The sequence below is a fragment of the Gouania willdenowi genome, chromosome 6, assembly GCF_900634775.1.
Source record: "Gouania willdenowi chromosome 6, fGouWil2.1, whole genome shotgun sequence".
Taxonomy (NCBI): domain Eukaryota; kingdom Metazoa; phylum Chordata; class Actinopteri; order Blenniiformes; family Gobiesocidae; genus Gouania; species Gouania willdenowi.
Genome location: NC_041049.1, coordinates 53,586,353 through 53,874,710, shown reverse-complemented (window position 1 = coordinate 53,874,710; position 288,358 = coordinate 53,586,353). Strand labels below are relative to the sequence as shown.

The 288,358-nt window shown below is 37.3% G+C and overlaps 7 protein-coding genes, 1 long non-coding RNA gene and 1 pseudogene across 14 annotated transcripts in view; all 9 read right to left on the bottom strand.

Annotated features, from left to right (window-relative positions):
- The window catches only part of cbfb (core-binding factor subunit beta), a 43,191-nt gene extending 4,285 nt beyond the window's left edge, over positions 1-38,906 (bottom strand). For 2 of the 4 annotated variants that reach the window (XM_028450874.1, XM_028450875.1), the window contains exons 1-6: positions 38,649-38,905; positions 37,345-37,431; positions 30,854-30,970; positions 11,927-12,043; positions 11,749-11,844; positions 10,236-10,305 (exon numbers count right to left, since the gene is read on the bottom strand). In XM_028450874.1, coding sequence (XP_028306675.1) covers positions 10,276-10,305; positions 11,749-11,844; positions 11,927-12,043; positions 30,854-30,970; positions 37,345-37,431; positions 38,649-38,726 — 525 coding nt within the window. In that variant the 5' untranslated portion in view covers positions 38,727-38,905 and the 3' untranslated portion in view covers positions 10,236-10,275. Of the gene's footprint in view, positions 1-10,235; positions 10,306-11,748; positions 11,845-11,926; positions 12,044-30,853; positions 30,971-37,344; positions 37,432-38,648 lie in introns of all 4 variants that reach the window. The other 2 variants (XM_028450872.1, XM_028450873.1) reach the window with 1 other exon arrangement.
- Positions 38,907-51,293: 12,387 nt separating this feature from the next.
- LOC114465907 (uncharacterized) lies at positions 51,294-55,163 on the bottom strand. Its single transcript, XR_003674364.1, has 3 exons — positions 54,776-55,163; positions 53,310-53,434; positions 51,294-51,412 (listed from the first exon to the last, which is right to left on the bottom strand). It is a non-coding gene; the product is annotated as an uncharacterized LOC114465907 (long non-coding RNA).
- Positions 55,164-61,205: 6,042 nt separating this feature from the next.
- Positions 61,206-186,572, bottom strand: LOC114464423 (guanine nucleotide-binding protein G(o) subunit alpha). 2 transcript variants are annotated; one of them, XM_028448593.1, is made up of 8 exons: positions 185,914-186,572; positions 184,913-184,955; positions 155,224-155,365; positions 100,140-100,300; positions 88,463-88,591; positions 83,614-83,743; positions 68,113-68,266; positions 61,206-64,305 (listed from the first exon to the last, which is right to left on the bottom strand). In XM_028448593.1, exons 1-8 carry the CDS (start codon positions 186,029-186,031, stop codon positions 64,118-64,120), a joined length of 1,065 nt encoding a protein of 354 aa, XP_028304394.1. In that variant the 5' UTR covers positions 186,032-186,572; the 3' UTR covers positions 61,206-64,117. The 2 variants fall into 2 exon arrangements, with proteins under 2 accessions (XP_028304394.1, XP_028304393.1); XM_028448592.1 differs by lacking the exons at positions 61,206-64,305; positions 68,113-68,266 and adding exons at positions 72,382-75,241; positions 78,846-78,999.
- A 17,855-nt stretch (positions 186,573-204,427) lies between these two features.
- Positions 204,428-214,922, bottom strand: hsf4 (heat shock transcription factor 4). Its single transcript, XM_028451074.1, has 12 exons — positions 214,797-214,922; positions 213,783-213,891; positions 213,523-213,650; positions 212,808-212,932; positions 211,020-211,095; positions 210,110-210,177; positions 208,309-208,402; positions 207,438-207,556; positions 206,825-207,055; positions 206,574-206,691; positions 206,330-206,395; positions 204,428-204,487 (listed from the first exon to the last, which is right to left on the bottom strand). The coding sequence occupies exons 1-12, from the start codon at positions 214,920-214,922 to the stop codon at positions 204,428-204,430; spliced, it is 1,320 nt and encodes a 439-aa protein (XP_028306875.1).
- A 7,340-nt stretch (positions 214,923-222,262) lies between these two features.
- LOC114465254 (cytochrome P450 2J6-like) lies at positions 222,263-228,713 on the bottom strand. The gene is made up of 11 exons (XM_028450136.1): positions 228,552-228,713; positions 225,764-225,926; positions 225,166-225,318; positions 224,914-225,074; positions 224,304-224,372; positions 224,101-224,205; positions 223,520-223,655; positions 223,055-223,140; positions 222,785-222,886; positions 222,550-222,691; positions 222,263-222,450 (listed from the first exon to the last, which is right to left on the bottom strand). Exons 1-11 carry the CDS (start codon positions 228,711-228,713, stop codon positions 222,263-222,265), a joined length of 1,467 nt encoding a protein of 488 aa, XP_028305937.1.
- Positions 228,714-230,573: 1,860 nt separating this feature from the next.
- LOC114464263 (cytochrome P450 2J5-like) lies at positions 230,574-241,785 on the bottom strand (annotated as a pseudogene).
- An 8,411-nt stretch (positions 241,786-250,196) lies between these two features.
- On the bottom strand, positions 250,197-256,478 carry LOC114464852 (cytochrome P450 2F2-like). 2 transcript variants are annotated; one of them, XM_028449474.1, is made up of 11 exons: positions 256,227-256,478; positions 255,082-255,244; positions 254,683-254,835; positions 254,436-254,596; positions 254,282-254,350; positions 253,027-253,137; positions 252,780-252,915; positions 251,504-251,589; positions 251,216-251,317; positions 250,977-251,118; positions 250,197-250,883 (listed from the first exon to the last, which is right to left on the bottom strand). In XM_028449474.1, the coding sequence occupies exons 1-11, from the start codon at positions 256,386-256,388 to the stop codon at positions 250,696-250,698; spliced, it is 1,473 nt and encodes a 490-aa protein (XP_028305275.1). In that variant the 5' UTR covers positions 256,389-256,478; the 3' UTR covers positions 250,197-250,695. The 2 variants fall into 2 exon arrangements, with proteins under 2 accessions (XP_028305275.1, XP_028305276.1); XM_028449475.1 differs by having other exon boundaries at positions 253,033-253,137.
- A 3,435-nt stretch (positions 256,479-259,913) lies between these two features.
- On the bottom strand, positions 259,914-272,458 carry LOC114464855 (cytochrome P450 2D3-like). Of its 2 annotated transcripts, XM_028449480.1 has the most exons (11): positions 272,277-272,458; positions 270,256-270,418; positions 268,668-268,820; positions 268,421-268,581; positions 268,271-268,339; positions 263,909-264,013; positions 263,635-263,770; positions 261,737-261,822; positions 260,854-260,955; positions 260,616-260,757; positions 259,914-260,524 (listed from the first exon to the last, which is right to left on the bottom strand). In XM_028449480.1, the coding sequence occupies exons 1-11, from the start codon at positions 272,436-272,438 to the stop codon at positions 260,337-260,339; spliced, it is 1,467 nt and encodes a 488-aa protein (XP_028305281.1). In that variant the 5' UTR covers positions 272,439-272,458; the 3' UTR covers positions 259,914-260,336. The 2 variants fall into 2 exon arrangements, with proteins under 2 accessions (XP_028305281.1, XP_028305282.1); XM_028449481.1 differs by lacking the exon at positions 259,914-260,524 and having other exon boundaries at positions 260,658-260,757; positions 260,843-260,955.
- A 1,370-nt stretch (positions 272,459-273,828) lies between these two features.
- Positions 273,829-278,734, bottom strand: LOC114464856 (cytochrome P450 2F2-like). Its single transcript, XM_028449482.1, has 11 exons — positions 278,573-278,734; positions 276,711-276,873; positions 276,388-276,540; positions 276,127-276,287; positions 275,332-275,400; positions 275,146-275,250; positions 274,936-275,071; positions 274,502-274,587; positions 274,300-274,401; positions 274,092-274,233; positions 273,829-274,016 (listed from the first exon to the last, which is right to left on the bottom strand). Exons 1-11 carry the CDS (start codon positions 278,732-278,734, stop codon positions 273,829-273,831), a joined length of 1,467 nt encoding a protein of 488 aa, XP_028305283.1.
- Positions 278,735-288,358: the final 9,624 nt, after the last annotated feature.

The window sequence follows — 288,358 nt, the reverse complement described above, 5'->3', positions numbered from 1 at the left end:
CATAAATTGCAATAGCTTTAAATGTACCAACGTTTCCCGAGTGTTGGGGCTACATTTTGGTGAAAGTAGCAAATCTGTAGCACATATGGTTGATTCATTGTGGCTTATTGCAGCACCACCTTAAGGACGATTGGCCTGTTTTTGCAGCTGATAAAATATGGCATGGGACTGGACCTTTGTGCAAATACTGGTGATTTTTCACAAAGGGGAAGTAGTAGGATATCCACGGTCTGATATCATAGTAGATAGTATTAGTATAATAACAAACTACAAACACTACACTGCCCATGTGTGTGCATAACAATATAGAATTAATAAAGCTTGTTTTGGACAGTTTGCGCATTCAAATGTGGCAAATCCTGTACAAAAAGTGCAACACCCCTAACCTGAACCTAGATGGAGACAAAAAGCTACATAAGAACTGAAGCTGTGCTGCTGTTGTGATATTTTAGTCAATAGCTGTCAGACAGACAGACAGGCAGACACATAAAGTGTTTTACATGCACACTAATAACTCATAAAATAGATGTATCATTAGGTCATGGACAGACACCATCAGTATTTAGAAAATATGTAAGTGTACATGACATTCCCCTGCAGTAAGGGAATACTTGAGGTTAGCCCTATGTTGACACACAACAGAAGGAATTTAGCAGGAAGAGTGTGTGAGAAGGTGACAAAGTGCAAGGAGAGGTTAAGCAGAACGCAACGCAGACAGAAATACTGACAGTGAATAGTGAAGGGTTGCTCAGTTCATGAGGAATGTGGTTTGTGTCATCTCTCAGTGACTAACTATAACAGTCACATGCACGCACACACACACACACACACACACACACACACACACACACACACTACTGTTTTGACTTCACACAGCCTGACTGACTCCAACTTGTGGAAGGATCCCTGAAGTGCCTGCAGCTTATATCACTAGTATTTATGATTCACTAATACAGAAAAATTTGAGTCAGATTCCAAATTTTTGTTCTCATAATATCTTACCATTGTGCTGCTATAAGACGGAAAGAATAAAATAAATAAAATCAATCAAAATTGAACTTCAAGATGTTTGTTACTGTGATTCTTAATACAAATAATGTGCTGTGACTGAATGAAAATGGAGAAGTGAGGTGGTGTGGCAACTGGCGGCCCCAGGGCCAGGTGTGGCCCTCAGTCTAATTTGTTGTGGCCCCCAAAGCAAATGTACAAAATAATTCCAAAAACTATGACAGCGTATTAAAAGCAAAAAAAAATCTGGGCACTACGAGATTAAACTAAGTTGAAATCATATGTGAATAATGTTGTATATTTCAAGATCAAAATGGTAATATTTTGAGATTAAAATTGTAATATTTCGAGAATAATGTCTTCATTTTATGAGAATAAAATTGAAATACAAACAGGATCTTGTCTGTGTTGCGGACACTTTTGGGTTATGGGGAATGTGGGGCATTTAGTGAAATTATACTTCTCTATAGGTTTCACACATGGTGAAATACTGAGCCTTTTGGCCCATCATAACCACACTGTTATCAGACGTTAGTGTTTGTTCCGCTTAAGGAACCAGACTGATTTGGACCAAATAACCTCTTTTGTGGAGGAGGAACTGGCTGGAGGTGGTCGACTTCAGGGCTATCGGTGTTAGTTCTGTTCACTTCAACAGGGAATTCTGAATGCTATACCATTACGAATGTTAGATACAGCTTTATTCGTATCAAAATTACGACTCTATTCTCAAAATATTACAACTTTAATTCCTTGAATATTACGACATTAATCTAACAAAAGTACCACTTTATTCTTGAATTATTACAACTTTTATTTCGTAATGATCAAATTCAAAACCAAATTAACAACAAAAATACACAAAATGACTCAAAAGCACACAAATTGAGAGAAAAATACACAAAAGGACAGCAAAATACACAAAAGGACAACAAAATACACAAAAGGACAACAAAATACACAAAAGGACAACAAAAATACACAAAACAAAAAAGCTACATCAACACAAGCACACAAAATGACTCCAAAAACACACAAACTTGTTTTTTTTCTTCTCTATTAAAGCTCAGGTTGGTCATTGTTCTAAATGCTGACATGAATGTTTAATAGTGTGGCCCTTGGATTGGATAATCCAATATAATCCATCCCTGGTGTAGAAGGTCCTGGGTTAAAATCCTGGGCTGGACACTTGAACATTGGGTCTCTTCTGTGTGGAATTTGCATGTTCTCTAGATACTCCGGTCTCCTCCCAACATCCAAAAACATGTCTCCAGAATGACCGTAGGAGTGAATGTGTTTGTCTTGTAATGGACTGCTGCCCTGTCCAGGGTGTACCCCCTGCCTAGCGCCCAATGAGAGCTGGAGATTGGCACCAGCAGACCCCTGATCCTGAACAGGAACAAGTGGGTCATAAGATCAGGTTCATTAATCACAAGATAAATGAAGAGTGTGTCAGTAGGTCAAGAGACTTTTTTTCTCCACTGTATTCGTCTAAGAAATTCGGGTCTTAAAGCAGTGGGTGGTTCGTGAATCGCTAATGTAAAAAATTATTAAATAAGATTCTCATTAGGTTAATTAAGCAAAATTACACAAGAGGGAGTGCTGTTGTGATGAAATATCAGCACCGGTGTGATGCAGGCCAAAGACCGAGTAGATAATCACACCAGCGCTCATATTTTCATCACAACAGCACTCCCTCTCATGTGATCGTGCTTTTATACAACAGTTCTACAACCGCATTTTATCAGTTAACAGTAATAAGTGACAAGAGATTATGATTTGTTTGTTTTTATTTAACCATTTGGCTTCGCCAACAAAAATAGTTCCACAAGAGCACACAGTGTACTGTGGTGTAGTTATAGCCCAAGATGTAACGATAATTAACGGCATTTAGATCAGCTGTACAGCGGAGTGATATGATCCGTAAGAAGTCGTTGTTACTCTATATCAGCACTCTTGGAATGTCTGTTGTCCTATCAATTGTATAATAATTCCTAAATGTTAGATTGAAAAGTGAAACAACAAGGAATGACATGAGTTCATGCAAATCACATTGCATATGATATATACGTATACATTTCTTATCTGGTGGCCTGCTGTGCTTGGTACACTGCCTTTGTCCTGTATTGGCTGACACAGGCGCTTAGATTATCGTAACCCTGGTAGAGATAAAATAGGTAAAGATAGGCACAAATATTTTATACTGTCCTCATAAAAAAACTACTTGATGAAGATTTGAGCTAAAATCGTAATCAAGCTGCAGAAAAAGTCTAAAAAGTCAGGAATGAACACTAAGGATCATATCTTTAGGATTAATGGAAGAAACAGAACACAGAGCATGGAGGAGTCATAATACAGAACTCCTGATGTGTCAGAAATGGTGGTGTGAGAAGATTTACAATTCTAATTCAAAGCTTGAGTGGAACTGCATTTGTCTGCTATAGGGAGAAGATGTGACACTCACTGCTGTTGGCTGATTGTTGATGGGCGTGGTCTTCACTAATCACAAGGGCAAGGAAGCTTTTTGTATTGACCAGTGCACAGATGGAAGCCTGAGGGCTGAGGACAGGCTGTGTAACCACAACTCAATACTAGTGAAGTGTGTGTGTGTCTTTATAATCAACTTGCAGCAGATTTGCTGGATCTGCCAGTTTGTGCAAAAACACATCTGCATGATATCAGAATGAGTGTGTGTGTGTGTGTGTGTGTATACATGCGCGTTTGTGTGTCAGAGTAAGAGTAAAGGGTCTGATGTCGATCAATACTAATGATATATTAATGCTTTCAGTGCCGTCTCATCGTTTACCACCAAACGTCTGTGTGCAGAACACTTTGAATGTGTGTGTGCGTGTGTGTGTGTGTGCACATAAGCGTGCACAGCTGACTGAAATGGGCACATTTCTTCCTAATCTATTCTATCTCCATCCTTCTCTTTGACAAGTGCACCCTGACCTTGAATGACGGGAATATCAGAGATTTGGATGAAAAATGTTTTAACGATTAAAATGCCAAAGCTTCAAAAAATCGAAGTTGGATCGTCTTCATAATCTTTGATCCCCTACATGAAGAAAAAGATCTGCAGCAGCATTTTAAAAGAGTTCTGATTACAGAGTTGCATCAGTGATTCTGATCATGGTTCCCTTCATAAAGGCTTGTAAAGAAATGTCCATGCCCGTTAATACCAATACAGTAGATCCAAATGTGTGGGCAGTACACCCCCATTCTTTTGAAAAGTCTTTTGAATGCCACATCATCTTCATAAGATCTAACATAACATTGTTTATGAAATCAGCAGAAATCCATTATTTTATGGAGACGGTGTCAGTCCCCCGACCCATATTTCACAATGATTTTAACATAAAATCAAATAAAAGAGCTATCAATTATAAAAATCTGAAAAAAATTAAAATCTCAAATCTTGAAACACCAAAACATAAAACCATTAGATGTGCTCTATTAAATATTAGATCACTGAGATCCAAATCTCTACTAGTAAATGACCTTATCTCAGAAAATAACCTTGATTTATTCTGTTTAACTGAAACATGGCTGTATCAAGATGAATATGTTAGTTTAAATGAAGCCACTCCTCCCAGTCATTTAAATACTCATATGCCACGAGACATAGGCCGTGGAGGTGGTGTAGCAGCTATTTATCATTCCTCTCTCCTAATCTATCCTAAACCAAAGGCCAGTTACACTTCCTTTGAAAGCCTGGTTCTAAATTTATCTCATATCGAATCAAAAACCTGCCAGCCAGTCTTATTTGCGATAATTTACCGTCCTCCAGGCCCTTATTCTGAATTTCTATCAGAATTCTCTGAGTTTATATCAAACTTAGTCCTCAGTTCTGATAAAATACTGATAGTAGGAGATTTTAATATCCATGTGGACAAAGATAGTGATAGCCTGAGCTCAGCCTTTATGTCCCTAATAGACTCAGTTGGCTTTTTTCAAACTATTAATGAAGCTACTCATCGTTTAAATCATACTCTTGATCTTGTTCTAACATATGGCCTTGATATTAATGAACTAAAAGTCTACCCTGAAAATCCTCTGCTATCAGATCACTTTTTAATATCTTTTAACATTATCCTAGAGGATCTCGCACTGTGCAATAAAATAGTTACAAGTAGAAATCTATCCAACAGTGCTGTGGCTAAATTTAAAGAGGCCATTCCTGCTGCCTTAAACTCAGTGCACCATCCAATAAATAACTATGATATTAATTATAACCCCTCTCAACTGGATCTGCTTGTCGATAGCTCTGCTAGTCTACTAAAATCCACCTTGGACTCAATTGCCCCATTGAGGGAAAAAACTATTAAACGTCAGAGGAAAGCTCCGTGGTTTAGCTCTGAAACTCACACACTCAAACAAACAACCCGTAAATTAGAGAGAATGTGGCGCTCCAATAAAACAGAGGAGTCACGAATACTTTGGCAAGAAAGCCATAGTAAATACATGACAGCCTTACGACATAGTCGATCTACATACTATTCCTCACTAATTGAAGAAAATAAAAATAATCCGAGGTACCTTTTCAGCACTGTAGCCAGGCTAACACAAAGTCAGAGCTCTATTGAGCCCATGATTCCTCTAGCCCTCAGCTGTGAGGACTTTATGACATTTTTTAACGATAAAATTCACAAGATTAGAGATAAAATTAGCCACTCCCTGCCTTCACCTGGGCCTGCTGTACCATTAAATGTAAATAGGCCTAACCTAAACTGTTTCACACATATAGGACTTCAGGAACTTAACTCTATTATTTCATCCTCCAAACCATCGACCTGCCTTTCAGATCCGATCCCAACTAAGCTGTTTAAAGAAGTTGTTCCCCTAGTCTGCCCATCTTTGTTGGAGACAATAAATATATCCCTATCAATAGGCTACGTGCCACAGTCCTTTAAAGTAGCTGTAATCAAACCCCTTCTCAAAAAACCTACTCTTGATTCCAGCACTTTAGCAAACTACAGGCCTATATCTAATCTTCCTTTTATTTCAAAGATTCTTGAGAAAGTTGTGGCAGCTCAGCTCTGTGAATTTCTTCAAAACAACAGCCTGTTCGAGGACTTCCAGTCAGGCTTTAGAGCTCAACACAGCACAGAGACTGCTTTAGTTAAAGTAACTAATGATCTACTCTGGGCTTCAGATGAAGGACGACTCTCAGTGCTGGTTTTATTAGATCTTAGTGCAGCTTTTGACACTATAGATCACTATATTCTACTAGAGAGATTAGAGAAATTACTTGGAATCACAGGGACTGCCCTAAACTGGTTTAAGTCCTACCTATCTGATAGGTACCAGTTTGTACACGTGAATAATAAGTCTTCTGTGTACACTAAAGTAAGCTACGGGGTTCCTCAGGGCTCTGTGCTAGGTCCAATCCTCTTCTGTATCTATATGATCCCCCTTGGTAATGTTATGAGAAAATACTCTGTTAACTTCCACTGCTATGCTGATGATACCCAACTGTATGTATCAATGAAGTCAGGTGAGACAAATCAGCTATCTAAACTTGAGGCCTGTCTAAAGGACATTAGGGCCTGGATGGACCAAAATTTTCTTCTTCTCAACTCAGACAAGACTGAGGTCATTGTACTGGGCCCGCGACACCTTAGAGAAACCTATGCTAGCCTAACTGCCCTAGATGGCATTACTCTGGCACAAAGCACAACTGTTAGAAACCTTGGGGTTCTATTTGATCAGGACTTATCCTTCAACTCTCACATAAAACAAACTTCAAGAACTGCCTTCTTTCATCTCCGTAACATTGCTAAAATCAGATCTATCCTGTCTCAGGGCGACGCCGAAAAACTAGTCCATGCTTTTGTTACCTCTAGACTGGATTATTGTAATTCTCTTTTAGTAGGCTGCCCGAGCAAGTCGCTTAAGACACTTCAGCTGGTTCAAAATGCTGCAGCACGTGTACTGACTAAAACTAGGAGAAGAGATCACATTACTCCTGTATTAGCCTCTCTGCATTGGCTTCCCATAAAATATAGAATAGAATTCAAGATTCTTCTTCTCACTTATAAAGCCCTAAATGGACAGGCACCAGTCTATCTCAAGGAGCTTGTAGTGCCATACAATCCCCCCAGAACACTACGCTCTCAAAATGCTGGACTACTCGTTGTTCCATTCATCTCTAAAAGTAGTATAGGAGGAAGAGCTTTCAGTTATCAGGCCCCACTTCTCTGGAACCATCTACCAACCACGGTTCGGGGGGCAGACACCCTCTCTACCTTTAAGGTTAGGCTCAAAACATTCCTCTTTGATAAAGCTTTTAGTTAGGAACCAGCTCATAGCTCATAATTAAGATGCAATAGGCATAGACTGCCGGGGGGGGGGGGTCTGGCATGCTCGGTTGGAGAGAGGTTGGAGAGGGCGTTAAGAGAGAGGTCATTTAGGTTAGAGAGGGACCGGAGAGGGTCCCATTCCTCTTTCAAACACTCCCTCTATGTCTGCTTACTCCCTTGTGTGTTTGCTCCTGTACTCCTTCTGGCTTTTGTCTTGCAGGTCCGTGGGATCCTCAGTGTGGAGTTACAGAGACTCAGCGGCTCTGTCTCCACCCTTTCCTCTGCACACACCCAACACAGCATAACGTGGATGGCTGTTCATCATAGGAATGGGATCCACACAAGGTTCCTGCTGCTTAACAGAAGGTTTTCCTTGCCGCCATGATGAATTCATGTTGGGTGTGGGATACATATGTATGTGTATATACGTATATATGCATATGTGTGTATCCATAAAATGAAGAGTCCGTCCTTAAGACTGCTCTACTGTAAAGTGCCTTGAGATACCATTGGTTATGATTTGGCGCTATACAAATAAAGATTGATTGATTGATTGATTGATTGATTTAACGTTTGGTGTTCTGTATTGTTTTATACTGTACAGCAAAGATGGGCAAACCCTTGGTTTATTTTTGTGTGACCCCCAAAATAAACACACAAAATGACTCTAAAAAAACATACAAAATGACAGAAAAAATACACAAAAGGACAATAATAAGCAAAAGGAATACAAAATGACAACAAATATACACAATTGTAGTCCGTGAACACACACGACTACAAATAAATAACTGAAAAATGGCCAAAAAGAGAAAATTACAGAAAAATGTACCAAATGACAAAAAAACTAAACATAAAACAAAAAATATACACAAAAACATACAAAACAAAAACAGAAAATGAGCAAAAAAATTTACAATATTACAAGAAAAATACACAAAATAAATCTAAAAACACAACAAATGACAACAAAAACACAAAAAGCTGAGTTATTTCCCATAATAATGCTAGATTGATCATTATTTTAAATACTGATTTGAAAGTCGGCCCTCATTGTATTAAAACTTGCCCATTTCTGCTGCAGAATCTTTCTGTATCATGAGCATCTCCGTGTCCAGTGACCCCGTTTTGCTATTTCATGTGGCTTTTCACTTGGTGACATAGTTAAATAGTGTATTTACAATTGCCTACTCTTTGCTATCATACTACCTTTTGGTTTAAACACCATTAAAAAATACTGATGAGATTATGGCAAGTGATTACAATTAGAATTTACTGTGTTCTATAATGCTTAAAAATCCATTTGCATTGCCCAGTAGCAGTAATTGATTTGATAGACTTGTGATCATAAAAAGACTGGAACACATGACTACAATCATTCAAGGGGGGGGGGGGGGGGTCCCAACTCTTTTGGCAATCTAACACATACCACCAGCTAAAAAGAAACATATAGAGAAAGAGAAACAGATGGAAGGGTGGAGTTCACACCACAGAAATGCAGAAGCTGAATGTGTGCCGTTATTCACCATCACTTGGACTCAGGGCAGTAGTGTAGGAACACTGTATGAATGCTTTATTCATTAACACTGCACACTATTAAACCTGCACATACATCTCACATTATATCACATGCGCCTCACTTAATCAGCTGGGTTTAAAAGTCTATTCTGTTGATAATAATCTTAAATATTTCCAACAGTAATTTTTTTTTTGTCTTTCTGAGAACATTAAGTCACAAAAATGAAACTGATATAACAAAATCATAAGAAGTAATTGAAAAAAGCCTTAAAGTTTGTCCAGAAAGTTGAGAGCCACTGAAGTTATTGTTAGTCATCGAAAATAAGTATGTGAAAAATCTAATTTGTGAACATCCCTCATTATTTAGAATAGAACAGTGTTTAATAGCAAGACTGTCGGGATTGTGCTGAGCGATGGGAATTATAAACACCTAAACTGTGTGCACTCAGCAGCAAAAATCAGGATTTTGTGCTCCTGCCCAATGATTGCTGTTGGAAAGTGTTCAATCACTGGAGAAATAATGCAAATACCAGCTAAAAACAACAAAGAGCTACTGAACCCAAATATTTCCTAATGCATTTTACTCTTTCCTCTCAACCCTAAAGCCTACACGTGTTAATCAAATCCAATTTGAATGTTGTAATGGTAAAAACTTTTATGTCTTTCAGTTTGGCGTTGGTAAAAAGTACTGTACTATTGGAAGGTTGGTGGTTCCAGTCCCACACAGGCCACAGGCAAACAAAAAAGTAGATAGCATGGTTTTATTTATAATGAAATATCAGAATTTATTTCAGATTCTTAACATAACTTAAGAACTTGGGTTTCACAAATATAAAACAAAGACCCAGTATAAAGATGAAGTTAAAAAATATGATTTTTGTTACTTTGAGCAATAAAACATCCCTTTAGTTTGTATGGGATGGGTATTTTGAGACCGTTTTGATGTTCAAAGTGAACTGGGATTCCAAATAGTCTTTAGCATGATTGCCTGTGGTTTATGGGACAGTCGTGATATTTTTATTGATTCAGCGAGAGACGGGAGAATTTCTCCAACTGTTGGAGCCTCAGGGTAGAAACATGAGATCAAAGAGGACCTTTCATTTCATCCACACTTTCTTTTTGCTCTGATACTTCCTCTATTGGTGGATAATGTTTTGTAAAATAGTTACCATAAAAAACAAACTGGATGAGGAATGCAAACTTGAAACCAAAATAACATTTTATATCATTGAAATAGCACAAACATTGATACTCTTGTCTCAACAAAAAACAAAATGTACAGTAACAGAAACATGATATGCAGTCATTGCGGTGCATGCACACAAACGTTCGTGCACACATGAACACGCAGGCACGCACGTGGTGGTTTAGTGCATGACAGTGTGATGGTGAGAAATGAAGGTCACAGACCCTTTTCTCTTCTGCTGGCTGTCTGTCTGTCTGTGTGTCATCAGTCCCAGATTTTAGAAACCACAGGGTCCTAAAAAATAAGCAATTTTGGGGTTCATTCGGAGAGCGTTAACTTAGTACAGTTGCCATGGATCTCCCCAAAGCCTTGCCGGGAAAGTAAGTTTATCTCAAGTGCGTTCAGCACAATTGATTTTAAACATTAGAGCTGGTATTGTGAACAGAAATTCAATGGCACAAGGGACTTTTTTTCCCCCCAAAAGTAAAAAATATCAAATTGTGTTGATTTCATTTTAATCTAATGAGTATCCACTGACTTTGTAGATATTAAAAAGAATAATAAACTACTTTCCCCTCTGAGGCTTTTTGGATACCTTGACAAAACTGAATCAGTCATTCAAATGTTCATTAAAATAGGTTCAAATAAACTTAATGTAATGTCAAACTGATCATGCACTAAACCTATAGCACCAAAATGAACATATACTATTAATGGCAACAAAAAACCACACAAAAGGAATTAATTAAAGCACACAAGCACACGCCACTCAATGCTAAACCAACACAAGCAAAAGTAATAACGTAAACTTCACTCCAGGAGGCTTAGCCCAGTTAAATTACTACATAAATGAGATTAAACTGCTACGATCAAAAGGTGTAGGACATGCAGTCAGCCTAGTACAGTAAAGCCTTGCAAAACCAATACCGGCAGGAAAAATACATTTTCTCATTGTTATCGAAAATCTCTAAAGCAATGAAAAAATATATGACGTTTCTGCATAAATGTGTAGAGGAGATTGATGATCGATATTCTCACATCTCACACAGATTTTTTCGGGTCACAGTTTTAATTTATCATCTCTCAGTAAATAAAAGAGGTTTACATCGACTTTTTTTTTTTTTTAAATTTTTACTTTTACTGATTGTTAGAGCAACCCAAAGCAGCACAAGTTGTCATTTTGACTGAAAAAGCTGCTAAATGATAAATGCTTGACCTCCTATAGAACTCATCGGACTAAAAGGGGCTAATCACGTCACCAATGACGTCATTTCAACATGGCGGCGCACAGGGTAAAGTAGTCCCAGTTTTAAAAGTTAATAAAACAAATATGGTGCAAAATAATGCATTTTGTTTAAGCATAGATCTTCTAATAAGGACATTTCAAAGGTTTTAGGCCACATTTGTAAAAACAGTGGAGGATCCCTTTAAGATGCCAGTAGGCGTTGACTCGTCCCTGTTGGGGGGTGGCCAATAGGGGGCAGGCATCACACTTCTGATGTCAACCAACTGTGATAACAAATGAGTTCCGAATTGCAGCAAACTTGCTTTCAATGGAATTATCAACATCCAACCCACAGTCTATGAGCAGAACCTCTATGGCTGACTCTCTTCTCTGACACTTTCTGTGAAGTGGCTTTGCAAGGCTAAACCTCCTTTAAGACAGGAAGCAGATCTGTCTTTTCTACAGTATTTGCTAAACACTTCTATAGTCTGCATCGGTCTCTGCCCTCTCACCTCTAGATCCTCTCGGTGCGATCGGTCTCTGTCCTCAAAGTCTCTGGTTCTGCGTCGAGCCTCTTCGAATGCTGCCTGAGCCAAAGCATCCTCCTGCTGCGAGTACACACAAGCACACACTGTAATAACCACAGAGACTTTGAGTGTCTAAAACTCCTCTGCTTTGCGAAAGGTTTACCTGCGCTCGCTCATCATCGTACTCCAGAAATCCCATCCCATCCAACCTCTGTAGGTCAATCCAGCCTCTCCACATTACACACACACCATTCAAGATCATGGGGGCCTTTAAATATACCTGCCAAAAAAATAAATAAAAAATACATTTAATCATTTCCGATCATAGTATCACAAATATAACTGCTCCTCGCATTCCTCATTTAAGAAGCAACTGTATGAGTTTGATGCTAATGTATGACATTGTAAGTATTTTCTGCTACTTTGTAATGTACTTTATTATATGCTGCATGTAATGCTGATGTATGCAGTTTTTTTCTATGTATTTTATTTATTTTTAATTATTGTATTGTAACTTGGTGATGTCCATAGGTTGACTTGGTTTTATGTTTTTTTATAAGTTTGAATCGTGTGGACTCATTAGCTGAAGTGCTAAATCTGGCAAACCTACTGTTACGCCCATTAATATTCATTGTCACCTCTGGGTAAAGGAAGTTGAAATCTCCCATTACAGATGGAAAATGAGTTTCTGCAGTTTTGATGATGTATGAATCGTGTTAAGTGTAGTCTGTCTAATAATGAAAACATGAAATGTGAGAATAGATGTATTAAACAGTCATACACAGATCACTTTCACATGACGCTGATTTCACTTTAGCCCTGGGCAGATGCAGAACTCAGGACGCCAAAAAAATTTGAATTTCTCATATTGCCTTGGAATACAAGGCTTTTTCTTAAGAACGTTCTTTCCACTTTTCCTGATTGATTTTGTTGTGAATAATATTGTTTTGTTAGGTAAACATTACATTCATAAATGTCGTTTCTTTAAATCTAAGCCTAATTTTAGGCACAAGTTTAAACTTTTTGCCAGTTCTTTATCTTTTCTTCATGGTAAAAATGCCCCTAGACTTGTTTCATTACTTCTATTATGAAAATAATAGGGGTGGGACTTGATTAATTTTTTTTTTTAATCAAATTAACTCAGGGCTTTGTAATTAATTAATCGAAATTGATCACATTTTAAGTGCATAACCATATTTGCACCTGAAAAGCAACACTTCTCAATCTAAATGGATTTTAGTGGATGAATGAATCAAATAATAAATACAGACAAAAATACAGTAAACTCAAACAATTCTAATGTCACAACTATGGAAAAAGAAATGAAAAATATCCCTGGCCAAAATTAAACAAATGTAAAAGTGCCATTTTAATTACATTATGTACTTTTCACAACAGTGTTGGCTTAAAAACATAACTCAATAAATAAACAAATAAATATAAAGTACTTTTTTTTTTTATTCAAGTAAAATTTGAAATATAAATGGTAATTTGGCCTAAATCTTTTTGGAACTCCAAGTTTGCACAGAACCACTCTTTTATCAAGGCTACCGTTAGATCGTTTCTTGAAATAAAAATGTCCTTTTGGCCCTACGAGCGCGCTTTCCTCCATTTTGGTAGCCTTTAGCCGAGCTCTGACGTCACGCGTGCATCAGTGTAATCGGCGTAGAGGAAAAAACGTGCAACGACAAACAGTTCTGCGTTGTTTATGAAGCAAACTGTTGTTTGTTTATGAAGCAAACTGTTGTTTGTTTATGAAGCAAACTGTTGTTTGTTTATGAAGCAAACTGTTGTTTGTTTATGAAGCAAACTGTTGTTTGTTTATGAAGCACCTTTAAAAATACACATACGACAAAAATAAACATTTTAGGGTATTTCCTGGGTTAGGGCTAAAATACAACTGACAGAACTCTAAGTCACGCGGTGCACCTATCACGTCACCTAAACTGGCCAATGAGGGGCGCTACGTATGCATAGACCGGCAGTCGATTCATACGTTTAACGTATCCATAGCCACGGCCTTCCATTTTTGTAACGCGTTATTTTCTTGTAATTAATTAATGGTAATTAACGCGTTGAAGCCCCACCCCTAGAAAATACTTGATTTATTTTAATAACCCAATCTGTTTGATTGTAAGTACATTGTTTAGCCCCTTGGTTCTTTTTTTGTTTTGTCTTTTAAGTTTGTCTATAATCTGTAATAATGTGAAAATGTGCCTTTTTGTTTGTATCTGCACTTGTTCAATAAAAAACAAGTCTTTCCACTCCTCCCACAGTCCAATGCCTGTAAAACATAAAATGCTACTACGCTATTTAAAAAACTTAGATGTTACATTTAGGTGTTGGACAAGTAAATAACACCGAAGCAGAGATAAACTTACATATCATTTAACAGGTCATTGTGAGTAGTTCAATATCCTTCTTTCTCAAATAATTTTGTTGTTACGACTCCATTTAGCAACTCCTTTTCACAGACTAGTCACTAAAATGGGATTTTATGGGATTTCATTAAAAATAAAATGAAAGCAGTGAATCTGTATTTTCAGGTTTTAAAGTCACCACAACTTTCCAAACCAAAAACAAAAAAACAAACAACAGTGATCAAAGGTCTGTCCTGTTTGACCTTGTGTCGTGTATGTTTTGTCTGTGAATGAGACGAAGGACATTGCAATGATAACAGACAGCCTGCGTGTGCTCACTTCTAATGCATTCAGTCCTCCGTCTTCCATGTATTTTGAGACGCACAGTAATCCCAGTGTACAATATAAAACTGTCTGACACAAAAAAGGAGTCTGAGGCTCTGTCTCCTTCACTCCTGGTTATGTTACATATGGCTCCACGCCAGGAGCAACCGTAACGCAAAGCGCCATATGTGAGTCATTTCATGAGGAATGGGAATGATCACGTTTGCAGGATCACTGCACCATCTCTCTTTGGATTTGTCAAACTGTCTCAGCTGCTATCTGGAAAATTAAAGAGCTGCTCATTCTTACTGTAACACTTGGCATTAATATTATTGGTTAGGGTTTTAGAGGTACATTAAGATATTTTATGAGGGCTGCCTTTGAGTGTCAAAATACAAAAAATACACAATTCTGCCAGCTAATTTTTCCAGCCTTTACATCATTTTGCATATTTATCTGCACAAACATAACAAAAAAATAACTGGTGAATGTTTATAATAAGTATTCATTAGGGCTGGGCGATTTTGCCTAAAAAAAAATCTTAGATTTTTTAAAGAAAAATTAGAGTTTTGATTCAATTTTCGTTTTTTTTTTTTCCAACCCACTTAAAAATGACCGCAGACATCAGATATAATGTCAAAAGTGCAACTTTATTGCTGTGATTGTCCTCATTAGTTAAAACGCATAGAACAATCCCAAAATAAAAAGTGAGTGAGGTTCTGTCATTCAACAATTTCAAGCTTAAGCTACCTACACAAAGGGTAAACAACAACAACAACAACAAATATATATTTTTTAACTCAAATTTGTAAAATAAAAATTGTTTTTATCTACAAATTCGATAAATTGATTAAATCGATTTTTTGCCCAGCCCTACTATCCATTACGAGTAGTTAACAGATCGTTAATAAACTGTTAGTTGAGGTATAATTTTATTATAATATTACTAATATATTACTTGTTGAATATTTGCTAACAGTTTGTTAAGGATTCATAACGGTGTCTTATAATTAGCCAATAGGTGGCTTAGTGGTTAGCACGTCCGCCTCACAGCAAGAAGTCCTTTCTGTGTGGAGTTTGCATGTTCTCCCCGTGCTGCGTGGGTTTTCTCCAGGTACTCCGGCTTCCTCCCGCAATCCAAAAAACATGACTGTAAGGTTGATTGGGGTCTCTAAAAATTGCCCATATAGTGAATGAGAGTGAGGGGTTGTCTGTGTTGCTCAGTGATGGACTGGTGCCCTGTCCAGGGTGTACCCCTGCCCAGTGCCCAATGAGAGCCGGAGATTGGCACCGGCAGACCCCCGCGACCCTGTGAGACAGGAGCAAGTGGGTTTGAAAATGGATGGATGGTTGACTCATAAGCTGTTAGTTAACAATTTATAAATGACATCTTAACTGTATGTTAATGATTTATAACTATACCTTATAAATGAGTAATATCTCATGAATAAGCTAGTAGTAAACCACTTACTAATTACTTGTTAAGAATCAGTTAAAATGTTATATAATTTATTGCGACTTTATTCTAAAGTTGCCACTATTCCTCATTTACTAAAGTATATAAAGTTATATACGTTGGTCGAGAACTACAGGAAACATCTGACATCTGTAAATGTTAACAAAGGTTACTGTACTAAATATTAAGTTCCATTCAATCATATCATGTGTTTATTTGATTTTTTTAAATATATATTCTGTCTCACAGTTGAAGTGTACCTATGATAAAAAATTACAGACATCTCCACTCTTTGGAAGTGTATCAAATACTTATTTCCCCCAGTGTAGTTATAAATCATTAACATACATGTCATTTATAAATAGTTAACTAACAGCTTGTAAATCTATAGGACACAGTTATAAATCCTTAACAAATGTATAACTCATGAACTAACAGTTTATTAATGATCTATTAACTGCTTATAACGAATAGTTATTATAAAATAAATAACTTTAAAACAATACACAGTAAGTATACAAAAATTACAGGAAAAAAGAGATGTGAAAATGTAAAAAGTCTCATTTAATAATGTTTTAGATTAAACAGAATTAGCTTTTAACTCATGATTAACTGATCTCTTCAAATCTTAACAATAAAAAAAATAAATAATTCCAAATAAAGTGTCAGTCTGTGTATCTTCTGTGCAAACACGTTTGGACTTGGCTTTTCTCAGAGTTTAGAATGACTGTAGCATTAGGCTGGTTTTAAACACATGATTTATGACTTTAAAAGTTTCAGGAAGGTAATAAAAATGTCACGCTTTGTTTGCACAGTGATATCTAAAGCAGAGAAGCCTTGACTCTAATGTAATGGAATGGATATACAGTAGTAGACGTCCCTGCTCATTAGCTGCTCAGCTCTGTTTACCAGCCCGTTGATAGTTTTATATTTTTACTTTTATTTTTTTTTTCTTGTTACTTGTTAAAGAGAGGTCAACGTTGGGAAGCCCGCAGCGACAGAATGAATTCTGTTCAAATATATAGTGAGTAATAAAGCGGTGATTTTCAAGCTGTAAACAAAGTAATTTGAAGGAGATTAAAAAAAACAAACTGGATACTTCTTTAGCTGACACTGTTACACCAACTTTCCTCTGGCTATTTTTGGGCAGCTTCTCGCAGGACCTCTTTAACCACAGTTACCCATAGTGCACTGGGGTTGCAGAGACCAGACCACACCCCGAGAGACTGTGGGTTTTTGTGTGTTCTTTGAGTGTGTGCGCGTGTGTGTGTGTGTGTGCGTGAGGAAACAGGAAAGAGCAAGAGGAATGACTTCTACATCTGTGAGGCTGGATGTTACTTTTAAATGAGAGCTTCATTTGCCTTGACAAGAAAATTAGTGTGCAGGCCCATGTATGTGTGTATGTGTGTGTGCGCGTCCGTGTGTGTGTGTGTGTTTGTGTGTGCGCGCGTATGTAAGGGGAAAATATGTAGAAACGGCCTAACCACAGACTTCCTCTGAGAGAAGGAACCATGTCAACCCCCACATCCATTTACAAAGACACTCACGAGAAAATGGGGAGCGCTCACAAATGGCAGCACACTCAGAAAAAAAACAAAAAAAACAACAAAAAGGATTAGAAACTAGAAAGAAAATCAACCTTGAGTTACAATTAAAAACTAAAACTAAAACCATATCATTTGCTAAAACGTTGGTTTCAGTTTCTGATGATGTGACTAATTTAAACAATAATCCAGTGTTTCATTTGAGCCATTATTGGGTGTATTTTGGTATCCACAGTGCTACTTCTGGCCTGTTTCTTCCTATTCCAGATAAAACGTCTGCTTCTCCATTGTAAAATACATGCTTTCATGTCTATATATGATTGTTTTTTATTTTATTTTATTTTTGCTTGAAACCACGCCCCTTTATGTGAGTGCACACAAACCCAGATAGGAAACCCCTGGGTTAAATTACAGAGTTGGATGGTTTTGTGGTACCTCTTATCACGACTGGGGACGACCGCTAACGTGAAGCCAGATAATGCTCAGTTTAATCAGTTTTGTGGTCTCAAATTTTTATTTCATACCTTTATTTCAGGCGTGGTGACCTCTTGAGTCTGACGAGTGTATTGTGATCTTACACACACACACACACACACACACACACACACACACACACACACACACACACACACACACACACACACACACAATATAGAGGCCTCAGTTACGGTAAATCAGAGGTATTACCGTACAATTACAGTACTCACGTCACTGTAATTGAGTTGCTTATATGGTTACATTTCTAAATCACTTATTTTAATTCAATTCAACTTCATTTATAAGTATATTTTAAACTAAGTACAGTGATTTGTTACATTTTATACCCAGTCGTTACTGAGTAAATTATTATTTTTCATTTTAAAATGATCAACAGACATTGTGAAACAACAAAAAATGAACAATCAAATGCATCACATCATAGCCGACCAATCAGATTAAACGTAATGCATCGCATCAAAACAGCATCAAATAGAGGTTATTTTCTCAGTGTTAGAGTTCATTAATTAAGCTAAACTTGAGCACGAGTTTTTATTTTTTATTTTGAATTGAATTTATTGGTGTTATTTTACTTAAAAAGAATTGTACATTTTGACAAACCTTTTATTTGGTCTGTTTTATTGTATGCAAGGGTACCGTGGCAAGATTTATTACCAAAAATAAACGTATGGGGATGAAAGTAACTAGTAATTAATTGAGCTACCTTTTACTTATACTTGAATACAATTTCAATCAAGTAACAGTACTTCTACTTGAAATATCAGTACTCTTTACACCTCTGCAGTAAATGCTTCTGGAGAAACAATGAGGATCTGTGTATGCCCGCCACAAATACACACCACACACACTCACCTACACACACACGCACGTTTTTGTATATCTCTACCATCGTAAACACATCAGTCTCTGAACGTGACTCGACGGCCCTTTGTGTGTGTGTGTGTGTGTGTGTGTGTGTGTGCATTCTAAGCTTGAGGCACCAACTGATTTAACGCAGTAATTATGCTATTATCTAGAAGAATGCTACATCAGTGACTGCGAGTGTCTTCCAAGCAGCAATGGTTTTAACTGCAGTCACACAAACTTCCCAGTGTTTTCTTTATTTCCATTGAGATTAAACATGAGCCACAGTAACTTTGCGTGCATGTGTGTGGCTTTCATGTCTTTACATTCTCAAGCCCCTTTTTGTGGTTTTTATTTCAGCTTTTATTGCATTTCTTTATAGTTTTCAGCTATTTTTTTTTTTTGCTGCTGTCCTGTTTGTGCTGCCATTCTGTTTGCCTTTTTTTTGTTTATTTGACAGGGACAATGTACATTCATAAAGATTACAGTAAATGTGCCAGAGTTAGCCTAATGGCTATTTTTGTTTAAAGTTACCCTAAAAACTAAATCTATTTACATTAGTACAATAAAAAAAAGTCACATTCTAAAATAGCATACAAACATTATAATTCACCTTACTAAAAATGTGTAATTCAGTTTCAATAAATTGTAATATATATTTTAAATATAAATACAAAATAAAATGCAAGAGAACTCATGACTATCAGGGCTGATAATTGTAGTTCTGATTACTCAAACGCCATTTTCTTAGCTGGGTTTTAAATGTATTATATGTTAGAGTTTTTCCTCTATTTCCCGTCATTTCTTGTTGACAAATGATCTTTTGTGATATTAGACTAAAAAGCAATGACAACAGAAAGTCTTTCAAACATAGATGAATAGCTGCCAGGATGACGAGCGTCACTCACTTCTGATTCACACTCCCAGTCCACGTCACACTTTCTGCTCCCAACCAACAACAAAAACATGGTAATTGCTGAGTGGACCAGCACTGATGTCATACTCTCAAACTTAACCAGAGATGAGATCATGAAGACGTGTAAAGTTATACAAGAAACTGAGAGTAATGACTTGCGCTAAAATAAACTACCTCACGATCCAAAATAGTTTAATAAACCCACAGAGGAAATGACTTTAGTCAAAATGGCTCCAGAGCAAACAAAATAAATACAGCAAGGAAAGAACTATAGTCAGGAGAAATATCCATAGAGACAAACAAACATTATGTTAACATAGGAAATTAAATATGTGAATAAATATACATGAAATAATGAGTATACACTTCATAGGACTTCTTTTGGTCAGTCTGCTCTCTCCGTAAAAGGAGAAATACTGTGTAACTCTCTACCCACACATCTAAAATTATAGACTAGTGATCAATGCTTTCAATAATGGACTCAAAAACTACAGTGTTCACATTTATAGTTTTACCTGGTTTCCCGCTTGCTCGCGTTGCCTGTGTCGTATAACTAATGACTGTATTTAAATTTGAATATTGCTTTTCTTTTTTTAATGTTTTGTGCAGTGCATATTTCCATTTTCTTATTATTTCTGTTACTTTTAACCTTTTTAAAAGCCTCCCACACTCAAAACAATACATCTGGTCAACTGATGTAATTGTGATGTCCATATCAAATGAAGGGAATAATAATATACAAGTAAAGTCTACAAATGCACGTTCAAAAAGTAAGAAAACTTCTGATTTTTTACTGATTTTTTAAAATGGAACTAACCAAACTCGGAGGCAAGTCACACGGCAATGCAACAAATGTTCGAATATACGTCACACATTTAAAATGAGATGCGGCAATCACATCTTTGCCTGTGTGTGTGTGTGTGTGTGTGTGTGAATGTAGCAGGTGGATGGATAAAAACATCCTTATTGACCATCTGTCCATGTTGTTAAAGTTAAAGTATAATAGTTTGCAGCTCTCACATTACATGAATTGTACAACCTCTCTTTCGGCAGCTTTTACTTCCCTGTAATTACAAAGGCAGGAAAACAACGTGGGACACACACACACACACACACACACACACACACTAGGCTATTGGATTACATACCATTTACATAGTATAATGAACTCTTAATATGGAAAATAATAATAATGGTTCTTAGTCCAAACTGTTTGTATTGAGGCGGAGCCAAAACCTGGTCTTTATTTTTGCTGAGTTGACTTTCCGTTGCTCATTCTCAACTGATGTTGTTTGTCATTTCTCTCTTCTGTCCCTTTTCTCTTTTGTGCGTTATATTTCATTTGTGAAGAACGCAAATGATCAACTGACCCCATGTGAGTTTCTAACTGCTTGTCTTGTAGACACACAATGTGTCTCATTGGTATGCAAAGTCATTTCTATGTGCAAACCTATTCTTTGCCTCGATGGCTTTCACAGACATGAAAACAACATGCAAATCCTTTACACAAGGCAAGATGGAATTATGGGTAACCAATCCCAGAGTTAGAAAAATGCCTCCTAACATTTTTCCTTCGACTGATTTTCTAAATACCCCAAAAGATGACAACATATATCATACATTAAAGCACGATAAACATATAAATGGAATAAATAAAACTAAATTAGGGCTCAGATATCAAAAGTCTAGTTATGTGTTCCTTATTGAATATATTCTGTTGTTTCTGTGGCTCATTGATTAGTTTGGTGTCTTGTAATTCATGCAAATTCAAGTCCTGTTGGGGATCAGTTGTGGTTTGATGTTACTTGTTTCTCTTAGTCATGTTTTGTTTGTCTTTTAGTTTGTAATATGTTTGTTTTTAGGTCTTAGTTTTGTCTTTGTTGTTTCCCATGCTTCCACTCAGGTGTTCCTGATTTTCTGTTTGCCTTCCCTGCATATCCAAGGTGTGGTTGAAGCCAGAGTGATTGCTGCTGCACTGTCTTTGGACTGTCATTCTCACGTTTTCCTGTCTACGGTCCACTTTTCTTCAGGCGAGCGATATATGAAATCTCTTTTTTATGTAAATACTTTTGTACATTTAATTTATTTTGACTTGCATTTTGTTGTCTTTTGGGTTTTCATTAATTTGTTATAAACTAAACATTTATTTACAATCAACAAACAAATGACATGACTACAAGACAAGACATGGAACAGAGCCTTTTCAGTCTGGGTCCCATCACTGGAATGATCTGCCTGAGGATATGAGGTCTGCTGACTCTGTGACAATTTTTAAATCACTTCTTAAAACATACTTCTCTGATTTTTAGTAACTTCTAACTTGTTTATATGTTTCTGTTTTTGAAACTGTTTTAATCTCTAACCAAAACTTTATGAGCCTATGCGACAAAGCTAGATAATTATATCCTGGATTAACCTCCTTTAGCAGGCTACACCTAACCAAAGATTCCCTGTCAGAGAGAAGCTGCCCTATGAAGGTCGATAACAACACGCTAATTTAAGCCAAGTGATTTCAGCCTAGCTACGTGCGCGCTCCCATAAAAAGGGTAGAGATTGCAGCATCTGACCAATCACTACAATGGAGAAACCTGGCAACAGTTTATGATCTTAAACAAATATAATGAATTTCAATCCATGATGACAGTGAAGAGCAACAGTGTTAGTGCAGTGCACACCAGGAGGTATAGCTTTTATACTCGCTCAGATCTGATCCACTTCATAACCTGGTCCCGACCAGGTTAGGTGTTCAGCTTAAGTTAAAAATTTTAAATGATTAAAATCCATAATTCAGACCAAAGACAACACTGTTGTTACAGAAAAGGCAGGAATGAAAGAACACAGGCGGCAAGCTACTGATACGGTTAATGCGTAAAAGCGTGAGATTATTTATGATATTCATCCATATGATGATAAACAGACAGCACTCTGATCAGTTAAACTTTATTGCAGCACACACGTGTTTCTGTTCAGGTACACCTTTTTTTAAATCACACACACACTGGGATGCGAGCGCATTGTTTCACAGTCTGTAGTATGTTCCTGCTGATGCTGTCAGCCTCACTAGCGTATGAATGAATGAATTAATGAATGAATTACTTCACCCGTCCGAGCATACGAAGACACAGGCTTTATCAGCTGACTATAGATCAGTCCATCAGATATAAATCTATATGTTTCCTAAATGATGTCACTGGTAAATGAAAGGATTGCATCAATGTCTAAATATTCTATCTCCTGTCAGCTGTCAGATCATAGCCACACAGTGACGTGTTCACACATCACCTTTTATTGGACAGCTCGCTTTCTAAGAGAACTGATTGCTCAGGAGGTGGGGCTTTAGTACTCGCTAAGATCCTAGCCAAAACAAAACCTACTCCTCACCAGGTTAGTCATTCAGCCTAAGTTACCATGGTGATTTAGCGCCGAAAGACGTTAGCGAGCTTCGTAGGACAGCACATATTGATTAAATCCCGGAAGTTAGTGCGATATGAGGTGACCTCGCTTTGTAGCATACACCTAAATGTTTTATTTTATTTTTATTTTCTAATCCATAGTTGCCTTTGGAAAGCACATTGGAACATGTGTTTTGAAAAGTGCTATACAAATAAAGTTTAAGATTTATTATTATTTTTATTATTATTATTATTATTGTTATTATAAAACCACACAGGTTGGAATGTTTTTGTGGATTAAGGATGTTTTCAAATGAAAGCACTTTCAGAATTTAACACAGATGGTGAAAAATTTGTTGTTTTAGTCTTAATGTACTTAAGATACTTTAATAATACAAAAATAATAATACATCAACAGAAAAACTAGTACATGGAGCTGACAGTCCTGGTGGATTTTACCACAAACCTTCCTTTCTGTCTCTGGGTCACCATGTGTGCAGTAAGATTTGCTCTGACACAAAAATCATGATGCTGACATAAAGCAGTGAAGGACAGACACACAAAGAGCACATTAGCAGAGGACATCAGAGAGGATGGTGCATTGTGGCAGTGGGCGTGGTCAACGATCTTCCAAGGCCTGAAGCAGGAAATTTGATACACTGTGGGAGGAGGCGGGCAGTCTGTGTGAATTCTGTGTGTGTGTGTGTGCGTGGGTGTGTGTTAGCGTGCGTGCTTGCGTGTGTATGTCCGTCTGTGAACTTCATTTGAAAGTTAACTTACTGTGAATTGATGCAAATGAATCTCGGTCCATTCAAATGTACACACACACACACACACACACACACACACACACAGGCGCACAGAAGTAGTAGCAGAGGGAACCAATTAGTGGTCTGGCTTTGATGATGTCACTGACAAGTCACGCACCGATGGCACAGCTTCCGTTCAGACGGTAATATAATACAACACACACACACACGCGCACACACACGCACACACACACACACACACACACACACACACACAGGCATGGTGATAGGACAACAGAGACCTGAGAGCTAATGAATAAATCAAAGGTTAGAGGAAAAGTAAGATAAGAAGTGATTTTAGAAGGTGTGTGAGTGACATCTTAACCTTTTAACTTTGATGTTGGTCAGCGCTCCACAAACCGTTCTCTATCCTCACATTTATCCCTCTTCTTGTTTTTATTTTCATGATAAAAGAATTTGGTTTTCAAAGGTTTTGCTAATCCTATAAACACAAAAAAACAATTAAGAAAAGCACATTGTGGCAGTTGGCAACTCTTTTATTTGCTTCTATTACTGTATTTCTATCCCTATTAGAAAGCTTTTACATGTTGTTCCTGATGTTGTGCTGAAAGGGACCAAGACGTATTATTTTAAAATAACTGCTACAACTTGTCTACTGTTGTTTACCTTTTTGTATCAGGCTCCTCTCCTTTCCATTTGCCTGATTTTTTTTTAATCCAAACTCTGACTGAGTTTCATGCTTCCCAAAGGCTGAACTGATGCTACAGCTGCTCACATGAATCATTAAAAGATCATCATCACCTGCTACAGCGTGTAAAACAAACATCCTGCCTCATATTAAAATGTAAATTTGCCTTTTTCTGCTTATGAGGCATTCTACATTAGCTAAGAAGTAAGTTACATTAATGAATGATGTCTAAATGATTCTATTCTAGGGTTTACACATAGTTAAATATGACATATTTGCAGATTACATTAAATCTATAATGAAAAATCAAAACCTGGGCCACAAGTAACCGAAATGTGCAGTCAGAGTTTGGGAACCAGGCTGTATTAGTGACCCGTGACGTGCCGTCAGGGTAGACAAGCTAGGCAGTGCCTACCCAAGGGTGAATTGATATTTTGATTATTTGTTTTAATTATAATATAATCATAAATTATTTATTTTTCCATTTCCAATAGCCTACAGTACCTATAAGTTTGAAAGTGTCCGCATTTTGTGCGTTTCATAGCCCAAATTACTAAACAGCGCTATTTCCTGAAACAGCTGCACAGTCTTTTTTCTTTTTTTTTTTTCACGCCGCTGTAAGGCAGAGGGAGGCCACGCCCCCTCCCAAAGGCACGTTGTTCCTCTGCCTCCGTTCCCATTGCGTGGTTTTACGTGTTTGCGCATGCGCAGTCAGGTCCCCAAGATGACAACCATTTACGTGCAAAGGCAGCATAGAGAGCTGCCTTTGCACGTAACTGCGCTATGCTAAATGCTATACGTAAGTTCACAGTACATTAGTGAATAGATGCCACATGACCGCTGCTGCTACGTTCTCTAGCTCCTCACTGAGGCTGTTCTGAGTTGTTGTCATTTTCTGTTTTCAAATGTGCTGCCGTGTCATGAGATATATCTTGTTGGGAGAGTATAAAGGCTATATTAAATAATTGTTTATGTTTCTTTAATGGTGTTTATGATGTTGATTTTGTTTGATGGCTAAATGCTTGTTCATGTGGATCTGGTTGGGTTTTTTCTTTCTTATTATGAATTTTTTATTATGATAAGCGCATTGAGATGACTTTGTTGTAAATTGCTTTATACAAATACAACTGATTTGAATTGAATGAACACTTGCCAGCAGAAACATATGGAATTGTCATTGGTGGTCTTGATTTGCAACGTGCCTACCCAACCCTAATGGTCACGGCACGTCACTGGTCAACAATAATAATAATAATAATAATAATAATAATAACTGGAACCCCAGGTTTTGTGGAGCCCATGGAAGTACGTCACGAAGAATGATGGGCTTGGGGCGATCAGGAGAGTCTGGGGTTTTGCATGTGCAAAGTCTGGTGTATATAGAGCTTAAACACCAGGAGGAGTTCGAAAAAGTAGGTTTTCGATGTGTAGTAACTTACAAAGAAAAATATGCTGTGGGAGTGGGCGTGGCCTATGTCAGAAGATGTGACTATTTAGGGAACACGTAGATAAAAGGTTTATGAAGATGTGATTTAAAATGTGAAAGTTACAGCCCAATACGTAATTGCATTCATTATAGCGCCACCTTGTGGCACATTCTTTTGGTATGGGTGGTCTGTGTGTTCTTCTATATGTATCCTGTAAATTTCACAGCCCTCAACATAATAATTCAGCTGAAATAAATGTTTGTTGTTAATGTTGTGGTAAGCCAAGCCCACCTTGACCAATTGCAAACAACTTCGAGATATGGCCTCAAGAGCGACCCAAGGTCATACCCACCAAGTTTGGTAAAAATCGGTTATGCCATTTAGGAGATATAAATTTCCTACATTTGCAGCGCCCCCTAATGACCTAAATCATTCAGATTTGGCTCATACCCCCACAGTCACATGCCAACCAAGGATCTTAGATTTGGTGTTGTTAGCATTTATTTTGACCGAGATATGCAACAGTTCACGTTTTTATAGCGAGCTAGAAAACTTTACTCGTTAATAATTTGCGCATAGTTTGACCGTACAAAATTCTCTACAGATCTTTAGATCAGGTTTAACTGAAGACTCTGTGTGCCAAGTTTCATGCTGATTGAACCAAACCCCAAGGAGGAGTTAAATAAAAGTTTAAAACCAGTTTTTGTGATTTTGCACCAACAGAAATTGAGCAGAAATGGGCGTGGCCAAGACCAGGTGATTCAGTGCTATTCAGGGAATATGTGGATATGCAGTTTTTGAATGTGCGACATACAGTGGGAGTTGAGAGCTAAAACGCGTTGACCTTGGTTATAGCACCACCTGCTGGTGGATATATGTGAGTTTTTGCGTCCAAGGTACGTGGCGGGGTCTGGACCCACCCTCCAAAGGGCACCGCCCTCCCTTGTACCGTTTAGCCTGCAGCACCACTTTTACCAGGGAAAAATAATAAAAGTCCTTACAATTACAATAGGGTTCCTAGCACTGCTGGTCCTACGAACCATGCATGCATACATGCGCAGTCCCCAGGCCCTGTGGGCTTGGCCCCCTAATAATAATATCTAACCATATGACCTAGAGAACCAGGAGGAACCACAGGAAGAAATACCAGTTTAAGTTGAACACAATGCCACTCATGTATCATTACCACCATCAGTAAAGGTAAGAGCTTTTGTTTTTAGTTGTTTCATTGATTTTTTATGGTTTGGTAAGGAGCTTTGCAGAAATTTGCCTTAACTTTTCATTTTTGCTATTTTCAGAAGACATCACAATGATTTTTTCCATTTTTCATTAGCATTTGTTCCCCCATAACTGACACTACATGCACATTTAAGAATGCCTTTCTAACAAAATGATTCAAATACTTATTCAAACACATGATAGCAGTAAAGGAGAGAGGTTTATGGACTACTAGACGAGTGAGTCACTTTGTAAATTAAATGTGGATTGCTTTGGAGCTCTGACTTTCATTGACATGATATTAAACTTTTGTCTAAAGCACTCCCTGCTCAGCATCTGATTGCTGACGGATAACAAGAAAAATCTAGAAAACACAGAGAGATATTTAGCAGCTATAGGGATTTTATCAATTTATAAAACTGACATGAATAACTGTTATCTTATAGGAATACCGATATACAACTAGGGCTGCACAAGTAATCAGATTTTAATCGTGATCTCGTGATTTTGGCTGCCACAATTAAATTAACCTTATCGCCGGCAATATTTACATTTAAAGTACGGGCTCTGCACTCTGTGACAGCATATTTATTCATTACATTTTAAATTCTTATTATAATTTTATTATAATTCAGTTTTACAGCTTACTTTTGCACTGTAAACACATATTGTTTGTTTAAAAGTAGTACAATAAAAACACAGATTTTTTCCTAATATGATAAATAATCATCATTATAATCGGGATTATCATTGTGATCATAATCGTGCCACCCTATACAACTGATGTATAATATAAATGACATCGATTACTATAACTGAGTGTGAAACTCAAACTCTACTTCATTATCAGAACAGTGACAACTGATCTTGCATGTCTCAGGCTAAGTGACTGGAGTTGTGCGTATCTGTGACTAAACTTTATGAAAACAATATGTTGCGCTACTAATTCCAGCCCGAATACGATGTCTAAAATGAGGCCAGATTACAAACCAGCTTCTGAAGCTACAGTTAGCACTTAGGGAAAGGGCTCATATTTAGCAAGTTAGCAACTAACATTACATGTAAAATTAAACTCCAGCACAGCTGGTTCCCATTCCACTGCAAAGACACACGCTGTGTATGTGCTTCGAGTCTTTTCTGTTAGTGTGTCTCTTAAACACACGGAACGCACACACTTTGAATTCAACCGCCACGTTTAAACTGGCTTTGCTACCCTCTTAGTTTGGCACCATCTTTGTTTGGGAACGAGGGTGGGAATGAAAAAGACTTTCAGCATCGGTGTTGATTTTAAATGGAAAGAAAAAGAAGAAAAGGATGGAATTTAAAGACATTGCAAATTAGATTTACTAAAAGAACATTTTAAAAAAAAATCTTTCATTAGGATCTTGGCTAAGCTGCTTTTTTTGTTTTACAGTAAAGTAGCCACATGTGTCTCGTGTGAAGTTTCATTTCATTCTGTGCGTAAAACTTTGCAAAACAATGAAACATGCACAACACTCTCCCAGATAAACAACTACCCCCAGACAACAGAGGCTATGAGTGTGTGTTAATGTGTTTATGTGTGTGTGTGTTTGCAGGACTGTTGACAGTAATTAAGAGAAAAAGTTGCAACGTACACAAAATCCCCACCTTCGCCTGACAGTTGTACTCTACAGGGAGGTCCGGAGGGAGGGTGGAGGCGATGCGGGGTGTGAGGGGTTTGTTAGTGAGCTATTAAACAGAGGATGCAGCTGAAGCCATGGAGGAGAAAAGACTATAGCTAAAGTGCTCACTTAAAAGGCTCTCACATGCAGTTATCCGCTTTTTCATAATAATACTACTGGCAACAATCCACTGTTCTTAGGAAAACAGCAACTACACTTTTATAAATGAAAAGGGAGAGTAAAAAAAAACAACTGTTGAGTGTATTCTTTATGGACAAATAAAGATTCAAGTAGGTATAAAAAACTAAATCAGATTCACTTTAAAATAAAAGCTTCTGATCTCAACCAGGTGTCGACGCAAACCTGCACACGCAAATTATTAAATTGAAAAAAAAGAATGAAATTTCATCATAAGCATGCACAGTTACCATCAAACGGGGCATGTGTGTTAAATAATTAACGGTGTAAGATTAGTCTGTCAGGACCAGGCCATCGAGGCCCATCGATTCCCTAAAATGCATTTTTAATGAGCCGCCAGTCGGCATTCATTTCAGCTGGTCAGCGTCCGTAGCTTGTCTCTTTTCACGCAGGAGGTTCTGGTCTAAATATCAGGGGAGACAATTAACAAACACACAAACATAGCAGGACCACTGTAGTGAGAAGTTTGTGACACCCTGACAACAAGCAGCAAAGTTTAAAAAGTTGTTTGAATGTGTTTTTGTGTCAAAGAGCTTCTGCATGGGCGTTTTAAGCAACTTCCGCGACCGGGTTAGAAAGGGAAATGGGACTCGGGACAAATCGGTTTGAAAGCTCAACTCAGCAAACAATGAGGCTGATAACACATTTATCGATCAGTTTAATTGGCCTTTTGTGCAGCTGCAGTCAACCTGATCCCTGAATCAATCAGCGCCATGTTGAGCGTTGTTAGCTTGAGCAAGACATTTTACCTGATAGATATCAACAAACACAACCTAACACTTAGTACATACAGTATATGTATAAATGTAAATATACAGTCAACATATAACCACACAGAAATTGACCGGTGTTCATGGTTGTATTACTTTATGTCGTTTTCATTTCTTGAAATAAAAGAGGAACAGGATGCAAACGCAGCTAAAAGAGATGGAGATGTTTCTCAATTTTATTTCTATCAAAGTTGCTCAATGTGAAATGTCACAGTAAAGTCAGGTGAATTCAGCACACAAGACTGGGGTGGGATTCAAAGTGTGTTAATCAGGAGACAAGTTTGAGCAACTCGAATCGTTGAGACGTGAGATCACAAAAGAGTAATAAAGTGTCACTCAGGACATCTTGGACTTTTTTTTTTGTGTAATTTTTGCACATTAAAAATGAACTGAGAATATGAAAAAATAAATAAAAGGAAAATAAGTACACTGCAACCTGGCGCTTTTCAACTAAAATGTTGAAGAAATTGACAAAAACGATTTAAAATGGTAAGTTAAGGTGATTTTTAGTATATAATAACACCTTTTTTTATATATATATAATAATAAAAAGTCTTTGAATCATAGAAAGCTGCAGGTTAAACAAAGAAAGTTGCACAATTTTGTGGAGTTGATGCTGATTCAAACATTCGTTCCAGAGTGAAAGAAACGTTTGAAACCTTTGTGCAACCATTATAGAAATAACATTTGATAGGTTTCCTGTTACGTGTCTTTGACTTTGTATGCTCACTCTGAACACCCTACACAGGCCCAGATGACCTTATAAACTAGTGGTGAAAGAGTAGAGAGAGCGGCTTGTGTTAAAGCAGTTTTCTCAAACTGTGAAGAACCAGGGTCTCTTTTACCAATAAAACAAACATGTATCAGACCATTTAACACTGAAAATAATCTACAATAGAAAAGAAAAGTCATTCATATCATAATAAGTTACCATATCACCTTGTAGACCACAATAAGTTGCTCACGGACTAGGTTGTACTACAAATATTTTTTTAGACTTTTTTTTAAAAATTTGTAGTAAAGACATTTAGTTCTTATTTTACCTTTCCTGTCTCTCTTTCAAAGTCGACGTATTCCCTCGTGGGAACCTGCCTCTGATCACCATGGTAGTTGGCTGGGAAAAACTGGAGAGAGAGGTTGGTACCTGTTGCCACGAAGGCCTGCAAAACAAAAGACAGGAAGTATGTAATTGTAAAAAAAAAAGAATAAATAAAGAGATAGATAAACAGAAAAATAACTGAAAAATCAACTAACTTGTGTATTTTTATGTCAGCTGTAGTATTTACCTGACAAACAAAACATTGTGACAGAAAAGTCATTCGTTTAATGCCTGTGATGGTAGTGAGCTATAAATAGCTTTTTTTTTCCTAGAGAATTAATACATTTACATGAAAATGGGGGGGAAAAATCATCTACAAACAAACATTGCATTGACTACCTGGAGAGTTTCAGGTGCCTCAAAGAATATAAAATGTAACCTTTTCTCACAACCTTAAAGTTGAACATATTTCCCTTTACTACAAATATAAAACACTGTAAAACTCTAGTCTAAAGTGGTGAAACAGCATTACAATATGTAATCCAAGAACTAACAGGGAACAGCTGCCCAGCTGTCATAAAAGGTCAGTCTGCTTTTTAACAGCATGATTAGATGGAGGACTAGATGCAGTCTGCACGGTGCTGTCTCATTTACATTCCCCCTCAGACTGACCGGAATGCATGTGAGCACCACAGCAGATGCATTTCCAGCAATTGTCTAACATTATCATAACATTATAAATGCTGACCACTGCTCCGCTGCTGTGCATCTGCAATATTATGCTACAGGATGAGGTTTCAGCTGGTGTTTGGTTTCACCAAACATTTGACCATAATAATCTGCTTTTTGTTGATTGGGCAATTTGCAAGTAAAATTCCACCACCATTTCACCCCAAACACATAAAAACAATATGAAGAATGTTATTTACTTGGCGTTGCTTGTAACAATAAACAAGAAGACATAGTCATCAACATCCTCCGCCAGATTGGTTGTCATTATAACTCACAACCTTTTCCTAAATGTCCTAAATCTAAGAACTTAGATGTATACATCATAAAATATCGTCACATCAGAATATAAAATTACTATCTTAAAAGTGTTCTAAGAAAAGCTGTCCCCTTTGAAGATACCTCAAACAGAGTAAAAAAAAAACGGCACAAGGGCAATAACTCCGGAAGAAATAATTGCGCACTTCTCAATTTCGAACTCCATCAAGGTATTGATACCCTGAAGCCACACAATAAATTTGATTATCCTATCTTAAACAGTTTCTAAGAAAAGCTGTCCTCTTTGAAGAAATCTCGAACAGAGTAAAAACAACGGAAACAAGGGCAGTAACTCCAGAAAAAATAATTGTACGCTTCTCATTTTCGAACTCCATCAAGGTATAGATACCCTGAAGCCACACAATAAATGTGGTTATCCTATCTTAAACAGTTTCTGAGAAAAGCTGTCCATTTTAACTCGGACGGATGGACGGAGCTCAAACCTGTATCCCACTTCCACACTTTGTGGCGGGGGATAATAAATAACAATCAGTGGAAATACCAAGTGCGTTAACATTTGCACCCCTTGTTTACAAAATAAAGCTTTAAGGGTGCAGAAAAATGGTCTTTAGTAGAATATTATAAAATATTACTTAAAGCTGCTGGAGACATTTTTTTAATCAGATAAAGATTTAGTAAAAGTGTTATAGATAAATAAATCGAAGATCAGTGCTCGAAAAAAGATGCAAAAGGATGAAATTGCGGATCTTATTGACTTCTTTTGGAAAAGTGTCATGCATTGCATTGTGGGATGTGGAGTCCTATAGACTTTGCATAGAAGTGTCTTGACTTAATTTTTACTGGGATTTCTTGTGTTTGCCTGAAAAACTTTGCTAAACTTCACTGAAAGTTGCGGCAAAATAATGGCTGAAGTTGATTTTTGGGTTTACGCGGCAAAAATCAAAATCCGGATAAAATTGAAGCAGGGAATAGCAGGAACAAACTAGAACAAAAAAGGTCTGTCCCTGTGTTAAACCAAGATTACTGATTATATTTAAGAACCAAACTTTGAAACTGACAAAAGCGCTTCTTTAAAAGAAGACTGTCTTCATAAAAAACCCAAGCTTTTTGAGAAATCACAGAACTTTTAAAATAGATGTTTATCGTTAAAATAAAAAAAATACGCACATTTTCCTTTTATTCTGCTAAAGCTTTTTGAAGGAATTTCAGAAAACTTCTATGAATCAAATTCAAAACTCTCTTATATGCTGCCATATCTCTGTGTTTCTCTGTGGTTTATCTGCTTGCGCCTCAGTGACTTATTCTCATCACACAAATACAATCTGTAGGATTCCACATTTTTGGGAATTTCTTAAAGACGACCTCTTTCTCGAACAGAAAACGGTTTCTCTCGCGGTCCGCTTGCGCACATACATGCAAATGATGGAGAATCAAATGAAGTTAAAATCAATGTTCAAACGAGGATGTAGTGCATTTCTCCACGGCAGTAGAAAAGCGATGAATTACAGAGAGGCAGAAAATCTGGTTAGAAAATGTCTGCTTTTTAAAAAGTGTACCCGAGTGTGTGTGTGTGTGTGTGTGTGTGTGGCTATTGTCTTTGTACATGTGCGCGTGTGATGTATTTGCTGAGACGGATCAATACTAAGGGCATTAGAGATGCGACTTGAAGCTGAGAGCATATGAATTATGCACCCTGTCAAATCCGTCCCTCATCAGAGAAAACAAGGAATAAAAAAAAAACAAAACAAAAAAAAAAAAAAAAAAATTCAATGAAGAAAAGGAGCGGGTGAAAAACTCTGGGAGAAAAAAGGCAGAAAATAAAGGGGAGGGAAAGGCTCAAAGAACACCCGAGTCATCACTTCTGTTGTATTTGAAGCATTGGATTACAACCATCTGATACTAATTTGCTGCCTACTACTGCAGCAGGAAAAAGGAGGGAAAAAAGGGAAGCAGAAAACGGAGAGAGATGGAAGAAAAGTATGAGATGAGAGAAAAAAAAGAAGAAGAAAGCTGACACATATGGAGGAAAGAATGGTAAAAACAATGAATGGGACTTTAGGCGGAGATTTTATGAAAGGAAAAACAGACAGAAGAAGAAAAAGAAGAATAAAGATAAAGTCAAGCAGAGCCATGGAAATGAAATAATCAGAGGAAAGAGGGAGAGAGAGGAGCGGAGCAGCATGAAAATCAATACCAGTTTAGAAAGCGACTCATCTCTAATGAGCTGATCTGAAGATAATTTACTTTGAATTATTGTCCCATTTATCAGATTATTCTTCAGCATTTTAGAGGTGCCTAGAGATCACATCCCAACACGAAACATTTGTCCTTAAATCGTAGGATTAACCCTTACAACTGCAGCATCCCATCATCAGTATGGTAGAAGTGGACTGTCTCACAATGGTCCAAACCAGGGGCCAGTTTGATCTCATGTGGGCCACAGATTTTAGCAGGAAGAAGAGCTATTTCAACAATAATGTACCCTTGTTTGCACTTCCAGGTATAAATATATGAAAAATTCAGTTTTTTTTTTTTTTTTTTAAATCAATTTGAGATAAAAAAAAAAATTGATTGCCATCATGTGATATAAGCATGGGGAATTTGTATCCGTATTTGGAGGGACTGAGATATTTACACAATGATACATGTTTTTTCTGTCATTTTTACTTTCTCCTGCGGGCTAAATTAGATACTCAGAAGGGTCGGATTTGGCCCCTGGGCCTTGAGTTTGACATATGTGGTCTAAACAACTTTAATGGACTTTAGTTTTACAGTCAATAAAATCTTTTTGGTGGCACTTTTTTAAGAATACAATATTAAAAAAAATATTCTGAAAAAAGCTAAATTAAATTATTTAACTCTCTCTAACTTTGCATTTAAAACCATCAATAAAGAGGAAAATTGTGATTTCTTTTTTTTTTCCTCCTTTTTATGTTGTTGTTTTTAATCAAACACAGTACTTGGTAAATGACAATTTGTTCAGAATGTAAAAAAAGGTCAATAAACCTTAGTTTTTAATCAAAAACAAAAACTGATTTTTAACTGTAATTCATTCAATGGTTATTTCAATATTTTTTCAATATCTTTTGCCCAATTTTGACAATCATTTGAGATCACAGTCAAAAATCTTCTGTAAAAAATGTTTTTTCAATTTCACACAACTACACTCTGACCTGGGAGGATTACTAAACAATGGCTGTAAAAAAAAAAAAAAAAAAAAAAATGTTTCTACAGATTCCATCTGTGCACACTGCACGGGGGAACTTATACATTCCTGGGTGAAAAATGCCAAATAGTTGTTCAACACTGACCACGGAAATAGAAAAAAAAGCTCTTTGGCCGCATCTGGCAGACAGATAAATCAGCAACATGATGTCACAGCTGCCATTCAAGCCTTAAAACCATGGCCATCAATTCTCTCAGCAGAGGAAGGCTTATAAATACAGCGAGGACAGACGGACATCCCATGATAAAATGGTAAAACTAGATCCAGACAACCCCTCCGGCCCCATAACCACCGCCCACGCACACACACGGTCACACACAGACACACACACACACTAACACTGTAACTGCGTCCTGCGATGATGAAACCATGTTTGTGAATAATATCTTATGGATGACTAAGAAAGTAGACTGTGTGGCTCGTGCTGGTGTGTGCGTGACTATGTGTGTGTTCCTACATCAAACATCAAGCTTGCAGCTCAAAGTGTAGTCTGATGACTTGATGAAAATATCAACATGTCCTGACTTGTTTCACAGTTATCAACAACTCTACGCCGTGTGTTTTTGATCAGAACAACAAAGGGCTGATATGGTTGTGTACGTTATGGATGTGCACAAAAATATTCATTTCAGTCGCGAAGACACAGATATGACAAAGATGATCATTTCTCCGAGTCCTATGCGCATTGGCCTTCTGCTGAGTTTTTTTTTTTTAATTTTTTTATTTTAAAGGAGGTTGTGTTTTCAATATTTCTGCAACTTTTGTTTATCTTCACAATTCATCTCAATATAAATCACAAACAGAACAATTAAAAAAAGACATGAAATATGATCTGATACTTGATTATGAGTATTTATCATTAGATCTATGTCACAGATGTTTCAAAAGTCTGCTTCTTCTTATTCTCAAGATATTTCTCTCAAAACTGGATTTTTTTTTTAGGCAGTTTAAAGCCGGAGTGGAACAGGAAGTGGAAGTGAAGTGAAACAAATGACTTACTGTCTGTTCATAGAGCAGTGGTTCCCAACCTTTTATGTCTCGTGTATATCCCCTGAGGTTTAAAAATAAAACACATAGCCTGTTGTTTTTGTGAAATAACTGTCTAAGAAGGCTCCCCTGAACTCTCTGCTGTGTTTAAAACAGTAAAAGCTCATTAGAATGTGTTTTCCTGATGTTTTGGCTGCTTAAGTGTTTTGGTTTTGCTTCTTACATGTGGCTACAAAGTGGACCACGGACATGTGGGGCACATGGAACAACAACAAAAAAAGTTTGTTCTTACCTTGAAAATGACATAAATAATGTTTCTATATGCTCACAAAGCACTTGGGGTTAAAATCAGTGAGATTCACTCCCCCAGAGAATAAACACATAATCCTTGTAAAGAGTTATTTCAATGATTCTAAAGTTGTAAAATATATTTCATTCAACGGTACATTAAAAAATGCCATTTGAGGCAGTTAAAAAACAAACAACAAAAAAAAAGAAAACAGATTTATGATTAAAATGGATATTTGTGATATAAGTGCATGGATCTAAATCTACATTGAAAACCAATCAATTTATATTAAAATCAACAAAAACGCTTAACATTAAATTACATTCTAGTTGAAAACTTGTGACCAATCGCTTGTGTATGATTGCATTTAATTAGTTCATTCACTCCTTTATAATTACTAGTTACTTTGTAATTACAAAGATGACATTATTCCTTCTTCTCTCAACATGACAGTTTCGTGCAGGATGACTGTATGTACCAACATTACTCAAGGCTCCAAATTACAGCCTCTAACGGCATTTGCTCTAAACACAAAGTGTCAGAGTGATAACATGTGTTGCTGTGTGTTTCTGAGACACAGTGAAGCCTGCAGCGTGTGGAAGGAAAGGAAACTGTGTGTGAAGTGGAAGCTTGGTGGCTCTGCATGTCTGATAACACACGCATGTGCCCTCCTGCCTCTATACAACATATAAAAACATGTGCACGCACATTAACAGTCATGTGACACAGGCTGCACAAATAAAAAACATCATTGAAGTTTTCATTTCGTCAGTTTTACTCTCTGGACTAATTACAACATTTAGTTTTTAATTTGTTGTCATAGTTTTTTTTAAATTGATTTCATCTTCCTAATAGTCATGCTGCATAATATGGTACCATCATCAACGTTAGATTCTGTTTAACAAGTTTTTTTAGTCTCCAATCCTATTTTTCTTGCTGCCTCAAAACAAAAGCAGACATTGGGAATATGTCATTTAGTACTTACAATTTCTGAGCGTCCATCCCTGCTGGCATTTTGGAAGCGTGCTTGTCTCTCCTCATGGGGCCGATCCCTGAAACCTGTATATTTAATCTATGGGAAAAGAAAAACAAGAGTCTTTCAACACTATTGTTGTCTTTATGTTTGGAATATAGATACAGTGTGTTTGGTTTGGCAATAGAAAGAATGACAGGTCTGTCAAACAGCATCCGTCACTGTCAGCACAGGGATTAAAAGTCACAAATCACATTAGGAAATGCTTTTCAAATACATGAAAACAAAACTTCAGTCATTAAACACAACTATGAACTTTTTCCTTTTTTTACTCATAACTCAGAATTAATTATCAGAATCAGAATCAGAATTCCTTTATTAATCCCAGAGGGAAATTGCTTATGTTACAGCCACAGAAAAAAAAATCCTAAATAAAAGAATAAAAAAACGTTAACAAAGACGAAAGAAAGAATAAACATTAAATAAGTGTATATTATGACATATATCCTGAAGTTGACTGAAATGGAAGATGATAAAGGTGCTTCTAAGCTCAGACACATATTGTTCTAAAACAGTGTCAAACTCAAGGCCCGGGGGCCAAATCTGGCCCTTTAGAGCATCCAAATCGGCCCAAAGCAGCAGATAAAAATGAATTATTGTGTAAATTAGCAAATAATCCAGATGTAGATATCTCAAATTCACCAACTCCACAATATTTTTAGGGGCTTATCACATGAATGCAGTAATTTGTATTTGCAAATTGTGAAAAGAACTTTTTATCACAAATAATTCTACAAAATTTCTCCAAATTACACAAAAATTGGTAGCAAAATCAAGATTTTTTTTTTTTTTTTAAGTGAATTGAACTGATGTTGAAAACTAGGGCACTACAATGATGTTAAAGTTGTTCTTTCTCCCCCCCACCTAAAATCTACGGCCCACTTAAGATCAAACTAGTCCATATTTGGCCCCTGAACTAAAAAGAAGTTTGACACCCCTGTTCTAAAACATCTAAATGAACTACCTGTAGGGTTGAACGTGGACTGGAGCCTGTTCTGTTTCCCCCCTGAATGCGCTTTGATGGATTCCAGCTCTTTGTCATAATATTCTCTATACAGTAGTTGGAAGATGGATGAATGGATTTCCAATAAAAGGGGAAACATTCCCCGCTTTTTGAAGTTTCACTTAAAAAAAAAAAAAAATCATCTAATGGACGTTTGAAAATGAAAAACTGTCAAAACTAATTCAACTTAAGAGTTTTCTCCTCACTGTATTTCCGCCGTGTGTGTGTGTGTGTTAAGACGCGACACACTCACCTCACACTCCCTGCTTAACTTGCGGAAAAACTCCTCATTCTCAAACTTGCTCCTCTGGTCCGGGACTACCCGAGGCATCTTCTCCAAAGCTTTTCTCAACACCCGAGTTTCACTTTTTTCTTGTTCTCTAACAGGACAAAATGAGCAGCCAGGACAAAAGTTAGACTGCGTGACTGCCGTGCGTCCCTCACTCACTCAGCCTCTTCTTTCGCTCACTTCTCTTCCGTGTCTGTGCGTTTTTTCCTCCTCCCCAGTGTGTGTGGCAATGTGCTCTCTCTCTCTCTCTCTCTCTCTCTCTCTCTCTCTCTCTCTCTCTCTCTCTCTCTCTCTCTCTCTCTTTCTCTCTCTCTCTCTCTCTCTCTCTCTCCCTCTCTGGGATCGGGTCTCTCCTGATGACCGGATATCTCCAGTGCGCTCCTGTGGCTCACATGAAACGAACCGCTCCAAAAAAAAAGACAGTTTTTCGTCCCCATACCTTTCTTTGTCAAAGTGTTTGATCACAAAAAAATTACCAACATATGATCTCTCCCTGTCTGCGTCTCACATCTACCTGCACGTTTCAAGTTTCCACGCTATTACGCGCGCAGAAAACTCGTGCGTAAAAGGTTTTTATTGCTTGTTTTTTTTTTTTCTTAGCAAACGACCACTTATAAACTACTTAAAAAGTCACAAATCGAACTCTTTAGACAAGATTTTGATTTACCTATGTTAAAAGAAAATAATTCAAATTCATACATTCTTGTATTCAGCCCAACATTAATCCGTGTTTTCACAGATCATCAAATAAACCCTGTTAAAAAATTAAAAAAAATAAAACACATACACACACCGACATGTGCCCTCTAAGCAGTCGCCACATTTATAACCACAAATCTTTATCTTCTTATTTGTAAAGGTTTCTCGTGATATGCGCGTCGGCAGTAAAAGTTTCTAATTTACGATGGTTTCTAAAACACCTGAAGGCATCAGTGTTCGACTTCCTGGCTCCGTGGAGTCGCTCTTGTGACTGTACACCCAAAATACCGCCCCCCATTCACAATAATACTACTATAACACACCGTCGGCCACTGCGCATGCGCCTCTAGTGACTTTGTGGGATCCTTATGTTTGAAAGTGAAACGGAGAAGAAAAGTTGTGAAGAAGTGGACAGAGAGTGAGCAAATTATATTATCCATCAATGCTCTCAAAGAAAAAGATTAGACAACAGTGATGTTTTATAATAATAGCTCAAAACTATCAATTCTTTTTTTTTTTTAATGTAAAAAGCTAAATGTAATTTTAACTAAACAAAACTTTTCAACATTAGAATCCGCAGAAAACCCTTAGAAATATTCCAAATGTTTTTCTATTGTGATTTTTTTCTATGGGATCATGTTACGCCGAGAACTTCTCAAATGTCTGTTGTGAATGAAAAAGTTAAACTAAAAGCTATAATAATAATAATAATAATAATAATAATAATAATAATAATAATAATAATAATAATAATACATTGTATTTTTAAGCGCTTTTCAAAAACTCAGACACTTTACAGCTGTTAAAACAATTACACACAAGTCAAAAAAGAAACAACAATTAAGGTAAATACAAAAAATGCACAACAATCAACAACAACAACTTGTTTAAAAAGGTTAATTCTAATAAGTGATTTGATGCTCATGTCTCCACGTTACCATCTGTGTAAAGGAAAAACAAACAAACAAACTTGTGTGTGTAGTTATAAATGTCTTTGTATCTTGATTTTTTCCATTTTTTTGGTTTGCATTAGTGTACATGTTCATTAGTTCATTGTATCTTGATTTTTTTCATTTTTTTTTTTGTTGCTTTGTTTGTATTAGTGTACATGTTCATTAGTTTAATTATAAGTCCTATATTTACAGGTAAATGTTTCTTTGCATTTTCTTTATTCTAATATGCATTATCCCTGGAATAATTAATACAATATAAAATGAAATAGATGAGAAATGATGATATTTCAAAGTAAGTGTTCCCCATCTGAGCAGGATGTGAGGCCAAATGTCACTTTTAACCTCTGGCTATAGCATATGCTCTGACTGCTTTTTAGAGACAGAAACAAGCCCTTTATATTGGGCATGTCATTGATTTTCACCAAACCATCTCCCATTAGGACCGTTGAAGATCTCACACTCAGAGCTCACTGTTTTTACCACCTTTTGCCCCCTTTGTGTGTGTGTGTGTGTGTGTGTGTGTGAGCACGTTAGCACCAGTAACTGCTGATGCAGCAAAAAGTTCATTAATTAATCAAAAAATCTGCGGCTGCCAAAGCAAAAAAGCTCTGACATGCAGTCCATATGCATCTGTACACAGCACAGTGGACACGGCTTGATGTTTTTAAGTTTTAAAGTCAGCTTTTACATCTTTAATGTCGAGTCATGTCATCTGCAAGTTTGTTCCAATAGGTTTGTTGTTTCAGTTACTTTTTCAGGGGCTTGGAGCCCTTTTAGCATCTATTAGATATATTGTTATTAGCTTCATGTCTGCTATTGAAGTTTTTTTTTAAGGTGTTTATTAAGTTTAGAGGAGGATTTTCTATTTTTTAAATCATTTTGTTGTTCTGCATGAAATTTTATTCAGTTAATCATCATCAAATAAAGCATTTTCTATGCTTATTTCTGTCTCCAGCTCACATGATGCTTAAAAGACATATTATCAAATGCATTGTATGTTTCATCTAAATAAAAGGGAATGAAATTAACATTTTTAAATGCAAAATGGGTGTACAAGAATGAACAGTTGTTTTAAATTCATCCTTATTCCTTAAAACATTATTACAAATGCAATAAAAGACCAACTTTAAGGTATAAATAAGAAACACAAAGTAATTCCCCCGTTAAATTGTTTAGTTCAGTTCATTTGAGCGTTGTACAAGAAGCTGTGAACAAAGTGTCATCTGTTTGTCATTTACAGTAGCTACTGTATGTTGTCTCGCATTTGGAGTTTTAAGAAAGATAAAAAACTCCAAAAAATGGCAATAAATATCTATCATGTAATTTTTTAATTTTTTTTCTGATTGTCTCATTGAGATGCAAAAGCTTGACAGCACTCTGCTGCATCAGTCTTTGCCATGTTTTACTCCTATAGGGCGCCAAATGTAAAGCCATGGTCACTTTTTCATATCCTGACATATCTTGAACATTTAGGTCACTTTCCTCACATTTAGCTAATTTTTCTATCATTTGAGACAGAAATTCATGTGAAACAGCATGTTCTCTATCATTGTTAAAAATGTGTACACATGAAAAATAAATCTAAAGGTAAAAGTTAAATCTAAATGTTAAATGTAGAAGTTAAATCTAAAAATTTAATTTAAATGTTAAATCAGTCGCCAAGTGTAAAGCGAAATGTTTAGAAATTATACAAAGATATTTAGATTTACATTTAACATATACATTTACATTTGGATTTAACATTTACATTTAGACTTAACATTTATATTTAGACTCAACATTTACATTTATATTTATTTTTTTTATTTTATTTTTTGTGTACACAATTTAACAATGTGTACACAAAAAATAAATCTACATATAAATGTTAATTCTAAATATAAATGTTAAGTTTAAATCTAAATGTTAAATCTAAATGTAAATGTAAATCTCAATGTCAAAAAAAAAAAAAGGAAAAAAAAAAAAGAAAAAAAAAAAAAAAAAATGTCTTTGTATACTTTCTAAACATTTAGCTATACACTTGGGGACCGATTTAAAATCTAGATTTAACATTAAAAGTTAACTTTTACATTTAACATTTAGATTTGACTTTTACATTTAGATTTGACTTTTACATTTAGATTTGACTATTACATTTAAATTTAACATTTACCTTTAAATTTAACATTTACCTTTAAATTTAACATTTACCTTTAAATTTATTTTTCATGTGTACACATTTTTAACAATGACAGAATATGCCGTTTTACATGAATTTGTCTAAAATTAAACCCTCGTTAGAAGTACAACTTAGAAGATTGAACGTCACAAAACCTTTGAAGTCAAAAGTCAGTCTTTCCTTTTTGTTTTTGCAGTTGCACATGCTATTTAAATAACACGCATGTTTAACAATGTAAGTAACAAGCTTCACCACAATCTACGTCATGTGACACAGGTTTGGTTTCTAATCTAAACTATCAGTTTTCCTCTTTCCTAAAAAACTGCTGAGGACCAAACTAATGCTTTCAAACATCAAATAGTTCTAATGAAAAAGCTTTCAAAATAAAGCTTTCTCCACTTATCCCTGTTCCATTTTCCCCAACTAAAAAAACACCCTATATCTCAAGTTTTTTTCTTCTGCTTTTAAATAATCATACATTTATCACAATAGAGCACAGTCTGTTTTTTTTTTTATGACTACAAAATAATCTCCATGATGCATGAGTAGCTGAAATTGCAAGAAGTGAGTGCGTAAATAGTACACACCAGCAGACCCAATAAGCAATAAGCGGGCATAGAAAATGGATAAATGGATGATTGGATCAATAAAATGTTGGTTATAGCCTTTGTTTAACTTCAAATGAAGAAAATACAAACTTCCTGCCCAGTATGTGCTAAATGTGTGCCCTTGTATTGGCTGGGAATTGCTCCAACCCTCTGTGACTTCTGGATGGATAAATTGTGTATAAATGATGGATAGAAAAAACGACCTGAAAAGCCACTGTAGGTGAAATACTCAGGTTGTCAAGGCAATTCAATTGTTAAAAGATTTATTATGCTGAATTGGTCATTGAATAGATTGGAACATAAAACATGTTCTTGTATATTTGTATCAGAACATGTCACTATATTTTGTTAAAAATGCCTGTATATTTAACTGTAAGTTAATATCATTATTAGGCTTATTTACAGACTGAAAAATAAGGTAAAGTGCGCTATTGTCTGCATAGTTTTGTTCCTGATGTTCTTCTTCATTGTTATTCGAGGACACTTATAGAAAAATCTCTTTGTTTTCTGGTTGAAAACCTGCTGCAGCTGCGGGAAAAGTGGCCTGATAAATATTTAAAGTGCATCAATAACACAGGAATATACAAAAAAAAAGCTATTGATGCTACTGTGACACAGATGAGTGAAGTCATCCTGAGCGTGTATGTGACACAGAGCTTCACAAAACCAGAATTTGGGAGCAAAAACATGATCTTTGTCTGCATTTTAGTTCTGTTGTGTTATCGCCCTGGTTTTGACAACTTTCAAAGACACTATCGCTGAAATTAGCAGTTTGTGAGTTTCCCGTCTGTCAGCATCTCAATCAAAGCCACTGACACTCAAACACCCACCTCACTGTAATATCTAGTTATTAAGAAGCAGCAGGAATGCGTTGTGTCTTAGAGTCTTAAAAAGATCAACTTCCTTTAAAAATGACCTGTCTCCAGAGGAGGTGTAAAGAGTACTGATATATTCTACACAAGTGAAGGAGCTGTTTTTTGATTGAGATTGTATTCAGGTACAAGTAAGTCATACATAAAATACTCAAGTGCAAGTAAAAAGTAGCTCAATTAAATAGCACTCAGTAATACATCTTGCCACAGTTCCCTTGCATACAGTAAACATCTCATTCAATTCAATTCAATTTCAATCCAACTTTATTTGTATAGCGCAATTTACAACAAAGTCATCTCAATGCGCTTATCAAAATATAAATTCATCATAAAGAAAGAAAAAACCCAACAAGATCCACATGAACAAGGATTTAGCGACAATGGGAAGAAACAACTACTTTTTAACATGAAGAAATCTCCGTTAGAACCAGGTTCAGAGGTGGCAGCCATTTGCCTCGACTGGTTGGGGTTAATGAACAGAAGGACCAACAGAACAGGAGAGAGAGGTAGAACATCAGTGTCCCAGACCAGTTGAGCCGTGAACCACAGATCAGGAACTGCCATAATCAGCTTCACAACACCTGAAACAGAGAAGAGAGAGAAGGGCGAGGAGAAGGCACTGACTGCAGAAAAACATGATACATAGGACTCATTCCCAATGGGCTAGTCAGCACTTATTGTAAAGGTGACGAATCTCTTCCCGTTTATTGGTAAGCTAACAGAGACTCCAAGGTCTGTAAATGCGACCGTTCACAGACGAGCCCATGTCCGCTCTAGTGGTTAGGTTATGTATGATTGTATAAACTTAAAAATGAATAGATCAAATCTTGGACACTTGGAACTTCATTTATTTTCCACAAAGGCATCTGTATAAAATAAAAGGTTTGTCAAAATGTAATTTTTTTTTTAAGGCACGCTGTGTAACTTTTAGCCGCTAGGGGCCCAAGACCTGTAACTTTCACATCAAGCGCCCCTAGTGACCACAAGCGCCGCAGCACTGTCACAAAAATCAACAGTCAGTCGAGCCAGTCTCCCTTGTCTTTTGATTGTGTATGCAGACAGTAGTTGACCTGGAACTTTGGTATAAGGATTGGCTCTAAGGGCTGGATCGGTCAGGCTGGGGTGCGAAGCGGGGATGGGGTCGCGCCGCAGCCGGACGGGCAACCCGGCGTACGCGGGGCGGTGTCTGGCACCGGGAAGAAGGTGGGTCGGTGGATGGGGCCAGGTCTCGGCAGCGTCTTTTTAGCCTCCTCAGAAGCAGTTTTAAACATTTTGCTTGTTTCGGCAATGACCAGGAGTCAAACAGGCGAAAAAATACTAGGCAAAAGCCTTGACCCAGTGAGTAGATCCGAGCCTGTGGTCACGTTCTTCAGGCATTCTCCAGGTCACATGACCTGGCCAAAGACGGTCTGTCTCTCCAAACTTACATAGTCGGTATTTCAAGAGGGAAGCCCTGCTCGGAGCATTGATACTGTCAAACGTTGTATATTGGCCTGAGGAATCATTTAAAACGATTCATATTTTTGACTTTAGGTCAAAAAGTCTGCGGCGTGCCTTTAAATAAAATAACATCAATGAATTCAATTCAACATACAACAGTTTTTTAGGCTCTCTAGCTATATTTATGAACTCTAAAACAGTGCCATGGGTAACAACATAAGAAGTAGAAACCACAACCTGATGCCAAGAAAGTGGCTGCGTTGATCAGAAATAACACGGTTAAGAACGTATGGAAAATAACCTCCATTCAATGCTGTTTTTTAGCGCGGTGCATAACGTTTATCCTGCTTGGTCGGCTATGATGTGATGCATTTGATTGTTGTCTGGTCATTTCATTCTTTGTAGTTTCACAAAGTCTGTTGATCATTTTAAAACAATTATATACTCAGTAACGATTGGGGGTAGATTAGAAATGTAACAAATTACTTATTTTAAAACATACTTAAACATGACAGAGGGGCATGGCTGAATTCGAACCGTAAATCCCTCCCCCCACTCTGATAATCCCTCCCAGTCTCCTCCTCTGGAAGTGCACGAAGTCGTGCACGAGCGCTGAATGTGCACACGCATAGGCTGACAGTCTGAAGTTGTATCCAAGCATCTTTCTTTTCTTCCTCTGATGGTCTCTTTTTGTTTTTTTTTAGCAGTATACGCAGTAACAGCAAGCGCAGGTATAGCGATATTTACTGGTTTGTGTTCGGCAGCCATGCTTTATTGAACATAAGTTAACAACGTGCACGCGCTTCACTATATATAGCGGCAGCCAATGAGGAGGCTCCATTGTGGGCTATGCTCACCCCTCCTTTCTCTAAATCATGTGATTGGACCAGGAGGGGGTGACCGCCAAGATTTTGTCTTACGGGGTTTTATTAACTAAAATAATTAATTATAAAGCTCAAACAGCACGCAGACGTACCATTTTTTTTCTCAGAAATGATTACTTTTATGATATACTATATGATGCTAATAAGAATCTTTTTTTAATTAAAGAAAATAATTTGCGTACCCCAGCTTTAAGTACAAGTACTGATTTTGAAATAGATTTTGAAAAAGTACTCATAAAAGCAAGTCTGTTTTTCTGTAATTGCTTTTTTTTTGTTTAAACAGCAACATTGGTTATGTGTGTGTGTGTGTGTGTTGTTGTTGTTTTTGCAGGGTCAGCAGTAGTTCACATACAGACACATTACCTATGGTCTCTGTAAAAAGAAGTACACGTGTGCTGAGTGTGACTCATACTATCCCAGTCTAAATACATCAGCGACTGAGAATCGGCCTCCTTTCTCAATCTGTGTGTGTGTTTATTCTCGCTCAGACAGAGGGACCCCGTGGCTGAGAGACAAATTTGGATTGGCGCTTGGTTCGGTATATGTAGGTGTATCAGTTACAATGTTACAGTCAGCCAGTCTGACCGTCTGTCCATCATTTAGTCCTCCTGCTTAAGACATGATAGAGGCTGCGTTTGTGTGTGGGATTTTCTGTTCCTGAAACAATGAATGCACTCACAAACAAACGGCGTGGTGTCACAAGTCATTATGAGCTCAGGACAGGAGGTGATTTCTCTGTATTAGCTGGAAACATAATGATGGTGATAAATGATCAACAGAGCCAAGGCAGTTGAAGTATTACTTATAAAAACATAATTATTGTTGCCTCTTTCAGAATAAAAAGCCATCCATGGAGGGAAAATAGTTTGGAATAATTTGAAGTCTTTGCAACTTACTGCACCAATTCGCTCCGCTGGTGACATCTTAGGCCAGATACCACTGCACACTTCAGACCATATTACAAAGTCTCTTCATCTCTTAATTCTACATAAATAGGGTAGCATCTATCTATCTATCTATCTATCTATCTATCTATCTATCTATCTATCTATCTATCTATCTATTGTATCTATCTATCTATCTATTGTATCTACCTATCTATCTATTGTATCTATCTATCTATCTATTGTATCTATCTATCTATCTATCTATCTATCTATCTATCTATCTATCTATCTATTGTATCTACCTATCTATCTATTGTATCTATCTATCTATCTATCTATCTATCTATCTATCTATCTATCTATCTATCTATCTATCTATCTATCTATCTATCTATCTATCTATTGTATCTATCTATCTATCTATTGTATCTACCTATCTATCTATTGTATCTATCTATCTATCTATCTATCTATCTATCTATCTATCTATCTATCTATCTATCTATCTATCTATCTATCTATCTATTGTATTTATCTATTCTATCTATCTATCTATCTATCTATCTATCTATCTATCTATCTAGATCTATCTATCTATGTATCTATCTATCTAGATCTATCTATCTATCTATCTATCTATCTATCTATCTATCTATCTATTGTATCTATCTACTGTATCTATCTACTGTATCTATCTACTGTATCTATCTATCTATCCATCTATCGTATCTATCTATCTATCTATCTAGATCTATCTATCTAGATCTATCTATCTATCTAGATCTATCTATCTATCTAGATCTATCTATCTAGATCTATCTAGCTAGATCTATCTATCTATGTATCTATCTATCTAGATCTATCTATCTAGATCTATCTATCTATGTATCTATCTATCTAGATCTATCTATCTATCTATCTATCTATCTATCTACTGTATCTATCTATCTATCGTATCTATCTATCGTATCTATCTATTGTGTCTATCTATTGTATCTATCTAGATCTATCTATCTAGATCTATCTATCTAGATCTATCTATCTATCTATCTATCTATCTATCTATCTATCTATCTATCTATCTATCTATCTATCTATCTAGATCTATCTATCTATCTATCTATCTATCTATCTATCTATCTATCTAGATCTATCTATCTATCTATTGTATCTATCTATCTATCTATCTATCTATCTATCTATCTATCTATCTATCTATCTATCTATCTATCTATCTATCTATCTATCTATCTATCTATCTATCTATCTATCTATCTAGATCTATCCATGTGTAGACCATAGATGTGGTGATGTAGTTTTCACCACTAGATGGGTCACGAGTAGAGTCAGGCAACAATAATAATAATTTGGATCACTATAATGGACAAACAAACGAACAATATAATTATATTTTACAAAAACTGTAACTATACAAAAACAAATTTATCTCTAATGTATGATATTATTTCTTTATTTAAAAGGGTCATAAACACGTGATGCCACTGCTGCTGCTTCAAAACCAACTGTTACAATCAGTCTAATTCTATTGAAATTTAGTTTCTGCCCTAATTGGAATGATTTCCCCCTAAAATTACAAGATTTTACAATTGTATATCATCCTAATATTAATGCAAACTCTGCTCATGTCCATTTTATGAAATATTGTGTGTTAAAAATCCTTACGTGCCATCGACCCACATAAGGACACTGAACAATGATGAATCTACTAAATCTTCAAGTTGAGAATGAGGGATTTTGTAAATATAATTGATACTTTATTAAGTGATGCAAGGCCAATATTTTGTTGAAAATGATTGAATATAGGTATTAGAATAGGTGCCAACATTCTCACAGGTGAACTGAGCAGCTTGTGTGTTGATGATGAAGGGAGGGGGGTCTGCAGAATACACTGTTATTTTATTCTCTCCAATTTTCTAGCTCGCTGAGGACACCTAGTGGCCCTAAGAGGACAAACAGCATCCAGAGCCTAACAGGGGCTCAGGAGGATAGTGACAGTGGAGTTGTTGTGGGCCACTTGAAAACTACAGGATCATTGATTGTATCTGTGGAAAATTTGCAAAATTCTCAGGTATTTTGTAATTATATTGTCTATGTTATTTTAAAAAGTGAAATACACTGTAATTAGTCATTGTTTCTATTGTATTAAATAATATCATCTCCCTGGTGAGTTACAAACAGGACCTTCTAGGATGAGCTGATACAATAAAATAAATTGAGAATAAAATACAGTTTCATTTTCCTCATCTAATCATCCTTTATGGATTGAAATGTGAAGCATTACATTTCAGGTAAATGATGACTCCCCATTAAAACAAAAATAGCCTGATCTAATAAAAAATCCCAACTAAATTCACACATTTCTGCACAATTGAAATGTTTAATTTTTAATCTTATTATTGAATGAAAACAAACTGAACAAGCTTTTTCAGTCCAAGGTGATCTAATCCTCTAATCTCAGAATAATTGAATACACAGTAGATAATTGGTCGACTGTTTGCCATAGATTTTACTTTTATAAAGTTTTCATAAAGTCAGTAGCATTTCATGCTTTTTAGTGTAACGCTTGTAGATATTTGAAGGACGCCACTTCTCATTGTCTGTCTGACTGAGAATTTGGGACGACTGACATTTCTCATTTCACAAACTGCAATTCTTCAGGTTTTCAAAATATCTCACATAGATCTTTCAGGCTCAGGTCACCATGAGGAACATTAGGTTCTTTCAGCAAAGCTGTCAGTAAATCTGTTCCTATTTTCTAACCTCGTTTCTAAATAATGATAATGCAATTTTTCTCAGTCACTTTGGTGCTTTTCTCAGATCAGAATGAAAATTCTCATAACTATTAGTTCATCATTTAGTCATTTGTGCACATCATAATAGCAATTTATCCTTCCTCTGAACAAATGACAAATGCTTTTGGACATGTATCAGTTGCTTTCATACAATTCTCTGCTGTTTTATCACAATATAATTTGTCATGCCAGTCAAAATGAACTATACTAATGGATGCTGAATAGTCATTCCCAATAAAACTAATAGTCTTCATTTCATTGCTTGAGTTATTACATACAAAATTGTTGAACTATTTATCAAATTCTGCCAAGCCAATTTTATCCCTTTCTTATCATTTTTTCATGGAAATGTCTCCTAAATTGAAGAAGGGATGATATCTGTTATGATGTAGATGAAAAGACGTGACCAGACAGACAGGAACGTCTGGATGCGCCAGAATCATTTAGCTATGTTCAGTTACAATATGTACTATTACAGTATATTGTTCACATTTGTGCACAGCTCTACCTAAAGGGTGTTTCTTATGTTTGATCTAAATAAGTGACTCTAGTGTATCTTACTAAGTATAAAATGTGAAACGTACATATTCAGTGTCTTGAACTCACTTACTCCCCTAACTTTACTGTAGTTTTCAAATGGCTGTCTAAGTAGTGTATAGTGCTGTCTGGAGCATTTTCAGGTAGTGTCACTGAGTTCTGACCTTTTTGTTTTGCTTTGGAAAACAATGAGTGAATAAAGTGAAAACATGACAAAGCCATTGGACTATCTTGTTCATAAACGATGGTGTAAAGACTTCTCATTTTGATGACACTGGCAGTTTCATTGACATAAATACTTGCGTTTGCACTAATCGTTTTGAGAAATGCACTAACTGCTGTGCAAATGTCAACAGTGATGTGAGAAAAGCACCAAAGCGACTCAGAAAAACTGTAGTACAAACAACGAACAATGAAACCCACTTCACCTTGATTGATTGTTTTTTTTTTTTTTACATTGGCCTTCTTTGCCAATTTAAAACAACGAAATGCAAAGCCCTGGAGAGGCTTGTTTGATGTTACAACAAGGCTCGAAGGAAAACAGCGCGCTTGACTTCCTCTTGAGTTCACTGAATAGCCTCTAATGAACACAACTCATTTGCATCTCATCTGATGAACCCAGACAAAACACAAATGCAAAAGTGACGACATTGCCAGTTCCATATTCTTCTTCTTCTTCATTAAAAAAAAAAAAATAAAAACCCAAAACAAAACATTTTCTTCCATTTATGTATTGATTGACTTTCTGCAAATGTTTTGTCCGTATTGTTTTGTTATATAGTCGAGCTGCAAACCATTGATCAGTCCATCTGAGTGTCCCAGACTAGTTGAGCCGCAAGCCATTGATCAGTAACCGCCAGCTCCAGCATCAAGACACCTGAAACAGAAAAGAGAGCGGAGGGAGAGGAGAAGACACAGACTGCAGGAAAAACATGATACACTATGATACACTTGTTCCTAGTGGTTAAACATTAAACGTCTTGCGGCATCCTCCATGTTCTCAAATGCTACCACTACAGACGAGGTTTCATCTTGTACTGGTCACACGTATTGATATACGGGGTGGACATCAGTGTAAATGGTGTGAAGCAGTGTGAGCAGTATGATGAGTTATGCAACGAGGAACAGAAGTGGGAGGTTATTTACAATCCGGCACAACTGTGTCTGACTGGACATCATCCCATTGCAGCCCAGTAGAGCTATGTGTAGATGGTGGATTGTGTTTGAATATAATGTTGGTGTTCTACTATATAAACGTAGTTTTTAGTTCTTATTCTGAAGTTTTAGGGCTTTGTTCCTCGTGGTTAGGTTAACGCTATTATACGGTATACGCTTTAGCAAATAAGTAGGCCTTAAGTTTAGCCCCTCCCATACTAAGACTGGAAGCTGGTTCCAAAGGCGAGGAGCCTGGTAGCTGAATGCTCTGCCTCCTGTTCTACTTCTAGACACTTTAGGAACTTCCATATTCAAAATAAAGGTTACTATTTTTCACACTAACAATGGGAACCTGACAATTAAATACAATTGCATATTTGCAATTGTATTTAATTAACTAAATACAAAATTAAGTATATTGACCTGTTTGTTGTTGACTGTTACAAGTGTGTCTTTTCAAAGTAAGATTTTCATTGGTCAGCACTGCTGTGCATATGACAATAAACTTCTTGACTCTTAAATTGAAAATGGCCTGATTAATCTGATGAATAGTCCTGTCTTATTGTCCATGTACCACTTTTACTGTACGCATCATACAGGGTTGCTGGAGTAAATCCCAGCTGTGTCATTCTGTCATAGGGTCAATACTAGCATCAGAAGGAGACGCTCAGGAGTCATGTGTTACTGCATGCTTAATGTTTTTAAAAGGATCTTTGCAAACAACTGAGCTTCAAAATGTCCCACCTTATACTATGTTACTATGAGGAGTGACACGAACTTTTCTCTGAAATTCAGGGGTAGGAAACAATAAACAAAGAGACACAAAAGACGGTTTGAGGGACAGCTCTGCAAATTTTAGCCATTATACGGCACTTAAGTGTAAGGTTTGTGACATTTTACAGTGTCACTGTTAACTTAGCATGTTAGCATGTTCACATACAATTATCTGCTTATCAGACGTACTTTCTAAATGTCTGTGTGATGCTATTTATTTATTTTTCATTTATTTTTTTACACACATTGGCCAAAATCCCCACCAGCATGACTTGAAATCCCATTCAAAGGCTTAGTTTGCATGCTCTGTACACAAAATTCTGTTTAAAAATGATGATGACCTTTGAGATTACAAACAGGAGTACAGAGAAATGAAAGTAGGCTGAATGACCAAACTAATCTGAAAGTTGTTGGATTAGTTTGGTGCATAAATTATTCTCCCAGCAGCAAGAAGCTGCTGGGAAAAGCAGCTTAAGAAATGCTATTAATTAGAAATCCAAATTAATACACAAGCAACCGGATAATGCCTAAATTATTACCGTATGCAAATGTGCAAAAGGATGGAGTAGCCCTGAAAAAAAAAAAAATCCCAAAAAAAACAACTACCAAGGGAGGTTTTTAAGCAATATTTGATGTTTTCTTTTAAACAAAAAGAGAGCAGAATGGATCCTCCCAGCTGGTTGAGCTTCACTGGTATGTTCTCCCTGGACTCTGTGAACCAACCTTTTCTGCCACAGCAGTAACTCAGGATGAAAGACTCTCCTCTTTTCCTCTTTCTTTTCATCAGTCAATGAATTCCCTCTTTCTCTCTCTTACTGCCTCTCATTTCTCAAAATCACGCTTACTTTTCCTTCCACCATCACAGGGAGTCCTTCTCATCTTCTGTGCTTCAGGGTGGTTGAACATATCACCTTCATAGAATCCATCAGTGAGATGTTAGTCAGGTATGAACCCAGCAGGTCTCTCAGATCTATGGACACAGGTCAGATAGTGGAGCCCAGAGCTCACAGTGAACATGGTGATGCTGCGTTTAGTTGTTATGCTGCAAAGAAGTGGAACAAACTGGCAGCAGAGCTGAAGTCAGCATTTAATGTGAACATTTATTAATCCAAGTTAAAGGCACTACTTTCTCTACTGCGTATGATTGAGAGAGAGATTTTTGTCATGTTGTTGATGTAATGTGTTTGTTGATGATTTTAATTGATTTTACTGATGATTCTAAATGTTCTTATTGATTTTAAGCTGTTGAATGTTTTATCATGTAAAGCACATTGAGTTGCCTTGCGTATGAAATGCACTATACAAATAAATTTGCCTTACCTTGCCTTCATGGAAAGGCCATCCTGTGGTATATTAGTGCTCTAACATAATATTCAGCATGTGCAAAAACAACGATCACATGTACATGCTAACTGTATAAGCTATCATCTGGATAAGTTTACTGTACAGAGCATTTGTTTACCTTTTTTTTTTAAAGGATGTGAGTGAGGGAATCTAATATCCTGTTGTGTGCAGTACGTGCTTGTTTTTGACACTTTGTAAACAGATATCCGAGCACAGTAAAAACACTGTGTGGAAAATAAGGCAGTATTTATTTGGTCTTCCTAAGAGATGTCAGCATGCTTCATGACATCCGACCCTCTGGGAATTGACTCCAAGTGGGACAGGAAGCTGCATGCATGAGTGGCTCATCAGCGCCTGCTTCACTTTTGCACATATAAATGAACATTCATGCAAAGCAAAACCAAATTACTGAACCTATAATCGGATTAGTTACATAGTTGACATACTTATTGTGGGTGACTGAGTAAGAATTTCATAATTAAGTCCAAACTGTTCACACTAAGATGTACATCTTTGACTAAAAGCAATGGTTTATTTTTAAAAGTGAGAAAGCATATATACCACATCTGACTTACATTTACTTGGCCTCAGACTAAATACTAGGGTTGGGGTCAATTATAATTGTAATTGCATAATTGATAATTAATTACAAATACAACATATTTACATTTGAAATTGCAATTGTAAAAATGTGTTGCTGTTTTAATCTGAATTGAATTGTAATTGAGTTCAGATAATTGAATTGCAATTGTAATTGGCATGAAAATTCTATAATAAGTGTCATTTACAATTTATATGTATTAAAAAATGGGAAAATATATTCTATGGCTTACACATACACAGTTAATTATGAAAATATGTTTCATAACTAGTTTACCTGTCATTTAAAAAAAGGAAGTGTCTCTTAGTACGTACTACATATCTATATACCGACAGTCCATCCGTACAAAACATGATGTTGACAAACCTTTTCTACATAAGCGTAATGTGCCTGTGTTTTCACTGTGTCAGGATGGCCAAGTGGTCTATGGTGCCGCACGCAATGATTCTTCCTTCTGCTGCTGTGTTAGAATCCCGTGGCTGGCAGGGTGGCCCTGCCTGGGTGGTTGGTGGCGTCCTCTCTCGTCGGTGGGGCCGGGGCCGCCCACCTGTGGAGGGTGCTATGTCGTGGTGTCGTGCGGGCCTGCGCTGGCCCTGGTGTGGGGGCTGGCCTCTCTCCTGCTCGGCCGCCGCCTGCTTTGGCGGGGCGGGCCGCTCTGGGCCGGCTGGCGGCGGGGGTCGCCTCTTGGGCTGCTGGGGGATGTGGCTGGTGCCTGGTTCCGCCTGGGGGGGATCCGGCCATGCTCCGTACGGCCGGCATGGTTCGGGGGGTGCCGCGGGGGGTCTCCGGTTGTGCTGCTTGGCGCTTCCCTGGGGCCCGCAGTGCACTCTCCGGTGGCCCGCCACGCGGATGGGCCGGGCTCCTACCAGACTTCCTACATGGGCACCTCACATCACTCACTCCCAGCTGGTCTGGCTCACCCACTTGTTGCACCACACTTACATACCCAACCCTTGGGGGGCTGGATGGTGGGGCTGGGGGTGGAGGGGGCTGCTGCCTGTGCTACTAAGTAGTGGCTTGGGGGCGGCACTCCCACCTCTGGCTGCCCTACTAATCCCTCCAATTTTATTTACACCTCAACACACCACCACCCGGAGGGTGGGACAACCACTTCCACCCTCCAGAGCTATTGCACCACATACACATATGTACACATAGGCTGGATGGGGAGCACCGCTCCCCTCCATCCACCCTTTTTAACAGGACTTCATACATTCACTAAACACATACATTCACTCAGGGGATAGGGAAGTGCCTCTCCATTGGGGAATGGAGAGGCACTTCCACCCTGTTATGGTGCCTCTCCATTGGGGAATGGAGAGGCACCATAACAAGGGGTGGGTAACTTCACACATTTGAGCCTGTCGGGTGGGGGCCGGGCCCCTCTGTTGATGGCTGGGCCGACGTGTGGGGATCGGGAGGGTGCGGTCGGGCGTGTCGGGGTGGTGGGTCTCTGGGGGGCGTGGGGGGGGGTGTTGCTGGGGGCTCTCTTTGCGGGGTCTCTCGGGGAAGTGCCGGCCTGGTGGGGCGTGGGGGTGCCCCTTCCCTACGGGTGGGGCTTGGTGCTTGTCTCGTCTCCTGGTTGCCTTGGGGGCGCTCCTCGCGGCGTGTGGGTCTGGGGTGGCCTGCCGCGCCGGTGTAGGGGTTGGGCGCGCTGGGGGGTGCTGGCCTCTGTGCCAGGGTTGGGGCGGGGTTGCTTTTTACAGAACTGTAAGGTTGATTATCAGATCTATGCAGATGACACACAACTATATCTATCACTGAACCCAGATGACTATGGTCCCATTGAGGTGTTGTGTGACTGTTTAGAAAAAGTAAACTGCTGAATGAGTGAAAACTTCCTTCAACTAAACCATGACAAGATGGAGGTGATTGTCTTTGGTAACAAGGAAAAGAGGACTGCTGTCAGCAATTATCTTGAGTCTCGATCTTTAAAAGCTAAAGACCAAGTCAAAAACCTTGGTGTTCTGATTGACTCAGATCTTACATTCAGCAGTCAGATCAAATCTATCACAAAAACCACTTCTACCACCTAAAGAACATCTCCAGAGTGAAAGGTTTAATGACTCAGAAAGATCAGGAGAAACTGGTCCATGCTTTTATCTCCAGCAGACTGGACTATTGTAATGGTCTTCTGACAGGAATCCCCCAAAAGAGCATCAAACATCTACAGCTGGTTCAGAATGCTGCAGTTTGGGTCTTAACCAGAACAAAGAGGTCAGAGCACATTAGTCCAGTTTTAAAGTCTTTACACTGGCTCCCAGTCAGCCTCAGAATAGACTTTAATGTTCTGCTACTGGTGTATAAATCTGTGAATGGGTTTGGTCCAGAATCCATCAGTGACATGTTAGTCAGGTATGAACCCAGCAGGTCTCTCAGATCTATGGACACAGGTCAGATAGTGGAGCCCAGAGCTCACAGTAAACATGGTGATGCTGTGTTTAGTTGTTATGCTGCAAAGAAGTGGAACAAACTGCCAGCAGAGCTGAAGTCAGCATCTAATGTGAACATCTTTAAATGAAAGTTAAAGGCACTTTTTTTCTCTACTGCGTATGATTGAGAGAGAGATTTTTTGTCATGTTGTTGATGTCATGATGATTTAACTGATGATTTTAATTGATTTTACTGATGATTTTAATTGATTTTTACTGATGATTTTAAATGTTCTTATTGATTTTAAACAATTGAATGTTTTATCATGTAAAGCACATTGAGTTGCCTTGAGTATGAAATGCGCTATACAAATAAATTTGCCTTGCCTTGCCTTGCCTTGCCTGGCCTTGCTTGGCACTCCGGGATGGTGCTCTTTGCTGGGGGGGCGGCTCTAGCTGTTCCGGTGGTTAAGGTCGGTATCGGCCGCTTGGTTGGTCTGTCCTGCTATCTGCGGGCTGGCAGGTGGGTGGGGGGCGGTGGCTGCCTCTCAGCCTGGGATCTTGGGGGCGTCTGGGGGGTTGCTCGGCCGTGGAGGGGTGGCCTGGGGCTCCCTGGCCCCCACTCTTTCTGCTGGCCTGGCTGCATCTGCGGGCCCAGGGCAGTTCCTGGGTTTGCGGTAGCGGTTTTTTGCACATATACTGGTATACGATGCACTGGCATGTCTTGGGATGTGGGATAAAACTCATACTGGGCTTAACTTTAGACTGGCTTGCTTACACAACATAATAAGCACAATATATTCTACAACTTCACATCTCACTCTCACTGGAAAACAATCTATTCTTCCCCACCCTTTCTATTTCCTACCTTGAGTCTCTCCTCCCTGCTCCCTTTCCCCCTCCCTCTCCACTTAGGTGTAACTCTGCTCTCCCTTTTTATATCCTCCCTATAATGAAAAGATTTCTTACCCTTCCTTAGGGAGGCCTGGTGATGGTCACAATTAAGCAATAAAATAAATCAATTTATGTTATTGCAATAACAAAACATGCATTGCTGTCTCATAAGGATTGCACTTCTTGTAGTGATGACCTTTGACAGCATGTGCAGACAAGAGAAGAAAAAAAAAAAAATAATAATTTTTATGGGGTTATTTATCAAAGGCCCAGTAATTGAATTGTGATGAATTGTAATTGAACTTTAGTAATTGAGAACATAATGATAATTGACGTTCAAGGGAAAAATATTATTTGTAATTTTAATTGGAAATAGAAAAAATGGTGTTCCCCATAATCGTAGAATTGAACATGGATAGTTGAAGACGTAATTGTAATTGAAAAATGTAATTAACCCCAACCCTGCTAATTACTGTGAAAAAAGAAATACACCATAGACTTTGACAGGTTAGTTTAAGAAAATGCACAAATCAATGATTGGCTCCATTGCAACAACTTAAGTTTTCAAACTATTTTTTTTTGGTGTCAATGCATGTTTATCTTTTTAATATTTAAAAAGCTCAAATGTAACTTTGGTCTCTAAATCTAATCATTATCTCTGCGTGAAAACAACAGGATGATGCAAACTGCCTGCTGTTAGCAATAGGACACCTGCCTGCAAACAGCAAACAGCTTATTAAAATGCAATTACAACAGAGCACCTGCCTGGCCACTCAAGGTGTCACAGCGGGTGCCGTCGGTTAAGGTGAAACATGTCGGTGAGCTCTCGGACAGATTAGACTTTTAAAGACTTAAAATAGTGTAAACATGAGAGTACATCTAGATCAGGGGTGTCAAACTTATTTTCGGACCAGTTTGATCTCAAGTGGACCAAAGATTTTAGGTGGGAAATTGAGCAATTTCATCATTATTGTGCCCTCATTAGCACTTTGGTGCATAAATGATATAGTATGGAATGCACAGACATCTAAGCAATAAAATACATATCAGTAACTAGGAATTTCACTTTAAATCTCCACGATTTTGTGAAATAATTTGAGGAAAATGCAAGAATTTGGGATTGAAAATAACAATCATAGTGTATTATATGCACAGAACTGTATTATGGAGTTTATTAAATATATGTCTTTAGAGGGACTGAGATATTTAAAACCAAATTATTTATTTGGTAATTTACACAATGATTTATCTTTTCTTGTCATTTCTACTTTCTCCGGTGGGGCCGAATTGAATGCCCTTTAATGTATTTTTTACACGACAAGCTAAACTTCACTAGCAAATTTGGTTAATATATTAGTCTGACATCGAGAGTTATTGCTCTGCCAAGGTGGTCATATTTTCACCCTTATTTTTTTGTTTGTTGGTCTGTTAGCAGGATTACGTCTCAAGCATTTCTCAGATTTAGACAACATATTAACCAAGGATAGACCGTATGCCATGGAAGATTCCATTAAATTCTGAAGAGGATCCAGATTAATATACTGATTTTGGATCAGTTTAAAAATCATAAAAATCCAGAATCAGTGAAATTGTACTGACTGATCTTTATGAAATTTATGGAGTTTCATCCAGATCAGATCCAGATTGTGAATTTCATCATTATTTTTCAAAAAAATGGGGGTGTCCATACATTTGGGAGCTACTATATTGTTATTAATGGGGATAGGAATTTCTTCCAGGCCTTTAATGAATGATCTTGGTACCATGACCAGGATCACTGATCCAGATACTGCCAATAAGGACATCCTGCGTGAAGTCACTTGGAGCAGCCACTCTGACGGTCTACAGGTACTCGCTATCATGCCGTAGCGATGTTGTGCTGTTGGATGGATCAGATTCGTGATCCTACAAAAGGAATATCTTTAGATCGTATCGCAAAAGACACAAAACAGAGAAGCAAGTGGCTGATGGCGGTGTTTGGCTTCCAGCTCAACACACGTGGCTTTGCAGTCTTCATTTTGGATCAGGTAAGTGGTTCCCTCGAAGGCTAATGAATGATTTTTTTGTGAGTTCAGGATTTAATGATATAAATTCACTGTTACTAGGGATGTAACGATTCACTCAACTCCCGATACGATTCGATTCACGATACTGGGTTCACAATACGATTCTCTCACGATTTATTTTACAAAATGGGACTGTAGACAAATTTTTTTTTTGGTTAAAAAACTAGAAAATACGGTACTATTTTCCTTTTATTTTTCATTGTCAAAAGAATTCCTTGATAAACAATGCAATTTAACTAAAAATAAATCTTGAATGAAATAAATAAAGGAATAATACAAATGAAAAAGAAGCCTATTAATTTAAATTCTGGTTCTAAAATAAACAATGCAAAACTGCATAATAGTTCTTTTTCTTTTTAAAAGTGCAACTGAAAATGTATTTTGTGCCTTAACAATTGGACTTTAAAAAAAAAAAAAAAACGTGATTACACAGATTTACGTCATATTTGTTTGGACCAGCAGAGGGCGCTGGTAACACAGTGGTCGGTTGGCATGCAGATATCTTGCAGTGAAGAAGAGAAGCTATGCTAGCAGACAGAGCTACTAGAAAAACGTGACTTTTACAGATATTCAAGTAATATTACAGATATTCTTTCGGTGCTAAAAGGGTGAGGAATCATTTATTAACATATTTAAGAGTAGAAGGCGGCCAGAAAGAAGGTATTAGCAGACTCCGCCCGCTGCCTACACTTGTGGATAGTGCCCTCTGCTGGTTAAAAAAAGTACTGCGATTCAATTTTCAGAAAATCGATATCAACCGTGATACCTATGAATCGATTTTTAACTGCCTTACGATTAATCGTTACATCCCTAATTGTTACCATAGAAATCTGCAATGTTTGTGTGCAGTATCAATCATTCAACATAATGTTAGCTTGTCGCTAGCCGGACACATCAGGCTCCCAATTTTCAGATTTTTTTAAATATTTATTTCTTTTATTTAAACGTAAAATCAATTGTTAATCAAACGTTTAGCTGTCGCCCCTTTATGATAAAAAGATTGTGCATTTTGAGGTATGGTTGACTACTTTTTAAAAAAACCTACCTACATTAGCTAGAAACAGAATAGAAAGTAGAGAAGAGGATGGTGGAACCGTTTTCATCAGGGTCAAAAAGGGATAAACAAACAATCAAAAATCGGTTGATTTTTTTTATTCTAAAACCAAAAGTCCTTTTTCTTCCTCTTGTAATTAACTTTTTGGGCTGATAAACAGTGCGACGACATGACGTTCCGCTCAGTCGTTCACCATCAAAATGGCTCACACTCGGCTAGGGATCACGTGACCAGGATATTTAACATTTGGTAGAGGTTTGCGCTCTCTCATTACTTGTGTTTTCTAATGTTTATCTTTTGGCCTGGACAGACGTTGGGAGGACAGGGATTGTTTTATAACTCCATAAATATGGATACTGGATAGACAGACACTCACTACATTTTAAATGACTTTCAGACAAGAAGTGACAGGTTTTTTTTTTTTTTTTTTGTTGTAGTCATGAAAACAGTGGCTTTTTTTTTTTAATGTAAACACTACATTCGATTGTTTTTTTCCAGCACGGACATCCCACATGAAATAACAACCATTCACTAAAGAAGAGTGGGGGTAGAGAGAGAGAGAGAGAGAGAGAGAGAGAGAGAGAGAGAGAGAGAGAGAGAGAGAGAGAGAGAGAGAGAGAGAAAGAGACAGAAAGAGAGAGAAAGAGAGAGAGAGAAAGAGAGAGAGAGAAAGAGAGGCTGCACAGAGAAAAGCATTCACTGGGTAAAGAACAGAACAGAGGAAGTTCATTAAAAATGTGGTAACAGGAACAGAATGCCAAAAAAAGGTTCATCATGTCATTATACACTTTGTTTCTTTTTTTTTAAAAAAAACAAACAAAACAAAACTCAAAAGAAGAAAGAGAGGTCTATATCGATAAATGTATTAATAGATGGATGAGGGCAACACAGACTGGGTATGAACTGATAAATTTCCAAATCTACCTATGTTGTGTGTGTTCTAGTGTTTAATGTGTGAGTGCAATCCACTGTGTGTGTGAGAACTGTGCTTTTCATCGTAGACCTGGAAGGTGTGAATCAAACTAAAAAAAAAAGGAGCATGACTTTATACAGCGTTGATGTGCGAACCTGCAGCATCCCTAACTAAATGCAGTGAGAAACATGCTCTCCTCCCCCCCGAAAAATGGTTTTTATCTTTGAAATCATAAAAAATAGATATCGTTATATTATCATATTTAATTTTTCCGAGTCAAGCTTAAGTGAGAAGACGGATTTAATGCAGGGAAACAGGCAAAAACGCTAAAAGGAGAAGGGATGTGGGCATAGTTCAGAGCATTACAACAACATTGGATCGGTCTGTGATTCAAGCAGCTCGCTGATCAACTCAAAGTATGTTGAAAAAACATTTGTGGTAATTTAAAAAAAAAAAAAAATCAAAGATATCGAGAACAACATGTTGTATAGCTACAAAACACAAGAAATATGAACTGTTTTGGAAAGTTACTAGTATCTTCACTATTTCGGTAGCCAACCTGATTACTTAATACCATTTCAATACCTTTATTTAATGGTTTTGGTGGCGAGCGTTGTAATAAAGATGAATTCCTGACCATTTTATAAATAAATTTGGGTTAATGTTGACGCTACAAACCCCCGAGTGTACACTTTCTCATTGCAGCTCATATGACCTGTCAATCCTTGGACCCTTTGACTGTTGCACCTTATGTAATATATATATATATATATCACGTCCCCTCCCCCACCCCGTTCACAAGCCCACTGTCTTTCCCTTAAGTAACTGTTTCTTCTGCTTCTCAACACATTTTTTTTTCTAGTTTTTCTTTTTTCTCTCTTTTGCAATTTTTAAAAATATTTTAAAAGGCTTTTTGTGTGTCGCTTTATTTATTTCATAAGTGTTATGAATCAGCTGATCACTTCATACAAAGGCTTCGTTTTTTTCTCATGCTATCTGCGTTGGGGCTCAGGAGGAAGGAGAAGGAAAGGAGGATGGAGAAGGTTACTGAAAAGGAGGTGACACCACGCTTAGAAAAATACAGAAATTAAAAAGAAATCCAGAAATTAACAGTAGTCAGATTGAGGTGGGAGGAGTTAAAGGTGGAGTTTATATGAAAGGGAAAGATTACGTATAGAAGTGAGTGATCAGTTGATAAACAAATCAATAAATTAATCAAATAACCATTAAGAAATGAGGAGTTGTTTTTCCTTGATGGCAAATGTTAGTTAACAGTGAAAAAGGTAGAGATATATCATGGTGAACTTGCTTCTAGAAGCATGGCTAGTATCTACAGTGCAGTACCTTAGTTACACGGCACTGATAGGACGTAGAGCACACTTCCTATTGGCTGTCAACCCTGGCAACAGCCACTGATTGGATCAATGACCATATTAAAGAAAACAAGGCAGGGAATACAATAATACAAGTTAATAATAAAAAAAACAACAACAGAAAAAAGTGACAACAAACATTATTAAATCTCTTGGCTAATGTAAACAAAAGACTAAAGTTAAACCAGCTTTGTCAGTTTTCAGGTGTTTTGATTTTTTCTTTTTTTTGTGGTTCTTTCTTCTTTTTTTTTTGTTTTCTTTTCTTTTCGCTGACCTGTCTGGTGCCTTTTTAGTGCTTTTGACATTTCCACATAATCCTGCAGAAAATGTTATGACACGATAACTACAACAGCTAAAAAAAAAAAAAAAAAAGAACAAAATAAAACATTAATACAGCTTTCAGGTGAGGCAAAATGTGAAAAAATTACCAGTGAACAGTCTGATATCGATAGAATAAATATACACAAGGCCAACAAAAAAAGAATAATCAAGAAGTCATCATTGAAGTGAAAATAGAAAAATAACAATCAGGAAAAAAAAAAAAGAAAATTACAGGTTCTCGGCTTTGTTAACGACAACAACGACGACGACGACAAAAATAATGACATGTGATGAAGTCAAAGAGAGAAGAGCAGGAAAAAGAGGCTTTCATTGACTTTGTTCAAGGCTGCAGGGTTTCATGATTTCTACCAAAAACAAGTGTTTGCTTGGCAGTAAGCCAAGGAGCGTTAGGAGCGAGAAGAGAAGAGACAAAAAACAAACAAAAAGAAAAACAACATTATATATATATATTTATATGCCTACTTTTTTTTAAAATTACCCTCATTATCAATATGTACCTAGTTGCATTTTTCTTTCTTTGTTTTTTCCTTAAATAATCAGCGGGATCGTTGTCGTCGACACCATCATTTCCACAGCAGTGTCAAAAAGATGGGAATGGGGGGGGGAGAGATGGGGGGAGGGCATTCAGGGAGGACAGGAAAGAGCGGGAGGGGAGAGAGGGCGAGAGAAGATTTTACAAGAGGAGTGGGCGTGCTCAATACAAGCCGCACCCTCGGAGGTTGTTGGCGATGATGATATCGGTCACAGCATCGAACACCACCTGGATGTTTCCTGTATCTGTGGCGCAGGTCATGTGACAGTAGATTTCCTTATTTGGAGAGCGGTTCTTACTCTCGAACTGTGCTTGGATGTAAGCTGCTGCATCATCATAGGTGTTGGGCCCTGGTGGGAGACAAATAACAAGAGTCACTGATGCTATACTGTTGTCACAGCGGGGCCACAAAAATGTGATTGTCTGATCTGAGGGCCACATTATCAACATTCATGCATGTTTTAAGAATAACGACCAATCTCCTTTTTGTCATTGTTTCTTGTCTTTTTGTGTATTTTTTATATAGTTTTTAGTCATTTCATGTATAATGTTGGCCTACAAGTTACTTCCAATTTCTTGAATTACAATAAGTGGTGGATTGTCTTGGGGGGCGCCGCACAGAATTAGACTGAGGGTCGCATGTGGCCCCCGGGCCGCCAGTTGCCCATGTCTGCTATAAGGATTTCACACGGTGGTTCAATGACATTAAAGCTATTTTTAATCAGATAACTACATAGTGTATGTATAGGCTCATAGATCAATAAATCAAAGATTATTTGCTCGCAAAAGAAAATATAAAAGGTTGAAATTGCTGCTTGAAAGTTTGTTTTGATCTCCACTGTAAGCACTCTTTTATTAACATTGTCGGAAAGGTTTCATGCATTGGATTATGGGATGTGGAGTCCTGTAGACAGATGCATAGAAGTGTTTTTACTTACATTCTTACTGTGGGTATATCAAGAACAACTAAACACAAGACGCATCCAATACAGCATTATTACATTCTTTTTTAAAAATTACCAGATAATAGGAACGGTAAACTACAATGTTCCCTGAAATTACCTGTTGTAAAAAAATGCCTAAAAGGCACTTTTAAAAAAAATTGTCAACAAAAAAATTACATAATTAATGCATTTAAAATGTGACTTCCTGCATATAATAAAAAAAGGTGATATTTTGGAATGAAATTCACAGTTAAAGGGCTAAGCCTCAAACAGGTCTGACATGGGTCTAAAATCCTAAAAACAGACCACATTTTGTTTTGTTTACACTTTTTTAAACACGAGGCCATCTATCACAATAATAAACTGACACATCCCTTCAAAAGCTCTTACATCTCTGCAGAGTTTTTAAATGAGCGACAGTAAATGTCAGGAATAATCTTCCTGGAGCTGCAGAAGTAATGTGCAATACCAGGCAGCAGGTGAACACAATCTCAGTACAAACTGGGCCGGCTGATATATTTGTGGGACTCACATTCAAGCAGAACCTGCTGGTCTTCATTTCTGCCAATATTTGAACATATATACAATCTTTGGTCTGATGGAATGGGACATTAACGTCACAGATGTGCTGCAGGTGACAAACCTACAGCTATATTTGGATTCTATCCTGTATGTGTGGACTAAAACATGATCAATTTATCGGTTTTTCAGGACTTTTATGGATCTAATCGTGGGCCAACAAGAACCAGCCTAGTATGAAAGAAATAGGCATGTATTATAATCCCGACAACATGGAAGTAAGAGATAAACATGTCAATTTTAAACTTTTCTTTCTTTTTCTTTCAATAATTCTAATCCTTTTTTTTTAAAATCTGCTCATAAAACACTATAATGTTTGAATTATACCAAACAGCTCACATATTGGAGACAGAAATAAACTAACTAATAAGTTTCATTCTGAATTAACATTTAACAATGCGTTACAAATCAATTTGACCAAGTTGTAAAGAAAGAAAGCTGATCTTTAAAGGAAACACGTAGGGAATTTTAATTGCAAGCTTTATCAAAAAATGATTTAAAAATTCTTTGTAAAACAGCCGAGTGGATTAAAAACTGGTTTGTCCATGAGAGACGGTGGCCATAATTATGCCCCAAGTCATAGACAGGTGCTGTGAATAAATATGGTGACCAGATGAAATGATGGCTCTGATGGCTCAAGTCTGTGTTTACTCCTAAGGGGCCTTTACTTTCCCTTAAACTAGGGGTCTGCAACCTGCGGCTCTGGAGCCTCATGTGGCTCTTTGACCCTTTTGCAATGGCTCTCTGACGATTTAAAAAAATAAGAAAATGAATTATTTCCTACAGAGGGTACTGGTGATTAATTACATTAACTTCAAATAAAATGATGATAAAACAATTGGTTAACCTAAAAATGAGTAACTCTGCCACCGTCCTACTTCAGCTCCTGTAACATCTACAGACCATTAACTTTCCTAACACCTGTGGCTAACCTTCAGTTTGAAATCTCTGGTAAGATAACTTAAATAACAAAAAAGACTATTCTGGAAAAAAATACAGACTTTATTTGTGTGGGGAAAGATTTATTTAACTGCTAACATACCGGCTTAATATGCATGCTTGATATGTTGTAAGAAATTAGCATGTGTTGGAGTTGATAATGTGTTATCAAATTCAAGTTATTTTTGTAGCCCTTCAAATCCATTAACTCATAAAATTATTCGATACTATTTTAACTGTATAGAATTTTATACGCTGTATTGTTTTCATGAGAAGGTTTTTTTTTCGGCTCCGGAAGGACTTTAATCCAGTCGAGATTAGGCAAAAGGTTGCAGACCCCTGCCTTAAACTGATGGTCGAGTGGCTGAAGTCCAGGCGTAATTAACACCGAAGCCATTGTTTTGTCAGGTCACAGATTTAGCTTTAACATCCGTCTACGACCTGTATAGGGCACAATGACACCATCTCTCATGGTCGAGCAGGTTTTCAATCATTCTTGCTGGACTAACGTACCTCTAGTATTAAATATGATCTTTAAATAGAGTTTGCAATAAAAATTCACCACAGGTCATACTTTTTGGATTTGAACATTTTCTGGCGCCCGCAACAAGCTATCCCACCACCCCAACCAAGCTCCAGTATCACTTATATTTTAAGACAAGTGTACAGGGAATACAAAATAGCCACTTGTCAACCACTCACTAAATACAATTATGTGATTAGAATCTGGTAGGTCGACCTTTATTAACATTGAAATGTGGTGAACATTCCTACTAGGGCTGGGTGATATGGACCAAAACTCATATCTCAATATATTTTCTCAAAATGGTGATATACGATTTAAACCTCGATAAATTTATTTCAAATGAAGTCTGAGCAGAAAGAGAAGTCTTGGTTAAATTTGCAGATGCAAAATGCCACACAGACACATTTATGAACAAACAGTTGCACAATATGTGCCACTTTTGGCTTTTCTCCTGTAAGGGACAGCACGTGTGAGTGAGTTCTGTGGTGTAGCTTGTTATGGGGAAGGTCTGGGTAAGGACGTACTCATTGATCATCTACCTGAGCTTTACATGCTGTTCTGAGAAGTAAAAGCAACGAGTCCTAAAACAAGTAATTATATACAAAATATGATATTTATCGATACATGCAATATTGCAGTTTTCTATATCTACATACTTGACAGGTATGTCACAGGTACCCTTTAGAATGTAGCGGTTACCACTGAGGTAAACTAATTTTATTGTGAAAAACCTTTTTTCTCTAGAGTTTTAAAGGGTTTTCTTTGAATAAATGGATTCCCTGAAAAGTCGACATATTCTATTGGGCACTTGGTAGAAAAATATAAAAACAAACATTACGTATCACACTATTTACTTTAAGATCAACCAAAATGCATCTTTTACAAAAGGTTTTCGGCACGGCAAGGCTAATTTATCTGTGTAGCATTGCAAACACAAGGCAACTTAATGTTCTTTACATAATGTCTATGTAACAAAGATTCTGTGGCGTTGATGGAAAATAATCGACATCTCCTCAGACAGTTTTGAAAAGAACTAAAAAATAAGCAGCTGTTATCGCAGCATCTGTCTGCATGATCAGTGCAGTCCTCGACCCTCCTGGTGTGATGTGAAAAAAGTGCCGTTTCTCGCCCCAAACGCAGAACAGCGACGTTTCGTTTGTTTTCCCTACCTGTGTATTCAGGGAAGCAGATGCTGAGAGCAGATTTTTTGATCTTCTCCGCAAACAGATCCTTCTTGTTGAGGAAGAGGATGATGGAGGTGTCGATGAAGAACTTATTGTTGCAGATGGAGTCGAACAGCATCAATGACTCGTGCATGCGATTCTGTAGAGGACGAAGAAAGAGGGGATGGGAAAAAGTGGTGAAAGAGGGAAGTGGGTGGGATTAAAGGAGCAGATAGAAATTAAGAGCAATTCGAGGAAAAAAAAACGTATTATTATTATTTTTTTATTTTATTTATAGAAATCAGACGCCAATCTTTTTTTTTCAAAAGATTTGTAAAGTTTATTGTAGGCAGCATACGCTCATAAAAGTACAAGACGTACTCTTTCTACCGTAACAATAAATACATATTTGAATGAAATATGAAACAAATTGTGAATTGCAGTTCAAACATTTACATTCAATTTTCAAGCAAACAAACGTACAGAGAAACATCAAATCAATGGATTACAGAGAAGAAGAAAAAAATTACTCACATCCAGTTACTCATGAGTTTCTTTATTATTACGATCTCATGTATAAATACAACATAATAATAAATATTACTGAGAACAGCAAATACATTTCAATCCACAGTGCAATCTGAAATGAAGCATCTGTGTGCACACATTCAGACACTTAAATACACAAAACTCTCCAACCTGTGCAAAGCATAGAAATAGAAAACACAGTAACGTAAAGAGTGAAGGATTAAAGGAGTGCAAAGAGAAGAGAAAAGTGTGTGGGAGGACCTTCACGTGCACGCCTGTCTGTCTGATTTTACAGAGGATCATTGCAGTCATGTGTCCTCTCACTCATTGGCTCCACAGAGGCTTTAGTGCTCACTACATCAAATGGCCAGGTCGAGTGGAAAGGCAATATTACGGCATTATTCAAATGCATTCAAAAGAAAGTCTGCATTTTATAATGTGAAGAATAAGCGACGAAGCAGCTCATTTTAATAGAAAACTTTAGCCCTGAGGAAATCAGAGGCGTTCTTTGAAGGCAGCGGCTGTAGTTTTGTTGTTGCTGAGACACAATGTGACACTAACTAAATAAAATAATTTTCTTTTAGTCCATCCATTCATCCATCCATCCATCCATCCATCCATCCATCCATCCATCCATCCATCCAGTTCAGGGTTACTAGGTTCACACAGCAGGGCACAACAGGACCAGTCTTTCAGGTAACCACAGGGCCATCAGTCATAGACCAGAGCTATTCTCACTAAGACACTATGGCAGTAGAGGTCTCATCTTAATCAGTGTACTGTTCGTTCTGTGGTTATTTCGCTTTAAAACCAAATCAAAATAACAAAGAAAACGGTGTGGTTGTTTTGTTTTTTCGTGATTTAAAACCTAAATGTTTTTCTGTTTTAAAATGAAATGTGTGCGATATTTGAGATATTTGGATATTTAAGGAAAACTATGGACGACAGCTTCATGTTTTAAGCTCACCACACAGAGTGGACCCACAGACAGGGGTGGACTTTTACTGCCGGACAAAAGAAGAAGCAACGCATAGGTCACATTACTGATCAATGAAATAACCAAAGAATGAACAGATTCATCATCTGATCAAAAGGTCAATGGTTAATGCCAAAGCTATAACTGTCAAAGTGTCCTTGAGCAAGACACTGAACATAAACATGGTAGCTTTGTCCTATTGCTGTGTGTTGGTGTTTTTGGGGCTGAAACTGTAAGACACTTTGGGATTTATATGTATATCAAGCCCATCCAGACTTTCCTCTCCCTGGCCACTTCATCCAGCTCCTCCGGGGGGGTCCCGACCCATTCCCAGGCCAGCAGAGACATAGTCTCTCCAGCCTGTCCTGGGTCATCCTCATGGTCTCCTTCCGGAGGGATGTGCCCTGGATGCCTCACTAAGGAGGCGTCCAGGGGACATCCTAATTAGGTGCCCGAGCCACCTCATCTGGTTATTCTCAATGCGGAGGAGCAGCGGCTCTACTCCGAGCCCCTCCCGGATGATTGAGCTTCTCACTCTATCTCTGAGGGCACCATGTGGAGGAAAATCATTTCGGCCGCTTGTACCCGCGATCTTGTTCCTTCGGTCATGACCCAAAGTTCATGACCATAGGTGAGGGTAGGAACGTAGATCGTCCTGTAAACCCTCTTTACCGCGACGGATCGGTGCAGACGCCGCAATAATCCACCTGTCGGCTTCTCGCTTCATCTTTCCTTCACTAGAACAAGATCCTGAGGCACTTGAACTCCTCCACTTGGGGCAGGACCTCATCTCCAACCCGGAGAAGGCACTCCACCTTTATATATACTGTATATGTCATATATATCAAGTCCATTTAGCAATACACAAAATAACAAATAACAAAAAAAAGTTTTCTGTGTATGTTTATGTTGTTTTTATCTCTCCGTTCTGTCAATAAATGTGCATTTTAAAACCATGGAAAGTGGCACTAGTCCCTCTGACTCCCTGTAGGAGGCAGTGTAAAACACACATTGATGCTTGTACTGCTCTAGGTTAATGTCACCTGTTAACCACATTTCACAGTTATGTGAAATCTGTTTCAATATTTACTAATTAGTTACTCAATATCTCATTGGTTTCCTATCCAAGTAAATATTACTTGTCCAATAATGGAGCTCACCTATGTGTGTGTAGCGATTTCTGATATACAACACCGGTCGTTGCTGAGGAAACGTGGTGGTAAATTTGAGCTCCAATATCAGTTTTTTTCAATCAAATAAAGTACATTTTCTATAAAAACAAGTGGTCTAATGCTTTTGTCAACATTGCCTGCCCTACACCACCCCTCACAGCAGAGGTAGGCAACTTTTATTACAGCGGGGCCACAAAACTGTGTTTGTTTGATCGTTGGGCCACATGATCAACATTCATGTCAGCAATTAGAATAATGAGCATTCTAAGCATTAATACAGGAGTAAGTAGTTTTGTGTTTTTTCTGTCATTCTGTTTGTTGTTGTCTTACTCATTTTGAGGCATTTCTGTAGTCCTTTTGTATGTTTTTTGGAGTCATATTGGGCATTTGTGCTAACATTTTATATTTTTTGGAGTAATTTTTATGTATTTCTGTTGTTGTTTTGCTTATTTGTTTGTAGTGTGGGCTTGAAGAGTCATTTTTTGTGTTTTTCTTGTCTTTTTGTGTACTTTTGTTGTCATTTTCCATAATCTTGTATATTTTTCTGAGTAATTTTGTGTATTACTGTTATCGTTTTGTTCATTTTTGGAGTACTTTTGTGTGTTTTTGGAGTATTGTTTGTGTTTTTCTCTTGTCTTTTACTGTATTTTCCTGCAATGTTGTAATTATTTGTATTTTTTTTTATTGTATTCTTGCTCTTGTTTTGTGTATTTTTCTGCCATTTTGTACATTTACTTTGAGGGCCGCATGCAATTAGACCGAGGGCCACCGGTTGCCTATGCGTGCCTCACAACATGTTATAGAAGGTCCTGAGTGGAACACAAACTACATCCTGGATACGTAGCCAGTCCAACACGGGACTAACACACAAAGACTTACACATTTACCCTATCTCTCACAGACTCACAGACTCCATCTAACCTAGTGTGGCCAGGAACCTCCACACACAGATGACAAAACAGTCGCCTGTAGCGTAAGTGGCAGCAGATATTTTGTATTTTGTTTACCAAGAGAAACCAGACAACATCTGAGGCTTCTTGGCTGCAGACTGCGGTATTATCTGGAGCTGGCAACATAAGGTGTTGTGACATTTTGAAATCCCAAAGGCCAGTTTGTGTTTTCAGAGCATGTACGTGCATGTGTGTGTCTGAAGGCTAGTGTGTGTGGAAAGGGTAGACAGGTGCCTTCTGGGTAATTAGTCCACAGATACTGACTCCACTGCAACACCCGTGGGCTGATCTTGTCTCTCTGATGACACAAACACACACTTATACACACTTCCACTGGCACACAAACACATACAGATTCACATAGGCACAATGACCTTTCGTGTGCAAGCCACAGACAAAGCTCACACACACACACACACACACACACGCACGCAGAGACGAGTTAGGACGAGCTAATGAAGTCATCTACCTGTGGCTTTGGAGGATGGAGACACGCCCTCACTGTAGTGCAGAGGAGTGAGTGGAAAAAGCAATGCCCTGGTCATAAATAAATAAAAAGGCTCTCTGCTTCTATTTGCCAAAGAGCACTATACCAGAAAACGCTGTAAACACACTCCCTGCACTCAAACCAGGTACTAAACTCGCCCTCTATTTGGTGCTGCTTGTACAACAATGAGGCTTAGCCAAAACACCTCAACTCCTCCAAAAATATCATGCCTCAGTTTATTTATTTTTTTATTCAAGCTGTGTAATACATCAAACCGAACATTTTGACATCTGTCACCTGCACTCAGAGGAAAAGCAGGGATAAAAACAGCAGCTTGAAAGCTGGGAATGTCATACCAGAGGATCACATGTGCACACAGACAGGCACGTGTTCTCTGAAAGCAGACCAGTGACTAATGACGGAGGACAGCAGGAATATAAAACTCCATACGAGAGGTAAATTCCCAAGGCCACACAATGCTTCAGAAGCAGATTGTAAGACAGATGTGTCAACCTAACAACGGTCCCAGTGGAGCGTCCACTTTGAGTTTACAGACCATAAAGTAAAACAGAGTGATGGCCATCTTTGAATCTCCTAACCTGCGATCAACAAGTCGAGTTTAAAGCTCTGATTCAGGAATTTTAGTGGATTCAAACCAGTTGCGTTTTTGTGCAGAAATGCATCATATGGAAACTGTTGCATTTTAAACTTTTAAAATAAGTCTAAATGCATCCTCTATCCATCCATTATTACTATTACCCTCTCCCTTCTGCTGAAAGCTGTGCTGTGATGTGATGAAGCTGACTGCACACGTTTCTGTGAAAGTAGAGAGAACGCCATCACCATCATTGTTTAAAAAAAATGATTACAATACTAGACATTATGTTTTTCCCCTCCAAGCAGTGAGAGATTCTGTTAAATCTGTTAAAATACATTGTTTCTTTAAATCATTGAGCGAAGGCAGTTTAAATAAAATACATATAATATAAAGTACATTATATTACAGTATATTTAATAACGTATTCTTTACATATATTATACCTTGCAGTCATTTATAGTTTGCTTGCTTTAGTCTATTAATTCTAAAAGAGCTGAAAGGGAAGTGCTAGAACAATCATTATGCTGCATTGTACAGTGGGGACCTGCTTTGGGTGACGTAAACCTATTAAGCATTCAGGAAATTAAATAAGTTAAATTCTGTTTGAAATAATGATTTTTTATTGATATCAATCATACCTGAAATCGATTACTATTGATAGACTTGCATTAAAGCTGCACTACCTGATTCTTGAACCATGACAGAGGGGCATGGCTGAATGCAAACCCTAAATCCCGCCCCTCACTCTGATAATCGAGAAGGAAAACAGCCACTTACGCATCCAAAGTTAATCCAAGACTGAAAACAAAGTCGTACCGTGCACACGCTTCACTATATATCACGGCAGCCAATGAGGAGGCTCCATCGTGGGCTCTGCTCACCCCTCCTTTCTCTAAATCCTGTGATTGGAGCTGGAGGGGGTGACCACCAAGATTTTGACTTCTGGGGTTTTATTAACTAAAATAATTAATTATAAGGTATAGACAGCACGCAGATGTACCTTTTTTTACTTTTACGTTATACTATATGATGCTAATAAGATTTTTCTTTTTAATTAAAGAAAATAAATCGAGTACCCAGGCTTTAAGGGAAGAAAACTAGACGATTGTTTAGCAGTGTGCCATTACGGAGCGATTGCTGCATTGACTTTCTGTTGTCTTTTGGACTATGAGCTCAATAATTGCTGTAAAGTCTGGAGTTTAATACAACAACTGTCACGTTATCAAGTAGATTACAGCACAGAGTGACATGAAGCTTTTTTGTTTAATAAAAATCAGAGGTTCCGTAGGTGAAGGTGTGGCCTCATTGTGGGATGTGGAGTCATGCAGACGAAAGCATAGAAGTGTTCTTATTTCATTCCTACTGGGATTTCTTGTGTTTGCCTCCAAAAACTCTGCCAAAGTAACACATTTCTGGTGTTTTCTTGGACTGAAAGTTGCGGCAAAACATTGGAGAATGTTTATTTGCTTACACGGAAAGATCCAAATTCGGCCAAAAATGAACATCTCACAGAGTGAAGTGATATCAAGGGGAATACAAACTAGAACAAACTAGAACAAACTGGAACAAAAAATGTGTCAAGCCAAGCACTGTCCTCCTTGTCTGGCAAAGAAACACGGTAAGAATGAATTAAAAACACATCTATGCATCTGACTACGGGACTCCACATCCCACAATGCAATGCACAAAGTGTGTTTACGGTGGATTAGTTTACATCTGTATTATCTGTGATGCATACACTGTGTCTTTATGTGATGAATAAAAATAATAAAATAAACATCTCCAGCCACTATACATTTTGACTTCATCTGGGACTGAGCTGCACTGGACAAGAATAACAAAAAAATTCTATTCCATCAGTTCTTGGTGTTGCTCAGCTAATCAGCTCTGTATAAAGAAGTGATAGGCTCAGTTGAGGATGGAGGGACTTCATTTGTAGTACACAACGCAACAATGATTGTGTGTCCTCTAATCTGTCAACGAGTGCAAATTATTCTAAGAACAGACGTGACTTTATGCTGAAGGTGAACACAGGGGAAAGTCTTTTACTTTCAAAGCTAAAATGAAGAAGTGAAAAAGACAAGAGAGAGAGAGAGCGCGCGAGAAGTCTCGACCAGCCAATCAATGAAATCAATCACGTAGCATAAGTGTCGAGCCTTGTGTTGATCCTGTGCTATAACTGTGTGAGCCAAATACCAGTTTATTCATCAGCCAAAAACCAGCAGCAGCAGCAGCATCAGTACAGGCCGAGGCCCCTCAGGTTGTTTGCTATGATGACATCAGTGACGGCGTCGAACACAAACTCAATGTTGTTGGTGTCTGTGGCGCAGGTGACGTGGGAGTAGACCTCTTTGTTTGGTGACTTGTTCTTGCTCTCATACTGGGACTTGATGTAGGCTATTCCCTCTAGATACGTATCTGGACCTGAGGACACGGACACACACACACACACACACGCACACAGAGGGAGAGAGAGAGAGAACATTTATGTATATATAGACAGTCTGCCCATGCATGCACAAATATATACATATGTAGGTGTTTAATCTGTGTATCATTCTTTCATTCGTTTTTCATTATGTAACAAAAACATAAAAAACACAACAAAAAAAAACACTCATTATTTGACATTTGTTTCCAAAACCAAAATGAAAAAATGGAAAATGCCTTGTTTTTCAAACTCAAGCTCTTTTGCTTTGGTACAGAAACCGAAAAATGGAAAACAAACACCTTTACATTCCGAGATATCTTTAGCTCTGCAACGCTTAGGAGTCTCTAAATCCTCTGAAATGTCCGTGAGGAGGTTCTGAGCCCAACACCAGTTAAAGTGAAAAGGACACGTTTTGGATGCACAGTTAGAAGCAGCAATCTTGTCATGCCAAACTGCCGTTAGCATAGCCGTTAGCGTAGGATGAGAGTACACTTGCGGGTCACGTTTCGATTTTCATGTTTTTGTTACATAATGAAAAACGAATGAAGGAATGATACATGGATTGTGTTTGTGTACATTTACTGTATGTATGTATATATATATATATATATATATATATATATATATATGTATATATATATATGTACTTGTACAACCGGACGCATATGTGTGTGTATATTAATATATGTAAAAATTCTGTACTTTTCCCCTTTTATAACATTTACAACTTTTTGTTTTTGTTCTACACATATATAGTGAAAGCCTATTTTATTATTTTAATCTTATTGTTTTGCACACATGTAGCTATTTTATAACATTTAATCTTTTCTAGTGTACATGGCTCCTCATGCCAATAAAGCTGTTTTGAACTGAGAGAGAGAGAGAGAGAGAGACAGAGACAGAGAGAGAGAGAGAGAGAGACAGAGAGAGGATGCAGTCTTGAAAGAAGATGATAATCTATGATGATCTAGATCAGCAGTATTTTCTAATATTCTCCGATAACCGCAACCTTTGAATTTCAATCTCAGCACACGTACCGCCTGCTGCCAGCCAGCCTCAAATAGAATATGATAAATAAATAACTGACAGAGTAGACCTGCAATTTTCTGACACAGAGGCACGTTCGGGAAGCGTCCGACATTATTTGGATATCATCTGCGTGAAATTTTCCTGGCACTAAACAACAGGAGTAGAGACGGATATCAGAGCCAAAGGCCAAAAAGGGTGGAATTGTATTTGTAGTGATCAGTTTCACAGTAGTGCCCAATCTAATCTGTGCTCTTTTAGTTCAACTCAATTTCACACAGTCCAGAAGTTACTCCAGTCTTTTTTGCAAAGGAATTTGATTCTATTAATGAGTGGTAATGTTTTTATAATGAGTCAGATTTCACTGATCTGAGTAATGGAATTCCAAAGTGTCACTCTACCTATTAGCAGCAGAATGGGCTGCTAGAGAAAAGTGTGGCTGCGTAAAGAGAAACAAAGTGCCAGCAGAGGAAAGTGGGAACCAGTGTGGACTCCTAATTGGGTCTTCCTCAATTCCTGCTTTCCCACAGCCTCTCACTGGTTATTTCTCCCCCATGTTCTCACACTCTTGCGCTCTTTGTCTCCGTGGCTTTCTCACATTGCTTTTGTTTGTCCTCTGTGGTGTTTATTATCCTGGTAGTTTCTTGTCTCTCTCTCTCTCTCTTGAACACATGAGCTTCTCTCATTTAGAATCCAGAATAAACTCCCACTCCTTTAACCAACATCTATGGCTTGACTTTCCATTTCTTTACACTCAATAGAATAGATCACTAGTAATACAGCAGATGGTACACAATCAACTGTGCATCCAAACATGTACAGTATATTTTACATGATTTAATATACACTTTGTTAATGTGTATATTAAAGTCTAGTGTACACACATATATATATAATTTTATTAATTTGTTTGTATATATTAATGTCTAGTACACATATTTATACTATATTAATTGTGTTTGTATACATTAAAGTCTAGTACACAAATATATATATATATATACTGTATAAATCATTAACTTTGTATATATATATATACTTTTTTCTTTTGTTGATATACATTAAAGTCTAGTACATGCATATACCATGTAAATTTTGTTTGTGTATATTAAAGTGACAATTTTTGCAAGTTTATTCATTTTGTTTATATACATTAAAGTCTAGTACACACATATGCTTTGTCAATTTTGTTTGTATATATTAAAATCACAATTTTTGTATTAAAATTAAATTAATTAAAATGTAAAGTATTAAAGTCTAGTACACATTTATACTTTATATATTTCTTAATGTATTAAAGTATAGTAGATTTTAACTTGTGCTCGTTTCAAATGTTCACAGAGAGCAAAGACATTTAATATAATATAAATAGTGCAAGCAAATGCTTTATATAAACCAGTATTGCTTTAGGCCTGACTTTGTTCTTGTATACAATTTATACTAAAATGAGAAAAGATCTTACTTTAGTCACCCCGAGGGCCTTTTATTTTTATTTTATTTTTTTATGTTTAACTTTAGGAGGGTAAACAGTGGGATTCTGTCATTCCTATAACGTCACGGTAACATTTAACAATCATTTCCCTATTTGTGCCCAGCAAAGCATCAAGGCCAGACATTTTAGGACATATTAGATTTTGTCACCCCCCCACCCCAAAAAAACCCAAAAAGAGCCTGCAACCTATAGACAAATATGACAGGAATGATCTTGTACCACAATGATTGGAAAGTTATGCAAAATCTGAGTCAACCACTGGATCCAATCCTATGTGAGGATGTTCTTTATTTGATAAACACACAGAGGGCCTAAAGCCCTAAAGCAGGGTTCTCAAACTTTTTGGATCCAGGAACCTCATAAATACTTAAAGAGTACCTGTACTAGTCTTATATATAACATACAATGTGTTTATTGTATTACTAATAAACAAAATATGTGCACATTTATTTTTAATAAATAAATAAAAGTGAAGGTTTTTTTTTTTTTGCATAATTTTATAGCCATTGAATCCAGCAGTACGTTATATCCAGTATCCATACACTGTGGTTGTATGGTTGTTTTTTTTTAGTGCATTAGTCCCCAAGTGAAGTTATACACCTATGTAATGACATGACATAATTGTTTTGTAAAAAAAAAAAACAATAATATTAATTCACGGACCCCCAGTTTGAGAACCACTGCCCTAAAGGAGAGAAGTTCAAGCAGCTTTTTGAATCAGAGTTTCATCAATAACTCTTTGTAACGTTATTATTGAATTAAATTTGTGAAATAATCTCCATCAGAGCTAAATGTTTGGTTTCCATTATCCTTTTATCTGGTTTTTCCTTGCTGTCATTTCAGCTTAAGTTGTCCATAGACATCTGGGTCTAAATATCCTAAATAGTTTTTCTCTATTAGAGTAGATTGTTTTCATGATTTGTAAAAAAAAAAGAATGTAAAGCTTTGGTTTTGGAGTGAATTCTGTTCCGGTGTTGTGACATGCATAATATTAGGAATCCAGAGAGATGGGAACCCTGACTCTGCTGTGCATTCTGTATTTTCTAGCATCTAACGATGGATGCGTGTGATGTTTATACCGTCATAATCAGGGAAGCAGATAGACAGAGGAGACTTGGGTATCTTGGTTTGAAAAAGGTCCTTCTTGTTCAGGAAGAGGATGATGGAGGTGTCACTGAACCACTTGTTGTTACAGATGGAATCAAACAGCTTCAGAGACTCGTGCATGCGGTTCTGTAGGAAGGAAAAGGTCACGGATCAAACACTGACGCGTGCACGCACCGTAGATGTAGGCTATCGTCAGAATTTCATATACACAGAAACAATGACACATTCCTGACAAACATAAAAAGAAACCATTAGAAGCATTAAGTGCTTGCTGTGATCTACAGACAGGATTATTTCCATTATTTCACAGTTGCCCGTGTGTTTAAGTGCAGTTGCATCAAAAAGAAGTTATTAGTACGGTAATTGAAATTATTAGTAAACAGGTAGTAAATCAAACAAAGCCATGCATTATCAGCAGGTTAGCTCAGTGTCTGGTCTGACTGTAGAACACTACCTTACTGTAAATAAACTTACTGTAAAGCTACCCTGTGGAGTTTTCAGCCACTAGGAGGCACTGTGGAGCGACAGTTTAATTAACAAGGTTGTTGGTACGCTGAAGTAGTTAAGGTCAATTGCTTGAACATGAAACATAAAATGTAATTATTAATAATGATTTACGTTTCTCGATGCTAAATTTAGAGAAAAAAAAAAGTAATTAATTCAAATTGATATACAGTATGGTCCTTTTCGCGTGTCATTTGCACTGTATTCCTCACATGGTGCACTTAACACCAATAGATTTAATTTCCTTGTCCAAGTAACACTATCTATAATACTAATTAGCAATGACAGCAAGGTCAAATATGACCACGTTTATTTATTTATTTTAAATGAATGCTTTCTTCTCCTTAACTGACTGACTGCACCACGCCATGCTGACACAGTTGAAAAAACAGATGGCAAAAAATAAATAAATAATTGATATATTAAATTACATGCTTTTTCGGAGCCTAGTTATCAATTTATACACTTTCGTGAAACAATAAAAACTCCACAAGGTAAGGTGTAAATTAGACATCAATTCAATAATGAACAATAGAATTAGAGCTAGTGCAAACGCAGGCCCACTAGTTACAAAAGCACAAACTAAATGTATATTATGAACAACGAAAAAAACCAAACTGAAAACTAATGAATAAAGGTCATAAAAGTTGAATTAGTTTTTCATCATCTCACACTTCAGTTGTTTTTCCGTCAAATTAAACCACTCATGCTTGTTACAGCATTTATTAGAAAAATAAAACCAAACACAACAACAAAAAAAAAAAACAAAACTGTTTGAATTAAATTTGGAGGAAAACCCCCCCAAAAACTATAAAAAAAGTAACTGCATTTAATTTAGTGAGAGCGTGAACCTATCAGTAGTTTCATACCTGTTTGTGGGTGGGTCATCTGCAGAAGATCTGACTGCTGATTGGTTAGAGAGGACAGTCCATGGCAAGAGTGACAAGAGCAGTGGGAGGAGCCAGAGACGGTGCAGGGTAGAGCTTAGAGCAGGAACAAGAAATACAGGGGCCAAGCCGGCCTACACCCTAATACTGACCCCCCTCCCTTCCCCCACACACACACACACACACACACACACACACACACACACACACACACACACACACACACACACACACACACACACACACACACACACACACACACACACACACACACACACACGCACACACTATTCAACACACATACACAATCCAGTGACGAGAAGAGTGTTAAAACGCAGGAAGACGTGTTCACACAGAACAGTGGGTACATAAGAGATACAGTATGTTGGGTGTTCATCAAAAAAAGTAACTTTCAGTCTTTCTTCATAAAACAATTATTATTATTATTATTATTATTATAATTATTGTTATTTATTTATTTTTAAAGCATTTCTTATTTTGCCACAAATGAATACAATATGATTTCTGTTATTGGGGTTATATACCTTGTCGGGAAGCTTATGAAATGAGGACTTTTAAATTACTTATGGAGAAGGGGTGGGATTAAATAAGCATATGCTTCTTCAACCCCCTTTTGCAAATATAACATATAATAGGAAAAAACACAAATTTTCACTGTAACCATGCAATTCTTGTGAGTTTCCTTTACATATTTGACAACAAACTGACAAACAACAACAACATTCATTTAATAATACAACAAGAGCACACAGAGAGCACACCAAATATCCAAATATTTATGATCATTCACATTTTAAAATAAGTTAAGAAACTTATATGACCAATAATAATGATACACTCGGTCCAAATGTATGGGCACCCCCATTTTTTGAAAAGTCGCAATGAAATACGCAATTCAGATCCGATCCAAATGAAAGTCAGCGGGGTAATTGAGAAACCAACCTGATATAACTGCATCAACTTTCACTAAGATCGGTTCATTATTAACAGAGATATGAAATCTTGAAATATCGCTAATAATGAGATATATTTATTTATTTATTTATTTTTAAACTGATGCAGAATCTGATCCATTAAAGAGTAACTAAACCCCTGCTTTGTCCTGACCTGCCACTAGGAGGGAAATTAAAAAAAAAAAAAAAATTATGATTATGGGTGGAGCTACTCGAGCAGTGGAGACACGCCCACTCCATACTATAAAATCTTCAATGAACAATCTATGCTATGCTAACTAGCTACTCATTTTTCAATATACCTCTCTTTTCACTCTTCTCTCCATCCAACCTACTCACCACAGATTGTAGAGCCCACAGGTGCTAGTTTTTATAAAAGGGGCGGGGCTAACAGTGCTCGTTTGTGACGAAAGATGGTTCCAAAATGTCACATGATCTTGTTCTCAGCCAATAGCAAAAATCTATTGATAATAGCCGGTTTTCAACCCATGGATGGCAGTCACTCTGACACTTTACAACAAAATGTGAAATGTAAATACTTTGACTAAAATGTTGAGAGTTGGACCAGAATCAATCAACAGCACTACTTCATACCAAATACATTTGTATTCAGCAGGTTTAGTTACTCGTTAAGTTGTTGCTTTTATTGTTGTTTTTACCAAATATATTAATGTTCATTGCACACGCTCCAGTTTGACTCATTAGTGACTTCTCTCTATCTTCATCATGTGTACAGTACGTCTTCACTGTCATGACGCCCCAAACTAGACTTTCTAAAATAGGAGCTTGGTGCTGTGAGTGTAAAAGCCGATTACTTGACTTTTGTCTCATCTTTGATTGTCTGAGACAGTGTCGGAGTGAACCTTTCTCTCCTTTCTAATGGATTTCATCTCATGTGATTGTTAAACATCACAGGAAATGTTCTCTGATGCCGAGAGAGGAAAATGATTCCCATTATTACCATCGCAGGTGGAAATGGCTCGGCCGTTAAACACAAATGCAGAAAATGTCAGCGTGACCTCAGGTTGCCTTCGGTCATTTGCAACCACAACAGACGGAGGTATGCGACACATACAGGCAGCAGAGGCTCTGTGATGGATGTTTGCCCCCCCCGCCTGGTACTCCCAGCTCAGAGGGAGGCTTGATGACATCTGCATAAATAGAGCAGCGACTGAACACAGTTTCCCACCCTGGAACTCTCAGAGGACGCACTCGGGATTATAAATAGAATCGTGCAGCGTGCATTCAAATGAGCTTTTCTGTTTGTGTTTAGGTTTCAATGTGTCGTCTTTACAGCTCTGAGATGGTTTGTGCTGTTTGGAAGGAAAATAATGGGCGTTTCCCTCGTGTTGCGTTTAAACACTGCTGGATCTTTGTGAGGTGTTTACGTCGCCACTGGTTTACAGATTTCATTTTGTACCCGAACCTTTTAATATACAAATGTGGAGATTACAATTTTGCTAAATAATTTAATTATAATATCAATTTAATTAAAATTAAAAAAAACCTGATAGGCCTATACATATAAAAACATAATTACACACTGTAATAACACATTAATACTCGGGGTGTAATGATTCATTGGTTAAGCAATGATCCGATCATATCAATAGAAACCCAAACCATTGATCAACATCATCACAGAAACACAGATCAGGTCTTTTTTTTCTTTTAGTTAAAAAGAATAATTTTCATTTAAATGTATGAAATGTTTTAACAATAAAATTGTCAAAACATCAAAATGGCTTTTTTTTTGCAAATGATTGTGTAAATGGGTATAAAATATGGTCTTCAAATCAAATCAAATTAAAAACAAACGGTGGTAGACTTTTTGATATCGGTGAATATTAAAAATTCTTGTACCTTTGACCAAAAATCTATATATCATAAGTCATGCAACTGGTGATTTACAACCCTAATTAACACCATAAATACTATGCGATTATATATACTGACAGTTTATGTAGAAATTATTTACTAATTGATATCCTTTCTTGACCTTTCATGGAAAACCTTTCATGACTTTAAACAACATCATGAAATACAGCGGCACCGATAGGATTCAATTTAATATTACGCACAGACATTTATGTTAGGCTTCAATTCATTGGCTTAAAAATAAGTGAACTCAGCATGTTTAGTCTATTACAATCCAGCATCTGTATTATCTCCTCCCCCACAACAATCCTAAAAAAAAAAAAAAATTTTTTTTTTTTTTTTTTCCACACCTTCAAAAAAATTTGTACACACAGTGAGCACAGGATTCTGGCTGGCGGCGCCACGGATGAAACACATATTTTTAATAAGGCATCAACCAAGTGAAGGCTGTCTCCTGAATCCTGTGAACTTGTATGTGATGTTGAGCTCTTTCTTACCGTGGTCTCGTCCTCATGCAGCACCTGGTCATACCCGCTGAGCGCCACGCAGAAAATAATGGCTGTGACATCCTCAAAACAGTGGATCCACTTCTTCCGCTCCGACCTCTGACCACCAACATCAAACAGCCTGAGGGAATGAGGGACAAATATCACACGTACAGTACATCAATGGGTCTACTTCACCTGCTTCTTCTTATGCCTATGTTTTATTTACAGATTATGCCCACCTCCAGGGTTGGGCTCAATTACATTTTTCAGTTACAATTACATTTTCAAGTACCCATGTTGAATTATGATTACAGTAACCTGCATACTTTTGTTATTACAATTAATTTACAATTATTTTTCATCCTCAGAAAGTCAATTACAATTACGTTCTCAATTACTAAAGCTCAATTACAATTAATAACAACTTTAATAAATAACCAAATAAAAGTTTAACCATCTCTCATAATAACGGGTCCTAAATCAGCTGTAAAATACACTAAAAACAAATGTCTATATCTATTGTTTACCTTGTTAGGCTTCCTAATCTATGAAAATATAGGTTTTAATATTTTCGGTGTGGGTATCTGAGCCTTTTATGTATATATATATATATATATATATATATATATATATATTCAAAGCAGTTGGCAAACAATACAACATAATCTAAATTGTGTATGTCACCTTTATGTGAAAATTAATAAATTCATATAGACTAAATTTAGCTAGAGCTAGTTCTTTTTTTCAATGTTGAATTATTTCATTGACATATAAGTAAGTAAATATAAATGGTATCAGCAGTATGGACACTTCACATCAATGAAAGTATTCTAGTAGTATTTCCTAAACCAGAAGTGTCAAACTCATTTTAGTTCAGGGGCCGCAGATTATTGGTGGGAAAAAACTAGTAAATACATCATTATTGTGGCCCAGTTTACACTTCCATGTATAAATGATATGTAAAGTATGTTAGGCGCTGATAATATCCAAGCAATAAGTGACAGATATCAGTCCCTGCAGGATCTACACTTACATTTCCTTTATTTTGTGACCAATTTTTATTTAATATGGCAAGATTTTGAGGAATAATTTGATGAAAATTGCAGGATTTTTGATAAACTGGGAGTTCTTACACTTATTTGAGTTAAAAATGAATGCCATCATTGTGAGCCATGGCAAACATTGTAAATGTTCCTTGAATTTGCATATTTTGATTAGTTGAGATATCTACAACTGAAGTTAGGGATAGTTTGTCATTTTTATTTTCTCCTGCAGGTCAAAGTGGATTGTCTAAAGGGCCTGATTTGGCCCCTGAGCCATGAGTTTGACACAAATACCCTAAACCAGTGGTTCTCAAACTTTTTTGGCTCAAGTACACGCTCTCTTATTTCTGAATCCAAGTACCCCCTTTGTCCGACTACAGCATTTTACTTAGAAAACTATTTAAAAACAACTATAAAGCATCATGATGGAATGAATGAGTGAAAACACATTTTAAATAATCTAATTTTGTAAATAAGTGGAAAGAAACATTTAGTGCAGTGGTTCCTTTTTTGAATTGTAACCCCAATTTTATATCAAGAATTTTTAGCGATTCCAAAGAGATTTTTTTTTCAAGAATTATTTATATATACATATATATATACACACACAGTGGGTACTGAAAGTATTCAGACCCCTTTAAATTTTCACTCTATTTCATTGCAGCCATTTGCTAAAATCAAAAAAGTTCATTTTATTTCTCATTAATGTACACTCAATACCCCATCTTAATAGAAAAAACAGAAATGTAGAATTTTTTGCAAATTTATTAAAAAAGAAAAACTGAAATATCACATGGTCTTAAGTATTCAGACCCTTTGCTCAGTATTGAGTAGAAGCACCTTTAGAGCTTCTACTCAGTACAGTAGTGAGTCTTGGGAATGATGCAACAAGTTTTTCACACTTGGATTTGGGGATCCTCTCCAGTTCTGTCAGGTTGGATGGTGAACGTTGGTGGACAGCCATTTTCAGGTCTCTCCAGAGATGCTCAATTGTGTTTAGGTCAGGACTCTGGCTGGGCCAGTCAAGAATGGACACAGAGTTGTTCCGAAGCCACTTCTTTGTTATTTTAGCTGTGTGCTTAGGGTCATTATCTTGTTGGAAGATGAACCTTTGGCCCAGTTTGAGGTCCTGAGCACTCTGGAAGAGGTTTTCTTCCAGGATATCTCTGTACTTGGCCGCATTCATCTTTCCTTCAATTACAACCAGTCGTTCTGTCCCTGCAGCTGAAAAACACCCCATAGTGTCATGCTTACATTTATGTTTGCAGAGGCGGTTTTTTTCCTGGTTTCACACTGCTTTCTCTGTTTAGGGAAATCAGTTTCAAACTGGCAGTTTTTTTTTCCCCTCACCCCTCCTCTACTCCTGTTATTGATCCCTTTTTCACCTAAATATGTGGGCGCCGCAAATGGCTGCTCCGGTGTGTTGATGTGTCTCCTTTCACTGCAACTACCTAGTCAAATTCCTAGTATTGTTCTAAACTGTACCTGGTCAATAAAAGATTCTGATTCTGATTCTGATTCTGATAGCATGATGCTGCCACCACCATGTTTCACTGTTGGATTGTATTGGGCAGGTGATGAGCAGTGCCTGGTTTTCTCCATATATACTGCTTAGAATTAATGCCAAAAAGTTCAATCTTGGTTTCATCAGACCAGAGAATCTTGTTTCTCATAGTCTGGGAGTCCTTTATGTGTTTTTTGGCAAACTCTATGTGGGCTTTCATATGTCTTGCACTGAAGATAGGCTTCCGTCGGGCCACTCTGCCATAAAGCCCCGACTGGTGGAGGGCTGCAGTGATAGTTGACTTTGTGGAACTTTCTCCCATCTCCCTACTGCATCTCTGGAACCCAGCCACATTGATCTTTGGGTTCTTCTTTACCTCTCTCACCAAGGCTCTTCTCCCATGATTGCTCAGTTTGGCTGGACGGCCAGGTCTTGGAAGAGTTCTGGTCGTCCCAAACTTCTTCCATTTAATGATTATGGCGACCACTGTGCTCTTAGGAACCTTGAGTGCTGCAGAAATTATTTTGTAACCTTGGCCAGATCTGTGCCCTGCCACAATTCTGTCTCTGAGCTCCTTGGGCAGTTCCTTCAACCTCATGATTCTCATGAGGTTGTAAGGTCTTATATAGACAGGTGTGTGCCTTTCCTAATCAAGTCCAATCAGTTTAGTTAAACACAGCTCTCAAGGAGGATCAGAAGAAATAGACAGCATGTGAGTTAAATATGAGTGTCACAGCAAAGGGTCTGAATACTTATGACCATGTGATATTTCAGTTTTTCTTTTTTAATAAATTTGCAAAACTTTGTACATTTCTGTTTTTTTCGGTCAAGATGGGGTGCTGAGTGTACATTAATGAGAAATAAAATGAACTTTTTTTATTTTAACAAATGGCGGCAATGAAACAAATAGTGAAACATTTAAAGGGGTCTGAATACTTTCCGTACCCACTGTACATATTTATTTTTTACTTCTTTTTATATATTACACAAAGCGAAAGTATAGAAATACAGTTGTTTAGAATTTTGTGTTGTTTTAATAATAATAATAATAATAATAATAATAATAATAATAATAATAATAATAATAATAATAATAATAATAATAAAAGAATAGCAATCTAAAAAATTAAAAAATCCATTTTAATTTTTTCTGAAATTTCAGGCGACCCCACATGGGGTCCCAACCCCAAGGTTGAAAAACACTGATTTAGTGGTTCTTGAATAGATGTATTTCAATAGTTACAATAACAATTTGGGTCATCCAATCTTAGTCAAAGGTACTACAGATGGAAATTAGCTGTTGGCTATAATCTTGCATATTTACATGTATATGTTCATTAATATGTATTGTCCCTGTTTTAAATAATATAAACTCAAACTCACGCCTGGGGTAGGACCAAGACTGACACTTTATTTGTTAATTTTCCACGCTCTCTCTCTCTCTCTCTCTCAAGTACCCCCTGTAGTGCCCCCGTACCCCCATTTGACAAACACTGGCCTAAACCATTGGAGAAACTACTCTGAACTTGTAACTTCGATGGCAACTATGGTGTGCAGCTGTGCTGTAGTTGTTATAGGAACGCTCCGTGTGCCAACAGCACTGAGTTAGCCCCAGTGCTGCCTCAGTCATTTCACAGGCTGATAATAAGCACGCTCGCTAAGAAAAGCTGTAATTGTGCTGTTCAAAAAAAGGAGAAAACCCTGTGATGATGCATGACAAAGTGAAACCTATGCAGTCATGTGTTTTGCGTGTAATAGTCAGTGGTGCTTGTCACGCCCACAACCGGAAATCTAAAGCCTCCCCCACACTGCTTGACTGCCAGTAATAGCAATCAAACTGATGACATCATCAAAACAAATCCAGAAAAACTCCTACACGTTTTGCGAAGAAGAAGCTGAAAGCTTCATTTAGCTCAGCTGATGTTTGACTGCAATTAAACCAAGTGTAAAATCAGTATCATTAAAATACACAACATAGACAGACATGTCAGTGGCCTTTTCTGTTACTGTAATGATGTCCATTTCTTTATGAGGAGACACTCAGGAGAGGCAGAGAAGTGATTAAATTAGAACTCCTTCCTTTCCTCCTACCATCCCATAATGCCTCTCCTCCCTGTCACCGTTCCCACAGCTCCCAGCTGCAATTGATTCTGACCTTATTAAAAAGGCTGAGAATCATAACTATAGACACTTGTTTAAAGCATTTAATCTAATTAATTACAGAGTGGAGCTGCTGCTAAAAGACAGACAGATGGAAGGAGAGAAAAGAGGCAGAGCTGCTGATGTAATATAAAATCATTTTTTCACTGACCTGAAGTGAAGGTTTTTGAAGGTAAAGTGTGTCTCAACGATGCCTGTGGTCTTCACTCGGGTCCTCAGGATGTCCTGCTCTGTCGGTTGGTAGTCGGTGGCACCAATCCGATCTAGGCTGTCTAGGTAGCTGCAGGGCCACACACACACAATACACACTGTGAATCACAGATATAATACAAACTAAGGATGAGTTTTTTTTCTGGATGTTTATTTCTAAGGCAAGGCAAGGCAAATTTGTTTGTATAGCGCATTTCATACACAAGGCAACTCAATGTGCTTTACATGATAAAACATTCAATTGTTTAAAATCAATAAGAACATTTAAAACATCAGTAAAATCAATTAAAATCATCAGTAAAATCAATTAAAAATCTAAATCTAAAAAGTGTGGCAGCTACAATATCTAACAGTGTTTTTCAACCTTTTTTGAGCCAATGTACATCTGTTCATTGAAAAAAATCCCAAGACGCACCACCAACCAAAAATGTAAAAAAAATAAAATAAAAAAAATTAAACTATATTGCCTATATTAGCATTATACAGTCATTATTATCAAAGTGTCTTGAATAGGAATCGAACAAACACAAAGAAAAATGTTTTTATGATCTTTCATATTTCTTTAAAAAGTGCATTGAACAATCTGCAGATCAAAGTGCCTTGAATATAAATCAAAAAAAACTATTTTATCATCTTCCATATTTTGCGTACTTGATACACGACATGGGAAAAAATACGATTGACTACAATTGAAATTTATTCTGTTAAATATTGTTTTGTTTTATATGATTTTTTTTTTTTTTTACATTAGAATAGAATAGAATCCTTTTATTGTCACTGCACCAGGTACAAGGAAATTGCACATGCTTCTCCCAACAACATTCAAGTACACTTCAAAGATTCAAGCCAAAACAGACACAGTTATCATAAAAAAACACAAGGTAGGGTAAAAGTCTGTCGGAATATATTATATAATTGTATATTATGTTCATATAATGTATAATATATAAACATATCATTATTATGCGTGTGCGCTTTGGGACGGGGAGGGGCTCACAGCTGCACAATAGCATATTTGCAGACAATAATGAATTGGTTTTCAAAAATGTTTTTAGACCAATTCATTTCATTTTCATTTTATTATCTATTTCATTCATTTAAAAAAATGCAACAACAGCATTTACACGAATGAAAAGGAGCAGAAAGAAGTAAAAACTTATAATGTCTGCCCCCTATCAAATAGATGAAATTGAATTATTTCCCACGGCACACCTGACGATCTCTCACGGCGCCACCTATTGATCTGGAGGAGTATTTGATACATGATGAAGCAATTAAAAGCCAAACAAGCAGCAATAACTGCAAAAATTAATCTTTGGACATTCCAAGTAGATTCAGACAGTTTTAACCACAGCAGAGTCACTGAAAATAACTCCTGTAATTCCCTTTTCACCACAGCTCATTATTCATTAGTTGGTGGCATACTATACATAACAGGCACACTCACTAGATCACTCCATTTACCGCCTTAAATTATATTGAATAATAAAATGAGCTGCTGCTGGTCTCAAGTAGCTTTTCCCCATCTAAGGTCCAAATAAACAGGGACATATTTACAGTTAACTCTGGTTAAAACACACAATTTCCATCCATTTTCAGACCCGTTTTGTCCTATTTCTGGGTCGCGGGGGTCTGCCGGTGCCTATCTGTGGCTCGCACAGGCGCCGGTCCATCACAGGGTAACATTCATTCACACAGATAATCACACACGCTGCCATTCACTCCTATGGGCAATTTAGAGACTCCAACCAACCTATCAGTCATGTTTTTTTGGATTGTGGGAGGAAATCGGAGCACCTGGACTAAACACACGCAAACACGGAGAGAAAATGGAAACTGGCTTAAACCCAGGACCTTCTTACTGTGAGGAAGATGAGCAAACCACTAAGCCACCACACACCCCACTTTCAATCTATGTTAAAAAAATATACTCTATACTCTTCTTAAGCCCTATTCGCACAGGATTAGTTTTACCGAGGGACCACATGTGATATGTAATAATTGTAGACAATGTTAATCCTGTGCGAATCGGCCGTGTCAGTAATTTGTAAAGTAAAAATTCTTCCGCAAATTACCTACGCTATTTTCCTGAACTCCGAGGTCCTGTGATTAATACTTATCCAATGCGAATAGGCCTCTCTTAGACAGAAATGGGCGGGAATTATTCCATGCGAATGCGCCAGAGAAAAAGCAGACGTTGCGACAAGGGTTTAAGACTAGAATAGATATTAAAGCTATTAAGTCAATGTGTTACATGAAAAAGTACTCAACTGTATCACTTTAGCCTGTTGGAAATTCTTAAACACACTTTGATTTAAAACAATGTGATAAAAAAACACCAGTGCAGAGCAATCAAAGTACCAGCTTTTATATCCTCCTTCTATGGTATCAGATTAAGAGTTGGCAGATGTAAATGACTCCATCTTGTGATCGATTTAGAAACTTTAAATGCATACGACACCAAAAGAGATCATCTGAGACAGGTGAGAAATGAACAAAGTATAGAACCACATTAAATATCTATTCACTGTAACGTATGTGAGGTCTTATTTTTTTAGATCAGTGAGGGAGTGGCTCTGAGGTTTCTAAGGAGACGCTCAGTTACCTTCAAGGAGATAAAAGCAAGAAGAGAATTGCCCTCACACACACACACACACATGCATACACACACTGCACAATCTAACAACTTCGTTGATAAAAAAATATTGATCACACAAAAAGCAATATAGATTACATAATTCCCGGGAAAGGTAGAGAGAGAGAGAGAGAGAGAGAGAAAGAGAGAGAGAGAGAGAGAGAGAGAGAGAGAAAGAGAAAGAGAGAAAGAGATGAAGAGGAGCAGAAACAGCGTGAGGGAGGAAACTTGTCTGCAGCTTTCTTTTTCAATATGACAGTGGAATATTCATTTACTAAGTGTTGACACAAGGAGAAGAAAGGTCAGAATCCACCAGCAGGGGATAATTGATCCCAAAGAGATAAATGTTTATTTGTCTTACACCAATTCAGCCCTCGGGAGAAAGTAAAATTGACAGAGAAAACATGCATCATTGTGTAAATGAAACTCAACAATATTTGCAGAGGATCACAGTTTTCCCGGTGCTTGTGTCACACGATTGCAGTCATTTTTAATGTTAAACTGTTCTAATCTTATTACTTGGATATTGTCGATTTTAATATTTTATGTATACTTAGAAGTGCAATATAGGGCACATTAATGTTGGAATTACTCATTTTCCCGCATAAAATCTGTGGCCCACTTGGGATCAAGCTGCTCCGTATTTGGCCCCTGAACTAAAATGAGTTTGACACCCCTGCACTAAAGGATGCACCGTTTGGAAGCTATGGGATTGAATAAATATGACATTTCTATTGTAATTCATTAACTTACACTTTAAATCCTGTGCTCAGTTAAACCTTCAACGAAGGGGTCTTTCCCTGTTTATATAGGGATCAACACACTGGATAAAAAGCCAGTTCATCACATTGCCAACACCCAAAGACACTCATTTACTCTTTTTCATTTCAGAGAGCATTTAATCAAACATGAAATGTGTTTGACTGCAGTGAGAAAATCACAGGGTGCAAAAAAAAAAAAAAACCCTAATGCAACTATTTTAGTTTGCTTATTGGTTTTGGAGCTTATTGCTCTGAAATGATACCCGCAAGGTATAAGATTAGGTTTGTGTTGTTTGGTTCATGAGGTGGATGTTTATTTTCTGTCCTGAGGTTTTAGTTTAGATTTCGATTGGTATTTTAATTTTGTCTGATGTATTTTCTGTTTTTTTTGTTTGGTTTGAGCTCATTATTGCAGTTTCTGTTTTGGTATTTTGCGTCAGTCCCTGATCTGATCTGTGCACTTGTGTGTGTGTGTGTGTGTGTGTTAATGATGAGGTCAGCCTTCCTCTTCCACATGCACAGGTGCTCCAGCTTATTATTCTCACCCTGCCGTGTCATTCAGCACATTTCCCTTAGCTAGTGGTTACATTGCTTTTATCATCGACAGCTGGTGAAACCAAAATGAAACGTGAAATAAAACAAAAATAAAATCTGTACACCTGAATAATTCAATGTAACCTGAACATTACTGCTTGAACAAATGAATGACAAGGACAGCACTTTTTGATGAATTGTAATTGTGTTTTAAAGAACTTTAAGCAAAGCAGAATAAAATAGAAGTCTGCTCACTATTCAGTTTCTGCTGAAGGTCTTCATGAAAAGAATCACACACACCCAGCAATATAAATGACTTTATATAACGCCTGGGTATTTGTATGCATCTGTAACCTGGTTTCTAGCAGATACTGTATATCCTATGTGGAGCACCTCGGCATTCATTTTTCACACTCACACTGGTGTTATCCTTCACAGTGCACTAAGTTGATTAACAGCAGACTCCAGAGCAGGTCCGTCTCATTTCCCTGGTGATGCTCAGAATCACAGATTTCTACTGAAAGGGTATCGAGCTCTAAGTAAAGACAAGTAGACTGGATGTTTTATGTAAGTGGGTAATGGCACAGATAAGAGCTGTAGAATGGTGTAATGTTTGAGTCATCCTGGTTATAGTTATTTTAATAAACTTATCTTATGACTGATGAAGATTTGGTGCATCAAATAACATGTAACTAAAGCCTCTATGTCAGCAAGGGGCAGAGATGGGCAACTTTTAGCACTGTAGGGGCTGCAACAATGTGATTGTATGACCCCAAAATTCATAACAGCATTCAGAACAATGACCAATCTGAGCATTGATACAAGAAATAGAGTTGGTGTGTATTTTTTAGTGATCGACCGATTCATCGGCCGCCCAATTTTTGCGTGTTTTACGTGTATCGGCAGATGCGCTGGAAGGAAGCTCTTCAAGTTTTAAACTTTCAAAGCATCTTTTAACTGTTTAACTTAGCTGACGTTGTTCTGTGGTTCCGTGTTGTTGTCGCAGTTGTATTTAACGAGCAGCTGGCTGGAGGTTTGGCGTGTGTGTGTGTGTTTCTCTCTCCCTCCCTCTCTGCTTCTCAACATTACAGCGATGAGCGCTGAGAAGGAGAGTTTTTAATACTTTGAGAAGCAGTTTACTACTTGTTTGAATATTTATTCCTGTAAATGTTGATGCAGTTTAGAACAGAAACAGTTTGTTGCTTAATGCGCACCTGACATCACTTTATTTTCCTCTGCTAATTTATGTTCTGGGGTTGTGCTGGAATGGACAATTATTCATGATTTTTTTTAGTGTTTAATACTATAATTATATGTATTAATACTCAATAATACTGCTAATAAAATATATCTTCAGTCAGGCCAACTTTTATCAAAGCTATTTTCAGGACAGGGACAAACAATTCTCTTTCATAATATTTCATGAGATGTCTCACTCTATTTTGTACTTGTTCTTGTTCTACATCAACTGTTTTTGTTAATTTTTTTTACTTGGTGTCGTTCTACCTCACCTTTGTTAATTTCAATAAATATTCCTTTTTTTAAAAAAATTGAGACTTGTACCATTTGTTATCATCATTGTGTAGTTTTATACGTATCGGCAGTCCGTATCAGTCATCGGCTAAGGCCGATGGAAAAAAAATCGGTATCAGCATCGGCCCTAAAAAATTCATATTGGTCGATCCCTAGTATTTTTGTTGTTGTTTTTATCTCTTATCTACTTTGTTTTTTAATGTATTTTTTGTATTTTTGCTGCTCTTTGTGGGACGAATAAAGGATATCTCATCATTATAAGTAATTTTGTGTAATTTTATTGTCATTTTGTGTCTTTGTATGTGATTTTGGTTTATGTTGTGACATTTTTTGTTTTTGGTGTCATTTTGTGTTTTGTGTTAGAGTCATTCTTGTGTACTTTTGTTGTCATTTAAAAAAAAAAAAAAAATCTGTTATTAATGTATATTTTTTGTAGTCATTTTGTACATTTATGTTGTCAATTTGTTTGTTTTGCTGTAACTTTTGTATGTATTTTGAGTCAATTTGTGCTTTGACTTTAGGGGGGTTGCACAAAATCAGTCAGAGGGCTGCATTGCCAATGTTTTGGTAGGGGAATTAAACAAATTCCAAGAATGCTTTTTTTCATATTTTAATGTCCTGGGGGGAAAAAAAGCTAACGTACTGTAATAAGGTACTATGATTAACAGCATAAAGAAGAAGTCGTAAAGATAAATGGAAATTCAGGTTGGGGCAGTGTAAAGTCAAAGCACATAGTTTAGGTGGATCAAATTGTGTCCAATGACTCTAAATCAGTTGTTTGCACTGATATTTTCCATGAAATAAATGAAAGGCCATCAAGGAACAGCTTGGATAATGTGACATGCCAATACTCCCTTGTTGTGCAGTAAAAAAAAAGAATAAATGGAGACAGTTTAATTTGTCCCGACACGCATTCACTGATTCACGATCTCATGTAACCCAAAACAAAGGCTATGACATAAATCCAGTATGGAAGTTGTCTGAGAGGCTTTATTTTAACTGTGTATTCATTTCAAAGAATGTATTCTATTGCAGTTTCCACAAACATTGACGTTATTGTGGCAGCCTAATGCATCACTGCATTATATACCCCAAACTAAATATTAATCATGTAATACATATCAAATCCTCTGATTATGGAGAGAAAAACATTATCTTTCAAAGGACTAGTAACCAACCAATCATAAAAATATGTTTCAACAGAAGTTCCACAGCATTTCCTTTTCAAAGCTTTACTATAACGCTAACTTTGTATGTTGTGAGTTTCTGGCATTGAAAAAGAGATGCCTCTCCTGTTTTTCTCTCTCCGTATTGTTGCTAAGTAACCTGCTTTCTGTTGGTTTATTCACTACCCTATTGTGATGTACGGACATATCTAAAAAAACAAGCCTTTCAACAGAAGGTGACAGCACGCTGAAACACAAACACCAGTGCACTGCATCAAAGGCTCTGAACCAACTGAAGCTAACATCTCTGACAGCAAATAACTACTTTTTTTGACATATCTCAGGTTTTATGCAGGGGTAAGGCTAGTTATTCTACGCTATTGAAATCAATCGAGATCTCTTCTAGTGATCCAACATGGCAAGAAAGAGGAGAATCCCACGCTAGAGCTCCGTATCGGCAAGCTCTGCCTGAAGGTGAAGGAGTACGAAGAGAGAAAGAACAACTTTTCCGACAGCAGAAACTTTAAGTTTAGCATCCAGGAGCACATTGATATGAGCATCAAGTACGCCCCCAGGATCAGCATCTATGGACTGGACTTCTACGTGGTTTTGGGCCGACCTGGATTCAGCATTGCTGATAAGAAACTGAACCCAGGCAAAGAGCAGGCCATGCCTTGGTTCCAATAGAAACACAATGGCATCATCCTTTGTGGGACGTAAAGGAACAGCTTTTGACTAATAAATACACAAATTAGGTTGTGCACCAATTGCAATATTTTGGCTGATCAATCCGAAAATAACTTGAAACATCTTACATGACAAAAACTCCTAAAAGTTAAACATTCTACAAAAAAAAAAATAAAGTGCAGCATGTGTAACATTTTCAAAAGTCAATGGGTAATGACAAGAATAAACACAACATGTACATTAGTAGCAGCGGGCTACTGGCTCTTTTCTTTCTTCTTTGCTCCTGCTAGCTTTAGCTTTAGCATTAGCCCGATTGCGAGCTTCAAATGCTGCATACTTTTTTTTTTAAATAGCGAATGAGGTAGTGTTTTGTTTGCAGCCCCACCTCAACTTCTTTCCACGTTACACAAATTGCGATCCTTTGCTCTCTTTTTTTATGTAACACTGCCGAACTACCGACATGCTAGGTTGACAGCGCTCCGATTGACTGCTGTTGCAAACCCGTGTAAACTAACTTAAATGTGTCTGTTTAAGACGAGCAAGAGGTATATCATTACACTACACAAAAGCTTGGTTAAATACGTGATTCAGTCGCACTGCTAAGTAGCCAATCAATGAACAATGGCTAACTATAGGCTAACCGTTACAGCCTTCTTCTCACTATCCAATAATGCTAATAGGAGAATCTTTCCTTTAGTGTCTCTTGATGCAATAACGCTAAATGAGAGCGACACATTGCGCTCATGTTTTCAGGTATTATAGTGTGACAAAGGCAGGGGAGGTAAATCACACAGTGATAAATGGGTCAGTTTATACAGATGGAGGGAAAGAGAGAGAAAGGTGGCTTAAGGCAGGCCTTACTCCTCTCAGAATACACTGTTCTGCTTTCTATGTAATAAAAAAAGTACATCAAGTGCATCAGTGATTGAAAACACACACACGCCCCACGGTCACTGTAACACTGCGTTGTACCAACGGTAAGCTTGAAAAGCTGAGTGACGGAACATTTGATAGCTAAATATTGTCTTCTTTTGATAGATGGCTTTTCAAATTGAAATCAAAGCGCGCGCAGACACACACACACACACACACACACACACACACACATACACATATACACACATGCACACGCACACGCATCTCCCTGTGTGGTATGATCATGTGATATCTGTCCTATCAGTCCATTGGCTGATCGGACTGCTCTGCTCCACAGGCCGCAACAGAAAAGGAAGTGTGCATCAATCTTTAATGTGACATTTAGCACAGACAGTATGACCCACAACAAATGCATGCACACGCACACACACGCACAAAGGAAAAAAGTAGTCCCACTTGGATTTCCCCGTCTTTGTCATACACCTCCCGTATTAAAAAAAATATTTTTGTCAATAAATGAAATAATTCTACATAAATAAATCCACTGAGCACTTTTACAACTTTCATTCTCTAAACATATATTCTTCTTCTTCTTCTTCTTCTTCTTCTTCTTCTTCTTCTTCTTCTTCTTCTTCTTCTTCTTCTTCTTCTTCTTCTTCTTCTTCTTCTTCTTCTTCTTCTTCTTCTTCTTCTTCTTCTTCTTCTTCTTCTTCTGTTGATTTCCTTTTTGCGTTTGCAGGGCTTTGTGGGATTTTTTTTATTGTTATTATTTTGTTATTTATTCCAAGTCTAGCACACAAATAAGTTAAAGACTATGTGGCAGAAATACACATAACTACAACTGTAATGATCTAAAATGAGTTGCTCAGAGACAGAACACCTACAGAAGCAATATGACAATAAGGTTCACAAAAGTTACAATAAGGTCAGGGAGTGTGTGTATAGTCTTTATTCTAGTTGTTTTAAGTTATTCTGCTGTTCTGAATGCGTCTCATCAAACCTTGAACACCTATTGGTCAGCACAGGAGACAACAAAGGGCTTCTAAATGAAAAACCTGGAGATAATTTCAAACAGTGACTCATCAGTTATATCAGATTAAAGGTTTGTGGTCTATGTTCAGATTTGATCTAATGAAGTAACCCAGTAGTTCGCAAACTTTTCACAGTCCCGTACCCCTTCAGACAATTAACCTGAAGCCATGAACCCCCTATTCCTGCTCACTTCAAAAATATAATAATGTAATGCAGTGTTTTCAACTTTGGGGTCGTGACCCCATGTGTGGTCACCTGGAATTCAAATGAGGCCCCCTGAAATGTCTAATTATTTATTCTAATAAAGAAATACTGATTCAAAATGTATTTTGAAAAATGTTTTAATTATCATTATGTTTTTTAATTATAACACCACACTAGGGGTGGACGATATGGACCAAAACTATATCTCAATATTTTTTTCTCAAAATGGTAATATACGATATAAAACTCTATATTTTTATTGCAATAACCTCTTACCAGAAAGACAATACTGGGTTAAGTTTTCTGATGAAAAATGCCACACAGACACATTTATTAACAAACAGCTGTACAATATGTCCCAATTTTGGCTTTTTCTCCTCTAAGGGACAGCATGTGTGAGTGAGTTCTGTAGTGTGGCTTATTTAGGGAAAGGTCTGTGTTAGGACGCACACAGTAATCATCATAAGAAGTAGAGAAAGCAACTACAATGCATATTTTAATACAAAATAAGCTACAAAATAGACATTTCAGAAATAATGGAAAAATTGTAAAGACTGACTGTTTGGCTGCACTCTACGATTAATATTAAACACTTGTATGATGTAAGTTGTACAGTGTGATTGTAGAAATCAAAACAAGTTTAAAAAATATAGATATATCATGATATAGACAATAATGTCATTTTCTATACAGCCAAAATTGAAAACTCAAGATATCTTGAATCATGATATATTGCCCAGCCCTACACCACACACACAAAACAATCCTAAACAATTGTATTCTATACTTTCACTTTCTCAAATAATCTAGTTAAAATGCAGTATAAAAATATCTGAGCTGGCGCATCTTGTCACTTTGTGTACCACAAAGTGACAACTGATCTAGTTTCCAATTTTTTTTTTTTTTTTTCATGTACCCCTTGTGCCAATTTGTGTAACCCTTGGGGTACCCGTACCCCTAGTTTGGGAACCTAGGAGGTAACCAATGTGGCGCCTCTATGGGAGGTGCTTAATGTGCATTTTAAGCCAGTGATTGACAGATCCCTCACTCCATGACTTTACTGTGATCATGCTTCATGTCACTCTCTGTGTCATCTCTCATAACTCCTCCCACCTTGGACTCTACTTCTGTCTCTCACACACACACACACACACACACACACACACACACACACACACACACACACACACACACACACACACACACACACACACACACACACACACACACACACACACACACACACACACACACACACACACACACACACACACTACAATGCAATGTTGTTTGATTGTACACATTATGTCATAATCATAAAATACAAGTGCACACAAGCGGTGGGTGGGTACAGATGCACCAGTGAGTGATGCGTTGACTTACACGTAGAAACTCTAACTTTAAACGTGTTGAGTCAGCGGATTTGTTGAATTGTTTGGTTGTTAGCATAAAATAATTGGGTTGGCTTAATTTAATTATACAGAAGTCTATACGTGCAACATCAGCAAAAGACTGAGGTCTCTGAGGTGAAACCAAGCAACATCTCTTCTTTTTTATTTTCCTTTTCCCCCCTGAAACAGCACCTGGGGCAATTATAATTGTAATTGATAATTATTTACAGTTATGGTATAATTACAATTGTACTTTATAAAATCTGTTGCTGTTGTAGTAATTAAATTGTGATTGACTTTAGATAATTGTAATTGCCATGAAAATTCTATAAAAAATGTCAATTATAATTTAATGCAAAACTGGGGAACCATGTTACATTTCTATGTACAGTTCTACACATATGTAGAGAAAATTATGTTTCATATCAAGCTTTCCCACATTTTACCATTAAAACAATTTGAAACCTAGGGCTATACTGACCCACACCAAAATACTAATACTAATATTTTCATTGATTAGGAAGCCCAACAAGTAATCCATTATAGGAAAGAAATGAGATGATAGACATCTGTTTTTAGTGTATTTTACAGCTGATTTAGGACCCGCTATCATAAGAGATGCTAATTGTAATTTAATTGTAAATGGAAAAAAAAGCAGGTCACTGTAATTGTAATTGAATTGTAACTGAAAAATGTAAATGACCCCAATCCTGACCTGGGGTCATAAGAATTCACCCAAAATGGCAAAGTTTGAACAGAATGGTGTTAATGGGAGCCATAAATGACTGCGTGTACTTACTACTGTGCTGAATCGTTCAGCTGGTACTCCCGAGCGCGGCTGAAGCACTCCTGGATGCCGGAGTCAGACCACAGACGCATCATGGCAGAGAGCAGCTCGGCGGAGTACGGCTCCGTGTCCTCCATGCGACTGACCACGTCGCATACCATCTTAGCATCCGCCTAATGAAAACAGGACAAATGAGAGAGTGAAGGTTAATAACTAATAATGAGGCAAAGAAGGATCTGATGAAGCCCTGAGGAGTGAAAAACAAATCAAGCAACACCAAGGAATTTATATTAAACTAGAGACATGTGATCCTAGCAGAGGTGTAAAGATTACTGACATATCCTACTTAAGTAGAAAAACTGTTACTTGATCGAAATTGCACTCAAGTACACATTTTGAATGTTAAATGCCTCTTTCTGGTAGAGCTGTGTATCCGAATACATAGGTCACGATGCGATACAATACAATATATCCCGATATTAAAATATAATTTTTTTAAAGATATGACTTAAGAAACAACTAATCTGTAAATTTGTACAACTTCATGAGAACATTATGTATGAAATATATTTTATTGGCATATTTTACACTCAAAACAATGGCTTTAACATGTCATGTGCCAATAACTTAAAATAAAAAAATAACATACTGTACAATCTGCCTGTGGCTTTTAAACCAACTTTGACTTTAGTTCAACATGACTTTAGTGCAACTTAACTGAGGTATATACAGTATCTAGAATAACAAATAAATGCAGAAAGTTTGTACTTTCTTTTTAGATATTATTGAAAAAAACACAAGCTGGTCAACATGCCCAGGTTACAGCACTTCTTTGTGCAGTTACAATGTCTCCTACAGTGGAAAAGACTTTCTTGGTTAAATAAAGGTAAAAAAAAAAAATTTAAAAAATCGATTTGGATGAAATTTGAATCAATCCGAGAATCGCGCAACGTAATATCGCGATATATCGCCAAATTGATTTTTTTCAACACCCCTACATTCTGGGGTCAAACATTAAATAAACATGAATTCGCTTATGACACATTCCTCAGTCTTCAAAGTAATAAAACAAATATTAGAAAAGCTGCTACAAGTAAATGAAAAATAGTATAAATTCCAAATAAACCAGAATCACATGATCGTTTGTGCCTCTGGGAGATCAGTACAGGCTCATTTGCCTTGAGTGTTGTTTTAACTGTTTCGTGAAATGAAATGTTGTACTTAAATTCTTAATATAACTAGGCAATACATTGGATTCTGTTACAGCTTGATAGATAACAGTAGATTTAAGTTGCTGTATGTTATTTGAGTTTAAGTTAATGCCGAGATTAGAGGGAACATGCATGGAAAGAAAAGTGTGATAAGAAGATTACTGCAATATGAGAAGAAAAAAAACAAACAGGTATCTGATTACATTGTGTCTGTGAGCCAAAAGGCGGAAGGCCAGAGTCCGATCTATGCAGCAGTGGATTGTAAATGATTGCATTGTGTGACAGTAAGAGAAATCCCATTGTTTCAGATATCTGGTGCTAGATGTTGGTATTGGTAAATCATTTATGGGTAAGTATGAATACATATATATAAAAAATCTAATTGAGTATGTTTTTCTGTAAAAAAACAGAAAAGAAAAGGAAAACTGAACTCCTTATTGAATGTGTTATTGTGCAGTGCAACTGCCCCTTGAATCAATTTGGCTTTTTGATGAGTTTGACACACAGTAGCTGATCTCGGACCCAAAGAGAAAACCTCATTAACCCTTCATTTCCTCAATTTTAAAGTCATTAACCTTCTGTAAACAAAAAAAAACACAACAAAAAAAACAAACACAAAACAAAACAAGATATTCAAACCTAACTGGCTTAGATACAGGCCAGGATACATGTCACTAGAATAATAAAGTGATTTTTATTTTTTTTTTCAATTGAAAGCCTTTAGAATAAATATTTGAATAAAGTTCTTCCTCGACTTCAAACTATTTCTGTTAAAGCTGCACAGTCATCATGTGCCTCTTCATTCATAAATCCTCAAACTTGCATTTTTCTTTATTTCATTTGCGAAATGCCACTTTGTGTTTATATGGGATAAAAAAAAAAAAGCTTGGCTCAGCATTTTGGCACCGTGTGTAGTGAAGCATCCACAGTGATATCTGGCAGTCTATCGCTGCCATTTCTCTCCTTTCCTCTTTTTCTTGCATCGATTTTTTTCCCTCGCACTTTATATCCTGATGATTCTCGCTCACACTGATGGCAGCAGAAAACGCACATCCTGACCTTTGCACTCTTTTATGAGCACTGCCAACACGCAGTTCTCTACTATATGTAAGCAGACGCTGACTGCAGAAACTGTAGCACAGACACTTTGTTCTTTCACGCCCCCCAAATACTTATATTTGACATTTTATTATGCTCATTTTGCCTTTCCTGAAAAAAAAAAAACACTTTTTAATTTAATGCTTGGAATAACTGATATGAAAGCGTTAGATTTGAAAGAAAACAGTTGGTGGTGTGACTTCATGGTCAAAGTGCCTGAAGTAAACAGTTACAATCTACAGTTTTAGTGGCAGCCTATAGCAGTCAGCATGCAATCACTCTTAGTGACAACGCAATAATGAAAGTTCAAACTGGAGCAGATAGATTTCACTTTCACACCCAGAATCAACACCACTGTACATTAAGGGCCTGAAGTACCAAGTTAGATTTCCTCTTATCCCGCTAACTTCCGAGATGCGCTGTCCTACAAAGCTGGATAACATCTTACGGGGCTAAATCACTGGTCAGGACCAGGTTAGGAAGTAGATAAGATCTGAGCGAGTACTAAAGTCCCGCCTCCTGACCAATCAGTTCTCTTTGAAAACGACCTGCCCAAAAAAAGGTGGTGGATCATTGGGTGAACACGTTGCTGTGTGGATCTGATGTGATGCTGACAGGAGAAAGAGATTATTTACACATTTTTTTCAAAGCAATGATCTGGATGTAATGTAATGCAACTGAAGGCAAACTTCAAAAACACCTTTACCTGCTGTTATGTCTCATCCTCACTGTCTTTAGGCTTTTAATATTTACACGTTTGCAAAGTATTGCATGCATGTAGGACATCAAACATTCAATATTTCCTTTGCCAGGATATTTATGTTGTAGTTTATGCTGATAATTATTTTGCAGTTTACGTCATATGAGCTGCAATCTGTTTGTATAAAAAATGGGGAATACCTTTATATTGCAATATTTGTTTGTTTGCTGGTAGGAAAGGGTGGGAAATTAGTTTTCCAGTTGGACAGACACTGAACAAACATTTTAAAATACATCAATAGATCATGGCTGTCAAACTCCTTTTAGTTCAGGGGCCAAATACGGAGCAGTTTGAGCTTAAGTTAAGTGGGATAAAGATTTTAGATGGGAAAACAATACATTTCAGCATTAATGTGCCCTAGTTTGCACTTCCAGGTATGAATAATACATAAAGGATTTAAGGCACTGACAATATACAAGCAAAACCCGACAGATCTGTCCCTGCAAGATCTTCACTTAAATTTCCTTGATTTTTGTGACCAATTTGAGAACATTTTGTGGGAAAATAGCAGAATTTAGGATTTTTTTTTTTCCAACAATTTAAGATTAAAAAAAAAAATAAAATAAAAAATACATGGATAAACTGTGAATCCTGCAAATACTGTAGAGTTTCATTTAATTTGTGTATTTTGAGGGGCTGGATTAGTTAGTTCATTAGTTATAGTAATTGGATGCTCTAAAGCAGGGGTGTCCAATTCCGGTCCTCGAGGGCCACTATCCAGCATGTTTTAGATGTTTCCCTCTTCCAACACATCTGATTCAAATGATCAACTCCTCATCCAGCTCTGCAGAAGCCTGATAACGATCCTAATCATTTGAATCAGGTGTGTTGGAAGAGGGAAACATCTAAAACATGCTGGATAGTGGCCCTCGAGGACCGGAATTGGACACCCCTGCTCTAAAGGGCTGGATGTGGACCCCAGGCCTCGAAATTGACACATGTGCCTTAGAATATGAGCCCCGATCATACTGTGTGACTCCACCTCATATTATATCTTTGGAAATATACATTTTCTGGTCTCTATGAGGAGGGGTTTTTCAATCGTGTAACTACTGAGCCACTGTCCTGCATACTTTGATTGGCTCTCTTCTTCAACACACCTGAATCTGGTGAATGTGTAATCAGCCAGCTCTGCTGCAGGCGTGATACTGATTATAATAAGGTCTGTCATTGGAAACAAGCCGGACAGTGGAACCCAAGGACCAAGAACGAGGCAGCTGTACCCCTGCTTTTAGTGTGAGATGCTTATTATGTCCATTTTATTTTGTCCGGACGAGTCTGCAAAATCATTACAATGTGTGTATTTCCATTTTTAATTGACATTTCCTATATATTTAAAATCTATTCTCATGCAGTTTCCATTGCATTTGTTTAGCTCAAGCACATTATTGAATGAATATTCGGCGTTGTTTTGTTATTGAAAGAGCACAGGTGTAGTTTTGTCTTTCTCGTTCATGTATGAACACTGAATAGGCAATCGCCATCATCCTCATAATCAACCTAAAATCTCCTTTTTCTTATTTCCATCACAGCATATAATGCATAATTAGAATGCTTTAATGTAAAAACACAACAATAAATAATACATTTCGCTGCTCTGTTGTTGCCCACCATCAATAACCAATCTATTAAAAAAATAAAACTACAAAAACCAACCAACAGTGTGTGCATCCATCGAACCCGAGAGCTAGTGGTTAATTTACTAAAGTACTCAATTTTTTATCACTTGCAATGCTCTCTATGCCATGGGCTGTAACGCAGCGGCGCAACTACTGCCAAAGATGTCTTACAAAATTGTTAACAAATTGTGAACAAATCTATTATTTAACAAGATCATTTTCCTTTATATTATACATTATGCCTTATTTACCCCAACTCTGCCGACAGGAAAGACTTTAAGACTAAAAGACAGACTTTAAACCACCTAAAGCAGGGCTGTCAAACTCATTTTACTTCAGGGGCCAAATACAGACAAGTTTGATCTGAAGTGGGCCGCTGTGGTGGGGAATCAAACCATTTCAACATTCGTGCTACTTTGCATGTCCATGTTTAAATGATATATAAGCATGTATGCAGAGTATATAAGGCATAGGTAACAGGGAGTGACAATATTGTTTCAATTTGGAGAAATGTTGTCAAATAATTTGAGGATTGAGCAGAATTTTGGAAAAATGAGGTTTGTTCCATACAATTCAAGATTAAAAAATGACTTCCATTGTGTTACACAATTTGTGCCAAATTCAATGAAACTCCACTTGAATAATTGCAAAGTTAATACTTCCAAATAAATAGGTTGAAATGTTATGTATTTTCAAGTGTATTATTTTAAATGAATGCCCATATTTATGTTTGACTATGATACAGTGATGTAAAACTACTGCCAATTTCTGGTTAATTTCAATAAATGATTCCTATGAAAAGTTTCTATTTTTTTAATATTGTCAAAATTCCCAAGCTTAAAATCCTGTGGAAATTTGCCAGATATTTTACACCCCTACTAAAATATCTACAGCTAAATTATTTGGTAATTTACACAACTTTACCCTGCGGGCCGGATTGGATGTTTAAAAGGGCCGGTATTGGCCTTCGGGCCTTGAGTTTGACACATGTGACCTAAAGGGACTTGAAGATGACAGCATGCTTATTTGTATTTGAAAATAATATTTTTCTTTGCAGCCGCACTGATGCCTAAAGGGAACAACCTGTACCTACATGACCCAACCTCAGCATCTCCTTCCTCTATGACCGCTGCGCTCACATCCGGAATAATCATCCCTGTCTATACTTAGGTCGTAGAAATTGGATGCTGACCATTTCATGCTTGATAAGAGATGCGATCAGAAAGAGAGCAGCAGGTGGTGCATTATAGTTCATAAAATGAGAGGTCATATACACATTTTTGCAAGGAGGTATTCAAAATATTTGTTGACTGAATTAGAATATATGGGATTTCTGCCTGGATTTTACAAAATGATCTTAAAACCAACTAAATGTTATATTAATGAAAACATATTCTGAGGGTTAGGGTGCTCTGCTTTTTGGAAAGATTTCCAATTAGGCTATTGTTCACATATTCCAGCTACAGACATTTTCTGTTCATTTCTTGTAAGAAAAATAAAAACAAGTAAGAGCATGTGTTATTTAACCTTTGCGCTTGTATATCTGGGTTCCAATGAAGACAACATACGACAGACTCTGCCTTGCTAAAAAAGCACTCAAGAAGATGGATGTGACTCACTTGCTCTTTGACAGTGAGGTCACTGCCCTTGGTACGTGACGCTACAATGGAAATTTCCAAAGGCCACATTTAAACTTTAGCCTCCACTTTGTTTGCTCTTTGCCCCTACAAACTGCTTTTGGTTTTTAACCTAAAGTGCTTTCTGTTTCTCGCCCTTTAACTCAAACCAAAACCTCTAAAGAGACTCTAGCGTATGATCTATACTCCGGATTAAAGCAGTCAATGAATTCCAAACCAGTACCGAAAATGGATATTTTGTGTGTGTGTGTGTGTGTGTGGACTCCAGTTTTAAAGTGCTTGGCAATAGGCCACAAACACACTTCTAACACACAGCCAAGGCCGAGGATAAACAGACATTTAGGAAAGTAGGATGGTCCAAAAAAAACAGAGACGAGATCCTGTTTACATAATTATAAAGGACCTCACAAACATACACACTCACCCTTAAACCTTTGGGGTTTTGGCTTATTTCATGAAGCTTTAACGAAACACTTAAATTCATTCAAACTAAAATGACACAGAGACTCAAAAATAGTCGTACAATTTGGCAGATAATTCAGAAATTCTATTCAATTACAGAGAATGAACTATCAGAGAGAGCCTGAGAGAACATGTAAACTACACGCAAAATAACCTAAACAATGGGTTTGAAGCAGGGTTGGGGTCAATTATATTTTTCAGTTACAATTACGATTACAGTGACCACCAATTTTTCCAAATACAATTCAATTACAATTGTTTTTTTGTCTTCAGAAAGTGAATTACAATTACGTCCTCAATTACTTAAGTTCAGTTACAAGTAATTACAATTACTGAGCCTAAAATAAAGGCAATGGCTATCCGTACGGTTGCCGTATCACTATACCGACATTCTATCCGTACGCAGCGCCCCTCATTGGCCAGTTTAGGTCACGTGACTAAGACTAAACCGAACCGTAAACCTAACCCTACAAACTGTTGCGAAATAGGGTCGAAACCTAACACTAACCCTAACTTCGGTAAACGTACCAATAACCGTACAAATAGACACTTTCTAAAATGAATAACCGAACAAAAGTTACCCTTCCCCTTGTGCTAGCTATTTGTTAGCATCACTTATGATAACGGGTCCCAAATCAGCTGTGAAATACATTAAAAACAAATATCAATCATCTAATTTATTTCATATCTATTGGATACCATATTAGGCTTACGACTAATCAATGAAAACATTGGTGTTAATATTTTTGGTGTGGGCGTCGGAGCTTTTTTTGTGGCAGTATACCCCTAGATTTATATATATTTTAAAATGGTAACATGTGGGAAATCTTGATAATGAAACAAATGTCAATAATTGTTAACAACAAATGTGTAGAACTGTACATAGAACTGTAACACGGTTCCCCAGTTTTGCGTTAAATTATAATTGACAATTTTCATCGACTTTTCATGGCAATTACAATTACAAAGTCAAATTCCTGAACTTAATTTCAATTTAATTATGATGACGACAGCAACAGACTTTTAAAATTACAAATAATATTATAATTATGATATCATTGTAATCAATTACAATTATAATTGACCCCAACCCTGGTTTGAAGTGATCCTGCCCAACATTATCCTGAAGAAGTGCTCTGATTTTGACATCAACAAAGAAAAGTTTTTAATAGAAAGCTTTAAAATTAACATAGTAAACAATTAAAAAATTGAAAGACACAGAGGAGAGCTTAGAGACAGTTTGACTGACCGTCTGGCTTTGAAATGTGAAACGTCCTAATAGTCTTCACGGCAATAAACACAATTAACTGCTACTTGTACCTTAAATGCCTTTGGAATGATCTATTCATTGATGGCGTCAACTTAAATATTTAAGGTTTTTATACTAGTCCTGTGTGTGACATGAAATGAAACGTGTTTAATATATTACCAATGAACAAAATCTGTGTACATTCATTTGCACAATTAATTAGCCGTTGAGACAGCCTGGCACATACAGTAGTGCGTCATCTCGAGTATAAATATACAGTACATGTAAAGTGTGTTTTCTATGCGCTTTGTCACGCTATAATCTAAATATAATAAGGTGTATTAGTGACATGCTTGTAAAAACTACTGCTCGTGTTTGCAGGAATACGAAATCCACAAAATTGCTCATGTAAACAATTAACCAGCCTCATCGTTTCTGTGTAGCTCTTAATGTATAAAACATGAGCACAATACAACATGACATACCTTAGTAGATCATTTTCCACCTAACATGTACATAGCTAACTGCTTTTCCAAGCACTGTTATTTTTGCTATTTGCTACTCATTAACTCCATGAATCAACTGAAACACAAGCGCTGACGTTCAATTACTTTAAAACAAGCTTGTGTGACTCAGCAACAGTCGCACAAGCAAATATGTATAACGAAGTCATACAATCGTCAATCACGAATCAAGCACATAAACGGGATGTAATTAGACAGAGTCATCATTTAGCATGTGTACTTTAGCATGTTGTCATTAAGCCCATATCCTGAACCTCTAATTAATGATTTGTCAAGCTTAATGAAATCAGGAAATTAGTAATTGAGAACCAAAACTCTTAAAAAAAGGCAAGCAGGTTAACAGCTTTAATGTTGTGAATCACGATGAAAAGAAATACCTTCTTTTACAATGTACCATTACAAATAATGATACATGCTTTTGTTGGCATCTTTTATAACACTTAAGAGGTCGTGAGAATTAAAACAACAAAGTATGACAAAAACATATATATAAAATCTAAAATAAGTTACAGATACTATAGTATAATATGACAAAAAAGATTTAGAGTGGCCATTTCCATCTATTAATCCGTTTCTAGGAATAAGGTTTGGTTAAAATAGGGTGATCATATTTTGACTTCCATAAAAGAGGACACTTGGGCCGACCTAGGCATACTCAAATAGTACTCCTTTGCTACCTTGTATACAAAAAAATACAAAATAATAAATAAACAATTTGTCATCGTGAATGATATTTAAAAATGTATTTCTCTCTTTATTACAAAGACTTAAAATAATTTAAATCAGTGGTGACTCACCTTTAATGTAACCTTTATTCATTATCGTAGTGGAATTCTTCTCTGCATTTTACCCATTTTCCCCAAGAGGTAGCATTGGGCTGCCAATTGTATTTGGCAATTGAAAATTGCCAAATACAATTGTTCTCGTAGGAGTTCTTATTTTTCTTCCGTAACTACTTTGTCCGAGAACTCCTCATAGACTATTAATGGAGCACTAATGATTCGTATGTTATCTCATAGGAGCAATGTCAAGGATGTGGAGTTGACGTTTTTTGGTGCAAAAATGTCAAGGTCAAGGTTGCGTCAAGTCTAAAAAACAAAACAAAAATTCCATATCTCTACGAATATTTATCCTACAAGTTCGATGGTTACATTTATGAAAATCTCATCTCAAGTGGAGTATTTTATTTCATTAGAGCGAAGCTGTACGAACTACCGGTAAAACGATTGGTAGGGTTCATGACGTCCCAAAAAAAAAACTTTTTTCCCTATAACTTGGCCACAAATTGAGTTACAGTGCTCAGACATGTACCATTCAACAACATTTCCTTTCAATGTTTGACCTTGACCTTTGCTAAAGGTCACATTTAGGATCAAGGTCAGTCTTCTGTTTTTCCTGCATTATTAATTTCAATTTCAATAGTAAAAAGAACCAACTTTTCAACAAATTCAGATACAGGTTGGCATTTTTGCCAATTTTTTTAATTTTCAATTGTCAAATATGTATTTGTCTTGCAAATACAGGTCTTGCCTAGTTATTATTATCATTATTATTATTATTATACATCATAATAATCTGTCTTTTAAAAATCTCATGTATACCTTCTTAAAATCTCTCAATCATTAAAACAATGAGAAACATCGCCTCCTAGAAATGAAAACTATAACATAAAACTCAAGGCTTATAGAACAGTAAATAATCATTAAGTATATACTTCAATAAATAAGGTTTCAAATTAAATCCACCGTTATTTGGTCTCTTAATCGGTCTTTCTCCTAGACTTTGGTCCTCTTCCTCTTTTCCTCGTGTGTGACGATTTTGTCATAACAAAGTGGCATCTTTGATGATTCCGTCACTTGTGAGTGCAACAACAGTAATGAACCATATTGGCTTTAATAGATCAATAGATGTCAGAAAGTAAATATTAGTGGAGTTACGATGTTCCTGAGATGCGTTCAATGTCCCTGTGAAACCCGGACAATTCAGTTATTTTGTTAAATATGCCCCGGACAGCCTGGACAAAATGTGAAAAGAGGACATGTCCAGGTGAATCCGGACGTATGATCACCCTAGGTTAAATTCCCCTCACTTTTTTAAAATGACAAACGACCAAATCCAAACAAAATAGACACAAACATATGCCAAAAATGTACTAATTTGCCATTTACTGGGACTACAAACAGTGACACAGCCATGGTAAGCCATTTATAAGAGCAGCCTCACATAACTTTACTGAAACTAATCTCCCTCTCACACCTGCTTGTGAAATCAGACGTTCACTGCTGTTGGTGCTCATCGCCGTCCATCACTACACTTCTTCATTTCACCATCTGCTTTCTCCCTCACCCCTTCTGTTGTCTGCTGGCGTCGAGAAACACCCCACCCTTAACTCTCTTTCCTGTTTGCTCTCTCCACGTCATGTGACTCTTCGCTGCAGTTGCCATGGAGACCACTCTCATTTCCCGGGTATGCAATCTTGTCTACGATTCTTTTTCTCCTCTTTGCCCTTCCCATCCTTTCTGCCGCACCCTCCTCATCGTCAGCTGTCAGTATCATCCTCTCTATTCTCTCTTTCTCCTCCCTCTGATTCCCTCCTTAATGGAGATATTCTAAGCTTATTAGAAGAAAACACCTCTTCTTCTGCCTTTTCCATCCATTGCAAATCAGCTCATCACTAATAGAGATGTCAAATAACAAGCATCTGGACCGCCCACCATCGCCCACCCTCCTCAATGCTCTCCGTCCCCAGAGGAGTTGCTGAATAATGTAAGTGTTGAAACATTTATTTGTAGTCAAGCCCTCCTGCGGACAACCACAGCAGAGCTCTAACTCCCATATATGTAGACACGCACATATGTTAGTGTGCCGTTTACGGTGTAGATTTTGCTTCTGTGGCCACCCTGACAGGATTCCTGTAGCCACACCCAGAACCACCCACACACACACACACACACACACACACACACACACACACACACACAGGGAGGAGGCGAGGGATATGAGCGATGAGGAGTATAGGGTGCATCATTAAAATAAACGGTCAATAAAAGCACCAGAGAGCAATGAAATATAATCGATCCTGCTGTCCTCGCTTAAACCACAAGAGACTAAAAATGGAAAGAGACAAATGAAGTCGGATACAGTCATAAGCATGTGCCCAAGTGTGTTAAAATACATTTTGAGTGTGATTAAAAAAATGAATTCACAAGAAAAATATTTACCTATTGCTGATTCTGTTGTGAAAAATAGGAGGAAATTCCAGCAGCAACGAAGAGTGGAAATGTGGGAGTAAATCCATCTTTTAGTGGACTTGAAAAAAAAAGATCAATATATTTTCTTTCCTAAAAATACCTTTTTAGCTTTCCTTTAAGTATATTTCTGTATTTTTAATGCACACCATACATAGAAAATAGGATAATACTGCAGGAAAAGATCAGGGCGGCTTTAAAACAAGTATAGGAGCTTGTTCTCCTTGTGCCTTTGTCTCCTCCTGAAGTTTGTGGTCTGATAAATCTGCATCCTTGAGTGTGTGCAGCCTTGTGATAAACAAGTGTTCTGCCGATGGACATATGCATGGAGAACCTGATGCAAGCATTCTATGGATTATAGTTGGCTGGTTGAAAGTGACAGAAAAGAAAAGCTTTCAAGAGTGACATTGCAGTATGAAAGAATATGTTTCATCAAATATTGGAATTAATCATTATGGAATCAAATCTTTGCTAAGATTTGAAAAACTTTTAAGTCTTTTAAGCCTTTCAAGGTCTGTTGTCCACACTTACATCACTCTAATATGCTTATCAGTTTAAACAATATGTGAAAAAGGGCCTCAACATATATTAATAATACCTTAAGGATAAAGGTGTTCATCTGGTTTGTTCTCCCTGAAAAGTGGATTAAAAGAATCCAAAAATAGAGATTTTCAATCCTGCAGACTCAGACCTGAACAGATACAGTAAAGCCTAAGGATTTCCAAAACTAAAGTGATTGTTTTAAATCTGTTACAGACCCCACACATGAAGATAAAAAATAGGCATACGCAACAGTTTTGAGTGTAATGTGCGTGTGCGCCGATGATCTCAATGTTATGTGTGTGGTGTGTTGTGTACACACCACACACATAACCGTTCTGTCCCAGCACCGATCTTCCTCCAAGCCAAAAATCTGAATGATCAAAGAAGATCTAACAATAAGATCTAATACTGCGTTCCAAGCAACTTGGAACTCTGGACTTTCCGACCTCCTTGAAAAAGTGACTTGGAATGCCACCTGAAGTTGAAGCTTCTACTCAGTAAAGTCGGGGGAAAAGATCAAACGTTGTGACAGTCAGTCGAGTTTGAGATATTTCAACGTTCTGCCTCTGAACTCAGAGATCAGGAGATCAGAATTAGGGATCGACCGATATGGATTTTGGCCATAACGGTCTTGGCCGATCGGTAAAAATCGGTATTTGCCGATGCCAATACCGATTTTTTTTCCCATCAGCCTTAGCCGATGACCGATATGGACTGCTGATTTTCTTGAGCCGATATATGGAGTCGATACTATTTTTCACTTAATTTACATCATAAAAATTACACAATGACGATAACAAAAGGTACAAATCTCAATTTTAAAAAAGGAACATTTATTGAAATGAACAAAGGCGAGGTAGAACGACACCAAGTAAAAAATATTTCACAAATAATAAAAACAGGTGATCAAGAACAGTAAAAAATAGAGTGAGACATCTCATGAAATATTATAAAAGAGAACTGTTCGTCCTTGTTCTGAAAATAACGTGATGTCAGATGTGCATTAAGCAACAAACTGTTTCTGTTCTAAATTACATCAACATTAACAGGAATAAATATTCAATCAAGTAGTAAACTGCTTCTCAAAGTTTTAAAAACTCTCCTTCTCAGCGCAGCGCTCTCCTCTCTGCTAGCATATCGCTTGAAACTGATTTGATAAAAACACTTGCCACGCCGAATGAGATTACAGAATGACAGTGAAAAATGAGTCTTCAATGTAAAATGAATGAGTCTTTACAGTATGTGTGTTAGTACTGCGCAGATGGATAGAATAAAATTACACACAAATGCATGTGAACATAACAAGAACTCCATCTGTCTTTGTCAACAGCTACTCTTAAAAATAAAAAAAAGACCTTGGAAAGCCAATCATTGCTTCGGCCTTTCTGCTTCGACTTTACCTCGCCTGGTTTCTTTTGTTGAAGATCTAGGGCTGGGTCAATGATGTGACACCTAATGATCCTGTCCAACTGCATTTTTTTTTTAGTTAAGAAAAGGTTTAAATGCATAAAAGGATACTAAATATGTAGCAACTTAGTATATACAGTATGAGGTCACTTTGATTTTGTTTTTAAATGTTACTTACTAATTTACTTCTGTAATTTATTCTGTTATTCAAAGTATCAAAATATCATGTGGTGCAATTATCTGGCCATGACTGCTATTTTGAAGAAATTTTTAAAATTACTATACATTTATTTAAATTTATTTTCTGCCATATTTTAGTTATATTATAGTCCTGTATTAGATTTCCAGTTGTATTATGAGTATTTCTATTATTTCCCTCATCATGACGCGGTTACATTTTATTTCACTATTTTCACTTTTTTTTTTTTTTAAAGCTTTAGGCACCAACCTGATTAACAATTGTTAAAAAAATGTTTGTTATCACGTTGCATGTGAAATGAATATTCCATCTGTTGTCCACTCTGTCTCTCACTGACTTGTCACTATAGCACCTCTTCTATACTTAGATCCAGCAGCAAGCTTTCAGCCCAATCCTATCTCAAGGTCCACTGGTACATCGCAAAAATGCACATAGCACTGATACACACACGCACACACACAGTGAGAGTAAGTTAATACTAAATAGGCCAAAGTAAAAAATTCAAGATAATGGTCTGAAACAAACTTTGCCGCACTTTGGAGCCACAGCAGTAAAATATGCAAGTGTAAAAGGAGCTGTGACTGCTTTAAGATAACATGTAGTTCCCTCTCGTCCCCTGGTTTTTGGGAGTAGGCTTTCCGGCACATTAGCAGGCTAATTATACTATTTCTCAATGTTCCTGCTGTGTCACCAACAACCTGTCCATCATGCTGGACTTTCAAAATAAAAGATTAACCATTAGCAAGATGCCAAAGTTTTTTTTTTTTTTTTTTTTTTTTACATTATGCATTTAGACCTGGAACAGGCTTGTATTAAACAAAGGAAACATGTCTGTTGTGGATATTTATGGCCCTGTTATTTGAGGAAAAGCCAAGGATTCTCTGGGGTATTGTTTGGTGACATTAGCCCTTCCTCTCTTGTTGTTTGATAATGTCATCCTGGCTGGCTTGGTAAGACAGCCATCTCTAAAGGCTGTGTTGTTATAACGCTGTGTAATTAAGATGGAATGAGGATCATTCTTGGGGCTTTTTGGGGCATAATTGTTTCCTGTGGAGGGTGGCCTGTGTTGCGGATAACAAACCTACATTTGTGAAATTCTATTCCAGACAGAACAGCTGACAGATAAGAGGACTCCTCATTACTCTGAGCTGGTTGAGGTGAGAGGTTAAGGCTTCACATTTAGCATTTCCCTGTACCCTGGATAGAATCTGACTGAAGGAACTCCACGACACACAGGAAAAACTAAATCCCCCACTATGGTATGAGGCTTGAGGCGACTGCATTGTTTCTGCTGCTAGAAACAGAGGGAAGAATTATATTAGTGACAATTCCCCAGTTCTTGGTAAGTTAATCAAAAGTATTGCTATACGTTCCACAACTTCTCTAATCTCAGGAACAAACTTTAAAGTTATTAAAACATGACCAAACTACAAATAATGGAAGTGCATGTGTTTGCATTGGATTGCCATTGCCTGCCTTTGGACACCTGTTCAAGTTGTAACCCCCACCCGCATAAGCAGGGAGAGGCTCAACTTCCCAACACCCTCATCAGGATAAAAAAAGGGATCTCGGATGGATAAATTGAAGAGAACTAAAAAAGAAAAAAAAAAAGGTTTGCACACTTCTTCTTCTTCTTTGATGCAAATGTATTGCCGAGCTTGGTTTTTGTAAACTATATAAAAAAGGTAGTTTATCCCACAAGACAAAACTGGCATCATTGTTTCAAAAGGACTAAATTAAAAAATAGTTTCAGTTTTTTTTGCAAGATCAAGTACATCAAATAGATTTATGCACCTTTAATGCAAGCTGTTACTAGTGATAACCATCCCTTGCGCAAGTTGTTGGCGCAGGTTCCAAAGTCTGAAGATATGAAACCAGTGTTTCCCATTGTAATGTTTGAAGGCTAAATAGTCTCTCTGATAGAATCAGTTGAGAAAACTAATTAAACAAGAGCACTTAGAAAGTGCATAACTCTGTTAAGCGCCAAATATCCTTTGTGCCAGATATTGGCAGTTATCTGGATCATGGTTCCATTACATAGTTATAATTACATAATCATTCACACTTTAAAGGCATAAAAGAAAAGTCTATTTCCATTAATAACAATACATTAGGTGCAAAGGTATATACCACCCTATTTTTCCCAAAAAAATTTGACAAAATGTGCAATCCGGACAAAACAAGATTTTATTTTTCAAAATTTCGTCAGTGAGAGGGATTTTTTAAATTTTTTTAATCTGATCCAGAATCCGTGATTCGGATCCCCTCTAAAATGTATTGGAATCTTCTATGGCGTAAGGTTTATCTTTGGTTACAATTTTGTCGAGTACTTTTGATGTAATCCTGTTAACATCAAACAAACAAATAAATAACGCTAGTGAAGGAGGTAAACATTCAGGACCTAAGCTACGAAGCTAGATAATTATATCCCGGATTAATCTCCATTAGGCTTCACCTAACCAAACATTCCCTGTCAGAGAGAAGCTGTCCTACGAAGGTCAATAACAACGCGCTAATTTAAGACAAGTGTTTTCAGCCTCGGTACGTGCCCGCTCACATAAAAGGGGTGGAGATAGCAGCTTCTAACCAATCAATGGCGAAACCTGGCAGAGCGACCTTTTTTACGATGGAGGAACAGCTTATGATCTTAAACAATTATGATGAATTTAAATCCATGATGACAACAAAGAGCAACAGTGTTAGTGCAGCGCACACCAGGAGGGAATGCTGCCAGCGAATTGCCATCTCTGTGAATGCATAAAAGCGTCAGATTATTTATGATAATAATCTATTGTATGGGATGATAAACAGACAGCGCTCTGATCAGTTAAACTTTATTGCAGCACACACGTGTTTCTATTCAGGTAGACCTCTTTTTATCACACACACACTGGGATGTGAGCGCATTGTTTCACAGTCTGTAGTATGTTCCTCCTGATGCTGTCAGTCTCACTAGCGTATGAAGGAGCGACTTTAGCCGTTCGCGCATACAGAGACACAGTGTTTATCAGCTGACGGTAGATCAGTCCATCAGATATAAATCTATATGTTTCCTAAAGGATGTCATCATGATGCTGTAAACCTGGCTCTCCACTTCATCCTCCAGCACCCCCCCAGGCTCCTACGCCAGGATCCTGTTTGTGGACTTCAGCTCTGCTTTCAACACTATAATCCCAGCTCTCCTTCAGGACAAGCTTTCCCAGCTGAACGTGCCAGACTCCACCTGCAAGTGGATCACAGACTTCCTGTCTGACAGGAAGCAGCATGTGAAGCTGGGAAAAACCATCTCTGCTCCTCGGACCATCAGCACTGGATCTCCTCAGGGCTGTGGTCTTTCTCCTCTGCTCTTCTACCTGTACACCAACAGCTGCACCTCCTCTCACCAGTCGGTCAAACTCCTGAAGTTTGCAGACGACACGACCATCATCGGACTCATCTCTGATGGAGACGAGTCTGACTACAGGTGGGAGACAGACCGGCTGGTGTCCTGGTGCAGCCAGAACAACCTGGAGCTCAAGGCTTTAAAGACAGTGGAGATGATAGCAGACTTCAGGAAGAACCCAGCCCCCCTCACCCTGGGAGACTCTACAGTGAGCTCTGTGGAGTACTTCTGCTTCCTGGGGACCATCATCACCCAGGACCTCAAGTGGGAGCTGAACATCAGCTCCTTTATCAAAAAAGCTCAGCAGAGGATGTACTTCCTGCAGCAGCTGAAGAAGTTCAGTCTGCCAACAAAGATGATGGTGAACTTCTACAGCTCCATCATCCAGTCCATCCTCTGCTCCTCCATCACCATCTGGTACGCTGCAGCTACGGCCAAGGACAAGGCCAGACTGCAGCGTATCATCCACTCTGCAGAGAAGGTCATCGGCTGCAATCTGCCCTCCCTCCAGGACCTGTACGCCTCCAGGATTTTGAGGCATGCAGGAAAGATTGTGGCCGACCCTTCCCACCCTGGTCATAAACTGTTTCAATCTCTCCCCTCTGGAAGGAGGTTTCGGTCCATCAGGACCAGAACCTCCAGACACAAAAACAGCTTCTTTCCCTCTGCCACCATCCACATGAACACAGCCCCAGTCAACCACTGAACCCCCCCCCCCCCCCCCGATCACCACCTCCATGATGACATTATCTATATATATATATATATATATATATGTATCCTATTTATCCTTTATTCTCTATCTATCCTTTATTTATCCCTCATCCTTTATATATATCATTATTATTATTATTATTGTTGCTGGGTTGTTCTTTGTTTTTTTTTTTTTTTTAATTTTTGTTGTTTGTTTTGTGCACCAACTACCAAGACAAATTCCTTGTACTGTCCTTAAAACTGTACATGGCCTTTAAAAACATTTCTGATTCTGATTCTGATTCTAAATGAAAGGATTGCATTCATCATTAATAATCTTTCTTTCCTAAACACAGCTGTCAGATCTGCACATGCCTTCTAACAATGGGCAGGTCGTTTTCTAAGACAACTGATTGGTCAAGAGCCGGGGCTTTAGCACTCGTTAAGATCCTAGCCAGAACAAAACCTGGTGCCGACCAGGTAAGTCATTCAGCCTAAGTTACCATGGTGATTTAGCTACGTAAGATGTTAGCGAGCTTTGTAGGACAGCATACACTGATTAAATAAAAGATAATCTCGCTTCGTAGTATAGCCCCTCAATGTTATGTTGGCTGACTAAGATTATCATCACCAAATGCTTGCTAAGTCCAGCTTCTTAAAATAATTAAAAGGTAGTCTTCACCCAATTGTATTCATTTAACTGCACAATTAATATATTTGAGTAAACTGTACTTTATCAGCCTAAAGTTATTTTTGTAGCCGGCGTTGCACCCAATGTGAGCTGGGATAAACACTCATACCAACGCACAGCACCGCATTTCACATGGAGGCCCACAGGCCCAAAGCGAGCTGGCATAAACCCACAAGTGCATCAAAAAAGCTGAGAAGAACCATTGAATGCCTTTTCAGCTTTTGATAGAAATTCCAACATGATCTAAGGTAAAAATCTATTACACAGTAAAATATTATTTTTTTGAGCTTTTGGTTTTTCTATCTCATTAAAAACAAAAACAAAGCAGAAGTCTGAAACATGTTTTCAGGCAGTAAGTGTAGCGTTGCTCTGATGTGTTTTCCCAGAGAGAGCGAAGGCAGAAGTTGAGGGGGAAGGGACGAGGAGATGCAAAGCATCACAGGAGGGATAGAGAAGTAGAAGAACTATAGTCAGGGTGTGAAAATGAGATGAAAGAGAGAGAGCGAGAAAGTGGAGAGGCCCCTGATCTAACCAAAGGCATGTGAAGAGACAACGCCAAAAACAGCACATCCAATCACATGAAAGGTAGCTGGTCAGGTGACTACACAGCAGCATGTTCCATAGAAGTGGCCAGCTAGCCTGGTTGCTAGGGTAACTGCTTGGTTTCCTAGATACTGGCAAAGGGGCTTATAGGAAACTGAATGGTGAGACGAGGAGAAAAGGAGGAGATGGAGCAGAGGAGAAAATCTCATCCCACATCCCAGAGCGGAGATACACACCCACACACTCACACACTGCAACGCATACAGTATGTAAGGGTGCACACGTGTGTGTGCGTGTGTGTAGGTAAACATATGGGATGTTGTGGCCGTTCGAGATAAGAGGCCAAGATTATCTTATTTTCACAGGAACACAAACTGACATATAGAAGAGAAAGCACAAACTGTACTACATGAGAGACGCCTGATGCTTCACTGAACTATGAATAATTAATGTTCACACAGACTAACACTCAGATAAAGGATGTTTGAAGAGTGGCGCCTGGATTTGTGAGTGCATGCGTGTGTGTGCGCGTGTCTGTAAATCATCTGTCAGTAATGAAAGAGTGTGTCATCTAAAGCAGAGATCGTACTGCACTGTATCTGAATTTGAACTTTAGGAATGATTTGTTACTCCATGTCATGGAGGTTCGTTTGTTGCAATATTTCTTATTGCATAACTTTTTATTCTGTCATATGTTTCCCCCCAAAAAAGTCTGTATTCTGCATATTTGACCATTTGCTTAAAAAGAGAGAAGTGTATTAGTTGGTGAGGAGAGGACAACTACAGTAGTTATTAGAGATGCAACGATTCACTCAACTCCCGATACGATTTGATTCACGATACTGGGTTCACGATATGATTCTCTCACGATTTATTTTACAAAATGGGACCGTCAACAAATGATGATTGGAAAATATTCCTTTATTTTTTGGGGGAAAAAAAAACTAGAAACTACTGTACTATTTTCCTTTTATTTTTCATTGTCAAAAGAATCCCTTGATAAACTATTCAAAACAATGCAATTTAACTAAAAATAAATCTTGAATGAAATAAATAAAGGAATAATACAAATGAAGAAAAAGCCTATTAATTTAAATTCTGGTTCTATAGTAAACAATGCAAAACTGCATAATAGTTCTTTTTCTTTTTAAAAGTGCAACTGAAAATGTGTTTTGTGCCTTAACGATTGGACTTTAAAAAAAAACCAGTCTGCATTGTATTTACGTCAGATATTTGTTTGGACCAGCAGAGGGCGCTGGTAACCCAGTGGTCGGTTGGGATGCAGCTATTCTGTTCAGTGAAGAAGAGATGCTACGCTAGCAGACAGAGCAAATAGAAAAACATGACTTTTACAGATATTCACGTAATATTACAGATATTATTTCAGTGCTAAAGGGGTGAGGAATCATTTATCGATATGTTTAAGAGTAGAAGGCGGCCAGAAAGAAAGTAGTTGCAGATTCCGCCCGCCGCCTCAGCATTTGGACAAGAGAAGGATAAATATATATAGCGCCCTCTGCTGTAAAGAAAAAGTACTTAAGTACTTAAAATAAAAGGTTTGTCAAAATGTACAATTGTTCTGTAAAATAAAACAACACCAATGAATTCAATTCAAAATTAAAAAAAAAATTCTCAGGCTGAAATAACTGATAAATAATAATTGAAAAATAGTAATACTTTTAATTAATAATAAAATAAATAAATAAATAATAATAATAATAATAATAATAATAATAATAATAAATAACATAAAATTATAATAACTAATAAATGCTCTGAAAAAAAAAACCTGCATTCAATGCTGTTTTGACACGGTACATGTTTAATCTGGTTGATGTCTTTGATTGTTGTCTGCTCATTTCATTCTTTATAGTTTCATCATGTCCGTTGATCATTTAAAAACAAAAAATAATAATTTACGGTTGAGTGTAGAAATGTATTGAATTCCTTTTAAAACGCACTTAAGTAGTAAGTAATCTTGTAATAAAATAAAAGGTTTGTAGGAATGTACAATTCTTAATTAAAGGGGACATATGGTTTTAAATCCTTTCTTTTTAGATATAAATCATACAGTTGTGGTCTATATAAAGCGGAACTGCAATGCTTGGGTCTGAATTCCTAATTATTATAGCTCCACAGGCCCCTTTTCTACCCCTTTTCTGATGTGCTTCTAAGAGCAACTCGTTTTGGTGCGGTCTCTTTAAATGCAAATGAGACACTCCATACCCCGCCCCCTCTCCAGGTTACAGAGGTGACACTCGGTTCAACTCGGCCATTTTTGTAGTTTGATAGAAGAGATATGATTATGTAGCGGCGCATAAACTTTTTATTCAGAGGTTATTTACACAATGTCAACAACAGAAGACTTGTCCATCCAGCCCTACATGTTAAAGCCAGAGTCTGACCCAGCGGAGCGAGATGAAAATGAAGATGATGAACCTGCAGAACCCTAACAAGTGAGCTAACACAAGCACCGAGCTAACGCTAGCGCCAAGCTAACGTCACAAAATGCATTTTAATAGTCTTTTTGGAGACAAAAACAGCAAAATGAAATGACTAATGAAAACTTTAGGCTTAAATTAAATCACGTAGGCCATATCATCAAGGATCTAAAACGAGCACACAGTGCTAACATATGAAGACGGTGCAACTGCTAATGCTAACAAAACAATGACAGGGTCGTCTTATTATCACACTTTTTAGCGTTATTTGCAGCTTACCGAAGTGCTCTGTTCGTCGTCTCCAAAGATAGAAGGAATTGAACCCTCAATCAGACAAAGTCTTTCGGCAAATCCTTCTTTATACTGGCAGAGGTTGCTGAAGCAGTCATCATTGAAGTGCTTCGCGCACACAAAAATGACCTTACCCACAGATGTGGGTACATTTCCGTGAAAAATAAAACTCAACCAGGATCTTTGAAAAGGTTCTGATGCTGGGAGACGGTGTAATGAAGCGTGTGGGTTACTACATCCAACAACCAAACATTTAGATTTCTCCTCTCGTAACTTCTGCATCCTTGAGCTTGGACTACAAAATAAAAGCGAGAAATAAAAATGGCGGATTGCTCGAAGTGTTGGGCCTGGAGTCGATGTACTAATTTGGCAGTTCCGCTGAAAATACTGTGAAGTAATAGTTCAAAAAACGTAATAGAGAATAGAAAAATCGAAACAGATTAAAAAATATGACCAAAACAGAATATAAAGATATCAACGGAGCACCTGAAGAGATTAATTTGAACTTTTCTGTACTTCTAAGCACTCTAAATATACAACAAAATGCATTTAAGGGCTAAAAAAGTGGATTTAGCATGATATGTCCCCTTTAAATAAAGTTAGAATTTACTCAGTAACGGTTTGGTGTTGAAATGTAATTAATAACTGTACTTCTTTTAAAACATACTTAAGTATGGACAAGTAAAATGAGTGATTTAGAAATGTACTAACAAAAGTACCACTACTCATAAAAGCAACTCAAATACAGTAACGTGAATACTTGTAATTCCTTACTTTCACCTTTGGTTTTTATACAATACAATTCAGGTGATGTATAACCTTTGAGTATGTATATTTAGAGAAATCTGTAAGGTTAATAGGAAACCACAACATATTTAAAATAAAAACTAAAGCAGCTTAGCTAAGGAAACTACTGTAAATCTGAAATCTGGTGGCCTCAACTGCACTACTAGAATCAACATGAATACTTTCAAAGACATGAACTTGAATGGGTCAAAAGGTTATTTGAACAGGCGGCCGCAGTTTGTGAAGCTCGGTGATCATTGCTCTCAGTGTTTGGATATTGTATGTGGCACCAAACTGTTTATTTCTTATGACGATGCCATCTGCCAAAGGGGTGACACTATACTTTTTGCAGATGATCCAAGTATTTTCCTGAAGATGGTTTAAAAATAATTACAGAATAATATAAACAAGTCCTCTTTTTTAAACCAGAGTTTGAGTGTCAGAATGATAGCACCAAAACTAACCCTAAAGTTGCCTGTTTTTATTGAACTCTACAGTTATTTACGTTGCGGATGTTATCATACTTCTTTCCCTATAGACAAAACTTTAAGCAAAAGATCAATAGCAGCAAGTCCTGACATAATCTTCCATCTTTTCTTTCTTTCATTATCCTTCTCTCAATCCTTCTTTTTTACCACTCGTCCATTTATTGTGGTCTATTCAAGCTGCCCCATCTACTGCACTGTCTGTGTGAGGCTGAAGAATGGTGAGAAGAAGCAGTTATGGATGGACATGAGTGGAGGGGGTTGGCATTGCAATGAGGCATATTACTGTATGCATGACAGCACTTATACAGAACTCAGTATGAACTCACAAAGAACATATGAACATCAAGCCTGGCTCTCTCTTTCTCTGCCCTGCAGCGTTTCCTCTGTCCGTTAACCACTTCATCACCAGTTAACTCTTTAACTGCCATACAGTCACACCATGTGATTTGATATAAAAGTATGAGGCGGGGAAGAAAAAGTTTAAAGTTCTGGATTACATACAGCTTAATATGTAGTGAAACAATATCTTGAGTCATTAAAACATACCACGCTTACAATCTGGGTACTGTTTATGCTACACAGTTGAATTTTTGAATTGTAATAAAAGTCAGTGGACTAGTATGAGGTGGTTTGGTAGAAGATTTTGTTAATTTTTAATTGGTTTTTCATTCAAAAAATCCACACGCTTGCAAACCTGACAAAAATATGAAAAGCTTGTCCGTGACTTCATTATAAAAGCAAAACCATTGTCTCAAAAAAAAGAAAAAAGTTTGTTTTAATGAGAATAATAACAACGACGTAATGCTTTGTTCTGATTGGGGCAAGGATTTTTATCTATTTCATTGTATTTATTTTCACTGCCGTTTATTACTTTCGAAAACAAAAACGGTTTTCAGAAGTATGTTGGTCTGTTTGTTTGTGTCGTTTTCAAAAGTCTGCGCTAAACAAGTGCGGGTTCATTGATTTATTCGTTTGTCTGTTAGCAGGCTTACATCAAAAGAGCGGATTGTGGCAAAATTTAAGAAATTTCTCCAATGATGAAAGACAGGGTTTTTTTTTTATTTTTGAAACTATTCCAGAATCAGTAAATGGATCTGGATCGGCTGCAATTGGTCGATCTCTATGAAACTTGACTCGGTTATTTTGGGTTAGTTCCTTAATTACCCCACCAAATTTTGTCTGGATCAAATCAGGGTTGGCATTTCATGACGACTTTTCAAAAATGGGGGTGTCCATACATTTGGACCTACTGTATTGTTATTTGTGGGGACAGACATTTCTTACAAGCCTTTAAATAGGAATGATCATGGCACATTTGGCTCTTTGCAGAGGTTTGCATTTTAAGCGCTCTTGTTTGGTTTCACACATTATCGGTATTTCAAAAAAAATGTGGACACACATTTTTGAAAGGTTCTGTTCTGTATTAAGCAAGACTGACACTGAGTTATTTTGTTAGTTTATTTCTTCCAAAATGTAGGCTTTACATTATTGTTTTAATTTGTGATAGGGAGGATTTGAATCTGTGTCATGGCTGTGTCTCACACCTAGAAAAGGATTGATTTTTGAAGCCAATTAGGCTAATATAAACAGTACCCTGTCTCACATCAAAATGTGCTACTGAATAATAAAAAAACAGACTGACAAAGATACTAAGGATAACAAGTACAACTAACAGAAAAAAAAAAAAAAAAGCTTTTCATTAAAAGTCTGAACACGATAGGGGCTCATGTTGTGTAATTGTGCAACAAACAAACTCATTATATGTATAAACAAACACTGGAGCTAAATCTCTGCATTGAATAATCAACATTTAAGTCAGGGTGGATGCTGAGAAGAAATTAATCTTACAGTCGTTGGTTGTAAAACTGTTCAACTGTTTGTGTGTAGGAAAACAACCACTAAAATCCAACTCAAACAAAAATCAAAAATGCAAAGTTTCAAAAACAAATTTATAAAAGAAAACATTTAACTTAATTCGAAAATGTTTTCACCATTTTATCACTATAATTAACTGTTTGTACTCAAAAGCATACGTACAAAGAATGCTCTAATAGAATTAAGTCAAACTGTTACAGTTTTCTTGCATGTGACTAATATGTTCCAATGAAATAACTTGCAGATCTACAAAATTTCATTCAAAATTTAATAATAATAATAATAATAATAATAATAATGCATTGGATTTTACTCAGAGCGCTTTACAGAATTAAGGCATTATTCTTTCATTCCACACTTAGTGGTGGTAAACTACTATTGCAGCCACAACTGCCCCTGGGGCAGATTGACGGAAGTGAGCCTGCCATAGTGCGCCATCGGCCCCTCTGACCACCACCAACACTCACTCACTACATTCATACTAGGCAATGTGGGTGAAGTGCCTTGGCCAAAGACACAATGACCGATACAACTGGAGCGACTGTCCTCCACTGTGGAACCTGGAATTCTCAGTGGTCTCCCATCCACCTTCTAACCAGGCCCAGACCTGCTTAGCTTCAGAGATTTAACAGGATCGGGCAATTAATTAAACATATAATGTTACTTTCCTTAGGACTAAAAAAGGTGATCGGTTAGACTCACCTTCTATCTCCTGATCGACCATTATCTGGTGTAAAGATTAGACCTAACAAAGCCTCACAGTGGACCACGTGTCTACATTTCTGTTCACATTTTACACTTGAGTCTTTATGGTGATCAACTTTAGGATGAAGGCTACAGCTCCACAGCAAAACACACAGTGTTCTCTTATTTTTGGATTTACAACGTAAATCCCAAGAAGGGAATACGTACATCTGAAATCCTTCAACAGGTGAAGCATAGAGATATGTTTCCAGTTTTCTTAGCTTAAATGGGCAGTCACATAGTAGCTGGGTTTCCATGACAGATTTTCCCAAAATAAAAGCGATATTTCTCAATGTCAACAAAGTATAATTGCGCTTTTAATGTGTTTCCAGTGAAGGTTGTTTTGGGCAGGAGCATCGTAACTCCCGTGAAATCTCAAGACTTCGTTGCAGGATGACGGATGCTCAAAACCTCCTTAAAACACATATTCCTTTGTTGTTTTACATCTAATATGACAGTAATAATTCAATAATGCTATAAATGTCCTGGTCTCCTCTTCTGTCTACACGTACCGTGCCATGTTTCCTCAGAGAGAAATTATCATGTGACCAGGTATGTCACGTTCTGTGATGCGTATTTGCGGAAAAAGTGTCTTGATGGACACATTTTGAAATTCTGGTGTTTCCATTACCAGTTTTTATTACGCTATTTAGATTTTGTGCATTCCCAAAGGTAATGGAAACACAGCTAATGACGCTGATGACTCAACAATCCAAACAACAAATGGGATCATGGTCTGCTTCACAACTGGCTGGACAGCAGACATGCTGGAAACTGATAAGAGAAGAGGACCCTCATCCCCTCGATGCCAAATGCCAACAACAGCGCCAACTCCACCTACACACCATCATCCTTAGCCTTTATTATGTTTTGAAGTACTATATGACCATTGGTGAATCTTCTTTCAAACTTATCCACATCGATGACTTACAGCCTCCCCTTTTGGTTCAGAAAGAGCAGAAATAGCAACAACTTAAAGTACAAAAGCTACAGGAATACATCAAAAGTAGATGGATTAAGGATTTATGAAACAAAACATGGGAATAGAAAGACAATAAACAAGACAAAAGACAAACACAACAATAAGAAGACAGGACTCCTAGACAGAGAGGACACATGAATATGTTTCTTCCACATCTCATACGTGCACTGAGGGAAGAACCTTATGTTTCTACCCTCTTTTCTATGCACACACAGGGGACACCCCCATTTAAAGCTAAATAATTCATGAACAGACAGATGCAGCTTTTATGGAAGTTAATAATTAAAGAAAAATGAATTAGAGGGGGAGAGAAGATGAAGAGAAAAAATAAGAAGATACATTTAGATGTGCCAAAAGTAAAGAATCTTGTGTTCCATGCTCATTTCGACCTAAACCAGACCAAAATGGACAGTCTGTTCTGCATTTTCTACTTGTAATTATATTTTTAGGCTTTGTTTTGTTTTTTTTTTTTTGCACCTTCCTTGACCTTTCTCCTCTTTTTCTTTGTGATTTTGAAAACATCCCCAGTCCTTTTCATTTATCCCTCACCATGCCTCCAATTCTTTTTCAGGTATCTCTGTTGCCATGGCAACTGCAGCCATCAGAATTAAACACCGATCACCTTGAGCTCTATGTTCTTTTACTGATCCGAGAAACACACACACATTTCGAGCTTGAACTAATTCATTCCTATTCTGATGGATGAATGGATAGATGGATGGATGGTTGGATGGATGGATCAACAGATGGATGGCTGACTGGATGGATGGTTGGATGGGTGGATCAACAGATGGATGGCTGACTGGATGGATGGTTGGATGGGTGGATCAACAGATGGATGGATGGTTGAGATTACCAAAACTTGGTCTTACTATTACAATTATTTTGGTTGTGCATCCTTCTGATGTCTACCAAGTCCAAGAACACATTTCATCTGATTATAATTTTCATGTATTAACAGATAGTCATCATTACAAAGGCAGTGAGACGATATTTACATTATCTGTGAGAAGAATGGATGTCTAAAGGAAAAAAATGAGACGTAACTAAGGCACAAAACAAATGAACGCTACTCTCTGATAGAGTTTTAAAAGGTCAGCGAGTTTATATCTGTATTCAAATGCTACAGGTTGAAATAGGCAGCAACGGGTAAAAAAAACAGATCAATCCACCAAAGATGGTAAAAAAGAAGAGCAGGAAAAGGGGAAGCAAACATTGAGAAAGAAAAAGACAGAGAGAGTCACGCTGGTGGTATCTGATAACCTTCAATTAGCAGCAGTAGTCAGCAGGGCATTGATTTGCCTCTAAATGCCAGAATAGTGTGCAAACACCCACAGCTACATCCAAAGATTCTCTCTAGGTCTTCCTCTGTCTCTCTATGCACACACACACACACACACACACACACACACACACACACACACACACACACACACACACACACACACACACACACACACACACACACACACACACACACACACACACACACACACACACACACACACACACACACACACACACACACACACACACACACACACACACACGCCCTTAACTTAAACTACACATCCCTTGCTGACATTATATAAATGTTACAATATATATAGGGTTCACTTTATATACTGCTATTGGACTTTATCCATAGGACTTTATTCATATGACTTTATTCATATGACTTTATTCATATGACTTTAAGACTTTATTCATATGACTGTAGGACTTTATTCATATGACTTTATTCATATGACTTTAAGACTTTATTCATATGACTGTAGGACTTTATTCATATGACTTTATTCATATGACTTTAAGACTTTATTCATATGACTTTAGGACTTTATTCATATGACTTTAAGACTTTATTCATATGACTGTAGGACTTTATTCATATGACTTTATTCATATGACTTTAAGACTTTATTCATATGACTGTAGGACTTTATTCATATGACTTTATTCACATGACTTTAAGACTTTATTCATATGACTTCAGTACTTTCTTCATATGAATTTATTCATATGACTTTATTCATATGACTTCAGGACTTTATTCATATGACTTTAGGACTTTATTCATATGACTTCAGTACTTTCTTCATATGAATTTATTCATATGACTTTATTCATATGACTTCAGGACTTTATTCATATGACTTTAGGACTTTATTCATATGACTTTATTCACATGACTTTAAGACTTTATTCATATGACTTCAGTACTTTCTTCATATGAATTTATTCATATGACTTTATTCATATGACTTCAGGACTTTATTCATATGACTTCAGGACTTTATTCATATGACTTTAAGACTTTATTCATATGACTTCAGTACTTTCTTCATATGAATTTATTCATATGACTTTATTCATATGACTTCAGGACGTTATTCATAAGACTTTAGGACATTATTCATATGACTTCAGGATGTTATTCATATGACTTTAGGACTTTATTCATATGACTTTAGGACTTTATTCATATGACTTCAGGACGTAATTCATATGACAGGACTTTAGTCATATGACTTCAGGACTTTAGTCATATGACTTCAGGACTTTATTCATATGACTTTAGGACTTTATTCATTGGACTTGCAACAAACACTTTCAAAGGGATCATTTGTTCCCCACTGATTAAATGAAAATCAATGATGACAAACAAATGCTATAAAGGCTTTGACTCCACAATATCTACTGTAACATCCCTATTAGATTTATTCTACAACAAACCAAAAGAACGGTACAGCCTTTTCTTGAGACAAGCGTCAAAAGAGAAATTGGCTGAAGTGTTTCTTTAAAATTAATTACATTTTTTAATATTTGATCCAGTGTCCAGTATCGTCCAATCTACAATAAAGCACATTTTGTAAAATGACTTTTTTCGAAAAACTCTTAAACAATGACTTCACAGCAAAAACATAAAATATGTTGCCAACTGGTGCACATCGAAATGTTATAACAAAGCTTAAATATACACACACACACACACGCGCACACACGCACACACACACTTGATAAAACAAGAATTATTGTGTAAATTACCAAATAATCCAGTTGTAGAAATCTCAAATTCACCAATTTAATGAAACTCCACAATATTTTTAGGGGCTTGCATTTTTCCTTTGTTTATATCACATGAATGCAGTCATTTTAAATTGCAAATTTTCCCACAAACCTTGCAATTTCTCACAAACAATTCCACAAAATTCCTCTAAATTACACAAAAAAATTGGTAACAAAATCAATAATTTTTTAAGTGAATTGAACTAATATTGAAAACTGACATTTTTCTTTTTTCCCCCACCTACAGTATAACCTGCAACCCACTTGAGATCAAACTGGTCCGTATTTGGCCCCTGATGTAAAATGAGTTTGACACCCTTGCTCTAGATTATCTGCAGAGACAGCAGAACTACACAGAAAGCATTGGCTGTGATGATTTGCAATTATGTTATCAGCATGAGTCATGCTGTACAGTACACTGCAAGTCTTTCTTCTCTTCGTGGCTGAAGTTTTTACATTGTTTATCTCACCAGTCCTCCATGTTTTGTTCAGTTTCTCTGACTTTAACTCTCTGCAGCTCCTCCATCTGTCTATCTTTTCCTGTGCAACAGCACAAACGTGTACGTTGACAAACTCATTTATCCACAGTGCTGACTGTGGGATATAGACTGTGTATAAATGTGATGTGCAGGTTCCAAAAGCTTGTAGCAATATGTCAACATTGCAAATTGGTGGTCTTTCTGTCCTCAAATGTGTTGACTGTGTCATTTCTGATAGTGTGTGTGTGTGTGTGTGTGTGCATGTGTGGCCATAAATTAGTGCACAGTGTATACCTGCAGTGATACATTACTTCTATCAGACAACTAAATAACATTATGAATGCAAAAACACACCCACCCACACATTACACTAAAAGGCTGAAAACTGATTAATTTTAATTAGTTGTTAAAAAGATGGATTTCAATAATTACAGGCTAGCGTATGTTTTACTATTGAATGCAGCGATGTTTTCAACATTTAATGAAGCAAATGGTCATGAAGGTCAGTGGTGGTGTAAATTATGTGATGAATTGTCGTGTCCAACAAAAGGCTTGACAGGCAATTTGCCTAATTATAGAAGAAAAAAACTGAAAAACACTAATGACCCAGGTTTGAGGATCGACCGCTACTCTGAGCGTGTGATCCCTAAACTAATTTAAGACGGCCTTCAGTAAGAATCAGAAGGTAAGGGTCCAGGCTGTTTTCTTTACAGCAGCCATTCAGCAGCTACTGTATATCCCTATCTGGTTAAATCTCTGAAGCTAAGCAGGTCTGGGCCTGGTTAGTAGTTGGATGGGAGACCACTGAGAATTCCAGGTGCCACAGTGGAGGACAGTCGCTCCAGTGGTATCGGTCATTGTGTCCTTGGGCAAGGCACTTCACCCACATTGCCTAGTATGAATGCAGTGTGTGAGTGAGTGTTGGTGGTGGTCGGAGGGGCCGCTTCCAGCCTCGCTTCCATCAGTCTGCCCCAGGGCAGCTGTGGCTACAATAGTAGCTTACCACCACTAAGTGTGGAATGAAAGAATAATGCCTTAACTCTGTAAAGCACTTTGAGTGCTATTATAAAGCTCTATATAAAATTATTATTAATATGGAATTCATTTCCTCAAACCTGCCCTGTGCTCAATCAAAAATTCTATCCAAAAATGGTTGCTTTTTGTTTTATTTTGCTTGACTTTTGATTTTGATGTCAATGCTTTTTTTGTTGTTTTTTTCTCCTGTTTTCTGCTCCATTTCAAAGTTTTGCTGACTCGACATTCCTTTATCTTCTCTTAACTTTATTTTATTATTGTTATTTAATTTTTTCTCTTTAGTGAAAATGTGAATGTTATATCGGGAGTCTTCTTCTTCAAACCCCTTGAGGGTTTTTTGGGTTTTCCCTAGAATGCCTCTACAGTGTATTGATTTATGTTACTGTATGTCCACTGTTGATATTATTATGTTTCCTTGTATTTTAAACTGTGCCAAATAAAAAATGGAAAAAATGGAAATAATTAAGTTGCAGGGAGATATAATAATAGAGATAACTATACTGAGGATGGATCTTAAGCAGTTATTTAATAAAGTAGGGATGTCACGATACCAATATTGCAACTTTCAGTATTGGCCTTTACCAGTGTTGGGGTCAATTACATTTTTCAGTTACAATTATGTTTTCAATTCCCCATGTTCAATTACTATTCCAGTGACAAGCATTTTTTCCAATTACAATTAAATTAAAATTATTTTCTATCCTCAGATAGTCAATTACAATTACGTTCTCAATTACTAAAGTTAAATTACAATTACTGAGCCTGAAATAAATAACCTAATAAAAGTGAACCTTCCTCTTTGTGTTAGCATCTCTTATGATAACGGCTCCTAAATCAGCTGTAAAATACACTAAAAACAAACATCATCTAATTTCTTTACTATTTGTTACCTTGTTAGGCTTACTAATCAATGAAAATATAGATTTTAATATTTTTGGTGTGGACGTCTGAGCATTTTTTTTTGTGTCAGTAGCCCTCGATTTCATTCTTTCTTTAAATGGTAAAATGTGGAAAATCTTGATAACTTTTGCTCAATTAATATCACGTTTCTTTTTTCTTCCTACATTTTGCCTCTTTTTGTTCCACTTTTTTGCCCTTTTTCACTATAGTTTGGCACATTTTGCCCATTTAAGCTACCCTTTGCATTACATATCACCTGGTTCCTCTTTATTTTGCCCATTTTTTGTCCACTCTTGACTGCTTTTGGCCCATTTTAGTCACTTTTCACTCTTTTTTTTGCCACGTTTTTGCCACTTTTGGAAAGTTTTTGACCACCTGTTACCAGGTCTGCCTCCACTCGCTTGTGGAAAAAAAAAAAAAAAAAAAAAATGTAGCAGACAGTGCCCGCCCACTTTAGGTCGACGGCCCACGTATGCCATATGGCCAGTCCACCCCTGCTTGACATTCCCTCCTGTATCCTATGGCCAAACTACAGCAGGATTATATAAAACAAAGACATGACCTTTTCCTTCACAAGCCAGCACAATTAGTTAAGATCAACAGATTGGACAAACTAAATATTATTGTCTTAAAAATATAAATTCCTAAAAAAAAAAACGATTGTTGCTGATTGTTCCTCAGTGAAAGAAGAAATACATTTGAAATAATCTAGAAAAAAAAATCTAGCTTCCATTGCTTAATTCCAGCTCACAAATAACTGAATTTTTAATATGAATGCTATATAAATAATGTGTGACATTTGTGTAAAAACTACGCTAGCCAAGTACACAGCACAAACACACACCACGCACCAATGCTGCCTTTCACCTTTGGCCTCCGATAAAAACACCAATATCCTCACATAAAGTGTGAGAGTCCTCACATAAAATACCACTGCACAGGCAGTCATCAAATATAGATTTAAATGTGATTCATAATTTACATCTACAAGGCAATGCAGGCACAAATACATAGAGCCCTGTCCTCTCTCTGCATATGTACGATAGGAAAGCGTATAGCCACAGTAGGTACATGACCAAACTGTAAAACTAGGCCACCACAGAAATAATGGGGAAGATGTAACACTCTCATTATCACTATTGCCATCCTTCTTCTCACTTCAAGGCAAAGCAGCATGTTATTGTGAATGTAGTGCATCCACTTGCTGGTTATTGAATATTGGTGTGCTTTATCAGTGTGACAAAGACTTCAGCTTGTTGTAATTTAGTTGTTCTCTTTGTTTATAAAGCAGTAAGGAAAGCCATTCTCAATGTTTGCAGCATATTACCTATAATGATGAAAAATGTCTCATTGACTGCAGTTACAGTTAAGACTGAGTGCACCTCCGCAATACCAAATACACTGAACAAAATATAAACGCAACACTTTTGGGTAGCACTTTATATTAGGGAACACCTATTAACCATTAATAAGTTGCTTATTAGCATGCAAAATAGTAACATATTGACTCCCAGTAAGACATTAACTAAGAGTTTTCCCTCAATAACCTCAGAATTATTACTTATTAGTAGTAAGTAAGGAAGTTGTTGGATATGAATTACGATTTCAATGGGTTAGGGTTAGAGTTAACTTTAACCCTAACCCTAATCCTAACCCTAATCCTAACCCTAACCCTGTTTGGACTGTGAGACTAAGGAAATAATAAGTACTTAAATTTGCATTAATATGTACTTAATAAGGTATTAATAAGTACTTAATAAGGCTAATTAAGAGCCAATATATTACTAATGCTGATAAGCAACTAATTAATGGTTAATAGGTGTTCCCTAATATAAAGTGTTACCCACTTTTGTTTTTGTGCTTCTCCTTTGCAGAGATAATCCATCCCACCTCACAGGTGTGGCATATCAAGATGCTGAGTAGACAGCATGATTATTACAAAGGTGTGCTTTAGGTTGGCCACAATAAAAGGCCACTCTAAAAATGTGCAGTTTAATCACACAGCACAATGTCACAGATATAGCAAGTTCTGAGGGGAAGTGTAACTGGCATGCTGACTGCAGGAATGTCCACCAGAGCTGTTGCCTGTGAATTGAATGTTCATTTCTCTACTATGAGTCGTCTCCAAAGGCGTTTCAGAGAACTTGGCAGCACATCCAACCAGCCTTACAACTGCAAACCACGTGTAACCACACCAGCCCAGGACCTCCACATCCAGCATGTTCACCTCCATGATCATCTGAGACCAGCCACACGGACAGCTGCTGCAACAATCGATTTGCATAACCAATGATTTTCTGCACAAACTGTCAGAAACCGTCTCAGGGAAGCTCATCTGCATGCTCGTCGTCCTCATCGGGGTCTCAACCTGACTGCAGTTTGTGGTTGTAACCAACTTGAGTGGGCAAATGCTCACATTCAATGGTGTCTGGCACATCGGAGAGGTGTTCTCTTCACGTATGAATCACCGTTTTTACTGTTCAGGGCAGATGGCAGACAGAGTGTGTGGCATTGTGTGGGTGAGCGGTTTGCTGATGTCAGCGTTGTGGATGGAGTGGCCCATGGTGGCGGTGGGGTTATGGTATGGGCAGGTGTATGGTATGGACAACAAACACAGGTGCATTTTATTGATTGCATTTTGAATGCACAGAGATACGTCACGAGATCCTGAGGCCCATTGTTGTGCCATTCATCCACGACCATCACCTCATGTTGCAAGGATCGTTACACAATTCCTGGAAGCTGAAAACATCCCAGTTCTTGAATGTCCAGCAGACTCAGCGGACATGTCACCCATTGAGCACGTTTGGGATGCTCTCGATCGGCGTAAACGAGAGCATGTTCCAGTTCCTGCCAATATCCAGCAACTTCTCAGTCATTGAAGAGGAGTGGACCAACATTCCACATTCAACAACCTGATCAACTCTATGAGAAAAAGATGTGTTGCACTGCGTGAGGCAAATGGTGGTCACACCAGATACTGACTGGTTTTCTGACGCCCCCGAGACCCCCCCAACAAAGCAAAACTGCACACTTTATTGTGTTTTTTATTGTGGCGACCCTGAGGCACAACTGTGCAATAATCATGCTGTCTAATGATCATCGTGATATGCCACGTACACCTGTGAGGTGGGATGGATTATCTCTACAAAGGAGACGTGCTCACTAACACAGATTTAGATTTAGACAGATTTGTGAACAATATTTGAGCGAAGTACAACGGGTCTTTTGTGTTTATAGAAAATGTTTTAGATCTTTGAATTCAGCTCATGAAAAATGGGAGCACAAACAAAAGTGTTGCATTTATATTTTTGTTCATTGTATTTTTAGGATAGAGAAGCAGGAAAAACACACAAAGCAAACCAACATTACATTTTAAAATGATTTGATTGAAAAAAAAATGAATATAAATTTATATTATCCATCCATCCATCCATCCATCCATCCATCCATCCATCCATCCATCCATTCATCCATTTTCTGACCGCTTGCTCCTTTTTTTCAGGGTCGTGGGGTAAATTTAAATCACTTTAAGTTCATCAATTATATATATAAATATTTTTTAAATCCTTATTCAATTTGTTGTTTTTTTTAACACGTCAAAGTAGATGACATTTGTTGTTTTTCAATTTGTTGTTTTTTTGAAGAACAACAACAAGAAGCAGCAAGAACATAAAAAACAAGAACAAGAATATAGTGAGTGAGTAATAAAGGCAGGGTTGGAGTCAATTACATTTTTCAGTTACAATTACGTTTTCAATTACCCATGTTCGATTACTATTCAATTACGATTACGGTGACCAGCAATTTCTTCAATTACAATTAAGATACAATTATTTTTTTTTTATCCTCAGAAAGTCAATTACAATTACGTTATCAATTACTAAAGTTCAATTACAATTATTGAGCTTCAAATAAACAACCTAATAAAGGTTAACCTTACTCTTGTGTTAGCTTTCTGTTAGCATCTCTAATGATAACTGGTCCTAAAACAGCTGTAAAATACACTAAAAACAAATATAAACCATCTGTTATTTATGATCTATGTTTTACCTTGTTAGGCTGAAAATATTGGTAGGCTTTTTTGTGTCAGTATACTCTTCATATATATTTTTCAAATGTAAAATGTAGAAAATCTTGATTTGGAACACATTTTAATAATTGTTAACTACATATGTGTAGAACTGTACAAAGAACTGTAACATGGTTCCCCAGTTTAGCATTATAATAGAGAATTTTTATAGAATTTTCATGGCAATTTCAAAATAAAAAAGTAAATTATGGGAAATCAATTACAATTTAATTACGATTATGACAGCAACATATTTCTAAAATTATAATCATAATTATGCCATAATCGTAATGAATTATCAATTACATGACTATAATTATAATTGACCCCTACCCTGAATAAAGGGTTGTAATATCTCTGCTGGTAGTGCACTTGTCAATAAGAAAACATTACACCGTGTTGTCAGCGAGCCAAATTTCCGTTATCATGGCGTCTATTTTGAGGGAAATAATTAAGAGGCATCTGCGTATGCATGCACTGATAGAGCACAGTTAGTTACAGCTGTACATTAAGATGACTTACTGGGTGCTGTGTGTTAGCTAAGACATCACGTCAAACCCACACAAACATTTAAGAAAGCCTTCACAAGCTTTTCATCAGTTTAAATCAACAGACACGCTAGCAGAAGAGTTTCAAATCAAAGTGAGGCAGAGGATTTACACATCGGAGGGTTTGTATGACAGAAGACACATGAATCTTATAGGAAGGTGACTATTTATAACTCGGCCTAATTAAGTGCACCAGCTGGCTGACAGGCTGAACACAGATCAGAAGAGTCAACCTTAACAATGCAAGTAGTCAGCACACAAATGATTCAACCGAACAATAGAAGATATATAGGATTAAGGATTCTTTAAAAAAACAAAACAAATCTACAACATCAATCACTTAAACTGTGACAGATGCTAAGCAGCAGTGCAGCAGCGTGACATTTTATCTTGATCAATTGCCTTCTGGTCAATTTTAATGGTAAATGGACTTGATTTATATTGTGCAAACAACACCAGGGTTAACTCAAAGAGCCATCGATTCTGTATTTTAATTTTGTGAGATTTTCTTGTTACTGCCGGCCATACACATTATGAGCAATATAAAAAAAAATGTGAAAACCATGTTTGACAGGAACTCAGATTCATTTTCTTATTTAGCAAGAGGGCCAGAAATCATAACAATATTGGAAGGTATACACTCAAAGATTTGTATGCAAAACACACACATTTACATTGCTGTGAGTCAATGTGCAAACCCCAAAGGACTACCTGCCATGCTTGCTCCTTTCCACCTTCCCACATCCTTATGCGGCATTTTTCTTTCCTCCATCTCCCTTTTCCTCTTGATATAGAGCTTTACACCTGGGGGAGATCATCTTTTATTCTGTTTGTCGGTACACCCCCCCCCCCCCCCCCCCCCCCCCCCGCTCAGGGGAAGGTGTCCACTTCTGCACTTTCACCACCTGAGAACACAATCCCTGAGGTCCAGATACCGTCCACCTCTACTCCGTGCACATGCACACACCTTCTCTGTCCCTTTATCCTTTCAATACCAACACATTTCAACATGTGCTTGTCGAATGTCATTAAATTAAGGATCATAACAGGGTTTTATTTGTAACTGTTGCCCCCCGAAGCTTCTGATCTCCTTTCATTCCCTTACAGCATTAATTAAACAAACTGATGTAAGTTTTAATCCTGCACAAGTAAAAGGCAATGCTGAGCAATCCAGCATGATTGGCGTTCTTGGTAACTGGGTACGACACGAGCAAGGCTTCATAGTCTTGTACTTAGCAGCGCTGTGTTGTGGCTTGGCATGGTAAGACAGGTCCAAGTGCCTGTCATATGATGCTAGCAGCAGCAGTCTGACAAACACAGTTAGGAGGTAGACGTGCGTGCGTAAGTGCGCGTGCAATAAAAAAAAAAAGAGAGTTATCCTGATTCTTAACTATGTATCCTGTAGTGTTAGGGTGCTACAGGGCAAATTCTATAGGGCAAGCAAGCTGGCTGTGTAAGGGTATGACCATGTGTGCACGTGCGCTTGCGTGTTGCTTGCCCCGAAGGCCAAACACTAAGGTTTTCTTATGTCATCTACTTTGACGTGTTATGCAGGCTTTGAAAATACATTAAGTACTGTTGGTTTTCAATGCGTACGTACACAGGGCAGTGCACAGGGCAATTAAATGAGAAACTGTAACCAATTATATTCAAAGAAATAATAGGAAACACTACCACACGCGCATGTACACACCTACCTTTTGCTTCATTTTAAATTTACTTTCCATGCCTGATAATTGAAAACATAACCAATACTCTTGTGTGTCTGTAATGCGTGCTGTCATCGTTCTGTTTGTTAACCCCTTGAATATTATGATTTCTCAGCAGTAGATTCAATGAACACATCTCTTGTTTTAAATGATGTATAGCGTGTTAGGCAGATTAGTGGCAGTTATAGAACACAAGAGCATCCAACAATCTATTCGAGTATGTGATGCCTAACATCTTGTATTTGACAGAATGAACAAACTCTTTCTTTTCCATATGAACACTTTTTTATTCTCCAGAGCCTTGCCATAGGCGGCTACAATTATTCATACAAATCCTGATTGGCTTCGAGCATGTAGTTCCAAGTATCGCTTGTACGCCTTTATGTATGTCATTGCCATCTGATATGAGTGGCTCTGTGGCCTCTTGTGAGTTTCAGATGAGAAGTAAGAACCGAAGAGAAACAAGAACAAAGAACTCTGTTTGCAAGTACTGTATGTCAAAGTGGTTATTGTTAATCCAAATATAATATGCTGTTGATTTCAGCTTCACACTTGTGTCATGAGTACAAAAGATACACAGGAGTATGCAAGGTGGATGCTGTTGTCAAAAAGGACTTGCATTGATGATCTTGTTTCAAAGTGAAAATTAGAAAAGGCAACTGTTTAAGGGATTTGTAGTGATGCACGGAAATTCCGGCCAACAAAAATTTTCGGGCAAAAAGTGCATTTTTGTTTTTTGGCTGAAACACTTTCCTGACCGAAAAAAGCCGGCCGACATAGGATGTTTTGATGAGCGTGCGCTTGTCTGGATGCGGGCCAATTTGTCTGTGGACTCACGGAGCGGCTGTATTTCAATACATCTAAGCACTAAGGTGTCTTTTGAGCAGAGTTAACGAAGCACGCAAGTGTGTTTTATGTTTGTGTCGCACAGACACTGTTGTTACGTCACATGTAGCCCTCCATTAACATGGACCACACGGCAGCCATGCGCATTGCTTCGTCTCAGCAGTAGAATCTGGTTTCAGTTTCTCAGCGCATGTTTAACAGAGATGCTGTTTACAACATCACAATAGTACTATGTCCACGTTATAAAAATCATCACTTGGATGGGATTAAAGCAGCACGCACAAGAAATGATGCACACAGAAAGCGTCTTGGAGATGCGCATGCTCTGGTACTTCAATGCACTTTGTGTTCTAATCGGAGAACATATTTGATTTGACTCTTTTCCAGCAGCCCAGTCAGTTATTGGTCTGTACAACATTATTTAATGTATGAGTGGGGACAAGTTAAACATTTTATGTTTTAATTTTATTATAGTATATTGTTGGAATGTCAGTGCTAAATATTTTCATATTTTGAATTTATCTAGTCTTTGAAGCATTAATATTATGTTTTACAATGTTTTAATGTTAGTGAGGTTAGTACACATTCAGAGCCATAAATGCTATACGACTAATAATTTGCATAACCATTTGTTTCGGTGTTTCCGTTTTTGGCCTTGTTTTTTTTAATTTTTCGGTTTCGGCCAAGAATTTCCCTTTCGGTGACTTGTTAGCCTCTCAGTTTGAATATGGTGGGATAAAATCTACTGCTTGACCTTTTTCTCCATCAAAGTATGCATGAATATCCTCCATGTATCTTGTTTCATCGTCAAAAGCATTTTTAAACATTTCCAGATTCCTCTACTTAAAGTAAATAAAGGACACCGTTGATGAGTAACATTTTGTATTGTGCCTAAGCAGACAATGTTAGCCAACAGTCGGATGACACATTTGCTCTTGAGGAAATGCACAGTGATAGTTTCTTTCTTCCTAGATCTCACTGATGTGTAACTGAGATCCATTTTCAAAACTGCTTAGTCTCTTCAAGGTCACAGGTCGTTGGATCCTATCCCAGCAGTGGCATGCCTCGGCTGGCACTCTATCACCGGGCCTGGCATTCACAGACAAACTCATGCTCACATTCACACTAGCACTGGGCAAGCAGTGGCCAGTTCACTGAACCTGCACCACTTTGGGCGGAGAGGAAACAGGGACACCACACCGACTTTACGGCGTTAGTTCCCTGATGATCCTGGGATTCAAACCACAGTGAAAAAGGAGCCAATGAATTCAGCCATGTTATCAAAGCACAGCAAGAGGTGGACATTTGCCACTATACTGGAAACCATCCAGTTGGATTAAAGGCTTTGGCTGAATGATACAGAGAAAACCACGGCTGAGTAGAGACATGTACTCATGACAAAAAGCTTTGAAATGCTGTTAAAATATTTTTTGTTTTTTTGTGTGTGTTTTCGCTGTGATTGTAGCTCTTGAAAGGATTTGCACTTTGTACCTTAAGGGGTGGATTCACTCAAGGTTTAGGGGTATTAAAATGTGTACAAACCCTAGGGAATTAGGAGTGCGCGGCTGCTGTACTTTGCAATGTTCCCTTAATCTATTTAGCGCGTTTCCCTCTAATGAATATGTATAGTAGGCAAAGCTCACAAGGCGAGCAAAAAAATGGGAGCAGGACACGCAAATAAATGAACTCAGTGGTCGCAATGATATTCATCAAATCTGGAACTGTTTGCGGTGATTGTTTTAGCACAGAAAAATAGTACGACTGACAAGCAGGTGCAGACACGCAGCGATCCGCTGCAGTAAATGTTTACACAAAACACAGCGGAGATGGAAAAAAAGACTCCAGTGAACTTTTCTAGTATAAGAAAATAATTCAAATAAAACAATAGTCAATATTAACATCCACTGAATGAGAAAAAAAAGTGTGTGTGAGGGAGAGAAAAAGCTGGATGCCTGAAGCCCGTGTGGAGTCCGGTGAGCGTGTGTCCGCTGCGGTGCAGAGCCAGAGGATGCAGTGCGCGGACCTATAAGGATGTCGCTATGGACGCACAGCTCCAGTGAGCTTATGTGTCTTTCTCTTTACGTTTTTGACTGTCAATAAACTCTCGTGTCGCGTTGATGTCAGGCCAGAATCAGCTGATCAGATGTGTAGTTTACGCAGTGATGGTGCAATGTTCACATATGGCGCTGCTCAGACCTGCTGGATAATGGTCAGTAGATCATCTTCAAATGGTGCAGACTGATTGACAGACTGTGTTGCTGCATTAACTCAGATCAATGGCAAATCAATAGGATGGTTTCTGTCCAAATCTTCCTATTTTTCATGGACTGATAAAAAAAAATTAAAAAAAAATTGTTTATTTAGTTTTCTACATTATTAAATGTTTGTGCAGCAGATAGAGAAGTCCATCTGCTTCCAATTTAACTTCCTCAAATGTCATTGTGTGCTTCTGTGCACTCACGTCTCCACATTAAATAAGCAAAACCCTCATTTAAATAGGGCGGTCCCCACCACTTCTGCACGCTAAATAAGGACCTTAAATTAGTAACACTGTCAACATATACATATGTAAAGCCTAAAATAAGAATAAATAAATAAGAAATAATAAAAGGTAAACTTGTCCAAACTGTATTTCCGAGCCTATTTAAAAATACATGTGTTCAAAAATAAAGTAAAACAGTAAAACATGGATAACGTTTTTATTTTTAAGCCAAAGTATAACTGTACACAATGAACTAGTACACTCCTCCCAGAGTTGTCATTTTGTAATAATTACTGCTGATTCAAAATAGCTTATAATGCAGAAAGCACAGCACATAGCCGAAGAATTTCCACACAGCGAAAAAAGTTTATACACCAGTTAGATTACATAGCGTGACAGATTAATTGGCCGGGCTATTGACTGATGTTGATTTTTTGGCAAGGACAATTAATCAGTCTGGCTCTAGTTCACACCCAAAGGACCACAGTAACATACAAGTTTGGAAATATAGCTAATTGGCCAGCTGCAGCAAGCAGAGACTTTATGGACTGGGTTTATGAATAAAATGCCCTCTTTAACTTAAAAAATAAATAAATAATAAAATAACAAATTAAAATTGTTGCTCAGACCTTGCTTATAATTTGGTAGATTTGTGAATGTAAAATTAGGTGACAAATAATGAGATTAGACAAGAGCAGACCTTTGTGGGAAAGACAGTCGAAAATCATTAGTCAGATGCTCTCAACATACAAAGTGGTGTTCCGCAAGGGTCCGTGTTGGGGCCTCTTCTGTTTAGCCTTTATGATAATGATTTACCCTTTGTGTGCTCTGATGTGCAGATTTAGTTATATGCTGATGATACAGTGATTTATGCTCATGCCAGCACTAAACACCAGGCTGCAGCCAAGCTCACCTACGCGTTACTTAGAATACATCTCACCTACCCTTTGTCAGAGGGTAAAGTTTAGCTTGGCCAATTTTAGATGTATTAGAAATTAAATGACCACTGATGAAGCCAGACTGTATATAGAGGCAATTATCATTTCACATCTTTACTGTTTGCCTAGTCTGGTACAAGCAAACAAAACAACACTCAAACCACTTTCAACACTGTATAAATAAACTCTTAAAGTGCTGAACCGGAAACCTAATACATCACGGCTGTGCTATATAGTAATATGGTATTTTAATTTGGGATAATTTAATTAGAAATAGGTATATTTGTCTTGTTTTTAAAATTTTAAATGACTCTGCACCCCCACCTCTTCAGACATTTATTACGCAGAGGTCAAATTCTGTTCGGGTAACCAGAGGATCAGCTTGAGGAGACTGTGTTGTTCCTTTGAGGAAAAGTTCATTCACTCTGCTTTTTCAGTCAAGGCTTCACAGGAATGGAATCAAATACAACCTTTTATTTTTTTTTATTTCGATTTTTGTACATTGTTTCTCTATTGTTAAATATGGATTAACTACTTAGTTTGACCCGTGTTCCTGTTGTAATTTACTATGTGGCAATTCTGAGAGTTTTGTCAGTAATATTTTGTTATATGTCAGAACCGTTCTCTTTTGTCATATTGTATTCTCTCTGTATTTAAATATTAGGTGGCCTTTTAAAATCTGGCCAGGGACACCAGATGAAAACTAGCCTCTTTTGGCTAACTCTGACTCAATTACAGCATGTCTGTCTATTAATGTGCATTGTCCCTTTTAAATAATCAATACATACAAATTCAAAGAAGGAAATGTCAAAGAATGACATGAAGACTGAAATGACGGGTCATTGTAAGGCAGGACAGTGAGACAGGAAGTAGCGGGGGATGAGATGAGAGCGACTGAGGGAGGTCAGGTGACCAATATCAAAGGGAACCCGACGCCGCGGGAGGGTGCCAGACTGAGAGCCACTTCAAACACATAATCAAAACTCAAAAAAACAATGCTTCAAATAGCCCAACCTAGGTATGTATGTGTGCATGTGTTTGAATGTTTGTGTTTGTTCATCTTCAGTAAATTAATAAATTAACCACAATTTCCAAATCATTGTGTGTTGGTGAAACCAAATTAGGAGAGTTATTTATAGGACTGCAAGGTTACATTTCTTAGTGTTTCCCTGAACCACCTGCTTTGGACACTTTGTTGCTGATAAGTGGAAATCCCTGTATTCCAATTACACAAATTTAAAATATGTAGAATACATTATTTGTAACTTAGATATGTTGATACAGTTTGACTGTATTCTTCTGATTACACACCAAACCTTAAAAATATATTTGTGGCCTAATAGCGTTAGTACTGTTGATGCTACTTGACAAGGCAGGGTGCAGATAAATCTTTACAATAAGAAATGATAGGGTAGAGGGCTATCATATTTTATCAATATTAATATTATTAATTTATGTCACCATAATGACCGATATGACTATTAATAAAGTAAAGAAAAAAGGTTTTGGTGGTGTGTGTGTGTTTATATATATATATATACATATAGTTTTGTTAATGTTCGGTGTTTTTTTTGTTGAGTGAGTTTGTGAGTTTCTTTTTTGTCATCAATTTGTATTTTAACTTCAAATTTTTGGTTTAAGTTGTTGTTTTGTGTGTTTTTGACATCATATTGTTTTTCGTCACGTTTTTGTTACGTTTTTGGTGTCATTTTGGGTACTTTTCTTGTCGTTTTGTGTGTGACGAGTCATCTTTGTATACAGTACATTTTTCTTTTGCTCTCGCCTGGTGTGTTTTTGCTGTAATTTTGTCTATTTTTCTTGTCATTTTGTGTAATTCTTTTGTCCTCTTGTATTTTTCTGTAACATTATGAGCTCTTGGAGCATACCTTTTGTGTGTTCATTTTGGGGGCCTCACAAAAATAGATCGAGGAACCCATGTGGCTCCTGGGCCGCTAGTTGCCCATCTCTGTGATATTTAAAATTTGGAGATACTCCTTACAGTAGACTGAAAGTAGCACATGCATGTACAGGTTTTTTTTATATTCTTTAATGAGCAATGGGAACATTATTATCAGAAGTGCGTTGCTCAGAAACTCACAACTGATAATTCTACACACACACACGCACAATTATGAACGCATGAGATTAACTAGCTGATTTCTACAACAACAGACAGCAACCTGTCTGCCAGCTTCCACTCTTCCTATCTGGCTTCTGCTCCATCATTCCCTTCTTTTCATCTCCCTGTTCACTTCCTCCTCCTCTGATCCTATCACCATCTCCCTACACCGGAGTCCATCGAGACTCCAAGTGTTTTTCTAATGTTAGGAACCGTGTACATTCATCCATACGTGTACAGCAGTTGAAGGCCAGCTGTGTCCTTAATACGCTTCTCTTGATCGATTATTGTACCTTAAACGTGTCCCGGGAGCAACAAAAGCAACTGCAATAAGATAATATTAGGATGTGATGGTAAGACATCAATATCCTCAATATGATTGATTTTCAAGTGATTTCGCTCATTATGTTTTACACAAAACATTTTTTGTAAATTACATTCTCCTTTCCTTTCATCCTGGTTATGTTTGTTTGTCCATCGTCCATCCCTGGCAACAATCCACCTCAGATTTCCTTTTTTCAGGTCGAGCCACGTTTAAAAAATAAGGTTGAGCAAGCATGCGTGCGCAAAATGTCATCAGCTTTTGTGTAGATGCACTGGGGCAATTAGTGCATGGAAAAAAGCGCCCGAGGCTTACGCATCACTCAAGGACGCACGCACGCACACAATCTAAATCCATTTGTTCGAGGCCGACTCTTAAGATCCACTGATGCAAAGTCGTTACAAAAGAGTCAAATGCAGCTCTACATAAAAAGCAGAGAAGAGGTGAAAAGAGCCAGAGCCTCGCCTTGATAGTTCCCCATGTTTACACAAGGATTCTGGAGGAAACCAAGAGCATTCATTCTGATTTAAAAACTGACACTTCAGGTAATCTGATGTACAGTATTGATTGTTCAGCGTTAAAGGGATGCTAAGGGTTGTTTCTCAAATTAGGGTACCCCTGGGTACGCAATGGCACTTCAGGGGTACTTGAGAGAGAGAGAGTTTTAACAAATTAAATCATTAAAAACATGGGTATGGGGTTTTATATTGTTTATTTTTAGTTAAAAATAATAATTATTATAATGATAATGGAATTAAGGGATGTCCAACTCATTTGAGTTCAGGGGCCAAATACGGAGCAGTTTTAACAGATTTAATCTGGGAAAAACAGTAATTTCAACATTATTATGCCGTAGTTTGCACTTCTACGTATACTTAAAATACAAAATGTGTAAGAAACCGACAATATCCATGTGATAAGTGATAGATATCAGTTCAAACAGGGTCTTCACATTAAATTTCCTAGATTTGGTGACCAATTTCTATTTAATTAAGGAAAATGTTGTCATAATTTGAGGAAAATTGAAGGATTTTGTAAGAATTTTGAGTATCTTCAACTGTTTAACATTAGAAATGACTGCAATCATGTGATATAAGCCCCAGGAAAACTGTGAGTCCCTGCAAATATTGTTTAGTTTCACTGAAACAATGATTCATGGTTTCTCTGTCATTTTTATTTTCTTCTGCTGGCCGAATCAGACGCTCCAAAGGGTGAGATTTGGTCCCAGGGCCATGAGTTTGATTCATGTGATGGAAATGATCTTGATTAGAACTTAAACTGAAAATACAAGAGCCAGTCTCGGTCACAAACAGGCTTGAGATAACCGGAAATGATCAAAACTATAGAAAGAAAATATATTCAGGAGGCACTAAAGACTGGTCCATTCCACTTATTTACAAAATGAGATTCTTGAAAATGTGTGTTATTGTCACTCATTTATTCCATCATTGTGTTCCATAGTTGTTTTTTCATATCATTCTGAGCAAAATGTTGTAGTCGGACAAAGCTTGCATTCAGGAATAAGAGAAAGGGGGTACTTGAGCCAAAAAAGTTTGAGAAACACTGCTCTAATCGATCCGTAATCACTTGTGATCGGCCAAAATCTGTAAAAACAGATCAATCTGAACTGATCGTATATGTGTCGATTTGTTGCATGACATGGCAAATGTCATAACTGGTCCAGCATGACGTGATGGAAAAAAAAATCCACTTTTTGATCATATGATCATTATCTAAATAAGATAAATTAGATTTATTTCTATAGTTTTTTTTAAAGGACTTTTAATCCAATTAGTCTTTGTGATAACGTTATTCTGATGTTCCTTCCTGCTAATTCAAACCTGGGTGAAAAGTGCTTTACAATCCATACAGCAGTGACAAGACACGTCTATTTTAAGCTTGTTATCAACGAGTGTTCTTGTGTGTGTGCGTGTGTGTGTGTGTGAGTGCCAGCGTGTATCACACCACCGATGGACAGGAGCTTGTGGAATGTGTTGGGAGCCAAGCAAAACACAGGGTTACCACAGCAACTAGCAAAGGCATAAGAACCAGATGGGTGGGTTATCAGAAGATGAGGTGACAGCGATCGACAAGAAAGCAGTAGAGACCGTCCGTCAGGAGGTGTTTCACAAGGATGATGGTGTGCAGAGTGTAGGGAGAGGAAGCCTTTGTAAAATATGTCTGCACTGATATGAAGCAGATTCATCCCTTACTGAGGACCCCAGTGTGCACTAAGAGACAAGTAGAGATTCATCTACAACCAGAGGTGAAAGTAATGGATTACAAGTACTCACGTTACTGTAATTAAATTGCTTTTATGGGTGCTTTTTTGAGTATATTTGTAAATCAGTAAATTTACTTGTACTTAAGTATGTTTTAAGATAAGTTATTTGTTACATTTCTACACCCAACCATTCCTGAGTAAATTATTGTTATTATTTTTTTTTTAAATGATCAACAGACATTATGAAACTACAAACAATGAAATGACCAGTAGTGCTGGGTGATATGGACCAAAACTCATATCAATATTTTTTGGTGATATATGATATTAATCTCTATATTTTTACCAGAAAGATACTTCTGGGTTAAATTTGCTGATGAAAAATGCCACATAGGCATATTTATTAACAAACAGTTGCACAATATGTGCCACTTTTGGCTTTTTCTCCTTTAAGGGACAGCACGTGTGAGTGAGTTCTGTAGTGTGGCATGTTTAGGGGGAGGGCTAGGTTAGGACACATTTAGAAATCCATCTAACTGTTCTTTTCATGCTGTTCTGAGAAGTATTGAAGGCAGCGACTCCTAAAACGACTAGTTGGGGGGTTAGGGGACCAGCTCAACATCCCACAGTGATGCCCCGGGTGAGACTCAAACCGGTGACCCTCCGATTACAAGCCTGCTTCTTTTACCACTCGGCCACCACTACCCCTCCATATGGAAACATTGTAAAGAAGGACACTGTTTGACTGTACTCTAAGAATAATATTAAATACTTGTATGGTGTTATTTCTACTGTGTGATTGTCTAAAAAACATAAGCAAAAAAAAAGAAGATCTATGTCGATATAGGCAATACTGTCATTTTCTATATTGCTAGGATAGAAAACTCAATAAATCTTGAATCGCAATATATTGCCAAGCCCTAATGATCAAACAAACATCAAATGCATCACATCATAGTCAACCAACCAGATTAAACATAACGCATGGCGCAAAAACAGCATTAAATGACGATTATTTTCTCAGTTTCAGAGTTCATAAATGAAGCTATACTGATAATATTTTAAATGTTGCATTGAATTCATTGGTGTTATTTTATTAAAACAATATTTTTATTTATACAGATGCCTTTGTGGAAAATACATTTGTGCAAGATTTTGGCCTTTTTAAGTTTATACATGAGATGTTTACTGTATGCAAGGGAACCGTGGCAAGATTTATTACCAAAAATAAACGTGGGGGAGGAAAGTAACTAGTAACTTTTACTTTGAGTGATATTTAATTGAGATACTTTTCACTAGTACTTGAGTATTTTATATATGTATGTACTTGAGCACAATTTCAATTGAGTAACATACTGCTACTTGAGTAGGATATATCAGAATGCTTTACACCTCTGTCTAATGACATTTCTGGTCAATGTCACATTACCTATGATTTGTCCTGATACAGTCATGGATGAAATGATTTCCCATAGTATTACCAAGTATTTTCCAGAAAATACACAATTTCTCCGAGAAATTGTTGCAATTACAAATGTTTTTGGTATATATGTGTTTATTTCCTTCATGTGCATTGAAAAAAAACACAAAAAAGCTGAAGAAAAAAAGCCAAATTTTACACAACATTTAAAAAATGGACAGTTGCTGACAATATAGAACAATTACACCTGAAGTCAGTTTCAAGCTTAGCATAAAAAAATTCCAGGGGTGCCAATACTTTCATCCATGACTGTATCATAGTTTTTTTTTTTATATAATGCTATTTCGCTTCTCAATCCATTGCAATACATCTATAATTTACCACAATATTATTATTGTTTGTTTGCGTGTTTCCAATGTACTACCCTGCTTTTTTCAACTCTCATTTTTTTTTGTCTGCATATGTTGTCGGAGGTTAACTCTGTAAAAAGTGAGATCTTTTTGTATATTTTCCCTGACACCCACACACACAACAACAGCATCTTATTATATCAGAAGTCCATCAAATGGTTAAATGAAGCACAAATAGATGTCCTTTCCTGATCAATAGCTGTGTTGTTATTTCAGCCCTCTGCATGGAGTATCAATGTAAAAATAAACCATGCCTTTGTTCAAAGGTTCAATGCAATGACACATGACTGTTGTTTTCGTGTTTTCCATCCATCTATTTACTACACTCGCTAATACCTGACCTCGGGGTCACAGGGTGAGGGCGGGGTCTGATTGGGCCTTCTTTCAGATAACATCAGGAGTAACTAACGCCATACACCCCTGGACAGGACGCATATGTACAATAACCATTTATGCAACCAATCACTCCAATGGGAAACTTCAGCAACTCCATCCAGGGTTGGGGTCAATGATAATTGTAATTGCGTAATTGATAATCAATGACAATAATGGCGTAATCATAATTGTAATTGTAATTTTAAGAACCTGTTGCTGTCGTAACTGTATTTAAATTGTAACTGAGTTTAGATAATTGACTTTGTAATTGTAAGTGCCATGAAAATTCAATGAAAATTGTCAATTATAATTTAACGCAAAACTGGGGAATGTATGTAGTGAACAATTGTTAACATATGTTTCATATCAAGCTTTCCCACATTTCAACATTTAAAAAAAATATGAAATCGGGGGGTATACTGACACAAACAAATGCTCAGACGCCCACACCAAGAATATAAAAACCTATATTTTCATTGATTAGGAAGCCTAACAAGGTAACCAATAAATAGGAGATAAATTAAATGATAGATATTTGTTATTAGTGTATTTCAGAGCTGATTTAGGACCCGTTATCATAACAGAAAACACAAATCGAAGGTTAACTTTTATTAGGTTGTTTTTTTTCAGGCTCAGTAATTGTGATAAATTGTAATTGAACTTTGGTAATTGGGAAACAAAATTATAATTGACTTTCTGAGGATAAAAAAACAATTTAATTGTCATTGGAAAAAAATGCTGGTCACTGTAATTGTGATTGAATTGTAATTGAACACGGGTAATTGAAAATGTAACTGTAACTGAAAATTGTAATTGACACCAACCCTGACTCTAACTAAACCTATAAACATGTACAAGGACAAAACACACAACATTTATTTTAAGCTCTTTCTCCACAGCATCTCATATGCTGACAGAACCCTGCAGACTGTAAAAGAACCAAAAGACAAACATCAACTTAAGGACTTTGATCACAGCTTTATAATTATATGTGCTGACACCTGAAGGAAAACACATTTTCCACAACAAATTAAAAAAAAAAACAACTAAGAAATAAAAGCAGCATTTTTCAATGTTCCTGACACCTGAATCATGCAAGACACAGTAGGGATGTCCCGATACTGATGATACCGATACTGCAGCATTGCGTATCGGCCGATATCAATATTGATCCCATATCAGCATGAATCATATATACTTTTTTTTTTTTCTCTCTCTCTGTTTTCTTTAATAAAAATAATAAGTACTTATTTTGTGGAGTGGAATGTTAGAAAAGGCTTGATCATGTGATGTCACTCAAACAGAGATCAGTAGTCAACAACAGTAGGGATGAGAAAAACTGGCCCATTTATTATTAACCAATTGGTTACATACATTTTAACCTTCGACATAATATTAACAGTATTCGACAATTGAATAAAATAAATTAAAAAAAATAATAATAAAAAAATCGGAAAATCCGGAAATTTGAATCCAATATTCAATGTCGATATCAGATCGGGACACCCCTAATACACAGGCAGAAGGCAGCTTGTTCTGAGGACTGGGTCAAAAAGGAGGTCTCAGAATAATAAAGCACGCAGCTATAAATAAGAGGAACATTTGTTAAATATTTCATGTGTATTTCACACATAATGGGGAGCTGCAGAACAAGGTAAATGAAAGCCCTGGAACAATTTAGTGCAATTAGGAAATATACAGAAACTTTGTGTTTGTCTGCACGCTCAAAGCCTATGATGCATACTCTCTTGAATGTTTCCCACATATTAAAATGTTTCATCATTTTTTTTAAATAAATATTTTTCTGAAACATATGACCAAAATAGAGTAAGATAACGACTTGAACTGAAAGTGAGTCAGGAGACATCGGTTCATGTACCGCTGTGTCATGCGGCAGTGAACATCTCTCATTAAATACTCCCTATTGTTTTGCAGTGAGAGAAACGATGTTCTTCAGTGGATTAGACTCATAATCCTCAATTAGCCTATCATACATTGAACTTTTATGCCCAGGAGGACTTGGAACAGCGACTAACTTAAATGAGCATGAAAGAATTTTTGAGAGAATCCAGTCTTAGTTAGTTTGCAGTGATTCTATTTTGTCTTTCATGTTTCATTAAGATGTACTAAGACATGTCACACAGTAACTGATAATTATCAAAAAGGCATAATGAAGAAAAGCCACTTTGATTAGACAACAGAGAAATAAAGATGTGTATGTGATGAGAGCATTTGTTACATATTACAAATGTCAAATTCTAACCATTTAATGAAAATGTTCTCCAAATAAAGTACAACTATAGTTTGATTGGCTTAAATATCAAACTTTTGACTCGTAAATAACAACTGAAGCTGAAAATGTTTGGGTGGCTGGTTTTAAAGGACCAGTGATCGTCAGGTTGGAGAGAATTATGAACAGTTTCGTTAGAAAGCTGAAGATGACGTTTATTTTTCAACACGACAATGACCCTAAGCACACAGCCATATCAACAAAACAATGGCTTCACCAGAATAAGATTGAGGTTTTGGAATGGCCCAGCCAGAGTCCAGACCTGAATCTGATTGAACATCTGTGAGGTGATCTGAAGAGGGCTGTGCACAGGAGATGCTCTCGCAATCTGTCAGATTTGGAGCGGTTTTGTAAAGAAGAGTGGGAAAATATTGCCTCATCAAGACTCTTACCCAAAAAGACTGAGTGCTGTAATGAAAGCCAAAGGTGCTGCAACAAAGTATTAGTTTAACGGTGTGCACATTTATGCAACCAGGTTATCTTAAGTTTTTTTATTTTTCCCCTTTAAAGGTTTCAGTTTGTTTTTTAATTGCATTGTACAGGTTATAGGCAGTGTTGGGAACGTTACTTTAAAAAAGTAATTAGTTATAGTTACTCACTACTTGTTCAAAAAAGTAACTGCGTTAGTAACTAAATTACTATATAATAAAAGTAACTCATTACCAAGGAAAGTAACTATTTGCGTTACTATTAAAAAAAAAAATTTGCTATATGTCAAATAATTCACATTTTTTAGATGCGTGTGTCGTGAGGTGCTTCATTAAATTTGAGTTGCTTACAACGGATGTGGACAAAGTCTTCTCTCCTGGATATAATGAACACTTCACATACACGTTCTTGTCTTTGACCACAATTAATTTAAAGTAGTGTTTGTATCGTCACCTTAAAAATGACAACTTTTCATCAGACTGCTCCACACTCGCCATCTGCTGATTCAACAAATCTGCTCTATGTGTGTGTGTGTGTGTGTCTGTGTGTGTGTGACACGTCGCCTTAGCCAATCATAATCGCTCACTTTATTTTTAACCGCCTCCTCTTGCTGGCACATGTAAAAACACTGGCTCTGATTGGCTACCATGAAACATGACGCCGCCTTAGCCAATCATAATCGCTCACCTTGTTTTAAACCCACCTCCTCACAACAGCTGAGTCAGAAGCCGTGGATGCTTTTGGATAACATTTTATTTAATCAATACATGTAACGCACCACATTTAACGTTCAGTAAAGATAACAGCGTTGTAACGGCGTAAAAAGTAATTAGTTAGATTACCCCGTTACTGAAAAACAAACGCTGTTACCTAACGCCGTTATTTTAAACGCCGGTATTCCAAACACTGGTTATAGGTCACAATAAAGGTGGAAAAAGTTGTGAAATGATTTATCTTGGTGTCATTTTTTTACATCACAAAAACCTTTTTATATCCACTGTACATCTCTTTAGCCTCATTCAGAGGGCCAAAGTTGAAAAAGTTCTGTTTCCTCCCTCCCTTGTTATTCCACATTTTGTAAAAAGTCAGCTCCAAACAGGCGAGTTGGATTTTTCTCACGTTGTGAAGTCACATCGCGGAAACTCCTCCTGACAATCCTGGCTCCTCCTACCCTATACAAGAACGTGAGATCATCCCTCTCAGACTTACAGTTAATGTCACAGTTAATATCTTTACGTTCAGTATATAGATTATCCAGTATATAGATAAACCAAAGAGCGCTCACAATCAGTTTCATTTGTATCACCTTTATGGGATGATCTGACATGTTTGTGACCCAATGCGACGCAGCTGTTGGAGAAAAAAAGTGGACTATCATCTTAAATGGACTATTCCTGTGACCAGAAGGATGAAAAGAAAGTGGCGTAGCTGCTCGTGAGTGCTTGAAACAGCTGACTCAGCTGATAGTTGAGGGTTTACTTCCCTGCGGTGCAGCGTGAGCTGTCATAATCAGTTCCATTTTAGTAATCGTTATACCGCCTTTTATCGCTTTTATGGGATAATCTGAGTGTGTGTAACCCAACGCAACACAGCGGTTGGACAAAGCAATGAACTATCATCTAAAATTGACTAGTTCTGTGGTCAGTAGAGGGGAGGAGGAGAAGGAAGACTGGTAATGATTTACTGCTGCTGCTGCTGTGATAAACACCCACGCTGGAGCAGCACCTAAAGTAGTGCGTGTGTTTACACTTACTCATGCGTGAAGGCTCAAAAAATGGCCTGTTTTCAGAAGCGCTCTGAAAGTGACTTTTCAGAGGGCTAAAACTCCAGAAAACAGGCGAGTTTGGAAAAAATACTATGTTGCTGGGGTTCTTAGAACAAATGGAGATGGGTGAAAAATTGCATAATACTGGACTTTTAATGTAAAACCAAGCCAAACCAACCTGTCAGTGAAGTTAGGGGAGCGTGCATGTATGTATCTTTTATCATGTATTATACATGTAGGTATTCCTCTTCATGCACCTGAAGGTCTAATGATTAATAGTTGTTTGAGTTTCAAGGATTCACAATAAAATTCTGATTATACCAACATTTTTGAGAAGTCATTTAATTTAGTTGTGTATTCATAGGGGTTTATATTGCCTGGCATCTGGCGATACGATTCGTATCCCGATACAATATGATACTATGTATCCTGATGTAAAGTATGAGACGATTATTGTGATTTTTTTTTTTTTTTTAATATATGACTTAAGAAACTGTAAATGTGTACACCTTCATGAGAACATTATGTATGAACATATTTTATTGCATTTTATTGTGGTATATTTTTATTACAATGTCTCCTGCAGTGGAAAAGACTTTCCTGGTTAAATAAAGGTTAAAAAAATGAAAAAAAAAAATCGATATGGATGCGTTTTGAATCGATCCGAGAATCGCACAACGTAATATTGCGATATATCGCTGAATCGATTATTTTGTGTGTGAGAGTGCATAAAATCACTGTATCTGACCACCTACTGAAGAGTTTAAGGGAGCATGCAAACGTGTGCTGACCTTGCGTTCTTTGTCTCCGTAGTCCAGGCCCAGAGTGTCCATGGCACGTACGATGGCAGCCAGAGACTGGATGGTGTTGCTGTAAACCACAGGCTTGTACTGCTTCACGTCATCGCCTGAGAAACCATCCTCATGGATGATCCTGGACACAAGCAAACAAACACAAACGCATCAGTTGATGCGGAAAAGGCTTTCGACTTTGCATTACTGCTGACACATGGGAATGTCCCATGTCCATCAGACAAGCCTCCTGATGCACCTAAAAGTGTGTGTGTGTGTGTGTGTGTGTGTGTGTGGACTGAAGTGCTGGTTCAATAAACTATTCCATTCATGTAGATTCCTTGAGTTCCAGGGATAGCAGAGCTTCACTAATACTTTCAAAGATAAACACAGTGGGACGTATTTATCAGATGTTTATAAAAATCTGTATTAGAAGCTTCATAGGGAACAGAAAAAGGCTAAAACTGTGTTAATACTGTAACCTGCTTGTTGAGTAAACTTGACTGAGGGAGCAGGTTGTGTGACAAGTCATCTAATTATCAGTCGGCCCTAAAACCTTAAAAAAATCAAATGAACATGCAATTAATTATTTGCCAAAATGCAACTTTGCATTTATCCTGTTATCAATGTTGAATGTTATTAATCTTTTGTTTTTGATACTTTAATCTTATCGTATGTTTAGTATTTTTAACCATTACCTTATTAGTTTATCTTTTGTTTTATACTACATATACTGTATTTCTGCATTTCATGCCACGTTTATCCATCTTTTTTGAGATATGTATTATTCTGTAATTGTGCAAAATAAATAGATAATAAATACATTATTAAATTTACAAATATTTTGTCCTCACGGGAATGAAGCTTGCAGGGTTCAGTACCTACAATGAGGTTATGAACCACTGTTCTAAATAAAAAGAAAAGAAAAAACAACCGCTGTTTTAGAAAAGCAGTCATAAATAGTGTGTAAATAAAGGATATTGTACAAAAACATGCATGTGAGGCATTTCCGTGTCACGTTGGGACCCGATTTTAATTAAGGAGAAAAAGAAAGTTCAGATTGATCCATTTCAGAGCGTGAATTCCATTTTGTTTTTTTCATTTCATATTTTCCAGCCACCGGATCTGAAAGTTCTTCTCTAACAAAAGATCTCGTGGGTAATTAAGTTTCCACTAAATTTCAGCCTAATCATGCAGCCCAAAGACCGACACAGGTGGCTAATGAGAGTTACCACAAACGCATTAAAAACAGAGCTTCGGGAGAGTACCGGTACATTGCCGTAGGGCGAAACTCACATTTAAGAACACGGGAGTTACAGACTCTTAAAATGCCATGAAGTTCTTCAATGCAGATACCTGAAGGACCATACAGACAGATGCACTGCACATAATTATAAAGGATGACACTACAGCCAGGAACCACAGGTCAGCAGAAAGAGGCAGACAGATGCAGGTAAGAGCAATATCCAGAATTAACTACCATGAACACAACAGGGTTGGGGTCAATTACATTTTTCACTCACAACTACGTTTTCAATTATCCATGCTCAATTAAAATTCCATTACGATTACAGTGACCAGCATTTTTTCCTAATAAAAATTAAATTACAATCAATATTTTAACCTCAGAAAATTAATTATAATTACATTCTCAATTACTAAAGTTCAACCACCATTAATCCCAATTACTGAGCCTGAAATAAATAACTCATGTGTTAGCTCTCTGTTAGCATCTCTTATGACCACTCAAACCTATATCCTCATTTTCCACTTCGTGACAGGTGATAATTAGGCCATAATTATAATCAATTATCAATTACGTGATTATAATTATAATTGATCCTAACCTTGATGGACAACATGTCAAAGTTACACGAGCTGAATCAAGCAAGCCTCTCATAAAGCCTAGTGACTCGTCTAAACTTCTTCAACATCCCTCTTTGTGTGTTTCTCGTTCCCTATTTACTGGTGCAGAGTCCTTCCTTTTACAGAATCGTTGCCCATACTGACACTTCTGACATCCCACATACATTTGCTGACAGAAAAATCATTGCTGTGAAAGAAATCCAGCTTTAACCGCCCGCAGCCTTAAAGCTAAACAACCAAACAGAGTGCAGATGTTATGCTAATGAGTTTGTTGAAGCATGTTGTATCGGTTGGTGCAAGAACATCATCCAAGCCCATGTGACTTCTGAATTTTAATGGTAAATTAACTTGATACATATACAGCATACATACCACCAAAGTAGTTCCAAAGCGCTTCACAGAAGCCACATTAACCCATTCACACACAGTTAGGACAGAGCTGGTACTTACAGTATCTACCATTGGAGTAATTTAGGGTTCAGGGATAATTTAACACACAGACGGGTATAGTCTTGAGGCCCCAACATGTCGATTAGAAGACGACCCCCTCTACCACCATGGTCGCCATGTTTCAGGTGGCCATTGTAAAATTGTAAATATAACCAAACTACAGATCCATGAATTCTATTATCTTAGATGTTGGATACTTTACAGTAGAAGCACACATGCAGCTCATAAAACTACATGAGCATTAGCATATGACCTTATGATATTAGGATGACGGGAGTGTTTTCGCACGAGTCATTTACTCATTCAAAATAACACAGGATTAACCTCGTATAAAACTAAAATACAAACACATGCCTTTGCATTTGTTGCCACCTACACACAAACCACCAAGCTGCATGGGTATAATATCTGATCATGTTAATATGTGTTTTACAATCAGTTTCTTTCTACTTACCTCCCAAAATGAAAACAAGTTTTGATCTGATTCAGTCTTTAAAAGTATAGTTTTCATTTCTTGCCAACATTAAAACTAAGTTTGGCATTGTTATCATCATCATATATTTTTATGGCCAGAGCACCAAATGTGGTACTGTTAATGTTAATGTTAATGTTCCCGTAAAGGTTTCTTCTTTTTATTATTTTCCTGACACTTTAGTTAGATTTTTGAGGCCCTTCCCCAGGGTAGAATTTCATCATATTTGGCAGGACAGTATAGTTTATTTAACGTGTAGTTTTTTTTAACCCAATTTCAGGACTCATTAGCGCCACCTAGCATTTGTAACTTTTCACTGGTATGAACTAGCTGGATGGCATTCGGTAGGTATATTGTTATATTTGGTCATGATCCCAGATTAAAAAGTGTTCATAGGGAATACTATGACAAAAACCTTAATTTGAATCCCATTACTGAGCTAGAGAGCCTGATTACTACTACTATGGGCCTATGAGCAAGGCCTTTAAACCTGGAATGTAGCCGCTCACTGCTAAGTGGGAATGGGTTACATTTTATTACCTTTACTCACTATATCTTTTTTATTTAGGGGACCCAGCACCCCTCTTTAACGAACACTGAAGTCAAAACACTAACACTATATAAAGATATCTATTGTGTATTTGTGCGTGTGTTAATGAGTGCGAGTGCATACCCCCCAGGACAGAACGTTCCCAGTGTAATGTTACAAATCAATCAGGCAGCCTGCTATAGTTCTATATAAATACACCACACAACTATTTACATCAATGACTTTCACACAGATCTTCTTCCACTAAGGCAAAGTGGAGAGTCATTGCAAAGGCATAACAGGAAGCAGACACAACCTTCTGTATATCAGCGTGTTATTTCAACACCATTTTAGCCTGTGTGCTAGAGGTTTATTTTAGGGCACTACTTTAGGTTTTTCCTTCGTCATAACTTCCGCACGCATCACTTTTTCCAAAATTATGCCTTCCAATTTTCCAACACCAGAGGTGAGCCAGGGACAATTATTTATTGGCTTAATTAAACGCTTCTTTCCCTGCGGACTTACTTAAAATGAACATGTTGAGAAAATGAATGACAAGTGCCGAGAATACATTAAAAATTTCAGTCAGTTCAGTCAAGCGGCAAACGAGTGGGAAAAAAAAAAAAAAAAATCAAAATTCAAATAACTTTGATGATGTAACAACTTCAGATTTCATTTAATATCTTGTTGATATTTTAAATATCTTTTTACCACCTGCATGACTTCTGTAGTTCACAGTGGCGTCCACTGCACTTCATTTGTAAGAAGATGATATGACCAGTTAGCATTTGCAGAGGTATGGGAGATACCTATTAGGAGTCACTGAATGTGGGGCTGTGTCCATAAGTATCAGTGCCGCAGACAAACAACATGCATGCAATGTAGAAACTGGACACTCAGCGATGCAGTTTGCACAAGCGTCACATTTGTTTCACTCATTTTATCCAAAGAACAAACGTTAACATATAAAAAGCTCTTAATAATAGGGATGTCCCGATCTGATATCGGATATTGGTCCGATATCAGCCTGAAAAGAATATTGGATTCAAAGGGTGTGTCTTTAAAAAAAATGCAACATAGTATACTGTAGGGGTGTCCCGATCCAATATCGATATCGGTCCGATATCAGCCTGAAAACAAATATTGGATATCAAATTCAAATTTTCGACTTTTTTATTTATTTTTTTTGCCATTCAATTTTTATTTATTTTATTCAATTATAAAATACTGTAGATATTGAAGGTTAAAATGTATGTAACCAATTGGTTAATAATAAATGGGTCAGTTTTTTTTCAAACCTACTCTTGCTGACTATTATTCTCTGTTTGAGTGACATCACCTGATCAAGCCTTTTCTAATATTCCACACTACAAAATAAGTCATATTTTTTTATTAAAGAAAAAAGAAAAAGAGACAAAAAAAAGTAATAAAAGTATGTATGATTCATGCTGATATCGGATCAATATTGGTATCGACCGATACACAAGGCTGCAATATCGGTATCATATTGGAAATGAAAAAGCTGTATCGGGACATCCCTACTTAATAATCAAGAATGATAATATTCAAAAGACCTGTTAATTGTCCCAACAGAACAGTCCGCTCCCAGTCTGCTCTGTTACTGGATCTCCCTCTAGTGCAGTGGTGCCCAAACTGAACATTACTTGAACACCTCTCAGTAGGTACACAGAAACATTTGTCAGTATATGTATTAACATTATAGGTTGTTTTTTTTTTTACACGCACACAGACTTTTTCTCATTCATTAATAATAATTTATGGTAGAACTCTTTAAAATACAGCAAAAGGTGAAGTTAAAATTCAAAAACGAGCAAAAACGTTAAAAGTAAATGAATAAAAAGGCGAAAATTCAAGGTTAATGTTGGACACGACACAGGTAAGAGCTTAGATGAGCCTGCAGACACAAATAAATAATGTACAACATGAGCTAAGGGGTACTTGTGTTTGTTTGGTAACTAATGCTCTAGTGTGTAAAAGTAAAATGGAAGGCAGATTATTCTGTGTTCAGGCTCCCTGCTTATGGAATCAGTAGTAGTGCTGATTCAGGTAGTCCAGAGCCTTTTTCTAAGTCTGCTGCTGTAGGTTTAGGCTGCTGGAGAACCTTTTCGGGTGATCCGAGTAGTTGTTTTAACCATGTTCTTCTCTCATGTACAGCAGGTAGTCAGTGTATTCTCCCCCATCTTCTAGTTTTCTCTATCACTTCTTTCTTTTCCAGGTATCGTGGCTTTGGAGCACATGATTCCTGTTCTGTGAATTTTATGCTTACTCTCGTGGACATTTTAGGTCTTTTCATTTTCATATGTTATCGACAAGTGCCATTCTTTGTTGTACTTGGCGCTATATCAATAAAAATACTACTATTGAAAAGATTTCAAATATAGTTAGCTATATATTGTTTATATGACAGAACTGAATGACAAGGTGATGTAAACAACATAAAATAAATACTCTGAAACCTACTGCATTGACATGATTTGTAAGAGATTTTGTAGTTTTCTTTCCTGTATGGATCCATAGCGAGTTCCTGTGTGCGCGTGTGAGCGTGTGACATGAGCCTTCATGCATGAGAACCTTTTCTCATTACCCAGCCTCCAAGACCTTCTGTCAGCAAAACAGACCTGGCCCTTCCCACTCTCTGCGTGCATGTGTTGAAGTGCACGTGTGTAATTCCACATAGCTTTGGCACAATCTGCAGAGTGACCTGAAACGAAGTTTAGTTTCATACTGAGTTAAACAGATGGACACGGCGACAGACATATGGCCAATTTAACCACCACATTATTCCTGTAATATCATTATGCTGGTGCCATTCTAATGGCTAGTAGCAGGTGTTCCATGTGTCATGTCATGATATCTATCAAGCATCAATAAATCAGTGATCATTTAAGGGAAATCACATTTGGCTAGTGAAGCAATCCAGTATTTAGGCTGATGCCACACCTAATAATTTTTAATAATTTATTAGCTTAAAACATAGTTTATGCCTCATATATCAATGAATCAAACTTAATTTACTCCAAAAAGAAAGAAAAATATGCATATAAATTTCCCGCATTGCATTGTGGGATGTGATATGATATCACAAGGAACACTGTCCTCCAATGTCTGGCGAAGAAAAACAAGAAATGGAAAAGGAAAAACACTTCTATGCATCTGTTTATTGAACTCCACCTCCCACAATGCAATGCAAAAAAATGTCAACAGATGATGAAAATGACAAACTTTCAATGCAGCAATTTTGACCTTTTTCCTTTCCTTTTGAAGTAAATGATATGTGATCAGTGTTGATCATATACATCAGTGTTTTTCAACCTTGGGGTAGGGACCCCATGTGGACTTTCCTGGAATTAAAATGGGGTCGCCTGAAATGTCTAGTAATTGATAAAAATTGATTAAAATTTGACTTTTTACATTCTTTTGAAATATTGTTGTTATTTTTCAAATACACATCACACAATAAATATCAAATAACTGTATCCTAAACTTATCAAACATAAATCTAGTTAAAAAACAATAGTATCTGAGGTGGTGCAGTTGTAACTACTGTGTATTTGTAACACACTTTCACAAAAATGATCAAAAACTAATTATTAAAAAAAAAAAAAAAAAATGTCTGAGGTCACGTGACATTAGTGATATCAAAATGAGGTCACAACCCGAAAAAGGTTGGGAACCTCTGATATACACTATGATTTTATCTAATAAAAAAAAATACGATTTAATACTAAAATGAAGAGTAGGGTAGACTTGCTGTGTTGTTGTTGCCATATTCTCCCAGCATCTAAATTAATATATAGTGCAAATTTCAGTGCATTGATCTGATTTAATTTGTTAGAATCTAATTAGCATAAATAACACTAGCATTGGAAAAATGCACAATAAAGACATGCCAGGCCAATAATATATCATTTTTAAAATAATATGGTGCATTTCAAATTTTAAGTAATGTCAAAATGACATAACAGAGAGAATAAGTACAATTGTAAATACCTGGGTTTAGGGGGGGGAATCAAAGCAACAACCTTTAAAAGTTTTCACTAGAAGTTGACATGTTTGAATAAAAGTTGTAGCCAGTTATTAGAAGAGCACTCAGAAACATAGAGCATGTCATCGTGTCCTTTAAAGTGTACACACTGAATCAATGGAGTTGGAGCAACACTGATACTGCTGCTCTCCTGCCCGTCTACCATTATCTAACACACTCATATTTTTATCCTCACACCTACTCATGTGAACACACACACACACGCGCACACACACGCGCACACGCACACACACACACACACACACACACACACACACACACACACACACACACACACAGCCTTGTGATTAGTCCTTTTATTACTAAGCCGTGCATCGACTTATTCTGTGGTCTTTGTTGACAAAGCGCTTTTTTGTGACAAAGTACACGTTGAGCAATGCCTGTCTGCACCACATGACCGTGTGTGTGTGTGTGTGTGTGTGCATGAAAAGAATGAAAAATGAAAGCATGAAATAAGAGGATAATGATCAGATCAAAGGAGCTATAAAAAATTCAATAAAGTGTCAGCAAGTCACACACACACACGCGCACACACACACACACACACACACACACACACACACACACACACACACACACACACACACACACACACACACACACACACACACACACACACACACACACACACACACACACACACACACGCACCACAGCTACTCTGTCACTCTGCTTCACTCACCTGTCAACACACCTTGAAGCCAAGCACTTGTGGGCAAACAATCACACTACGCATGTGCACACACACGCACGCACACGCACGCACGCACGCACGCACGCACGCACGCACGCACGCACGCACACTTGCAGAGACAGACTGACACACATACTGACCATGCCCTTTGTTCAGGGCATGTTTTCTCTCATAACACATAATCTCATGTTTAACAAGTAGCAGCTCAGCTCCAAATCCTAATTTGTTAAATAAAACACATATTTCAGTTTTTGGTAATAAATCTTGCCACGGTTTCCTTTGCATACAGAAAACATCTCATGTATAAACTTAAAAAGGACGAGACCAAATCTTGCAATTGGAACTTAATTTATTTTCCACAAAGGCATCTGTATGAAATAAAATTGTTTTTAAAATAAAATAACACCAATGAATTCAAATGCAAAATAAATTAAAAAAAAGAATACTCAGGCTTTAAGTATGGCTACATTTATTAACTCTAAAACATAGAAAACAATGCTGTTCTGGCTCCGTGCATTAGGTTAAATCTGATTGGTCGGCTATGATGTGATGCATTTGATTGTTGTCTGGTCATTTTTGTTTTTTACAGTTTCACAATGTCTGTTGATCATTTTAAAACAAATAATAATAATTTACTCAGTAACGGTTGGGCGTAGAAATGTAACAAATTACATTTGTTATTTTCACCTCTGACAAACAGTATACTGTACTGTATTCAGTCAAGTTTACAGCAAACTAACTTCAGTTCTAAATATTGGTTATCAGTTTCCTCGATCACAAATAATCAATGACCTTGAAAAAAAAATTAAATATTGGTCGACCCTTACTTTGGGTAGTTCAAAATCTAACATGTATCAGTCAGTATTAACGATAGTTTTTTCGGTACATACTGGCATTTATTCATTTACATCTTCCATATTTTGGGTGAAGGATATTAAAAAAGCAGGTAGGACTGTAAACATTAGCCAATCATTTGAAAAACAATGACGTAAATAACTGCTATATTTGTATTCAAGTTGGGGATTGATTGACATGAGGAATATTACGTTTTGTGATTGAATGTGTTACGTGAGAATGTGGCGTTTTTATTTTGTATGAGCCTTTGTGATGAGTAGAAATGAAGGAGGAAGAAGCGAGAGAGCCGGTGTCGTTCATTTCTGTGTTTGGTGACAAACAGAACAACTTTTTCAATAACCTGGAACACAGAAACTGCCACTCGGAAAACAGTTTTGCTCTGCACTGGTAGCGTCTTACTTTTGTTTCATTTATTTTATTTTTTGCCAAGTTTGCATGTTCTCTCTAAGTGTAATTTTGAGGTTGGATGAGCACGAGAACGTGTAGAAGATGAACTAATGCAAACTTTCACCTGATTGAAGATTTGGGCTTTATAACACAATGAAAACGCGACAGATTCCTAAGTAGGAGAATCACAATGGACAAGTGGCTTACTACTAAAGATAAAGCATTTCTATGGAATTCATCTTTTTATTTAAGGGCAATACTTACAGTATACTAGGGATGTTCCTATACAACTTTTTCATTTCCGATATGATACCAATATTGAAGCCTTGCGCATCAGCCGATACCAATATTGATCAGATACGGTATCGGCATGAATTTTTTTTTTTTTTTTTTTGCACATATACTATTCTTCTATTCTTCCCCCACCTTTTCTATTTCCTGTCTTGAGTCTCTCCTCCCTGCTCCCTTTCCCCTCCCCTTCCCCCTCCCCCTCCACTTAGGTGTAACACTGCTCTCCCTTTTTATATCCTCCCTATAATAAAAGATTTCTTACCCTTCCTTAGGGAGGGCTGGTGATGGTCACAATTAAGCAATAAAATAAATCAATGTATTTTATTGCAATAACAAAATATGCATTGCTGTCTCATAATGATTGCACTTCCTGTGGTGTTGACCTTTGACAGCATGTGCAGACAAGATTAAAAAAAAATAAAAAATCAGCATGAATTTTGTAGTATGGAATGTTAGAAAAGGCTTGATCAAGTGATGTTACTCAAAGTCCGATACAGTAGGTATGAGAAAAACTGACCCATGTATTATTAACCAATAGGTTACATACATTTTAACCTTCAACAATGTATCTACAGTATTCTACAATTGAATAAAATTTGAATTCAATATTTAATTATCGTTTTCAGGCTGATATCGGACCAATAGCGATATTGGATCAGGAGACCCCTACAGTATACTATGTTGCATTTTTTTTTTTTAAGGATACACCCTTCCTTACATGGGAAGTATATGTAAACCAAGGCACACAAAAGGCTAAAATAATTACAGTTTAGTATCACATTTAAGGAGACTTGATTAAACCTGAACACTATTATGTTTCTGCTTCACTGTCACCCATTATCTCTCTGATAATCCTCTTTCACCTGTACACTTTTATCATCAGTGTGTAGTGTGTGGGTGTGTCTTTCTCTTGTATGTTCATACCTGATGCCATTCAAATAAAACGCCTTCTTCTTGTTCAACCTTCTTCTTAAAAATGTAATTCATTTTCACACACTCATTTAAAGTCACCTCCAATTTCCACTTGCAAGTACTTTTTAATTAAAAACAAATCCTTTCTCCCTCTCCAGTGACTTTATTTCTACAGGGACGTGTGCACACAAACACAGGTGTGGAGAGGCAGCTGCAGATTTTGCAGTGTCAGTACATCGTATAATAATAATAATAATACATCATTTTTATATTGCGCTTTTTTGGGAACTCAAGTCGCTTTACAGAATGAAGGCATTATTCTTTCACACCATACTTAGTGGTGGTAAGCTACTATTGTAGCCACAGCTGCCCTGGGGCAGACTGACGGAGGCGAGGCTGCCATAGTGCGCCACCAGCCCTTCCGACCACCACCAACACTCACTCACACACTACATTCATATTAGACAATGTGGGTGAAGTGCCTTGCCCAAGGACACAATGACAGATACCACTGGAGCGACTGTCCTCCACTGTGGCACCTGGATTTCTCAGTGGTCTCCCATCCAACTATTAACCAGGCCCAGACCTGCTTAGCTTCAGAGATCTAATGGGATTGGGCAATGACAGAAAGGTATGGTCGATGGTTGTGTAACAGCGACAGCTTCGAGAAGACTCAAATCCAAAGAGATGTCATTCAGTCTTGCAGTTCATTGGGTTTTGTAGCTAACTTTATTTTTGCTGGTCAACACTTTAGGGGAGAGATTTAGGGGGTGCATTTAGAACTTGAGCAACAAGCCAGGAGAGTAAACATTACCAATTTATCCACCACACCAATAAAGAACAGTTTCCTTACGACTGAATTATGAAAACACATCTGGACACAAAGGGTGCAAACGATTAGTCGACAAAAATCAATAACAGAATTAGTTGCCGACAAATGTAATAGTCGAAAATTGTCTGTTACATCATCACCCATCTTTTTCAAGCTGTGGACGGAGCTGAACGTTGTTTTTCATGAGGAGTGGCTAATCTCACCTTTTATATATCTTTTCTCAGAGCTATATGCACGTTACGCCCTCAATTTAGCCAGGAATGGACCTAAAAACCTTGTTTCATGAGCCAAAATTGCCTCCAAGTCTTTTGTCAACAACTTATTATTCTCTGGAACGCTTACCGGGAGTTGCCCGCCGCCACCTAAAGTGGCCGTGCAGCAAGACACCGCTACCAGACCAGAAACACACACCCAACAAAGTGAACCAGTCTAAGATCATCCGTCAGATCCACCCAAAGTTCTGTTGAAATGGATTATTTTTCATGGTTTATTTTTGTGCATAATACTATAATTATATATCTTTATACTCAATAGTTCTATTCATAAAATATATTCAGGGAAATTTGTTAGCTGCCGTTTTCAAGTTAAGGACAAACTGTTTCAGAACATCTAATATCAACTTAATCTGGATCTCACGACAACACAACCAAGTACGTATGCGAAGAGACAAAACAGATCACCAGACAGTAAGATTAACACTAAAAAAGATAGTTAGACCAGAATGCACAAAATCTAAATAATTAACAAATATTTATATTTTAAATATTAAACTTGATACACATTAAACAACTCTTAGAGATATACCTAATAAATCAAATAAAAGTTTAAATCACCAGTAAATGTAATCTTTAACTAACTACAAAAACTGATTGTTTGATTTCTAAATGTAAAACATCTTCTAATTCAAAGAAATACTGTAAGATTCAAACTTTTGAAAACTGTGCTTAGACTTACACATTTCTTCCTGCATGTACAGTATGTCTTTATCTCTGATGAGCTCATGTTTGTCCCTGACAATCACAAATGTCTCACGTATCATAACAAAAGAAGACACATGTGCAGCCACGTGCCAGCCAAAGGAGGAGAGACACTAGAAAACCAAATAGAATACAAATGCTGTGAAATCTACGTTCGGGGCCCAGGAATGAGCCGACCCCGAGGCCCACAGCTGTGTTTTAGACGAGTGCCTGTTCTTCTGTTGACTTGATATTGTTGTTGATTGATTTTCTGTTAATCTCTAATAAAGTGATTGATTAATTCAGCAAAGCAAAAACTCTGACGATGTCTCTCTGTATTTAATCTCAGGTACTGAACACGAGAGTATCTCAAAACAATTCCTACAAACACGTTGACAGATGAACCTGCAGCAACGATTATGAACTGGATACTGGACTAAAGCTAACTAAGCTAAGCTAACCCACCAACACGCAGACTGGGCTAAGAACTAAAGATAACAACTACATAAAAAAGTTTATATTAAAGAGTAAAAAGACTATTGGAGTTATTTTTACTTTTCACGTGCTTCTTTTTAGAAAATAATTTCATTACAAATGAGGAAATAATTGAATTGTATACAATAACACTAACAGAGTGACCCCCATGCACAAATATATTCCATAATACTGTATATTTTCCATCTGTATAAAATAAAAGGTTTCTTCAAATGTACAATTCTTTTTTTTTCTTTTTTTTTTTTAAAATAAAATGACAACAATGAATTAAATTAAAAACAAAAAACATCAGCCTCCCAGTATAGCTACAGGTACATTTATGAATACTAAAAGTGAGAAAATAACCTCCATTCTACGCTGTTTTGGCGCGGTGCATTACGTTGAATCTGATTGGACGGCTATAATGTGATGCATTTGATTGTTGTCTGGTTATTTCAGTTCTTGTAGCTTCACAATGTCCGTTGATCATTTTAAAACAAAAATAATAAGTTACTCAGTAATGGTTGGCCGTAAAAATGTAATGAATGATTTTACTTATTTTAAAATGTACTTAAGTACAAGCAAAATGACAGATTTAGAAATATACTCAAAAAACATTCAAGTACCCATAAAACCATAAAAGCAACTCAATTACAGTAACATGAGCAGTTGTAGTCTGTTACTTTCACCTTTGCTAAGTAGATAGACGACCAATCCCATGGCAGAAGTTCAATTTAGGCGAATCGACTAGAGATGGACTTGGTTTTAACTCAGCCTTGGAATAAAACTAAAAAGTTGCCACTTGGTATTATATACACTAGTTTATTTACAAAAAAAAGAAGAAGCAAACTTTAGTTTTAACACAGAACGGCCTTCCAGAATAAACATTCACTGACTGAGTTCTCCCCTATTGTTTAACGTCAGAGGTCAGTAGATAATGGACAGACTTGTTGTGGTCATTAAGAGGCAAAAAGTAACACAGATAATCTCTTCCACGTACTGTAGGTACAGTAAGCAGTAAGCCATCTCTGACTGCATTAAATGTGACCTGCACCAGCCTGTTTTAACTGGTCCTGACTTTAATGTATTCAGACATTAGAGGTAGAATCCCTGTACTGTACAACATCATGGAAGCCTGGATCTATTCTACTATTCTACTCTTTTGGCAATTTTAACAAATAAAAATAGATGAAGGTCAATTGTTATTACTATTGCTGGTAAGTCTGAGGCTAAATGTGAAACTTGTGAAATTATAATTAAAATTACAAAAAAATCATGGAAATTGGAAGGTTTTGCTTTCTTGTGGCCAGTGAGTGAAAAAACATCTGGGCCAAGGTTTACTTAGGTTTTACTGCCTTTGGTCTAAAATACAGCTTCAAGCTTATTTATTTAAATGTCCTCTCATGTATATGTTAACCACTGCTAACCAGAAAGGCTTTAAATAAGTAATGATGGGAACTGCTGGTTGAGGATCCCTCAACTTTGAAACTGCTTTGAGATCTCACTTTAAAATGTATGATGGCTTTGACACATATGACACATACATTGCTTCATCTTTGATAAATGCTTACTCGGGAGTAGCTTTGTGCTTGAGTCTTGACCTTTTTAAGTCCACACATTACCATTAGCTAGATCAGTGGTTCTCAAACTTATTTGGCACAAGTACCCCCTTTTGTCCAACTCCAACATTTTGCTCAGAATAATGTGAAAAAACAACTCTGGAGGATAATGCTGGATGAATGAGTGATAACACACACTTTAAAGAATCTCATTTTGTAAATAAGTGGAATGAAACAGTATTTAATGCCTCCTGAATAGATTTATTTCTATAGTTTTTATCATTTCCGGACACTGACCTTTGTATTTTGACTTCATGTTCTAATCATGATCATTTCTATCATCATTTTGTGTTTTTTTTTTTGTGTGTGTTTTTGGTGTCATTATGTGCATTTTGTGGTTGTTTGTCTGTTCTTTTTATTATTCAGTATATTCGTGTCTTATTTTGTGTGCTGTTGGTATTATTGAAATTATTCTCTCTTAGTGTGTTTGTTTTTGGTGTTGTTGTTTTGAATGTTTCTGTTATTTTTGTGTTATTTGTAGTGATTTTGTGTATTTTTCTCTTATTTAGTGTGTCTTTCTTGTCGTTTTGTGTGTTGCTGGTAATAGCAAGTATTTTTCTCTCTTGATGTGTGTGTTTTAGGTGTGATTTTGTGTATTTTGTTGTCGCTTGTTCTCTTTATTTTTCTCTCATTTTGTTTGTTTGTGTTGTCGATGTCAGCTGTTGGTAATACAGTATTTAGTATGATTATCATTTTTAACTAAAAATAAACATCATAAAAACTCATATTTTTAATTCTTTCATTTGTTACTTTTCCTCTCTCATGTAGTGCCATGGCGTACCCCTTAGGGGTACACATACCCCCATTTGAGAAACCTGAGCTAGATGACCTCCATACACATACACATTCCAGTAAGGGTTTTGGGGTTAAAATAGGACCCCATGTTACTTAGTGGCATAGGAGCATACACGCCGCACAAGTCCCGAGTCCAACGTAGACACACATTCACTCCTGCGCTTGATTTAAAGCTCAATTCAACTAAATAGGGTGCCATTAATAAAAGATGCAAGATCTGGGAAAACTGGCTTATTCTTTCCATAAAGGCAAGGGATTTATATTGTCTAGCAGAGACGCAGCATCGCTAATGTCTGCCTTGTGGGAAAAGGAAGCAGATGAAAGTTACAGTAGAATAATCATTCATTTAGAAAGGTGGGATGAAATATCATGCAACAACATAAATGTTTTTAGACTATAGGGGGAAGCAGAAAACAACTGTTAAACCCAACCCAGAGTTTTATCAATCCCATGTTTCAGCTTTCAGTAAATGTACTGTTGTTTGGTATAAAGAAAAACCTACATTCAACTATACTTCTCTCCAGCTACAAACAGCCACAGCCGTCAGCTGACTCCACATCAGCTGATGGCTGTGGTCACTGTAACAAGACTGCATTGTCCAACAGGGAGCTGAACTGACATCAAACCTGCCAAATAGGTTGCACACACATAACACACACATGCACATACACACACAGCCTTATCACAAAAGATCATTGTTTTTCTTTGTACGAAGCCCTGATTAGTGCTCAGACCACACACACATTCACACTGGCCTGATCCCATACACACCATTGAAGAGAGACTGGCCACTTTAATCACATCTCAGTGCTAACCTGCAACTACACAATACTGACCGTCTGTAGCACAGGGGTCACCAACACGGAGCCCGCTGGCACCAGGTAGCCCGCAAGGACCATGTAAGGGAACACTATAGTCACCAATGAGCTCCATCTAAAATCTGATTTACTTTCCAGGATTCAAACTCACAAAGATAAATACAGATGACAGATGTAGCTAGTACTTAGTAGAGTTAAATACTGCTGCACATAATAAGGTTTTAGTGTTAAATTAACCATCTTTAAATGTTTATTTTCACTGGATCATTGTGACAAATTTTTTTAAGTGTAAATTTGGTGTATGGGTTGTGGTGTATTATATAAAATATGATATACTGTATAAGACACTGGTATATTTTTTAAAAATGCAAGGTGGATTTTCATAAAATATGACAATTATTACATTTGCCAAATGTTACATGTTATACGATTAGTTAAAAGTTGTTTGTTAGTAGCTTGTAAAATAGGAAGGTGATCATTTTCAATGAAATGTAATGAAATTTAAACAATTGAGAAATAAAGTGTTGCATGTTGAAACTTGAACATTTTCTACCTTTTTAAGTTACTGCTATTCTTCCATATTATCTCACCCTTTTAATTAAAGTGAAACCGTGAACATTTGGTATTTAAGAAGTGCTTTTCTAGCCCTTCGGACTACTCTGTACCTATGAAGTAGTTCACTTCTATGAACTTCTACAGTTCAAGAACACTGTTTCTGTGTTTCGGGGAGAAACCTATTAAACATTGAGCACCATGATTGCTGCAATGAACAGCTTAAAGGTCATAGTCTATTTGGCTCTAATCACATGTTCAAAAGGAAAGCCTGGAATGAGTCTGCAGTTATTGTGTCTAGGAGTCGTTCAGCTGAATAAATAGGACTAAAAAGCAAGCAATAAACACATGATGAGGGTCAAACAGAATACAATTGATTATTTAGTTCAGGGTGCAATATAGATAAATTAAAAATAAATGAATGAATAAAAACATATCTGAACAAGAGGCAGATATTGGCATATCTGAAACAGTGGCATAGGCGGAGTTCAAGATTCTTGCCAGGAGGGGGGAGCAAAACAAATTACAAAAGTGCTTTAATATGGGAGATACACTATAACATGGAGGGAGAGACTTGCTGTCAGTTGTAAATCATAAAGTTAAACAACAGGTAGGAGAGAATATAAAAGGACACTTAAGGATTATAAGCAATTAAAAGTCCAACAATGTAGATAATGGCAATAAAAGTCTCTAACAACGTTACTCCGCATTCGCAGATTGTCCATTTGCTTCCGCGGCCAGTGGATGGCGAGGGTAGGCGGGCGAGTAGATTATCACAACACCGGTCAATTCACCGCTTTATAACACTGGGTTTGCTCATTCTCTGTTCCAGCCGGCTTGTTTTCTCAGTGCATCACTACAAACAACAGACTAGTGAGTCTATGGAGCACCCTCGGTGTCCTCCATGTTGTAAACAAAGCACTCAGCTGCTACGGGAAGCAGGAGGGTCAAATGTCATCGGCTGCTTGTCCTTTAAAACTTTTTCACTTGGTTTTATTTTGCGAACCTTTGAATTTTATATCGCCATTTTTTTATTATTTCCTATTCATGTGTTTTTTGGCACTTGTGTACATATATATACACACAATATACTATGTGTATATTGTGTAAGTTATATTAAAAATATAACTCCTTGGCGGAGGAAATATTTCAGTTAATTAAATAGGGCAGAAAACAACAATATAATACCGTTTGGTGATGTCATTTCCCGCCCAATTTTCATAGTGTATACAAGTTTTCAGCATCCATCAATATGAACAACCTTGCCACCAATCCTGTTTTATTTGACACCTACTTTTCTTTTGAATTTCATACTTTTATTCTTAATCCTTTTGTTTTATGCATCACATTGTATATATTCCCCCTAAAACCGTGTACTGTTTTTATCAACGAGTTCTCTGAGTTTTTATCAATTATTTATAACAAATTTGATAGGATTCTCAATCTGTGATTTTAATTTACATGTAGATTACCTTTTAGATTATTTTGTTTTAAATGTTCTAAATTTTATGGATTTTACCCAGGATGTCATGCAGCCATCTCACAACAGGGGACACACTCTGGACCTGGTCATCACCCATGCTTGTCCACACGCGTGTCCTCCGTTGTTGACTTGGCTGTCTCTGACCACTACTGTGTGATTTCTAATATTACCAGTGTTATCCAGCAGGAGGCCTCAGCAAGAACAGTGAGGAGGCGCTACGTCACACCTGAAGTGGCTGCAAACTTTGAGGAGGTTTTAAACAAATATCCACTGCCTGTTTTACCTACCCCATGTGATTTCAACAGTAAACTTTAGTCCAGCAATGATGCAGTTGCTCCAAATAAAATAAAATAAAATATTTACAAAACCCACACCCCCATGAAGAAATAAAGAATTGAATAAAATGTGAAAAAAAAAAGATGCAGGGTAGCAGAGATGAGGTGGAGAAAAAACAAAACAACAATGCACCAAATGCACTGTAATCAGTTAAAAACATATAATAATGCTGTATAAAATTTCACAAAGTAATTACCACCCAAAGTTTTATTTTCAACTATTGACCTTTTACTCAACCCTGATTTTAACAGTTCCCAGATCACCCCCTCTGAGTGTCTCAGACTACTTCAGAGCAAAGATCGACACTGTTAAAAGTAAAGTTTTATCTAATTGTAACATGGTTTTTTAACAGTCCCCAGTGTCTATCTTTAACAGAGGAAACACTGTACAGTTTTGTCCTGGTTGATGCAGAGATGCTTGATAAAGTTTTCTCCACAGTCAAACCCACCACATCTTTTAGATCCAATCCCGACTTCCTTTTTTAAAACATTGTATTAATCATTCAGAGAGGAACTTTTAAACATTATGAATTGCTCTCTTCAGACAGGAACCTTCCCTACAGCCTTTAAAGCAGCAGTGGTGAGGCCCCTTCTGAAGAAGAGCAATTTAGATTTTAATGATTTGAACAATTACCGACCAATATCCAACTTACCATTTTAAGCAAAATTTTTGAAAAATTTGTTTTTAATCAACTGAATGACTTTTTAGCGGATTTTAATATTTTTGAAAAGTACCAGCCTGGTTTTAGAGTGAACCACAGCACGATGTGGTCTCTGTGCCCTCCTCAAGATTTTAAAGGACATTAGGCACAACATGGACACAAAAAGACAAACAGTGTTGGTTCTACTGGACCTCAGTGCTACTTCTGACACCGTAGACCACACCATTCTTTTAAATAGACTCAAACACCTGGTGGGCCTCTCTGGTGTTGTTCACAAATGGTTTTTATCCTACCTCACAGACATTATCTATCTTTTCCTCTAAGGGCCATAAAATAATAAAATCCGGTGTGTCTCAGGGATCAATATTAGGCCCTGTTTTATTTAATGTATATGATCCCTCTTGGTGATGTCATCAGGAGGCACGGAGTGAACTTCAACAGTTATGCTGACGATACACAGCTGTACATCTCTGTGTCTCCTGATGACACCAGTCCAATGGATGCTCTTTTTAAATGTATCTCAAAGATATAAAATCATGGATGGCAGAAAACCTTCTCCTGCTCAATCAGGACAAAACTGAAGTTTTAGTTATCGGTCCTGAGGCAGAGAGAGAAACTTTTACCTAAACTTCAAACAGCATCTTTGATTTCCTCCACACAAGTTATAAACATGGGTGTCATTTTAGACTCTGAGCTCACTTTTATCCCTCATATTAAAAATATAACAAAATTAGGTTTTTATTGCTTTAAGAACAAAGCCAGAGTCCGCCCCATTCTCTCTCAGGACAACACGTAGACGGTAATGCTTTTATCACTAGTCGGATTGACTACTGTAATGCCCTGCTTTCTGGTCTTCCCAAAAAGAGTATTTCAAGTATACAATTACTACAGAATTCAGCAGCACGTGTCCTGAGGAAGACCAGGAGGCGGAAACACATTACACCCATTTTAAAATTGCCGTATTGGCTCCTCGTGGGTTTCAGGATCGATTTCAAGGTTCCCTTACTGGTTTTTAAATGGTCTTAATGGTCTTGGGTCTTCTTAACTTTCAGAACTTCTTTTACCCTATAAACCTTCCCAGGCCCTGAGGTCCTCCGGCGCTGAAAGTCAGGACACACTCACGGTGATGCGTTGTTCCAGTTTTTCGGCCCCCGTCTGTGGAACAGTCTGCCGGAGCACCTCAGAGCTGCAGAGAACGTTTATATTTTCAAGAATAGGCTCAAGACTCACTTGTTTAATTTAGCTTTTAGCTAGTTATTTATATACATATACACATATATATATCTACTGTTTTGCATTTTACCTTGTTAATTTGTGTATATTACCACAAATTAGTGTTTCTATTGTTTTTTTCTTTTTAATGTTTATCCTTCTTGATTATTGCTGTAATCTTCTCCCAGTGTTTTCTCAGAGGGGCAATTACAATTATAAAATTAATTATCTGAACTCAATTACAATTTCATCATGATTATGACAGCAACAGATTTTACAAATTATTGTAATTAATTATCAATTACACGATTACAATTATAATTGACCCCAACCCTGGTAAAGCACCCACTATACAAAAACGGATTTATTTTGTCACCACTTATCTATAATAATAATAATAATAATAATAATAATAATAATAATAATAATAATAATAATAATAATAATAATAATAAAAAATAATTGAATAATAACGAATGGCTCGTTCCTTAATATTTGGTTACTTTCCATAAATTGTGCTTGATTACATAATGTAAACATGATTCACTGGATGCACACATGGCTATCACACACCACTCCAGTGCTATAGTTGGCAGATGCGTTCACACAATCACAGATATGATGCATGACTGTTATTTCAAAACTCACTGAAGCAGCCAATCCAATCATTCCATTCTAAAGCACAGCCACGGCTATATCTAACCAATGAACGACTGACAGGCTGCTTCAGATGACCAGTTACAGAGTCAGGGTTTGAGTTGGTTCCAGCAAGTTTTTCCCCATTTTTTACCCCCACAAACTGGTTCTCTGCAAGCGGTTTTCTTCTCTTGTGTGAAGGCTAATAATTATCTGGAGATCAGAGTCCAGGAAAGGAGGGTCCATTGCTGTAATCCTGTTGGTCTCTCTTTTCGCCACTTCCTCCCGCTTGCCTAAGAGGTGTGAACGTGCATGCTTTCACTTGCCTATCTTCTCTTCTCCTGCTCAGAGCTGTCTCTGCTTTCCTCCCCCAGGTCCATTCTCACTCATCCACCCCTCCTTTTTTTTGTCTTTTTAGCTTCAAGCACTTCTCTCCTCACCTGTTTTCTTTTTACACTTCTTTACCTTCCTGGGAAATAAATTGAATTCTTCTGAAGATCCTTGTAACATTCTTACATCTTAACCCTTGTTAAGTGCCTTTTATCTCTGCAAACTCCCATCATATTCATCTCAACTTGAACTGGGAATTCATAAGGCTTCATTTAAATTATCTCTCGTTTTTTTTTTTTTTTTCATTTAAAACCAATTTTCTGCCTCTCAGCAAAAAAACAACAAAAAACACCACCACCTTTTCTCTACATTTCCTTCCCTTCCCCCATTTATTCCCTCTTCTGGGGCTTAGGCTTAATTATCCCCTGTTTTAGAGAGAGAGAAACCTCTCATACACACGTACACATGCACACAGCCTGTGGGAAGCTGCGCAGCCTCATGGGACGGAGAGCATTTGTTCTCCCTTTGGCTGCTCTGCTCCAATCATATTAGCAATAAAGTCGCACATACAGAGAAAAATACAGAGAACAATGAATAACCACATCGATGACACAAAACATCAAACACCGAAGCAGTTACTTGCTGATTGAAAAGAAACAACGTTCTTTTACTTTCTAATAAATGGTGAGTCTTAGGCCACAGCCTGCGGAGTTCTGCTACAACGAAGACATTCTGACTGTGGTGACTGGGCTCATATCTGTAGGATTATTGACAATAACTTGGGTCACTGAAAATCTTGGAAAAGGACGCGTTGTGCGTTCGCACTGAAAAATAATAGTAATAACTTTAAATTGTAAAGCACTTAACATTTAACAATCTCAAAGTGCTACAGAAACAGGGATTAGGGTGTAAGAAGAAATCGATGTGACGATATATCGTGGTATTTCACCACGCAATTATTGTATAGATCCAAAAAATTATTTTATTCATGTTTTTTTATGACGAAAAAAAAAACATTTAATTGCGCTAACATAGGCATAGGATGTGTGTGTTTTTTCTTTCTTTCTACAAACATGAATTCTTACGGAGCCCCTAAAGGACATTTTTTTATTTTTATTGCGTGCTCACGTAAAAGCACAACATTTTACGTGCGTGCTTGAAACTATCGCGTGCTCCCTTAGAACTTTTACGTAGCCACGTATTAGTTTTACGCACGCAAGAAAAAAGAAATATCCGTGTCCCTTTAGGGGCTCAGTCCATTCATGCAATTAAATGTAAACACACTTTTGGGTTACTGGCTTGTATTACACTAATTGGTGGATCATACACAATAATGTACAATTTAGTCATGCACAAATTTGTGGTGTAAATCTAATTTGTAATCCAAATCGTTTTTTTGTATCGGTGCCTTGTCATGAGTTGCTTCCGAGCCTACTTTTAAAAGACTGTCCCTTAAAATAAAGAACTCAAAAGGAAGTACTTGGTGGGTTCAGGTGCGTGCTTCTACTAAATCTTTGAGTATATTGCGCTCTGCAGTGATAGACTTTCACCCGTCGAGACCACATGTGCAGCTGTGGCACTCGCTACAACTCAATATTAACACCATCAAATCAAATCAAATCTACTCATCGCTGTCTGTCTCTCCATGAGCAAAGGAAGCGCACCCAACTGGTCACTTGGGCATGCCTTTGATGTTCCAACTGCTGTGAATAAAACTGCTCTAAAAGCTTTTTCCCTCCTTTGATGAGGCTTTGAGGAAATGAGAGAGTGTTTTTGTGTAGGAACATGTGGGCTTCACCCAACAGGGCACCGGCCATGAAAAAAGCAACATGTATTATTGCGATTAGAGGTTTTTGTAAAAAAAATGAGGTAATTTAATTAGCTCTGTGGCTATATTTCTCCCCAACCAGAGATCAAAACACAACACGGAATAATTTTTGTCCCTCAAAACACAAACTACACCAATGTTTTATTGACAGCTAATTATTGCAGGGTTATCATGAGTGTCTTTTCTTCCCAAACAACAAGAGCTATCAGCAAATGTTGCAGTTTGATCTCAATGAGGATCAATATGAGGACACTGGACCTTAAAACTTGAATCCCATTGCTCTTTAGTGGCATATGATAGTAAAAAAAAGCATAGACATTGTAAACAATGAAACCCAACAAGGCTAAGCGTGCATCAGCAGTATGTAACAATACAAATACACCTTTTTCACCTCTTCAAAAGGTTCACATGGGTTAGTGTACATTCAGGTCATCATTTCCATTCAAAAAAGAAAAACGAAGAACAAAAAGACTGGTTATTTGATTTTAGTTTTCAAATTAAAAAAAACAAAAACTTTGAAATTCAAGGCATATTTCTTTATCAGGGATAAACAAGCATTTAAAAATGGGTTTGTTTTAAAGTTTTGTTTCGAAAACCAAAAAACTGAAATACCAGAGGACAAAAACAAACAAAAAAATGCTTGTTTTTCATTGTGGTGAGACTGGAAGTTGTTCTTTTCAAAATAAGAGCACATATGAGGACGCTGCTGTTTTTCTGGTTCCAAAATATATGAATTATCTATATATGTATTATTTCCCCTGCTGTTTAAAATGTCTTTGGAACTGTACCTTCAAAATAATTTTTAAAACATTTTAAACAGCTGGGAAAATATAGAGATAATTCATATACTGTATTTTGGTGCCAGAAAAACAGCAACGTCCTCATATTTGTGCTCGTATTTTGAAAAGAACAACTACCGGTCTCACCATCATGAAAAACTGGCATTTATAAGACGCATTGTCTTATAAACGTCGATACTAAATTTAACGCGCGTTAATCGCAATTTTCTTTTTTTTTTTTAAGGCGTCCGTGATTCGTCGACGATAACTTAGCAGGCATAGTATCACCTTTAATTATGATGCATTATGCTGAGCAGTGTTGGAGATGGAACTTTTACTGCAGATTGAGAGCGATTAACTAAGAAAAATGTATTAAATGTTTGACAGAATTAATTTACACACCATTTTTCACCAGTAAACAGATGACTGAATATCTATAAACTGTAACATATGGATGGACAAATATGTCCAGTCCACCCATAATCCTGTTAAAAAATTCTCGCTATGTGTTAAGGGTTGACTTGTAATCATGTTATCCTGTGACAGAAAATGCATGGTTTTAATGTGTTGTGATAAAAAAAAAAAAAACAGTTCACATTTTTATGAGTGCATTCTCATCTGAAAAAGCACTGGTACAAACACAGGTTTAGATGTTAGTGTATTAGCTGAACTGGTGACCATTCTACCTAGTGACACATACAGTCATGGCAGAAGCATTAAATAACAAGGCTGCCGCAGGCTGCACGGGATTTTGGGTAAACGTAAGGGTAATTCGCCAGTTGCCGGTAATTATAGGCTTCACAAATAATGTTGTGGGACATATCACGCATTTTTTCTAGAAACAGGAGGCTGGGGGTTGAAAGTTTAGCAAGCATGAAGCGATCGTGCGTTATTTCAGCGTAGTGCTCCTGTTTCCAAAAGTCGTCTGAAGCATATAAAAGTAAAACAATAAAGGTCATTGACTCTATTATCTTGATCTAGAATGTTTGGTAGAATTCGGGAAGTTTATTAGCCAGTAAAGTCATCTAAACTGGGAAAGATGAAACGATACCAAAATGGAAAAGCATAACGGGTCATAGAAATAAATGAACGAGAGATGCACCGAAATGAAAATTTGAGGCCGAAACCAAAGCCGAATAAAATATAAACGCTTGGCCGAATACCGAATATTGAATGCGGTTGTTAAGTTTTTCACTTGTTTTTTAAATAGTGCAAAAACAGCCTAGAATACATTTTTAGACATGTTGTTGGATTTTGCCCACTTTGGTAGGTGACGTGACCTAACATGCCTCCTAGAATGTGAGCTCCTCCCTCTCCAACTAACTAACAGCTAAAACAAACACTGTGGTTTAATATAGAATATATATTACACTTTATTGCCATATATGTAAATGCAAACTGCACTACTTTTTCTGCTGCCGATCGTGTTGGGAGTCACTGCTTGGAGCCACGGACCCATTTTTTACACACATCAGCTGTTAGCACTCTGTGCTAATGCTACACCAGCCTATGCAGCAAGACCCGGTGTAGTGTAAGGAGGAAACGATGGGGGTGTTTAGAGATTCGTGGCTCACAGCGTTAACAACTGACGCGGTTGTGGAATTGGACGGTTTCTAACTTTCACGCGGTGACGGACGATGGAGAGCGGTAAGGAGAGAGTCTGGCTGTGTTCGTGTGTGGAAAGGAGGAGCTGCTGCTGGTTCTGCAGCAACAAACACACACTTTCCCGACTCAAAATCACTGCACGTTGTTTGATTGTGTCATTGCGTCACACGCTACTATTTGGCCTTGCTTTTAACTTACTATATCGAAGGCCGATTGTTGCTTTTTTTGCAATATTCGGCCGAATATTTGGTGCATCCCTAAAATGAACCCAAAAAGCAGAATTGTCGAAAAAAACCCCAGTCATGCATGAAGCTTGTCCAAAACCGAGAACAACTTTGAGTGCAGTGCAGTGCCTTGCCAAAGGGCTCTTCAGCGAGTCAACCTTACAATTAAAGCTAACCTGCTCTTCTGAGTGATCCATAGACTTTCAATTTGACGTTATTTTTCTGACTGAATCTAAAACAGTTATTTATAACCAGTGCAATTATGAGGAAACCAATAGTTAAACACATCACATGCATCTCAGCCAGATAGGTGAGGGAAATCATTAAATTAATTAATTAATTAATTAATTAATTAATAAATAAACAGTGGTCCATTATCATTTAAAAGTATTCAATTGTGGCACTTGCAAATCGAGCCACGATATATAACTTTCTTATGAGAGAAAGAATAACAATTAGCACTTTTTATTCATTTTCCACAGAAATACTGGGTAATGTCTCTTTCTCATCACATGGAAACATGTTTGCTCCGTCATTGTGATTCACTACTACTTGCTACTTCATAGCAATCATGAAATAATCCCCTACAATAAGTCAAGACCAGTCAAATCACAAAGTATGAGGCGCTGCTGAAATGACCATTAACAGCTGAAGACCAGAATCATGTGATATCCCACTATACACCACAACCAAAGCTGATTATCTACTAAAGCACACTCAGCTGTCAGTAAAACGAAGCAGCCGCAACTGAAGAAAAGAACCATATGTCACAAATGGATTAATAATAGACAGTCATGGGATGTGGATGAGCATGATGTTGATACTGCAGACATTGGACAGCTGACCTTAAGTAGGAATTAATGCAAATCCTGTTGGCATATTAAAGGATTACTGAAGTGATATTATAAATACATGAAAACACAGATAAAGTACAATGATCTTAACTATGCGACATAAAAATCTTTCGGAGAAAGTAATCAATATGGCTAGCATGAGCACTTTTGTACTTAACAAACAGGGATGCAATTAATGTCCTATCCTAATCCTTTACTTTCTCTGACAGCATTGTGTTAGAGCATAGAAATATTTAAAATATACTGGTTTTTATTATACATAAATCAATGATATTTTTGGTAAAAAAAATAAAAAGAATTAAAAAAAAATAAACAGGAATACTTTTCTAGGCACATCAAGGGGCTATGCTTCGAAGCTAGATTTGTATATCCGGGATATCTTTCCATTAGCGGGCTTCACCTAACCAAACATTCCCTGTCAGAGTGAAGCTGTCCTACGAAGGTCAATAACAACACCCTAATTTAAGCCAAGAGATTTCAGCCTGGCTACGTGTGCTCTCCCATAAAAGGGGTGGACATTGCAGCGTCTGACCAATTACTACAATGAAGAAACCTGGCGGAGCCACCTTTTTAACAATGGATAAACAGCTTATCATCTTAAACAAATATAATGGATTCTAAACAATGATGACAGCGAAGAGCGAAGCGTCAGTGCAGCGCGCACCAGGAGGGATTGGTTAGGAGACTGCGTTTCTATACTCGCTTAGATCTGATCCACTTCATAACCTGGTCTCGACCAGGTTAGGTGTTCAGCTTAAGTTTAAAATTATATATAATTAAAATCCATAATTCAGACCAAAGACAACACTGTTGTTACAGAAAAGGCAGGAATGAAAGAACACAGGCAGGAAGCTACTGACACTGTTAATGCGTAAAAGCATGAGATTATTAATGATATTCATCCATGGGATGATAAACAGACAGCGCTCTGATCAGTTAAACTTTATTGCAGCACACACGTGTTTCTTTTCAGGTACACCTTTTTTTAAATCACACACACACTGGGATGCGAGCGCATTGTTTTACTGTAATATGTTCCTGCTGATGCTGTCAGCCTCACAATAGCATATGAATGAATAAATGAATGAATTAACAAATGACTTCACCCGTCCACGCATTTTTTTCTAAGAGAACTGATTGGTCAGGAGGCGGAGCTTTAGCACTCGCTAAGATCCTAGCCAGAACAAAACCTGGTGCCGACCAGGTGAGTCGTTCAGCCTAAGAAACCATGGTGATTTAGCCTCGTAAGACGTTAGCGAGCTTCGTAGGACAGCACATAGTGGTTAAATCCCGGAAGTTAGTGCGATAACAGGTGATCTAGCTCCGTAGTATAGCCCCCAAAGGCGTAACAATGTTAACAAAACTAGCTGTAAACAAACTAATGGTGGTTATTGTTTTAGTTTTTTTTTTTATGATGTATAGTAATTTGTGATGAGATGGATTTTTAAAGTTGTGTTTAGTGATAACACTGTAGAAGTTGTGGAATCTGATTTTATTTCCCCTGTTCGACTTTTCAGTTGTATCTTTAAATTAAATTCTAAAAACGAGACATATACCAGCCTAAAAGTTTACACAACTGTGGAATGGATGTCAAATCTAACAGCAGAGAATTATTTTTATACATAATGGTGGCTCAGTTGGTAGAGTGGGTTTCCTTCGAGGAAGGTTGGACGTTCAGTAACAAGCTATCGCTGTCCATGTGCCTAACTGTTCTTGAGCAAGACACTGAACTACAACTTGGTTCCAACGGAGGGCTGACAGCTTGTATTTTAGCTCAGGCACTATGTGTGTGTGTGTCTGTGTGAATGGTTGACTGTGACTACATCTATGCTATAAGTCCACGCGCCATCATCCATTTCCACACCTCTAATGATTTATTTTCATTTTCCTTGTGTAGACATTTAACATAGAAATCAACCTCTCCTGTTTTACAGAGGATAAGCCTTGCTTAAAATGGTTGTCAAAGATAAGATTTGGGACTGTTATACTATGATAAATACAAAGTTTGGCTCTTCTCTATTATCTCTCTCTCCCTTTACAGCAGATATATAGGCAATTGACAGGTTGGGGGAATCATGCGGCCGTCAGTCCAATTTTGTGTGGCCCCCAAAATAAAAGCATATTACAATGATAAAACACAAAATGAGCTAAAGATAAACAAAAAGACAACAAAATTAGACAAAATGACAATTAAAACATCCAAAAATGACTGCAAATACACAAAAATAGTACACAGACTAACTCCTATAACACATAAAAAGAGGGACAAATACACACAACGACAACAATACACAAAATGACTCCAAAAACACACAAAGAGAGGGGAGAAATACACAAAACGACAACAAAAACACACAAAATGACTCCAAAAACACACAAAACGACAACAAAAACACACAAAATGACTCCAAAAACACATACAATTACAGAGAGATACAAAATGACAGCAAAACTTACCAAAAATGCAACAAAAACAAACAAAATGACTTCATAAACACATTAAATGAGGAGAATATCACACAACATATACAGTAACCAAAAGAACATACAACAACAAAAACACTAAAAACAACCTTTCTTCTTTACTGTATTAATGCTTAGATTGGTCATTATTCAAAATGCTGACATAGAATTCTGAGAATATGGCTCTTGGACCCCAGTTTAGTTGCCCACCTCTGCCGTACAGGGACTCATGACGCTGCTGGTCATTAGCACAGGTCATTTGGACCCTCCATTACACAACTATTTTAAATCTGTGTGAGAAAACCAGAGTACGTAACATAAACTCAACACACAAATGACGGCAGGAATTTACCCCTGCACCGAGGCCTTCTTACTGTGGTCCAAAATCTCAAACAACACACGACACGTGTTGCCAAATCAAAAACCATCAACTGTTTATAAGACAACGAGGGCCACCAAACCTGTTTAAAGTTTCCCTTAAATCCAAGTTGCTTTTTAACTTCTGAATGATGAAAACTGTGAACCTAATGACTGAGAACCATCACAGTGTCCAAGCTCATCAGGCACATCGGGCTGTTAATGGACACAGCGTGTAGTGTACACCCTGTGAGTCTTTGAGAGTGTGTGCGAGGCCTTCATGTCTATAGGAGAAAGTGTATGTGTAGAGTGTACACTATAGGGTTATTAGACCATGCTTATTAAGGACTTACTTCATCTGTTTGACGATGGTGCTTTTTCCTGACTCTCCAGCCCCTGGGGAGAAGAGACAGGAACACAATGTAAACAGGGGTGTATGCTGGTGTGTGTGTGTGTGTGAGAGAGATAGAGAGAGAGAGAGAGAGAGAGAGAGAGAGAGAGAGAGAGAGAGAGAGAGAGAGAGAGAGAGAGAGAGAGATTGATTCAATTTTTTGTTAAAGTGTTGTAGCAGAAGAAGAAGAAGAAGAAGAAGAAGAAGAAGAAGAAGAAGAAGAAGAAGAAGAAGGGTGGAGTAAAACAGACTTCATCCTTCTTTTCACTAATATCCTGTGAATTAGTCAAACACATTACAGATAATTTCCTACAACAGGATCAATCAATCAATATATTCTCCAACAGCAATGAGCCTATACACAGGCTTCATGTGAGGGGCCTCCATCTATCTATCTATCTATACATCTATCTATCTATCTATCTATCTATCTATCTATCTATCTACCTATCTATCTATCCATCCATCTATACATCTATACATCTATACATCTATCTATCTATCTATCTATCTATCTATCTATCTATACATCTATACATCTATCTATCTATCTATCTATCTATCTATCTATACATCTATCTATACATCTATCTATCTATACATCTATGGCTACATTCTGCCATTTTCCCCCAAGCATCCATCTGCAGATAGTAGATCCCACCTTAGATGTAGCAGTTCTTTTACTTCTTTAATGTATGTATATGCAGCAGGTGACCTCAGGAGGATAAGATGACAGGTTCAGTGTGTTTAATAAGCACAAGCCAATGACTCTTTTATCACCGACTCCTTTACAGATACCGTGATTTCTTTATTCTAAGGGTTTTCTTTGGACCCCTGCTGGCGGTGATCACTCCCTACAACCCCTCCACCCCTGCACAGCACACCTTACATCCGCAGCCAGCGCCTCATCCCTGGGCTGTAAGAGCAAGCAGGGTGTGGGTGTGGATGTGGATGCGGTCTTACCGAGCAGCAGCAGTTTGACATCCTTGGCCGCGGTCAGGCCGTCCTCCTTCAGGTTCTTCTCTATGGCTTTGCTCCGGTCCAGAGCCGCCCTCTCCTCTGCGCTCAGAGTACATCCCATGGTTAGAGAACACAGCTTGATAGCGGTACCGGTACCGGGATCCACGGAGGGGGAAATGAGAGAATGAATGAAAAGTAAGAGAGGAGGCAGATCCTTTCAGATGGTTCGTGTCTGTAGGTGTACTCCCTCTACGATCCTTTAGTGATCCCTGATCAGATCCTTCTCTCTCTCAGACCGGGAATCAGGCTGTGTTAAAGAAGCATTTAGTGAAAGATCCCCTCGCTTTCACCCACAGCGGAAAAGCACAATCTCCTCCGCAGCTGCTCGGTTCTCAAGCCTTGGACCGTGGATCAATCACGGCTGCCTGCGTCTCGTCTCGTGTCTATAAAGTGCGCGTTACTTGAGCTGAGCTCGCATCTTCCGGTAGAGAATGGAGCAGATTTCCGTTCTCCGCTGGCACTCTGATGCTCTGCTGCCTCCCGGTAGCTCCGGTAAGGGCTCGGTCGGTTCCTCCGTTACGTTCGTTCGCTCGATTGCAGGTTGGTGACGTCAGAGCAGCGGGATCGACTGTGGGGAGAGGAGCGCGTTCCTACGCCCAGTGGCGCAGCTGGGAAGTGCACCACCATAGAACTGGTTGACTGGTTCACTGACACACAGAGAGCAGGGCCTCAGGGGCGGGCCTAGAAACACAGACACCCACCACGTTTAAACACCGATTTGTACAAAGTTGTTCAAATTGTAGTCATAGTTTTCGACAACATTTTTTAGGTAACAATAACTAGACTATTCATCATGGAAGCCCATTCCTGCCAGTAAAAAAACAAAATAAAAACAAAACAAAACAAAAAACTTGGAAAAGTAAAATAATAATCATTTAAAAAAAATCTTAAGTCATAATTATTAGATACTATCTCAGTTATATTTACTACTAAGTATCTCATAATAGTTTTTTTTATTATCATTATTATTATTTTATTTTTATTTTTTTTACTGGCAGGAATGGGCTTCCATAATTCATCCATCTACCCATTTAATTGAAATGCTCACCTGCACTACTCATCAATGCACTACTGCACTATTATTATATTGTATTATTATTTTTATTTTTTTAAAATTATTATTATTATTATTATTATTATTATTATTATTATTATTATTATTATTATTATCTTGTTATTTTATTTAGTTCTGCACATATTAGTCTAAATACTGTTTATATTTATGTTTATATTTTTTTTAATTTTTTTTTTCTAGTTGATTGTTATTATTTAATGTTTACACTATTAGAGAGAGCACAGTTCACCAAGTCAAATTGCTTGTGTGTATAACATACATTACCTGGTCAATAAAGTTGTTTCTGATTCTGATTCTGATTCTGATTTTCACACCCGCTTGTTCCTGTTTTTCAAAGTCGCCAAAGTGAGCCGGTGCCTCCCTCCGGCTCACATTTGGAGCTAGGCAGGGGTACACCCTGGACAGGGCGCCAGTCCATCGCAGGGCAACACACACACAGACAACCACTCACACTCACATTCACTCCTACGGGCAATTTAGAGACTCCAGTCAACAGTCATGTTTTTGGATTGTGGGAGGAAGCCGGAGTACCCGGAGGAAACCCACGCAGCAGCACAGGGAGAACATGCAAACTCCACACAGAAAGGGCCCAAGTGTCCACCCCAGTGCTCGAACCCAGGACCTTCTAGCTGTGAGGCGTGAGCTGTGCTAACCAATTGAAAAAATGAAATAAAATGAGAAATAAAATATCCATTTATCCATCCTTCCATTTTCTGACCCGCTTTGTCTTTTTTCAGGGTCGTGGGGAAAATAAAATATGTTAAAAGAAAAATATAATATCATCACATGGAACAAAATCATATCACAACTCAAGTGCATGTGGTCTTAAGCATTAATCACACCAAATCTGTCTGTGTATTTACAAACATTAATACCATCTCATAGCAGGGTAAATGATGAGTGAATCTTTAAGAAAATGCATAAAGTCTTATGCTTTATATTTTAGTTGACTATATCTGTAACAGAATTAGTCACTAAAACTATTTAGTCATTTAGATGACTAAAACTAGACTATAACTGAAACAGATGATTACATTTGGACTAAAACTAAGTTGCATTTTAATCACAAGACTATGACTAAAACTTAATCGAAATTTGCTGCCAAAATTAACACTTTTCATCTCACAGCAACACTTCAATGTATAATAATACATGTTTACATTACTTTCTTTAAATTTATTCTTATTATCATTTTAATCCATAAACCAAAGATTGAAAAAAAAAAGCCATAAAGAAGATGTAAAGGTTGAAATTGCTGCTGAATCGTTTGTTTTGAGCTCCACTATTTAGTGACATTGTCAGAAAACTTTCACACAATCTATTGTTGTGTGATGTGGAGTCATGGAAACGGATGCATAGAAGTGTTTATACTTCAATCTGATGTCACTGTCTTCCTTATCTGCCAAAGAAACACAGGAATCACAGCAATAAGAAGGAAGTAAAAACTCTTCTATACACACTTCTACAGGACTCCACATCCCAAAATGCAATGCGCAAAAATGTGGAGTGTCTTTCGAGCCACAATTTCAACATTTTACGTTCTTCCTTTTTTTTTTTTTTTTTTTTTAAGCAAATGCCCTTTGATTTATTGAGCTATGAGGCTTACACTATTTCTTTATCTTATAAAAACATGTTTGTGTTCAGCTGCTTTGTACTGTCAATATTTAATTTGAGCTCACTCAGGCTGGTTTGAAATAGCTAAAGAGCTTTATGTGGGCCACAAGTCATTCAATCTCCAATTCTGTTTTGTATATTCAAGAATGTGTAAAATAACATCATTAGACATGGTAATTATGGGTGGGAAAAAGTGGTTATTCAAGATATATCACAATATTGTTTGTGTGAAAATGTTAAAAAAATTCTCAGATTTTATTAATTCATTTATTAGTTTTTTTTAATCGTGTCAACATGTGTGGTCATAGGTCAACATAATGTAGTGTAGTGCAGTTGAAATAAATGTCAGACTGACTGACTGACATGTGATGTGCATTGTTTTTTGGAACTATGACATATATTGTTTATGTAAGTGTATGATTCAACTTTAGTTTTTGGATAAAGAGAATAAGGAAATAAAAATTGCAATAACTGATACCATAAATTAGCAATTGTTTTAGATTTTTCAAGTCATCAGAATTGCAATATACTGAATCGGCACCCAAGTACCATGATAAAATTGAATCTGGACAAAAGCAAATTGTCTAAGCCCTAGTGGTTATCCTAAAACTCGTCACCTTATTTTTCCCATTTCTTGCAAAAAAAAAAAAACGTTTTTAAATTTGTCATTTACATTTTTTATGCCAGATCAAAAGTTAATGAAGTTAAATGTCGGCTTAAAGCTAAGATGCCATGATAGTACAGTAGCGTTGATGCAACGTTGAAGCACCTTCTGTGATTAGTTTTTTCCTTGTCACATGTGTTCACATTGCATAAACGTGATTTACTGTTGCGTAAGCAACACAACACACCATCTCAACAGTGATGTCATGCAAGTTGCGGTATGAAAATATACGCCTCCAGCTGGTCCTCGAGGCTAAGGAAGAAATTCATTGAGAAAGGACAAACATATTGGCCAGAAGATTGAGCAAAATCAGAAAATATCAGTGAAGGCAAAGGCGTAAATAATATCTCTTTATTTTGTGAGCCATGGCAATTCTTATGCTTACATAATTATATACGATTAAAACGTACAATGGCCTATCTTAGGATAAATCTTTAATTACGTCATACATCTCATTGGACACAAGCATTCAGTAAAGTGGGTGACAATCAGTGACACGTATGATAGTGCACGTGTGCCTCGTACCTGGGGAACAGACAGTTCAAGGATGCATCACAGAAGGAACATCAGCTGATAGAGGCAGTGTGAGGCTCTGGGGAACAATGCACTGAGAAACCTTGTGTCCTGATAACATGATGATCATACGTGTCTTTATTCAAGGAGATCTTGAACATCACTGAAACCATGGAAACAATATTTCTCGAATCCAACAACAGTCTTCAGTGTTTGTAGCATCATACACGTTCAAGGTAAAATTAAATTCGGACGTTTGGAACTGAAACATATCCATGGCTAAAGTTGTATAACTATAAACTGGGCTGAAGTTATTAAAACAGGAGCTGAAAGCCAACCAGTCATGTGACCACTGACTTTCAACTTGTGGTGTATATTGTGATGTGTTTTACTGAGTGATTGTCCCACTGACCTCTAAAATATTTGTGAACTGTGTTATAAAGTGTTTATTATGATCGATTGTTCTGTTGACGTTCTTTGTGTACTGAATGTGTTTTCTTTAATGTTTTCTTTTTGTGTTTGCAAAATACAATTTGCATTTTTTGCTTTAATTATATTTATGATTATTGCTATTGTTGCTAAAATACATGTTCAATAATGTGCACTAGAAGTGCAAAATAAGACAAGATAAGATAAAACTTTATTGATCCCCCAATGGGGGAAATTTAGATGTTGCAGCAGCGCCAAAAAAACAAAACAAAACAGAGAAACAGGAAACATAACAGCATCAAAAAATAATTAAATAAGGGTACAATAGAATTAAATAATACAAGGCATAAACACTATGGGAGATATGAAACAGGAAATATAATAGCATCAAATAATAATTAAATAAAGGAAGAAAAACATACATTACAATTAAACAATACACGGACATACATAAATACAATTACAAATATCACAACAAATTTACATTTTTGAGCAAAACATTTTTACAAATGCCATAACAAATCAGCATTTTTGAACCAAAATGCAAAATGTACAATTTAAAAAAAAAAACAAATATGCATAAATATCTACAATCTAAAAAAGATACAAATAGCAAAAGGCTTTTACAAATACCACAACACAATTTAAAAACATTTGCTTAATTTAATTTGATTTAATTAGTAAATGTGTTTTCGGCATTTGTAAATGTGTTGCGGTCATTTGTAAAAGTGTTTTGCTCAAAAATGTTAATTTTTGAGCAAATCTTTGAGGCTTAAGAATAACATATGCCTTGGAAAACAAAGTGCTGCTGAGAGGTGATGGTACAAACCAGTCCAAAGGTATTCAATGAAGTTCTGGCTTTCATTCTATTCAGAAATCAATGTACAAAGTTCAAACAAAGGTGAATGGACACAGATTGACAAACATAAACATCCTGCAAAAGAATAAGTAGCAACAGCAATGAGTCCAACAGATATAGAAGGTGTAAACAAAGGGAGAAGGAAACCAGAGCGAGAACAAAATACAAAAACGCATCAGACATAGATGGAACAACCACATCAGGGGTTTGCATCCTGACACCTTTAGATTTTCTGTCTTATATAACTGATGAAATCTGGATGAAGTGTACTTTAAACATGTATTTTCTAAACTCAGATGAGCAGCAACAGCAGCAGCAGCACTATGAGGCCACATCTGTCTCAGCAAAGCAAAGTAATAAGCCGTTGAACATCAGTGTTTCACTAGAGATAAACAAAAATCCCACGAAAGCTAAAATAAAACTCACCAAAATACAATTAATGGCATTTTTTGTTGATTATTGTTTTAAGGTGTTCTTTGATGAAAAGTGATTTTCTAAGCCAGTTGGACAACATTATGGGATGGAAATGTCTTCCTGACGTCTTCAAAAGGCAGAGTAGGTTTTTGTTCAAAGATTTTCTGTTAATTATTTGAAATATAGGCAACTATATTGTGCCTTAAACCAAATACATACTGAAAAAAAGAATATTTCATTTGATTTATTTTAAGAAAATAATGAAGCTAATACATCAGACATTTTTTTTGATTCTTCAGCCATTGATTTAAAACAATATCCCAATTGATGATTTTAATCTGGACCATCTATTGGGCATACTGTATATCAATGCACAATTATTATTCTTTTAATCAACTTGAACTGATAAAAATAAATCACTGGGATTGTGAAGGTGATCATTCTCACTGCAATGACATTTGACATCAAAGATCTATAGCCCTGATTTTTACGCCTAACTTAAAAAACTTCAATTTATCAACATTGTTCATTTTGTCATGTTTTAAGAAATGTTATTGAAATAACGCCCAATTAAACTCAGTTATAAATGTTTACCAAGCATTCAATTATTTTAGTATTCAAAATAATGAAGCATCTATCAAAATATTAAAGCTGATATCCAGAGTTTCTGAGAAACGTCTCGATGTCCCGCCCTAAACAGCCTCACTTCCTCCCACTGCCTCTGCCAGTCTATCAGAAGCCACGCCTCTACTTTTCTGCACATGCATTTCGGAACATAACAAGGTTGCATCAGGTCGCATTGATATAGGTCTATGGGTCGGGTAAGAGCCAAAATCATATTTATCTGTTTGCTGTTGTGATGCACGGCCTTGTTTCCGTGCACAGTTCCACATTCACTTTGATTGACATTCTCAAAAACAGGAAGTCAAAGCCTATTGGCTGTGTGATCACAACGCTCGTTTCCATTTGTATAGGGGTCTATAGGATGAAGGAGGAACTTATATACATTAATGTATATGAATGACCACCATAGTAAAAGACTAGTTAGGTATTTTTATGCACTTCAAAAAATTCATACATAAAAATAGATTTCTCAGAAACTCCGAATATCAGCTTTAACACTGTTACACTTTTTGCCATCGCTGAACATGACAGAATCTCATGGAAGCATCACTGTGCAAATAAGGAGACTTCCAACAATAGAGAGACAGCTGTTTTTTAGCCTTTCTTCTTTGGACCCTCACCGCTAACCCAATGGATAGGACCCAGATGGCCTGCTGTATACACAAGCCTTCAAGATTGTAGCCTTGCTCTAGTCATTATACGCAGCTATAGCCACCAACGGTTCACAGATACTAGAACAGGGAGAGTCCAACGCATACACACAAATCCCCCAAAAGGCATCGAAGCATGTGTCCATGGAGTGTAATCCTCTTTAATCCACACAGACAACAAACAATAAACAGCTGACAAGTGAGAGAGGGTGTTAATGTGTGTACAGATCTTGAATTATTCTTGTACAGTAACTAAACCCTCAGGCTGTATTTTGAAAAAATGACTTTATTATGGGCGGGGCTCCTGGAGCAGTTAAAACACACCCAGTCTATACTATAAAATCTCCAAAGAATAATCTATGCTATGCTAACCTACTCAATACTCACTATACCTCTCTTTTCCAACCTGCTCATGACAGATTGCAGAGATGACCGGTGCTGGTTTTTATAGGAGGGGCGGGGCCAACAGTGGTGGATGATGATGTAAGAAGCCAACCAAAACATCACAAACCACCGTTCTCAGCCAGCAGGGAGCAGTCACTTTTACAACAAAATACACCAAATTGAAATACTTTGACTAAAATGTCAAGAGTTGGACAAGAATCAATCAGTAACACTTTTTCATTGCAAATACATTTGGTTTCAGTAGAAAAAAAGTGGTTGTTAGAACTTCAGATTATTGATAAATAAAACTAATTATTTCAGAACATCATTACTGACTGAAGGTTCACTTTGCAATAGTCAAATCTATGACCCTTAAACAGCTTTCCCATCTCTGGAATTCTAACTGCTCATCCAATGCAATCTTAAGTGTTTCCCAGGTTCAGTGCAACAGAAGGATTCTGCCTTTATTTACATGCGCACGGAGCTCTTCTGCTCTCCTCAATGGCGTCTACGAAACAGCAGAGTGGGAACTGTCGCCCCCTGTGGCCACAGATTTTTTTCTTACAGTTTTAATTGATCATCGCTCACTAAACAAAAGAGGTTTACATCAAAATTTTACTGATTTTTAGAGCAACCGAAAGCAGCACAAGTTGTCATTTTGACTGAAAAAGCTGCTAAATGACCCTAAATGCTTCACCTCCCATAGAACTCAATGGACTAAAAGGGGCTAATCACGTCACCAATGACGTAATTTCAACATGGCGGTGCACAGGGTAAAGTAGTCCCAGTTTTAAAAGTTATTCAAACAAATATGGTGCAAAATAATGCGTTTTGTTAGGCATAGATCTTTCAAATGTTTTAGGCCGCATTTGTAAAATCAGTGGAAGATCCCTTTAATTTACATCTTTTTGAGAAATGTTATAAATGTATTAATTTAATTAATTTACATTATGAGTGAACTTGCGTTGGTTCTATAGGGCACTGCACATCAGATTAAGCATGCACAGAAAATAAATACCGCCGTTTTCATTTTCCAAGAGCCTTTTTTGTGACCCTAATCAACAAAAATATGGACAGAGACAAACAAAAAACAATTGAAAACACGACCCAAGTGAGCAAGAAGGATGTCGCTTGGCCTGAGGAGCAGTTCGTTTTTGCACCCAGCAACAAACTACTCGAGTAAAATCCACTAAAAAAAATTATGCTACTTGGATTCATATGAGGTTTCTCCTGTGTTGAGTGTAACCTTTTTGATTTCATGTATTATTACTGCAAAATTGTAAAAATGCAGTTTCTTGTAGCACGTTAATCAAATTTGGGGACAAATTTCTATTTCTACAAAATAGAAGCAAAATATATTTGGAAAAAGTACCAGAATAGAAACCAAATTAGGAGAGAATGAATAACAGACAACAGTTTATTAAAATTCACTGAGGCAAAAACAGATCCTTGTTAAAGCAACAATCTTTGATCTCAGCAGGTAAAGTAGCGGCAGCTCCAAGAGGAGGCTTGGATGAGCTAATAATGGCAGACGATAAAAAGGAAGAATAACAATCACAGACTGATGATTTGAAACCACATTCAAACGACACAAAAATAAAATAAATGCCTGATGTAATGACAACAATCTAAGAAAGGGAGGATTTCAGTGAGCATCTCGATGTGAAGACAGCATCAAATTGGTTTAAGGGATTTCACCCTTCTCTTACGTTGGTAGCGTGAAATTGAAAAGGATTAATTCTGTAAAATTAGTTGCAAGGACACACAAAAAAAAACATTAAATCATAATTTATCATCAAAATATGGGATGAAACATCAGTTTGTTCCGTTGTTGCAACAATTAGGATGCAAATGTATGTATTTATTTTTCATCTCAAGGTGAAAAGGAAAATGTATTATCTCTTATGAGTAAGCCTAAAACATTACTGACGTCAATAACCTTTTTACTGGCTAACAGCTTGGATCCGCACAACTTGAGTGCAGCTATAAAAAGGCATTTTGCATGAAAAATGCAGTGGAGTTTCAACTCATCATCGCCATCACTGCTACCACTATGGTTACACTTGACTTTTTACCAAATATATTTCATGGCTTTGTTTTCACGCTGTAGCAAAAACTGAAATTTTCTTATTTCTTATTATTTTTGATCCTCAGAAAGTGAAGACAAAATATGTTCTCAATTACTAAATTTCAGTTACAACTATAGAAAAATTGCATTTCCTGAAGAAAATGCAGGTGAGGATGTTACCTAGCATTAACCTAGCATTAGCATTAGCCTAGCATTAGCATTAGCCTAATGTTAGCATTAGCCCATTGTTAGCATTACCCTAACTTTAGCATTATCTTAGAATTAGCATTAGCACTACCCTAGCATTAGCATAATCCTAGCATTAGTGAGGATGCAGGAGGAATCTTCACTAATTAATCACAATTAGTGATTCTGAAATAAATAACCTAATAAAAGTTACCCTTCCTCTTGTGTTAGCTTTCTGTTAGCATCTCTAATGATAACTGGTTCTAAATCAGCTGTAAAATACACTAAAAACAAATATCTATCATCTATTTTATTTCCTATCTATTGGTTTCCTTGTTCGGCTTCCTAATCAATGAAAATATAGGTTTTAATACTTTTGGTGTGGACATTTCAGCCTTTTTTTGTGTCAGTATACCCCTCGATTTTTTTTATAGCTCCATATATTTTATATATTCGTTAAATTATAATTGACAATTTTAATAGAATTTTCCTTGCAATTACAAATACAAAGTCAATTATCTGAACTCAATTACAGTTTCATTAGGTTTACGGCAAACAGATTTTTAAAATTATATTTACAATTATAATTATGCCATAATTGTATTTAATTGTCCATTATGCAAATACAATTATAATTGACGCCAACCCTGGTTTAAATGGACTCACGTTTTGTATTTCAGGCCCATGGACAACGCACAGATGCTTTCTTTCCATTGGTGTAGATTGGTCCACACACTGTTGTGTAGCTGTTTGCCTGCAGTAGAAGCGGTTCAGCTCCCTGCTACTGGCAGTTATAAATAAAATACATCCTCCTCTGTTGTAGTCTGGCCCTACATCTGCCTGCAGCTGCTACTGAAGTGATCTCTGTTGGGTATTTGATGGAAGGAAAGGGGAATAATGAGCATGTGTGACACATGAGTTGGAAGCAATTTCCTTAGCCCCCCAGATCATAAAGGTAGCACTTTATGTATAGGATGAGATTTAATGAGTTCCACTCCAATGGTGTGGTCTTGTGCATATTTGTGTATTTGGTGCAGTAAAATTATTATTTTTTTGCAGGGAGGGGGTTAAAAACTCCAGAGCCATGCTCCATGGAGTGCATTGAATAGAGAGGTACTCAGGAACAACACAAGGCATTTCAAATAGTCTGAATAATGCAGCAGTTTGGTGGAGGAGGAGGAGGAGAGGGACTGTGCAGCAAGTACGGACAAAAAGACGGACAAAAAGAAGGAAATATGAGGTAAAGGCAGGAGTGAGAGAGAAAGAAAGTGGTTTCAATCAGGAAAACAGCAAATTCAGGAGGCTAACAGAGATGTTTGAGATGACCAGGGAAGGAAGGAAAACTGTGGATTTTTAGTTTTTGTTTTTTTCTAAAAGTGTGTCTAAATGATGTGGGATTACCTTTTGCCACAGATGGCACAGGAATCCAAGAGCACTCCACAGCAAAGTAGTAAAAATATTGTTTTTATAGATAATAAATTATATTCTAATTCCATATTTGTTGTGAGAAAAGGTTTTCTCCTCTTTGCTAAGCAAGATCTTAAAGCTTTATTGTTTTACATTCAGTGAAACAGCAACTGTTTTTGAAATGAAAAAGCTCCTATGTGATTAAAATGCCTTTCTAATCTATTTCTCTGCTGTTTATTGGGATTTCAAATTAAACAAATACAATGCCATAGCTGTAATAAAACTCAAAGGTAATATAGAAAGCTAAATTCTAGGTCACCATTTTGTATCAGCTTTTATCGAACTGATTTCTAGCCCTGGTGATCCGTTGCATGATGAGGGATTCACAAGATTTACAAGATTAACTCCTGTTTACCTCTGATTGCTAACTGTTTATTCCAAACAGTCTGTGAATAAAATATTTAAAAGCTTCACCTTTGTATAGGCTTCATATGGAAAACCTAAAATACTGTCTTAGACTCATTAAGCCCAAAAGAACTCCAACAAACGAGTTTAAAGGAAACAAAACCTGCAGAGGCAAAACCAACAAACCGAACCAAAGCAACTCTTCTTTATTAACACTTAGATCTCAGGTCATAATGCAACAACATGAACCATACGGCCATTATGGAAACAGAGAGAGCATTATCCTTGGTTGCATCATTGGAGGAAAATTCCAGACAGAAGCTTTCAGTAACACTCTCAAATTGATGAGTGGATAAAAGGAATACAATGTGATTTAGGCATTATCAAATTGGTTTCAATGCTGCATCCCAGGCGTAACTGAGCACAGCAAGAAGTAAAGAGAGGGACTACAGGTCATTGAGACCTCAACATACATTTACTTGCTTGTTCATGTTTCTGGTACTTTCATAGGCAGAGTTTGAGATTCTTGTTAATACATTGAAAATGATTATTAATATATAAATATATATATAAAGTGACTATTTGTACGGTTGCTGTACAGACAAACCCCCAGTGCTATTGGTACGGTTACCGAAGTACAAGTACGTAGCGTCTTAGGGTTAGGGTTTAAGGTTAGGGTTAGGGTTAGGTTATAACCCAATATCACAACAATTTTTAGGGTTAGAGTTAGGTTTAGTCTTAGTCACGTGACCTAAACTGGCCAAATACGGGCTCTGCGTACAATTAGAATGTCGGTATATTGATACGGCAACCATACGGAGAGCCACTGCCAAATATATACAGTATACAGTATATATCTATAGAGAGAGAACGTCTTGAGTTTCGCTTCACAAATGAGGTATGAATACAAATTCACCAATCTAGCTGTTTTTATTATTATTATTATTAAGTTTTGAAAGCTGTATTATGGACCTGCCAAAATAAATGTTTTCACCGGCGTTCATTTATTTGTAAGTAAGTCAGTAAAATGTAAGTAAAATGTATTCGTATATACTTTTCACAGGCCAGGGACTCAAAGTGCTTCACATTTTACAGTTAAAAAACAATAACAATAACATGGTACACATGCCAGTACAGTGCAATGTTGGTAGAATGCAAAAAATAAAAGGGTACATACAAAGCCTACACTGGACAGATACAAAAGTGTGGCTAGAAATCCTCCCTAAAAAAAGTACGTCTTTAGTTAATTTTTAAAATCATCCGCAGATATTTGTTTGTCTGTTGGCAGGATTACATCAAAAGTACTTAATGGATTTTGACAATTTTTTTTAGCAAAGATTGACCTTACGCTATGGAAGATTCCAATACATTTTGGAAGGGATCCGGATCAATATACTGATTCTGGAGTAGTTTAAAAAATCAGCTCTAACTGTAGAGGAGGCTGGAAGGGAAGGTAGGAAGCAGCGTAGCAGCAAACAGACAGACTCGCCCTACTGATCGACCACTGTTCAAACACTGCAAAGAGCTCAGCACAAGTGATCACCAGTGATTACAGACTGACAAACAGAACACGAAACCCACAGGGCTAAGGAGCAGAAAGAAATCAGATAGAAGGGAATGCTGATGAATGATTAGAATGAAGAACTAACCTGGGAGACAGACCGGACTAAAACACACACACGCACGCACGCACGCACACACACACACACACACACACACACACACACACACACACACACACACACACACACACACACACACACACACACACACACACACACACACACACACACACACACACACACACGTATTTATACTAAAAGAGATCCATTCTGATGTTCTCATTGAACACGGATATGTACGTTTTTAAATAATTAACAATACTATTTTGCACATTATGTCTAAAGTGATCAGTGACACTCCAGTGGATTTTTCAATGATAAAAAAGGAAACCATACAGATATTCAATGACATCCTTTTGGCTAGTTGACCAAAGAGTTAATAAAAATAAGAGTGCCCCAATCTGATATTGTTATCAGTCCAACATCAGCAAAAAACAAATCAGTATCAGATCATATCAGCCTGATTCTAAAATCTCTGATATAGTATATAATGTTTTTATTGGATTAATTCAGGTTATTTTTCAAGATTTTCTCATTTCTTTGTTGTATTTATTTAATTTGATTGTAGAATATTCTGGTTTAAGGTTAAAATGTATGTAACACATTGGTTCATAATGGGCTACTTTTTCTCCAACCTGCTGTTGCTGACTATTGTTTTATTCTGTTTGAGTAATATTACTGTGAGGGGTTCTGACTAAAGGTGTAAAACTGCACGTGCAGTGGAGTCCATGCCTCAATGTCTCAACACTATCTTTGCACGAACATCACAATGTTATAGCTTATCAATACAAAAACATATTTATTTGTTATAAAAAGCAAGCACATGCAAATAAATAAAAAAGACACTTTTTTTTTATCAACTTTTATTGAGTTGAACAACTTATATATGTATATATACTCCACATGAATCCATATTCAGGTATATTTGACTCTTTACAAATACACTCCGTCTTTGCAAAATAGAAACAAAATAAAAATAAAGAATTAGAAATTCTTCAATATTCCAATTTTTTTCTTCATTTTTCTACAAAAGCAACTTAGCACCGTTACACTGTTTGTTTTATTAAAACAAATAATTTGATGCAGACAGCAGAAGTCTTATTGTATGAAGCCTTATAGAATCAAATGCAGGTTGTGTAGGCTTATTTCATAGTGCAGAGGTGCTTTTGGGAGACAGCAGGAGTTATCACACTCTTAGCAAAAAAAAAAAAAAAAAAGATCCCTTATTTAAATTCAACCTTTAACAAGCATAAATGTCATTTAAACACTCATCCATTCAGTTTCAGTGCAAAAAACTTAAATAGAAAACACAGTAAATTTAAGAACACAACAGCAAATGAATGCAGGCATTCATCACTCTTTAAAAAATGTCAGTAACACTCATACTATCAACAAGAACAAATGAAATTTTTCCAAAATTAATATTTACCCTAAAATACCATACAATAGTTTTCTTTTTTAGTGCAATTGTGATTGTTTTACACCACAGGTAGAAAGTTCTCCCTTTTCATATAAATGCAACAAAGGAAAGTCTGCCATTAAAAACGTTGCAGAGGGCGGTTTGTGTTGGCTTTAAGTTAGAACGACAGTTAAGCGATGTACTCAAAGTAAATATGTTAAATCTGAATAGTTACTTCTTTTTTTTTCCAAACACTTTGTGGTGTATCAATTACCAGATTAAAATATTCCATTGTTTGAGAAATTTGACAATGCTTTGTTCAAATAACACATAGCTTTCTATGTAAACTGTGCTAGCTTTAGTGAGCATAGAGCTCTGCTTGTTCCTTGATGATGTATTGTTTGTATGTCTAAAATCAATTGAGAAATACAAAAAAAAAAAAGTATTCCAACTTCAAACATATCAGATGGCTAAACTCGCTATTCCATAGCCTTAGTGGGAGCAACGCTACAGCTAACTAACGCCCTCAGTGCAATGTTACTTTAATGGTTAAGTTTGGTTGATTCTAGCTGTAGGTAATAGGTTGGTAGTGCAACACGCCGCATTGTGTAGCAGTTTATGACTCACAACTAAAGTTTACAACATTCTAACATAATTTATTGTGAGATCCAACATTTCTATACAGTATTGCACAGTTAACTGCAGGAAGAACCCCAGAATTAGTTTTAAAATTGACACAAATTGAGTAAAAGGAAAAAAAAAAAGTTGCCTGCAACCTGTGGTGACGATCAATAACCTAAACTGTAAGCAAATAAGTAATGAATGTACAATTCAAGCTTGTAATCCTGTCAGTGTATTAAATACACATTCAACCACCTTATAAACAAGCTCCATAGCAGAGTTTAGGAAAAAAACACTACAGGTATATTATCCTAATGTGGAAAACAGCTCTGCTGATTTCTTTTGTCATATTTTTATATGAATAGTATCATTATTATATAAGGTATATTTCCTTTGTTTTTATTTTTTGACACAATTGTGTTAACATTCAATGATCGCTAGTCTCTGAGATGAAATACTTTGCTCTCCATATAAATCTCAACAATAATGCTGCTATTTGTGTAAACACACATCTATGGAGTTGTGGGATGCCTACAAAGATATCATAATGAACTGGCAGGCATAGGAGTGACACATTTTGTGCAAAAACGCGATAATGTTCATGCTTAATGACAAAGGAAAATAACATATTCTGGAAAATTGACATATCAAATCATCCTGTCAGGCTCGCAAAGATACATTGGATAAGGAGACTGTCTTATTTTGATCAATCAAAGTTTCCTTGTGGATTTTTTGACTCCAGTCAATACATATTTAATTTGTAAGATCTTTTATTATAAACAAGTTGCCTGTCTACACAGTTTATTATCATTTGAAATGAATGAGAAGGCCCCCTATACCTGCATATATTGTTTTAAATATTGACTATATCAGTTGTTAGCTCTAGCATTTAATTATAATCTAGATAAGTAACTCAAATTTGTGTAATAATTTGTTTTAAATTCACAGCAATTAGCTCAAAGAAAGGAAAAGTCAGATTGACAAGCAGAAACTCCCTTTCACACAAAGACTAAAGTGCAAGAGTCAAGAATGCTTTGTCTGCATCCGATTGAATGAACGTCCGAGTCAGGATGAAATCATGTCAAAACACACTTGTTTTTAAAACTCTGAAACGTGGCACAGGGGTCAAGGCCACAGAGCAGCTCACCAGCTCTCAAAGCTAGCTTTAGAAAGCCTTTCAACATGAAATAACAGAGCATCGAAGGCTGTGGTTAATGTTAGGCGTGGGGATCGTGTCCCAAGAGGGGAAAACGCCTGGCGGGCCTTTGGGACCAAACTCATGCAGAGTGCACTAATGAAGGCAGGTGCTGCTTCTGTTCACTGAGGAGGGAAACAATAGGAGATGACAGTCAGTCTGAGGGCGTGCATCACACCTTCGTGTTTACACATTAAATATGGAGCGAGCAGAGGAATTCACTTGAGTTAACTCTTCTTTAGCAGTGCATTCAAGTATCATTTGTCCAGTCCTTTACACAAAGCAATTACTGCCAAATTAAGCTACTATACACTGACAAGATCTATCACAACGATGCATCAAAAAAATTGGTTTAGGATTTTTTACAAATTATGGTCACCTGGAAAGAAAATGTTAAAAATAATCCTTATGATCTTAATAAACCTAAACAAACAGATAAGAGACAGAGATTAAGTGTTTCAGCATTACAAAAAGGGACAATCAGAAAAAAAGGTATAGAAAAAATATAAATTTGAATATTTGCATTACCTGAAGAAAATGCAAGTGAGGACGCAAATGTTGGCCCATGTCACGCTGCATTAGCTTAGCATAGTCTAGCATTAGCAATAACATAAACATTAGCAGTATCTAGCATAATATCCTAGTATTAGCCTAGCATTAGCATAAGCCTAGCATTAATCTAGCATTATCATTATCCTAGTGTCAGCATTAGCTTAGCAATAGCATTAGCACTAACCTAGCGATGGCATCAGCCAAGCATTAGCACAAACCCAGCATTACCATTAGCCTCGCGTTAGCATTAGTCTAGCATCATCATTAGGCTATCATTAGCATTAGCCTTGCATTATCATTTTCCTAGTGTTAGCAATAGCCTAGCAATGGCATTAGCCTAGCATTAGCACAAACCTAGCATTATCATTAGCCTATCATTGGCATTCGCCTAGCATTAGTATTAACCTAGCAATAGCGAATATTAGCAATAAGGTTGAAAGAAGTTGAAATAGGTTGTAGGTAGTAGCTGAACATATTAAAGGTTGAATGGTCAAACTGGGTTGAAGAATGGCTGCGGATGAAGGGCTTAAAAGTAGAAAAAGCTGAAATTTCCTCTAACCCTAACTCATCCTCACTAATATCATCATAATATGACTACATAAAATAACTAAATAAAAAAAAAATTGCAAAGGAGGCTCCCTTTTTATAAGGGTGTCCCGATCCAATATTGATATTGGTCCGATATCAGCGAAAAAAATAAAGACTTTTGGATTATATTGGCCTGCATTTAAAATCTCCTATATAAGGATTTAATGAGGTTATTTTTCTGTCTTCTAATTTATTTATTTTTTCAATTGTAGAATATTCTTATGTTTGAGGTTAAAATGTATGTAATTCATTGGTTAATTATAAATGGGTCAGTTTTGCTGACTATTGTTCTCTGTCTGAGTAACATCACCTGATCAAACCTTTTCTAACATTTCACACTACAAAATAAGTAATAAAGGCATGTATGATTTGTGCTAATATTGGATTGGCAAACACTCAAGGCTGCAATATTGGTATTGAAGTGAAAAAGTTGTATCGGGACATCCCTACTTATTTATATTACTTTAATTGTAATGGTTTAATTTAAGACTTACAGTAGATATTACATACTCAGGGTTATCATGAAGACAATAAAGAAAATGGGAGAGAAAAAAGTAGAAAAAAACCAAAATGAATGGAATGTTTTTATGTTTCGCTTCAGGAAATTATTCATGGATGCACCAAAATATATGAAACATTGTGAAATATAGACAGTGGTAAAAAGGTTAGATTAGATTTGTTATTTTTAATATGAGCTTGTGACAGGACACTGAAGAATAAAGAAAGGTTCCATATCATTATTTCTGCCAAGCGCGAAGCGCAGAGCAGAAGGTTATGTTTTACCCTGCGTTTATCTGTCTGTCTCTGTCTGTTTGTCTGTCTCTGTCTGTCTGTTTGTCTGTCTCTGTCTGTCTGTTAGCAAGATAACTTGAAAGGTTATGAACAGATTTGGAAGACATTGTCAGGAAATGTTGATAATAGGACAAGGAACAGGTGATCACATTTTGGTGATGTTCTGGCTTACCAAAAATGAGAAAATACCAAACAATAGGAAAATAGGAGCTGTGCTCGAGCCTGCTCCTTTAAGCGCAGTGGCTTATGGGTAATGTAGAAGTGGTAGGGAAGTGCATTGCGTTTATATCCCACCCGGGTATCGTGCTGTACTTGGTGGAGGTCTATGCTCTCCGAGTACTGTAGTTCTGTATGTTTCGGTGAGCTGACGACGATGACGATGATGAATATTACCTTTTACTGCTCCTCACAACCAGCAGCTTGGAAAGCCTCTCCCTCGTGGTTCTGGAAGATGTACTGTAAAATAAATAGAAATCTGTAATAATGTACACAAAAACTCCTAAAAAAGATCAGTTCCTGTGATACTTGTATAAATATTAAATAAAAAAATGTATCTTTGAAGACTTTAAAGCTGCTTTCTCATGAAGAAAGCCAAATACATGGATACAAACCTGAAAGATTCATTTAATAATTTCTCCCTTTGTACACTTTAGGCACAAACTGCTAAAAAAAATCCATCACATGAAAAGCTATTAATGGCCAAAACACAAGAAAGAATGGGAATCGAATGCATTAAGAAAGTAACATCTTTGAAAGGTCTTTGTTTTATACTGAGCTCTGAACCTGAGGGTCTTCAGCTGCACAGTCGACTCCCTGTCCTAGTTTGCCTGAAAACCTCCACATGATAACACTTTTTCAAGCCACACTGTGGAAGCTTTTGTTACATGGTTTACATCAGTGAGTCACAGCCACCAATGGATCACACACAGTCAAACAAAAAGCACAATTATAATATATTTGTGTGAGGATAAAAAAAAAAAAGGACAGCTGTTTGTGTTGGTATAATTATCTACAGTGAGCTATGTCAACCACCACCTAACTGTCAAGTTCTCTTCCTATCCTGTGCTGACCACATTGTGGCCCTGTGCATGTTTTCAAACACGGTTCTATTTTCAGTACAAAAAAAACCTTCTGAGGTGAAGCTGGGCTAAGTCACATGAATGACTCACTGCTGTGGAATAGTAGACCATTCAAATTTTAAACACTACCCTCAAACAGTGGTTTATACTAAGTTATTTATAAAGTGCTGCACAGTAAGATCGGAATTGGCTTTTGTGCCACAGCATAAAAAAAAACTGGGGCAACTTTTGGCAGAATAGAAAACTCTGCAACCCACTGCGTTTTGACCCTGCTAGTGAATTAATTTTATTTAGTTTTTTCTAAGGACAGAATGACCTTTTATGGTTTCATGAGCTGCAGGTGTGTTTCTGCTGTTTTTAAACAGGATTAACATGATTTACAAAGAGCCAAGTCACTAAGTTATATCTGGGATGTCTCATGTCTTAAAGGGATCCTCCTCTGATTGGCATAAAACCTTTTAAAAGTTTACAGTTTTAGTACCTGTGTGAGTTCCACCATCTTCAAATCACATGATTGATGATGTCATATGGCCCCACTTCCTGTAAGTTTCCCTTTGTTTTCTATTGGAGTGAATAATTCAGCCTACTTTTTAAATCATTTAGCAGCTTTTTGAGTCAAAATCCAAACTAGAGATGCTTTTGGTCGCTCTAAAAATACAAGAAAAGTTGCTGATGTTTTTGATTACCGAAAGAGGATAAAAACAGAAGAAAATCTGTGACCGCAGAGGGCAACAGTTCGAACTCTGCGGTTTGGTAGCAGACAATGAAGCAGAGAAGAAGAGCTCTCCTAAGGAGCCTTTACTCTCCCTTTAACTGTGTGCTAGTATGAACAGATGGACAATATTTTTTTTTTACTGGCCTTGCAAAAGCTGTGTAACTGTTTTTGTAAAAGTCTGTAATTGTAAATGTCCTCTATTGGTTGCCTCACACCAGCAATACAGTTAATAGTCACTCACCATTTATTTGGTTACTACTTGGACTGTAACAATTGTTTATGAGCTGAAACAACCACAAACCACATGAAAACAGGAGCAGAAACCTGCTGGTAGAAATAAGGTGGGATACCAGCAGTCTGTGTATGAGGAAACCTGGTCCAGGACTTCCCAGGGTTCTGTCCAGACCAACACAATCCGCTCATGTGTGGCATGCTTTATTATATATATATATATATATATAAATATCAGTCAACTGAATGCTTCACAGAATTAGTATTACTCACAGATTTAAGGTTGGACTCCATCTCTGTAAAGTTCCACTCAGTCAATGGAAGGCTTAATGTGAAAGGCTGCAGAGAAAGAGGAAGCAGGACATTAAAGTGCATACTTTTTCCAACTGCCTTTTGTATTCATCGTTACTTTTATTTCATTGCTTTTATTCTGCTGTTCAAAACAAATAATTCATTCTTTCATACTTATTCAAATGGAAGCTGTTTGTTTATGAAACATTAATAGTGTGAGACTGACATCCATGACGGTGCTGGTTCCAGCCTCCACATTATTCTGCTGATGACTTCTGAGCAGCAGCAGCTGCAGCTCCTCCAGGCTCATGTCAACGTTCTCCACCGCCTCTGCAACCTCCATTCTGCACACACACACACACGCACATGCACACACACACAATGTAATGTATACCCAAAGATTAGAATGGATTTTTATCAAGTAACCATGAACATTTTAAAGATTTTTCAAACTAAAGCCACATGGTGAGATCGAACCTGTCCAAAGCAGGTCTCTTACACCTCCTCTCGACCACAGAGGCCACGGAGCCCCTCCCCTCCAAAATAGACTGGACCATTGAGACAGGGAGGACAGGCGGCTCAGAGGGACATGCCTCACAGGAGGACGGGAGTGTTACGGCGTCACCTCCACCCACAGGGCATCCCTTTCCTCCCCCTCTTACACCTGGACTTACAGGCTCCTCTTTGATGAGCATCATACACTTCTCCCTAGCAACAACAAATACAACAGCATCAAAAACAATAACAACTTGATGTGGATTAAGATCCTTTGAGTGGAACATACATGTAGAGGTACAAAAATGTGGGTGATTGATGTTACTACTTTGCAACTGACCATGGTCCCAAGTTAGGGTATGTAAGATTTCGGGAGACACTATTCACTATATTCTATTAAAATCCAGTCAATCACATTTACAATGTATTATTAAATGTGTATAACAACTAGTAAAATATTGTATACTAGTACATTTACATTTATGAATCTGCAGCAACTTTGTAATGCTATCATAAGCCTGATAAAGTGTATTTTAACTTACTATAGAGTACATACTTGTCTTTGAACAGCACAATGTCAGACATGTTCCTTTACCTGGCTTCATCATGCTGTATCTGGAGGGCCAGGCCAGCCTGTGATATATCAGTGACGTCTGATATGATTGGTCCTCCTGCCAGCCCGCTTGAAGAGGAAGATGGAGTATCACTAGAAGGCTTTGGACAAACATGAGATGATTGTTTCAGTTCAAGGATTTCTTATGAGATTCCTTTTTACAACATCAGGTTAACAAAAGTTATTTTTATATATATATATTTTTAACATAAAACAGTTGACGTAAAGGCCTTTGAATAAAGAGTATAAAGGTATATATTGTTAGATTTGCCAGCACACACTGCTGCCCTCTACTGGTCATACATCATAAACTGGGCTGATGAGAGGAGGCCATCAGGGAGATTTAAAAGCAATGTACACAATTTACACATGTTTTTTTATATACTTGCATGCATGTGAAACTGTATGCATAGTGCAACAGGACATTGTACAATGAATTGATTTAAACTACATTATAAAGACCTCAGTAACACCATTTTTAAGATTTCCTTTAAGTTATCAACCTTTGAAGAAAACCATTTTAATAATATAAGGATTAAAAAAAGAAATAAAACAAAAACAAAAACTGATCGACGAGAACTATGTTTAGTTATGTCAAAAGAAGAATATTAGCAACAGCATTTTCAGAACAACAAACCCTTTTGTCAAGGTCACTTGCCACGGTCATCTTTTCAAAAAGGCTTTTTAAACATGTCTGAGTTTTCCAGCCTAATTCCACAGTCAAATGAAATGTATGTTGGAGTCAAGAGGAAGTGGGTTATATCGTATTTGCTGTGTAAACCTTAAAAAATACCGGCAACAAGGTGGATGGATCATGTTTTAGATGTGATATTGGATCGGTACGTTCTCTCACCGACTGGATGTAGAAGGGCTCATGGATGGTCTCCATTGGGTGACTGAACTTGGAAGCAGGAGGGCATGAAGAGCCATCGTCTAACATCAGAGGCCTGAAGGAAACATTATTTTATATTACATTATCAATCACATCACAAAGATAAAGATCCACAATTGAGCACATTTGAAGTTTCAATGAACAAGTCATGCTTTAATTATTAAAGGTCATATATTTGTGTTGGTTTGTACCATTGAGTGCTAACTTCAAAACAACAGCAGTGACATAAAGATACTGTTGCTCCAACGTACTAAACATAACATGACTTAACACATAAAAGTACATTTTACATCGGGAATAAGGTTAAATTTGCCTTCTTATGAAGATATGTTGAAAAAAGCTTTGCAGAAATGTGGTTTATGTTTCTACTTATAACTGCTAATCAGTGATGTGCAGTCAGGGTAGGCAGGATATGTAGGGTAGGCAGTGCCTACCCAAGGGTGAATTGACATTTTGATTATTTGTTTTAATTATAATATAATTATAATTTATTTTTCTTAGGCCAAATTACTCAACACCACTATTTCCTGGTACGGCAGAGACGCTGCACAAGTCTCATTCTGTGGCAGGAGGAGGCCACACCCTCTCTCAAAGCCACATTGCTGCTCTGCCTCTGGCCCTCATAGCCTGTGTTTGCACATGTGCAGTCAGTTCGCCAATATGGAAACCATTTACGTAAAAATGCAGATCTCTACACTGCCTTTGGACGTAACCGTGCTATGCTAAATGCTATACGTACGTTCACAGTGCATTAGTGAATTGATACAGCATGGCTGTGGGCGAGATAACACTACAGGCAGGATGACAGCGCTAGAGACGATAAAGAAACTTTCTTTTGAGGAAAAATTACAGCTTTTAAAAGATGGGAAATCAACACCTGAGCTACCAGACCTTCAGCAAAGGTAAAGTCATAAAATTGTTCTCAGTTTCCACAGTGAATGGTACAAAAGGAAGGTTTGGCTTTGTGGATGCTCCTCACTGAGGCTGTTCTGAGTTGTTGTTGTTATTTTCTCCTTGTTTCTGTGTTTCCAACACAAACAACGGATGTGCTGCCGTGTCATGAGATATACGTATCTTGTTGGGATAGTATGGTTTGAGTTACTTTAATAGAGTTTTACGATTTTGTTAGATTAACACTTAACAGCCAAAAGATATGACATTGTCATTGGTGTCGACATTGGTGGTCTCGATTTGCAACACCCTGCCTACCCAACCCTAGTGCTCACGGCACGTCACTGCTGCTAATGTAACAGTAGATGATAGTTCTTTTATTTATTTTGTCCCATCTGTAAAGAAAGACATTTTTGACGAGTCCTTCCTTATTTGATTGTTCACTATAATTAAGGATTAATAGTGGTAGGCGACCCAAAGTTATGGAAAAATATAATAGCCAGCAATCATGCATTCACAAATCCACATAACACATGAGGCCGCACTAGCCAGAAATACACCTTTATTTGGCACTTTAGCTTTCCAGTGTTCCCTTTTTATTGTCCACTTTGTTCGCTCCTGGCAACAAAGCTGAACCAGCATTTTACACACACAAGCTGCACCGGGGTCATGCACTTCACTTCTGCGCTCACTGTGTGCGAATGTGTGTGTGTGTTTGTGTGTGTGCGTGTTTGGGAACGTTGAGTGACTGATTCAGCACATGTCACCGTCCACAGGATCGCGTTCGTTGGATTGTTCAGTTGGTCAGCTGAGCTAGCCCCCCCTCCGTGTGTGTGTGCGCGTGCGTGTGTAGGTGTGTGTGTGTACTCACAGCTTTCTCTTTAGGCCCACACTGTTGGGACTGTTGGATTGCATCTGGCTAAACAGAAACTGAATCAGCTGGCAAAGGTAGAAAAAAAAAAAAAAACATAATTCAGCATTGTCATCTTATTTCACACACATCCAAACATACAAAGCCACGTTTACAAAAAAAAACTCCTGGTATTGTTTGAAAACCTTGAAGCTGTCTTTGGATGTTTATCTATGAACTGCATATACATTAAACAGGCCACATTTGGAGAAGTGAGTATTTACAGCATGGCCATTCAATTTGGGCTGGCCCACTGGCCCCATACATTTATTTAAAATATATAAAAAATTACAGTACAGTGATTTAAGTGTCTGAGTTTTTCAATTTCAAAACTACTATAAGTGTTTATTTTGCACAGTTATGTTATTGCCATATTTAATTTCATGCACTGGAACATGAAAGTTTAATTTTGGCCTGTAGCCCTCCACGGCGATACATTTTTGTCTCTTCAATGAAATAAATTTGGGCACCCCTGAGTTATAGTAATAGTGACAATCTAACCCATTATTACAGGTATATACAGGGCCGGCCTTCCCGACAGGCAACACAGGCGGCCGCCTAGGGTGCCATTTTGCTGGAAGGGTGCCAAATTGCACTCTCCCCAATTTAAAACTTTTTTAAATTTTATTTATTTATTCATTTATGATAATTAAAAAAGGTGTAATAAACGTAAAACACACTCTTTACAGTCACTGTACATGTTTTCTCTTAATTGAATTGAAGTCCACTCTTTCCTAGGCACCGAATGTGTAAATATAAACAAAGTTTGTCATTTAAAAAAGAGAATATTTTGTAAATGACAGCTGGTTAAAATGTTACACAGGCACTTGCGTGTGCGCACACCAACGCACGCACCCATGCACGCACTTACTTTGTTCATGACTTTTTGTTGCTGTGTGTGGTTCTGCCTCAGTGAGACGACCTCCCTCCACAGAACTTCATTCTGCCTGCAAAAATGTGAAATATCATGATAAATCAGTCCCTCATACAAACATGTCCTTGCTGCATACAAAGAATTTGATGAAACTCTGAAATGTATTTCCTTAGCCCTGATGGAGTCGTCAGGATTTTCATCATCCAGGTTTAACCTTCTATCCAGACACAAATAATTAGCCACTCTTCTCATCTTTTAACTATTTTTAACCTTCTCCTATGCAATTACATGCTATTGAAAGGACATCATTAGGACTGTAGTAAATGGGATGACCTTACAGTAACAGCACATGTAATATAGCTCTGTGCTTAAGGCTGGCCACGGTATTTATAGCATCTGCCAGAAGCACAGAAAACTAAATCATTAATTGAATGAATAACAGAAGTTTCCACGGGCTTCCTTTTTTTGTCAGCTGTTTGAAGGCTGTGAAGCTCATTTTCAGTGCACAGCTGTGTGAAAGCATCCCACAAATTAACTCACAGCTAACTGAATCACCTGGCTCCATGAATAACATCAGAGAGGTTTGGCACTTTGAGATCTATTCTGGGATTTAGGAATAGACTGGTGTGTGTGTGTGTGTGTGTGTGTGTGTGTGTGTGTGTGTGTGTGTGTGTGTGTGTGTGTGTGTGTGTGTGTGTGTGTGTGTGTGTGCGTGTGTGTGTGTGTGTGGCATTTCATCTTCATCGTTGAGGTTAAGTTTAGGGAATATGCACAAATCTAAAACACTATGTAATAACTTGAATTACAATATTTACCCACAAACTACAACTGCCTTCAGTCATTCACACTACTTAGTGCACCTCCTTTTAAAAAGCGTTTTTTATTTTAATTTTTATATACTAATTCATTACTATGATCACAAGTTTAATAATTCCCTTTACTGAGCAACTAGAAGAGAATTGAGAATTTTTTTTTTTTTTTTTTTTTTTTTTTATTATTTTTGTGGGTCAATGTAAGAAAGTTTGAAGACCAAAAACAGTTTCTATCTTAAAGTTTCTAATGTCTCCAGGTTGAGGTTGTGCCTTAAACACATTATGATATTTGGATAAAACAAAACAAAAACTACTTTAACAAAACTATTGTGTTATTTATTTTATTTAGAATTTTATTTTGTTTCTTTTATTTTATCTGACCTGAATCATTGATGAGTTAATTCATGAAGATACCACAGCAGATGCATCTCAGTTAAACACAGTGGCAACAATTGTTTTATTTTTCCACTTGAGTTTAAACAAGTTTCCTCATACGTGGGCTTGAAATAACAATTGGTGATAAAATTGGCCATTGTTTTGAAAACTGTAGGGGAAAATATATTTTACAGTTTGACATTTAATCATCCATCCATCAATGCTCACAGTTTCTTTCATGGTTTACACTCCAAAACAAGCAACAGCTCCTTTGTGATGGCTTTCTAACTTGCTTATACATTTTAGAAGATGCATGAAAAACTCAATAATCCTTTGGGTCATTTATCTCATGATGTATAAAATAAATTGATGTATGGGTTGTTCTCCTCACTGCTTTGGAACAAATCACCATATAGAAAAAAAAAAAACATACATTACTTTCAGGCAGCTTTTGTAGCTGAAAATAGCAGCTGTGTCATGTGTGTGTTAGCGCTGCGTTGTGCTGTGTGTTGTTCCCTAATGAGAGGAAAGAGAATGCTCACCTGACTAACTAACTAACACGCACACACACACATGCACACGCACACTGTGCACTCACTGTTTCATGTCCTGCATCTGACACTCCATGTTGTCCTGTTGCGTTCTGAGAAGCTGAACTTCATACAGAAGTTTACTGAGGTCCTCCTGACGAACTTTGGTCTCCTCACTCTTCACTATGGACACCTACAAACACAACAAAACAAGCTTTGTTAGGCTCATAGGTTTACATGTTGCTTCTATTTATTATTTCTAATAATTATATCGCTATTGCCAATCATTTTTTAGTTTTAAAGCTAAAGAACATCATGAGATGTGGACATAGTGACATTGTTTTCTTGCTTTTTGATTAATTAGGCATGCTGTACTTGCTCCTGTCCTATTAATGACTGTGAGTTCAGATGTTACTCTTTTTTCATTTGTCTCCATCTCCCTAAAACAAAATTTTAATTTATCCAAATGTTTTTTAGGCCTGTTAAACATTTTCTCTTGAATATTTTAATCATAAAAACCTCATAAAATGTCTAATGTCTGTACACAATCAGGTATTTCCCTTTATAGGAGTTTAGTATAATGTGTGCAAGGTCCTTCAGGTTACAGAATTGTCACTGTGAGTCACACCAAGAAATGTATTTCCTGTAAATTTGTCATTTTCTTTCAATTATTTCTCTATTGAACTATTTGGCATTTCAAAAAAGTAGAACAGAAAGAATATCTGCCGAATATACTAATATTTAGTCTCTCAAAGATATTATGTTGTGTGTGCGAGTTCCTACTTTTCTTTTAATGTGCTCCAACATATGCTCATGTCCCTGAAGGAAGTACAGGTGTTGAAACTCTGTGTCGTCTCTCTCAGGCTTCACCAGACCGCTCTGCTCGATGTTCACCACCTTACGAAAACCATCTGCGAAAAGTGCATTCGTTTAAAAAAAAACCAAAAGTATCCAGGAAATGGTTGAAAGACCACATCAAGGACAAGACAAAAACTTAATGAAAGAGAAAATAATTGCACAAAATAAAGATAAACTGTACTCACACATATTGAGCTGTCTAACAAAGCTTGCCATGTTATTGTGCTTGAAGTACTTGGGCAGAACTTCTTTGGCAAAGCGTCCTTGGTCAAACACATGGAAACTTGTCCCAGTCTGAAATAAAGAGACGAGTTATAGTCATTATTACATCAACACAAGAAAACCTTAACAGTAGGTTGATGTTTTATCACAAAATATGATTAACAAAAGGCTTATTTGTAAAGAAACTGTGAAAATACAGTAAGCAGTGACTCAGGTGGTTTACCCAAGCCACCATGATGGTCCCCTACTCCAGGAATAAATCCCAGAGCCCACTTGCCACGAAGCCAATGCGTTTGCTAGCACCTCAAGTTTAATAGATTTACTTTAAAAATGTCAAGATAACATCATATTACAATAATCATTCACTGATCATAAAGCAAGTTGAGTTATAGAAGAAAGAAAAACCAAACAAACCATTCTTAGCAATGCAATGTAAAGAGCAAACAAACCAAACTCATAAACAAGATTAATTTATAAATTACTAATTAATAATTGATTATGTAAAAAAAAAAGTTAGTGAAAAGGTGCATTTTAATTTACAGATGAGCATTAGGTTAATTTTAATATACTGTATTAGTGCTAATGGGTCATTATTTCACAAAGGAAACTTGAAAAATTTAAACAATGAAACAATTGGAAATTGTTAGAATTTCCCATTTCTCCTTCACTGGTCCCTTAAAACACAATATAATTATAATACCTATTTTCAACAGTCATTTCATCAACCAATCAATAAAACAAATACATTGTTTGGTTGTAACACCTTTTTCTCCATATTGCTGCAGTTTAATGGGCATTATTGTCCAAAAACAGGTCATGGAAGATTGATGCAAACTCTCTTAATAAATAAAAACAAGACTGAACTAAATGATAAAATAATAAAAGAAATATATATAATATAACACATTCAAAAAAACAATGAAATAAAAATTGTATCCCCAATAGCTTAATGAGTAATGCTGATTAGACAGTCTTACGGCGCTCCAGCAGATGAGAAGATTTGTATCTGGGTCTTCCACCAGCGTCCACAGCTTGGTAAGGAATGCTGGCACATTGCTAACGTAGCTGCCATCAGCACTTACTGCACCTGGAGACTCCTGCATCCTGACACCTGTCCACCCTACCAAGGCTCCCGGCAGGAAAGCACAAGTCTATGAGAGTGTGTGTGTGTGTATGTTTGTATGTATGTGTGTGTGATAGCTGCCAGACTAGTCCATGTTTCCGCCTCTGATGATGAGTTACTGATAATCCCAAGTTTGTCTTGTGCTCTTTAAATCCATGTCAGTGGTAAAAGTTTGAAAAGGAGCTCCTCAATCACCAGATCCCACATCTGTCGCAGAGTTTTTCTCCTTTACTCTCATCTGTCTGCTTCAGCTCGTGTCTAAACGTTGCTGCTCTCTCTGTTCTTGCTTTCACACGAGTCATCGAACTGAATGTCATCCCAGAAGCTCCATGTCAGCACTCACTTTTCACACACACACACACACATACACACACACACACACACCCCTGGCCCCCGCTGACAATCAAAAGTCCACCCAACCAAACAATAGAGCATCAACACAAAGGCCTTTACACAACACCAGTGCCCATGTATAAATAGTTGGTTGTTAGTTACACTGAATGATGCCATCAGGTTCTTAGGCAGAAAGACATGTATCTCTTAGAGCACCTTTTCTCAAACTTTTTTTTTTTGGCTGAAATACACCCTTTCTTTTATTTCTGAATCCAAGTCCCCTCTTTGTCCAACGACAACATTTTGCTCAGAATACTATGAAAAAAACAACAATAGATAATGATGGAATGAATGAGTGATAACACACCTTTTAAAGAATCCTATTTTGTGAATATTTGAATAAAACACTATTTAGTGCCTCCTGAATACATTTATTGCCATCATTTTTATCATTTACGGTCATCTCCCTCCTTGTGTGAGACCAAAACTGACCTTTGTATTTTCAGTTCATATTCTAAGCAAGATCATTTCTATCATCATTTGTGCGTGTTTTTTGGTGTCATTTTGTTGTTCTTTGTCTGTTCAATTTCGTATTCAGCATATTTTTCTCTCATTTTGTGGGTTTTTGGTGTCATTTTTGTGTGTTGTCAGTATGATTTAAATTATTCTCTCTCAGCGTGTGTGTTTTGGGTGTTGTTTGGTGTTGCTCTCACTGCCCTCAGCATCGCATGTGGTCCTGAGTCTGTCTCGCAGACAAAATGTCAGTCCATTTCTCAATAAATACAAGGGAAAGATATAAAATATATCACATAATAGTTGGACCTACCCCAACTGGAAACTTTAGCTAATTACTAGCAAACACATGGTGTAGTCTAGCAGAGAATGAGTTGACCTACCCAGAATGCAGCTGTAAATTATTTGATACATGCTTGAAAAAGACCATATATGGGAAAAAGAAGTTTAACAAAAAATAAATCATTCTCACCTCTGAACGGACGTTCTTCCTACATCACCATGGAGGAGACGTTTGGTTCAACTTTGGAGTATTGTAAGCTGTTGAACAGCGCTCTCTGGAGGAGTTTTATGTAATGAAAATGATAGATATCAACCATAGTTAGGCTCTACTTGCAAGTAATCTCTGTTTGTCTTTGTGTGTGTTCCTCAAATATCTTTGCGGTTCATGGACAGACTGAAATGAGAGTTTCAACATGGCTGCTGCTTGGTTCAATGGTGTGCAACGTTGGATTTGTTTGGACTGCAATGATACCCATAATTAATTATTTCTTAAAATGATAATTCCCCCTACTTCTTTTGCATTAGGTCTAATAGTACTACTAGTGAATGTTTTCATTGTTTTGGCTTTGCTCGTACTACTAGTAGACTAAAAACAGTCTACAAATACTAGTGAGATTTTGAATGTACTCGTACTACGAGTAAACAAAAAATGTCTTCTTTTAGTAAAGGTTTTTGGTGCACTAGTGCGAATAAACTTTTTGAGTAAAGTTTTACTTACGAGTAGTACGTTTCAAAATTTTTTAAGTGTAGTACTATAGTAAGTAACTAGTAGATTATTTTATATTATGTTATATTAATATATATATATATATATATATTTTGCACATTTAGTTTTCAGTCATTTCATTAAAATGCACCCCTACTTTCTACCATAACCTCTTTTCCCTCAACTTGGCTTGACATTTTTTCCATAAGTTATGTCTTTTGTTTTTGTGGAGGACTTTGATTGATGACTATTTCCTTGTTTACAGTCACATCAGCTCGCAATTCCATTGTGAGCTGATGTGACTGTAAACAAGGAAATTTGTTTAATTGATATATATCAACTTGACAAAGATATTTCACAAGATGCAACAACTTTGTTATGAGATTATCTGTGTGCCGACACTAAAATGGAATCTCTGTGGGAACAAGACATGTTTGTGAACTTGTCTGAGAGAAAGAAATAACACTGGAGAAACAGAGCTCTGACATTAGGGGGGAGAAATATACATACATAAGTATCAATATTGACATGTTATGAACTCAGAAATATAATATGCATATAATTCTACCATTACAGGAACAAAAACTCATACACTGCAAAGAAACTTCAAAATCTTCATCCGGTGTTTGCTGAGCCAAATATTACCTTACAGTGCCTACTGAAGCAAGTTATTGTTATAGGTAAATTAAAGGCTTAGATCAGTTTGCGATTAAATTCGGATTTAAAAAAAAAAAAAAAATATGTATATTACTTTTGGGCGGTAGGGAGCAGTGTTGTGTTGTAAAAAATTAATTACAAAATTGTCTCAAATAATGAGAAAATTAATCGACAAACCTGATGTTTGTCAGTTTGACATGAGGGTTTTGGACAAACTGTATAAGCTAGTGTGAATTGTGCTTCTGTGTGGGGCTTCAGGTCAGTTTTAGGTTTTGTTTTTAAGTTGTTGTGCTTGTATTCTTGTATGTGGGCCACAGATTTTATGTGGGAAAAAGAAAAATTTCAACATTATTGTGTCCGTGTTTGCACTTCTACATACAGTGGCTGTGGCCAGTCATGTTTTCCGAGCTACTGATTGAAACGCAATTACCTCGGAGGTCGAAATTGACGACCTGGATCGTTCCGGGTTCCGAGTGCAATCGAATGCAGCATAAGATGAAAACTGATCTATATTATTGTGTCCGTGTTTGCACTTCTACATACAGTGGGTACGGAAAGTATTCAGACCCCTTTAAAATTACGCTTTGTTTTGCTAAAATAAAAAAAAATCCTTTTATTTCTCATTAATGTGCACTGAGCACCCCATCTTGACAGAAAAAAACAGAAATGTAGAATTTTGAAATGTCACATGGTCCTAAGTATTTTTCCTTGATTCCTGACATGCTTTAAATGGGAAAAAAAATTCAATAAACCCTACTCAACATGGTTGATCCCTTTGTATTGTTTTTAATATGCAGTTATAGTGAAACATTTGGAATAGGGACGTTGAGGTTAATGGGTAATTGTTCTGTACTCTGGTAAGGGCTTGCTGTTTAATAGCAGAACAGTAGTAACCTCTTTCCTTACTCTAACATTCACTTTGAACTACTTTTTTTTCCAGATTTCATCTCCTGTGATTTTAAAACCTAGTAGATTTTCCTTAAATAGTTAGTAGTCACTGTAATTGTTCTTTGGAATCACAATGACATAACTCCTGAATAATCAGCTCTGGTAGCAAGTACTGATTGGGAAATATGTGCATGTTCTATGTTACAATATGTTTCTAGGCATTGAACTGTTACTTTGCAGATCAATGTTTATATGAAAATGGCTGGTAAAAATGTGGAGTGGCTGGTAGAAATAAGAAAGTGCCAGCCACAGTCGTACTGTAGAAGGACAAAAAATGTCATTTCCATCCCTGGTGTGGACTCCCGCAAGGGGAATGAAATATGCTGGTTTTATATTTATCCAATGCTCCACCCCAGGTCAAAGAACTCCTGGATCAGCTGGGTAGTTGTCACTGTTCATTTTAATATGACACTGAATTTAACCAAGAGCTGAGTCCAAGTGAAAATGGTCTTTGTCCACTCTGTAAAGGTTGTTGGCTACCAATTCATTAAACACCTTTCATGCTGTTCAGGTCCCAGTCAGGCTTTCACATCTTATTGATAGGGTGCTGCGACCTCACATTGCCTATGCAAATATGTATTTACGTTGCATTCGATTGCACTCGGAACCCAGATAAATCCGACAGAACAAATCGGAAAAGTGCAATAAAACCACCCTTGACCTCGGGACCCTGACTCAGGAACTTGGGCAGGATCCAAGCATCCTTTTAGCAAAATGGTGACACCCACCGTTAGATGTAAACAGTCACTTTCTCCTCAACTTTTACTTTTATGTGCCACCTAATTTGGCATGTGTTTCTAAACGTGCAGATTAACTGTATAGTGGTATTTCCATCCCCACTCTATTCATTTGAACACTGCTCTGCGTAAGTAATGATATCTGTGTAGTTCAATGCATTCTCTACAGTCTATGGTTCATGAATCATGCAGGATTCCCCTCGCAGTTGCGTTCAAGTCTTACTTAAAGTGTATGATGTCTCTCTTTATCTCTTACCCTCAAGGAGCTAATATAGTTCCCCAGCAGGCATTTTTGTTATTCGAAAAATATTAAAACAAACATCAGCTTGGCCATGTTTTCCGAGCAACTGAATGAAACGCAATAACCTCGGAGGTCGAAATTGATGACCTGGATCTTTCCGGGTTCCGAGTGCAATCGAATGCAGCATAAGATGAGAACTATCTTAGAGACAGCTTAGCTAAGGATATGCGCCACATGGCAGTCGTGTCGGGCCCACTGAAGCAGGCGGGACTCATGGTCAACCCGAAAAAGTGTGCAGTTGGATGGAGGGAGGTACGGTATCTAAAGTATCACTTGGGTTGTGGACAGCTGCAGCCTCAGATAGATAAAACCACAGCATTTGCCGCCTGTCTACTGCGTCACTGGGGAGGGTGGGGTACGACCATCGATTTATTCTTAACTTTGCAGACCTGACAGTCTCCCTGACCAATCTCATGCATAAATGTGCCTCAGACCTGGTCCAGTAGATGGAGCAGTGTCAGCGAGCATTTGAGCAGGTAAAAGAGACTGATTAGTGAGCCACTTCCTCATCCACCCTTACTCCTTCTGTTTGAACCATATTCCCGCTGCATTGGGTCACACGAATTCCAGCGGAATTCCAAGCCACACACACACACACACACACTGAAAGATCATTATTTGTTGTTCAATTTAATAATACCAGACATGGCTAATAAATTATATGGTTAATAAAACAACACAGCTTCTAGTTGTGAATATAAACGGTGGATATTCTTGTCAAAGATCATGTTATGCTTCTTTTTATTAAATGGTTAAACAACAGATGCCTTAGCTAACGTTTTGTGGTGTTTTGGACACTATAAACACCGTTTTACATGATGAAACATTTAAAATAGCTTTATGTTGGGTATAGAAAGTACCTGAAAAAAATGGCATAGGAAAGACAATATGTGTAATTTCAATTTTTGCATGAATCATTACATTATTGTTTTTTTTTTATGAATTTTTAAGCACGCTATGACATTTCTTTATTCTCATTTTGGATGGTAAGAAGAGTCCTAAAGTCCCTTAGGGAAAAGCTTGGGAGTCTCGGTTTGACAGCTATCACCATAGGGGGTCAAGGATCACAGTTTTGACGTCCTGGGAATTTCCAGTATACCCAAAGGCATCTGTTTTAAAAAGGGGGTTAGGATGTTTGAAGAGGCCAAAAGGGATCTTATCTCACTAGACTGGGGATTGATGAGACTATTTCACCCTTTGGTGAGTTGTAAAGCGATGGTCATTCTGAAACTTCAAAGTGTCAAAGACGGTTTTCTCAGCTCCGTTATTAGGTTCAAAGGAAGAATAATGGGGGAGAGTTGAAGTATGCAGAATAGTCTTTCCCTGTGTCATGAGGAAGGTTCTGAGGTTAGAGTTCAACTTGAAAGGGCCTTATTCCCTTACACCATTTAACTAGATATTTCAGTTGAAATATATTGTGGTTTTGTACTAATCTCTATGATTCAGTTCAATTCAATTCCACTTTTTTTGTATAGTGCAATTTACAACAAAGTCACCTCAATGCTCTTATCAAAATATAAAATTCATGTTATGAAAGAAAAAAACCCAACATGATCCACATGAATAAGCATTTTAGCGACAGTGGGAAGAAACAACTCCCTTTTAACAAAAAAACAAATCTCCAGCAGAACCAGGTTCAGAGGTGGCAGCCATCTGAGTCGACATACGCATGATAAATGTGTCTTGTTTGGTGTATTTTGGAGTCATTATGTGTATTTTTGTATCACTCTGTTGTCTTTTGGTGCATTTTTTGCATAACTATTGTTTTTTGTTGCCATTGTAGTGTGATTCTGGAGTCATTTTGTCTATTTTTGTGTCTTTTTTGCTGTAGTTTTGTGCATTTCTGTTGTAATTTTGTGTATTTTCTTGTATAAATACATTTAGTTTTGTGTATTTTGAGTCATTTTCATATTTTGTTGTTTGGTGTATCTTTCTGTAATGTTTGTTTTTTGGAGTAATTTTATGTGTTTTTGGAGCCTTTTTGTATAAATATGTGCATTTATGTTGGCGTTTTGTGTACTTTTTGCATAAATATTGTTTAGTTTTTTGTTTTATTTTACTCATTTGGTATATTTTTATTATAAATACCTTGTGTGCGTGTGTGTCTCTACCTGGTTGCCGTGTGGAACTCCATCTCTCTCACACACATGCACGCGGCATCAGACACGCGCATGCACGTTCTCCGTCACAGATTTTTGAAATGCGTGTGTAGAGAAGAAAATAAATAAATAAATAAACGGACCTGCAGGAACTTACTTCTGGGAACTCTTCCGTTGTCGCAACTCTCTCTCTAAACAGCGTTTAGCATGTGCATTTTGGTTATTTAGCACGTGGTGAAAATATCAGTGTTTATAATGCCGTATCCGCAGAGAAATTAAATTTTTTTGCCGTCAGCTTTCAACACATTGACAGGCCATTGCGCGTCAATAACTTCCGGGTCCCGTCATAACGTCTGGGTCTAAAAAGCGAACAATCAAACAAACATGAAAATAAACGTTTTGAAACATCTTCCTCTCTCTCACTCGTGTCCCTGCTGTTCGTGTCTGCTTGGCTGGGTGCGCAGTGATTGGCTCTGGCAGGGAAAACTTGAATGTGCTGTCTAGGTGAAACAAAATTAAAATAAATATTCGGAAATTACCAAATTACTCCAAAATAACGGATGCACTAATTTTTTTATTTGTTATGAATCAACTTGATATTTTTCAAAATCATTTTACTCTGTTATTTGTGTGTGCCACTTTTTTAATGATTTGCTGGGTATTATTTAATCATAAAATGATTTGTTGTGAATTTTCAGATAATTTCTTGATCAACTTAATCATATATTAGCACCACACCACACCTCACTGTGGCACCCTTAGTTGAACCTTCATGTTGTACGGTCTCGTTGTCAAAGTGACTCCATAAACAGGGGTATAGTCCGGCTCCTCTGCATCTTCAGGCCATTCGAACCTAAACTTCCTCAGAAGTGTCACCAGGATCAGGAAGAGCTCCATTCGAGCCAAAACCTCTCCGAGACACGCACGAGGACCTGAGACAAGTTACAGCAAAACTTTAATCATACACTGTGGCTTGGCAATTCATATCTAGATGCCACTCTGTATGGTTTATTTTTTAAATGTTCTTATACCTGCAGAGAAAGGCATGAAGGCTTCTGGTTTAATGAACTCCCCCTGCTCATTAAGAAAGTTTTCCGGGTTGAATTTATCAGGGAATTTCCACTGTCCCTCCTCATTCAGCACCGAGGACAAGTTTTCAATGATCATCGTTCCCTGATGGAACATTAAAAGAAATAAGAAGTAAAATGGCCATAAAAAATCCTGTTACCTTGTTGTTTCTGTTGCCACTTTCCATTGTCAACATACTTTGGGAATTGTGTATCCCATGAGTTCAGTATCTTTGGTTGCGGCGTGAAAGACACTGAGTGGAACGATATTACCAACCCTCTGAACTTCATGGATCACAGCCTGTCGAGAGAGAGAACGAAAGGTTGCCAAACATGTACTGAGGGCATAATTTGTCTGAAGTTGTCATAGTTTTAGTTATTATTGTTTTAGCTTACAATACTATATGCCAACAACTGATAATTTTTATCGCTGTACTGGCAAAAGGGAAGATGTAAAGATGGACAATACCTGCACGTAAGGCATGTCGTGCCTATCTTCAAAACTGACCCGATTTTTCCCTTCTAGGGCCCGATCTATCTCACGCTGGCATCGCTCTAAAGATTTTAAAAATGTCGTATTAGGCCAGATGTAGTTGAATGACAAATAAACAAAGCTTGCTACAAGACATGGCTAAATAAATGATTTTGAAGCTACTTCCATAAAATAAAGCACGCATTTAATATGTTCAGGTTTTATTTATTCAGACAATTCTTTTTCTGGTAATTTGATCTCCTGACATGTTTATAATGCCAACTGTCAGTCTTCCTCAGAGGTGATGAGAGATTAAGAAAGAACTTGTAGGGATACGTTAAAGCAATCACCCCTGAGGAAGACTGACATTTGGCAGTCAAAAGATGTCAGGAGATCAAATTTCCAGAAAAAAAGTTGTGTGAATAAATTAAAGCAAGTGTTTGTTTGGATGGGTTATGTGACCTTGTATTTGTGGAATGCTTGATAGGTAAAGGAAGGCAATGAGCAGGGTGTTAGAAGTTGTGTCAGTCCCTGCAAGGTGAAGATCCAAGGCCTCGACAAGCAGTTGTTCCTCTGAAAATGAAGACTCAACTCCTCTCTAAGCAGAACAGAGAGTGATTATGAAATGCCAACATTAAAAAAACACTTTGAGAGTTAAAAAAAAAAAAAATGTTGTTAATGCTGACCAAGATGTGTTCAAACACTTCTGTAAGAGGGGTAATAATAATAGAGTTCCTGTAGTGAAAGGTCAAAGATCCTGGGGAAAGGGTGAGGGTTATGGGGAGATAAATGCATGTTTATCCCCTTAAATTGTTTCTTGTCTAAAATGTCTGGATGTCCTTTCTGTTAAAGTGTCTGTTAAATGTTCACATGGAACTTTTCACATCTTCAATAACAAGTGGAGTGTAATGGAAGTTCTTCGCCAATCTTTGTTCCTCTTCTTGGAATTCAGAGGTCATGACATCTCCATTGCATCCACTACACTTCTGATAAGAATGAAAGTATACTTTCAATATGATGAAATATATAACAAAATTACACACCTTGTTTTGCTCATCCAAGTAGCTGTCAACAAAGTCTCGTGGCTCTCCTGGGATTCTAGACTTTTTGTGCTCAGTCACCAAAGTATTTACAAGTCCGATAGCAGTCTACAAACACACAGCATTGAGTAAAGACTTACTGCATTTTAATTTTACTGAATAATCAAAAAACAAAACAAAAAAAAACAAAACAAAATTGAAATTACCTTAAAATGAGTAAAGACGTTTCTGAAAGGCAGTGGTAGATTGTGAACGACGGGCAATGAGTCATACAACTGGAAGACACAGAGGTTTAAAGTTAACGTTCACATTAAAATAAATATTTCATTATCTGAACAAGCCTCCTCACATTTTGGAAAATAAATTGTATAGAAGAATAATCCTTGTTATGGAGATTTTTAATGAAAGGAGACAAAGCAACAGGCTTCGCATTTCTAATGTTCTTGTATGGCTCATATGATATGGTCATTTTCTGATGATCGGTATGTTTATCAACAACTGAAATGCTTCCACAGATATCAAGGTTGGATATAACTGTCATATTTGATCTGCTATATCTGATATCCTACATCAAGTTTTATTTTAGTATGTTAAGATAAGTCATTTGTCATATGTTTTTTGTTTATTGCATGGTTTCGTTTATTGACGATTGACATCCAGTATTTTGATGCATTATCACCACACCTGGTGATAAGTTTTTGCGTAATTTTGTAAAATTCATATCAACAGGAATGAGATTTGTATCCATAGGAATGAGAATTTTGCCTACAAGAATAAATTGAGCCATCTTGGCTATTGGCACTGGTTTTGACTCACCATAGCCCAGGGTCCATTGATCATCTCAGTGAGTTTAGTGATAGAATGAACCATCTTTGTGATGAACTCATCTTTGTACTCGTATCGTTTGCCAAACAAAAGCTGGCAGATGATGTTCGAGGCTGCATTATGAAACATTAGTTGGGGGCTCATGGATTTACCTGAAAAGCCAACAAAATGTAACTAAATGCAGCATCAAGAGAACAACTAATCAAAGGACACTTAATGTCCCCTGATTCACTGACAACTTACCAATGCCCTTCTCCAGTGTTTTTATAATGTACTCAATTTCTCTATGAATTATTCCCTCCATTGAGGTTTTTCCAACACCAAGGTTTCTCAGAGTCATGAGAACAAAGCGTCGATGTTCCCTCCACAGGGCGCCATAGTCTGCCATTATCAAACCTGCAATACATGAAATGAAGACTTTCAATTACAGAATACTGTCATCTGAAGTACATTTAGACACTATGCTCTTCTCAAGTTCTTTAGTTTAATAGTTTTTTCCCCTATTGTTTTAAAGTAATGGGATTGGACTTTGTAACACAACTAACGTACCAACTTTTAAACCATTCTTTTTGAACCAAGTGTGGGTAGGATGGAGAAATGGACTGCAAGTTCAATGTAAGCTTACAGACATAGTAACCTGAACCTTTGTTGTACCTCTGAATGTATGGTACTGGCAAATAATTCTACCAAAGTTAATGTTGTAAGTGTATAACAAGTACAGCTAAATAAACCAATTAAGCACTTATTCAATATACAAATCTTTGATTTATATTGATCATAGGGACAAAACTTTAAAATGTGTACTTTTAACTGTAACAACAGCCCGTAATGTCAACTCTACCTTTTCGATCATTAACATCATTTATCAGCAAATCTTGGGGTCTTCCAGCAAAATCTGCACCCTTGTTGACAAGGGCTTCTTTTATGGTCTTCATTCCACTGATGACGACAGCAGGTTTGAGACCAATGTAAAAACTGTATATATTTCCATAGGTCTTTCTCAGCTAAAAATGAACAAAAACACATTTTAGCAAAAGTATCATGTCCATGTCCACATTTAATTGACCTTTTTCAATACTCTGTCATATTTTGATTTTGAATAATATTATCATGAACCCTCTGAGCTGAGTGCTCTGCAGACTGATACATGATCTGTACGGTGTAAACTTTTTGTGCTTTGGGAGGGTTACTGATCTGATGAGACAGCAGAATTAATTAATCTGTAAAAAAAATAAAAAAAATACCACATTGAACCACATTAAGAAGAATGATATTTACTCCAATATATGTGCAATATCTACTATTTACACGTGTTTACTGTTTACATAACCATATCTACTGCTTACGCATGCAATACCAATCCAGTAGCTTTTGTAACATATATTAATTAATATATTTATTCCAAAAAGGTCATTTCCACTTTCTGGCTAAGGCTTTTTGTTTTGTAAATTTTTACTACTCTTACTGCTTTTAAAAACTGTATTCTTCAATCTTTTTTCTAACTTTTTTTTTAAACTCATGCCTGATGTCTGACTGATGAACTCTGCACAAGAAGTTCTAATTACTTGAATCGTGCGTGACGAATGACAAAAGAAGACCTTGAGTGTTGGCAATTACAAGATTAAAAAGAAATTCTAGCCAAAGTGGGATGTACCGGTACTCAGAGTAACCCATGATGTTCTCTGGCTGCTATCCAGAAAGCCAGTGGTGGAATGTTGACATTGGTTCGTCCAGGTTGTCAGTTGTCAGATTAAGGATGAGGACGAAAATCTGTTCTGAAATAGGTCATAAAAATCAGTGCTAAACTTCCTGCTAGTAATCCTTCTTTGCTGCTCTTAGTGCACATTAATCAATCATCAATTCCTACCCTATGTTGTTATTAGTAGTTATTATGTGCATCACTACAAATAAATGCTTTTATAACAGTAGGTTTTACCTGTTTACATGAATGTTTTCAGTAAATCGTGCTTATTAGCTGTAATTTACAGCTTTATGTGTCTCTATTCTGTTTTCAATGTGTATGCATCACTCAGAACTGAATGTTAATTACTGTCACCTTACAACATTAGTCCACACCCAAATATTTTTTTATTAACTGCTTGACAAGAACATGACTAAAACAAACTCGTGTTGTGTATTAATTTTGTTGTCTGTGGCTTGTTTTTCAATTTCGTGACTCCATTGGATGAATCTGGCATTTATTAGCTGGCTTCTCAAAGGAAGTAATCCCATGAAAATGGCTTTAAAAGGAATCACATCATCATTATTTCTGCCATACACCCACGCACACACACACACACACACACACACACACACACGCACAGAGTTAATCCCTACCTGACCCATCAAGCAGGTAGTTCTAGTAAAACCATGAGCCAGTAACAAACAAAAGTATTAAATGTCAAGAAGACCAAACAATAGCTTTGTCTTTTCAAAATAAATAAAACATAAGTAAAAACATCTTCTGATTTTTAATAATTTTTTTTTTTAGTATTTATCTCTCTGATTTTGTCTCTCGGTGCAATGATAATATGCATGAACACATCTATTAATGCTAACCATGTGCAATAGGGCTATGTGCATTAATATTAGCACTTTAACTATAAACACATCTATTAATGCTAACCATGTGCAATAGGGCTATGTGCAATAATATTAGCACTTTAACTATAAACATCTATTAATGCTAACCATGTGCAATAGGGCTATGTGTATTAATATTAGCACTTTAACTATAAACATCTATTAATGCTAACCATGTGCAATAGGGCTATGTGCAATAATATTAGCACTTTAACTATAAACATCTATTAATGCTAACCATGTGCAATAGGGCTATGTGTATTAATATTAGCACTTTAACTATAAACACATCTATTAATGCTAACCATGTGCAATAGGGCTATGTGTATTAATATTAGCACTTTAACTATAAACATCTATTAATGCTAACCATGTGCAATAGTGCTGTGTGCAATAATATTAGCACTTTAACTAACAACTAACCAGGCCACCGGTGATGTGCAATGATTTTAGCAATAAACAACCAGGCTAAGGGCGAGGTGCAGTTTCTTCTTTAAGACAAAATATTAGCATGTTTGCACTTCAGCACTGAAACACTTTATCGTCTGCTTTATGCAATGGTCACTTTATTTCTGGTGTCTATATTTGAGTCTTTGTATTTTATTGTACTGTCCATGTTGTTTGATTTTGGGGTTGTCTTTTTTCTTTTAATGTTTTTTTTTTTTTTTAAATGTACATTTTGTTGTACACAACATCAACCTGCTTCAGAAACTAGCCTGTGGCTACAATCTGGCACATTTACATGTTCATGTCCATTAATGTGCATTGTTCCTTCTCACAAATAATTAAATACATTAAATAAAAATGGATTAGTATTTTATTCGTTTTTTCTTTACATGTGTCTAAATGACATAAACCATCTCCACTTGGCTGAAGTTTATTTCTCACAAAAAATGCTTCTGGCTCATTTGAAAAGAAGAATGTCGAGTGAGAATGACCTTTCCATTTACAGTAGTTGATTGCATTCCGATCGCTGAGATAGATCTGTTTGTCAGAAAATAATTTTCTTCCAACCTGCTTTACATTTACTGAGAAATTTCTCTTACCCTCTCAAAATCCTTCAGAGGGTTGTCTAGGCTCAGTTGCAAAATGTTCCCCAGTAATGGCAGGACAAAGGGTCCTGGTGGAAAGTTCTTGTGCCTCCGTGGTTTCAGGAGAAAAAGGATGAAGCAGACACAGAGCCATAGCAGTGCAAGGGAGAGAAACATGGCTAGATAACCTGGGACAAACTGAAAAAGTTAGTTCATACACTTGCTGGTATAGACAGGCGATAAGCTCCGCCCTATCTACCTGTTTCTGTATTTTTTTTTTTTTGCTATTATAACTTCATTGAAAAGGTGCAAGATGAGTCTGTAAGTTAATTGGACAGCATGTAGTAGCAGTAGAATAGGATGGTAAAATTGCAAAGTAAACAATTAAGATGTTAATCAGGCTATTTAGATTAATTGTAAAATGCAATGAATGAATGAAAAAAAAAAAAGTAATAAGGTTTCAATCAGTACCAGGATCGCACACTGTATTATTTGATTATATGTGCAAATATTTAATCATAGTTTGAAAATAAACTGATTGCCTAATAATATATATATATATATACACAAACATCTCCCCTGGAGGGAGACTCCACACATTAAAGCAAAGAACTTGACAAGTCATGTGTACTTGTTTCTTTATTTCAATCTGCATAACCGAGAAACACATACATCAGCCGCATTTAATACAGGCGATCTGCTCAGATGCTTCTGTCTTCACCTGAAAACCCTGAGGACCCCTGCGGCCCCTTTGCTTCCTGTGTGCATCCTACACTTGGTAACCATCACCGTCCAATATAAACAGTGTGCTTCAACGTAGCGTGTAGCGGCACATGACGGATGTGAATACTGTTGGGCTTAAAGAGACATCGGCTTCATTTTCGGACAGGTTTGGGTTGTGTTCTCTTGGGACGGGTAACGTCTTTTTTCGGCCCGATTAAAGCTCTACTGTGTGCATCCTACGCTTTGTAACCCATAATCACCGTCTAATGTAAACAGTGTGCTTCGTAATCTTAACAAAAACAATCAACTAAATAAAACAATAGAAAAATATGAAATTAATGATTGTGTGTGCGGGGGGGCATGTCCAAAACAGTCCCTATATTAATGCGGGTCCCACATTGTATCTCATTTAAATTTGAAAAGCATGTCTTGGAATCAGCCTTACAATATTTGTGAGTATTTACTAGTGGAGGACCTATACCAAGGACGACTAAAGGTGCGTTCACACCGAACATGACTGAAACAACTGCAATCACTTCAATCACCCGTGATGAGTCGCTTGAACATAGTGGCGCTTTTTGGTCGCTCCATCACTTCATCGCTCCAGTGACGTGATGACCAGGGCCTGTGGAGCCAGTGACAGGGGAGAGAGAGTCCTGCTGCATCGAGAGGGAGGATCACTTCTTCTCCGGCCGTATGTTCACAGCATTTATCATAGACAGCACCGCTTTTATGGTTTAAATTATCAACTTAGGGAGTTACTAAAGGATGAGTTCACTCTGAATGCAGGCGTATTCAAGAAGTTAACAGCTTAAATTTTACCCCGCTGCAGCCGTCACACTGCAGCAGGAAGAAGTTGCTGATGCCTTGGCTCTACAAAAAATGGCCGCCAAGGGAGTTATCGCTTGAAGTTTTTTAAAAAGTTAACATTTTTCATGTCACTTGAAGATAGGTTGCCTCATTTAAATAGATTTTGAATGTATTCTAGTCGCTTCAGTTGCGTTCGATGTTGACACATTTTAACTCTCCAACTACATTCATTATGACTTCATCAATTCAACAAATCACTTTTGGCTTTAAAGTATGGCTGGAACAAAGATATATATATATATATATATATATATATATATATATATATATATATATATATATATAAAAAACAACTTTAGCCTTATGTCACTAATTTTGGCCCTCAGAGAGGTACATATTTCAAAATGTCGCTCGCTCACTCACCTGCCACACGATCTCTCTACGCTGTGAAAAAATTCCTGGTGAGAACCCTGGAGTTGACACAAGATGGTTATCTACACAACCTCACTTTGTGAGTTGAACTTTCATTCGATACAGTTTGGGAGTCATTGTGAATCCATAGATCGGAGTAAAGTCCGGCTCTCCTGCATCTTCAGGCCAGGCGAAGGTGAACTTTTTAAGCAGGGTCACTATGACGAGAAAGAGCTCCATACGAGCCAGAGCTTCTCCTGGACACACACGAGGACCTGAAATATGGAAGGAAAACCAGTAAAACATTCATTGTGTGCATGCCAAAGTAGATCTGATCCGATACCCATCTGTCAAGTCTCCTGTATTTTACCCCTCTTTCCCACCATCCTCCAGTATTAGTATTATTCATGTTTGAAATCCTGGTCAACCCTCATGAGGTTATTGCAACCAGTTTACCTTAAAGGTCCCATATCATTCATTTTTCACCCATCTCCATTTGTTCTAAGAACCCCAAAATCATTGTATTTGACTAATTCCTTCAGATAATTCTCTGAATGTGGAATAGCGAAGGCTGTGGGGGCAGGCCTGCGCCTGAAGAAGGGGCTTGCAGGTGCTTCTTCTGCAGCTGTGTGCAGCCGCTGTAGAGCCAGGCGCATGATAGAGCACATAAAGTTGTCTTCCACCTCAGCCGTTGAACTCTGATCTGAGGAGTGGGAGTCCTGCTCAGACATCTGGGATCCGACATCCAAATCCTCCCCATAATCACAGAAATGGCTAGCCAAAGCTGCCAAAGAGAGTGGATCCTCCCTGGGCAACAGCGATGGCAATGAGGTAGAGAGTGTCGCATCAGCCACCAGGGGAATAACCGGCTGGCTGTCGGCCAGCAGGAATCTCATCTGGACAGCTGCTCGACTTTAGAAGATAACCCACTATGGTCTGACTTCGTTTTCTTCCTGGAGGGGGCAGCTGCCGTAGCCTCTGCCCACCTCTTAGAGCGTGTCTGACGAGCCGGAGGTGACTGGCCTGGGGGTAGGTCGACTTCGGCTAATGAGCCTTCCACCCCCGCCAACCTGGCAACCCTTGCTGCCCGAGGCAAGTAGCTGCAGTTCATGCAGGGTTTGCCTGACAGCGACTCCCGCAGGCGCTCAGGACCAAGGCACGTGGGGCATAGGTTATGGCCATCTTCTGGCAGTAATGAAGCTCCTCAGGATGTGCAGATATGAGAGCCATCCATTGTAGCTGCACTGAGAAGACACTAATCTCAACACAGCTGTTCTAGCTCAACAGAGGGAGGAGGCGCATACGCCACTTATTCGGTATCACCGTGCACTCCTCAGCTTAGCCTGATTGCGGACGCTGTAGATTGGCCGAGTATAGGGATCATATACTGGGGAAGGGAGAACACACGCTGCCTGCACAGTAGAGACCCAAATATAATAAACAAAAAACAACCATTGTACTGTGGTCCTCACCTGAACTGGGCTCTTTAACAGAGGATGATACTCACTTACAGCCGGTGAAGCTAAGGTAAACAAACCCACGCTGGGCTTTGGGCGTGCGCACACGACCCACCAGCAAACAAATAAAGTTGGCGAACTCAAACTTCGGGAGGAAGCTGCGCAAACGCAGCCGTCACCGAAAATCTCTTTCTTTTTAAAGACAAATTGTCGTTCTGCCGAATAAGAGGCTACTTACCATGTCAGCGTGTATTTTTCGGGACCAAACACAAACTATATGCTGGGGGGAGGAGGTGCTAACGCGGCCTGTGCCAACAGAGGTTGCTAATGGGTGAAGCTACCGCTATCCAAAAACTCACCGTTGCAGTTCCTGGAGGGCGCATGCACGCTGCTCTGACCTACCACGGCAGCGGAGCTACTAGCGACGGCAGCTGTATGCACAATCTTCCAGCAAACTGCATGCAAGGAGAAAAAAAAGGAAGTGGCCTGGAGTGACACAAGATATAAACTTCCTCCGGGTCATCCAGGGGTCACGGGTGACATTGTGGGTATACATACTTGCACTGCGTATGGGCAAAGGGGAACACTCAGTGCTAAAAGCACCGCCTCTGGCGGTCAGCAGGGATGAAATAGAACTTCGGTGGGTGTTTAAAGCTGCTGCTGCTGCTGCTGTTACTGGATGAACACACAGCACGGAGACAGACTCACACAATAGCTGCTTAAATATCAATGTGTTTTACTGTAATGTGCAGTTTCTTGGCTGAAAACTATAACAACAGTGAGTGTATAGCAAGAGAAAATCGCTTTGGTGATCACTGATCTGCCTCAGAGCAAGTCATGCAGGCAAGCCTCGCAGGCAAGTCAGTGTATAGACACGTCCATTCATGAATATGCATGAGCAGGCAGCAAACAGGCCGTTGGTCAGAAAGTCCCTTTTTAGAGGGCTAAAACTGTGGAAAACAAGCGAGTTTGGGAAAATAAACCTCAAATACTATGATTTTGGGGTTCTTAGAACAAATGGAGATGGGTGAAAAATGCATGATATGGGACTTTTAAGACAAGCCGGTTGCAATATCCTCGTGAGGGTTGACCAGGATTTAAAAGATGTTTTAGTTTTCTTACAACCATACGATTACTGATTGGGAGCTGGTCATGAGGTGTTAATTGCTTCTTGTGACCCCATGTATACTACATGATGCACGACACATGATTTAGCCGAGACTCGGCCCGATACCAAAAATAGACGCACAAGTGAAAAATTGCTCAAAATGGGCCGAAAATTGCAGTGTATGCCCGCCTTTAGTTGCTTCCAGGTTTGTTACTGCTGTTGGCACTAATCTAATCTTATCTAATCTAATCTAGAGAGACAGAGGAATGTTTTTATTATTTTCATCCTTTGCATCAGAAAATTGAACTCAGAATTGTCTTTCTGGTCAGACTTCATTTGAAATAAAACAATCTAGATTTGTATCGTATTTCGCCATTTTGTGAAAAAATATTGAGAAATTAGTTTTGGTCCATATCGCCCAGCCCTAGTAGGAATGTTCACAGCATTTGAATGTCAACAAAGGTCGGCCTCCCAGATTCTAATCACCTAATTGCAATTAGTAAGTGGTTGACAAGTGGCCCCTGTACCTGTAGAGAAAGGCACAAATGCTTCCCTTTTAAGAAAGTTTCCCTCCTCAGGAAGTTTTCAGGGTTGAATTCATGAGGAAAATTCCACTGTTCCTCTTCACTCAGTGCTGAGGCCATGTTCTCAATGATGATGGTACCCTGATGAAAAATCACACTAAAGAACGATTGTTGCACTATTGTCTACCCTGAAAAAACTTTTCTCTCTTACTTTAGGAATTGAATAACCCATAAGGTCTGTGTCTTTGGTTGTGCAGTGGAAAACACTGAGTGGCACGATGTTGGCAACCCTCTGCACTTCGTGTATCACTGCCTGGAAGGAAATAATGCATGGATTTCATCTTCATTGAGGCATTTCATTTGTCTTTCTGTTGGAGGAAAACTGTTTGGTAGGATGCTTTACCTGCATGTAAGGCATGTCTTGATAACTGATTTGATCCTTGCCTCCCAACACCCGGTTGATCTGCTGACATTGTTCTAAAATGGTAAAAAAAATAAATAAAATAAAATAATAATAATAATAATAATAAGTCACATTTAACCAAATAGTATTGAAATACATGTTAATGACTTGTACTGGGCCATGCTGTCCTACCTTGAATGCGTGGGTAGTTCACAAGATAAAAGAAAGCAGTAAGCAGAGTGTTGGAGGTGGTGTCAGTCCCAGTACAGTGAATATCTAACACATACATGAGAAGTTGATCTTCTGAAAAGGAAGAATCTTGTTTATTCTATAAAAAAAAGAAAAGAAAAACGGAATATGATCATTACTAAATTTACACATCACTAGAACAATAGAAGTCAATCGTTTTGAAGAAATAACCAACCTCTGAGATGACAAGTAAATCTTTCTTACACATACCTTTTCCATCTCATCCAGGTTGCAGTCAATTAAGTCTCGTGGCTCTCCAGGGGTTCTGCTTTCCTTGTGCTCTTTCAGCAAAGGATTTACAAGATCTTTCATAGTCTGGACCAAATAGATAACAAGATTTTAACAATTCAAATACTTTTTTGGAATAAACAGTATAGTTCGATCCAAGACCTCACAAACTCACAAAAATGTTTTACTCATGATAACGTGACTTTACAGGCATATGTGTGTGGATTAGAAGATGGATACCCAACTGAGGCCCGGCGTAACTGGTTCGGACAGATATTTAGAACTGCTGGTTGGGTTTAGGACGGGCTCAGCACATACTGTCTTTGATCTGATCTGTTGACATTAACAGTTGTTTGTTAATAAAAGCGGCTTTACTGCTAAAACTAATGTAAATTTGTCATTTGTATTAGGAAAAAAAAAATATTTTAACTGTCTGGTTTGGAAATAAATATCTTAATGCCTGTCGGGTTATCGCTCTGTTGGGTTCGGGTTGAGCGAAAATATGCGGCCCAATCCGCACTCTAGTAGGGATCTGCAAGGGGAAAATTTTTGCAGAATGTCACATAACAGTTTTTCATCATGTGACTTTTGGCACTAATTGCTGACCTTGCAGATCCAGAAATGTACTCTACGGAGAGTAAAACATGTTTTGGGAGTTTTTGGCATGATTTTAACTCCATACATCAGATTGATCAATTGAGTTGATTTTTTTTTATTTTAGGGTCACCTGATAATTTTTGAAGGCATTTTTGAAGGGTAGAGGAAGTTTACGTATCAAAGGAAAAGAGTTGTACAACTAGGACAAAAATCAGATCATAGCTCAGATGGTTTCTATTGAATAATTTTGGTAACACAGTCTTACTCACCATTCCCCACAGTCCAGTGGTTATCTTAAGGGTCTCACCATAGCAGTGAATTATCACTCTGATAAACTTGTCATCATACCCATAATGCTTACCAAACAGAACCTGGCAGATAACATTAGAGGCTATGTTATAAAACACGACTTGAGGATTCAGTGTTTTGCCTGTTAAACATGACACAACAAATGTAAAGGATGATGAATGTAAATCGTAAATTACTAATTATTGTGAATCCATCATTTGTTGCACTAACAACCTACCTATGCTTTGTTCTAATGTTTTTATTGCATGTTCAATTTCTTCATTTATTCTATCCTCCATTGAAGTTTGTCCAAGGCCAAAGTTCTTAAAGGTCATCAAAGTAAAACGACGATGTTCCTTCCAGTGGGGTCCATAATCTACAAAAATGACTCCTAAAACAAGCGCACAAGATCACATGAAAAGCTTTACAAAAGCCTTTTTAAAAAAGGAGACAGTATATTAATGCTTTACATTTAGCTTTACCATTAAAGACATTTAACACTTCCATTAAATAAACAGTCTACTTTTTATTGCTAGTTGTACCTTTCCGCTCAGTGAGATAATTAAAAAGCAGATTTTGAGGTCGTCCAGCAAAGGCTGCACTCCTGATCACTATCGCCTCCCTGATGGCCTTTATGCCATTGGTGACCACAGCTGGTCTGGGACCAATGAACAAGCTGCAAGTGTTACCATAAGTCCTCCTCAGCTGGAAAGAGAAAAAAAGAGTGTGTTTGAATTGGTTCATCACATATATCTATTCAAGAAACAGTCAAGCATTGCAAACCGGAAACAGGGAAGTTTTAGAGACTAAATCTGTATATAAGATACTTTAAAAAGAATGCATATAAGCCGTCCGCATGGCGCCCCAGCGGGTGGTTTTTACAGATTTTCTCACTCTGTGACACGTTTTCAGAAGTTATTGTATTTGTATTCCAAATCCTTGTTGCACAAGGTGAAAACAATAAAAAAACCTGACTGTATAGACTACAACGCGTCTCCGTGTGGACGGGGCCTGAGGGGGTCAGAAACAAAGGCTGCACATTTGCATTACTTTGCATTACCCTAACACCCCTAGCAATAATTGTTTTATGTTTGAGCTTTTCACTCACCTTTCATCCAGCTCCCTACCCTGTGATGGAATCACATAATAACTATTTCTCCTCTTTTTTATATTCAAGCTCTTCACAACATGGTTGTGCACAAAATGCTCACAGATTCTCATTTCTGCTCACATCTGTATGGACTAAACCCCACTCTTTTCCATGTCTCAGTTTACAGTAACATCCTGGAATGTGCGTGGTATTCGCTCGCAGACTAAAAAGATTAGGATATTTGATTATGTATCGAGATTAAATGCAGACACTGTCTTCTTTCAATAAACTCACTTATTTAAATCACAAGAAAAATCTCTGACAGACTCAAATTTTAACAAATTATTCCAATTCTAGACAAAGTGGTGTCTCGATTCTTATCAACAAAAGGTTACTCTTTAACATAATCAACTCCGCCCTAGACTCAGAGGTTAGATATAATATTATAAAAGTGGTAATCTATAATAAATGTTTTACAATTCTAAATCTCTATGCCCCCAATAATGACAATCCTGATTTCTTCCATAGAGTTTTCTCTAAGTTATCAGACCTTTCTGCAGACTCATCTCTAATCATTGGAGAGGACTTCAATCGCTTAACACATCATTGAACAGATCCAGTGAGTGCCCAAATGCAAAACCATCTAGATCTGCTAAAGTATTAATGGATTAAATGGAAGATTTTGGAATAGGAGATGTATAGAGACCAGTGTTGGGAATATTACTTTAAAAAGGTAATTAGTTATAGTTACTCACTACTTGGTCCAAAAAGTAGTTAGTAAATGAATTACTCTATAATAAAAGTAACTCATTACCAAATAAAGTATTTATTTGTGTTACTGTTAAAAGAAAAGTTGCTATATGTCAAAGAATTCAGATTTTTTAGAAAGTCTTCGTCAAAGTCTTCGCTCCTGGATATAATGTACACTTCACATGCACGTTCTTGCCTTTATTACACTTAATTTAAAGTAGTGTTTGTATCGCCACCTTAAAAATGACAACTCTTCATCGGACTGCTCAACGCTCGCCATCTCTGCTGCTTCATTAAATCTGTCGCGGTTGTGTGTGTGTGGCGCCTGTGCTGGCACATGTGTAAAAACACTGGCTCTGATTGGCTACCATGAAACATGACGCCACCTTAGCCAATCATAATCGCTCACCTTGTTTTTAACCCACCTCCTCACTACAGCTGCATATGAAGCATATGCATATGAACAGTTTATTCAATCAATGAATGTAACAGATCCCATTTAACGTTCAGTAACATTAATGGCATTGGAACAGCGTAAAAAGTAATTAGTTAGATTACCCCGTTACTGAAAAAAAACACCGTTACTTCCAAACACTGATGGAGACTGAACAACCCAATTAAAAAAGAATACACCTTCTTCTACCCTGTGCATAAATCCTTCTCCCGAATTGACTTCTTTCTTTCAAACAATTCCATCGCACATAATTCATAGCGATCATGCCCCGATATCCCTCACCCTGCAGTGTGACTCTAATCAGAAATTATTGTCACTATGGAGCTTTAACACTTCATTACTTAATGACATTGAATTTGAAAAAATTATAAGGAAAGAAAAGGAGGACTTTCTGTTAACAAACGACTCCTCGGAAGTGTCACCATCCTTACTCTGGGAAACCGGCAAGGCTGTCATCAGAGGAAAAATTATATCATACTCTTCTGATAAGAAAAAACAGGAACAGATAGCAGAAAAAGCGATTGAAGAAAAAATTAAGAAACTTAGGAAGAATACGAACCAAACCAGTCTGAACTTTTCTGAACTGTCTGAACTGGATATCATCTTTTCTAAAAAAGAATGATCCAAGGAGCTATGTTGTCTGGGGCATTATGACCGTGGTAGGGTCTCCCATGTCAAACAGGTCCTTGGTGACGGGTCAGACTAAGTGCAGTTCAGAAGACCCTTATGGACATTATAAAAACAAGGACCGTGACGTCGCCCGATATGGCGCAGCCGGGGCCCCACCCTGGGGCTGGGGCTCGAATGCGAACACCTGGTGGTCGGGCCTTTGCCCACGGGGCCCGGCCGGGCCTAGCCCGAAAGGACAACGTGGGCCCGCCCTCCTGTGGACCCACCACCCGCAGAGGGATCCTTAGGGGTTGGGTGCAGAGAGGACTGGGTGGTGGTTGAGAGGGGGTGCCTCGGTGGCCCAGTCCGCGTCCACAGCTTCTGACTGTTGGGTGTCGCCTCGGGGTTCCCCCAGAACGGCTGGAGGAGGTGTGCGTGGATCGGGAGGTCTGGGCATCTCTGCTGAGACTGCTGCCTCCGAGACCCGGCCCCGGATAAAAGCGGAAGAAAATGGATGGATGGATGGATGGATAGATGGATGAATTGATTTTGCAACAATTACGATACAAAAATTTCCACTACAATAATAAATCAGGCAAATACTTAGCAAATCAGGTTAAACACAACAAATAAAATTCCTTTTTAGCTGCAATTTCTAATAACTCAGGTCAAACTTTAAATTTACCTCAGGACTTATATAAATAAGGTTTTTCATGATTATTATCAAAACCTATACTCATCAAACTTAAACCCTGACCCTGAAGATATTAAAACCTTCCTCAATAAGTTAAACCTACCACAGCTCACCATAGAACAGAAAACCACCTTAGACTCATCATTAACCATACAAGAACTACAAAATGCTTTGGATAACATGTTGACAGGCACTTCTGGTCAATGCTGGCTCCGCTTTTTTTCAGAGTAGTAACAGAGATAAAAAATAAAAGTTATGTAGGAGGTCACACGAATAAGCAAAGTCAGCGTTATCAGTATGCATGCGCGGCCCTCGGGTCAATATGTTCCCGGTCAGAGTTCACGACTACCCATGTTGTCAACAAAGCCCAATAGTCATACTATCTTAGTGGAACAACCTACTATTAAAGTATTTACATTGCAAAAGGTCGTTTTAAGGCAGTATGCTAGGTTCCAATTGTTCAGTGCATGACTGCCCCAACGGTACACGTAGGCTTAATAAGTGGATGGCACAGGATGATCACAGGATGACAGCGCTAGAGACGATAAAGACACTTTCTTTTGAGAAAAAACAACAGCTTTTAAAAGATGGGAGACCAACACCTGAGCTACCAGACCTTCAGCAAAAGTAAGGTCAGAACATTGTTGGTACTTTCTACAGTAAATGGTACAAAAGGAAGGATTGGCTTTGTGGATGTACCTCACTAAGGCTGTTCCGAGTTGTCGTTGTCGTCATTTTCACAATGGATGTGCTGCCGTGTCATGAGATACTGTATATCTTGTTGGGAGAGTATGGAGGCTATGTTGAATAATTGTTTATGTTTCTTTAATGGTGTTTTACGATGTTGATTTTGTTAGATGGCTAAATGCTTGTTCATGTGGATCTTGTTGCGTTTTTTGTTTCTTATTATGAATTTTATATTTTGATAAGCGCATTGAGATGACTTTGTTGTAAATTGCTTAATACACATAAAGTTGAACTGAACTGAATTAACACTTGACAGCAGAAACATATGAAATTGTCATTGGTGGTCTCGATTTGCAACACCCTGCCTACCCAACCCTAGTGGTCACGGCACGTCACTGGCAGTAGGCTAGTGCCATAGGCATGGGCGTGTGGAAATATGGGTTGGAGTTTACAGACGATGACTGGCAAAGTTAATGTGCCATCTGTTATTGAGCCAATAAAATGTTTTAAGATCTTTTCAGGAACTTTTTTGTTTTACTAATTCCTACTGGATATTTAATCACTTGGCCTATTGTTGGATTACTTTATTCTGGCACTGACTTTCTGTGACTCGTTTAGTCCCACTTGGCCTGGCCTTCTTTTAATTGGCCTAATTATGCATTGGCATGTTTTCATTAGCAGACCTTCAATAAACACAATAAAAGTAATTTACAATTTACACTTGTGTTATTTATAGGAAATGTGTTTTGTTGGCACCTAGTCTATTTTGTTGCATTACTAATTTATAATTGTAGGCTACTTGCATGGATAGGACAATGTTATGTTTTTTAGAGGGTAACTTGCTTTAGGCTGTTATTGTGTTATTGTTATTGTATGTTATTGTATGCCTCATTGTGAGGCTATTGTGGTGCCAATGCAATATCTTTTTGATGTGTAGGCCTTCATGAATAATTTCGAGCACCATATCCATGTGTTGAGTCAGTATTTGGTCTTTCAGGCCAAAAGTGTCATTCGGCCCCGAGGTCTCACTTGAAAAAAATCTGACCCTTTGACCAATTTCACCCTGTCATCCCTGATCTAACCCAAACATACAATATAAATAAAAGTAATATTCTACAGTACATAAAAGTAACAGAGACAATCAAGAAAAATACTCCAGTAGATCCAATTACCTTGCAACCTCCAGAACTGGTTAGATATATGAAAAAAATCTCATGAAAAAAAATAAAAATAAAAATAATAAAACTCTCAAAAATTTAGAGCTCTCTCGAACACTAACTCTATTCAATTACCAGTTTTGGTCTGTAATTATTGAAAAACTGTCCTCCATTTTGGACTGCAGGATTCCTCTATCTCCAAAGCTATGTCTGACAGGAGACCTGACAATGCTTGATCTTCCAGCAAACCAATCGCAATCCATATATTACTGAATTGAGGGGCGGGCGGTGATGCGCCGGGTGTGTTAACTTGGGAGTTGCATGCCGGGGGGCCTAGGGTGGTGGTGTTTGTTGCTCAGGGCCGGGGGGAGTCCGGGATAGCGGTGGCTCACTTGAGAGGACCTCGTGGGCTGGTATATGGCATGTGTGGCGTTGGGGGGACGGTACTATGGAGCCCGTGCCGGGGCCTCCCCTCGGATTGCGCTGGATGGGCGTGTCGTGGGTGAGGCCCGTGGCTTCTGGCCTAGCTGATTCACGTCGGAAGTGGCTGGTTTGCTGGCTAGTTGTGCAGGGCCCCGGAGTCTCCAGAGCTGTAAATTTCTGAATAATCTATGATTTTAATCATTATTGTTTCAAAGTATTTATCCCCCCTATTATTTTTCATAAATGGGTTGCTTCTTTTTTCATTTTACTTGTTAACTCTATTGGATTGAAATATGTGGGAAACTTCAATGTCCTTTCAATGAAAAATATAGGTTTAGATTGTTTACACTGATCAATCAATCCCTGCTCTGTAAGTTTGCTCTCACTGTTTTACTTATTTCATTGATCTTCAATACATGAATCCCCATTATAGCTTAAAAGAAAAATTGCATCTTACCCTTTCAAAATCCTTCAAAGGGTTTTCCATGTTCAAGTGCAAAAGATTTCCCAGCAGTGGCAGGCCATACTGCTTTCCTGGGCCTCAGAATTTTGAGTTGAAGAAGAAAAACACAAACACACAACCATACTAGGGCCAGTGAAACAAACATCTCGGGATGAGCTTGAATGGAGACTCAGGATTGTACCTGTTAGAAATGTTAAACAGGCCTTTTAGAAAAAGCTGAGCTCTTTGCTCTGCCCTCTCAGCCTCTATTCTATTTTTTTCTTCCAATAAAAGCCTTTGCTGCCGCCGCCCCCACCCTCTGGAACTCACTCCCTCAACCCATCAAGAACGCAGACTGATTACAGAACTTTAAAACACTCCTTAATACCCACCTTTTTAAACTTAATGTTATTTCTTTATTTTTTTATTTTTCTGTATTCTGTAAAGCGACTTTGAGCACCCAAAAAGGCGCTATATAATTGATGTATAATAATAATAATAATAATAATAATAATAATAATAATAATAATAATAATAATAATAATAATTATTATTATTATTATTATTATTATTATTATTATTATTATTATTATTTAAACCAGAGTACCAGTGGGTCATGATGGGGTGTGGGCAGGTGTTGGCAGGTGATGTTGATCACTCCCACAAAAACATATTGTCCGATTTCTACACTTCAATCAATTCTCATGAACTGATGAGTAAAGAAAACATTTGCACTGAGAGAGTGAGCCACATAAAAACAGAGACTTTCTCGTAAACACATGTGTCACAGACTGTTTATTTGAATGTCTATACCATGTTGTGGCACACACATTTTTCGTATTTTATCAGCAATGTCATCCAAAAACACTTCATCAAAAAGGTTCTGGCCCAAAAGCTTAAATAGAACCTGTAAGATGTGTTTAATATATTACCGATAAGCAAATAATGAGCACATTTATAAAAAAAAAAATAATACAAAAAAAAGACACATGCACACATTTGAAGTACTTTTCTGAATAATTTTATACCTTAAAGGTGGTGAATTTTTTATTTTATTTATTATTATTAAATAAAGACAGCGTATGCCTCACAGATCAATAAATTGAAGATCATTTGCTTAAAAAAAGATGTAAAAGGTTGAAATTGCTGCTTGAAATTTGTTTCAATCTCCACTGTAAACACTCTGATCAGTGATATTGTTGTAAAAAGTTTATTGCATTGCATTGTGAGATGTGGAGTCCCATAGATGGGTGCATATAAGTTTTTATACATTATTTTTTGCATAATTATGCATATAAAAGCAAATTACATGGAGAAAAAAAGTGAGCCAATACAGCTTCATATGCAAGCAAGATATTAGCTAACATATTGTTATAGTGACAGGTGAATGTAGATTAAATTACATTCACCTTCTTTACATTTTTTTTTTCTTTTTGTTTTGGCTTCAAAGATTATGCATGGAAAAAAATGTTTAAACACATCCGCCTTCCCTCATGTGTCATGCAAAAAATGTTTTTCCTTCGCTTGAAGGCTTGAACATTAAGCTGGATCTGCTTTTGTGAAACGTGATAAAAGCTGTTTTCTTTTCACTTAAGCAAGTTGTCTTGGCTGTGTTCATTCTGAGAGCACACCACGCTCTGGAACAGGTTGTGTTTGATATACTGTAATTGCACTTTGGATGAGGTCAATGTATTAAACATTCAGATAGTCTGGGATTGTGGATCTCTTTGGCAAAAGCGAAAGAGTCATCAGCTAAAAAGAGCTTTTGATTTAGGTACCAAAAGAAATACTTGAAAAGGCTGGGTATCACACACATTGCTCATAGCAGCAAAGCGCTAACGGCACCACAGCCAGTCTGTATTCTGCTGAAAATGCACTGCCAGGCCAAAACAAAGGTTTCCATGGGATGTAATTAAAGCTGATATCCGGAGTTTCTGAGAAATCTATGTTTATGTATCATTCTTTTGAAATGCAAAACAATTCATAACTAGTCTTTTGCTATGGTCTACTGCCGGAGGTCGGTCATATACGTCAATGTATATACGTAAGTCCCACGTTCTTCTTATAGACCCCTATATAAATATAAAAATGCACGGTGATCGTCCAGCCAATAGGCTTCGACTTCCTGTAGCGGAGAGTGTCAATCAAAGTGAATGTGTGTGTGTGTAAACTATGCATGGAAGCCATGCTTAGTGTGGTCTCTACAGCACAGACCAGGTATGGGTTCTGTAAGATGATGTCTCTATAAAAACGTCATCCGTCTGTACATACTTTACGCTGAAGAGTGACAAAGTTTGAGGATATTTCAACCGGGCAACTGTCAGCACACAGCTATCACAGCTAGTATGCTAACGTTATTTTCTCTACTGTGTTGGATAATTGTGTTATGATGTCAGAGCAGAGAAGCTAACTAAAGAGATGGTTGTGTGTGTGTGTTTTGTGTGCGCGTGCGTGTGCGTGCGTGCATGCGTGCGTGCGTACGTGCGTGCGTGCGTGCGTGCGTGTGTGTGTGTGTGTGTGTGTGTGTGTGTTTGTGTGTGTGTGTGTGTGTGTAGGGCTTGCAAAGTTTCAGAAAATTAAAAAATTGAGACTAGTGACATGATGCATTTCGGCAAAAAAAAAATGTGTCCTTTTTTAACATGGCTTTGGCCTGTTTTAACATTGATTTATATCAATGCATGCCAGCGAAATCTAACCGTGGTTGGTTAGATTTAGGCACTAGGAGATATGGATTGGTTTTCTCGGTCAGTCAACCAGAGTTACTCGAGCTTCGGCAAGCCGTGAAGACCAAAGTTTATTATCACAAAAAAATAAAGTAGTAAAAGAGTATTGAATTAGGAAATATCAGCATCAGAAATGTCAAGTGTGGCATGTGGTGTGAGAATGCGTCAAATTGCGTGACTGTCACACTCAAAGGGTGAGGCTTGGCAGCTCTGGTGTGTGTGTGTGTGTGTGTGTGTGTGTGTGTGTGTGTGAGTGTGTGTGTTTTTTTATTGAAAACTGAAAATTTACAACAGGTCAGAAGTGTACATGATAAAAATATACAGAAAGGGGACAAGCAAGAATAACATATACAACATTGAAGGAGAAAAATTTAAATAAAATACATAAGAGTAAATCAGTAATCATTCAATTTCAAAAATACCATTGTATATTGTCACGGTCTGGATGTTTTTTTTTTGTATGAATAAGGGATATAGTTTTGAAATATTCTTTAAATTCACACAGAAAGCTTACAAAGAGGGGAGTAGATTTGTTGAACTTAAGTTTGTGAATATAGAATTTACCATATAAAACAAAACAGGTTTACAATGAAATCAACTTCGTTATTCTTATCTTCAAAATACATAATGACACATTTACAATGAAATTGAATATTATTAATCTTATGTTTTAAGTAATTTTCCATTTGAGCCCTAAAACTAATTGAGTGAATACAATAATAAAATAAATGTGAGAGGGATTCTGGTTCGTTATTACAAAAACTGCATTTATTGTCGATGTCTAAAAATTTGGAGAAATACAAATTGGATGGATAAATATTGTGTAAGATTTGAATATGATTTTCTTTAATCCTGTTTTTAAAACAAAATTTGTAAGGCAGTGTCCAAGCCTATTACCAATTAATGTTTGTAAAAAGGTTTCCCCAAAAGGCCTTTCTTCTTGGAGATATTTTCTTCTTTTCATAAAATGTATTCCGTATATGTTTGTTTGTGCACTTTCGGTCCATGATATTTAAACCATTTACCATTAGAAGAGGTTCCACTCTTACGGTTTCTTGACTTTTCATTAAATGGGATATACCATCAGGAAGGCTTTGGTTACGATGTTCAATTCTTTGCTAGTAACAGGAAACGATTTGATTAGGAGGAAACGCTCATAGCTTAGTAATGCTCCTTCAGAGTCAAAGAGATCACATATAAATAATACCTCGATCAACCCAGTTTTGTCTGAATATTGATTTCCTTCTGATCGTAATGTTTTCATTATTCCAAATTATAGATTTGTGTGGGGAGTGTAACATATTTTCCAAGCTAAAAGAGCCTGTTGATAAAATTTAAATAATTTTAATGGTAATTTGGCTATATTGTAATTAAAAGTGAGTACAAAAATGAAGACCACCAAGGTTGTTAAAGATATTACTTGGACTAAAATACCAGATAGAATTAGGAGCTTTGAGACATTCCTTTACCCATTTAATCTTAAAAGTATAATTCAAATCAACAAAATTGAACAGTTCAAAACCTTTCCTGCATCCTGAAAGTATATCTTTTCTTAAATTGTTCTTTTTGTTTTACCAAAAAAAAAATTCTTTAGACGTTGATTCCTGAACAAATAGAGATAAAGCAGGATATATTAGTCATGAGATACCTTCAGCTATCGCTAAGAGAATTCTTCCAAATATAGTCAAATCGTGTTGGAGCCACATGTTCTTAATATTTTGTGTTTTCTTAAGTCGGGGAAGAAAGTTTTGTTGTTGTCTAGTTATCAAGTTTTTTGTGACATCTATCCCTATGCTGAGATGTAAGCCAGATGCTTTGGAAAAATATTTAATTAATTGTATTGCTGGTTCAATGTGGCGTTTATCTTTTAAAAAACAAAACCGTATCATCCGCCAATTGTGTAATTCAAATTTGTCTTTGAAATATCGATAAACCTTTAATTTTAGAGCTATTTAGAATTTGTAATGAAAGGAATTCTGTTGTAATTAGAAAAAGAACAGATCTATTAACAGGGAATCGTTTGGAAGTGCTGGGGTAAATCATTAAGTTACTATTTATATCTTTGTAAAGCATTTTAACAATTGAAACTTTCCCCAAAACCCATGAGATCTAAAATCTTGTATATAAATGGATGTTCCAGAATGTCAAATGCTTTGTAGAAGTCGAGAAAAAACCATAACTGTCTCTGAGTCCACGTTCAGAATAATCAAGCAAATCCAAGATTAGTCTAATGTTATTACTTATGTGTCGATTTGACATGAAACCTGTCTGTGTTTCATTTATGATTGTGTGTGTGTGTTGGTGTGTGTCCGCCCTCACAAACACTTATTTCAGTTTAATAAGCTTAAGCAGGGTTTTAATGTGCTTTGTAGATCAACTGTATGTTTTTGTTTATTTTAAAAATCTGATTAATCGATTAATTTATTGACCGATTCATCGATTATGAAAATAATCGTTAGTTGCAGCTCTATAGATGATTATTCTGAATATGTGTTATTACTGTGAAGTGTGATATCATCATCAGCACCTATAGAGGATGCATTTACAATAGTTATATTTATTCTTTTCATTGACGGCTGCATTTCTTCACTTAAAAAATCTAATTTATGTGGAAGTAAGCCAAGTAATCAGATTACAGTACTTAGATTGAGTAATGTAAGGGATTACGTTCCAAATGACATTTTTGAGCATGTAAACTGTAATCTGTAACTGATTGCACTTTTGAAAGTAACCTTCCCAAAACTGGCCACGCATCACAACAGCAAACAGGTATCACTCTGAGCAGCATAGCATTAAAGAGGAGTGCCCCGAAACTCCAAAGCTTTTACTAAAAAACAAAAGAAAAGTCTGGGTACAAAGCTTGCGGATAAACGTCTTCGTGACCGCAACAGAATATATCTCGGAGGTGCTTTTTCTCATGGACAGTTAATAAACATTTTAATCAAACTACCATAAGTGCATTATTAGTGAAAAACAATACTGCACGTGTGTTGGTGTGTTGAAGGGGACATATTATGAAAAATCCACTTTTGCAGTTTTATTGATCACATATGAGATAACTTAAGTGTCCACCGGCACACAAAATGTGAAATAAATCCATCCAGTCATATGTTTGTGGTCTGTGTAAGTCTTATAACACAGAGAAAATTGCTCTGTTTCAAATTTTCTACATTTGTGATGTCACAAGTGAAATTGGGAAAAAAAATCCCCTCCCCTCCGCTGGTATCTCCACCCATGGGCTCTATCCCCAACCTGATGAAAACTTTTGCGAAAGTCCGCCATTGTTTTTCTCACTAGGAAAGGAGTGATGGCTACCAGTAAAACTAAATACAGAACTTGTCTGCTGCCAGTGCCGTGCCTCCACAGTGGAAGTACACAGTAGTGAATACACTATTTGTTCATGCGGAGGTGAACTCTGCTCTTGTGGTTTGTGCTCTTGTGGTTTGGCGCTTTGGTGAACCTGTTATATCACCTCGAATCGCAGATCTGACGTGTTTGTGATACAACTTAGCAGCTTAACACTCTGGTGAGAGTTTGAATGACTGCTGCTGCTACTGCTACTGAGACCCTAAGCACTGAGATGGACTCACTTACAGTATTTTACGGCAATGTGCAGGTTTTTTTTTGGCTGAAAACCATAACAACAGTGTGTGGATAGCAAAAAAAACAGCTTTGGTGATCACTGATCACCCTGTGAAAGAGCGAGACATGAAGTGAGTGAGCGCCCACTCATGAATATGCATAAGCAGGCCCCAAAACAACCCGATTTCAGAACTGCTCAGAAAGTGACTTTTCAGAGAGCTAAAACTCTGAAAAACAGGAGAGATTGGGAAAATAAACCTTAAATACTATGTTTTTGGGGTTCTTAGAACAAATGGAGATGGGTGAAAAATTTGTATAATGTGTAGTTAAAAGTAGAGCCCTGGCTTCTGGTACATTGGCAGAGGCAGGGGGAGGAAGTGGAGCTGTTTAGGAAGGGACATCTAGACTTTTGCTTTTTAATTTTCTCTCTCTTTTCATCCTCCGGATATTAGCTTTAAGCAATGTTTTTGCAATTTTGCTTGCAAATGGATTTACTTCTTTTTGCAAGGTGGTACATACATATCTAAATTTTGGTAGAGTAAAAGACAAAAAATGCCAAAAATAAACTGTTTATTATTTGCAATTAAAAAAAAAAAAAAAAAACATTTTTTATGATCAAACATCTGATAAAACAAAAAAGCTGCAAATATGCAACAATTAGTATAAATAATTCTCAATTTAAACAACATAAGCAATAATAATACAAATACAAGTGGATAAATGAAAGAAAGAAATCAACTATAGTGCAGCATGAAAAAATCCCAGTTGGTGCTGTCAGGTTCTTTTTAGTTTTGTTGTCTGTAGCCCTTGTGATCATCTTTTAGTTCTGTAAGTCTTTGTCAGTTATAGCAGTAGTTTCATGTTTTAACTCGTCTTTGTGTTCCCAGGTATTCATGCTCATTTCTCCACCTCCCAGTGATGTCAGTGTGTTTGGGTTGAGTGATTAGCTGCCTCATGTTTTCTACCCAAGTGTGGCCCGTTCCCAATCAAGCCTCCCCAACTATTTAGCAGAGTGCTTGCACATGGAATGATTGTTGGTTCAGTGTTAATGTTTTTCCTCCTTGGGTCGCCATGTGTTTTCCATGTTTAAAAAGTATAAATTTAACAGTTTATTTGACTAGATTAACTTTTTCACATTTCCTGTAGTAATACATTAACAGTTCAAACTTTTCTCCTTATCAGAATAATTCAAATTTAGGTGAAAAGTCCTTCGTTGTTGATTTTATTCCTACTTTGTAACAATCACATGGACTCAGCACATTCAGAGCATTGGCGCCACCCCTGGCCCCCCTTCTGCTGGTTTGTTTTGCTGGAGTTGCATCAAAAAATTCAAAGCAATCATGTGGCAACACAAAATTACAATCAAGTGGAAGAATATATCAGAACTCACTTGTCAGTTGGTGATAGCAACTCTGGTATGTTTTTCACACCCTACTGCAGACATACGCAACTGAATATATAGCCCAACATAGTACACACAATAACTCACAGTACACACAAATTGACAACAAAATACACAAAATGACAGACTGACACAGCAACCACATAAACAAACAAAATGAGTACAAAAAACAATAACACATTACAGAATCGCTCCAAAGACAAAAATGCACAAATTAACAAAAATGAATAAAATGACAGGAAAATACACAAATAACAAAAACACATTCAGTCCAAAAATGACAGAACCATTTTTCCCTCTGTATTAATGATCAAATTGGCCATTAATCTAATCCTGACATAAATGTTGATCATGTGACTCGGATCAGATACAATCACATTTGGCCTCTACTATGACACAGTTGCTCATGCCTGCCCTACTCTTATCATGCGAAACAAGATTTATTAACATTTCTTGTTGAATATTCCTTGGACTGTTTAAAATGAGCACAATCTATATCTATAGGCAAGAGAACATTGGTTCAATTCCTGTTGGTGGTGTTCAAACTTGGCTCTGTCATCCCCTGCTATAGATTGGCCTCCTATCCAGGGGGGTTTGCATCGCCTTACACCCTATGTCAGCTGGGATCAGCTCAAGCGACCCTGTAGCCCACATGATAAAGCAGGTATAGATGACTCTCCTATGATGACATACTTGATGGTCAGATGGGCATGATGATTGGTCACTGAGCAACAGGGGAGGGGCAAAAGAGCCACAAGTGACTTATTAACCAAAGGTTTCACATCTACTAGAATTTGATCTTCTCTTAAACAATACTCTTAACAATCATTGTTAACAAAAGACACAATATACTCACTGGGTTTTTATTTTGAATATAGAACATTCAGATAGAATAAGACATTCCAAAAGTAAACCAAGTTTCCACCTCAATGCTAAAGATGGTACAATTTTTACACTGTTTGTTTGTTAGTCTGCAGCAGGAATAAACAATAAATGGTTCATTTGGTCTGTACGTACCATTTCTGCGTCTTTAGTTCAACTCAATTACGCTCAAAATCTAAAGTGCTACATAAAAAAAAGATTGATATAATGCACTCGACTAAAATAAAACAGAGATGACTGATATAAACCTTGTTTTTAATGCTTTAATATAAGTAGTGTGTGTAAAGCCCTAAAAGTCATAACATACAGTATGACAAAAGTATTTTGTGCAGTTGATTATGTATTGTATTAAATCTATTGTATTGTTTTATTCTTTTTCCATTCATTCCTTTCATTTTGGTTAATATTGCTTTTTAGTGTGTTTACATTCCTTGTATTTGATCAACTCTGCTCTGTAAACACAACTTCACTGTATCGCCCTGACTTGGACTCTCATTCGATAAGGCTGGGTTGTCATCGTAATGCCATAAACTAGAGTCAAGTCTGGTTTTCCTGCATCTTCAGGCCAAATGAACTTATATTTCCTCAGCAGGGTCACCATGATGAGGAAGAGCTCCATACGAGCCAGAGCTTCTCCAGGACACATGCGAGGACCTGAGATGATTAAATCATAATGTCATGTTACATTGTAAGTCCATATCTGTAGTTACCATTCTGCCTATTTTTAACACCAAAGCAAACTCTTACCTGCTGAGAAAGGCATGAAGGCTTCCTGTTTGACAAACTCTCCCTGCTCATTAAGGAAATTTTCAGGGTTGAAATCATGAGGAAACTTCCACTTTCCCTCCTCATTCAGAACTGAGGTCAAATTTTCAATGATCATCGTTCCCTGAGGACAAAATGAACCAAAACATAGAATTCACAGGGGGTCTTCTTCATTGATTTCTTATTGTTTTTTTTTTACTGATTATGTACTTTGTCCTCACATTGGGAATTGTAAAACCCATGACCTCAGTGTCTTTTGTTGTATTGTGGAAGACGCTGAGAGGAACTATGTTGGCAATCCTCTGCACCTCATGGATCATGGCCTGTTGGAAGATGTCACGTTGTGTCGAATTGCAGCCAAGCCGATATGAAAGGTTTTTTGAGGCCAAACAAGTTTCAAGAAAAGTTTTTTTTTTTGGTAGAGAGAAGAATTACTTTGTGTGAGCTTTTATTTTTCACATTTTTACACATATCTGTGAAGAGATGAATTTCAAAAGAGCTGTAATGACCTGGACATAAGGCATGTTGTGTCTGTCCTCAAAGCTTGCCTGACTCTTCCCTTCCAAAGCTTGGTCTATCTCCTGCTGGCATCTTTCTAAAAAATAGACAGTGAAAGAATAATTTTAGCACTTTGTGATACAACTTAATCTTCACACGTTGATGAAAAATATGGTGCAAATTCACTGATACCAATTAATCATTACAGTAAGCATCTATAATCCTGTCATGTCAGTTGTATAAGTTCATAAAACCTTATCAGTGATTTAAAGCTGCAGAATGTAGAATCGTGAGACTAGAATTGAAACAATGCTCCTTCCTCCCCTCCCTGTTTTGAATCCACCAGCATCCACGTGAACACGCACGACAATGGAAATATTTGTTGAGACTTTGTCGCTAAATTCGGCCCTATTAGCAAGTTTTTTCTCAAAAGTGACTATTGGCAAATCTAGCAACTGTTTCTTGCGTTATTTAAGTTTTCTAATGTTTTAGAGACCCAAGCACTTATTACTCTATAGTTACTCTCCTCAATGTGCAATGAGTGCTGCCGTGAGCCCCTCCCATCCCAAAGCGCTCACAGGCGCTTAGTAGCCACCTTGGATATGCTTGTCCAAGGTGATTTATTCAGTCTTTTACCGCGGAGTCGGTCCCATCCGAGTAGGTTAGGAACTTTAGGGGCCCGCCCACTTCAATACATTTGAGCGAGCAGAAAGTGATGGTGCGAAGTCGTTGTTTTGTTTGTGTGTGATGCCATATTTAGTCTGCCCTTTCTCCGCGTTGTTGTTCTTTTTTTTACTTGCTTTGCTGTGTAAGGTGTTGTGCTATACGCCACAATCAGAAATTTTGGAACGCCCATCGAGTTTTGTTGAGGCAGTCGAGCGACCAATAGTAATACCAAAAACATTGAATTACAATATGCTCAAAGGTTATTATGCATTTATGACCAAATGACAGCAAAAAACTTGAACGGGACTTGAAAAAAAAGAATGGTGAAGTACCTTTTAAAATTAGCAAAAGAAAATCATTTTAAAAAGTGTGACACTTCTAATGCCTGAATTCTGTATCATTCTTGTTTGGGGCTAGTAAAGCTCTGACCCCAGGTGGGATAACGTTGGTTGAATATGGTCTCTAAATTCAGCGTGGAATGTGTATCAATCAGTGGGGGTCTGGGTAATCGCCTTGTGATGAAGTAGGGATTTCTCATGTGAAGTCTGACTTTACTGCTAATTTGGAAGACAAAATGTGTTTCATTTCTCTTTGGAGCAATATCTTTGGATTTTTAATTACCTTGTACATCTGGGTAGCACATCAGATAAAGAAAACCGGTGAGAAGGGTGTTAGAAGCTGTGTCAGTTCCAGCGTTATGAAGATCTATAGTGAAATGAATGAGTTGTTCATGTGAGAAAGTAGAGTCACCGCCTTTCTAAAAATAGAGAGTGAAACTTGTAAGACAAAATATCACAAGTAAAAATAGCATACATAAGATTTTCAGAATTTTAAATTTTGTCCTTTCTGGAGCAATTCCTGCACATACCCCTACCTTTTCAAGTTCATCCATGTAGCAGTCAACAAAGTCTCTTGGCTCTCCGGGTACTCTGTTCTTCAAGTGTTCAGTCACCAAGTTATTTATGAAGGTCCACATTGTCTTTAAAATACACATGCTCACAGTCATATAGTTGTCAGTTTTAATCTTGTTGATAACAATATTATGCCCTCCAGGATGTATGTTCAATATCCACTTGCTGAATTCACCAATTGGGTAATTATTTACCTAACAAGGTCAAAAGCCATTAAGGCTGCTGGCCTAGAGGAAAGCCTTACAAGTCATAAATGTAAATGACCTAATGATATAATAGGTCATATTATATAACCTGCAATGAAAATATAACAAAAAGGGGTTAGAAATTGTTGTATTTGAAGTCATAGTGAGAAGATTAACAATAAGTAAAATAATACAGATTATAAGTATGATTAGATGCATAAAATACATCCAAAAAGCTCTGAGTAATGCAAGTTTAAGGTAGGATAAGGTAGTATTTCAATCAAGCAGGAAGGCCAAAACTTGTTGTTTTCTTTTAATTCAGTTAAATTTTAGGTCACTAATGAAAGTTGGAAATCTTAATGCTGGGGTTACACAGAAGCCCGACATGTTAGGATTGCCAGGAATAATTTATATACGTGACAGAGTGCCTCACATTTCAATGCCACATATAATGCAAAATGAACGGTACGAGTCAGTGGAAAATTGTTTTTGATGCTTTGTGACGATCGGTCACGGACGTGGGTGGATGTTATTGCGCGCCATTGTAGACTGTATCGCATGTGGCCATACCTGTCTGTCATTGATCGATCTCGTAAGATGTCGGAAGCAAATTTAAATGAGTATACACTCTGAATGCTTTCACACTTTGTTGTGTCCCAAAACGGATCAGCACGGGGCGACACAAATGTTCACACACTGCTCCACGCTCTACAGAAACGATCAAATTTGTAGCATTTGTGGAATTTTTTTTGACATGTTAGAAACTTCTCCACCAATGCCGCAAATGCTATGCGCTGTTACAAACATTCTCCATTTAGTTTGCAAGTGTCAGGAATGTGTCACGAATCACGCAGATTTCACATTTGTAACGTGTCTGGGCTCTGGGTACCCCCAGCATAACTAATGCTATAATAGATACTTTTTGTAAATCCTAATTTGAATATATAGAATATTACTTGTGGAAGTTGTATTCATAAACTGCAATGTTTGCTGACAGCGTCAATACAACGTAATAGTTGACATTGACCTTATAGTTTGTGAAGGCGTCTTTGAAAGGAAGAGGCAGGTTCCGGATCATGGGAATGGAATCGTAGAGCTGTAAAGAAAATAGAACACGTTTTTTTTTAACGTTATTCCATACATATTTGTTTTATTACATCTATTGCTCTAATCAGACGGACCATAGCCCAGGCACCATTGGCATGCTTGGTATTCTCAGTAAGGCATCGGACTACCACCTTGATGAAATCGTCATCATACTCGTATCGTGTATTAAAAAGAACCTGGCAGATGATGTTGGAGGCTGCGTTATGAAACATTACTTGGGGACTTATTGTTGTTCCTGTAGAGGAAGACCAGAATGACAAACCAATGTGTTAAAACAACAGTATCATTGACTTGATTTGAATGAACCCAAAAACAAACTACCAATGCTGTTTTCCAGAGTCTTAAGGATGTATTGAATCTCTCCATGAATTATGTCCTCCATTGATGTTTTGCCCATTCCAAAGTTTCTTAAGGTTATCACAGCAAAGCGTCGATGCTCCTTCCAGTTGGCGCCATAATCTACAAACATCACCCCTACAAAAGAAGACAACTTAAGTATTTGGCAGTTTGTTTGCTTTCGATTTATTTATATTTTTTTACTTCACATTGCAACAGAACTCCCCGTTTTATTGTGCTCATTGTTTTGTGTGTGCGCCAACAAACACTGGCAATAAAAGTATCATGATTAAAGGACCGCATCGTCAAGTTGGTGAAAGTATTTAATACCCTGCAAAAAAAATTAGGCTTAATGTCCAATTTCCAATTTTAAATTACCAGTACCTTTTCCATTAATGACATCATTGATATAGATTTTTTGAGGTCTTCCAGCAAAATCACTTCCTTTGGTAACTATAGCCTCCTTTATAGCCTTGAATCCATTAAGGATCACTGTAGGTCTGGAACCAATGAAAATACTGTAGACATCACCATAATGACTTCTCAACTAAAATATAAACAAAAAAGACAAATACAATTGGTTAATTTTCAAAATACTGACTAAATATATAAAAGGACATTATTATAAGTATATGTGTCTGTGATAACAGTGCATAGACTACTAACAGTGCTACTTCGTGTAAACTGGCAAAGATCTCATTCATGATTACAATATTTTCAATACCTGAATATTCTAAAGCAAAAACTATAATAAGTGAAAGTCAATGACATTTGATGTGCTCCACATACACACGATTGACTAAATCTAAATGTACTCAATCATGGCTGATTCTACTGGATAGTCTGGCTTTTTAAAGGTTTTTACATTGAAGGCCATTTGTCATCCTTGAAAGTCAATCCCCTATTGTTTTACTCCATCTAAATTATATTTATTGAAAAAAATAAAAAGCCTATAGAAAAATAAACCGGTAAACATTACGTTAGCCCCATACTGACACACTCACTTTACAAAGAAATAAGACGGGATTGTGCAAAAAGTAACGAAACATTGGAGCTGAGAGAAGAAAGTCGACTACAGAGTTTTCCAAGGTGGTGGTGTAGGTGACATTTTGTGGGATTTTTCACGGTTTATCAGTTAATCAGTTAAAAGTTACCAACATATCTGGCAGTGCAGAGCCGACGGCTTTGTAGGAGAGATGCTTTAAACACTGGCATATTGTTGGATGGAAAAAGTAAGGAGGAGGCAAATTCAGGGAATTATTAAATAATTCATTTTGCATGCTTGGTTGGTCAGTTTGACTAATTAACTGTATTTGAATAGATCTAGTAACACCTGAGATTGCAACAGTGAGAATTACAACGCAGTGTGCTGATGTATAAAAATATTACCCTTGGGGGTTATCTGAATGAAAACAGCATTTGATTTGTGCAGATTTTTTATACAATATATGCCAAATAGACAATTGTTCAATTTTTATCTTATTATCCTATTATATATCCTTTATCATTATGTTAGTTTTTTTCCTCACCTTGTCAAAGCCTTTCAAGGGATCACTCAGACTCAGCTGCAGAACGTTTCCCACTACTGGTAAAGCCAAGGGTCCTGGTGGAAAGTTCTTGGGCCTGCGTGGCTGAAGTTTAAAAATAAAAAAGCAAATGCAAATGCACACAATGATTACAGAGATTAACATGTTGGATATTGTGTGTGGTGATGAAGTGGTTTCCTTGTGGAACTGTTTAAAAAAAGAGAAAACTCTTTCAGCTACAAGCCCAACCTCCTGTTGAGCTGAAAATGGTCCAAAGAGCTCTCTAATACCGAGTCACATGACTGCAGGGATCAAATCGAAATGAAAAGGCCATCCCAGGTCATGTGAGGACAAAGCCTGGTCCCATCTCTCTGCCAAGAAAGCATTTTTGGTAGAGAAAAGGAAAAATGCCAAACACAAGCTTGTTGTCTGTTTTGAATCGGCAATGACATCAGCAGTTTTTGGTTCATGAATTCTCTGCTAAAAAATTTAAATGCAAATGCTGCAAATATGATAATCAAACAATATTAACAATAATAATACATGTGAAAAGATAGATATAACTATCACTATAGTACAGCAAACAATAGGTATAGGTTATATGTCACATTAAAGGTGGAAAAAGTTGTGAAATTATTTATCTTGGTGTCTTTTTTTCACATCACAAAAACCTGGCATTTGAACAGGGGTGTGTAGACTTTTTATATCCACTGTAGATGGATTGACATTTTTAATTATTTTAACGATGCAGCAGTAACACTTTGCTTGTGTATTAAATTAACTTTTTCACATGTACTGGAGTACAACATGAACAGTCTATTTAAGAAGGAAGTGAACTTTTCCACTTTTACTGGAGTAAAACATTAACAGTTCAAACTTTTGTGTTTAGTCCCATTAATTTAACTTAAGGTTTAAAGTCCTTTTTTTCTTTTCGTTTTTTTGGTCCTACTTTGCAATACACTAGTCCTCAACCACTGGTCCATTGACCATGTGGTATCGAGTTTGTATATTTTGCTCTAATCTCTTATGATCAGCTGTTGGTTTTGTGTTTTAGTTCACTCTCCATCTCTGTCATTCTCATGATGTTGGTCTTAATCCAGCTTTGATTCACGCTCCTGATGTTTGCACCTTTGCAGTTTGTTTTCACTGGACACGCAATTTCAGAAACAGTGAATTGCCTATGAATTTTTAAAAGTGCAACTGAAAATGTATTTTATGCCTTAACAATTGGACTTCAAAAAACAGTCAGTGTACTGTATTTACATCAGATATTTGTTTCGACCAGCAGAGGGCGCTGGTAACCTAGTGGTCAGTTAGCAGACAGAGCTAACAGAAGAATATGACTTTTACAGATATTCAAGTAAAATTATAGATATTCTTTCAGTGCTAAAGGGGTAAGGAATCATTTATGAACATGTTTATGAGTAGTAGACGATTCCACTCGTCGCCTATGCTTCTGGACGAATAAATTATCTTCGATATGATGTGTGCTGTTGTATGTATCAGGCATTTTCTTCCACGCAACTTGCTTACAATGAGCTGACCAATCGTGGCAAGGTCAGGTCCAACGTCACTTTCTAGGTTGCCAGTTTGTAATTACAAACAAATGCATGGCTGGATAGATTACTGGAAATGCGCCCTGCAGTTTTGATGCACAGCAGTACCAGTAACATGCAAGTGGGGTTGCCAGGTTGGGGGCCCAAAGCAGCCGCTGTGTCTGCATATAGGCTGGGCCAGAGCCGTATAGATAGATAGTTGCGACAATGGAAGTCCAAAATGTTTGACCGTCAGGCTTTTGATTTTAATTTTCTTTTATAAAAAAGGGGTCTTTAAAAAACACCACATCCAGACAGGACACATTGAAAACATATATATATATATATATATATACATATATATATATAAACATTAGATTTTTTTACCATGCACTTATGTACCAAGATAAATTAATTAAATAAATGTCTAACAAAGCCAGAAACATTAATAACTTGTCATGTAGTTTGCTGTGCTGTATGGGGATGCTCCACTCGTTCCGAAAAATGAGTGAAAATGTATGGCTTACCAACCGAACCAGAGAGGAGAAAGAAATGATTAGCCAAAGTCAATCTGTGTATCTGCTAATGATCCTTTAATTTTCAAAGAAGAATTGAGAATTTAGTTTTCTTTTTCTTTTGAACATGAAAACAACAGCAGTGTATCTCACAATGAAAAAAAAAAATGATAATAATAATGAAAATGCAAAAAATTTAAAATAAAAATAAAAATGTACTAGTTATACACTAACATGCCTTAATGCACACAATAATGGGTTAGATACGCTGATAATAATAATAATAATTCAAAAGTGCATCACAAACTGTGTAATCTGCTCTAGCTCCATTGGCTACAATAGTAAACTGATCACTTCTGGGAACAATTGTGAAGCTCCATGAGCCGCCATTGCCCATTGGAGTGAACGGAGTTGTCACAACTCTCTCTCTTTATGACTCTGGGCTGGGCCAGCCAAGCCTGGCGCCGACGCCCATGTCACATGTGAGTGACATAGTTTAAACAAGAGAAGGATAAATAGATAGATAGACAAAGTACTGCGATTCAATTTTCAGAGTATCGTTATGAACCGTGATACCTATGAATCAATTTTTAACTGCCATACAATTAATCTTTACATCCCCAGTAAGTACCGTTAATAGATTGTACCACTATTGGCTCCATTGCGTGTCCATTAAAGTTCATAACAGAGCGAACACTCTGTGCAGTATTAACTTGTAATAGTTATAAGGTTCACTCCCCTCCCCCAACACACACACACACACACACACACACACACACACACGCACACACACACACACACACACACACACACACACACACACACACACACACACACACACACACACACACACACACACCATGATCAGAGTCATGATTATTTGAGTGCATTAGACTTGAGAGTTCATATAATGTGTACATCTGGCATGTGCATTGAACTTGAACATATTGCCATGTGTGGGCGTGGGTGAGTTTGGGGGGCATTAGCTGGGGGGGGGGGGGCAGTGGTCGGAGGGTGGATTAGCACCCCCCCAGCTAATGCCCCCCAAACCCAATTTTTAACCTTTGATAACAAAGGAAAACCAATAAAGAAACCTGGTTAGTACAATTACATTTTGCCATTGGCTGAAATGGAGGCCAATGAATATTGAGTAGGTAGTTAGCATAGCATACATTGTTCTTTGGAGATTCTATAGTGTTAAATGGGTGCCTATACTAACAGCACCAACCATAATCAACAACTCGTTTTAAATTTCAAACCTTGACACATGTCAGCCTTAGGGTCTAGTTACTCTTTAAGGAGTAATTAAACTACTGTTTAATTTTGATCAACATATATTAATTCAATTAATTAGAATAATTAAATGATGATCAGTACCTGCTCACAATTGGCCACCTCTGTGTGTAATCAATTTTGCACACAACACTCCTCATGTTGACTCTTTAAAAAGAGCAAATGAGGGCATCACATAGCGTAATAGTGAAGTGTTTTGGCTATTTTTGCTTTCAATTTGCTCTGTTACACTTTCTTTTTATTTTCAATAACAAGAACATTTATATTGAAAAGTACATGACAAAAGTAATCAGTTTCTACCCAAATGTTGAATTTTATGCTAAAAAAATGAGGAAAAAGTCTGTTACTCTGCAGCAAGAATAAACTTTAAGTGTGTCTGTGTTTACAATACCTTTGAAATAAATAGGGTATGTAAAGTAATATGCTAAACACATTTTTAAAATAAGCCTGCTTGAGTAGTTCATATTGTAATCATTGCATCCTTTAGAACTCCCAGATTTTTTTTTTTCTTTTTCCAATCATTCTTGTCATGTCAGCAACTGTCATTCTGTGTTTCTATTCCTTGCATTTGATCAGAATAATCTTCTGCATTGTTGTAAAGTGAACTCTGACTTTATAATTCATTTGTGAAAAGTAGAAAAAGTGTTCCTTTCTATTTGTACATGCATAGATCTTGAGCTAGTTAATACAAATCAAAATAATTAAGTGAAGCCACAAAATGAGGAAACTCAAGGTACAGCATTCAACTTTGTTGCTCTGTTCACACAACTTCACTGTATCGCCCTGACTTGGACTCTCATTCGATAAGGCTGGGTTGTCATCGTAATGCCATAAACTAGAGTCAAGTCTGGTTTTCCTGCATCTTCAGGCCAAATGAACTTATATTTCCTCAGCAGGGTTACCATGATGAGAAAGAGTTCCATACGAGCCAGACCTTCTCCGAGACACATGCGAGGACCTGAGATGTGGAATATAATGTCATGTTACAGTGAATGTTCATATCTGTAGTTACCATTCTGCCTATTATGAACACCCAAGCAAACTCTTACCTGCTGAGAAAGGCATGAAAGCTTCCGGTTTGACGAACTCTCCCTGCTCATTAAGGAAATTTTCTGGGTTGAAATCATGAGGAAACTTCCACTCTCCCTCCTCATTCAGAACTGAGGTCAAGTTTTCAATGATCATTGTTCCCTGAGGACAAAATGAACCAAAACACAGAATTCACAGAGGTGATCATTCATTGTGTTCCTACTGTTGTTTTGAAGAGATAATTTACTTTCTCCTCACTCTGGGAATTGAATAACCCATGAGCTCAGTGTCTTTTCTTGTACTGTGGAAAATGCTGAGAGGAACAATGTTGGCTATCCTCTGCACCTCATGGATCATAGCCTGTGGAAAGATTAATCAGTTTGCAAGCAGATTTGAAAGTACTTTTGAAGCCTAACAACAAACGTTTCAAGAAACATTATTTTTACAAACTATGTATAAGTTGTGTCTTTTCAGATTGCAACACTTATTTAAAGGTGCAGTCTGCAACTCTTTTAAAAGTGACTTTTTGACATATTTGCTAAAGCTGTCACTATCATCAAACTAGTAGTTTGTGTGAAAAAAACAGACTAATCTAGTCCCCCCTGCTGCCCCTGCAGCCTTTGGCAGATTGCCAGAATGCACTGTGACCGAGCAAAAAAGAAACAATCAGAGCCAGGATTGTGTTTGATGGGCCGTTGCTCACAGTCCCCGCCCCTTTCCCTCAGCTGTAGCGCCATCTTTTTTAGTGTATGGTCTGGAGGAGTAGAACATGGAATAGGCGACTTTTCTGCTTGAAAGATACCTACTGCTGCTTGATTTACTCTGTTTGATTTGTACTTGTTACACTAGAACTCTGTTGTGCATGTGCGCGTAGCATCCTCCGTGTGACTGTTGTAAGTGACAGTGTGTTGCTGCTGCTGCTGCTGAGGTGTGTGCACATTGAGAGAGAGAAGTGCTGCACTAACATGCTTTTAACAGAGCATGTTATATTACTGTTAGCGTGTTTGCTCATCTAAGGGAGGGACTTTGGAAAGTTTGAAGGCATTGCAAGAGAGCAGCGGGGAGGGAGGGGGAGAGAGGGATCTGAAAGTCGCGGACTGCACCTTTAACTAAAACAAGACGTCAAAATAGCTGTAATGACCTGGACATAAGGCATGTTGTGTCTGTCCTCAAAACTTGCACATCTCTTTCCGTCAAGCATCGTGTCAATCTCCTGCTGGCATCGTTCTAAAGAGAAAGACATCGTGAAACGAAAATTTAAAATCATATATAACATACCACTGACCAAATACCAAATCTCTGCAACACTTAAACATTGTCCCCAATGTTTCAGTGAAAATAAACATTTAAAGATAGTTAATTTAATATAAAAACCTTTTCAGCAGTATTCAATTCTACAAAGTATTAATTACATCTGTCATCTTTATTTATCTTTGTGAGTTTAAATACTGAAAAGTAAATTGGTGACTAGAGCTCCTGAGGACACCTCACATCATCCATGTGGGCTACCTGGGGCCCACGGGCACCATGTTGGTGACCCCTGCGCTAAACCCTGGCATTTGGTCCCCTTGGTGTGTAAATAGTACTTTGGTGCAAATGAAAGCGCTATTTATATAAAGTCCTCGATCAAGTAGATGTTGTTTGTTGTTGTTACCACTACCAAGGAGAGGTAATATTTTCACTGGCTTTTGTTTGTCTATCCATCCGTATATTTGTCTGTTAATGTGGAAGTTTTTTAGCAGGATATTTCAAAAAGTTCTAAAGGGATTTAAAATAAATTTGGTGAGCTGATAGACAATGACAAAACCAAGAAAAAGTTTGATTTTGGAGATGATACGGCAGGTATTGTGGATATAGTATTCAGAACAAGTTTTGGAGCTTAATGTTGATGTTTCACTGGTTCTACAGCACCACCTGTTTTTGATAAGGAATTAACATTGTAACAAGGTTAAAAGCTCAAAAAAGTTGATTTAGCATGATATAGGCCCTTTAAAACCTAATGGTATTTGTCCCTCCTAATTTAATGTGGCTGTTCTGTCAGGTCCTGTAACTTTGCTTTTATCAGTCCATAAAAAAACAGGCAGATATGGACAGAAACTGTCCTGTTGATCTGTTGATAATTGATCGGAGTTAATGCAGCAACAGAGTCTGTCAATCAGTCAATCAGCACCATTTGAAGATGATCTACTGAGCATCATCCAGCATGTCTGAGTTTTACGGTCAAAACATGGAGGGAAAGGCACAGGAGCTCATTGGAGTGGTGGATCCGGAGCGACATTCATGGAGCTCTGTGCACAGCATCCTCTGCACCTCAGCCACACCAGACTCCAGGCGCGCCGCCTCGGTTGTCCAGACACACACTTGTCTTTACTCTGCATTTTCTTATTCAACAATGGCTGTTAATATTGACAATTGTTTTATTTACATAATATTTTGATACTGGAAAGGTTAACTGGAGTCTTTCTTTCCATCTCTGCTGTGTTTTCTATCAACATTTACTGCCGCTGATCTCTGTGTGTGTGTTTGCACCTGCCTTTCAGTCGTACTATTTTCCGGTGCTAAAACAATCACCGCAAACAGTTCCATGTTTGATGAATTGTATTGCGCCCACTGCATTAATTTATTTGCATGTCCTCCTCCCATTTTTTTTGCTTCCCTTATAAGATCTGCCTACTTTACATATTAATCACAGGGAAATGTGCTAAATGGATCGTGGGTAAACTCACAGAACATAGGTAGTCCTAATTCCCTGTGGTTTGTACCCCTTATTAGTGCATGGAGTGACGTTTGCACACATTTTAATACTCCTACATCTTTAGTGTATTCGCCCCTGAGTGCTTTTGTTGTTCTTTAGATGAAGTTGGTTTCTTTTGTTGCATTTTTTCCTCTCTCTTCATAAACAGTAAGTTCCCTTAAAAGAGACCCTCAATAACCCCAACCACCAAGCAGTAGCTTTTGAAACTAATCAAATGCCAGGCCCAGATTGCACTGATATGTGCTATCACTATAATTTATAAAATATTCGGGATTTTTCATTACCTTGAATGTCTGGGTAACACATCAGGTAAAGAAATCCTGTGAGAAGTGTATTAGAGGTTGTATCAGTTCCAGCACCATAAAGATCGATAGCAAACCCAATGAGTCGTTCGTGTGAAAAAGAAGAGTCAGCCCCTCTCTAAAAAAATAGTGATACACAACAACACAAGTACAAATATTATGCAAAACATTTTCTAAATTTTAGGTTATATTTTCTGTAAGAAGTGGTAAAATTAGATTTTTGGACATGTTATGAGCAAACTGCACACCCTCCCACCTGTTCAAGTTCATCCAGATAGCAGTCCAGCAAGTCTTTTGGCTCTCCAGGTATTCTGTTCCTCATGTGTTCAGTCACCATGCTACTTATGAAGGTCTGAACCATCTTTAAAATACACATGCAAAATAAATCACATAAAATACACATGCTCACAGTCACATCTCAATCATAGCTCACCTGAACACATTCACCTTATTAATAGACAAAATTAAGCAATCAGCTTTGTAATCCAGAAATATCAGCATTCTGTTTTCTAGGAAAGGTCTGCAATTGGTTTAAAAGTTTAATAGCACCACCAGACGAACTTAATCAAATGCTACCCATGCTGCCAGCAACTGTCACTAAAATAGTGTTACATGTAGGGACAAACAATAACACCAGAAGTGAATCGACACGGACCATAAACGAGTTTAACCTTCTCTTCTTCTAAAGGCATGTGGGAAATCAATATTCATTTCTGACCCTCTTCCTACATTAAATAGGGGTATAGAACGATTTAGTTGCCTACTACAGAGGCACAACTTCATGATTTCACATTTTTTGATAACTTCGACCTCTTGGAAATGTGCTGATCTATTCAAAAAAGATGGTGTCCACCCCAATTTACATGAATACAAATGCTAAAATAAAATCTACACTCTGTGATTCACAACTCCACACGTGCATGACTAGCTGAGAATAAACCGGCAGTTACAACTAACACTTCCATAGATAAGCTTCTATAACTCTAAATATAGAGCAATTGTACCCCATACACATTGTGCTGAGCTGTACAGAACAACTTGCAATACACGGAGACTTGGCTCAAAAATTAAAATTTTATTGCTCTTATTGAAGCCAGGACTCCCAATTATGGTAATCACCATATTCCCTGTGAGAGTGGTCGGGGAGGAGGAGTGGCAGCAGTTTTTCACTCAAGCTTATCAGTTACCCCAAAAACCAAACTTAACCAAAATTAAATCGAAAGCCTCTCTCTTGAAATTTGTAATACCAAAAACAAGATAGAAAAACCCACTTTACTGGTAATAGTTTACCGTCCTCCTGGTCCTTATTCGGAGTTTCTCTCTGAATTCTCTGACTCTCTCACTGATGTGGTGCTGAGCACTGATAAAGCTATCATAGTAGGTGACTCTAATATTCATGTTGATGATGAAAACAACAACCTAAATCAATTATTTACCTCACTGTTAGATTAAATCAGCTTTACACAAACCAACTAATTATCTTAATCATGCCCTGGACCTTGTTCTAGCATATGGTTAGATACTGACCACCTGACAATATATCCTCAAAATCCTATTCTTTAGGATCACTTCCTGTTATCCTTTGAATTCAGAATATCAGCCTGCTTAAATTCTGAGCGAAGAGTACACTATAGGAGATTACTGTTTGAAAAAGCTGGAGCTAGATTTAAAGATTTAGTTTCATCACTGCTTACCTCTGATCCATATGATATCAGAGGTATCATATAGATCAAACACCCCAGGCTTATCTTAAAGACATCACATCCTGGATGAGCTGTACCTTTCTCCTTCTTAACCAGGATAAAACCAAAGTGATTTTATTTGGTCCAAAGCATCTCAGAAATAAATTATCAGAGCAAATAGTGTGTCTGGATGACATTACTCTGTCACCCAGCACCACAGTTAAAAACTTAGGCGTTATCTATGATACTGACACTGACTTGTCCTTTAATTCTCATATTAAGCAGATCTTAAGGACAGCTTTCTTCCACCTCTGTAATATCTCTATATCTTGGCCCAGAGTGATGTTGAAAAATGAATCCATGCATTTGTTATATCTAGACTAGATTATTGTAACTCTCTACTTTCAGGATGTCCCAATAACTTACTTAAAAGTCTCCAGTTAATTCAAAATGCTGCAGCCAGAATACTATCTGCAACAAACAAGCGGACATGGGCTCGTCTGTATACGGTCGCATTTACTGGTTCAATAAACGGAAAGAGATTCAAATTCTGATATAGCTGGTTATGATTTACAGTCCGCATGAACAGGAATGAATCATCAATCAATCAACCTAACCACTAGAGCAGACACGGGCGCATCTGTGAACGGTCGCATTTACAGACCTTGGAGTCGCTGTTAGTTTGGGAAGAGATTCGTCACCTTTACAATAAGTGCTGACTAGGCCACTGGGAGTGAGGGCCAAGGCCAAGGCAGGCTGACTTGATAATGCTCATGTTTTTCTGCCGTCAGTGCCTTCTCCTCGCCCTTCTCTCTCTTCTCTGTTTCAGGTGTTGTGAAGCTGATGATGGCAGTTCCTGATCTGTGGTTCACGGCTCAACTAGTCTGAGGCACTCTGATGTTCTATCTCTCTGTCCTGTTCTGTTGGTTCTTCTGTCCACTAACCCCAACTGGTTGAGGCAGATGGCTGCCACCTCTGAACCTGGTTCTGCTTGAGATTTGTTTCTGTTATTAAGGAGTTTTTTCTCCCCACTGTCGCTAAATGCTTGTTCATGTGGATCTTGTTGGGTTTTTTCTTTCTTATTATGAATTTTATATTTTGATAAGTGCATTGAGATGACTTTGTTGTAAATTGCACTACACAAATAAAGTTGAATAAAACTGAACATAAAAGATTAGATAGTATTCCAAATAAGTGGGGTGGCAAAATTGAAAACAAGTTTTTTTAAATTCGCTTCTACTTCAGTATAAAGTCGTCATTTTATTTTATATTTAATAAAGTTGATGTTTTAAGGTGTGTGGTGGCAAAATTGATTAGTTATGTATACTCATATATTTGCTTTTTGATCTCATTCAACTTAATACCCCAATTTGTAACTTTCCACGCCTGTCTGATGTCTTTTCCTCTTCCTGCAAAGTCAGTGGCCCCATACTCCCATAATACAGCTTCTCTAAAGGAATGTCAGTTGGCCTCAGTTTAATCTCCAAGGCCAGAGCACGTCCAAACACACCCCAGACATCACATATATACACACATACTGTACATCATATACACATACACACATACATACACACTCACTCACACACCCACACACACACACATCTAACTTTCACCCCGACATCGAAGGTGTCACCTCCGGCAGTCTGACCTTCCCCCCCTGGTCTCTTCTTTGTTGTCTGTGGAAGGGGAGAGGTGGGACAGTGGGGTATAAATGTGTGTGAAAGGAACTTTTGGTCCCTTCTTCTTCGCGCCTCTCCTCTGGCCAGAGGAGACCACTTCTTTGTCTATCCCGCTTTGTACCTTTTTATTTAGTTTAGATTAAATCATTTTTTTATTACTTCATCATCTCTCCTGTCTGGTCTTCATCATTTATCACCGCAGAGTGTGTTTTCAAGTCAAAGACGAGGCAACCGTAAATTTCACCGTAACAGGTGGAAGTGCTATTTATTTTATTTTATTTTATTAGTGTGCTGAATTGTGATTTAGACATGTGATTGGATTTTAGTATTTTGCATGATTTTTGCTGTGATTTATTTGTGTGCTGAATTCCTGCATGTGTGACTTTTGTGTTATTGATTTTTATTATTGTTATGCACTTCCCATTAGCAGTGATTAGTAATTAAATTACATCTGGGCTGCACAAGCCCCGTTAGTGACACCCTGCACAGCCAATCGGACCGTCGATTAGAGACTCTGGTAACCAGTCTGCAATCTAAGAAAGAAGGCACCTGAAACAAAGGACACTCCTCAGCACGGAAGAGGAAGAGAGTGCTGGTAGGAAAGAATGCCAGTAGGAGAGAGTGCCAGTAAGAGGATGTGGAAACACGGACAATGAAGCGCAGACGCCAACAGCATAGAAGCTAGAACACGGACACAGGAGGGACAAACGCTGGAAGCACCGCGATCGTGGGAGAGGAGGCAGAGTGGGAAGCTCTGCCTCTGGTGTGAGTAGCCGACAGTGATTTTGTGACACTCTGTTTGCTTGGCAACGGGAGCGTCAAGCGCCATCTCCACTGTAGTGAGGTGCTGCCACAGCTTCTCGTCTGTTGACAGGTGTGTCATACCAGTTCGATTTTGAACAGCTCGAGAAGATCAACTGAACAAGGCAAAGGACCACGCAACCGCCTTTTTAATCAATTCATTCAACCTTTTTAAAAAGTTCTAGCCCCTTTTAGACACTGTGTGGGGACACATTTTAAAAGTTTTTTTTTAAAAAGACATTTTAAATTAGGATATTCTTTTTATTGCTACATTATAAAATGTTAACCATTGTTGTCTAACTTCTTTGATCACTGACAGTCGCTTTCTCCCTGGTAAAACTAACACTACTTATTAATTGTAACATTATGGTCTGTTTTGATACAGACAATATGTGTGGAAATTGCATTTAGAAACTGTTATGTTTGCTGACAGCATTAATACTTAAAGAGATTGACCTTATGGCTTTTGAAGGCTTCTCTGAAAGGAAGAGGCAGGTTCTGAATCATGGGCAGGTAATCGTAGAGCTGTAAAGGAAATAAAAAATGGTTTTGTACATTATTCCATATTTGAACATAACTTTTTTTTATTGCTCTAATCAGACTTACCGTAGCCCAGGCACCATTGGCATACTTGGTTATCTCAGTAATGCATCGAATTATAACTGTGATGATATCGTCGTTGTACTCGAAGCGTGTATTAAACAGAACCTGGGATATGATGTTGGAGGTTGCATTATGAAACAGTGTTTGGGGACTTATTGTTGTGCCTGTAGAGGAAGATCAGAATGACAAACTAATGTGTTAAAACAACAGTATCATTGGCTTGATTTGGATGAACTCTAGAGTGAATTACCAATGCTGTTTTCCAGGGTTTTAAGGATGTATTGAATCTCTTCATGAATTCTGTCCTCCATTGACTTTTTGCCCATTCCAAAGTTTCTTAAGGTTATCAGAGCAAAGCGGCGATGCTCCTTCCAGTTGGTACCATAATCTGCTAATATCACTCCTACAACAAGAGGAAACAAAAAGTATTAGAAAACAATAATTTGTACATATTTGAACATGTGGTTAAAAAATGTGTAGCCCAAAAAGTAACATGAATTTTTTATTTTATTTTTTTTTAATTCAATGAGTATTGTAGAAAGGTTCTAAACAAGCAGCATAGAAGACAAAAAAGTGAATGGCTGCTGATGGCTCTGTATCTGATACTGTATCAAGCAGCATCAGAGTTCCTCAAGGTACTGTTCTGCCCCCTGTCCTCTTTACACAATTCACATTAGACTTAAGTTCCAACTCTGGATCTTTCCGCCCCAAAGGTTTTTCGATAACTCTTCTGTTGTCTGATGGATCAGCAATGATGACGAGGAGGAATACAGAGAGCTGGTGGAGAACTTTGTTGTGTAGGGCAATCATAAAAAAAATGCTAAAGGTAACGTATTACTATGGAGGTGGTTATGGACTACAGGAGGAATGAGAAACAGCCTCATCCTGTTACCATCTGGAGATTGAGGAGTCATACATTTATCTTTGGGGTCTACATTATCAATAAACTGGACTGGACTCACAACACAAGAAAAGTCAGAGCAGCATGTTTTTCCTGAGAAGACTGAGGTTGTTTGGTGTCTGCAGAGGTTTACTCAAGTCCTTCTACGTATGTATGTTATTATTATGCCCATAATAAGCTCCCACTATATGAATACATACTTCCGACGGGCACTGTACTCGACTTAAAAAAAACATACATTTACAGAAAAAGACAACAAAAATATGAAAATGGCTCAAAATACACAAACTAAATATTTATACAAAAAATACACAAAATTACTCTTGAATCACACTACAATAGAAACAAAAACAATAGTTATACAAAAATACACGACTCCAAAAAAACATACATTACAAACAAAATTAAAATAAAAAACAGCAAACATTTTTGCACAAAAAGACAACAGAAAGATACACAAATACACATGACTCCAAAAAACATACGTTTCAGAAAAATACACCATACAAAAAAATATAAAAGTGATGATGAAGTCATGCACATGTCCTATAGAATTAAACCAGGAAAATTGCACCCGCAAATATACCCCTTATGCTCCCACATGAATACATACTTCCGACGGGCACTGTACTAGTGTATAATAATTGTTAAAAAAAAAAAAAAGAGACTACTTCGCGGATTTTGCCTACAACATCTTTGTCATCATTTATAAAAAAAAAAAAGATCATTAAGATTGATTGGGATTTGGATAGATGCACGATATCTCCCTTGACGATTTTAGTGTAGCCCTGAGAGACTGAAAACAACCTGACAAGGGAAGGAACAAATGTAGCACAAGAAGTATATTAATTATAATTATAATAATAATTATTATGAAATGTGAATATTTGTACAATATTAAAAGCTTTTGGCTCAATGTTTTCATTTCATCTGGTACCTTTTCCTTGAAAGATAGCATTAACAAAGAGGTCTTGAGGTCTTCCAGCATAATCACTACCCTTGGTAATTATAGCCTCCTTTATGGCCTTCAGTCCATTAAGGATCACTGCAGGTCTGTGACCAATGAAAATACTGTAGACGTCTCCATAATGATTTTTCATCTGAAATACACAACAAGAAAATACAGTTGGTTAATCTTCAAAATACTGAGTAGAGTTTACTGACATGTCAACTCAATAAGAAGTGCAATAAAAAAAACAACAGAAGGCAACACACAGAAAAACCTGAAAGACACCCAAAAAATAGTGCAATGTAGATAAAATAAAATAAACAATACAATAATAGAAGCTGTACATAGATAGAAAAATAAATAGAAAAAATAAATTGAAAAAAATATAGGCAGGGGCAAGGGGCAAGGAGATAGATATACATTTTTGCAGACAGTACAATGCCTCAGACTGTATATTGTACAGTTGTACAGTGGTGGGAATGAATGACCTGCGGTAGCGCTCAGTCCTTCTCAGTGTTTCTGTCTACCATTGAAGGAGCTGCTCAGACCCTCCACAGTCTGATGCTGGGGGTGAGAGGTGTCATCCATGATGGATGTCAGCTTTGCTACCATCCTCCTCTCACCCACCTCCTCCAGTGGGTCCAGTGAGCAGCCCAGGACATTCACTGGCCCTCCTGATCAGGTTGTTAGTCTCTTCCTGTCCCGGTCAGCACTGCTTGCTGCCCAGCAGACCACAGCGTAGTGGATATAGAAACTACCACAAAATCATAGAATGTCCGAAGGAAGGGTCTACTGACCCCAAACGACCTCAGTCTCCTCAGGATGTGGAGGCGACTCTGGCCCTTCCTGTACACGGTGACGGTGTGGTGAGACCAGTCCAGTTTATTGTTGAGGTGAACACCCAGGTTCTTAAAGCTGTCCACCTGCTCAATGTCCGAGCCCTGAATGTTCACCGGTGTGTGTGGTGGAGACTTCTCCTTCTCCGGTAGTTGATCACCATCTCCTTTGTCTTACTAGTGTTTAGACTCAGATGATTGAGTTCACACCAGCTGACAAATATTCAAAATAACTTTATGATATGTATGTGTACCTTTGATTTTACCGACTGTGTCGGGAAGAAAAAGCCTATTATGACAAGCTGCACTATTTTGTGCTACAACAGTAAAATCGGGTAGCATGGCGTGGCAAATCAAACATGGATAGAAAAAAGCTGAGGGGACGAGAGACAGAAAGAATAACAGGTGAGAACGAGACCCACCAGCTGGTGATGCGACAGCTTCTCAACAAGAGCTTCATTATTTCAAAAATATATAATAAGTAGTAAAAAGGACAACTTTAAAATGATAAAAAAAAAAAAAAAAGAGAAAACATGAGAATCCAAACTAAATTTAAAAACAGTTGGCACATAAAATTTAAATTCTATAATCGTGGAAAGTTGTGGAATAAACATTTTGAGTTCAAATACACTTGTTTGTTCAATGAATGTGGAGCATAGAAGAAATCTTGTTTTAAGTCCTCGTAAACAACTTACTTATCAATCATGATGTACTGAAATCTCACATATGCACTCAAAGTACTGGAGCAGATTGCGCAACCAGGTTAAAGATTATTACGGCTTACGGTGCAAGATTTTTATTTATTTTTATATGAATTTGCACAGCTCATAGCCAATATTTTCCTTATCATTGGAAAGAGTCATGAACAGGTCGAGCTTTTTATTTATTTATTTATTTATTTTAAAAAATGTAGAATGTAAAAGTGTAAATAAAGCAAATGAGGACAACATACTTTCACCTACATATCAATGACCCAGCACATTAGGCTAATCATTGCTGAAACTCCTATTTACAAAAGCCAACCTGCATGTTGTTTAGTGTTGAGTATGCAGGAAATAACTGCACAAAACAACATACATAACAAAGCATTGTTTTAGCTATTTTGTCAGAAAAAGCTTCTTCTTTACACCTCAGAAAGTAATAAACCATCATTGATTAAAAGGTTTTTCTCACCCGCTCAAAGTCTTTCAAAGGATTGCTCAGGCTCAGCTGCAGAAGGTTCCCCAGTATAGGTAGAGCAGGGGGTCCCGGCGGAAAATTATTCACTCTCTGAGGTTGAAGTTTAACAAAGAGGAAGCAAATGCAAATGCACAAAAGGACTATTGAGATGAACATGTTGATTCCCGTGTGTGGCGATGAAGAGGTTTCTTGGTTGAGCTGATAATAAAGGTTTTTGAGCTACAGGCCCAACCTCCTCATGTTGAACTTTTTTTTATTCATCAGGCCGCCAATAATTAAGCCAACTCCTTTTTTTTTTAAGTTCTTTCTTTCCTACGTCCTTATTTCATTGCATTCACTGCCACAATTTTATCTTTCATTGTGTTCATGTGTCTTTATATCACAGTGGAACATTTAGTCATGAAAGCAAAGTAGTTATAAGGTCTATTTTTTAGACCACAATAAGATGATTATGTAAGGGACTTTGAAAGCACAGATCTTCCAATACAAAGGTGTCAAACATGTGGCCCATGGGCAAAAACCAGGCCACAGGAGAGTCCAATCCAACCTGCAGGTAATTATAATAAATGACAGAGACCGCAGACCTTCATCACACCATAGCATATTGCATTGCATTGTCATCTAAATGTTACAAAAATACTGAGGAAAATCTGATTATAATCTGATATATACAGTATATATATATATATATATGGGGTTTAATATTTAATATATCAAGAATGGCTTTCTTCAAACGTTATTCTTTATAAATAAATGATAAACAAAATAATTGCATTTAACTATAATTTAAAGGTTTTATGCTTTTTGTGAGTGCTGGCAAACCATCAAACCATTCATTACATTTATAGTCAAAGCTTGTTTTTTACTGCTAACTTTCTTTAATGCCAAGTATGAATGTGCTTTTAAACCATTCTGCCTGAGTGTTAACAAACTAGAACATAGCTCATTATTTTAGCAATAAATATAATGATATTTGAATAGACCAGCAGTGGGAAAAATAGGCAGTTTTACTGTTAAAGCTCAAGATTTTGATTTTTCCCTGAACAGTGCTTCAAAGAAAGAGGATCATTTAAAACAAAAACCATTTTATATTCACATTTGTATTTATTTTGTTTATCAAGTACACAACAGTGCACATCAGAAGCTAATAGTTTCCACCTGAAATAGTAACTATTTTATAGGCTACGAAAGACCTCAGGAAACAGTGTGCAGCTGGGATGTGTAATAAGCTGTGTCAGTCACTGACAATCACTGACAATGTCTCTAGGGACCAACACAGAATGACAAACAATTATATATTTACATATTCCCTCACTCCTGTGCACAATTTGGACTCATATAACATGCAAGCTCCACAAAGAGGTGTCTGATGAATATAATAAGATTTAAAAAAAAAAAAAAAAAAAGGGTTAATGTAATTTCTATACATTTCTAATAGTGCATTGTATTGAGACGTATAATGTACATGTTTATTAGCCTGTAATGTAATCTTTTGGCAATATTAGCTCCTCAACCACAAACCTCCACTACTAGTTGGCACACAACCCTACTCTGTTGACCTGAGTTCAACCTTTATGCGATAAGGTTTGGGAGTTAACGTGACACCGTAAACAGGGGTATAGTCCGGCTCTCCTGCATCCTCAGGCCAGATGAACTTGAACTTCCTCAGCAGGGTCACCATGATGAGGAGGAGCTCCATACGAGCCAGACCTTCTCCCAGACACATGCGAGGACCTGGATTGTTGTTAAAAGGGTCAAGTTTTGGGATGTTTGAAAAAGACCTTTGGTGCATTCTTAGAATTTTCATACCTGCAGAGAAAGGCATAAAAGCCTCTGGTTTGACGAACTCTCCCTGCTCGTTAAGGAAGTTCTCAGGGTTAAATTCTTTAGGGAACTTCCACTGTCCTTCCTCCTTTAGCAGCGAGGTCAAGTTCTCGATGATCATTGTCCCCTGAAGATGATATATGAACAGTAGTTATCAATGATCCATTCAAAATCTCTCTAACTTGTCTCTTACTTTAGGAATTGAATATCCCATGATTTCAGTGTCTTTGATTGTGCAGTGGAAGACACTGAGAGGAACAGTGTTGGCAATCCTCTGCACCTCATGGATCACAGCCTGTTGGAGAACAGAGGTAACTCTTTGACTAAATGAAAAGAGTCTCTCCAGGAGTTAATGTTGTGAAAAACAATTGGCTACTATACACTTGAACAGTGACCTGCATGTACGGCATGTTGTGTCTGTCCTCAAAACAGACAAATTCCTTCCCCTCAAGCACTTTGTCGATCTCCTGCTGACATCTTTCTAACAGGACAAATTGATACATAAACACAGTCATTCAGATTGTAAAGTATTTAGTGAATCAACATTAGAGAGGGAGCAAAATAATGTTTTTCATTGATTAACATGCATTGTAGGGTGTTTTACCATTTTCAGTTTTAATTTGAATGAGTTCTTTATTTTGAATTATGAAAATAAAATAAATGACATAAAAGTCAAGATGAATACAGATTTGACTCGTACCCATTTACCTTTTTAGACACCAAATACATCTTATAAACTAATGACAATAGCATTGTAATGTAATTGTAATATGTTCACAATATACATATTAGTCCTTAGTTTATTCTCTAAAGTAAGTTTAAGTGGTACCTTGTATTTCTGGGTAATTCATCAGGTAGAAAAATCCAGTGAGCAAAGTGTTGGACGTCGTGTCTGTCCCAGCAAAGTGTAGGTCCAGGCTGTACATAATGAGTTGGTCTTCTGAAAAGTTTGAGTCATCTTTTCTCTAAAAGTTTGAGAGATCTAATTAAAGTAATTTAAATTGAAAAAACTCTTTATATAAATATGTAACACACACACCTTATCCATTTCATCCAGGTAACAATCCAGGAAGTCTCGAGGCTCTCCTGGGACTCTGGTTTCTTTGTGTTCAGCCAATATTGAATGTACGAGAGCCTGAACAATCTTTTTAAAACCAAACATTCATAGGGGTTAGTAATATGTAGTATGAGCTGTCCTAAAAGTCACAGTATGTGTTGATGTTACCTCAGCATTCTTAAAAGCCTTTTTGAAGGGTAGCGGCAGACTGCGGATTATTGGCAGAGAATCATACAGCTGTAGAGAAAAATGATAGACTCCGTCTCTCAGCAAGCATCGCCTGCTTTAAGTACTTATCTACAGGTTGTGCCCCTGATTAATGATAAGTAAAAATTGACCTCTAGGAGCTGCAGTTATTTTTGCAAACCCCTTTATGCTGCGTTCGCACCGAATGCATCTTCAGCGTCACCGGACGCATCGGGTTCGCAGGATCAAAAAATGTCCCCATTTGCTTCATATGCGCGTCTGAAGCAAAGCACCGCCCACCAGCAACACATCCAACTTGATGAGTTTCACTACCTGCTGAAGCGAGGAGCTGCACTCCTTTTTCTCCTCTCATAAACCACCAGGACTTTCAAAGATGAAGACTACAAAGAGAACTTTTACCTACTCCTACCACTTCCTCGCTGATTTACCTCCTCGCTAAATCCTTCCAAGTCCGGTCCCGGTTATAAAGGCCATGTCATACAGCTACAGGTGGTCACACACACCTTCTACTCCATGGTTGAATGGGTGAACAGACCGGTGTCTGTGTTAACGGCCTGATGTCATTGTCAACAAAAACTCTGATTGGCTTTCGTCATGCAAAACATTTGCATAAGTTCAATATTTTCAACTCTTGCGAATATGCGGACGTGCGGATATGCGTGCAATCGGGAGCGTGAATCTGGACAAACTGACATTTTGTGACACATCCGGTGTGAACACAGCTTTACTTTTAAACAGACGGATGTTTTGACTCACCATAGACCATGGCCCGTTGGCTAACTTAGCATTCTCTGTGAAGCAATGAACCATAGTCTTGATGAACGTATCGTCATAATCAAAGCGTGTGCCAAAAAGAACCTGGCAGATGATGTTGGAGGATGCATTGTGAAACATGACTTGAGGACTGAGTGTGTCCCCTGCAAAAGACAGAAAACTGCTGTGATGAAATGCAAAGGAACAAATCAGACCCATTACAACTGTTCTCGATCTACTGATGCAAACCCCAAGAGAACATACCAATGCTCCCTTCCAGGCTTTTGATGATGAAATTGATCTCTCCATGAATTCTGTTTTCCATTGAGTTCTTCCCCATACCAAAGTTCCTCAATGTCATCAGAGCAAAGCGCCGATGTTCCTTCCAACTTTGTCCATAATCAGCCAGGATCACACCTACAATGGGTATAATGAGCAAATCAACTGCAAGAGCTGTGCATAAAAGCTCGCCAAAAAGCCATTCTTTCTTTTTCCATACAAAACATTTGTAGACTTTTTCTGAACTGTTCCATTAAGATATGTCCTGTGTTCTTTGTGCTAGGATAACATGTTTTTTTTTTTTTTACCTTTTCTATCTGAGACATGATTTACAAGCAGGTCTTGGGGTCGTCCAGCAAAATCATGGCCCTTGGTGACAATAGCTTCCTTTATGGCATTCAACCCATTGATAATTACGGCAGGATTGGGACCAAGGTAAAGACTGTAGACATTCCCATACAACTTCCTTAGCTGGAAAAGAACCAGACAACATTGGTGTCAGTGTTACCCACAATGGATATATTTGGTTAAAAGTAAAATGAGTGAAATCAGGTTTAACCAGGTTTAATGTCACAAAAAGCAGAACAGAACAACATACACATATAAGTTTTTGAATATTTAATTATTGAGTAACTTCTAAAATGAATGATGAATTTGTGTTTTTGGTGCTAAATTGGCTTCATTTTGAAATGTAAAACAAAAACTATGCGGCATTTATAACTAAACGTCAGGTAGGTAATTATCTGGTGGATGAAGTCAAGTTTAAACTCCTTTGAAAATCTGTATTCTGTATTTAATTACACATTTAATTAGAAATTGTCTGACAGAAGCAGGAACATTAGATTTTACTATCGATAGAATAAAGAGTAAAAAAAGGTTTCAAAGAAGTTGCTTAACAGGAATAAAAAACATATCGGTTGATTTATGGTACGCAAAACGTGTCGGACTTTGTACCGGATGTTTGATACCACAGACAACCTATTTGTAGATCCCAGCAAACGCATGGAACAGTCTGTCAATAATTACATTTAATGGTTCAAGGTATACAATGGGCCTCATTGGCTGGCTGAATTACAAAGTAAACCTTAAAGAAAGGCATTATGTCATCAGATGCAAAGTACTCTTTATTACCAAAATGTTTTTTTTGTCGGCCTTTACATGCCTTTGAACTTAAGTGACCTCTGATTCTTGAACCATGGGATTTAATATGATGTTGGTCCAACTTTTGCAGTTAGTAGCTTCAACTCTTCTTTTCAAAAAGTTCAGGAGTGTGTTTATGGGAATTTTTGACAAGAGGGCCTGGCTTGCAGTCTACACTTAAATTTCTCCCAAAGGTGTTTCATCAGCTTATGTTCAGGACTCTGTACAGAACAGCTGGGAACATGAATTTGTCTAAAATGTCTTTTTTTAGAACTAAGGACCTGAGCCCACCTCCCAAAAAAATAACCCCACACCATAATCTGCCTCCACCAAACTAAACACTTGGTACAATGCCATCAAAGTACCGTTCTTCTGGCAACTGCCAAACTCTGACGTCTCCATCACATTGCTAGACAGAGAATTATGATTTGTGAAGTTAGACAACCTGTCTCCACTGTTCTTGAGTTCAGCGCTTTACACCACCGGAACCAACCCTTTCTATGAAGCTCTCTACAGTTCTTGAAATAATCTGAAAATCACATGAAGTTTTGAGGTATGTAGCTATTGACTCTGCAGAAAGTTGGTAACCTCTGCACACTTTGCGTCTCAGCATCCGCTGAATGATTGTTGTTTGTCTACCACTCTGGAACTGAATTGATTTGATTCCAATCGCTTCCACTTTGTTAAAGTACTACTCACAGTTGATTGTGGAATATTTGGTAGTGAGGAAATTTCACAGATGACTCATTGCACAAGTGGCATCCTATCACTGTACCATACTGGAATTCACTGAGCTCCTGAGAGCTTGTAGAATTTGCCTGCATGGATAGGCACTTCATTTTACAAATCTGTGGCCATTTAAGTGATAGGAACACCCGATTTCAATGATTTGAATAGCTGAGCAAATATCTTTAGCAATATAGGTTCCATAAGCATACACCTGTTTCAACAATCACATTATTTAACAAACCAAGCAATTATGCAACATAAAGGCAATTATACACTTATATCATCAGAGAATTGTCTTTACCCTCTCAAATTCGCCCAATGGATTCTCTAGGCTCAAGTTCAGAAGATTGCCCAGAATGGGAAAAGTTGGGGGTCCCGGCGGGAAGTTCTTTGGCCTTTTAGGTTTGAGTTGAATAATGATAAAACAGATGCAGATCCAAAAGAGCAGAATTGAAAAAAACATGCTTGCACAAGCTGAGGTGGAATGAACAGGCTTGAGGTGCAACTCAGAATGTATATGAGAGCTATACAGCTTTTAGCCCTGCCTCTCTCTGCTGTAGACTTTGGGACTTTGGGTGAAAGTTGAGGGAGAGACTCAAACAAAAGAGGGAGAAAGAAAGAAATAGGCAACCATTGCATTTGTGTGCATTCATTGGTATGTTGGTAAAATACTTTCCTCAAGTATTTTCCCAGACCTGATTTTCAATTCAATTCAATTCAACTTTATTTATATAGCGCAACATACAACAAAGTCATCTCAAAGCGCTGAACAAAATATAAAGTCCATAGTAAAAAAGAAGAAAGAACCAAACAAGATCCACATGAGCAATCATTTAGCGACAGTGGGAAGAAAAAACTCCCTCTATTTTTATAGGAAGAAATCTCCAGCGAAACCAGCCATCCGCTTTGACTGGTTGGGGTTAGTGAACAGAGGGACAAACAGAATAGGATAGAAGGATAGTCCATCCAAGTGTCCTAGACTAGTTGTGCCGCGAACCATTGATTAGCCCATCCAAGTGTCCCAGATCAGTTGTGCCGTGAGCCATCGATCAGGAACACTGAAACAGAAAAGAGAGCGGAGGGCGAGGAGAAGGCACAGACTGCAGGAAAAAATAATTATTATATATATATAAATACACATATTCCTGATTTTCCTTATGTACACAGAACAAAACAACACTGTTGCTGTAGTGGGTTTTTGTGGGGACAAATTTGGTTGTTTTCACTATAAATCTGCTGGTCTCTCACAGTTTTACACAGAGCTTTAAGGTCACTCCGACGGAAAGAGACAATCAGCACTGTGAGCACAGGTTATGGTTTAATGCTGAAACATCTACTACAGTCTTTTCTTTGCCAGATAATCGTAATTATCTGAATCAGTGATATTAAACATGGTACAAAGATCAATTACACTTTAAAGGCTTTGAAGAAATGTTTATACCCATTATTAATTATACTGGAGATCCAAATGCTGGCGCCCTGTCCTGGGTGTATCCCCGCATGACGCCCATTGAAAGCTGGAGCTAGGTGCCAGCAGACTCCTGCAACCCCGACATAAGGGTCAGATAATGGATGGATGGATAGCTCCAAATGTATGGGAACCCTTTTTTTTGGAAGAATGACAATAAACTGCGCAATCCGGATCTGATATGGATGAAACTCTGCGGGGTAAATGAGGACGCAACCCAACATAACTTGTACAAAGTTCAGAACAATCGGTCAATTACGAACACAAATATATGTTTTAAATTTCACCATCGATGGGCAACATCAATTTTTTAAGCTAATCCAGAATCAGTATATTGATCTTGATCCCCTCTGAAAGTTAATGGAATTTTCCATGCCATAAAGTCGATTTTTAGTTAAAGTCTTGTCAAAATCTGTTAAGTACTTTTAACGCAATCCTGCTGAAAGACAAAAAAATAAACACTGGTGAAAATACTACCTCCACGGCGGAGGTAATAATGCAAACTCCATTAACCTGCAGGCACAAGTAACACATCATTGGCCATGGTTACATGATGTTTTTTTAATTCGTAATTACAGTAGTTATTCCAAATTAAATCATTTGAATTTTAAGTGTTCTGCTTCATGTTTACATGGAAATAGCAATTACCGAATTGAGGTTTACATGCAAAACCGGTTAATTTGGCTTGATTCAATTCCACTTTAGGTCTGGGGGTTGAGAAGGGTCTGATTGGACAGGGGGAGAATGTGACATATCACGTCTATCAGGAAAAACACACAACAAACCTTTTATTGTTGGCTATAACACAGAAGAAACTGTTTTTACTTTTATTTTGATTGTAGTTTTGAAGCAGCAGTTGGACAAAAACATACGGTTTCAGTTTGGACTGCGGAGCGAAAAGAAGATAGGAGCTAATCACCAGTAAATAAAGCACAGTAAATCTCTGGAAAACAATCACCATGAATAAATAGTTGCTTTCTGGTAAAGATAGTAGCTCTAACAACCGGTACAATGATAAACTTGGTGATATTACAGTCTGTGAATGCAGTACAATGATGCATTTAGTCCACTTTTGGATTCTAGTGCCAGCCGTCCGGTGAAGCCTGTTCCGTTTACCGCATTTACCGAGGTTTGTGTGTGTTTAAAAAGTTTGTGTGTCTGTCTGAAAGTTTGCATGTTTATGCTTCCATTCATTTACTCTTTTCATGATATCCATGTATTCTAAGGCTCTTATTAAATAGTCTCGGCTTGAGTCCGGGCGGCCATCCTGGATTTTGTTGTCATCGCGGTAAATTGCTCATGCGCGTAATGACCGGATTTAATTTAAAGGGGAATTAAGTGTTTACAAGAAAGAGGAATGATCTAATTCAGAATTAAAATCAGAATAAAGCAACCACCTAATTCGGATTTGTTTAATTCGGAATTTAATTAACTTCAGGAAATAAGTGTTTATAAGGTCAGTTTAGAGAGGAATGAACTTTTAGTCTGTTTTAAAGAGGAATTAAAGCTCCCATGTAAATGTGACCAATGTAAAGCTCTAGCACCTAAAGGTGAAGGAAAGACATTGACTGTTCGAATGTAAAAGGGAACAGAATGGACTTATCTTTCTTCCTATTTCCTTATCCATATTGTAGGTGCTGAACTTTATGGTCGGCAGTTGTAAAAACATGTTGTCAGTTCAATAGCAGTCCTGAAACTCCCCCGGCCAGGATTTCTTGCATTTCCAAAGGCCATTGTCAGAGTTCAGGCTAAGCCTATATAAACAGGGTGGGGTCATATTATGTAAGTTGATTGAAGCAGGAAAACATGCGTCCTCCCACTCCCTCAGCTGATGCTGACTGGCCAACTGCTGAAAAGCCTTGAGGCTATTATCAGCCTATATGACTTGGCCTTGAACCCAGGAAAGTGAGGTCAATTAACATAAAGTATTGAAATTAAAAAAATAAAAATGTTTTACCTAATCAATCCAAAAGACTAATGATAAACAAGTCAAAAGCACAAAGTTCAAAATTGCAATCTGAAGATTTTCCTTGATAGAAAGTATAATAAAAATGTATACTTTTAATGCTCTTACAATCCTTGTTTGAAGACAGGAGGTCAGGACATGTAAAAGTGCAAACAAAAATGTTTAAAAGAGTTTATTTTTGTTCAAAACAAGAGAAAAATACCCTCCTAATCATCATCATCCACCACCAGCCTCTCCATAACTACTGTCCAAGTGAGAAGTGAGCTGAGGATGAAGATGAAAATGATGAAAATGAAGATGAAGGCAACAACAGTGAAATGATCAGATAGGATCAGCTTAAGATGCAAGAACAACTGTGCAGATGAGCTGTGTGGGGTGCTTCATTACATCAATAACCTGAGTCTGGAGAGGATCCCAATGTTGTGGAAGACTTCCTCTATGGTTGAAGTCCCAAAGACTGCATACTTCAGGGAGCCTTACCACATCAGACCTGTGATTCTCACTTTCTAACCTGATGAAGACCATGAAAAGGATTAACCTAAAGTTCCTCCGACCCCAGGTGAGCTCAAGTCTGGACCCACTCCAGTTTTCCATTGGAGTGAAGGATGCCGTGAGATGATAGAGATGGATGGAGTCTATTGCCACGCTGCATGGACACATGATTATCTCAGCCACAGACAGCAGTATGTGAGGTTCCAGGACTGTGTATCTGACATGGGGGTCTACAGCCGAAAAGCTCCACAGGGGACAGTGCCCTCTCCCTTTCTCTTCACCCTCTACACAGACTATGTCTACAACTCTGGGAGCTGTCACATCCAGAAATTCTCCAACGACACCGCCATCAATGGATGTGTGTCTGAGGGGAATGATGTGGAGTACAGGAATGTAATCAGGGACTTTATCAGCTGGTGTGAGCTAAACCACCTGCAGTTCAACACGAACAAAACAAAAAAGATGGTGCACAACCTTAGGAGGTGGCTGATCCAGATTCTACTTGTGAATTTTCAAGGACTGGGCATTGAGTGGTTGGAGACTTACAAATACCTGAGTGTTCACCTTAATAACAAACTGGACTGGACTCACACAAACGTCCTGTACCGGAAGGGCCAAGGCAACTGTACCTGCTGAGGACACTGAGGTCCTTTGGAGAGTGCAGGACTCTGCTCAGGACTTTTTATGACACTGCAGTAGCTTTTACACTTTTCTTTGCAGTGGTCTGCTGGGGAGCATGGAGTACAGAGGGAGACAGGAGACCGATCAAAGTGGTCTGCAGGGTCGCTTCTGCTTTTGGCTTTTGTTTTCATACCAGCACAGAAACAGTTCTTATCAAAGTGCTAAATGACATAAAGTTGAACAAGTACTGCAATGGTTTAGGTCCTACATGGAGGAGCAGAGTTATTTTGTAAGCATTAGAAATTTTGAATCTGACTGAATAACACTGTCCTGTGGGGTTCCTCAGGGCTCTGTTCTTGGACCCCTTCTGTTTAGCCTTTATATGTTTCCTTTAGGCCAAATTCTGCAGAACTCTAAGGTTGATTACCAGGACTACGCAGATGATACACAACTATATCTATCACTGAATTCAGATGACTGGTCCGATAGAGGTGTTGTGTGACTACTTAGAAAAGGTAAACTGCTGGATGAGTGAAAACTTCCTTTAACTAAACCATAATAAGATGGAGGTGATTGTCTTTGGTAACAGGGAAAAGAGGACTGCTGTCAGCGAATACCTTAAGTCTAAATCTCTAAAAGCCAAACACCAAGTCCGAAACCTTGGTGTTCTGATGGACTCAGATCTGACATTCAGCAGTCAGATTAAATCTATCACAAAAACAGCCTTCTACCACCTAAAGAACATCTCTAAAGTGAACATTTTTACACTGGCTCCCAGTCAGCCTCAGAATAGACTTTAAAGTTATGCTACTGGTGTATAAATCTATGAATGGGTTTAGTCCAGAATTTTTAAATCAAAGTTAAAGGCACACGTTTTCTCTACTGCGTATGACTGAGAGGAACATTTTTATTTATTTTATTCTTGATTTAATGTTTTTGTAATGCTAATTTAATGTTCTTATTGGGTTTTTTTTTTTTTTTTTTTTAAACTTAATGTTTTCTGTTGCATTTTTTTTTATTTGAATTGCCTTGTGTATAAAATGCACTATACAAATTAATTTGCCTTACATCGGTATATTTCTAATCAACACTTTTGTGCGACAGGCAGTCTTCTGCTGGGATTGCAGCAGAGGGCATTTTTTTTTTTTTCTCTCATTTTATTTAATTGTTGTACTGTTATTTGTGTGGTCATTTTGTGAGTTTTGGGAGTAATTATGTGATTATTTCCATTTTTCTGTCATTTTTTCTGCTTTTGGAGAAACTTTAGTGTGTCATTTGGCTGACATGGTCAGTCAAACTTCTTGTTCTCCCATATTTGATGATCTCTGCATTCCTCAACCAAGCATCACTCACATACAATCACAGTTTCCCAGTCAGTCACACTACATTCTCACCACACATACACATTTCCTTTTAGAAAGGTTTGTCACCTTTTACAGCCTCTAATTGTTTGCATATAACACCATTGAGAAGAACATAGGATGCAGTGTTCATTACAAACAGATTGAGGGAGCATTTCACAACTAAATGACACATCCATTTTCCATGAAAAAAACAATAACAAAAACAGTTCAATTGATAATCTTTGATAAACTTTCTGATAATTGTGTAGGTTATGTGACTCTATATAGGAGAGGTGGCTCATTGTGCAAGTTATTATATGCTCTGAATTTAAATAGAGAGAAACATTGCATGCCAACATTGCAACACAGACGTGAGAGGTATTCCTCCCATTCTTATGGTCAGACCAACATCCCAATGGGTTCACTGTTAGTGTATGTGGTTGTGCATCAGTGTGTGTGAAACACATTAATTACAGTCAGAGAATCATTGAGGCAGGAACATTTTGCACAACAATGCACTGCAGCCTGATATGACCCACCAGCTTCTGTCTGTCTAAATAGACATTTTTTAGACTAATTACTGTAAATATTACACAAAAGAAAATACACACTTACTTTGGAAACAAAATATGCACAAAGGACTTTAGAATAAATTCACAAAACTTGATTCGCTAACGAAATTCAATCAAAAATAAGGAATTTTAAATCAAAAGACAAGCAACAAAATCAGGGTTAAAAACAATAGATTCAAAAAAATAAAAAATAAATCTCAATCTCAAAATTTCATTGATTGGTTAAAAAATTTTAAGACAGCAACTGACATGTTAGATATAATATAAGACAGGAATTGCATCCGTACCTGTTATGTATTCTTTGCTGAGTCTGCTGGCAGTCATTTAAATACCTATCATGGCCAACAGAGGACAGTAGGTAACAACACTATACTAGAGAGTCACTAGTTTGAGTGAGAGAACAAAGAAACTCCCTCACTTAGAAGAAAACAAGATTGCAGAATGTCTGATACTTAATAAAGTTGCTAAAACATCAATAAAGACGAAGTAACAATTGGCTCATTTTGAGACACACTTTGTGTCACGTGTCAAACTCAATGCTCAGGGACTAAGTATGTTCAGAGTTTCTCAAGTAAACGCATGGTTAGTTTAAAAATTTTTTTTTTTAAGGTGCGTTTTCCCTTTCAAAAAATATTGTCCCATATTGTGTTGTGAACTTTGCATCTTGTCCCACCCCGTCATTACTGTACCTGTTTACCTGTTTGTCAATAGATATACAAGATGATCCGAAGAGTACATTTAGACACTCTGATACAGTCAAATGTTTGAGTTTTGGGGACAATTAGGAAACCAAGAGAGAAGAAAAAGAAGGCAGCACTCAGTAGTCACGAGTCAAATCATCAGAAACATCTCCTGTATCTGGTCAAACATTAACCTCAGATGTAGGCCTTTTATTAATCTATTTCTGATGTTCAATAATCTCACATTCACAATTAAGAGTCGGAAAGATCGCAAATACTGCCAAATCTATAAAATAAAAGCTGATTTTAAGAGATTAGTCAACAAAGTTTTAATAAGTCCACTGTGTGTTAAACAAGTTCCTCCATTAAAATGCCCATTTCATATAAGACTCCAACGAGGCGATAACAAAACCAACAATTCATTGAAAATTTAATTAGTAAAGCAAACACATTATTTGCATTTGTTTTGGAGAAAATGCAACATTGCCATCGCGTTGGCGCAACGTGAGGAAGACATTGCTTGCAGATATCATCCAGTAGTTGTGTGCGTTTCGGGGATCTGGAGAAGAACGCAGCGAGGCCATTCAGATTTGTAAAGAAGACCTTACACTCTTTATGCTTTGAGGCCCCTTGAGTCAGTACTAAATTAAGACAATGTGCATAACAGTGAATGGATAGTGACAGGCAAGGTCATCTGCTCGCCTGCCACTTGTTTGCATCCACAAATTTAACAAAATATTCCTTGACACCTGTTGCCGTCACATAGCGCAGGACGAGTGCGAACTGTGCCATGCTACCCATGTCTGTGGTTTGGTCGACCATGACAGCGACAAAAGGGGCTCTTTTGATCTCCATTTTGATCTCCTCTCCTATCACTTCAGCAATAGCATAAATTAGATAATTTTGTATTTTGCCTGATGTCCCAGTAAACACACTGTTAGTGGACAAATGGCAATGCAAGTCTGTGTCACGTTCAGCAAGAAAAGAAAGAAGCTTTAAGGACTGGGGGCTTTCATTGCGTCCCCTAAATGAAAGTTCCTGTTTACCTAAAAACATAATCCATCAGTTTTTTCAATATCTCCCAATTTTTCTTCACCCTTTCGTTGTGACGCTCTGTTTCCCTGCGTGCCTGTTAACTGAGCTGCAGATCCACTCGGGTGTCCCCAAACATTTTTAAAAGCACCATTGCATGTTTGGAGCTACACCGTCTAGTGTAGCCCAAAGAAAAGAAGTGTCGAGAGTGAGTGCTGAGTGTTTAATAATGAATGGACAAGTAAATAGTTTTCACTGAAGTCCGGTCAAAGGCTGTATGCCTTATTATTTGCAAAGAAACCGTTGCGGTTTTAAAGGAATACAACATCCACCGTCACTTTTCCTCCAAACGTGCTGCTAATTATGCTAATAACCATTATTAACAAATTATGTTGGAGGGTTTTTTAACTGAGGTACATTTACATACATATATATATATATAAATATACATATATTGTGTGTGTGTGTGTGTGTTATGTGAACTTTCAAGTCCCACCTGTGCCCATTGCCCCCAAATAATCCTGACAAATAACACATGTTAAAATGTCTTGAAGTAATATAATATTTCATAATAAATCAAAAACTAAATTAAACTCATTATCTGAATTTAAAAAAAAGACAAATGTAAAAAGTACAGTAGAAAATTAAAAAAAACAAACAAAAAAAATCAATACAATGAATGAAACAGGAACAAGTATCATCATGTTTCATAATGCAAGTATATTTCATAAATAAATAAAAACTGAAAAACTAAATGAAATAATTTATCTGCAAAAAAAACAAATGTAAAAGTACAGCAGTCAAAATATACAGGAAACAACACTTTGTTTGCAATATGTGCCAAAAAGCTTGAGAAAACAAAAAAGTAAATGAATGTTTTAAATCAGCTAATAAAAGTTTGTTTGTGGTTCCGTTCCACTTCACATGCTGACGTAAATCATTATGTTTGCATTTTAGTTCCACGTTACATTTTGATCCCAGTTGCATATCTAATACAGTCTTAATTGAATGCTCTTTTAATTTCTGATACATTTTAGGATTCTAAATTTGCCTAGTAATGATCTTTATTGTTGTGGGTTTTTAAGAAGATTGGCATGAAATTGAAAATTTCAACCTGTCATGTCTCCATTCTCTACCACACACTTTGAGAAGCACTGCTCTACTAACAGGCCTGTCTCTCCTTAAATGTACAATACCTGCTTTAGGTATTACCACTCACTCCTTCCCTCTGTCCACAACCACCACCATTATAGCTGTGCTTCACACTTGTCACCAGACTGGCTTGATTACACAACACAACAAGCACAATATGTTCTACAACTTCACATCTCACTCTCACTGTAAAATAATATTTTCTTCCCCATCCTTTCTATTTCCTAGCTTGAGTCTCTCCTCCCTGCTCCCCTCCCCCTAGGTGTAACACTGATCTCCCTTTTTATATCCTCCCTATAATAAAATGTCTCTTACCCTTCCTTAGGGAGGGCTGGTGATGGTCACAATTAAGCAATAAAATAAATCATTTTATTTCATTGCAATAACAAAACATGCATTGCTGTCTCATAATGATTGCACTTCTTGTAGTGATGACCTTTGACAGCATGTGCAGACAAGTGAAAAAAAATAAATAAAAAATAAATGTCATATGGGTGAACTCTTTAGGTCAAAAGGTCCATGATGTGCCTTAAGTAATATACTAATTTTCTGAGATATTGAATTTGGGATTTTCATTAGTTGTCAGTTATAATCATCAAAATTAAAAGAAAAAAACATTTCAACTATATCGGTCTGTGTGTAATAAAATGAACATATTACACAAGTTTCAATTTTTGATTGGAAAAACAATGTAATTGAAATAAATCAACTTTTTCATGACATTTTAATTATATGACCAGCACCTGTATATCAATCAACTA

Coding starts and splice junctions, on each gene's coding strand:
- LOC114465254 (XM_028450136.1), bottom strand. CDS start 228,713: ATGTTTCTCTCCCTTGCACTGCTATGGCTCTGTGTCTGCTTCATCCTT. Junction 222,887..223,054: donor ACGACATGCCTTACGTGCAG/GTATTGTCCATC, acceptor CTCTCTCGACAG/GCTGTGATCCATGAAGTTCA. Junction 222,451..222,549: donor CTTCATGCCTTTCTCTGCAG/GTATAAGAACAT, acceptor AACTTGTCTCAG/GTCCTCGTGCGTGTCTCGGA.
- LOC114464852 (XM_028449474.1), bottom strand. CDS start 256,388: ATGTTAATCTCTGTAATCATTGTGTGCATTTGCATTTGCTTTTTTATT. Junction 254,836..255,081: donor TGATGTCATTAATGGAAAAG/GTACTGGTAATT, acceptor CTTCTTTTGTAG/GGGTGATGTTTGTAGATTAT. Junction 252,916..253,026: donor ATGAACTTGAAAAGGTAGGG/GTATGTGCAGGA, acceptor CTCTATTTTTAG/AAAGGCGGTGACTCTACTTT.
- LOC114464856 (XM_028449482.1), bottom strand. CDS start 278,734: ATGTTTTTTTCAATTCTGCTCTTTTGGATCTGCATCTGTTTTATCATT. Junction 276,874..278,572: donor CATTGGGCGAATTTGAGAGG/GTAAAGACAATT, acceptor GTTCTTTTCCAG/CTAAGGAAGTTGTATGGGAA. Junction 274,017..274,091: donor TTTTATGCCTTTCTCTGCAG/GTATGAAAATTC, acceptor ACAACAATCCAG/GTCCTCGCATGTGTCTGGGA.
- LOC114464423 (XM_028448593.1), bottom strand. CDS start 186,031: ATGGGATGTACTCTGAGCGCAGAGGAGAGGGCGGCTCTGGACCGGAGC. Junction 88,592..100,139: donor CTGAACGATTCAGCACAGTA/GTAAGTACACGC, acceptor GTGGCCCTGCAG/CTACCTAGACAGCCTAGATC. Junction 64,306..68,112: donor CTGCTTCCCTGAATACACAG/GTAGGGAAAACA, acceptor GTCTCCCACCAG/GGCCCAACACCTATGATGAT.
- hsf4 (XM_028451074.1), bottom strand. CDS start 214,922: ATGCAGGAGTCTCCAGGTGCAGTAAGTGCTGATGGCAGCTACGTTAGC. Junction 208,403..210,109: donor GTGGGCCTAAAGAGAAAGCT/GTGAGTACACAC, acceptor TGTTTCCTTCAG/GCCTCTGATGTTAGACGATG. Junction 206,396..206,573: donor GAACCAGCACCGTCATGGAT/GTCAGTCTCACA, acceptor CTTTCTCTGCAG/CCTTTCACATTAAGCCTTCC.
- LOC114464855 (XM_028449480.1), bottom strand. CDS start 272,438: ATGTTCATCTCAATAGTCCTTTTGTGCATTTGCATTTGCTTCCTCTTT. Junction 270,419..272,276: donor CTTTGAAAGACTTTGAGCGG/GTGAGAAAAACC, acceptor TGTGTATTTCAG/ATGAAAAATCATTATGGAGA. Junction 268,821..270,255: donor TGCTATCTTTCAAGGAAAAG/GTACCAGATGAA, acceptor CTCTTGTTGTAG/GAGTGATATTAGCAGATTAT.